At 42.5% G+C, this 288,358-nt stretch overlaps 2 protein-coding genes across 3 annotated transcripts; one reads left to right on the plus strand and one right to left on the minus strand.

Annotated features, from left to right (window-relative positions):
• The first annotated feature begins 5,624 nt into the window (after positions 1 to 5,624).
• On the plus strand, positions 5,625 to 195,539 carry DNAH11 (dynein axonemal heavy chain 11). The gene is made up of 82 exons (XM_066631428.1): positions 5,625 to 5,858; positions 9,066 to 9,206; positions 17,935 to 18,131; positions 19,481 to 19,670; positions 22,970 to 23,069; positions 28,512 to 28,723; positions 30,785 to 31,018; positions 32,720 to 32,887; positions 36,238 to 36,354; positions 39,190 to 39,327; positions 39,420 to 39,544; positions 40,157 to 40,352; positions 41,348 to 41,452; positions 42,728 to 43,123; positions 43,427 to 43,759; positions 44,797 to 45,051; positions 45,143 to 45,312; positions 47,063 to 47,285; positions 49,128 to 49,244; positions 49,354 to 49,440; positions 50,299 to 50,457; positions 52,118 to 52,201; positions 54,663 to 54,821; positions 56,990 to 57,112; positions 57,866 to 57,988; positions 58,421 to 58,645; positions 60,218 to 60,309; positions 63,322 to 63,448; positions 63,589 to 63,738; positions 66,002 to 66,235; positions 70,026 to 70,157; positions 72,811 to 72,971; positions 75,956 to 76,112; positions 76,698 to 76,843; positions 78,347 to 78,463; positions 81,707 to 81,845; positions 82,451 to 82,543; positions 82,762 to 82,956; positions 84,401 to 84,478; positions 85,566 to 85,698; positions 89,287 to 89,414; positions 89,890 to 90,038; positions 90,739 to 90,889; positions 92,925 to 93,056; positions 94,240 to 94,413; positions 96,897 to 97,101; positions 100,417 to 100,582; positions 100,923 to 101,025; positions 102,965 to 103,204; positions 104,603 to 104,764; positions 106,423 to 106,616; positions 108,599 to 108,761; positions 110,914 to 111,037; positions 112,028 to 112,170; positions 114,105 to 114,266; positions 124,375 to 124,608; positions 125,462 to 125,608; positions 133,978 to 134,091; positions 134,491 to 134,634; positions 136,023 to 136,205; positions 138,698 to 138,799; positions 144,696 to 144,830; positions 152,916 to 153,089; positions 153,373 to 153,608; positions 156,313 to 156,435; positions 165,173 to 165,377; positions 166,686 to 166,850; positions 167,966 to 168,106; positions 170,545 to 170,715; positions 172,288 to 172,410; positions 173,277 to 173,470; positions 174,675 to 174,823; positions 176,276 to 176,403; positions 177,830 to 178,057; positions 180,009 to 180,200; positions 184,225 to 184,344; positions 188,377 to 188,619; positions 191,846 to 192,028; positions 192,180 to 192,295; positions 193,139 to 193,251; positions 193,785 to 193,925; positions 195,252 to 195,539. The coding sequence occupies exons 1-82, from the start codon at positions 5,625 to 5,627 to the stop codon at positions 195,497 to 195,499; spliced, it is 13,413 nt and encodes a 4,470-aa protein (XP_066487525.1). The 3' UTR covers positions 195,500 to 195,539.
• Positions 195,540 to 196,542: 1,003 nt separating this feature from the next.
• On the minus strand, positions 196,543 to 208,503 carry CDCA7L (cell division cycle associated 7 like). 2 transcript variants are annotated; one of them, XM_066628780.1, is made up of 9 exons: positions 208,426 to 208,503; positions 205,330 to 205,458; positions 204,084 to 204,425; positions 202,949 to 203,023; positions 202,037 to 202,219; positions 200,753 to 200,869; positions 198,272 to 198,421; positions 197,907 to 198,043; positions 196,543 to 196,630 (listed from the first exon to the last, which is right to left on the minus strand). In XM_066628780.1, exons 1-9 carry the CDS (start codon positions 208,486 to 208,488, stop codon positions 196,600 to 196,602), a joined length of 1,227 nt encoding a protein of 408 aa, XP_066484877.1. In that variant the 5' UTR covers positions 208,489 to 208,503; the 3' UTR covers positions 196,543 to 196,599. The 2 variants fall into 2 exon arrangements, with proteins under 2 accessions (XP_066484877.1, XP_066484878.1); XM_066628781.1 differs by lacking the exon at positions 205,330 to 205,458.
• Positions 208,504 to 288,358: the final 79,855 nt, after the last annotated feature.

Below are 288,358 nucleotides of genomic sequence, written 5' to 3' on the forward strand. Positions count from 1 at the left end.
TGGAGCGATCGTGCTCCACCTCCACAAAACCTGAAGTGGAGTGTGATCGCTCCACTTTCACTTTTAGAAGGCTGGCGAGCCCTGCAGATGCTGGCACAGGGCTCCCTGCACCCCCAACAGGTCCCTGCAGCGACTGGTGAGTACATCCCAGTCCCTGCAGCCCCCCTTAGCAACACAATCCCCAGGATCATGTTGCTGCCTCCCTCCCTTCCTCTGCAAGGACTTACTGCAATCATTAAACTCCCTGAGAGTTTGAAAACAGCAGCCTTTCCTCAAGGCTGCAATGCAGCTGCACCAGCACTGGAAAGTTAGATAGGACTGGGCCCTGACTTATCAATGCCCAGCCTAAACCCCTGGTCCTAGAAACACGAAACTTGGGGAGTATATTCCTTCCATGATGTAAGGACTCAGTAAGAAAGGATTTTTAGAAATTCAACCCTAAGAGGGTGAAAAAGGGGTAAAATGTGTTTTCACGGATTCCTCAATATTGCTTAGACCTGATGAGATACCAACTTGGTTTTTGCTTACAAAGGTTACCCATACAAAAGCTTAAAAACATAAATCAGGATTTTGCCATGATCAACCCCTAAAGGGGCAAATCTAAATTTGGGGGTGAACTATATTACCCTTCCTGTTACTTAGGCTTTGCTAGCTTTTTCCCTTCTACTACTGCCTGAGAGAAGCCCAAGGCCTACTGGCAGTCAAGGCCAGCCCAGCCCTTTTAGCATAACCCCTTTTAAGCCAGTATGACAAGGTGTAGGCACAGTAAAATAACAGTCATTTTAGTGTCTACTCCGATCAGTAAAATGAAGTATATTTCTGGCTCAATGCAAAGTTCTGCTACCTCAAGATTTTGACAAGCATTTCTCTTGAGAACTTGTATCATCACCAGCCCTTGTGCTGCTTATCCGTGTTCTGATGAGAGGAGAGTGAGGGGGGGGGGGCACCATTGGCTCAAGAGGTGTGTGGCACAGTCTAGCTTCCCTCACAGGAGGAATTTTCTCTTGACTAGTTGCTGTAAATAATAGTAATGTTGTTTTGGGACTTCAGCCCACCCAAACCCCTGCAATGGCACCAGGCTGTGAGTGAAGGCCCTCCACTGGAATGTCTTTGAGGCCACAGTGTTCACAGGCTGTGCACAGGTAGTCGGTGTTCATACCACACACACTACTCATACCATCAGAGTACCCCTTCGAGTTCAAGAGGCTGCAGTTCCCCCTCAAGGTCTGCTTTACTATGACCATCATCAAATCCTGGGGCAGTTGCTGAAGGTGGCAGGGATTGACTTGAGGAAGAACCGCTTCTCACATAGGCAGTTATATATGGTCTGCTCCAGAGTGAGCTCACCCACTAGACTGGCGATCCTAGCACCTGAGGAGAGAACTACCAATCTGGTCTACAAAGAGGTTCTTAAGTACTGAACCAAAGGTCGTAGGTATTTTTTGCAATTTTTTCCCCTACAGTTTTCTATTTGTTATTTCTTCATCAAATGTGGTATTTCAAATTTCACTTCATCCATTATCTGAATCAACATGTTTCACTTTATTCAAACTACATATACTTTGTATTAATTTGTTTACTTTTGTGAATACCTTTGCGAAGCACAGGTACTATGCTATTATATCAGAAAACCAATTCCAAATACAAAAATAATTTATTAAACAAAAAGATGTGGTGCAGCTATGATTTTCAATAATGACAGGGTGTTGCTTGTCATGGGAATAGTTGTGCTAAATTTCAATTGTTCATTGCAATCAAAGGAAAGTTAATTGTAGTCAAAATGGATTTAAAGTAGGTAACTACTGTAGTGAAGCAAGGGTATCACACTAGTACAAGAATATGTGCTCTCTGTGGAATGTGGGCCCCAGGCTACTTAGAATGTCCCAACTTTCTTTTCCAAAGAAACTAATGATAAAAATAAAAATACAAGCTGGGACTCAAAGACCTTCTTTGAGAACAAGAGTTGCAGTAACCCAATTAAACTTTTGACTTTCTCATTGCACAGCAGATATCCCACTCCACCTCTGTTCTATATCACAAACCTCTTTTAAAGACAGTTTCAGAAGCAATTTGCCAATAATCTGCTCAGTGAAGAAACACTGGAAAGACTTTCTAGATCCACACTGTAATTAAGAACTTGTTGACCTGAGAACAAAATTCTAGTAACAGATTCTAGGTCACCATAATGTCTAATATAAATATGATTGATTGAGTGAATTAAAAAAAAAATAGGGTACACTGCAAAACACATGCTTATTCAGTTCTTGCGGCCAAAAGTAACAGCAACCAACTCCACACTGTGGTCCTGCAACAAGGCCTCTACTATGGATTATATTTTAATAGCTACTTGCAGGCAAATACAAATTTATTCATAAGCTTTTCCCACATAACCAAGACAAGAATGTTACCAGCAGTGCTTTTTAAATCAGGGAACACACACACAAGGGGGGAAGCAATGGTGAGCAGGGATCCTGTGTTGAAGTTAGTGGCATGTCTATGTAATTTGGCAATAAAAAGGATGGCTGAGGCAAGAGTTAAGGTACACCAAAGGCTATTGAAAGTGCTCAGAAACCAAAGTGGGGCTTGAACTGGAAAGCACTACACTAACACATTCACTCTTAAACTATGCAGGGGAAGTTCTATCATTAACATGCACACACAATGGAGCCCTAAGGAAAGCCGTTAGAAGGAGAGAAGAGGGGAGAGGAACTCCTTAGATGCGGAAGGAACAGAGCAAACGGTGAGGAGGAGAAGGGATGAAGGCAGATTAGGCCCAAATCCTAACCAACTTTCCTAACAGGTGTGCCAATGGGGCTTGTGCTTCAGCCTGTAGTAGGGTGGCAGCTTTCCAGAGGAACCAGGAAAAAGGAAGGGAAGGTTTTGGGGTACAGGAAAGGAAGATGGAAGAAAGCTGGGGGGGGAGCAAGGTACAGGCAGTTCAGAACCTGGCAAAAGGCTGTAACTGGGAATAGGTCTGTATCCTAAGTGACTACAGACAAGAGTTGAACCAAAGAACAAGATGTGAAAGTACTCCACCCACTTGCAGTGGGGGAGGGCTAGTCTCTCCCACAAAACAAACTTTCTTGAGTGATGCCACAAGTCCTGTAGAGCAGTGGTTCTCCCACATTTAGCACTGGGACCCATTTTTTAGAATGAGAATCTGTCAGGACCCACCGGAAGGGACATTATCAAGCAGGAACATTTTTAACAATCCTAGGCAGCAATCCTACCCACACTTACCTAGGAGTAAGTCCCATCATTGTTGAGATGTACAAGTAAGTACTATCATTGTTAAAAGAATATACATAGTAGCTTGTTAAAAGGACAGGTCTGTAACATTTTCTCAAATGCAGTCACATGCCATGGTAGCATCATGTCTAATCTATTAAAAATAAAATATTGAAATGAATGGGGACCCACCTAGTGGGCCCCAACCCACAGTTTAAGAAACACTGCTGTAGAGAACCTGCTGGGTCAGATTCATTTGACAACAGAGGCTTGAGGCTGATCTCGAACCTCCAACAAAAAGACCTTACATTCATACCACAACATTCACGAACAGAGAAGAAAGACAGAGACAATCACTAAGCATGCACATAACCTGACTTCCAAAATTATTATTCTTTTTCAACAAAGCTTGGCAATGTTGCGCTGAAGTGGCAACAGCCTGATCACCCAAATCCCCCTGGGCAAAGAAGCAGAAAGCTTGATATGCTATACAACTCTGCAATTTGACCAGAGACCCTGTTAGAACACAGACAATTAGTGTAAATCAAAACTATTCCAGACAGATAGGAGGGTAGGAATACAAAGTTAACAAGAAACATCAGTTCCTTGTAGGATAGCAGGAAGTGGCTAAACACCTTATTAAGGCATGACCTCTAAAAATCAATTATTGCAACGTCAGTATTTAACTGTAGCATGTTCAGGCTTAGCACACTGAGTGTTGATCTGTTTATCCATCAGAAAGGATACCATGAGATACAGAAGAGGGAAACATTTGTCAGCTCAGTCCTATGCAAGTCTACTCAGAAGTGTCCCATTAGAGTCAATGGGGCTTACTCCCAGGAAAGTGTGAATAGGATTGGGCTGTCCCTTGGCACTGAAAAAGAGTTTAAACTGGTGTATTATTTTTGTTCAGAGAAAAGGCTCCATCACTATTTTCTTTTCTGCTTGTGAACTTTTCCATAGCATCTAAACCGGTGTTTCTTATCCAGTGGTATGGGTACCACCAGTGGTACTTGAGGTGGTGTCTAGTAGTACTCAAAGGATCCCTGGACCCCTGCTGCCCAGCAGCAAGGCCAGGTACACAACAAACAGCAGGAGGCTTGGCATGGCAGGCAGAGCTCCAAAGCATGCTTTTCTGCCATTGTTTTCTGCCATTGAGAAAGCCCTCCCATCCACCCTGAGTGTCTCATTGGTGTTTGTCGCATTGCATTTGTCCTCCCAACTTAGAAATAACTGGTGATGTTGTTGCCAGTTACTTCTGGTGGTTCTTCAAATAGGTGGACCATATGAAGTGGTACAGTGGAGGACACACCTTAAGAAACACTGATTTGGTTCTGAAGAGTTACATCAATACAGAATGTAAAAAGCAGATCTTTTTAAAACAGATCCTGCATTGCTGTCTTTTTAAACAAAAAACAAAAAAAACCCATCTTCTTTGCCTGGCCCACAGGTATACACATTTGGTCCCTGTTGTGTATATGCAAGGTTGGGCAGAAATGGTTGAGGACCCAATCCTATCCAACTTTCCAATGCTGTTGTGCCAATGGGGCGTGTGTGGCATCCTGCAAATGGGGGTGCAGTCATGGAGGCCTCCTCAATGTAAGCGAATGTTTGTTCCCTTACTTTGGAGCTGCATTGTGGCAGCATCCATACTTACCTGGTAGTAAATCCCATTGATTATAATAGGATTTGCTTCTGAGTTGACATGCATAGGCTTGGGCTGTGAGGCTGCACTCCAATGCCCACTTACCTGGGAGTAAGCCTCATTGACTCTAACGGACTTACTTCTGAGTAGACATGCATAGCCTTGGGCTATAATCCTATGCACAGTTTCCTGGGTGTAAACCCCATTGAATCCAATGGCACTTCCTTCAGAGCAGAGGGTTGTGCTGTGAGTAGGTGAACTGTGTCAGTGCTGCTGCTTTGTTTTGTTTCTTTAAGTTGCTTGAAACTTCCGAGCTGGAAAAGTGGCTTCCTATCGCATCCTGCGGCCCTTGGAGAGGCAGTTGCAAAGACAATGAGGGTCAGCGGGGCCACTGCCCGAGTGCACGCGCCTTCCCAGCCGGTCCGCCTCCAGAAACGGGCTGCGCCGAGCCTGGCGGGTCCTCCCTCCAGAGGCGTGGTCCTCGTGGGCTCTAGGCGTGATTTGCTGCCTGGAGAGAGGCGGCGGTGGGTGGCCGGCTTCAGCTGTCCCCAGGGCAACAGGACGCTGCGGCCGCCGCGCTTTAATCAGGGGGAGCCCAGCGGCGCAGGCTGCAAGTGGGGCTGGCCGGGGAGCAAGCGGGGAGCTCGCAGGAGCCGCCTGCAAGCCGCGGCGGGGCAAGAGGAGCAGAAGGGCTTCAGGAAGGACGCCGGGGGGCTTTGTCTTTGCTGCTTCCCTGGAGCCCTCGGGCGGGATGGAGGAGGAGGACGAAGAGACGGAGCGCGAGCCCAGTTTCTCCGAGGATGAGAGGGTGCGCTTCGTGGGTCGGCGCTTGGCTGCGCTGCTGAAGCTCAAGGAGGACCAATGGAGCAAGTTTGTGGAGGAGGAGGACAACCAGAGGCTGCTGGCCGGCTTCTTGCAGAGCAGCGAGCCCGCTTTCCTGGCTTGCCACCTCTTGTCTGCAGGAGGGCTGGCAGCTGGGACGGAGGTAATGCACTGGGTGTGTGTGTGTGTCTAGAGCACTGATTTTCAACCTTTTTCATCTCTGGGCACACTGACCAGGCGCTAAAATTGTCCAGGCACACCACCAGTTTTTCACAATTGACTAGGCCCACCATGCACACCCCCCCAATGGCCCTGCCTGTTAATGACCCTCCCCCAAACTCCTGTGGCACACCTGCAGACCATTTGCAGCACACCAGTGTGCCATGCAAAGGGCTGAATTAGTGTGTAATCTTCTATAGTCCTTAAGTTCTTAGGTTGGCCTATTTTCTTTTACCCTTGTGGACACTTGTGCACAGATATTTATAGATTTGTGCCAAGTGTCAGCTTTGGAGTTAGTGATGAGTGGACTGGCAAACTTGCAAGCATCTTGAGGAAATAACTGACTTACTCCCAGAAGGGAAGTAAGTCTGCTGGGAAGGGGCAGCCAACCATGGCTTCCTTAGCACAGCATGTGCTTGTACTTGATGGTGAAGGGCTTGCTTAGTGTGTGTTTTTTGTTTTGTTTTTACTAGAATGGGGTAGGCAAACTTTCAACTTTAGGGATCCTGGACCTTTAACAATTGTGTAGGGGAGAGAATTTCAGCAGGTGCTGCTTGTCGTCTGTGAGATGACAAGCTGCACCTGCTGAAATTTATCTTCCATACAATTGTTAAAGGTCCAGGATCCTGAAAGTTTGCTCACCCCTGTACCAGAACCTTAAGAACCACCAAATGAAGCCAGGTGCAAAGCCTAAGTTGTGGTTGTTGTTGGCAACCTTCAGTCTCGAAAGACTATGGTGTCGCACTCTGAATGGTGGTTCTGGAACAGCGTCTAGTGTGGCTGAAAAGGCCAATTCGGGAGTGACAATCCCTTCCACACTGGGAGCAAGTGCAGTCTGTCCCTGGTCTGTCTCCCTGGCTATGGGCCTTCCTTCTTTGCCTCTTTGCCTCAGACTGTTGGCCAAGTGTCTCTTCAAACTGGGAAAGGCCGTGCTGCACAGCCTGCCTCCAAGCGGGCCGCTCAGAGGCCAGGGTTTCCCACTTGTTGAGGTCCACTCCTAAGGCCTTCAGATCCCTCTTGCAGATGTCCTTGTGAAGCCATGCAAAGTGGCAACTGGGAGGCAGAGCTCTGTCTATGGCACATCATAACTTGGTTGGCTATGGCAGCTTTTTAATCCCTTTTTTAATAGTCTGTGAGCCTGATCCTATGCTTGTCTACTTAGAAGTAAGTCCCATTATAATCAATAGGACTTACTCCAAGGTAAGCATGGATAGGATTGTACCTTGTATTTCTGTAGTGGTCTGTGCTTTTAAAAACTGATTCTTGTAAGCTGCTTTAGATATTTTTGGAAAAGCAGAGTATAAAATTTCAAATTTTAAGGAAGAACAAGTTGTACCAGTCAGTGGCGTAGCTAAGGGAGTACAGGGGGTAGCAGTTGCACTGGGCATCAAGCTTGGGTAAAAAGGCACTTTTTCAAGTAGTGCCCCTCTTATATTTAGCAATGGGAGAATAACGATTCCTCTTCACCCCTGTACAGTGTCTCTGACTGATAAGGGGCATACTTTTTATTTATTTACTTAATGAAATTTGATTTTGTGGGGGGGGGGAGGGGGCTACAAATGGTTTCTTTGAAACCAGTTAGCAGATAGATGACTTAGCTATGCCAGTGACTGATGGGAGGCAGCAGAGCAAGCTGCTGGGGGAGGAGGTGATTTCCTTCCAATTTTCACTTTTAAAAAAGCCTAGGTGTGATGTCACTTCCTGTTGTAACATCACTTCTGGGGCAACATTTTGAATTTGGCACCAGGCTACACGACTATTAGCTATGCCACTGGTGCCAGTGCTCGTAAGAGTAAAGACCTGAGGAATACCAAGGCTCAGTGACCTACACTTTTCCCCTGGATTGAGATAGTAAATATTCATAAGACTGCAATCTTATTGTTATTGTTGTTTGTTCATGTTATCAAACAATGGGGAGTCAGTAACCATTTGTGGATCAATCGAGAGATATCCCAGGGAATTTGGATCTGCCTTCTATCCACTTACTCTTGTGCATTTTTGAGACTGGGAAGAGATTGAGTTTGCTGGCAGTGGCGCCTGCCAAATCCAAGCACTCTTCCTGGGCCTGCATGGGTTTGCATGGACATGTGCCAGTGATATTGCTGCTGGGCCAACAGGGGCTTATCCCAAATGTTCCCTTGCCCTGAGGAGGCCTCTGGGGGCCAAAGCTCCACCATGGGATGTGGTAGACACCACATTGGTGTAGTCATGCAGAGAGTTACAGTGGATTGGGCTATAAGATTGCTATGTTTCTGGGATAACAGCCCTATAATGACATCAGTTCATAAGGGAAGGGGATGGAGTATGTTGCCACTTACCCCATTGGGCCATTGTTGTAAGAGTTCATGGTTAAGATTCTTTGTGGCCAGATATTACCTCAAGGTAAGACAAAGGTAAGTGGGGCCGTAATGGTCACGGATATTGGTTTCTTGAACTTGGCTTGCTTCAGCTTCGGATTTAACCTCCCTGGTCAATCCTGTGAATGTCTAGTGAGAATTAAGTCCCATTATGCTAAATGGGGCTTACTTCCAGGAAAGCGTATATAGGTTTGGGCCTTGAGGCTACAATCTTAACTAGGATCAAGTTGGCATGCGGAGCCTTTTATTTATTTTAAAGATTTACATCCTGTCTTTCCCATGTCAAAGCAATGCCAAAGGGGGAAATGATTTCTGTTGCTGTAAAATGGCAGAAGCACATTCTCATACACAGGAGCAATGACTTCTACTGGGATGTGGGAATCTCTGTAATTCAGCATTTATGCGTATTGTAGTTGCTGCTGTCCAAAGGTACATAAATGCAGTACCCATAAATACTTATCAAGCTTGCATGCATTCATTTCACCCTTCTTTCAGTCAGCTCCTTGATTGGTTCAGGAGGTTCTGTGAACTCTGCTGTGCTAAGGAGTGTTTGGATGTGGGCACAAAGACTACTATGACACATCCTTTGGGCGCAAAGGAGTGTTTGGATTTGAGTACAAAGTTCTTGAAAATCTTGGTGCCCTCACATTTTCTACAATAGGCTATGGAAATGCAAAGGTCCAGAACTGCCATATTCCTGATCATATCTTATCATTCCACACTGTGCCCTGGCCACCATTAAGAAAGAACTTATGAACCCTTTTCTTCTGAACATCATAATCTTTTTGATTTAGATACCAAATGATATAAGGTATAAAGCACTTTGTATTATGAAGACTACAGGCTGCGTTGGAACAGAGGACTACAAAGAACACCTCAAATTTGCGGAGTTGTCTGGAGCATGCATGGAACACGTAATGGTTTTCTTAGAAGAGGTACTTTTAAAAAATTCTGAAGTAATACATAATCGGACTTTTGAGCCTTGAAATTGCATGTGTTCAACACCAGATAACTGGATTTCAGTAAAAGTTAATTTTAAGAAACTGGGGGGAGGAAGAAAAGTGGTGTTGATTGCTATAATAGCCCCTGTAACATCTGATTCTAGGTCAAATTGTTTTGTTATCACTAATGGGATAAATCCAAGGATGATTAGGCGTTAGAGTTTGCCAAAAAGGGAATAACATGCTGAAGTCTCTGTGCACAAAATTAGGACATGGTATCTCACATTTGAGAACCCTCCAGCAGGACTAGAAGAATCTTCAGTGACTCTTGGCTTCACAAAGACAGATCTGCATAATAGCTTGCTTCTTCCTTTAATCTGCAGATTTAATCCGCAGATTCTCCCCTTTAGTCTGTTGTTCATCTCTGGAGCCTGCTTCAGATGTTATTGCAGTTGCTCCTGGAAACCCAAACAGCAGGGGTATCTTTGTCCAGTTCTTGTGGAATGACACCAATGTGGCTTAGGCTAATTTTAAGCATTTTCAAGGAGACCGCTAATTTACTTTTGTTCATTCTTGTACTGAGACAGTGTCCCACAGGAAATATGAGAGACAGGTGAGTGAAAAATGGGAGAGGAAAATAAAGTAAAATGAAAGCCACAAGTAGCAATAATGCAGATATATTGTCTAAGAAGAACGTTGTTGAGAACAATTGCAAACTGCTAAATGGGTTATAGATTTGTTGTGTATTTGTATTCTCATTATGCCATTGAGGGATTTCTATCTGTAAGTTTGCATATGCTATATCCCTCATTTCCAAATTCGGCATTTATTTTTGAGTACTATTTACTTTTTGTTTAGCATATCTTCTGGAAAACAAGTTTGCATGTAACATCACTATGGGAGATGTATGACAACAGTCAAGCTTGTGTAATGTAGTGGTTACCAATCATATTAATAGTGCTACCGTTGCTTGTTACCTGACTAATTTATTACATAGTGATCAACTGAGAATTTCACAACGGTAGAGATACCTGAACAAATATTTAATTTAAAGATTCTGCAAAGCTCAGTGTGCTTCTGATTAACCAGTCTTGGCAGACAATCTGAAGAGGTTATTAGTGTTGGAAAACAAATGTAAACATTTGAAATGTTTTAGAGTGGGTAGATAAGAGATGGAAATGTCAGCTAGATCACAACCAATGGGATTTGCGGTGTTATCACTAAAAAAGAAACTTGAGTTTGCCTTGCTATTCTAATGTAAAATTCATAGGTTTCCTGGAACATCATCTAGTTTATGAAAACTGTAACGACAACAAAAATCTAGTAACTCACTAAAGACTAAACAATTTATTTCAGCATAAGCTTTTGTGGACCTCAGTCCACTTCATCAAATGCATGAAATCATCCTAATGCTACTGATGGACTGTAGCCTGTGAACGTTCATGCTCAAATAAATTGGTTTGTCTTTAAGGTGCTACAGGACTCTCTGTGTTTGCTGCAACAAATGATCATAGCTACCCCTCTGAATTTCAACAATTCAGAAAAATATCCCAGACGATAAAAATTCCAAAATCATTTAACTCTCAATTTTAACTTTATTTTTTCCTAAATAATGTTTAATATTGTTACTGACAATGTTTTTTTTAAACACATCATGTAATGTGCAGGGTGGAGGGAACAGTTGTGTGCTGGGATCCTGTCCATAGCTGTATAATTTGCTAGGAAAATGATGGTGAGGTTCATGGGTGCAACAAAGTGTTCAGTGAGTTAAACAATAACAACAAAAAGGTTCAAAAGTTTGACCTAACTGAACTTGCTTGCTCACACTAAACTAGATAGAGGAATGCAGTATCTATTATTCATTCAGAGGCTGTTGGGAGGAAGGCTGAATAGAAGGGGAAAGTGTAGAGCTAGCAGAAGGGGGAAATGGGGGGGGGGAGAAGGGATTTAAGTAGGGTAGATTTCCCAGAAGAAGCTGGGAGAAGGAAGGTTTGCAGGGGCAGGGAAGAAAGAAGAGAAGGAGAAAGTTGGTGAGATTAGTGGGAAAGAAGAGAGAAAGGTCATAGAGTTTGGACAATGATGGAGAAACTGTGATTGCAGAACAGTTCTCAGTAGGCTGAACCAGGGCTGCAAGCAAGGGATGAGCCTTTAGATTGGCTGTGGCAGAACATTACTCATTTGCAGTAGTGGCATAGCTAGTAAATTTGACACCTGGCACCAGTAAATTTGACACCTTGACAAAGGCTGACCTTTTTTTACACTTCCTCCTCTATTTTGGGTGTTGAAGAACTAAGGGAGGAGTTCTGATATGTCTCAAATGTCTGAAAAAGAGACTTCCCACCATGGATATGTAAAACCGCGTGTTCCCACTCCCATACTGAACAATCAGACTCCATAGACCTACCTATTTTTAAGATGCGAATGCTTGTCATTGCACGCTCAACCTCCTGACACTGTCCAACCTGAAACTTCCAAGTCCTCCCTGCCAAATAACTACATCCACAATATCTATCCCAGGAGTGTCAAACTCATTTCATACAGAGGGCCGAATAGCATTCGTGATGCCTGCTGAGGGCCAGAGGTGATGTCGTCATACAGGAAGTGATGTCATTAAACGGGTCAAAACCAGAAATAAACACTCTGTTCTTGTGTAGGAACTCATTAGCTGCTAACGACAGGAGAGAAAATACACAAATCTTGATCCTATTTCAAGATATGGGAGAGCCCAATTATCATGCAGAGCACCCTTTCCAGCAGTGTCACCTCAGCATTGCTCAGCTGGCCAAGATGAGAAGGGCCAGATGAAAAGCTTCTGTGGGCCCCCAGGCCTTATGTTTGACACCCCTGGTCTATCCCTTTCCCCACTCCAATTTATACCTTACTTCCACATGTTCCCTTTCATTATTAACCCCAAGATCACAGGCTTCCCAGTGTATTTTTTTTTACAGAGCATGTTGAAAATCCAGTTACCTTGCTACATTCCAAGACAAAACCACTCCACCCCTTCCATCCAACACTAAACTTTCTATCCACAGGCTCTCCAAACCCTCATGGGACCCCAAATCTTCTTCTCCCCATATCTCTCCCTCTTTCTTCTTTCTACCAATAGTAACCTTTCTATTTCATACTTCTACTCCCCTTTCCTAGCTCAAAGTCTTCCCCTTCCCAGATGAGTTCCACACTACATGTGCAATATATAGAAACAATTAATAAAACCATTAATAAAAACAATAAAGCTATGGGAGGGCTATCTGGACCAAAGCATTGTTGAAGAGGGCAGACATCAGCCCAACAAACACTGGTTTGTTTTGAACACCAGATGAAACAAAAATGTTTTCAGCCATCGCTGAAAACCCATGAGGGAAGAGGCACTGCAGCCACCCGCCTATAAGTCAATCTCACAGATAAGTCAAGGGCAGAAAATCATTGAATTTTCTAAGACCCTCAAATAAGTCAGGGGTTAAACTTAGGGGGGTGTCTGACTATATTTTGACTGATTTTACCAGAGGCCAGATCCTGAAAAATAGTAGTAGTATTGTATTGGCATCCTTCAGTCTCGAAAGACTATGGTATCGCGCTCTGAAAGGTGGTTCTGGAACAGCATCTAGTGTGGCTGAAAAGGCCGATTCAGGAGTGACAATCCCTTCTACACTGGGAGCAAGTGCAGTCTGTCCCTGGTCTGTCTCCCTGGCTGTGGGCCTTCCTTCTTTGCCTCTTTGCCTCAGACTGTTGGCCAAGTGTCTCTTCAAACTGGGAAAGGCCATGCTGCACAGCCTGCCTCCAAGCGGGCCGCTCAGAGGCCAGGGTTTCCCACTTGTTGAGGTCCATCCCTAAGGCCTTCAGATCCCTCTTGCAGATGTCCTTGTATCGCAGCTGTGGTCTACCTGTAGGGCGCTTTCCTTGCACGAGTTCTCCATAGAGGAGATCCTTTGGGATCCGGCCATCATCCATTCTCACGACATGACCAAGCCAACGCAGGCGTCTCTGTTTCAGCAGTGAATACATGCTAGGGATTCCAGCACGTTCCAGGATTGTGTTGTTTGGAACTTTGTCCTGCCAGGTGATGCCGAGGATGCGTCGGAGGCAGCGCATGTGGAAAGCGCTCAGTTTCCTCTCCTGTTGTGAGCGAAGAGTCCATGACTCGCTGCAGTACAGAAGTGTACTCAGGACGCAAGCTCTGTAGACCTGGATCTTGGTATGTTCCGTCAGCTTCTTGTTGGACCAGACTCTCTTTGTGAGTCTGGAAAACGTGGTAGCTGCTTTACCGATGCGCTTGTTTAGCTCGGTATCGAGAGAAAGAGTGTCGGAGATCGTTGAGCCAAGGTACACAAAGTCATGGACAACCTCCAGTTCATGCTCAGAGATTGTAATGCAGGGAGGTGAGTCCACATCCTGAACCATGACCTGTGTTTTCTTCAGGCTGATTGTCAGTCCAAAATCTTGGCAGGCCTTGCTAAAACGATCCATGAGCTGCTGGAGATCTTTGGCAGAGTGGGTAGTGACAGCTGCATCGTCGGCAAAGAGGAAGTCACGCAGACATTTCAGCTGGACTTTGGATTTTGCTCTCAGTCTGGAGAGGTTGAAGAGCTTTCCGTCTGATCTGGTCCGGAGATAGATGCCTTCTGTTGCAGTTCCAAAGGCCTGCTTCAGCAGGACAGCGAAGAAAATCCCAAACAAGGTTGGTGCAAGAACACAGCCCTGCTTCACTCCGCTTCGGATGTCAAAAGGGTCTGATGTGGAGCCATCGAAGACAACAGTGCCCTTCATGTCCTTGTGGAAAGATCTGATGATGCTGAGGAGCCTGGGTGGACATCCAATCTTGGGGAGAATCTTGAAGAGACCGTCTCTGCTGACCAGGTCGAAAGCCTTTGTGAGATCTATGAAGGCTATAAAGAGTGGCTGTCGTTGTTCCCTGCATTTCTCCTGCAGTTGTCTAAGGGAGAATACCATATCAGTGGTGGACCTGTTGGCTCGGAATCCACACTGCGATTCTGGATAGACGCTCTCTGCAAGTACCTGGAGCCTCTTTAGTACAACTCGGGCAAACAGCTTTCCTACAACGCTAAGGAGAGAGATGCCGCGGTAGTTGTTGCAGTCACCCCTGTCACCTTTGTTCTTGTACAGCGTGATGATGTTTGCATCCCTCATGTCTTGAGGTACTCCACCTTCTCTCCAGCAGAGACAGAGGATTTCATGCAGCTCAGTGACGATGATCTCTTTGCAGCATTTTAGGACTTCAGCAGGGATCCTGAAAAATAACCCACCACTAATTGTTACCTAAGAACTGTAGTCTCTAATTTATTAAAAACATAGTAAAAGATCATAAGATACATTATTATTCTTTTTAAATTCTGGTCTTCATCACCTTTTTGTAAACACTATCCGTGCACTGTACATAACATACCAGTAGAACAGTGGTTCCCAACCTGGGATTCATGTATTCCCAGAGGCACTCAACAGGACCTTTAGGGGTACTTGAAAAAGAATGGTATAATGGCAGAAAAAGGCAGGTTGTGCTCTAGAATGCTTTGCAGTTGCCAGCAAGGCAGGATGGAAGACAGCTAGTTGGCTGTGAAAGCCCACCAATAGCTAGTTTTTGGTCATCAATTCATCTATGAACCAGTGATTGAAAACCAGCACAGTAAGAAAGCTGAAATATAATATGGAACGTGATCAATCACCCAGAATTTCCCAGCACACTTCTGGTGCGAAACAGTGCAAAGGCAGAGTCTTCTGTTCTTCAAACAGATGAAAAGAGGAAATATGTGATGAATACATGAAGTCTGTGAGGAGATGAGGGCTTGTATTATTAATTACAAACATTTTGCTAATATGAAGGGTACAATTTATGGAAATGGGCTGCCAAGGGATATGCAAGTGAAAAAAGTTGGGAGCCACTGCAGGAGAACCATGAATCAAATCCACCTTTAAGGTGTCTGGTGTGTTAAGCCAGAAGCTCTACATACAACACATAACTGAGAGTATGTGATTCAATTCACAGCAGAGAGATGCAGCTGCATATAACTGCAACCTTTTTTACTCAGAAGTAGACCCACTGCTTTCCATGGGTGTTATTCTTAAGTAAAGGTGTATTGCAGTGGTTCTCAGACTCTCTGGGAGAGTTTGAGAGCCACTAAGTTCTTTCGTGGCTAGTTGCGTGGGAGGGGGGAGGCAGCAGGGGCGGGGCAAGGCAACCCCGTATACGTACCCAAGCCCCTGCCGCCTCCTGGGGGTGCGGGGAGCCCAGCGTGACCTGCAGCAGGGCTCCCCGCAGCAGTGAAAGTAGATGCGGAGCGATCACTCTGCTGCCTCCTCCCTGCCTCCATACTGCCCCCACACCTTAAGGGGGCAGGGGCCAGGGCCCGCAGGCTGGAGCATCGCGACGCCCCAATTTGAAAAGCCCTGGTGTATTGAATTGTAGTCTGAGACTTTGTTTCAAATGGAAAGGAGGATTCCATCCTAGTGTTGGAAAAAAAATATCTCTGCTAAATGCAGGCCTTTGCAAAACAGAACAAGGCTGCAACAGTGTTTGCAAAATGGAACAGAGGAGAATAAAAGGTTAGCTTTGACTGGAATTTCCCATCGAAGTTGCTATAGAAACGTATCTCTGCATTGCTTCTAATGACCTGCTTAAGCAAGAAAGAGTTTTTCAGAGTTGAAAAACTTTTCAGAGTTGAAAAGCTCTGCCCTCTGTTTGACCTGGAGATTAGGTGAAGTGATAACTGGAGCTTGATTACTTGGCAAAAATTTTATGTACTCTAGTTCTGGGCATGGCAAGGGGTGATTACATTTGGTGGACCACTTCAGGCTCTAGGAGGTCTTGCAGTGGCCTTACATGTGCCCTGGATCCACTTTATTGCAATCGGTTCAGGTCAGAATCAGAGGTGTCATTAGGGTTTACGTCACCCGGTGATGAGCTCACTGCATCAACTCCATGATGGACCTCCTCCCATACCAGACCATTCAGAATAAATTACAATATAATGCACACAAACTACATGCAGTGACATCACTAGGGTTGGTGTCACCCCCATTAACTTTATTTAAATATAAATAAATGGTGCAGTGCAGTGGTAGTCAAACTGGGGCGTCGTGACCTCTGCCCCCTTAAGGGGCGGGGGCAGCCAGGAAACGGGGAAGGCAGCAGCGCCATCTGCAGGATCGCACTGCTCAGGGGGACTGCAGGGGCTTGGGTGCACTTGCCCAAGCCTCCTGCAGCCTACCAAGGGTGTGGGGAGCCCTGCGCAACCTTCAGCAGGGCTCCCCAGCTCAGGAAAAGTGAAAGCGGAGCGATCATGCTCCGCTCCGCAAAACCGGAAGCAGAGCACGATCGCTCCACTTTCCATTCTGATGGGGCTGCAGGGACTGGGGAGCACCCTTCAGTCCCTGCAGCAGCCATCCCTGTGTGCGGGGAGTCCTGCGCGAGTGCCTGCAGGGCAGCCTAGGTTAGGGAAAGGGAGAGTGGGGCAATCGCGCTCCGCTTGCTCCACTCTCCCTTTCCCTGACCTGAGGTGCCCTGCAGGCGCTCGCGCAGGGCTCCCTGCATACAGGGATGGCTGCTGCAGGGACTGGTGAGTGCATCCCAGTCCCTGTAGCCCCCTGAGTGACACGATCCTGGGGATCGCGTCGCTGCCTTCCCCCTGCCCCTGCTGCCTCCCCTGCCCCGCAAAGACTTACTGCGGGTTTCAAACTCCCTGAGAGTTTGAAAACCGCAGGTGTAGTGGTTTGGGAGGTGGACTTAGACCTGGAAGATCCAGGTTTGAATCCCTCCTCAGCCATGAAGCTTCCTAGGTGACCTTGGGCCAGTCACTTTCTCTCAGCCTCACCTACCTCATAGGGTTATTGTGAGGACAAAAGGAGGGGAGCAGCTGTGTACTCCGCCCTGAGCTCTTTGGTGGAGGGGTGGTATAAAAATGTGAAAAATAAGTAAATATATAACATACAGGTCATGCAACAAATCAGAAAACAACAAGTGGCAAACTTTATGGCACTCACACAACTCGTACTAGGAGCTGACTTGTACTAACACCTTATTGGTTCCCTGCTGTGTCCTCATAATAACACCTCATTAACTCTCAGAACAATCAGTTTCATTGGTTAGTTTTGAGTTAAGAAAATCTACTTTGTTACATAGGCAGTTGTGTTTTCCTTGTTGTTTGACCATAATGTTTGATAGAATAGAAATTTTGTTTCACTGTGTTCTGCAGTAAATTATGCATCAAGTGATATATATCATGATGCTTTATCCGAAACTACCAAGATTCACAATTTTGGCCATAGTGGTGTCACCCCGCCCCCCTGTGAGTGCATCACCCGATGTGCTCTGTTCCCCCGAATCCCTACCCCAGCAAAACCACTGGTCAGTATGCATTAACAGTAAAGCAGGGCATTGTTTTATAAAATTTTCTTTGCAATACAGCAAAACCCACAACTAAACACTGCATCTAACTTTAAGACTAATGTTAAATTTTATTTTACTGTGAATTTAAAGTTAATGTGCTTTATTGAATTGGTGGTTTCCTGCATTACAATACAGAGAGAGCTCATTTATAAAGGTTAAATCTATAATCTTAAAAAAATAAAGAGTGGGATAAGGCTGCAAAAAACAACATATTGTGTTGCTGAGAAACTGAAAGTATTGCTAATTTTGGAGATTTTTCATGTTGCTGATTTTCTTTGTGTGTCTTCCCCACCCCTCTCTCCCTTTCACTTTTGCTTCCAGGCTGTCTTTCCCATTCTTTCCAATAAGAAAAATCATGGATCCTGGCCACAGTTTGTTTCACAGGACATGGAACGGCATATAGAAATCATGAAAAATAAGGCATATGTTGTCAGTGGAGTTCTGTCCGGAAAAACTCTCCTTCCCATTCCAACAATAGCAACAGAAACTGACTTGCATGAGATGTGTACTGAAAATAAGTAAGGAGTGTGCCTTTATGTGTGTGTCTGTGTGTGTGGATGCACATATCAGCAACATTCAGTACCAGGGCGGCAGGTGAGGCAGAACTGCCCCACTGGAAATCTTTGAAAAGTGCCACCACCGTCGGGGATGTGATTGTGCACACTGACAACCCATGCACTCCAGCCACTGTTCAGAGCATGGATTGTGAGTATTTGTGTGATCACAGTCCTGGTGGCAGTGGTGGCACTTTTCAAAGAAACCCATTGGGGCAGTCCTGCCTCCCCCACACTGAACATCGTTGGCACATATACCAAACATAAGGAAATTACATTTTGAATTTGTTCAATCAGAATGTAAGCATTTTGGCTGCATTACTAAAGATGCCAATAAGCCAGCTGTCAATATGATAGGTGTAAATATTGAAGTCTTGGGAGTGTAATTATATTAAGTGAAACCATTGGTTAGCGTATTTTTAAATATTAGACTCCTTAGGGCCCAATCCTTTCCAACTTTTCAGGGCTGATGCAGCTGTGCCAATATGGAGTATGCTGCATACTGTAGTGGAGGCAATCACTGAGTGTTCCTCAAGGTAAATGAATGTTTGTTCCCTTACCTTGGGGCTGCATTGTGGTAGCATCAGTGCTGGAAAGTTGGATAGGATTGGGCCCTCATAGAATTAGTATGAGTATTTTAATGGCAAGATATACCCTTAAAACTGAATAGTCACAGGAACAAAAGACGGGCTAGTAATTTGGTTTGCTAATGTAAAAGATTTTTATCTGGGAGAAAATACCATCAATTTAAGTGGAATGTACTTATGGAAGATGTGTTCAATATGAGGGTGCATGTTAAACAAAAGAAATGGCGAGGAATAAAGGAGAAATGTATCATTTGTCACAGTTTTAAGTGTTTGGAGTGGAGATGTCTGAGGAAGAGACTGTCATCTGACAGAAAAAGGCAAGTGAATGAACATTCTATTCACTATTTTTATGTTTGCTCTATATATCTAATTGGAAGCAAGTGCCATGGTAAGCTTCATGTGTCTTATTAGTATTAGTCATTATAGTGAGTGATATATGATTAGTTTTGTCAAAACACTTATGAACAGATTCTCTTAGTTTGGCATTTGTCAATATTAAAGAAACATTACTGTATTCCCATGCAGTGTTCTTTTAAAATAAAAACACAGGAAATTGCATTGCACAACACATACATGTGATGGGGCATGTATTGTTAAGGTTTACCAGGTTTCATCAGTATGAAAGAATAAGAGTAAGAAGGGGATACAGAGCAGCTAAATTCAGTGTCATTTTACGTTTCATAGAAGGGAATGGGAACTCTGCTCTTTTTCTTCCCTGATTTGCAGGCAGGATTCTTACATGAGGGCAGTACTTCATGCAATAGAATCTATGGTTATCAAGTGGTCACATCAAATACAAGACATTGTGGAAAAGAGTTCGGCCCAGACTCTTCTTGATGGCATGCATCTGGATCCTCAAGCTGAGCTTGATTTTTGGAAGGAAAGAAAAGACAATCTGTCATGTTTATATGACCAGGTAAGTAATTTCAAGCAGAATAGCCCTTTCCATTACAATTATTACATACTTCTGTTTCTGTATGCAGCATGAATCTCAGTTGAAAATGTGGACAGTAATGTTAAGGACACTTTGCAGATATTGTCAAGCAGCCTAAAGTTTTGGAGGAAAAGGATGGGGCTGTTGGGCAAATTGGACTACTGTTGATGAAAATATTGTACAAATATTGGGTGCTATCCAGTGCTTACTTACATATTTACATACCTTCCCTATGTCATGCAGTCTTAGGCTAAAATTGTTCAATTTAAAGGGTCTAGACCAGCCATTTTCAACCACTGTGTTGTGGCATGCTGGTGTGCCGCAAATGGTCCACAGGCGTGCCACGGGAGTTTGGGAGAGAGTTATTTATTTGTAGGGCTATTGGGGGATGTGAACCACCCACCAACAGCATGGTGTGCCTTGTCAATGATAAAAAAAAGATGGTGTGCCTTGACAATTTTAGTTCCTTGTCAGCGTGCTGTGAGATGACAAAGGCTGAAAATCACTGGTCTAGACAGTTTCGAATTTAGTTTTGTTAATTCTTACATGTAAAAATATTTTTGTTTGGGGATGCAAGATTGGAGGCCAGTACAGGCCTTCTGTCCTCCCCCAATGAAGCTGCCATATGGGAAGCCCAATCCCATCCAACTCCCCATGCGCCAGTGCATCTTGCAGGGCAGTATTGCGCTTAAAGGCCTCATTGAGGTAAGGGAATATCTGTCTCCCTTTTCCTCTCCCTGCATCCCTTCCATCTTCTGCTTTGAGTTATCAGTGCTGGAGCTCTTTCTCTGTCTGCTGGTGAGACCCAACTGCTCACTGCTTGTGGATGCAGCCAGGTCTCAGTATGGCATGTTGCATTTTATGGCAGCCATAAAGGACTTTATGCTGCCAGAACACTAGTTCTGACAGCATTAGGCCCTCTTAGGATTGGAGTGTTAGTCAGTCCTGTCTAGCTCAGTATTGTCTAAACTGATAAGCAGTAGCTCTATAGGGTTGCACCCAGCCCTACCAGGTGACTCCATGAATTAAATCTTTTTGCATGCAAAGCAAGTGCTCTGCCACTGAGTTAGGACCCCTTCCCCATGTTTCCTTGGTGTTTGGCTATCATTGTTCCCTGCATGTGCTTATTGTAGCCAGAGCAGTTCAGGGGTGGGAGGCTTTTAGCTGCAGTGGTGCACGCAGACTTCCTGTCCCCCTTTTCCCAGTTCAACACACCCCTCCTCTTTGGACTAGCATAGGTCCAAAGGCATGACCCATTGATGGCCAGGCAACCTGTGTTAAGTAAAAAGATTTTTACTTGCCTCTCCTGGGCCGTCTGGTCACATCATAGCATACAGCTTGTGCTCCATTGACAACGCTGCATGCTGTCGGTTGGTTAGGATTGGGGATAGGATTAGTCTGCCCAAGTGGAATCCTTCCATTATTCATTAGTGATTATTCACCAGTGATTTTTCAACCTTTTTCATCTCACGGCACACTGGCAAGGCACTAAAATGGTCAAGGCACACCATCAGTTTTTTGACAATTGACAAGGCACACTTTGCTGTCAATGGGGGCTCACATCCCCTAATGGTCCTATTGATAAATGACCCTCTCCCAAATTCTCGTGGCACACCTGGGGACCACCTATGTGCCACAGCGCAGTGGCTGAAAATAGCTGCATTAGACACTACTTTGGAACTTTGTGTAGTGTGGTAAAAGATTCTCTCCAGAAGTGCCTTGTGTTTAGATCTATAATGGGGTATCCCCCCTGTGCATTTTGGGTTAGTGTGTTGGTTGTTTCACATGAAAAATTATGAAGCAATAGAGGTCCAACCTTGTTATACACAGATTTTTTTATACACTAATTTGACTCAACACAAGTGACCACTGCAAATGAGAATGTGCTCATCCCTTGAGAAGGGGGAAGGATCCATCCCTTTAAAATCACAGTTAAAAAACTGCTTTTTACTGTTGTAGAGAGACAGTCATGCAAGTGATTACAAGTATAACCTAATTATCAACAGATTTTTTGGGGGGGGAATCCATAGATTTTTCTATCTCAGTGCTGATGAAAAGCACCCTTTAAATTAAAGGAAAACAGTCTAATAATGTGAGAGAGTGCAGCTGACTGACAATCCATCAATCATTCTCTCTTCAGGCTTCACTCCTCCCTTCCCCCTGAGCATGTGAAAGAAGGCTAAATGGCAGTGGTTATCACCTACTCCATTCTTTCCCCCTCACTGAGGCTCCTGGTGAAGGGAGGGATTGCTGCCTGCTGGTGAAGCCTAAGCTCCTGGAGAAAGACTGATATCTGTGTGCATTAGAAAGGTCAACAAGGCTGTTTTGAAATCACCGGAGCAAAGGGACTTTGTTTTTTAAATTGATTTGCTTTAGTTTTTTGCCATCCACGTGAGTTCTGGGAATGGAACCCTTGCGAATAATGAGATTCAACCTGTAAAACAATAGGTTGGTAAGCCTAACAATCTTCAGCTCCTATAGTCACCTAGCAAATTTTTCTTTTTGCTTTTTGGGCCATCAGCTGTTCTTCAAATGTTTATAAAAGAATACTGGGACACTTGAGCATACTGGGCATTAGGGCCCATCCCAGAGACAGACTGAGGCAGCTGCTTCAGGGAGCAGTTTAATGGGGGGCACCAGCCTCTGTTTGTTCACTTGCCTCTGCTGCTGCTTCTCTTGGTCCTTGGATTGGGGGTGTAACAGAAGAAGGGTGAGCGAGAATAGAATGGTGGGCTTGAGCATTGGAGGAGGATGGGGCAGAACAGAGACTGGCCCATTACCTGGGGGGGGCAGCATTTGGCATGTCAACTCAGCACCAGGATATCTCGGGCCGGTCCTATTAGGCATAATTTAAGCCATTTCTACCAAATGTTGCATATACACAGCAGGAACTAAGGCTGCAGTCCTAACCACACTTCCCTGAGAGTAAGCCCCATTGAACAAAATAGGACTTACTTCTGAGTGGATCTGGTTAGGATTGTGCCCTGAATGTGTACACCTGTGGGCCAGACAGAAATGGGTTAATAAGACTGGGACTTGATTCTAAAGTTTGTGTCCAGCTAAAAGCAAAATGAAGGGCCCAAATCTATCCAACTTTCCAGCACAAAAAGTTGGATAGGATTGGGCCCAAAATGTAGTAGTAATTTAAAAAAAAATACCAAAGTTCAACTATTTGTGAAACCTGGTCTCTTGACCCTTAATCTATCCCATGTTGTGATAAACTAAGTTCTTACAATATATTTGATCTTCACTGGAGATAAATTATGCTGTTCTGATTCCAGCTTCAGAGTCCTGTTGTTCAGAAAATGATTAGGATCTTAAAAGCCAAGCTGAGCAGCTATTATCCTACTTTTCAAGACATTTACAAGCAGGTAGAAAATGGTAAGGGTTCTCTGAATGAAAAGCATATATTCTGCTCGCATTTATGTGTGCATGTTATAGCATAATCTATAATACTGTTTGACATATCACTATAAGGTGGCATTAATTAACTGCCTGTGCTTTTGGCCATGTTCACATTAAATCAGAAGCTTCATTTCTTAGGTATCCTCATTATTTCTGTAAAGTTTATCTGGATATTTTACTCTATTAGAAGTAGAAAATATATAAGCAGTTAACTTATTTTGTGTTCTGCAAACATTATTTTGAGATTGTTGCATGCAGTAAATCAGTTTGTAGAAAGTTTTACTTGGAACATAAAAATGCCTGAAGTTGGTGTATTACCTAGTTGCTCATGCTTTATTATTTTGTGTACCTATTGATCAAATCAAATGCCAGTAAAATACCATTATAATGCTTGATATTTTTATAGGACACTTAATTCCAAACTCACAAAGAGTCAGTTTAGCAAATGACTGAACTTCACGTGGCCCTTGCTAGACAGGTGAAAATTGTATCCATTTTACAAAGTGGAAGAAAAGCAAACTCACCTTGTGCTTCATTGTGGTGAATGCCTGAAGGAAAGCTGCTAGCATGTGTTAAGAGCCCACACCATGGACGGATTCAAACCTGAGCACTTGGAATGAAGCTAATTTAGCTACAACTGTAGCATAAAGGACAGGAGAAGCCTTTCCTTAGCTGTGTGACCATGAACACACACACACAAGCCTTGTTGCATGGCAATAAGTACCTTCTATTCAAACTGGCAATGTTGTTTCACAACAATTGTGAAACAATTGTTTGATTGCTTTAGCACTGAGTTCACTAGCCAGTGAATGATGACTTTTCAAGAAGTGATGGGCTAGTTCAGCAGTATTCAAACTGGGGTGTTGTAATGCCCCAGCCTGAGGGTCCTGGACTCTTTCTCCTTAAGGGATGGGGGCAGGGGGAAGGCAGCTACTCGATCCCCAGGATTGCATGGTTCTGGGGGCTGCAGGGACTGGGATATACTCACCACTTCCTGCAGCAGCTTCCTGGGTATGCCGGGGGGGGGGCCCCTGTGCGAGCATCTGCGGGGCTTCCCAGTCTTCCAAAACCCCACCTCTGCAAAACCGGAAGTGGTACGCAATTGCTCCACTTTCAATTTTAGCAAGCTGGGGAGCCTTGCAGATGCTCACACAGGGCTCCCTGCATCCCCAGGAGGCTGCTGGAGGGACTGGGGAGTACATCCCAGTCTCTACAGCCCTCTGAGCGATGCTATCATGGGGATTACGTTGCTGCCTCCCTCCCTTCCCCTGCAAGGACTTACTGCAGTTTCCAAACTCCCAGAGAGTTTGAAAACAGCAGAGCTAGTTGAATGAATGACCTGGTTCACATGCTACTTGAGGCAACAGTCCTCTTTGTGAGGTTGAGGAGCAAGCATATTCCATCTTATCCACTGTGACCTTATATATGAAGCAATTGTGCCATATTGAAGCTTGGTTGCAGGAATACTAGATTAGAAACCCAATCATATTCCCCCAACATGCTATATAAAACATGTTTTACTTACCTCAGTGCAAGCTCTCAACCACCTATGTTCTATGTCTGGAGAGAAAAGGGGTGGAGATGTTTTCAAAACATGAGCTAAGTTTGGACTTGTGAATTTGCCACTGGATCCATCTCCTCCCTCTCCATCCATGGCCGCTGGCTTACTGGCACTAGGAGGGCTTATGTTGGCACCACTTGCCATTTCCAGCAGTAGCTTTTTTTAAATGAGAAGTGCAGAAAGCAGTGTTTTTATTATCACCGTTTTCACCCACATCTACTGATGATGGGCTCTTAGCAGTTGTGTAACTAGTGAAAATGTAGCCTGGTGCCAAGGGCAAAATGATGCCCCAGAAGTGAAGTAGCTAAGGCATCTGCTACCCAGGATTCAAAGATGATTTTGTAGCCCTCCTCCTCGATGACAAAATCAAATTTAATCTGTTAAGTCAGTGGTACTCAAACTTTTCTGACCAGTAGCTCCCTTGACCCCTGTGGCTGTTGGCCATGACTCCCCATCATGTTCCTGAGGGCTGGAAGTGACATAATTAAACAAGAAGTGACCAGAAATATTAACTATATTAAATATAATATAATATTATATTTATTATAATATAATATTAAATATATATTAACTATATTAATCATATCATTAATTAAATGCAGATCTTAAAAATATATTATTAATACACAGCAATATACATGCTTTATAAATGATCAGCTGCTGATCACTGTTGGAGACAGGATGCTGGAGTAGGTAGATTTTGTCTGGTCCAGGAGGACTCATTTTTTTAAACTTTGTAAGCATACCAATCAAATGAACTTTGTGAACAACCAGTCTGACCAACATTACACACACACACACACCCCTGTGGACCCCAATCCAACTAGTCATTTCTCCCGTTCTCCGTGGATAGGATTGAACCCTTTATTAATTTAATGAAATTAAATTTTTCCAGCAGCTGGTGGGGAAAACAAAAATAGACCATGAAAATAGAGCTGATAAGGGTTGGGTTAGGAAGCTGATTTGTCTCCTATACTAGGAGATGCACAGTTCAAGCCTATGCATGTCTACTCAGAAGTAAGTTCCATTAGAGTCAATGGAGCTTACTCCCAGGAAAGTGTGGATAGGATTGGGCTGGCAATCACTTCATCAATGGCTGATAAGTATTCCCTTCAAATAGCAAGATTCATCACTTTAAAAATACAGCCTTTCCTCTTCAGTCAAACAACAAGATTAATAAATCACTTTAAAAACAGTACCCTTTTTCTGCTCCTGGCCAAGTAAAGTGTGTGCTTGTCTCTCACCTCCCACTTTCCCAACTGCATGGAAGCAACTTTAAGAGTCCTGATGACTGGTAAAATAGGAAGCATTTTTATTTGAGGAGGGGGAGGAAAGTGGGAAGGTTTGGAAATCGAAAGGGGGGAGTGGAAGAGGGAGGGGGTTGGAAAGAGAGATTTCACTTTGATGAGAAGCGATCCCAGGCTGAGAACTAGGAACCAACCAGACAAGGATCAGGGAGAGTTAAGGACTGCAAGTTGAGCATGCTTGTGTTGAGTATTTGCCAGATGGGTACAAGTTAAGTACTTGTTGAGTGCAGTACAAGTTGAGTACTTGCCAGATGGGAGTTGGAGTTGAAGAGTGAACACAGAAGGTGGCAGCCTTAGAGTGGAGGGAAAAGAGGGCGGGGTGGCAGCAGCCACTCTCGAAGCGGAGCAACTCCCGTTTCTTTTGCTTTAAAAAAAAAAGCGCAGAAGACGGGCTTGTATTCTGCCCAGGGGTGTGACTGTGTCACTGTGAGAAGACATCCTGCACCTCCCCTTTGAGTTCCTGGTGCCTCCCTGAAGAGCCGTGCCTCACAGTTTGAATAACACTGTATTAAGTAAATAAGTATTCTGATTTTGGCCATAATATTTGATAGAATACAGACAATCCAACACAGACTACTTTGTTTCATTGTATTCTGCATTAAATTACCCTCTCAATTATATACAATATGGTGGTATTCTTTGTACATACCAGCATTTTCACAATGTTGGCCACTAGTTTCAAACTTAGCATGTTGCCCCCTTAAATCTTGTTGCCCAGTGCAGTTGCTACCCCTTGCATCCCCTTATCTACGTCTCTGGCTCTTAGTCTGTAGTGCTGTATACCAGTGGTTCTCACACGTTTAGCACCGGAACCCACTTTTTAAACTGAGAATCTGTCAGGACCTGCCTGAAGTGATGTCATGACTGGAAGTGACATCATCAAACAGGAAAATTTTTAACAATCCTAGGCTGCAATCCTACCCACATTTACCCAGGAGTAAGTCACATTTACTATATTGTTAAAAGAATATACGTGGTAGCTTGTTAAAAGGACAGGTCTGTAACATTTGCTGAAATGCAGTCACATGCCATGGTAGCATCTATTATCTTAAAAATAAAATATTGAAATGAATGGGGACCTGCCTGAAATTGGTACACAACCCACATAGTGAATCCTGAGCCACAGTTTGAGAAATACTGCTATATACCCTTACCTAGCAGTAAGTATTCTTTCCCCACAAAATACTTACTTTTGAGTAGACATGCATAAGGTATCCTGTACCCTCCTCCCCCCCCCCCCAAAAAAACAACAACAAAACTTTGGAAGGTTGTACAAACTGGCTCCTTGCTTGGGTGAGATTTAGTGTGGAGTGCCTTTTACATGTGACACCCTCTGCATGGCGGATGGGAATGGGTTTCTTTATTCTGCAACATAAAAAAAAATCATGGAATGAGGGGAAAAATCACAATGCAAAGCAATCAAATTACTTTTCAGACAGGCAGCCAGATTGAACAAGGATGTTTGCACACAATGGGGGTTGTGTGAATTCGTCTTGAATGTTTAATAACTAGAGTTTATGAGCTCTTGTTAATTTCTGTTAAAGTTATCAGTGATGTCCATAAAATGATAATTATTATAACGGAATCTAATATCTTTCTAACAAAAGTGCTAAGCATCAAAATGAAACAGAGCTTCATGTAGGAGGGCTTCCAATGAAAGGTATCAGAATGCTGACGGAACATAATATTTGTTTATTCCTCATGGCTACTGTTACATGCTTCCCAACTTTAGTGCATACGTATGCACAATTTCCTCTTCCCTTTCTCTATATCTTTCTTAGTCAGGTGTTGGGGAAAATAGATAGTGCAGGATGAGGCATCAATTGTGAACACACAAGTGTAATCTGTAGGTATATTTAGGATGGAGATATGTTTGTTTTAATTTAAAATATTTATACCCTGGTCTTCCATCCTTGTAGGTGCTCACGGCACCTTGCATATCCGTTAAAAACATAATAAAACACAAGAAACAATTAAAGATGCAATGACATGCTGTTGGGTCTATTTTTTCATTGCTGTCTACTATGAATGGCATTGGTTCTTTAAGGTCTCACAACACAATCCCGTCCACATCTGCTCTGAAGTAAATCTCATTGTGTTCAATGAGACTTTCTGCCAGAAAAGTGTGGATAGGATTGCAGCCTCTGCACCAGAGAGCTTTCTTTCTGAGTCCTGGTATCTGGAACCTAAGAAACTCTTTAATATTGAGCTAGACCATTAGTCTATCTAGCCAGGTATAATTAACATTAATTGGCAAAGGGTCTTGAGTGTTTGAGACAGGCATTCTTGTCTTTATCTGGAGATTCCAGAAATTAAACCTGGGACCTATGCATGTGCTGCAGGAGCTCTGTGACAGATCTACAATCCACTGATGCTTTACTATAAAAAATATGGGGTTTGAACCCTAGCCCTTTAAACTGAACTGTGCGGCCTCTTCCCAACCTACATGCCTAATGTGGGCAGAGATATCAGTCTCTTGTCCAATATTTCCCTGGCTTAGGCTCACCGTAATTTTACCAAATTTGACTCTCTCTTTCCTTTCTTTTACAGCCCTTGTTGAAGCCCTGGACATTGAACTATACCTCAGACCTCTTCAAAACCATATTCAGTGCCTCCAGGATGCAGAATTTCCAAGAATGCATGTTTTAATTCTCCCTTTGTTTCACACCATCTGTCTGATCTGGAGTCACTCCAAGTTTTACAACATGCCACCACAAATCATAGTTCTGTTGCAAGAATTCTGCAATCTGTTCATTGATCAGGTAGCACAAATTATGAACCAAAAACTAGATAACCACTTAGTCAATAAAACCCAATCAATACAGAAGTATAAGAGTATGAATTTATGCTGTATTAGGGGGCTTTTTGGATAAAGCTTCTATTTTATGGAGATTTAGCATGAATATACCAAGGTCTTGGGGTACAATTTTTACAAGCTGTATAATAACCAAATAATTATAGTCATAAATTTTGGTGTTTTGTGTGCTTTATATTAAAAAATACAATAAGCTGTTTGCCTGAAGAAGCAGAGGCATTCTTTAAAGATCACATAGTCATTACAAACTGTTTTTCATGTTGTTAGGTAAGCACAGCATCCATTTTTTATATAGTGTAATGGGGATTACTTATCAAATAGCAAAATTATGATAGCAAGATCTATTCATTTCAAGACACTAGGGGCTTGGCAAACCACTTTATTACTTTGTTGCTTCACCGTGTGACACCAATAAAATGCCCTATTTGTAAAGAGGTGGTCTCAATAATTTATCAGAATTCTTAACTCTATCTGTAAACAAAAATCTCTCTTTGCATTGACTGTTTCAGTGAATGCCACTTTTCTTTTTAGTACAATGTTTACCAGTTCTCTACAGTCCTTCCTTGAGCAACATGGTTTGTGATGAACACAAAATGTAATTTTCTGTGTTTTTTTTAGTAGAATATATAGTGAGTTTGTATCAGTTGCATGGGCAGGAAGATTTTGCCCCCATGGATGAGGAATACTTGGGAACAATGCTTGTTTCTTGTTCAGCTGAAGAATGGCTGTAGCTCAGTGGTAGAGTACATGTGTTGCATGCTAGTTCATGTTGGGCATCTCCAGGAAGGGCTGGGAAATACCTCTTCCTGAAATCTGGAGAGCTGCTGCTGGTCAATCAGTATATTGTAGACAGTCCTGAGCTGGATGGACCAGTTTCTTAGGTTCTAAGAGATTTGCAGACATTCATATCTATTGGAAAAAGTAAATAGTTGTTCTGGGAGAACTTACCTGTAGCTTACATGCCCCAGATAGTGAATAACCTGACCCCAGCTGAAAGGGACCCTTTGTGGAGGAGAAGAAAAGTGTGTGATTCTTCAGAGCACAGTGAGATGCATTGCACACCCCTAACAGCCCCTGCAGTATGCGTGATTGTCTTCCACACAATGTTGGACAGTTTTGATCATTGCTAATAAAGAAGTAAATGAATTTGCAATCTGTTGTTGGCCCTTCTGTAAGGCAGCCATTGATGGTGCAATAATGTAGCAAACCATTTCTTGGTTCAAAGTGATGTTTTCAGGATGGGTGGGGGTATACCTCATGCACCCACGATGAAAGGATTTTCAGAAGCGTGTGTGTGTCATCATGGCATTCCAATTACATGGTACAGACATATAGATTTTGAAAATATAGTATTCATTTAATTTCAATGTCTTGTAACACCCTACTTTGTCAACAGATCTGTCTTCAAGATGCAAGTATGTGTTGGTTCAGGCAGATTATCTCCTTTTAGAGCACCTGAGTGACAGTATCTTCATGCTAGTTGCTCTTAGGGCCAAACTATGTGTCACATTAAAGCGCGTCTTTGGCTCATGATTAACTCAATAGCAAGTATAGAGAAGCAACTGAGTCTTGGGGGAGATGTAACCCTTTGCTTCCCCATCGCCCTGATCTGGATCACATACTCTCACAGAGCTTCCCTTCTGGGATACATAACAGTTACAAGAGGGAGAAAGGTATGGATCAGGATCACAGAAGATGCAAAGGGTTAAAACTCCCTTTACTCCACAGTCACCATATTTGGCAGGGGAGGGGGTTGCAGCTTTCCATGGCTGCTACTTAAGAAAAGTTAAGCATTTGGGTACCAATGTGTACTTTGTCTCTTAGTTGAGCAGGCATGTAATTGATCTAGCCAAGTGGATTAGTAGTCATGTAATATCAGATTCCAAAACCATTTTATTTATAAGTAATTTCTTTAGATGTATCACTTTCTACTTATGTTGGAAGGCAGCACTTAAACTGTTTAGGGTTGTTCTAGCTAATTTTTAAAAATGTTTTTCCCTTCTCTTAGGCTATATCATATCTTTCACCTGAAGAACTTATGAAGAGAGAAACAGAAGAAAGCTTGGAAAAAGTGCAAGAAGCTCATAAATCCTTAAGGAGTTTTAAGGATGCTTTCTTTAGTCAAAGAAAAAAACTAGGAACTTATTTCACTATCAGCCAAGAGTTTAAACCATGGGATTTTCAGCCACAGATGGTGTTTGCCAGATTGGATATGTTTCTAAACCGCTTGGGAAAAATAGAGGTATTATTCCCTAAGTTTGTTATATCTATCAATATTATAGGCAAGTGAACTAGCTGGAGAATACTGGGGTTTTTATTTTTAAAATGCATTTATTCACTTAATTTTCTTCATGTGATATCAGTGCTATTTATGTGAGGATTGGGATGTGAGATCCAAGCCATCATGGTCCCCCTCCCTGCTGATATAACTGTGTCACTGGAGTGCACACTGCATCCAGCAGGGGGTGGGTGGGTCATGAAGGTTTCCTCCAGCTTAAGGGAACATTTGTTCCCTTGCCTAAGGGTAAGCGTCTACCACCCAAATGGATCTACTCAGATCTAGTGGAAGGGGGATAGGATATCAGTGGCACTGCTGCCACCGATATTGCTCCTTTCCCAGCCTTGAACTGTCCCCTCTCCAACCCAGTGTCTGCTCTTCCTAATCTCACCCACCCCTTCCTCCCTCTGGCTCCTCTCAATAGGATCAGAGACTTAATCAGCCCAATCCTAACATGACCTTGAGCAGGCAAGCCAACTGGCCTGCACTGCATCCAGATCAGGGCTGGGCCTGATTGCAAAGCAAGTTGGAATTAATTCCCCTTACCCTGTGTTGCATGGCAGCAGCCCCTATGGGGCTACTAAGATCTGTGCCACCTAAAGAGATGGAACAGATTCAAGCAGCCTGGTGTAAGGCTGGGCTGCTCGGGAAGGGGGAAGGATCTGACCTAAGTGCTGGATCCTGGTACTGCCCCACTACCAGACCCGATCCTCTCACCAGCCCACCTGCCCTCCCTCTGCCTCAGAATGCCTTTCTTCCACCCTCCCTAATAATTATAAATGAATGTAATATAGTTACATGAGCCAGAGGCAAGAGGTACACAAGCCAATACTAAAACCAGAGGCATTATTTCAAAAAGCATTGTAAAATGTTCTTTTATTCTTTTCTTCAGTGCTTTCAAAGGTAACAACCCCTCCTTCCTGAACGACCTATCTATACTGCATACTTAAACAGATTAATAGTTCTCTAGATTCCTAGATTATACAGGTTCAACCTTGTTATATGCTGCTTTTTATACTCAGATTTGACTCAACACAAACGGCCACTGCAAATGAAAAGGAATGTGCTGATCCCTGGAGAAGGGGGAAAAATGCATCCCTTTAAAATCCAGTTTAAAAAAACTCCTTTTCTTACAGTTGTAGAGAGACAGTCATGCAAGCGATCATTCCATTCTTCATCAGAGCCAGGCAAAGGGTCCTTTGCATTTCTAATTGCTGACTGCCTCTCTACAACAGTAAGAAAAACTGTGTTTGAACCACAATTGTAAAGGGATGCACTTTTTAATTTTTTAAAACTGCTTTTATTTAACACATTTTATGGTATCAGCAGGGAGTCCCAGAATCAAACCGCTGCAGATGTCGAGGCACGACCTTATTCCATTAGGAGCAATGGAGGGGCAAAAAACCTGGAAGTGGATCTTTAAATCTATTTTTCCATTGTTTTTTATTCCACAGTTGTTGTTTTTAATCCACTAGGGGTTCTGGAAAGGAACCTCTGTGGATAATGAGGGACAACCTGTAGTTCGCTCCCAGAGGGAGGGTATCAGGGTAGTAGAACAAATTATTTGTGAGTTGAGGTATGAAGTTAGTGTATTTCAATCTGATGTTTGTTGTTTTTGATTGGAACCATTGTTAATGATATTGTGGTGTTTTGGGTTTTTCAAAGGATATTTTTGTTACGATGCTTGAATTTGAAAAACTGGAGAAGCTGGCATTTGGTGGGATCAAGGGGAAGAGTTTGAATGACCAGATATGCAAACTGAATGAAGAATTTATGGAGTCTTGTACAATTTTTAAAGAGAAAACCTATGACCCCTTAGATTACAACAATATGGTAATACTGCTTTTTTTGCATACTTGTTTTTCTTCTTTTTTTTTTGGAAAACATAAATATAATGATAGAAACTGAGAGTGGCTGGTGCTCAGTAAGTTTTGGGGTCATTGATCTGTGGCAAAGTGCATGATTTGAGTTCAAAGGGTGTCAGGTTCAATCCTAACAAAAAAGTCTGGGAAAGATCCTTGTCAAAAACCCTTGAGAATTGTTGCCAGTCATTTTGGCTATACTAAGCTAGAAGATTCTATGGTCTGATTGATATAAGGCAAATCCATATGAGAGGTATTCCGTTTAGGGTTAAGAAGTAGGATAGAAAGATTTAGAAAATACGGTAAGTGTGGGAAAGAAAATAAAGCCTGAGCCAATGACAGTTAAAAGTGAAAGGAAATATTTCAGCTTTGAATCATATATTATAGCATTTTGTGTTGCTTTCCTTCTCAAAAGTAGTCCTTAGAATTATAAATTACCAGCAAATTTTCCCTGCATGTCCAAGATTAATAGCAAGTATATGAATTGGTGTTAATCTTTGTTACATTTTTATCTATATTTTATGCTCTGCAATGTTTGTCACTGTTTACTAATAAACATTAGGAGCCAAACTAGCCTTGTCAACATGTAACATGGCTTTATGAGTAAGATAGGTTGTTTTTATTAAAAGGTACAGGAGGGCATTGAAATGTGATAAAACTAAAATACCCAGGACTTAGGAAGGATTAGTACTTTGCCCTGCTGTGATTTTGATTTCGCTTGTACACACTTTGGTTTTCAAAGTTTGTTTTAACTAAAAATAATGTGAAGGGGACATGATTGGGATCAAAACCATAATGGGGCAAAGTACTAAAGTCCTCCTACTCTCCTGCTGCAGTTTTCACCATATTTCTCTGTCCCTTCTCATGATATTAATAGACAAATTATCTCCCATTGCAGGTTGAAGCTCACATCTAGTTTGGCCCTTTTATTGCTCATTTGGGTATTATGGGTGCACGTGATTAACATATTGTAAATTCCTAGAAAAGCTTCAGGTATGGGTGCTTTCTCAGATCTTGTTTAGGACTGACCTGTAACACAGGAACTCTCTGGGGCATTTTAGAACATTCCATTCTTGTTTGAAGCCTGTTGACTTTCTGGCTGGCTTGTAACTCAAAGATATTATTAAGTGTAAACTTCCTTATTTTTTTCCTTGTTGATCTTACTTTTATGTGCAGCTTGAGCATTGGTTATTAAGATACAGCTACGTATATAGCTGAAGTGTAGCCTTATCATTACAAGAACTTGGTATTCATTCATATTTCCAGGAACTGTTTGACTTTTGGTATTTGGAGTGTTAACCAGAAGCTTTGCCAAGCAGTAGCTACCAACAGAAAAGCACTATGTTAGAAACTTCAGGATTAAATCTATGGCAGTGTTTCTCAACATTTGTCCTGCTGTACCATTTCATATAGTCCACCTATCTGAAGTATCACTGAAAGTAACTGGCAATGACATCATTGCCAGTTACTTCTGTGTTGGGAGGCCAGATGCGATGTAACAAAACATCAGTAAGAGGCCAAGGTAGACGGGAGGGCTTTTTCAAGCATGGAAAAACATGCTTTGGAGCCTCCTACCACTATTTGTTGTGTTGCATTCCTGATCTTGCTGACAGGCAGCAAGTGTCCAAAGGTCCCACAAGTACCACCAGACACCACCTCAAGTACCACTGGCGGAACCTATACCACTGGTTGAGAAACACTGTTCTATAGCAATATAAAATAACTTCATTGGTGTTTTTAATTATTTTCTAGAAAACATCTTATGTCCCAATAGCATTGTGTATTGAGCTTGGTTAATGTATGGGTGAAATGGTATGAACACTGGCTACTCAGTAGTCATGTATTATAGGAGTTATAATAAGTACTAGATGATCAGGGGTGCAATCCTAGACACACTTTCCTGGGAGTTAACTCAACTGAACACAATGGGACTTCCTTCTGAGTAGGCATGCATAGGCTTGTGCTACTGACTGATTCAAATTGGTGCCATAGGCTTGTGCTACTGACTGATTCAAATTGGTGCCATTCCATTCTGTGCATGCCATACATCTGTAAAGTGTGCCCATGAGAGGTGTTTTCCTTTTGCTTATTTTAACCAAATGCTGCATCCTGTTTTGCCTAGAATTCTGTTGGAGCAAAGTTCTGCCCCCTAAGAAAAGTGCCCATCCACTCATTCAGAACACAAAACACCGAAAAGATATCATAATATCATAATGCTCATAATGTTGAGCTGAAGAGAATTTGGTACTTGCTGGCTCTTTATAAAAAATGTATCTAATGTATAGAATGTAGAACGCTGTCAGCTTTTTAAAAGTTTTTATTTTTTTGGCTACACGTTATAAATTAAGTGTTTGAGTTTGACTGAATCTGTTAATTTAAATGCTAGCATATTTGAACAGCAGACATCTGTTAATACATCACGTTAAAGTAACAAAATAAGAATAGATGTCAGGCTTGTTAAAACTTGTTAGAAAACTATCTTGACATTTTATAGGCAAATAAGATGGAGGCTGTTCACACTACGTGTAATTCAAGACATTTCTCCTTTGCATACTGATAACCTGCTGCTTATGCATGATTCACCCAAAATACAGTACACTGGGCATAGTGTAATCTATGAAAGATCAGATAGCACAGCCATGAGTATTATAAACTGTTTGGGGTGTTTGGGCTTTAGAATGCTTTGGAATGGTGATGGTACTGTGTCTCAACTCTAGAAATTCTCCTGTAAGTATAAACAAATATATTTTTGTCTTTGTTTGGCATTTCTTTTTTCAATTTTTGCTCCAGAGGGCCTAGTGCAGCAGTACTCAGACTCTCAGGGAGAGTTTGAGTTGCTCTGAGTGCTAGCAGGGGCGGGGGGGGGCAGCAACGTGATCCACAGGACACAGAGGGGGCTTTCCCTAGCAAGCCTTAGCAGGGTCTGGGGGGTCCAGGGAGCCCCACGGGGGGCTCTGCAGGGCTCCCGCAGCATGGAAACATTGAAAAATGCGATTGTGACCCACTTCCACTTTCACAACCTGAAATTGGGTCGTGATTGTTTTTTTCATTCATTCCGCTTAGGTCCCTTTCAAGTTTCTTTCAAGTCTGTGATTCTAAGTAAGCCCCTTTGAGTTCAAAGGGACTTACTCTCCAGTAAGTTTGTATAAGGTTGGAAGCTAAGGATGGAACCCCTTGATGAAAGAGCTTTAAATCACTTCAGCGGTAAAGCATTCCATAATAAACTACACACATTATTTGTGTTCTAACAGGTCTGCTTCTAATATATTTTTTAAAAAATGTTTTAAAAAATTGTACTGGTTTTAAATATGTATTCCATAGGAATTTGAAGAAGACTATGTTGACTTTAAACACAAAACACTGGCATTTGAAAGACGTCTTGGATCAATTTTTTGTCTGGGATTTCTTGATTGTTCAGGTTTAGAATCAGCATTTAAGGTAAGTTGTAAGCAGCTATTGTGGTATATTGAAAATGTGGTTAATGGAACCAACTTAAAAAAGAAAAAGTTGATTGTTAGATTTATATGTGTTTTATATGCGGTAGAGTGTAAGAAGCACATTTTCTTGCAAGGAAGAACATTAAAAATACTTTAAGTAGATTTGCTTTCACAGGTTGCATTTTAAGTACAGTCATAACTCTTCGTTACAATATCATTCCAGTAGCATAGCTAGAGGATTGCAAAGCACTAAGTTTTGCATGGTGTGTCACTGTGGCAGGGGAGGGGCCTCTTGCATGCCACAGTGAGGCATCATGCAAAAGTTAGTGCTTTGCAACCCCTCTTGCTATGCTACTGTATCATTCTGTAGATGATCTGTATCTTTCTGACTTGAAGTTATCCATGTTGGATGTAATCACAGAGGATACAAAACTCTAGAAGATGGCCAGCGTAAAGCTTGCTGATAATACTCAGCAAGCTTATCGGCCAGTAGTTGGTGGGGTCCTCCCTCTTACCTTACAATTGCTACTCCCTCGTATTTGTTCATAATACTATGATGTTGCATTTTAATGTTGAATGTATTTTAATGTTGAAATCTTAAATTCCACCTATTGTAGGGCAGTATTGTGCATATGTTTTTACTGGTCTTTGACCTTAACAATAAATACCTACCTACCAAAACTCCAATGGAGTTTTTCTTTCCTGGTTGGCCCATTTAAATAAATGAATGTAGTGTAAGAGCACAACTTTCCTCTATCTTGAACATTTTCAGTTCATTTCTGGAGGCTTACAGGGCAGAATTTTCTAGTGGCTTGATTCAGCTTGAGTTGTTGACTGTTAACTTGACTTTTTAAATTTAATAGCATTTTTTAAAAAAATAGAGTTTGGGATGATTACATGCTTTTAAATTCATTGATTTCCATTAATTGTAAAAAAAAGTTTGTGACTGGGCTGGGATCTAAAGAGCTACTTAGATGAATCCGAGAACTAGTGCATATGGGATATCTCTAACTTTTCTTTGGACCTGCTGATCCCAGGTGATGTCACAAAGAACTTTTAAACTCCCTTCAGTTTCAGAACATGTTTGCTAGTAGTGGGTGGGGACTGCTTTTGAATACACAAGACAGCTTTGAACTTAGGTTTCTTGAAATCTTAAGTTCAGAATTGCCATGGGCATACAGAAATAGTCCGTGTTCTTCAGATGCAGGCCTTTAGCAAATCATCAACAATAACAAATTCAAGCTTCGGTCATGAATTGAGAGAGAACTGAGATAATTTAGCAGCTTTCATTTGATGCTTGGCATCTTGCATAATTTGACCATTGTGCACTGATGGGCACTTTGTACTCTTCAAAGTATGTTCTTTTCTAAAAGTGTAACCTTTTCTGGTATTGATTTTATATGTGAGAATTTTTAAAGGCAGACGTGTGCTGAAGTTTGCTTATTTAACGCACTGTGATAAGGATGGTATTTACAAACAGCATTTGTAATGCTATCTCTGAGTTGGAGATTTGCCATGGCATGGTCAGAGTATAAGAGACATTATCTGTAATTAAATGAAGCATCTAAAAGCAAAACTTAAATTTTTTATTTAAATTTAAATGATTTTTATTTTATTTTAAATTTTTTTTGTTTTCCTTTGCAAGTAAAATAAGTGCTGCATATTCTCCACCTACAGTGCAATCCTATACATGTCTACTCAGAAGTAGGTCCCACTGAATTCACTCCCAGTTGAGTGAGTATAGGATTGCAGCTTTAGTAGGATTATGTTCGCATTTTTTTTTACTTGGTCCATAATAAACCACTGTGGTTCTCAAACCATGAGTCGTGGCTTCCTTGGGAACCGCAGAACTAGCCAGGGGAGCCATGGAATCCTCATGAAAAACCTGCTACCCTAATGGGGAACTGTGGCTGATGGTCCAGTACATCAAGGGAGCCACCAGTGAAAAAAGTTTGGGAACCACTGCTGTACCATAATTTTTATACAGCTGGGTCCCATATTTGCAGATCTAGTATTTGCAGATTCAGTTATCCACAGATCTGTGGGGCCTGCACACCCCTGCATGCAGATTACAATACTTTTTTATTTTTTTTGTGCTTGTAAAACCAGTGTTTCTTCCTTAACATTCTAGCTAACCTGAAGAACCAGAAGTGCAGACAACAAGGGAGACTAACTGAACTCCTGCTTCCTATTAACGTTCAGTTAGTTTCCTCCCTATCATGAAAACTTCCATACAACTTGTCTGTTATAATGCTGTTTTAGTGCTGTATGGATCTTTTGCAGGTTCATGTACAAATGTGACTATTCTGCTTATGGTATTTTGGATCCAACCCATGCCGTCCAGTTTTATTGCTCTCAGTCTGCAATCCTGGACATACTTATCTGAGAGTAAGGGGACCAATCCTGTCCAACTTTCCAATGCCAATGCAGCCCTGAGGTAAGAGAACAAATATTCCCTTGTCTTCAGGAGGCCTCCATGACATCAAAGAATGCAGCACATGCTGCATTGGCATGGCTGCATCAGCACTGGAAAGTTGGATAGGATAGGGCCCTAACTCTTATTGAATTCAATGGGACTTACTTCTGAGTAGATATGCATAGGATTGCATTGTCAGTTTTGCAGGGTACTTCCCTGATCTGGAAGAGGTAACTCCAGATTTTATTTTATTCTTACAAAATATTATCTATAAAATTATTGTTATGACTGTTCTAACAAATTGTACTGATTAAAAATGGGGTTTTTTTGGTATTAGTATGACACCAGGATGAAAGACTCAGAGTTGGATTAATATGTTAGTGTCAATCTCCTGATATTTATTTTTATTTACTTTTATAGCTTTTAGCAATGTTGGGATATTTTCTAAAGAAGCCTGTTATTGCAGTCATTTTTAGTCCAAATTACAATATTTTACTGCATATGTTCAGTGAAGAGCTGGATAATTGCAAACACTTGTATGATGTGCACATGAAGCAGGTACGTAACACCAAAGCAACAACATGTTCTGCATGTAGTTCTCTCATGACCACTTCATTCATAATAGGTCACCTGTTCTTTAACTACTACAGATGGAAGAGGAGAATGGAATGTTAAACAAAAATATGCCATTTACTTCAGGGAACTTGAAATGGTCCCGAGAAGTGAAAGCTCGTATTCAGTCATTCTGGTCAAACTTCTCATTTCTTTCTTACCCGTAAGTATAGCTCTTTGGGAATTGTTCATGAAAAATAATTGAAGTGTAGTTTGCTTGTTGGCATTTCTTTTTAATATTATATTCATATAAAATTGTTTTCTGGAATGAATATAGTTATTGCAGAAATTTAGCCCTTATTTGTACATTTTATACTTGTAAAAAAGGCAACACAATGAAGCTAATCTCAAACCCCTTTATCCATGTAGTTTTCTAGAATATCGTAAAAATTATGAACAAAAATTAACTTTTAAGAAATTACATGAAAAATGAAATTCACAAAAAAAATTCTGCTGTAGTATCTGCCCTGATATTCTTTTTGAAACATGATCTTTTTTTCTGTCTTTGCTAGAATTGTTGATTTCATTCTTTAAAAAGTTCAAATCAAATGATCATAAAGCTGTGAGTCTTTGTAGGCTACACATTATGATTGCATGTTACTTAGTGAACCCTGAAAGGTGCCTTGTTTAGATGATGAATGAAATTCATTGTTTCTTATCACCAAGATGGAAATCTTGGCTCTATCTTTGAGCTGTGCCAACTATAGCACAAATCCACAATGGCTAGATACTGTACATTATAAAAGGGAAGAGTAAATTACATTTTTTCCGCCAGGATCTTGGAAAACCCTGAAGGTGCTTTAATCTATCAGAAATTTGTAGAGATGCTGACCTTACTAGACCAGTATGAAGATCAGATTTATTATAAATGGAAATCTGAGGTGGATGGCATTTGTCAATTTAATTTAGATCAACCACTAATAATACGCAATTCTCAAGATGGCCTCCTTAGTGTAAATTTTGATCCTAAGGTATTGTGCAAGTATTTTTTATTGTATATTATAATCTCTTGTATATTATAATAGATGTAGCAATTGTTTGACTCTGTATAAGGCAGCTTCATATGTTCAGTTTTAATCTACTATATGTTATAATAGATGTACCAATAGTTTGAGCTTCATATGTCCAACTTTACAGCTTTAAAACTGTTCTTGTGCTGAATTCTGTGGCAGATTCTGGGAACCATTGGTAGAACCAACCTTGACATAAAAATCTTGGTTAAATTTACATTGATTTTTACAGTGGGTTTTTCTTGTGCATGTGCCGTGTTGCTGTTTAGCTTACTGCGTATCTTGGTTAAAGGAATCACTACTGATAAAATTCTAAAATGTGTCGCAAGAGTTTAAAATGAGAGATAGCAACAGTAACGTAGCACCATGAAGTGCTGAAGTTGTCAGTACAATGCATTATTTCAAGTCAATAATATGTTTTGGACTAGGGTGCAAACTGATGGCACATGGAGGGGTTTACAACAGTGGAATATAGTTCTGTTGTAAAATGGGTTTTGGCAGAATGCACAGTGCACTACTGGTGGCTATTTGGCATGCACTGCCACAGCTATCAGCAGAGCAGGAGACCCACTTCTGAATCTAGAACGATGAGTCCGGCAGCAGGGCAGGAGAGAAACAAGGATGTACCTGGATGGGGCAGAGGGTAGGAAGAGAGTCAGACCAGCAGTGAGATCAGTGGTACTTGCGTATGCTGATATCCTAACTCCTTCCATCCCCCTTTCCACTGCTGTTACGCACCCTGAATTTCTGCTTGTAAAATGACAGGTGTAGATTTGAGGAAGCCCATGCTGGCAGTGAAGGCTCTCCCTGGAGTAAGTGAACAAAAGTGCCCTAAGGAGACATTTCCAATTGCCCCCCTCCTGTGGGGTGGGGGAATTAGGATTGGGCTGTTAATATCTGTTGTGTGATTGACATTGAAAAGATATTGAAAAGATATAATACTTCATTTCTTTTAGCTGGTGGCTGTTTTACGAGATGTGAAATATCTTTTGCTTTTGGATCAGATCAATATTCCCCATTCAGCTTTAGAAATGTATAAAAAAAGGGAAACGTTTGCAAAGGTATGTGCTTTTAGTAATCTGAATTTATTTGGGTTTGGTTTTTGGGCTTGGTTCTGCGTGGTAGGGAGACAGACCAGGGACAGACTACACTTGCTCCCAGTGTGGAAGCGATTGTCACATCCAAATCAGCCTTTTCAGCCACACTAGACGCTGTTCCAGAATCACCATTCAGAGCGTGATACCATAGTCTTTCGAGACTGAAGGCTGCCAATAATCTGCACGGTTCTCTTTAGAACTGATGTCATTTTTCCTTCCCCACAATTCAAAAATAAATGTAAGAGCCTAGAAGATTCAACCTTCAGCAGTCCAACTTCATTTTTATTATTTATTTATATATTGGATTTGTAATCCACCTTTCTCCCCAAAGGGCACCCAAGGCGGCTAACAGCACTCAAAAAGATAGAATACATAAAATACATTATCTCCCCAAGAAGCTTGAGGGGAGGGCAATATGTGATCTTTCTCTGACCCATTTTATCCTCGAAGCAACCCTAGGTAAGGCTGTTCATTTCACTAGTCCAATGAACATCACAGTGAACTGAGAATTTGAGACCTGGCCTTCCAAGTTCTAGTCTGACATACAAAGCCACTGAAAGCAGATTTTCCTTCAAGCCAAAGGGGTTTGAAAGGTGCCTAATATGTTATAAATATAAATATATGGCACTACATAAATTGATGTTTGTGAGTGCTACCAGGCTTGTTTTATAAGTGGTGGCCTTAGTTTGTGCACATGAGTACTAGGAAATATGGTGAGACCCAACCCTGTTGGCCCAAAGAATAGTGGGTATGTTGTAAAGATGGCACTGACTATCCAACAATTTGTATACAAGTTGTGTATCCCTTATTCGGAATGCCAAAATATGGAATATTCTGAAATACAGAATTTTTTTGATCGCCAACATGACTTTTTAAAAAACTTTTTTGCCTAAAGAAATAAACTCACAAACTGTGTTTCATGCCCAACCCTGTTTCATGCACAAAATTATTAAAAACATTTATAAAATTTATCTTCAGCGTATGTATATATGAAAAATTAATTTTGTGTTTAGACTTGGGGCCCCATCCCCAAGATCTCTCGTTTTTGTATATACAAGTTTTCTGCATATACAGAAAAATCCAAAACACTTTCTAAGCACTTTGGATAAGGGATGTCCAACCTAATGCCTCTTTCAATAACCATCAAGGTGCTGTATTGTTGACTTGTGGTGTTTATGGCAGAGATGTCAAACTTTTTTGTGTGTGTGTACGTGTCCCCCCCCCCCCCCGTACAATCAGTATGTAGGAAACCTTGAGCTTGTTGTCCAGTGGTATAACACAGTGAATCAGACTGTTTTGGAGGCAGAATACCCTTTGATTGAAGAAGAGTTGAAAACAATTGATGATCAGTTATTGGAAGCAGAAGAAACATTCACATGGCAGAAGGAGAACTACTGGGAGTATACTGAGCACATGAAAGCCCAGGTTCATGACTTGGAGCAGAGACTTCAAAGGTCAAAGGATAATATTAAGGTCATTCAGAAAATAATGAAGAGTTGGATGGAGCATCCCCTGTTTTCTAGAAAAGACAATAGAAGGGAAGCTTTGTTGAATACAGAGGACAAAGAAGATACACTTACTAAGAAATTCATGGCATTCCGAGAGGATAACTTCAGGATCCATAAACTTGTGGAGGTAAAACCTGGAGCAGAATAATGTGTTGAGTATTTGCTTTGATTTTGCAACACAATACCAGCCACTGCAAAATATATATTCAAATGTGGATGTCAAATAAAATAGAGTTTGAACACTTCATGTTGTTAATCAGTAAGTTTCTTTTATAGAATCATTTTGGTATTAATTTTGCCCAGGTGGAAGTATCTGCAATTTCCTATGCAGTTCTGATTGCCAGTTATCTGGTTACCTACTTAACATATTTTAAATCAAAGTTGTCACAACAGTAGCACTAAATGCTTATTTTTGCATGCTTCTTTTTAGGAGAACTTAATGCTCTTTAAAGCAGATCCACATTCAGAATCTTGGAAGATTTACTTGGAATTCATTGATGACATCATAATTGATGGCTTTTTTAATACCATAATGCACAATTTAAACTTCTTCTTGGAAAACACAGAGAAAACTTTAAAACCAGCTCCATTATTTCATGCTCAGATGATCCTAAATGCCCCAGAAATTGAATTCAAACCTTCAATGGACAAGGAAGCTGGTGAAGGTTTTTATGACCTTGTCGATGAACTTTTAAGCAATATTTTCAAAATCTCTGCCCAGGTGACAAGAGTAGCAACTCATCTGGAAGTGCCACATTACCAGGTACTGTATCATTTTGACAATAATGATATAAGTTCAAGACTGCAATCCTGTACAAACTTACTTGGGAGTGAACCTATTGCAGCCCAAATCCTAACCAACTTTCTAGCATTGACGTAGGTGTGCTAATGGGGCATGTGCTGCATCCTGCAGTTGGGTGGTAGTCATGAAGGCCTCCTTAAGGTAACGGAATGTTTGTTCCCTTACCTTGGAGCTGCATTGCCCTTACATTGGTGCTGGAATGTTGGTTAGGATTATGCCCTCAATTTAGTGACTTTGGGCCTAATCCTGTGCACTGTGCACAGGCTCTCCACTGGCATGCACTCTTGCAAATGTGCTGTAAGGCACATTTGCGGGGGTTAGTGCCAGCCCAGTGCTGACGCTGGGGCAGCACCAGTCAGAGGCCGACAACCCACTACCAGGTGCTCCATGTGAAGTGCCTGGCAGTGGAGAGATAAGTCAGGGCATGGGGGGAGGTTGGGAGGAGGTGTTCCAGAATGGGCAGAGGATGGGGAGAGAGCATGGCAGGAGGCTAAAGCGGACAGGACCAGCAGAGCTCAGCTCCATGTGGCCTGACTCAAGGCTTCTTGATTTTGCACCAGCTAAAGAGCCACCGCAGAGTCAAGTAGTCCCATTGCAGGGCTATTTCCCTTACTGCAGGGAAGGGGATGAATGTCCCCTTGTCCCAAGGATCCTCTGGCAGCTGCCCAGTTACACTTAGGATGCTGCAGCAGCCAATTTTGTTACTGCGGCAGCCCTGCATGCTGGGCAGCTCAGGATTGGGCTGTTACATCGGAGCAAATAGGTTTATAGCACAATCGTATGCTTGTCTATTCAGAAGTAAGTCCCATTGTATTTAGTTGGGTTTACTCTTAGGAAAGTGTGTATAGGATTGCAACTTTAGTCTTGTACTGCCAATTAGAAGAAAAATTAAAATGCACAGAACAGATTATTAAAAATGTCTGCACAATAGGCATACAATGCAAAATACAATTGGTTTTCTAGATATAGAAATAACTTTCTTTCTTCCTTTTACTTAGAATGATATGGACAGTATGCCAGTGTTGTCTGAGGCCAGGCAAGTGATTATGGGCAGAGTGGCAGATGTTATCACTAAAGCTGCTGACTTCAAAAACTCTCTTGGTGCTTATGCTTACCTCTGGGTGGATGACAGGTCAGAATTTATGAAACAATTCCTCTTGTATGGACATGTGTTAGCTCCTGAAGAAACAGAAACTCGTGCTGACGTTGGCAACTCTGACGAGCGCCCAATAACTCAACAATTTAAAGAGCAGGCAAGAAAGAGATTTTAAAATTAAATGATATTCATAGTCCCTCTTAAATGTGAAATTGGTTAAATTATGTAATGTGTATTTATTATTTTAGATTGACATCTATGAGAATCTTTATATTCAAATGAGCAAATTTGAAGATTTCAGAATTTTTGAAGGCTGGTTAAGGGTGGACACGAAACCTTTCAAAATTAGTTTGTTAAACATAATTAAAAAGTGGAGTTGGATGTTCAAGGAATATCTCCTAAGATTTGTCATAGACAGGTAAATATGTCAATTTTTTTTAAATTAGTAATTCTGATTTGGTTTTTTAAAAAGAGTGTCAAGTCAGAGACTATGGAAGTTAAAAGGGGAAGAGGAGAAATGGGTTCAGAGGAATAGCATTCACCAAGTCTAATTTCTCTTCCCCCTCCCTGCGTATGTGTTAAAGCACTGAAGGGTTAGCACCCTTTCCTGCTGAGAAGCCCTTTTGGGACTCAGGAAATTGGCCTCAAGGCATGTGAGCACATGGCCTGTGACTTCAGAGTCCTGTTCCTGCACCTGATCCTTTTTAAGCAGTGCAGGGGTAGTAGAAATTTCCATTGCCTCTCAAAGGCTTGTTCATGTGTCTTTGTGGGGGGAGGGATTTGATATCATACAGTGGTCCTGACCTCAGGTAAAACTCTGCACTCTAATTCAGACAGCAGCTGTTACCTTGCAGATGCCTGATCTCGTCTGATCTCAGAAGCTAAGCAGGGTCAGACCTGGTTGGTACTTGGATGTGAAACCACCTGGAAATTCCGGGTGCTGTAGGCTAATACCATAGTCTTTCGAGACTGAAGGTTGCCAACCAGTTAATTCAGACAAGGAGGAGCCAGTCAAATCTTCATTTCAGCACCAGCTGTTGAGATGCAGGCTCCAAGTCCTGATAGTGAAGGTAGACTGGGCAGGAAAGAGCTCTGGGAGCCTGAGTGGTTCCCTTCTGAGGTGGACTTGCCCAACAGGTCAGACCATTAGGGGCAGCCCATTCATTAGGCTGGATGATGTGAATTGCACTAGCAGAATATTGTGAGGGTGCAAGTGGGAGGTGATTTAGGGTGTCCTTTGCCCCAAACCTGCTGTTGCTGCCTCCTCCCAGCCTGCTGCAGGTTCAATCTGCACTGTGCTGCTTTCCTCTGCTAAAAGTGAGCAGAAAATGTATCACTTGCCCCCTTCCCATGCTCAGTATGGAAGTGCAGAACTTCCAGTTTGATTTACAGAGACTATGCAAACAAAGAACTTCTTTTGTTTGTGCAATCTCTTTAAATCATATGTGGAAGTTTTGCACTTCTGCAACTGAAGAAACCATGTGAGAGGTTTGGTAAGTGGCTGCTTTTTTAAAAAAAATTGTGCAAAGACTGCAAACAGTGGATTTGGCACTGTTCCAGGTCGCACCACCACTGCTTGCCAACAACCTTTTGCCTTTGACTACTTGCCCACTAGTGCAGGAGACCATGTTGGGCGCAAGGTGGCTGTGAAAGGCACCAAGGCGCACTCTCTAGGTGCAGGGACTACATCTTTAAGGATCCTCCCTCTGCAGCAATGAAATGGAGCTGGGAGGGATGGTCAGGTCTAGGATACTTCAGGGTTCAGTTGGAGCACTGAGGCTGTGTTGGATCAAGTTGCTCCCTCAAAGCTCTCTGAGTATATGTAACTTCACCATCCCTTCTTTCACTGGGTCCCTGTTCAAGCCTGGGAAAAGGCACCTAGGATAGCATCTGAAGTTCCTTGCTATAAAGAAATATTAACTCTGGATGCTAGTGCTGAGAAAAATGATTACTGTATTGAGTGGAGTCCTCAGCAGTACTGTTTCTGCTTTCTCTGCTCGTGCTCCCTACTCTTCTGAAAGTACAGTATGATAAAACCAAAATGTTTCCAGGAAAATTTTAAACTGCAGTCTAAATAATGTAATGAAGGTAATTCTGAATGCTTATTAGATGTTCGCATGCATTAGAAAAATTTCCAGTGTTGAAATCTGTTGCCTTCCCTTTGACAGCCTAGCTGACCTAGAAGAATTCATTAAAGTGGCAGATGCTGAACTTCACAAAGAGTTGAAAGAAGGAGATTATAATGGACTTGCAGGTGTTATGGTTCACCTCCTGGCTGTGAGAGACAGGCAGGCAGCTACTGATGAGCTTTTCGAGCCTCTAAAAGATACCATTATACTTTTGGAAAGCTATGGACTGAAGATGCCAGATCATGTTTATGTCCAAGTTGAGGTACTGTAAATTTAGGAAAAATACGCCATCATTTCATGTGTCCATCAGTGGCAGCTAAGCTGCTGTCTATCATTTCAAGAAAAGAAATAATGGTGGTCATGTATTCCCTCTTCTCTCCACTCTGCTTTCCCAGGTTCAAGGAGGTTAGGTTTAAAAAATTGGTGCCATCCAATGAATAGTTCTTCTCTGCACATTTTCACGGAAGTAAGCGGGTGCTGCACAAGATCTCTTCTGTGTGTGTCCTATTCATTTTAGTGGGACTCATATATGAAAACTTTGTGGTTGATTGTACCATTATTCTACCAGGATCTTTTTTGTAAGGTCTTTTTTATTTTGCATTGTTTAAATAATTGTTCGTGCTAAGAATAAGAGAAACTTTAAATTCTTACTTAATAAGAATTTATGCACAGTTTTGGCTATTGAGTGCTAGACTATGCTGGATTCCAATTTATATGGTTAGAAGCTTTTCTGTTTATTTCTGTTTATTTCTTTTCTTTTTTTTGTGCCCCCCCCCCCCACTCTGCCGTTCACAAGACCTGGTGATCCAGGTTGAATGATTTTCAGTGCTGGGAGAAGTGGCCCATATAATAGGCAGAAAGCAGGAACTGGTTTTAACAAATGTTTGAAGATAAAATGCAGTGATCTGTATCCAGAGAACCACATGGTGCAACTCTGGTGTAACTGTTCTGGTTTTGGATTTTCTCAAACAGTAACTCCAAGATTTTGCGTCAGTAACTTGCAAGGGACTTTTAAAGAACATATTGTGCCCATATGGACCTATTTCTTTGCTTTTCTCTGGGGCTTAGGGAGAGAGTGAGCAGTGCCAACTCAGTAGTTCTATTTTGTCTTATCTGGTGCACTGCAAGAGGCATTGCAACTTACTTTAAATGCGTTTGAATCATGAATGAAGACTAAGGACTCAATCCTATGGGTCTTTGCACCAACAGTATGCTTGTATCGCTGGCTCTGGGTGTTGCAATCATGCCATAAAGCATGTTTGCAACACTCTTTGAGTAAGTGGTGCTGACAAGGAGGCCTGCGTCACCCTGCCAGCACCGTGGAGGAAGATCCGGCTACTGCTGGCAAACAGGTAAGCACTGGGTTGCATGGGGACATGGAGAGGGTGGTGGAGCGGGTGGAAGGTGTTTCTGGATGGGGCAGGGCAGAGGAGAGACCAGCCGAGGAAGGGGGTGGAACCAGTGGAGTCCTCCTCCACTGGATCCTATGCTCCATGTTGGACTTGGAAGCCTGACTCAGGGCTTCTTAAGTCTGTGCCAGCAATTTAACTGGCGCAGATTTGAGTAGCCCCATTGTGGAGGCTGGGGCTTTTCTCAGGGTAAGGGGACGAATGTCCCCTACCCCCAGGAAGACCTCCTGTGGCTTCCTTGTGGCCCCACAGGATATAGCGGTGGCCATTTAGGCACCGTTACAGCCTGCAGCACTGGGAAGCTTAGGGTTGGGCTGTAATGTATCAGATCTGAACCAGGCAGTTTTGAGTGCTTTATAGTAATGTATCCCAGTCCTTAATGTTTGTGGCAGTGTATCCCTGCCATGCAGGAATGACTAATGGATAAGTAGCTCCATTCAATTGGGATACTGTGTAAGAGCACCTTCCTCAGCTGTCCTAACAGTGGCTATAGCTTAGTGAAGTCCCAGTTTCAATCCCTGGCACCTTTAGGTAAGACTAAGAAAGACTCCTGTCTGAAACCCTGCAGATCTGTTGCCAGTCAGTAGACAATACTGAACTCAATCAAGCAGTGGTCTGGCTCATTTCAGGGCAGCTTCCTACATTCAGTGTGAACAACCTGAACTTCTCAAAATATCCTTTGCCTTGTTGTTTAGGAATTGCCTGAAAGATGGAATGCAACCAAAAAACTTGCTGTGACTATAAAGCATGAAGTGACTCCTCTTCTGACTTCTGAGGTCACCCTTCTCAGAAAAAAATGTGCTGCTTTTGATGTAAGCTAAGCTGATTTAAACACACACGCACCTCCACATGCACAAAACCCCACGCTTTTATGAGGACAAGCCTGTTGACAGAATTTATTGCCTGCGTTTCTTTCATCAGGGAAAGCAGATAGGATTCAGAGAAAGATTTAGAGTGGATGCTCCCTTTCACTTTGGTGCCAAGACCCCATATGCACTTCTTGATAAGGTAATGGAGAAATCTCAAAGGTGCGTGCTATGCTAGTAATCTTCAGCTACAAAACTGAAATCTCTGTTTACATATTATACAATTTGTATTTGCCATTCAGTTTTTTTAGTAGAGCTCGACATTTAAGTGCTCGTATTATATGCCTGCACAGCTTAAAATATGCGCACTTGTTTTCCTTTTAGAGCAACCTTGTCATTTTAAAAGAAACAAACTATTTGCATTTAAAAAATGCATCTCTGGTTTTTTATAGCTATGTTATTCTAAATTGAACATAATGAAATGTCCCTTCCTTTCCATACATCCATTTTATATCTCTAAGCATTTCAAAGATGTAACTGCAATTCCATGTATTTAAAATCAGTGTTTTATAGCTTTAATGAGATGTGGATTGCACCTTTTGGAAGCCAGCTATGAAGTGATGCATCCATGCAGTTTGTACTGACAGTCTTCAGAACCAAGAGTTCATAACTAATTTATATTTAAGTGAGTGAGTATTTAAAGAATTTAGTGAGCAATAAAAATAGATATTATTGCTAGAATAAAGCTGTGACAAGTATACATTTAATTGCCCATGTGATCAAATTGTTGGAGCTGTGTATGGATATAAATGTATAAATCTGGAGAGGATGAAGTTCAGCTGATGTAAATCAGTGCTATAGTACTGAACCTGATTTATACTAGCTGAGAAGCTGGACCATAAATGCCCCTTGTATGTCTGCTAGAGCATCAGAAAGGAAAATGAAATGTACAACATTTCTACAGTAATTCCTGTAAAATGTCCATCTGTGCAGTTCCTTTGTCTTCAATTTACACTGATTTGGGTTTTAACTGAACTTGCTTTCTACTTGCCTCATTAAGGCAAATCAGGACCTTGAGACCTTGGAAGAAGAAATGTTACACATACAGGAATCTGCCAACCTTTTTGAAGTGATCGTTCCAGATTACAAACAAATGAAGCAATGTCGCAAAGAAATAAAGTTGCTCAAGGAAATTTGGGACATTCATACTAATGTCACAGTAAGATTTTTATTTGTTTTTCAAAGAATTGTTGCACACTTGACCGTTACAGGTGTGTGCAACTTAACAGCGGGGATATGTTCTGCAGTCCCCATTGTTATGTGATTATGTTGTTAAGTGGACATTCAGCCCCAGCCTTGTTATACATGGATTTTTTTATACATGGATTTGACTCAACACGAATGGCCACTGCAAATGAGAAGGAATGTGCTGATCCCTGGAGAAGGGGGAAAGTGCATCCCTTTAAAATCAGTTTAAAAAACTGAACAGTCCTTTAACAATAGCCTCCCTAATAAGAGAGAGAGAGAGAGCAGGTGGCTGACAATCCATCAATCCTTCTCTCTCCAGGTGACCCCTCCCTTCCCCCTGAGCATGTGAAAGAAAGGTGATAACTTTGCATTGGTGAAGGGAGGGGCTGAGTGAAGCGCCTTTCTAAGCTCTTGGAGGAGGACTGATTGATGGAGTGTCTTCTTAATGACTCTTATCTTACACCACAAAGGTCAGCAAGGCTGTTTTTAAATCACCACAGCAAGGGAACTTTGTTTTTTAAATTGATTTGCTATAGTGCATTTTTTGCCATCTGCATAAGTGCTTGGAATGGAACCCATGTGAATAATGGGGCTCAACCTGTAGTGCCTTTGTTGCGCAAATAGACACTCCCTGCCAAATACTAGCTGGCTGCACAGGCTGCTGGAGATAGATTGTCCCTTCTTTGCATTAAGAGCCTCTTTGTTGTGTTAACACACACTCTGCTGCAGGCTATGGGAGACCTGACTGCCTCATTAAGAGTCTCTTTACTGTGCTTTTACCACCATCCTTTTATATGCAGCTTTGTCATTAAGCAGAAGGTCATTAAGTGGCACCCACCTGTATTCTGATCATAAAATTATATCTGAAAACTGGAGTTTGATCCACCTTGCAACTTAATATGAACAATTCAAGCATTAAGGAGAGACTGTAGCTTAGGGGAAGAGCATTTGCTTTGTATGCAGAAGGTTCCAGGTTCAGTCAAGATCTTGGCACTAGATCCATTGGAATCCTGTACATCCTTTGTCTAAGGATAAGGTAGCTGTTGTTTTTATAGTACAGGTACAACCATGCTCAGGTATGCCACATCTTTTTTCTTTAGTTTTCTTTTTTTAAGAGGAAGCAGCTATGGGGAGACTAATCTGGATTGGGAGCACAGTTAATACTTCCCTTCTGGATCAGACTCAGCTGCTGTTTACTTTTGAAAATGCTACTTGTGCAGATAGTTGTTTTGTATTATTAAGTTGGATTTAAAAATAATTTAAGGAGGCATATGAACAGCTAGGTTTGGGAGCCTTGAAAGTATCGGCAGTTTTATAAGGTCCAGTGGAACACTGTTGGCTCCTTGTGTCATCTGATCCTCCTTGGACAGATATTGCTGCCTCTGACAGGTGTGATGCTGTCCTACAGAAGAACTGAGGACAGCAGTTAGTCCTTGAGCAAGATGCCTGACCTCTGTCTCCCTAGTTTAAGACCCCAGTGGTTTGTTTTGGTGGTTATGTAAAAAAAAAAAATTGTAATATTAATATGTAAAAAAGACCTTGTAGTAAGTCTCTGATATTCATCTGTTTCCTTATAAAAACCTGCCTCTACCAAATGTCATTGACTTTTTTCTTTGTTCCTCCTGTTTCAGAGCAGCATTAATAATTGGACCAAAAGCCATTGGAAAAAGATTAGTATGGAACAAATGGATGTCGAACTCAGAAGATTTGCCAAGGCAAGTTTCAGAATAACTCCTTATATGACCACCATTTATCTTGCTTCTTTATTCTCCTCCTTTCCCCACCCAGTAACTGCTGTTTCCCCAAAGAAAACATGATGCATCAAACATTTGCTTTCTTTTAACCATTGCATTTTTTTTTCCACTGGGGTTTAGCTCCCTGTGGATGAAAATGTTAAAATCAGGCTGAACTAAATCTGAAAAGACAAACAAGGTCATCCCTATATTGAAATTTAGCAGGCGAGAGATTTGGGGTTTTGTTTTTGTTTTTTAAGTTGGCTTTGCTTAAAGTTGTTAGAGACCTATAGAATTTGTGGAACATGAAACAATTTCTGCAGAGTGTTCTAAACCTGCATCACTCAGCAGAGTTGTTAAAGACTGTGGCATTATAGGTGCATGGTAATCCTCTGAAATCACTCTGGGTTACGCGTTAGTTGAATATTTAAGAGATTGGAGGAGGGAAAGAAACACTGAATGTGAACGAACCTTTCTTGACAGTCTGTCAGTGATTTTCAATCTTTTTCATCTTGCGGCACACTGGCAAGGCACTAAAATGGTCAGAGCACACCACCAGGTTTTTGACAATTGACAAGGCACACCATACTGCCAGTGGGGGTTCACATCTGCCATTGGCCCTATTAATAAATGACCTTTCCTCAAATTCTCGTGGCACACCTGTGGACCACTCGCAGCACACCAGTGTGCCATGGCACAGTGGTTGAAAATGACTGGTCTATGTACTAGCAAGTAAATGCTTAGTGGCCAATGTATTGCTATGATACTGTATACCATCATTACCTTTGTCTAACAGCCCCTTTTACCAGACACAGTACAATTGGCATGTTTGATGTGGACAATGGGATGCCTGAGTTCAAGTCATTGCTCAGCATCCAAAAGACGTCTCAGCCATCCCAGAGCTATATATGATCAGTCAGCTCAGCCCTATCCATGAGGCAAGGTGAGATGGGCTGCAACTGCCTCACTTTGCCCCTGCTTACCACTCAGTTTTTGTTCTGCTCCTCTCTTTTGAAATAGAGCAGCAGAGCAGGCCGGATAAAGGAAATTGGGTGACTTGCAGCAGCGCTTCCAAAAAAGAACTACTTTTTTGGGAATGTAGATAGTGTTTCTGCTGACATCCTGGTTCCAACCTGCTCTGCTCTATTACAAAACAGAGCAGCAGAGCAAAGACAAAAGAGGGAAAAGATAAGAAGGGACAATGAGAGGGTAGGCAAGCAGGAGGCCTGCCTCCAGAACCCCTGCCAAAGATTTTTCAGCAGCACTTGAGGTTATGCATTTTTTCTTTTTATCTTTTTTCCTTCTCTGCTGGTTCCTCTACACTGGCTGGACGAATTGGGGGAGTTTCAGTCAGCTCAGAGAAGGCTATAGTGGAGGGGTTCTGCTAATGCACATGCCAGTAAACAAAAAAGGGGGGCAAACTTTTGGTGTGTCTGCTGCTTGCTGTTGGGAATGGGTTGCTTGCACATGCACGCTGGTGGGGATGGTGGAATTTGGTGGGGCAGCACATCTGCCACCATTTTGGGCAGTGGATCAGCTTGGTCCATTCCTCAGTAAGCTGTTAAAATAAAAGCAACTAGCGCACACTTGCCCTGCACATGCATTGCATGTGTTAGTATACAATTGTAACTGTGCATATTTTTATGACTGGAGAATCTGTGAAACAAGTGTTGTGTGTAACATACTCCAAAATTTGGAATGCAAAGGGAATTTGCAAAACATTTTTTAAAAGTGGGTGGTGTTTTCTCACATTCAGGTTTTCCTGTCTTCTGTGCAAGGAACCCTTGGTGAGCTTAATTGTATTCCCACTACCATAAATGTATTTTGATATTTCTCTTGATTTAGAAGCATGAAGAGTTGGCCAATCTAAATACTGTGTCTTTAGCATGTCCCTTGCCATCTACCTATCAGTGTTTCTTACTTGTGATACAAATTGTTACGAAGAGTGTAAAGCTACAATAATTATGTCCCTTTACCCGATAAAATGGGATTAAAATTCCTTATCATACTTTGCATGTTTGCTACCTTTATTATCTTATGTTCCCTTCACTTGTGTAAGATGCTACTGGGAATTATTCAGAGTAGTGCTGAACAGAGCTTTAAATATCACTTAACTTCTCCTTACTCTTAAGAAGAATTATCTCAAAGCAATCCATGATGTCTAGCAATCTATTTGTGCTAATACAACAATGTGAACAAAGAAATGTGAGCTGCAGTTAGTTGAGAAGAATCTCCTTTCCCACTGTCTCAGGAAATGTTCTTCATGAGTATATGTGGGTTTTCATTATTCATCACAGCTGTTTTATTTGGATTTGTGCATAGGGAGAGATCAGTGATTTCAGCATGCCCTTAAAAGTAGTTAATATTTTGTTAATCATATTAATTCCTGCCAGATGGGTCATGACACAGTGTTCTACAATATCGTTCTGATGCCTTTCTTTAGGAGTTGTGGTTACTGGATAAAGACGTTCATCCCTGGAATGTATATATAGGTCTGGAGTTAACAATAAAGAACCTGGTGACGTCACTGAGAGTTATAACAGAGTTGCAGAATCCAGCAATGAGAGAGAGACATTGGTATCAACTGATGGGTGCAATAGGTGTAAGTATCTTTCTAATGCCACTGTTTGAATTACAGCCCAATCCTATACATGTCTACTCAGAAGTAAGTCCCATTGTGTTCAATGAGACTTACTCCTAGGAAAGTATGGATAGGATTGCAACCTTAGTCTTAAATCCTTTCAGCCCAACTAGTGCAACTCCCTGTGTGACAATGCAGCAGCTGCCTGCTACCCTACAGGGGAGTTTCAGCATCTGGGGGCCTGCTTGGGATAAACCTAAGCCACCCCACTGGCTCTACATGGACCTGCACCAACTCTATTGCAAGTCCTTGTAGACCCTGTTTGGGGGATCAATGCTAGCAAGGGGGTTAGGATTTCAGTATGTGCTGCTGCCTTCCAATGGATCCAATCCACTTTCATGGGTCCATGTAGACTTGCACCAGTGATATCTCTGGAGCAGGTTTGAGTTGACCCACTGAGATGGCAGGGAATTACTCCAGGGGAAGGGAGCAAATGTTCCCTTTTCTCAAGGAGGTCTCAGGAGGCCAAACTCCCCCACAGGTTACTGCAGACACCACATTGACGCTGCTGCATCACCACATGGAGAATTAGGTAGGATTGGGCTGCAAATTGGCAAAATTAACTAGTAATTTATCAGTTTTTAAGGACTCTCATAGTCACAGAGTCCTTGACCCCTTAAATCCATTTCAAATATTGCGAATAAATGGGTAAAGCAGAAACTGCTTATTTTTTCTTACAACCCAATCTTGTCTGCTAGAGTCCTCTGATAGAACACGTGGAAGTCCCATGATCTCGGCCAGGGGTCTCCAAACTTTTCAGCACGAGGGATGCATCGTATATCTGACATAGTACTGAGGGCCAGAAAATTAATAAATTTAAATAATAAGTAAATGCATTAGAGATGGAAGAGGGGAGAATGGATTTTGAAAAAGGATTTGGGAAGCAGAAGGCAAAATTGATTTGTACAGGAAGAGGAGGGAATGGATTTTGAGAATTAAATTTTGAAAGGAGGAACATGTTAAAGAATCAATATTTTGGGGAAAAAATTGAAGAGGAAATTATTTGGAGGGATTGGGAAGAGAATTAATGGAGGGGTAATGAGCTGGGGAACATTGAGTAATAAGTAAAGTTGGAAGAAATCTGAGAAATTAATTTGTAAAGAGAAAATATGCTTTCAGTATGTAATGGATTGATGGGACTGATTGACCAGCTGGTCAATCAGGATATTGAATTTATCTGGAACTCCCATTGGGTTTCTAAAGGGTGTATTATAATTGAGTTGAGAATCAGTCAGAAGTTATTCTTTCACTTGACTCTGTGTGTGTGTTGAGTGCACAAGCACATGGCCTTCTGGGGCAATCTTCGGGAAAGCCTCTTCAGCAGAAGTATCTCTCTGCACAAGGCTCTGCATTCCTGGCCCATCAGCAGGTTGCTGTGGGCTAGAACAGTCAGACTTCCTCACCACATGCTGCGGGCCATGTCAAATCCTCCTACGGGCCAGTTTTGGCACCCAGGCTGGGGTTTGGAGACCCATTATCTAGGCAGAAGTGCCTGGATCCTGGTGTACATCGCATGACATCATACTTGGTGACACCACCAGCGAGTGCAGTGAGGCCAGTGCAATTGCTGGCAGGTGCATGTACTTACCAGTAGTGGATATGAGTTGGCAGTGTGGACTGGTGGTGGGCGGGAGCAGGAAGAAGAGGGGCATTCCTGGGCAGAGAGGGGGAGGAACCTGAGGCAGGGAGGAATCTGTTGGGATTGTTCCAGTGTTAGTGGTGCACACCAGATCTTATTCTCTCTTCGTAAAACTCACCCACCCCTTTCCTCTCCTTGGACATATGCCACAGAAAGAGCTGGTGTATGTCTGAGGAAACCCATTGGTGATTGGGCAGCCTACCAGTAGGTAAGTACAAAATATTTTAATGTACCCCTTGCAGGATGTCTAACTGCCCCCCCCCCCACCATAGGATGCAGGGCATGCCTTTTTGGCACAGTTGCTTTGGTGCTGATGAGAGGGGTTGGGATTGGGGCCTCAGTCGGCATCCAGAGTAGAATGAGGTGATCTTGCCCATGGAGGCAAAAAAGCTCCTTAAATCATTTGGGGCTCACTTCATCCATTTAAAGAGAAACAGGAAAAGTAGCAGCATAATTCAAGATCTTGGAATTCCTTTGGTGTATATTGCAGGTTCAGTTTTCAATAACCGAAAATACAACATTAGCGGATCTGCTTATATTGAAGCTACATAATATGGAAGATGATGTCCGAAGCATTGTTGACAAAGCAGTGAAAGAGCTAGGCACTGAAAAGGCTAGTCTTCTAATTTTCTCTTCTGGGTATATGTGATGACCATGTGTGGTTTTCTGCAGGGATTTCATTTGTAACTGGTTGCAGGAGTAGACAAAATCATAGTGCAGCTGATGACAGCTCTGTTTGCTGAATTTTGTTAATTTTCTTTGGTTTTTCCCCCTTCTATGCTAGCTTACGGTCGTTGCCTGATTTCGCTGGATTTAGTTTTGTTGTTTTATTGGGCATAATAAACATAATGTTGATCATAACTAAGCAGTATGGAAATCAAATGAGACAAGTTAGTTTTAACTAACTTTAGTTAAATTTATTTTAATGGGACTTAGACAAGCCTAACATTTTTTACACAGCTTGCTGGTCTCAGTCCTGTCCAACTTTCCAGGGCTGATGCAGCTACAATGCCGCACCAAAGTAAGGGAACAAACACCTTAAGGAGGCCTTCATGACTGCCTCCCCCCTACTGCAGGATGCAAAATGTACCCTGTTGGCTCAGCTGCATCAGTGCTAGAAAATTGGATAGGATTGGACCCACAATGTGTTACGTTTAGTTTATTTGTTAGTCACATTGAGTACGTTTTTAGCAAATATAAGGCAGAATATAAATTTTTATAAGAACAATAAAATAATTAAAATAAGAAATGTCATCTTTTTAGCTACATAATGGCATGCATCTTTTCAGGAGAGCTTAGTAAAAAATTAATTGAATAATTTTGATCCACTAAAGTGTTTTTCACCAACTTTTTATGTGTTAACCAGATTCTCATAGAAATTAGTCAAATATGGGCTACTATGGAGTTTTCTTATGAAGAGCATTACAGGACACATATTCTTTTACTGAAGACTGATGAACAACTTTTTGAGACTTTAGACAATAACCAAGTAAGATTATTGCAAATGTAAATAGTAAATGTGCTCATTGCTGCATTGTTAATGTGTTTTTATAATTGGACTAAACTTGCAGCTCTGTCTCCGGAATTTGTATTTACAGTGAATTTTAGATGCCCCAGATGTTAGTCTGCAAAATTATACGTGTTCTTGACTGTATATGTGTTAACAAAAATTCCTGTCTGTGTAGGAGTTAGCAAAATTACAGGTCCTTGGTCTCTCTTTTCTCCCCCTAGATAGTATGGAATCATTTAATAATATGCTGTCCATTTGCAAGGTTTGAAAATGTCTTTTGCTGTGATTTACTGTAATAATAGCTTGCAGAAGATTTTTGTAAAACTTTTATAGCTGTGAATCCTATGCCTGCTCAAGTAATTTTATTTATCTTTTAATTTTATCCCCCTCGCTATTCTTTTGTTTTTCAAGGTTCAACTGCAAACAATTCTACAAAGTAAATATGTTGAGTATTTCATTGAGCAAGTCTTAAGCTGGCAAAAAAAGCTGAACGTGGCAGATTCAGTCATTTTCATTTGGATGGAAGTTCAACGTACATGGTCTCATCTAGAAAGCATTTTCATTGGCTCAGATGATATCAGACACCAACTTCCTGAAGATGCAAAGAGATTTGATGGCATTGATGCAGATTTTAAGGTTAATGGATAATAGTCACCCTAAGGAATCTAGTGGGATTATCAGAATCACTTATTATCCAGTCACTTTTATTTTAGAAAACATATTATCCATCTTTTTTTTTTTTTTAAATTATAGCAATGAATTCTACAACTATAAGACATTTTAAACATAATTTGCAAGGCAGTTTAAATCCAGGTCAGATATGCCAAAGTCCACAAAATTAGAGCTCTGTTCACCACCCCCTGCAAGGTGTATGAGAATTTTGTCATGCTTTTTCATGAAATCTTTTCTCTCAAAGCAGATTGTTTAGGAAGCACCAAATTTTTTTAAAAATGTATTGCTGCTGCATTCTAGTTCTTCAAAATAATTTATAACATGTTTTTGATAAGATGCACTTCAAATAGCATTTTTTTTTAATGCTGTGGTTGTAGAAAGCAACATCTTCACTCAGTGTCTGAACAAAGCCTTGGGCAATTCACTGTGGCTGTAAGTTACTCTGGGCGATTGAGCAATTCACTACTGCTGCAAGTTACTCTGGGTTTAACAGCAGAGGTTCCAAAACTGGGTGTTGTGATGTACAACACCCAGTTGTACACTGTGCATTGGGGCATTGTGATGAGTCTCCCGGAGTGATGCAGACTGAGCTGCTCAGTAGTGCAAGTGTGGCAGATCATAGAGCAGAGGCTCTGCTCTGTAAGCTGAGGGCTGCATGCCCTGTTGTATGTGCCCATCTGCCCTTTCAAGTAGCAATGTTAGACAATCCACTACTTGGCCGGGGGGGGGGGGGACCACTGCTGCCTAATCACCATTATAGCCACGCCCTTTGTCATTTATAAATCAGGCAGCAGCCACGAAAAAGTTTGAGAACCACTGCTGTACAGGATGCTCCCTTTGGCTGGAATACAGAGAGAATATTCCATGAATGCTAAATATTTATCCCCATTTGCTGATTTGGAGGGTGAGAGGAGCCATTGCCTGCTGCCGTTGCTCACCCTCACTATTGGTGAGCTTGGGGTGTGGGGCCTTGTTTACCTTGGAAGCCCTAGTGCAGTGCCCCAGGCTCTTCACCAATCTGATGCCAGCATTTGATCTGGCTAATATCAAGAATAGTTTTAAACATAGAGACACTGTACATTAAACATTGTAATCAAAGAGAAATTTAAAAAAATTAGGAGAGAACAATGTTATGTAAGAAATCAAATTTCACAAGAAATCTGCTTTTGCCTGTATGGGGTTCACAATAGTCCTAGATGCAGTGTGTTAGCACTCTCATTTACATGAAATCAAGAAAACTATAGTTTGAACAAGGATGAGCTGGGTGGATGGGGGGAAGCGTTAGGGCGCAATCCTAACCCACTTTCCAGTACTGGCTGTGTCACTGGGGCAGTTGGGGGGCAGTCATGGAGGCCTCCTCAAGATAAGGTAATCTTTGTTCCCTTACCTTGGAGTTGTATTGCCCTTATGTCAGTGCTGGAAGGTGGGTTAGGTTTGCGACCTTAGTCTCATTCTTCAAGGCCTAAAAGAATAATGGCAAGAAAAATTCATTAAGCATTAAATATTATAGCTAATATTTTCTGTACCTATACTTAGAAATTAATGAATGATTCAGCAAGTACCAAAAATGTATTGGAAGCAACTACCAAGCCTAATTTGTATGAAAAGCTTGAAGACTTGCAGTGCAGGTAAAAATTGAGTGAATTATTTTCTATAATATGTTTATGTTAATGTAATATACGATTGTTAACAGCAAGACTTTAGCAAGGGCAATGTTCTATATGTTTTGCTTTTGATTCATTGATTCATTTTGATTCATTCATTGAGATTATTTCTTGACGTATGATTTTTTTACTTTTAACAAACATTTACAAATGCTTGACACGTTATTAAGCAATGTGCTATTAACAATGATGTAGAAATAAAAGTCTAATAGCTTTTATTTTATTGATAGAAAAGCCTAATAGCAATAGAAAGGAACTTTGTAGTCGGTTTCAAAAAATCTTGATGTGTTTCAATCAATTTTTATCTTGCCGAATTAAATTTATTTTTTTCTCATAGATATGAAGATGAATCCAGTTTCTATTATATTTACCCATTTTTTTGTTTTCCTTGCCAATGATGCAGGATATTAATCTACCCACCCGTGTACTGTTTCATGGTCTAATTGGTCTTTATAATAGTTATTGTACATTTTTAAAGATTTATAGTATCTTTAATTCTAATTGACAATAATGTAAAGACAACTCTGTGTCTGTTTTGCTCTTTTTCTTATTTTATATAGCTGAGGAGAAAAATTAAAGGCTTCAATGGTGAATTATACACAGTAATTTTCCTTGTAGTCTTCACAATCAACTTTCATTAATTGTTGGTTTTAGAACATTTCCACCACATTTGAAAAAGTCCCCCACTTTTTAAAGCCCACAGATTCCCTTGTTTCTGTTATATATTTTATATAATGTCCATGAAGTTATATCATTGGAGCATTATTGTGAAACAATTCTCTATTATTCAGTTGAGACATTAACAGAAATAGAAAATTCACAATGCAATCCAATGCATGTCCCAGTGTGTTCAATGGGGGCTTATGTCCAGGAAAGGTGTATAGGATTGCAGCTTTAAATAATGTCTCCAGACCAGCCAATTAATTACACAGGCCTACAAAACTGAGGTTTCAGAAAAGTTTTCCCCAAACTTTATGGTGGTTTGATATGAATTTGGGGTGCTGATCCCAAAAATGGCATCCGTTTTGCCCTATCACGTCTAGTTTTGGAGATATAGGAAAATGAGGAAGCTGCTTGAACCATTCACTAATGAGGCTATACTATATCTGCAAAACTAGACGTGATAGGGCAAAACAGATGCCATTTTTGGAATCAGCACCCCAAATATATCCAGGAATTGGTGTAACGTTTAAGGAAGCAAAATGTGTGTTGGCCTGTGTTATCAGTGTGTACGTATCATAGAGTCACCATGAATGGATGAATTGGGGTCATGATAATATGGTAGAAAATAAAATAATGTAGAGTAGTACCCAGCAGAATTGTTGGGCTGGCCAGTACCCAGTGTGGAGCTTACTTTGCGGTGGCTTGGTGTTTCAGAAGTTGGGGGTGACGTGATGAAGCTGTCACATCATCATGTCACTGCCATCTGCCTCCAGAGTGCCTGTTTGGAACCAATTGGAGGAAATGACAGGCAGGAGGGCCCAATGTGCAGAGAAACATCTGAGCATGGAGCTTGGCTCACTGCTGCAGGCCTCATCACCAATTGCAGCGCAGGCTGAAGACAGAGGTGGCAATGGTACTTCCCTCTCCCAGGCCATGTCATATCAGCCTCCCAGAGTGCTGCACCTGGAGCGACCTGCACTAGCTTCACCAGCCTTGCGACAAATCTGTTACTATCTTGACCTGCTGACTTTGGGTTTTGAATCTGGTAAATTGTTTTAACTCCTTGATCTAGTGGTTTAACACTGTGATGCCTCTTTCATTCATAAGGACTTATTGTTCACTTCAGTGAAGAGGCAAGTCTGTCATGTAACAGTTGCACATGAGCTGTCCCATCCACTAAAGTGCATAGAGAAACTAAGGCGCATAGAGAAAAGTATATAGAGAAGCTTCATACAGTGGACACTGAGTTCTGGACCTAGAGCCCAAACCTGAGCTCCTATGGTGCATGGCTGCGGCAGCACCAAAAATGGCTGCCGCCGCATCCTGCACTTCCATGGCAGCTGCGGATGGCACCCCAGAAGAAGGGGATTTGGTCCCCTTCCCCTGGGTAAAGGGAGTAGCCCCACAATGGGACTACTCAATTCACCGCTGACCAAAAGATTGGTGGTGAAGTAAGAGCCTTCATGTCAGGTACCGAGTATTGCTCCACTGGTCCCACCTCCCTCCCTCCCTCCCCCATCATGCCTCCCCCTGCCCTCTCCCTGCCTCCCACCTCCCCCCGCACTCTCCCCCCTCCCACTTCCCTGGAATGCCTCCTCCCCGCTTCCCCCTGCCACCACTTTCCTCTCCGCTGCTAAGCGGTCTGTGCGACCACCAAGTGGCAGAGGCCAGGCACCCATGCTGGGCTAGCACGGGCACTCACCCAGCATTAGAGCTTGCAAACGTTCGTTACTGGGCTCAAGACTGGGCTCTTCGTTGCAATCCGAAGTTCTGCAGTAGTCAGATTCACAAAGTTCCCCGTATGATTGGAAACCGCCCCATTTTTTAATCTACCTCGTACAGAAACTGCTACAGTGGATCCTCTGTATGTACATTTCCATTTCACTCAGTGGACAGAATATGGTTTTTGCCTTTGAAGAACAATTGCAACATGGCAAATACTTTTTTTTTTATTTCTGTCATTTGTAGCTCACCTTTCAACAATATGCTCTTAAGACAGCAAATAAAAAACTGTAATTGGAAAGCTCAAGTAAAACAGAGCAAAAATAGCAACTAATTGAAATAAGAGAAATGGTATAAAACAATGAGCTGCAGTGAAGTGAGGGAACAGATTCAATTGATGTTTAGCAAAGTCTTTTCCTTGCAACAACCCCCTAGCATACTGTTATGTCTCAGGGAACTGTATTAAAGAATGAAATTGGAAATGTTATTCTCCTTGATAGCCAACAACAGCGTTTTCAATCTGAGCTGGGAAAAAAAGATTTCATGCATTCTTGAAAATAATTTTCCAAAGTGTTCATCCTTAATTTTCAGACTTTCCCTTTGTGAAAAAGCTCTAGCTGAATACTTAGAAACCAAGCGCTTAGCTTTTCCTCGGTTCTATTTTGTTTCATCTGCTGATCTGCTTGACATTCTCTCAAAAGGAGCACAGCCAAAGCAGGTAAAGTTTCTTGCTATCATACATTTAAAGCATTATCTGAAAAGAAATGTGATAGTAAAAAGTGAAAGACAAGATGACTAAAATCTGAGCAGACCTGAAATGACTGATTTCCTTAGTTGTATACTGTTATTTGAATGCAGGTGACTTGTCATCTTATTAAACTTTTTGACAACACTGCTGATCTTAAATTTCAAGACAGCGAAGAGAAATCGAGGACTATTGCACTAGGGATGTACAGCAAAGAGAAGGAATATGTCCCATTCACTGCAAAATTTGAGTGTGTTGGTCAGGTATGTTGGTTCTTTAATTTGCCAAGCTAATGTGCAAGATTTCTTTCAGTTGCTAAAATTGGAGGAGAGAATGTAAGGCAATTAATGTGTCAGAAACTGACAACCAAATCCTGTCATTGATTTACAGCATCATTACACATTCTGCTGCCATAAATTGGCTGCTGACAGTGTGCAGAGCATACGGCAACTGGCCATTTCAAGCTGCCACTGCATGGCATCATTGGCAGCCCACTGCTTTAGCAGGTGACCTGCTCCAGTTAAGGCAGCACTTTGTAGGCTAGTCAAGGGAGGAACTGGTGAGCGTGTTGGGGAGAGGGCGAGGGCAGATCTAGTAGCAGTTGAGCATGCTGGATCTTTCCTCCACTTTTTGAAATGTCCCTGCCCTTTTGGAGTGTGTCCAAGAAGACCCAAAGGCAGCCTGTAGGCTTACACAGAGGTAAATAAAGTGTTTGCCTCTCATTTGCCTTCAGCTCACCTGCCCACGATAGCATGCAACATGCATCTTTTTAGCGTATCTCTATGTTACAGTGCAGTGGATTGTACTCTTAGTTTTAACTAAGCATGAATATATGGGAAGAAATATTGCCCATATGTCTTAAGTATAATTTTTTTATAATCAGTGGTGTTGCTAGGGGGTGCGGGTGGTGCGGGCCACACTGGGTGGTGTACACTGGGGGATAACACGCACAGGGGGGTGACATGCTAAACTTGCAGTGGTTAGGAGTAATACTGTCGTGTTATATACTGTTGGATGTGGAATTTCCAGCAGAATGCAATGTAAAAACCCTGAGTGAAATATCTCCTTTCTATCAAAAATTATGGCCAAAAAACTGGAGAACAAAAAATGTATGGAGACCTATGGCAAGTGAAACTGAGCTGTATCATGTGTTTACTCACGAGGTTCTGACGGACCTTGCTTTAGTCCGTCAGAAAGGGCAGGCTGAGAGAAATCCAACAACACCAGAATGGTCCTGATCCAATGAATGCAGCCCCCTAAAACACCTGACAAGGAAGTCCCTCCCTCCAAGCAGACGAATGTATGGAGCCCTATGGAAAGCGAAACTAAACCTCATGGTCGCGTTTACTCACGAGGAAGCAAACATGCCTTGGCTGCTGGTCAGGCCAGGCAAAGGGGAATATGAAGCCACCAGAATGGTCCTCATCTGATGGAACTGGAGCTCAAGAAATGCTCCAGAAGGCAGCCTCCTCCCCCCCCCACTAAAAAGGATCAAAACAGAGGCTTCAGCTGATAAGGTGAACTTTTTTGAGACTTGCAAAGCCAAGTGGATCCTGATAGTGATCTGGTGATGCCACTGTTTGCATTTAAGAATTTATTTTAAGAATTGGAAAAAAAAACTCAACAGGAGTTTTAAAAATGGAATAAATGTCACAACATGAGCTGACAAAACAAGACTGTTATGTGTGTTTGTGCCCAGCTGGCCTCTGAGCGGCCCGCTTGGAGGCAGGCTGTGCAGCATGGCCTTTCCCAGTTTGAAGAGACACTGCCAACAGACTGAGGCAAAGAGGCAAAGAAGGAAGGCCCATAGCCAGGGAGACAGACCAGGGACACACTACACTTGCTCCCAGTGTAGAAGGGATTGTCACTCCTGAATCGGCCTTTTCAGCCACACTAGACTCTGTGCCAGAACCACCATTCAGAGCACGATACCATAGTCTTTCGAGACTGAAGGTTGCCAACAATGCCCAGCTGGTCTTAGAATAAAGTCAGGCATGGATGATTGTCATGGTCCTAATGAATCAAGACAAAAATTGCAAAGGGGGCAAAGTTGGAGAAGGGGAGGAAATAAAATTTTGTTGATTATTGTTGTACAGAATTGTTGATGTATGTAATCAGGGTTGATGTATGGCATCAGGGTTGAAGCCAAAATAGGTACAGTGTGATGGGACACAAAAAAGAAATTGAGTGGTCACAAAAGCAATGGTGTGGGCAGTGAGTGGAACACAAACTTGATCTGTAAGTTTGTGTTCTTCAGTTGTATCCTAAGTAGTGACATAAGGCACAATCCTAACCAGGTCTACTCAGAAGGAAGTCCTGTTTTGTTCAGTGGGGCTTACTCTCAGGAAAGTGTGGTTAGGATTGCAGCCATAATCAGTTAACTTGAGTTATTTATAATGGAATTTAGAAATTCTAGCTTCCCTAAGATATAAATCCTTAAAACTGAAAATCTTGTGTTTTTATTAAATGCTCTGCATGTCACATTCTTCTCAGAATGCATGTATTTTTGTTGATTTGTCCTAAAAGGTAGAAACGTGGTTAAACCGCCTTGAAAAAATGATGTGTGAAACAGTGCGCCAACGTATCACAGAAGCTGTTGCTGTCTATGAGGAAAAACCCAGAGAGCAGTGGATCCTTGACTACCCAGCTCAAATAGCACTCACTAGCTCCCAAATCTGGTGGGCAGCAGATGTGGAAATGGCATTCAGCAGACTAGAGGAAGGGTTTGAAACGGCTTTGAAAGACTATAATAAAAAACAGGTAATGATGCTTTTCTTGTTTGTTAAATATCAGAACCACCTGTGAAAAATAGGGCTAATTTATCCAGTTGATAGAATCAATCTGTACCTGGATAATTGTACCATCTTGGATGGCAGGTGTGTGTAGGCGGTTGTGTTGCAACTTTCTTGTTGAATAATTATAAAAAGGGGAAGCTAGACTGCAGCCTTGCCTTCCCAATGCTCGGGTTTTATCCATGTTGACCTGGTAGTTCTCCTCTTCTTCTTCATTCCTTAGCAGGTGCTTGGGGAGCAGGTCATTCTCTCAACCAATACACTGCTGTAGATGCTGTTGGGATCCATGTGTCGTTCATGACGCACTTCCATTCTTGGCCATTGTTGGTGATATTTCTAGCTTTGTCAGTGATTAATCATGTGTTCCTTACATCTTCCTCAATGTGTTTGAGCCACTTTTTTTTTTGGTGCTGCCCATTGAACTGTCTAGTAGGAAGATGACTCTCACCAGAGGAGCTTGTGTAGCAGCTGACTGGTGTTCATTCTGCAGATGTGGCCAAACCTGGTCACCTGGATAGTTAGCTGGAGGAGTTTGGTAGGTGAGCCAAAGGTGACTGACTCTAGTCTGGTTGCTGTAGGGCAGTGGTTGTCAACCTTTAGGAGCTCAGGGACCACTAAGGCAAAATTTTGAGATGGTGGGGACCACATGCAACACCCCCCCCCCACCCTTGCACACAAAAAATACAGTTAAATTTGTAATACACAAGAAGATTATTTAATAATTAATGTGATGGTTGTGCTTGCATTTGCTTCACTAGCTGTGAAAGTCTTGGGTTTACATGGAATACATGGAATTCCCCTCCAACTCAGAGGTTTTCACACCCACCCAATTCAATGCAGTCTCTTTTCCCCCACACCAGACCACACTACGCACAGCCCCTGCCTCTTTTAAGTGTGGAAAAACACCTCAAAAAGGGAGAAGGTAAGCACAAGCGGATTATAGACAAGTCATGCAAGGTAGTTAAATGAGCCAACAAAAAGCACACACATCCCTCCACAGTTCCTTTTGTTACACAGCCCTGGCCCTGCTTCCCCCCCCCCACCCCACTTGTGATTCCAGAGTCCTTAGGAAAGTGTTCAACACAATTTAGGCAGGTGTGGGTCCTGAAGGAGAAGAGACGTGTGAAGGAAGCACTAGCTCAAAGAGACATCTCAGAATGGCTGCTGCATGCCTCAGGAAGAAAAGTCCTTTTGGTGTGCTCTGCAAGGTCTTTGGGGGGGGGAAGCCTCTCTTCACTTCCTGTTCTAATTGCTGTCATGCTCTAGCTGTGGACTACTTTGGTTGGAGCTAAGAGAGTGTGAGCAAGCCTATAGGTAGGCTGCAGCCACAAAACAACAGCTGCCTACTCTGCCATTAGTCTGTGGAACTCCTTGCCCTGGGATGTAATGATGGTGTCTAAACTAGATGCCTTTAAAAGGGGATTGGAGAAATTTCTGGAGAAGTTCGTCACAGCCACAGTGTGACTAAAAGCCCCATTCTAGGCATGTCTACTCAGAAGTAAGTCCCATTATAGTCAATGGGGCTTACTCCAAGGTAAGCATGCATAGGATTGCAATCTGAGGAGACAGGGAACTTTCCAAGTGTGGGGTGGGGCAGGGCTCCCCATGGACAAAGCTGCTGCTGCTCTCTAAGGAGGAAGAGTCAGGGGTTGCACCTGCTGTACTTGGCTATGGTGGTGCCTGTTCTGCAACTTCTGGGATTGCTTCTCCCCAGGTGGGCAACTTGCAGTAAGATAGCAAAGGTGCTGCCTGTTTCCCTCTCCAAAAGCGGTGCCAAAACCTGGTTGCCTGGATCCCTTGCTCCACCCGTGGGCGTTAGAAGAGCACATCCAGGGGGCCCAATCCTGCCAGCTGGGGAGGGGGTACCAGGGCTGGGGGTTGAGCATACTGTTTCTCCCCTCTCCTGCTGCCACACTGCCTCCAACTCCCTTCCTCTGTGTTCCCTGGCCAGCTGGAGTCCGGACTCCCAGGGAAATCACATCCAGAGAAACCCACTCCCAGGGAAACCCCCCCCAGCCAGCCAGCGATGCCTTTGGGAGCCTGTTCTATCTCCTTCTCCTCCTTATTACTCCCATTCCTCCCCTACTCAGGCCCGCCTCCTCCCCCTCCTCCAGCGGCAGCGGGCCCGCCCGCCCACCCACCCAAGCGACTTCCCTGGCTGGTTGCAGTCCTGATTTGACTCCTGAAAAACCAGGCTGCGAGGGCTCACCTCAAGGCACAGGGTCAAGGAATGGAGGCAGCAGGCTGGAGGCAGCAGCGGTGGGGCACCTCTCCTCTGCATGCAGCTGAGCCAGGAGGCTGCACAAACGCGCGCACCTTACAAGGTGCCTGCACTTCACTTTTTCGCTTGTCTGGGCACTCACAGACAAGGAGGGAAGGGAGGTGGAGGGGAGAGGCAGGAGACAGAGAAAGGCTATGCTCTGATTGGGTCTGAGCTGCTCTGATTGGCTGCTGGCGCTGCAGAGGCTTTTTTTCTTTCTGGAAGGGCATTTTTTTCTTTTTTCACCAGAGAGGACCACCTGGGAGGACGCTGCAGACCACCAGTGGTCCACGGCCCACAGGTTGGGAACCCTTGCTGTAGGGGAATGGAAGACTATACCCTTCCAGGATGGGGATGTAGCTCAGTGGTAGATTACTTGCTTTGCTTTGGAAGATCCAGGCATCTCAGGAAGGTCAGGAAATCATCTGAAACTGGATAACTGCTGTTTTACCAATGCAGAAAATAGTGACCTAGAAAAATCCTCAGTCTGATTCAGTATAGGGCAGCTTCCTATTCAAGAATGCTTGTTTTCTGTGTGCAGAAAGCATTTTTCCCCCTAATTGGCAGCATTATACTATAAGCATCCTCCTGTGCAGCCTGAAGTGGCAGAGTCTTAAAAAAAACAAAACTTTTTTGATCGATTTTGCCTGTTTCTGGACCTGAAACAAATTAAATTAAGAGCATAAGCCTATAAATGTCTATTCAGAAGTATGTCCTGTTGTGTTCAATGCAGCTTCCTCCCAGGAAAGTGTGTATAGAGAGCCAGGGTGAAATATTTTTTCTGGTATTGGACTTACTGGAAATTCCATGTTCAAGCCTGGCCATACTCAGCCGTGAAGCTTTCTGGGTGACCTAAGCCAGTCATGATCTCTGAGCCTAACCTACCTTACAGAGTTGTGAGGACAAAAAGGAGGAAAGGAAACACGTATACCACTCCCTAGAGCTCCCTAGAGGAAAGATGGTATAAAAATGTGAAAAATAAATAAAATATAGGATTGTAGTCTAAATGTCTCCAGCAGGGGTTTAGCTTAATAATAGCTCATTATTAACACTAATTATTATTAGTGTTAGGTAATACCATTCTCTGGTAAGTGTAGTATTCCCTTTACCTGTTCATAGATAAGTTTTTTCCAAAACAAAATCACAGCTACACCTGTGGCATACTCTTTCAGCATCTTTGGATGACAAAGATGAATGTACACTTGTCATTTCAGGGGTTTATGTTAGTGCAAGAACAAAGAGAACAAGGAAAGTTACTGCAAAATACAAGCATTTCTTTGACTGCAGTTTCAATTGCTTGTATTGTATAGGCTACCTGCAGATGTTTGCTTTACAAGCTAGAGAAACCAGTAACTATTTGCCATAAAATGAAATCGATCGAGCAGTTTGATTCATTCCTTGTATAGAATAGACTGCTAGTACTGAGTGGTGTTCAGGGGGTAGAGATCAGTTCAATAAAATTACTTTCTTCATATCTTTTTCTTTTTTTTTTTATAAGATTGCTCAGCTAAATACCCTTATCTCTCTGTTGTTGGGAGAGCTTACACCAAGTGACAGACAGAAGATCATGACTATTTGCACAATAGATGTTCATGCTCGAGATGTGGTGGCAAAGCTTGTTGCTCAGAAGGTAAACTTAAGCCGCTATCTCGACCTCCGCAGAAGGTCTTAGACCATTTCATAGTGATTTATATTAAATATATTTGTTGCTGTTTGTGTATGCTGAATTCTTCAGATTTAGATTTCAGTTCTGAATAACTTCCTTGAAACTAAATTCCTTTGAAATAAGTGGTATTTAAAGAGTAAATGTTGTTAGGATCAGGTTATTAAGGATTCTATCCCCTGCATGAAACTACCTGCCCCAATACATCAACTAACAGCGCAATCCTAACTTTCCGGAGGAGATGTAGCCACAACAGTGGGGTGCACAGTGCATCATGCAGTGGGGAGTCAGTCTTGAAGGTCTTCTCAAAGTAAGGGAATGTTTGTTCCCTTACCTTGGAACTGTGGCTGCATCAATGCTGGAAAGTTGTTTAGGATTGGGCTATCAGAGGACTTCTTGCATGTCCTATCTTTGGCAGAAGTGCACCTAGTGGTCACATGTGAGAAAACCTTTTCAGGGCTAACCCAAGACTTCCTGGCACTTGAGGTAGTATGTCAAATGCTGCCCCACTTTATTTGATGATGTACCAGCCTCCTATGTTTTAGCTTAGCACTCTGCTCCCCTCCCTGTCTTTTTCTTCTTTGTCCCTCTCTTCCTTTTCCAGTCCAGGAAGTGGAAGGAGGAGCAGTGGAGTTAAATAGGGAGACAGTGATGGGTGTCCTCCACCAATTGGCTCCCTGAGGCAACTGCTTCCATTGCCTTCATAGATAGGCTGACCTTGGACCTTCTCTACATTAGAGCCCAAGCTATGGAAATCTTTGCCCTTGTGTGTGACTTAGGGCACAATCCTAACCAACTTTCCAGCACCAAGGTAAGGGCAATGCAACTCTGAGGTAAGGGAACAAACATTGCCTTACCTTTAGGAGGCCTCCATGACTGCCCCCTAACTGCAGGATGCAGCACATGCCCCACTGGTACAGCTATGCCAGTGCTGGAAAGTTGGTTAGGATTGCGCCCTTAATCACTTCTGCTGCTCTGATGGGAGCTGAACATGTGTTTGTTTCTTTTAGCCTTTGGAGTTCAAGTTTGTATTGATCTCTTTTTGTTTCCCTTTTTTGTTTCCTTCCTCTTTTTGTTATGCTGTTTTGAAATTCCCTAGTTCTGCTTAGCGCTCATTGTTTGATCTTTGGATTATACTAAATTTATTTTATTTTAATAAGTTGTTAACTGACTTGAGCACTTCCTTTGCAAGAGTGGAAAGGATAGGAATATTATAAATAAATGTTTTAATATGCACAGTCCTGTCTTACAGGTATTTACTCAGAAGTTAATTCCACTGCATTCCATAGGATTTAGGACCAAATTATGCAGTTCATTACATTTTTGCTCAGCCAACAGGCATACACATTTGGTCCCTGTTGCATATATGCAACGTTGGGCAGATATGGCTTAATAATGTGTTTTACGCTGACATGGCTAGATTTTTATTACCTATATTGTGACCACAAGGGGAGAGCCCAAGCTGGATTAGGTTTGCGATGTGAAGGGAGGTGAATTTAACCCTTTGTTCCTGACATAATCCCAGTCTGAATATTCTCCCCCCCCCCCCACTGCTGTTTGCTCTAGATGGAAACATTCATTGACATCAAGAATATTATACTAATGTGCTATTTCAGACATCTGTGCCTTCAGGTGTTACCATCTCCCAAGGGGCCTTGTCCCACAATTTGGCAAAACTGGCCTCCCTATTTTAATGTAGGGGAAGGCCTTAACAGATTTTTGCCAGGTAACTAAGAGTTTAAATGAAATAGACTCCATAGAGTTGGAATTCTGAGATCACTGATCGGAGTCTATTAAGTTTCAATTGTGCAGTCATTGTCATGACACCTCTACACCAATTTGTTCATGCTAATCAGTTGAGTGGTTTGGAGATTGATGGCTGGAGTCATGCTGATCTTGGATCACACCAATCTTTTGAGATGACTATGGTAGACAACCTGTGGAACCTGGTAAATTTGTCTCACTTCAACCTCTTTGCTGAATTCTAGGGACTGAGGGAAAAGCCAGTAGGCTGTGTGTGCTCTAAGCAGTTGTGGAAGTCCCTCATGAACTGAAGCAGAGTGAGCTGTATGTCACTTGTGACATATTTGCACTCTATTCCGACTGAAAAAATTGCTTACCATGAATATTAGAGTCCGTGTAGGCACTGCATAATATTCAAATCCCAAGAAGAAAACAAATAAGACATCAAAGATATAATTGTTTTGTGGAGCCCAGGGGATGTTGGTAAAAAGAAATAATAAGATCTGAGAAATAAAATGAAAGATGCTGGAAAGCACACATAAAATTGTGTCATCAAATCCCTGGCGTTCTTTTCTTGTAAATGAGAAAAAGAGAAAGATCTTGGCAAAAGAAGTTGTAATGTGTGTTGCAACAAAAACCTCCATTAAAAAGGAGCTCTTACATTACTTGCTTCTGAATGGTGCGTGGATGCCCAGGAGAGAGTCTAATCCCTTATAATTGCTGATGGGGATTATTACTTGTAAAAGACTGGGAATGAGGTGTGAAAACTAGTGATGACAGTTGAGGTATTTTAGCATGTCTGGTTTCTTTCATCTCTAACAATGTCTGCATAGCAGACCAGTTGTGCAATAGGCTTTCTTCTCCCCTTTATTTTAAGGTCACCAGTTCCCAAGCTTTTACTTGGTTGTCTCAACTGCGCCATAGATGGGATGGGACCCAGAAGCACTGCTTTGCCAACATTTGTGATGCTCAATTCCAGTACTTCTATGAGTACTTGGGAAATACCCCTCGGCTAGTTATCACGCCTTTGACTGACAGGTAATGTCTGTTCAGGTAATAGATAGAGGGCTATCTCTACTTAGTTCATTTTGTAGACTGTATAAACATACATTTTACACTGTCTTGTCACGTGAAAAATTTATAATGGGTTCTATCATAAATTCAGAAAATTGTAGGTAGCTGTGCTGGTCAATCATAGATGATCTTTTTTTTTTCCCCCCTAATTTATGTCTTGAACTTGTGACTTAGCATTGAAAACTGGACTGAATTAATATACAGACTTTATATTTCCAGAATATTTAGAAGGAGGGTTCAACCCTTTTTGGCTTCCTTTGTCTAAATAACCCCATATGTGCATTGAAACAATCTCATACCCTTCAAGGGCCAGTTCAAACATCCTAAACCCCATCTTTTGTTTTGCAAGATACTGACTATTGGGGAACCTGTATGTGCCCACTGTTTCCCTCCATCCTTGTCTTTACTGTCATTCTAGCCATTCAATCCTGAGGGAAGGATTCAAAAGCTTGCTGGATGTTACATTTGGGTTCATCCAAATAAAGGCATTATCCTACCTTGGACTGTAAATTGTCATAAGTTTGTCATCGCTATCAGTGTGTGTAGTTTACCAAACTACAAGAGTGTGTAAAGATCGATGAGGGTAAAGATAGGTTCATAGTTTCCATCAGAAGTGTCTCCTTTTTCAAACAGCTGTGTAAAGCAATTGTGATTAGAATTAGAGTGTGGGGAGGGGGAGATTAAAAATTCATTCACTGTTTTGTCCCCCAAATCACCTGCTAAAGTTGCAATTTGCTCCTAAAGTGGAATCACCAGCTGGACGATCTTCAGGAGAAGAAAAAGCATGCAGGAAGAGAATGAACGTCTCCCCACACGCTCAGGTTAAGAACATAAGAAGAGCCCCGCTGGATCAGGTCAAAGACCCATCTAGTCCAGCTTCCTGTATCTCACAGTGGCCCACCAAATGCCCCAGGGAGCACACAAGACAACAGACACAACCTGCGTCCCAGTGCCCTCCCCTGCATCTGGCAATCAGAGGCAGCCTGCCTCTAAAACCAAGAGCTTGCACATATCTACTATGACTTGTAACCCATAGTGAATTTTTCCTCCATAAATTTGTCGAATCCCCTCTTAAAGGCATCTAGGCAAGATTCCATCACTACTTCCTGTGGCAAAGAGTTCCACAAACTAATTACATGCTGGGTAAAGACATATTTTCTTCTGTCTGTCCTAACTCTCCCAACACTCAACTTTCCTGGATGTCCCCTGGTTCTGGTGTTATGTGAGAGGGAAAAGAGCATCTCTCTATCCACTCTGTCCATCCCCTGCATGATTTTGTATGTCTTAATCATGTCCCCCTGCAGGTACCTCTTTTCTAGACTGAAGAGGCCCAAACGCGGTAACCTTTCCTCATAGAGAAGGTGCCCCAACCCAGTAATCATTTTGGTTGCTCTCTTTTGCACCTTTTCCATCTCCACTATATCCTTTTTGAGATGTAGCAACCAGAACTGGACACAATACTCCTGGTGTGGCCTTACCATCGATTTGTATAACAGCATTACAATATTAGCTGTCTTATTCTCAATGCCTTTCCTAATGATCCCAAGCATAGAATTAGCCTTCACTGCCACCGCACATTGCATTGACACTTTCATCGAGCTGTCCACCAGCACCCCAAGATCTCTCTCCTGATCTGTCTCAGACAGCTCAGAACCCATTAGCCTATATGTAAAGTTTTGATTTTTTGCCCCAATGTGCATGACTTTACACTTACTTATATTGAAATGCATCTGCCATTTCGCTGCCCAGTTTCCCAGTTTGGACAGATCCTTCTGGAGCTCTTCACAATCTCTTCTGGTCTTCACTACTCGAACATTCTAATCCACTGTCCAGCACATTGTCTACTCAGGAAGCTGTATTTGGGCCCCTTTCTAAGCTACCCTTTTGGCCCATTTACTGATCCTATTTTTGTCTTACTTAGTGATAATCAGGCAAATATTACTTTAGCAGTTGCCAATTTTTTATCCCATATTATTAAAATATCCCCCCCTCCCTGAACTTTTTTTCTTTTCCCTTCTTCCTGTATTATTCCTATTTTCTTTTTATGCTTAAGTATTTTATTAGTGACTGTTGTAGTTGGTCACCTGTTTATTTATTATATGACAATAAAGGTATTATTGTATTGTATTGTCTTCACCACTAGGAAAAGTTTGGTGTCATCTGCAAACTTGGCCACCTCACTGCTTAGCCCTGCCTCCAGGTCATTTATGAACAGGTTGAAAAGTACAGGTCCCAGGACAGATCCTTGGGACACTCCACTTTCCACCTCTCTCCATTGTGAAATTGCCCACTGACACCCATTCTCTGCTTCCTGGACCTCAACCAGTTCCTAATCCAGGAGAGAACCTGCCCTCTAATTCCCTGACTCTGGAGTTTTCTCAGCAGCCTTTGGTGAGGGACTGTGTCAAACGCCTTCTGAAAGTCCAGATACATAATATCCACAGGTTCTCCTGCATCCACATGCCTGTTGACCTTTTCAAAGAATTCTAAAAGGTTTGTGAGGCAAGACTTACCCTTACAGAAGCCATGCTGATTCTCCCTCAGCAAGGCTTGTTCATTAGGTTCTTAGTGGGATTGCTGAACTAATTTGCTGATTTTAAAGAGAAGTGCTTCCACTTGGAAGTTTGCCTCCAGAGCACACATTTACATGCTTTTACATGCTTGTGTAGCTTGGCCCTATGTCCCATTGATTTAAATGGGATTAAGGGTCCAGTTCTATCCAGGCCTATACACTGATGATCAGGACCTCTGAGACACAACTAGACTAAGTAAGGATACAACCCTAGGCACTTCTGCTTTACTGAAACAATGAATAATTGTGTTGTAATATTAAATATGTCTGTATAGTCCACATGGTTCTGAAGCTCACTCCAAGTTCATGAACTTCTATGGTTTTTAAAGAAAGTTGTGTTTTTATATTAATGTAATTGTGCTTTGCATTGCTTAAGGTGTTACATTACTCTGACCCAGTCTCTTCACCTAACCATGAGTGGAGCTCCTGCAGGTCCAGCAGGGACAGGCAAAACAGAGACCACCAAGGATTTGGGCCATGCACTTGGGATGATGGTTTATGTCTTCAACTGTTCTGAACAGATGGATTACAAGGTGCTGCACCTGGCATTATCATGGGCACTTTGTGTGGAAGGAGAACTATGTGTAGTTTTCAGGGGATGTTGGTGGTGAGACATAGAGGCACATTGTATTCCCCCTACAGGATACACAGGATGTACAGGGGTGCAGGGAGACGGGGTTACCTGGTTTAAGTGGTCAGATGCTGTCGATTGCAATAGTAGCTGTCAAGTGCAATTTTTCACTTTTTCCCCATAGGAATGAATTTTGACTATTTATTTGTATTCAGGAAAATAATGGTGTGTGGACTGAGACACCATTGGGATGGAAGTAACCTGGTCCTGTGTGCCCCCCCCCAAACAATGTTCAAAATTGTTTAATTGAAAAAGAGGACAGAAAAATGAACTGGTTCTTCATAGCTGTCTCTTTTCCCTGTAGTCTCATTTTGGCTTCAGCTTCTTGGTCACACTGATATGTGATAAAATTTAGCACCTTGTATATAGAAAATATAGTTCTTCTATCATAGAAGTGTGTAGTTATTGTTTTACATGTGTTAAAAGGTGAAAGCTTCCTTTCAGGAAGACGATTACAAACCTTAAATTTTTATTTCTTTCATTTTAGTCCATAGGAAACATTTATAAAGGTTTGGTCCAGACTGGTGCTTGGGGATGCTTTGATGAATTCAACAGAATTTCGGTAGAAGTCCTTTCAGTTGTGGCAGTGCAAGTAAAAACTATCCATGATGCCATAAGAAATAAGAAAAAGCAGTGAGTATTTAGTAACCATTTCCTTAAATATTTTATGAGAGAATTAAAAATAGATATATATCTCTCTGCCCCTCAGACATGAGAATCACCATTTGCTGCAACTTTACCATTTGCTGCTACTATCACCAGTTGCTGCTAAACATGAGCTAGGATACCCTAGAGCAGTGGTTCTTAAACTTTTAGCATCAGGACCCATTTTTCAGAATAAGAATCTGTCAGGACCCACCGGAAGTAATGTCATGACTGGAAGTGACATCATCAAGTAGGAAAATTTTTAATATTAGGCTGGAATCCTACCTATACTTACCCAGGAGTAGTCCTGTTGACTCTTATTGTTGAAAGCATATATATAGTAGCCTGTTAAAAGTACAGGTCTATAACATCTCCCCAAATGAAGTCACATAAACGTCTAATATATTAAAAATAAAATATTGAAATGAATGGGAACCCACCTGAAATTGACTCATGACCCACTTAGTGGTTTCCAACCCACCGTTTGAGAGAAACTGCACCAGAGCGACCTGCTAAATATACCTTTCTCAATTTTATATTCTGTAAGGCCCAATAATAACTATACTGTAGTCTCATGCACTAACTACCCAATTCTATCACCTGCCACAAGTGCCAATTCACCAAAAAGGCATGGACTTCATCCTATGTTGGTGGTGGTGGGCATTACCTGAAGGCAAACTGAAGGTAAATAAATACAGTTTTGCTTATCTCCAAGTAAGCCCTCAGGCTGGCTATAGGTCTCCTCGGACATACACCACCTATTTTGGTGGCCAAAGTCTGAGGTGGGAAAAGAGGTAAGGAGATTCGCTAAAAGGGTAAGATCTGGTGTGAGCCATTGCTGCCGGATCCACCCCTCCCACATCCTGTCCCTCCCAGAAACTTCTCTGTTCCTCCCATTCCCCCCTCTCCTCTATAAAGCAGAAATAGTGAACTACCTGCACAATAAAGGTTATAAAACATTTTGCACAGCAAAAGTGCAACAGAGAAGATGTGGAGCAATAGTTGGAATGCATGTGCATTGTGTGATACTGGTTGGACTCTAAAAAACCACTTCAGGCATGCTCAATAGTTTGGGCATGTTTAGTATGATTTTGGAATTTTCTTCCTTGAACTACAGACTCACATGTCATATCATTACCTTGATTTTTGTTGTAATTCTAAACATGCTTACTGGAGAGTGAGCTCCATTGGACACGTTGAGACTTATTGCAAAATAAAAATGATTAGGGTTGCACTATTTGAAAATCCCTTTCATTTCCAAAGGGGGTTGCCATACAGCCTGGGGTAGGGGCTCTTCTTCAAGAAACACAGATTCCAAACCACCTTGGGTATGCAAACTACGCTCTGTGGTTCTTTGGCTCCCAGCCATAATCCTTACTGTATAATGAATAATATTTGAGAAGGCAGACAAATCAAAGAGAATCGCTTACATGTAAACAAATGTCAATTCAAATGACAATCCTCTTTCCTTATACTGTTTTGTTGATGCAGGTTTTTATTCCTTGGAGAAAACATTTTATTGAAGCCATCAGTTGGAATATTTATTACTATGAACCCAGGGTATGCTGGTCGAACAGAATTACCTGAGAATCTTAAAGCTCTCTTCAGGCAAGTAGAAGCATTCAGAACTCTTATGCCACCTAATGTCAGCTACTTGGTTTGCAATATAGAGCAGCTGGGCTTGTTATTTCTCTCTTACAGAAGCAGAATATATTTTCAAAGTTATAGTTTTGATAGCTAATAAAAAGACATGGGAGTTGAATTCTTCTTATGTTTACTAACCACCCAGTAATAAAATTCTATCACATTTGAAAATCTAGACATCATAAAAAAAAAAAGATGCATTATCAGAGTAGGATAGCATTCTAACACAATTAAACTGGTTTATTCAAGCCCTGAACAACATCCCCATGTTATCATCACTTAAAAACAACCTCCAGCAAATCTATCTAAACGAAAATGAATGTTGATCTGCTTGTGCACAAGATTGCATGATTAAATAGAAGGAGAAGGCTGCCCAGAAATTTTATCTTGCTCTTATATGTGCTTTGGAGTTTTATTTTTATGAGCTGTTAAATATGCAGATCATGTTGAATGGTCTTGTAAACGTGTTTTGTCAGAGATGGGTAGCCAGTTCTGTACTGACACTGTGTGTATACTAGGGGTTGCAGCTTTGCTTTTCTGGATGGGGCTGTGAAACTCACCTGCCTTTCTCTAGTATTAATTACACTGCTGTCCAGGTGGACTGTCCCACTGTCTCCCTTGCCCCTTGGATATGCATTTCTTAACTGGGAATGTTCAAGAATGCTTAAGGAGCTTAAATTAAATGTTTATGCTTCCTATTGACATTTTAAAAAAGATTATTTCCGTTTGTGTACTTGCTCAAGCACATAGCAAGTTTAGTGCGCATGAGAGGCAAGAAAGCTCAACTGTGGCACATGCAGAAGTTTTTACACTGTTTAGAAACCTGAGCCAGAATAAAGGTGGAAAACATTAGTACCAAGTTACAACTAAGGTCAGGTATTCCAAAATCCTAAAATACAGAACTTGAAATTCAAGGGGGAGAAAGTATCAAAATTTTCAAAATGTAAATCCCTGAGAATTTAAAGTAAAAACCTAATCACCAGGCTGCACCCTGGAAATCATCTTGACTGGAGCTTGAGGGCCTGATCTATCTCCAGCTGCCATGCCATGGTGTAGGAGCTGTGGGAAGCAACCAGAGGTTCCCTTAGCCCATGTAGAGCTCTGGCAGCCCCAATGGGTATACTAGGAGCTGCACCAGCTGTTTGGCGCAGAATGGGGAAAACCTGTGTTGGGCTCCAAAGCCCAGGAGGGGGAATGGGATTTGACAGTGGCCTCTGCCACCATCCCAGCCCCCCCAGAATGTCCTCCCCCACCCAGTTTTGCCCCTCCTTCCTTTCTCCTATCTAGAAACACCTTCCCACCATTTGGCGAGAGACATACTGCCACACGCGCTAGCATTTCCCCCTGCCATTGACTGGCTCTGGCCTTCCTGTCAGCATCTTTCCCCTCCCAGTCACAACAACAACATGCCTTAAGGCATGTTTGTGACTGCTGTTGCTGGGGCAGCACACTGGACCCTGGCACTGCCCTGGTGTAGGATCAGTTTTCTTCTCAGGTCAGGGGACCAGGAAGCAGTAGCGTAGGTAAGTATAAAATTTCCTTGCATACCACTCTGCCACTGTCTGGTCCCCAGCCAGCCCAGAGGCTGAGTCAGTGGGCTGCCCCAGGATAGGATTGGGCCATGAGACATCCAACTCACCTAGATTTCAGGTAGTGTCTACAAACATTTTAGCAGGGCCTGAGAGAGCCATGATTACATGTGTCAGTCAAAGCTAACAAGGATTTTTATGCAAAGCAAAAATGGTTAATTTTGTACTACTGATTATGAACATTTTCTACTAATGCTCTTTCAAAAGGCGCCGGCTGGAGGAGTGTAGGTCTCTTAAGTTAGGATTTGCAGGTCCCATTGCTTGCAAAACATAGAAAAATAGAAGACGTCATCAGTTAACTGTCAAGTTTCAGGGCAGTTCCTTGTGTTAGGTAAACACACAAATCTAGCCAACTAGACTTATCTCAACCAGAATGAAAGTTTGGAAACTCTGAAAAAAGTGATACAGCTGTCAGGTAAACTCAGCTAATCTTGAGTGATATTTACTTCTAAACTTCTTTTGTGTTCAAATTTCAAAAAATAATCATATAACCAGGGAGCAGCAGTGTAGATAAGTAAAAGATTTCTTTACTGCCCACTGCTACCCCAGCTGGTCCATGGGAAGCAGCGGCTGCTATATCAGCAGCACTACATCGCACAGGCTGGCCTGGGATAGGACTGAACACAGTTCGTTCCTATCCTGGGCTGGCCTTACACAATGCTGTGCTTCTGATACTTCCTGGTCCCCAATGGGCCTGCTGGAATTCACACCAGCTATTTTGCTGGCATACATCTGGCAGGTCTGTGGAACTCCTTGCCACAGGATGTGGTAATGGCATCTGGCCTAGATGCCTTTAAAAGGGAATTGGACAAATTTCTGGAGGAAAAATCCATCACTGGTTACAAGCCATGATGTGTTTGTGCAACCTCCTGATTTTAGAAATGAACTATGTCAGAATGGCAGATGCGAGGGAGGGCACCAGGATGCAGGTCTGCTGTTGCCTTGTGTGCTCCCTGGGGCATTTGGTGGGCCACTGTGATATATAGGAAGCTGGACTAGATGGGCCTATGGCCTGATCCAGGGGGGCTGTTCTTATGCTCTTATGTCAGCAACCAACATTATTTTGTACTGTGCCCAGACCAGGGGTAAAGGATCTCAGGTGCTGCTGCTTCTGAGATCCTGCTCCTGGCCTACTCCTGAACTGCCCTCAGTCCAGGCCGAATGCAAAATAATGTTGGTTGTCAAGTACTGAGTATTGTGCACAGGCTCGAGGCATAGCATCACCTCTGACACCACAGAGATCTGCCCAAAACCTGCCTTCATCATGCCCCCTGATGTGACCCAGTCCCTGCCCCCTCCTGCCCTTGGACATCCTCCCCCACCCTCTTACCTGCACCAGTGTGGTGTGACAGCCACTGCCACGTGCATGTGGCCTCCAGCCATTACACACCTTTTACAATTCCATAGCTACACTTATGGTCGTGAACTGGAATTCTGCAACCTTAAGTGGCCCATAGGGTTGACCGATTCGGCTGCAATCCTGTGAACATTCTCTTGCTAGTAAGACAGGGAATTCTTACTCAGTGAAACTTACTTTTAAGTAGACACATGTAGGGTTGCACTGTTGTTCACTCTGGCTAAATACTAACCTGTGCATTTGATTTTCTACATTTTTTAGACCTTGTGCAATGGTTGTCCCTGACATTGAATTAATCTGTGAAATAATGTTGGTTGCTGAGGGGTTTGTTGATGCACGCTTGTTAGCCAGGAAGTTTATTACCTTGTATACCCTCTGTAGAGAACTTCTCTCTAAACAGGTAAGGGAACTCCTTTGGACCTTGGGGTTCCACCAGTGCTAATAAAATGTTGTTGTACTGCAATATCAATTTGCATATTAATATCGAGTATGCCTTTAGGGTGCTTTTGAAATTTAAAAAATGCTTTGAGATTTATTGTAGAAGATAAGTATGTTACCTGGTAAAGCAGACATTGTCTGCAGCATGACCACATACATTGTAGTTAGTCATGTTGTAGATAATGCCTGCTCTTCCTGGTGTTATACTTACCTGCTTCAGTAGTGCACTCCTCGTAATCGCACACTTAATGTTTGATTGGAATTATTTATGGGACAGTCACCCAAGGAAAATTTTATTAGGCAAAGAAGTCAACAAAACATTGGGTGCATTTCTCACAAACAGCTAATGAGGTGGGAATTGTATTAATTAATTCAGGCTGCAAGTGAGTAATAACATGAATGTTCCTCTAAATCCTTGCAAGGTTGTTGAGTATAGCATCAAAACCCAAAACAGAGCAGGAAAATTTAAGGTTTCCAAATTTTAAAAAACACAATGTAAAGAGCAAATCTTATATTTTCTTAACAGAGTTTCATAAGTGATCATTTTCCTCTGTAAATTTACCATAGGATCATTATGACTGGGGTCTTCGTGCTGTTAAATCTGTTTTGGTAGTTGCTGGCTCTCTCAAGCGAGGAGACAAGAACAGACCTGAGGACCAGGTATGCACAGTAATGCAGATCTCTGGTTCATATAGTTGCCAGTACCATATCCTCACATTGATTCTGATTTTTCCTACCTCTTAAAATGGATGGAAATTCTTCTCTTTATTTGGAGGTGCAAATACAGTACTTCTCCCCTGTCAGTGTATTCTGTTCAGGAGCAGTTGATTGAAAATCTACGCAGGTATGATAATGTGTGACTTACTGTCTTTTCTCAGGTACTTATGCGAGCCTTAAGGGACTTCAACTTGCCTAAGATAGTAACAGATGATATCCCAATTTTCATGGGCCTAATCAGTGACCTGTTTCCAGCTCTGGCTGTTCCGAGGAAGAGGGACCTGCAATTTGAACAGATGGTTAAACAGTCCACCCTGGAGCTTCACTTGCAGCCTGAGGAGAGCTTTATCCTCAAAGTAAAATAATCCATTGCCTTTAATTACACCCCTTAAGAATTTCAATCAAAATAATTGCAGGCAGGTTGTATTGGATGTGAAGGTTAACTTCATGTACATTACAGTGTTCCTATTGTGTCCTGAAAGTGCTAGTCTTTCAGTAACATAGTACTTTAAGTGTGCATGCCAACTTTATATGTGTAGATTTGTGTTTGGTAGAATATGAAGTAAATTCTCCTCCTATCTGAACATGGAAATGCTGCTTCCCCAAAGTGGAAATGGCGTCCGTACATTGCTCAGATTTCTTTGAAAGGATTAAGTACCAGTGGTTGATAATAATTGTTGGCATTAAAATTTCACATAGGAACTGCATTGGTGCTTACTTGTCGATTGCTGTGCTCCTCTATTCAGTCATGCTCCAATGGAGTTTCTTGAACCACACCAACCCACAGACTGAATAACTTCCTTCCTTCTATGATCGATCTTGCAGGCTATTTCAGATTGGTTTGTGGAATTAATACCTTCCACCACCACCCTTTCCCTCTTGTGTTTCACTGTCCTGTTAGGGTCAAACCATGGATTCAGAGGAATGTATGGTTAAAAAAAAAAAAGTGTGGTTCCAACCATAAGTGCCTGTTTTTCTTAACACAGTTGGGGGACAGGGGGAGTGATCCAAGTCAGAACCATGAAGCATGGGAAGAGATAAGTCTGTCCCTTTGTATAATTTACCTGCTGAAAATCTCCCCTTCATTCATAATGGGAGTTTGCTCTGTCATAGCTATGTATTTCGAAATCAGTGTTTCTCCACCAGTGGTAAGGGTACTACCAGTGGTACTTTAGGTGGTGTCTGGTGGTACTTGTTGGACATCTGCCACCCAACAGCAAGACCGGGAACACCACATAACAAATAGCAGTAGGAGGCTCGGCTCAGTGGGCAGAGCTCCAAAGCATGCTTTTCTCTGCTCACCAAAGCTCTCTCTTCCACCCTGAGCCTCCTACTGGTGTTTGTCATGGCGCATCTGGTCTCCCAAGTCAGAAGTAACTGGTGATGATGTTGTCAGGAGTAACTTCTGGTGGTACTTTGGATAGGTGGACCATGCGAAGTGGTTCTGTGGAGGACAAACATTGAGAAACACTGTTCTGCCTTGAAAAAGGGTCTTACGCCTTTTAAATTTTCTTAAAAGGGAGAGTTACATTGGCCATCTCTGTTGTAGTCATTTGACATCATCCAGTGACCATCATCAAGGTTCATTCATTAATTCAAGCCTGAAGTCAGGCCATGGTAGACAAATGCACCTTCTTCATGTTACCCAATTTGAATTTATTTGAGGAAATTTCTGTTTGGGTTCCTGCCTAAAGGAGAAAATGGGAGGGAAACTGCTGCTATGTGGGGAGTAATTAGTGTCTTGGTAATGGGAGGACAAGGAAGCAAAACCACTGGGTGTGTGTTAACTCTGTTTGACAGGTTGTTCAGCTTGAGGAGCTTCTGGCAGTCCGTCACTCTGTCTTCACAGTGGGAAATGCTGGCACAGGAAAAAGCCAGGTACACCCCTTACACATTCCTCTTTAACAAGTTATTTCATTTTTTTGCAATGACACCATGATTTTCACTTCAGTCAATCCCATCTGTTCTGATGTAAAGTACAGTTGCAACTGATAAACACTGTCGCTGTCAAGCAAATACTTGACAGTGCTTTACTCTTGGGATTCTAGCTGTCCAGGAATTAATAATCAATCATAAATTGTATTAATATAATTGTATTGTTAGAGAGCTGGTGTGGTACAGTGACTGAGTAAGCTGCAAACCAGGACTTCTCACTTCCCTTGATTCTCACTTCTCTTATGAAGTCTCCCTAAGTTGCCTTATGTAAGTCACTCTCTTTCAGCCTTGGCTGCAATATGGGAATAACAACAATAATACTACAGAATTGTCAATTCAAATCTCACCTCTGCCATGAATTCTCACAAAGTTGCCTTGGGCAAGCTGCTCAGTCTTATTTTACTCGTTGCAATATGAAGATAATAGTACTTGCTTATTGTACAGTGTTATTTTTAAGGTTTGCATCTAATAATATGAGAAATGATCCATATGCTCAGAAAGTGCTATATAAATCTTAAGTACTATGAGAGAATATAATTGTTTCTGGAGGACTCAGAAAGCCTGCAGTGCTTAATGTTTCTTGAAGTGCTTCAAATTTAATCTCTGGAACTGGTGTTCCTAGTCACTGCTCTGCCCGGGGCACACTCCCAGTGCCACGCTCCACCTGGAGGTACCACCCCTATGCCCACTGCCTTCTTCCTCCCACCCAGGGGGTGGCCCTCAGATTGTCATGCCAACTGAGTGTTTTGGGGGGGGGGTGCTGCCAGGGTAGGAGAACCACAGATGAGCATCCCAAAGTAATGGCTCCTGCATCTATGATGCCTAGCAGTCTGTTATAGCATCCCAAAGTCCTCAGGAGGGGGGGAAGCTAGAAATGTCTAAAACGTAAATAGGCAAAAATACTGAAAAAACAGGGCATTCATCACAAATGTTATAAGCCACAGCACTAAAGAAAAATTGGCACTTTTCCAGACACTGTGGTTTAAGACTTGGACCTTAACATGGAAATTTTTTTCTGACTGTCTTTTAGATTTTGAGAACACTGAATAGAACATATATAAATATGAAACAGAAGCCTGTCTGGAATGATCTGAACCCCAAAGCTGTGACTACTGATGAGCTTTTTGGTTTTATACATCATGCTACACGAGAATGGAAAGATGGCAAGTAGAAGATAAGTTTGTGTTTTACTGTGTTATTTTGCACACCCTCTGTCTTTCCTGGCATGCCTGAAACTAATTCCTGTGTAGATGCTTATTCTACAGGGCCAACTGATCCGTGCAGATAAAACACTTGGCATTTTAGAATGTAGGTGAGGAGCTGCATGTGATGGACAGAAGCCCAGGTGATCAAGTGGGTTAGTCCCAGAACACATCCACATAGCAGCTTTGCACAGCTCATACTTTCAGCTCTGTGGTGCACAACTAGGAGTGATCTTGGGTAGTGAATCCTGGGAAAAGCAGCTGTATTTTTCTCCCAGACAACCATGCAATGAAAGTTGGAAACTAGTTGTGCAGACTTGAATTAGGTTTTTCGGTAATAACAAAATAAAGATACATAACACCATTTTCTGCACTTGTCATTTTTACATAAGAACATAAGAACATAAGAACAGCCCCACTGGATCAGGCCATAGGCCCATCTAGTCCAGCTTCCTGTATCTCACAGCGGCCCACCAAATGCCCCAGGGAGCACACCAGATAACAAGAGACCTCATCCTGGTGCCCTCCCTTGCATCTGGCATTCTGACATAACCCATTTCTAAAATCAGGAGGTTGCGCATACACAACTCCCTCAGTGTATGTCTTATCAGTTAGCCACCTTCAATTTCTGTTTCCAGCTATCAGGCACTAAAGAATAGTCTAATAATTCTATTGTATACAAAAATAATGAGCTAGTAAAAGAGGTGCTTTTCTAGCACCTGCATCTGGCATTCTGGCATTCTGCATCTGGCATTCTGACTTAACCCATTCCTAAAATCAGGAGGTTGCGCATACACATCATGGCTTGTACCCCATAATGGATTTTTCCTCCAGAAACTCGTCCAATCCCCTTTTAAAGGCGTCCTTGGGGCACACCGCTTTTCACCTCTCTCCATTGTGAAAATTGCCCATTGACACCCACTCTCAGCTTCCTGGCCTCCAACCAGTTCTCAATCCACGAGAGGACCTGTCCTCTAATTCCCTGACTGTGGAGTTTTTTCAGTAGCCTTTGGTGAGGGACCGTGTCAAACACCTTCTGAAAGTCCAGATATATAATGTCCACGGGTTCTCCCGCATCCACATGCCTGTTGACCTTTTCAAAGAATTCTATAAGGTTTGTGAGGCAAGACTTACCCTTACAGAAGCCATGCTGACTCTCCCTCAGCAAGGCCTGTTCGTCTATGTGTTTTGAGATCCTATCTTTGATGAGGCATTCCACCATCTTACCCGGTATGGATGTTAGGCTGACCGGCCTATAGTTTCCTGGGTCCCCCCTCTTTCCCTTTTTAAAAATAGGCGTGACATTTGCTATCCTCCAATCTTCTGGCACCGTGGCCGTTTTGAGGGACAAGTTGCATACCTTAGTCAAGAGATCTGCAACTTCATTCTTCAATTCCTTAATAACCCTTGGGTGGATGCCATCAGGGCCCAGTGACTTATTGATCTTTAATTTATCAATGAGGTCTGAAACATCTTCTCTTTTAACCTCTATCTGACTTAACTCCTCGGTCAGGAGGGGCCGTTCGGGCAGCGGTATCTGCCCGAGGTCTTCTGCCGTGAAGACAGATGCAAAGAACTCATTTAATTTCTCTGCCATCTCTAAGTCTCCTTTTATCTCCCCTTTCCCTCCCTCACCATCCAGAGGGCCAACCGCTTCTCTGGCGGGTTTCCTGCTTCTAACATACTTGAAGAAGCTTTTATTATTCCCCTTAATGTTGCTGGCCATGCGTTCCTCATAGTCTCGCTTGGCCTCCCATATCACCTTCTTACATTTCTTTTGCCACAGTTTATGTTCCTTTTTATTCTCCTCATTAGGGCAAGACTTCCATTTACGGAAGGAAGCTTCCTTGCCCTTCACAGCCTCTCTAACTTGGCTGGTTAGCCATGCGGGCACCCTCCTGGATTTAGTGGAACCCTTCTTTCTTTGCGGTATACACCTCTGCTGGGCCTCTATTACTGTTGTTTTAAGCAGCCTCCATGCACTCTGGAGAGATTGGACTCTTTTTACCCTCCCTTTCAACCTCCTTCTAACCAGCCTCCTCATTTGAGGGAAGTCTGCCCGTCAGAAGGGTTTTTGTTAGAGATTTGCCTGGTATTCTTCCCCCAACGTGCACGTCAAAACGGATCGCAGCATGATCACTGTTCTCCAATGGCTCAGTAACGTTTACATCTCTAACCAGGTCCTGCGTACCGCACAAAATTAAATCCAGAGTCACCTGTCCTCTGGTGGGCTCCGTGACTAGCTGATCTAAGCCACAGTCATTTAGCACGTCAAGAAATCCGGTTTCCTTATCGTGACCAGAACACAAATTGTCCCAGTCAATATGAGGATAATTGAAGTCCCCCATGATTACAACCCTGTCCCTCCTTGTCACCTCCCTGATCTGTTTCCTCATTTCAAGGTCCCCATCAGATTTCTGGTCTGGAGGACGATAGCACGCCCCCAGTATTACATCGCTGCACAAGCCTGGTAATTTAACCCACAGAGATTCTACGCTGGAGTCGGACCCACCTTCAATCTCTACTTTGCTGGATTCTATCCCTTCCTTAACATAAAGGGCCACCCCACCTCCAACACACCCCTGCCTGTCCCTCCTGTAGAGTTTATAGCCCGGGATTGCGGTATCCCACTGATTCTCCGCATTCCACCAGGTTTCTGTTATGCCCACTATGTCAATATATTCCCTTGTCACCAGACATTCCAGTTCTCCCACCTTTGCTCGTAAACTTCGGGCATTCGCATAGAAGCATTTATACACGGAATGCCCCAGGATGGGCTGCTTATTCGCTCCTTTGTCCCCGCATCCTCTCATTGTGCCAAACCGTCTATCACATCCCATCACCCTACCTTTCCCAATTTCTTCTCCTACCCTGCCTTTGTCTTGTTGTTCTCTAACCTCCCCATCCTCATCCCATAGGGATGAGGAATCCCGAACCGGAAGCCCCTCGGCTCCTGTCGGCCTTCCCCCAGATCAGAAGTGACAGTGTTAGCTGGTTCTTTCAGGACATTAGAGCAGTGGTTTCCAAACTTTTTGGTATCAGGACCCACTTTTTTATATTTTGTAAAAAAAAAAAATCTGAAATCTGCAAGAAAAAACATACTACATAGTCTCTAACTCCTCTACGTGCAGGTGGCTGCATTTGCTGACACTATACCACCTGCTCAGTATACTTTTAAAGTGGTTACACTTTATAATTTATAAATATGCACTCTTGAAATAAAAATACGTACCACCACTTTCTGCACAACTTTGAAAAACACTGAAATCCATGAAAGAATAAAATCATTTACACCCACTTCTGTTCCTAGTTTTGGTTATCCCCTAAAGGGATCCAGCCCTGGAAGTGCTTTGGGTTCTACCTTCCAGATTTAAATACATTCTTCCTGTGGCTGGTGTAGGAAATTGAAGAAAGTTTAATTAAGCCCTGGAAGTGCTTGGGTGCTTACAGGTTTTTGGATACCATCTAGAAGTGTTGTTTTTTTTTTAATTATTGTTTTTCATTAGTTTGAATTTCTTTTTAAAAAACTTATTTAAATGCCATTTTCAGGTCTCTTCTCATCTCTTTTGAGAGAGCAAGCTAATATTATCCATCAATGGCCAAAATGGATTGTCCTCGATGGTGACATAGATCCTATGTGGATTGAGTCACTCAATACTGTTATGGATGATAACAAGGTGAGATCTTGGCAAACAAATTCTCTGCCTTTCAATCTAGCAACTCTCACACATGTCTTCCTTTGTTCCTTTTCTGTTTTCTTTCTATTATATTTTTTCCCTTCTCTGTAGTGAAGGAGTAGAATGGGCATCCTTTCTTCTACCTGTTAACTTGTGCCCTATTCTGACTTCTCAATCAAGACATAGTGTTCTTGTAAATTGTAACAAGGTTAGTATCAACATGTATCAACAAGCATAGAGATATGCGGATCTAATGTATATCTAGGAACATTTTTCATAGAACTAATGTATAACTCCTGTTTTACATGCAAGTGTATCATCTTAAAATTATGTGCAAATAGTTTTTCAAGTTTTATAATAATATTCTTAAATGTTTACAGGTCTGTTCGTGGTGACTGTTCTCTGATTCATTATCAAAATGAATACCATGGATTCTTTTGTCAAAATAACATACCTTTGTGCTGCTGATTCCTAGGTGCTAACTCTTGCCAGCAATGAACGTGTTCCTCTGACTCCATCAATGAGACTGCTGTTTGAGATACACCATTTAAGAACAGCCACTCCTGCTACAGTGTCTAGAGCAGGGATTTTGTACGTAAACCCACAGGACCTTGGTTGGAATCCGTAAGTACTTCCTCTCTTAAAAATAATAATTTAGAATCAAAGATAGCAGTAACATTTTGCATTTATAGTAATGGTTTATAATCTCTGAAATTATTATTGTAGAAAATAACTATCATTTTTCAATATTTGGATTACTTTAATCTGAATATTACTCACTCTTGTCTGGGATTACCCATGCTACATGATTAATTATATGTTAGAGCCCTAGTTGTAATTATTATTAATCATTTAAACCAGTGGTTCCCAAACTGTGGGTCAGGACCCACTGGTAGGTCATGACCTGATTTTTGGGTGATGGAAAGGTCAGATAACTAATTGTCGCAAGCCCTGAAGCTATTCAAAAATAGATACTGGAGCTGCTAACAGCCCTGCAAGAAGCAGAACTTCTGCAGTTGGAACCATGTGTAAATATCGGGAGAAAAATATTGGTGGGTCTTTCTGGTTATTATTACTTATAAATAAATAAAATTATTTCTTTCTAGATTTACTTTTCTGAAAGTCTGATAAACCTAGGTGGGTCCCGTTAAAGTGTCATTTTGAAAAGTGGGTCCTGGTGCTAAAAGGTTTGGGAACCATTGATCTAAGCAGTTAAAATTGACATCTGTTGTGAATCTCAGAGGGCAATGGGTGGATCATGTTCCCTTTCCAAGCAAAAGTCCCTTCAATCTTTAGAGTGATCGTTGTGTTTTTCCTTTTGCAGATATGTTGCAAGCTGGATAGAAACCAGGAGTCACCAATCTGAAAAAGCAAATTTGACTATTCTCTTTGATAAATATGTCCCTCCATGCTTAGATCAACTCAGAACAAACTTCAAAACTATAACTCCCATCCCTGAGAATAGTATGGTTCAGGTATGACTTTTAGTTGGAACAATATGGGAACAGTTAAACATGTGATTTTAGAATAACTAGAACAGTTGAGGCCAGCTTCAGTTGAGCATGAGTGGTGCCAGCACCAGGCTTGTGGCAACCATCAGCCAAGTACCTTTGGGGGCCCCTTCATAGTGGTGGAATAGGGTAGTTTCACTGGTGATCATAATCTTTTTTTAAAAAACCTGTAAACTAATGTATTGCTGGATACAAAAGTAGGGGCATTGAACTGTAAGTAAAGGAAGATGGTAGCTATCAACACACTACTGAAGAGCACTCCAGGAAATCTAGAAGGACCCATGCTTTGAATCACTATAAGTCAGCTGCATCTCTTTTTCCTTTAACTGCATTGCTCAGTAACTGCTAACGGAACTTGTAGCCCAATCCTATTCTTCACAATTGATGACAAAGCAGCTGCACTGCATGCATGAAATGCATGCTGCATCCAGTGCTTTGTGCATGGGGGAGGGGTGATCATAAGGCCATCCAGAGGTAAGTAAAAAACTTTTTTACTTACCTCTGCTAGGTCTCCTTGAACCCATGCCAGCTATGTAGCTGGTGTAAGTCCAAGGAGAAAGTGAGCAGAGCAGGTTAAAAAATGGGGGATAGAATCTGGCCTTTGCCATCAAGATCCGTCCACTCCCTGCCCCCCCCCAAAACACTGCCAAAACCTCCCTCCTTGCCCCTGCTGCCCACTTACCAAATCCAGTGGAGCCTCCAGGACCCTCTGGGAGCTGCTGGTGCATGTGTTGTGCTTCTGCCATTTGCTGGCCAAGGCCTGGAAGCACATGACAGTTGTTCACCTTTTGCTGAACATGTGTTCTGACAGCTTAAGACCCACATAGGATTGGGCCATGAATGTTATAAGAGCAGAGAAGCATAAACTTTGCCCAAAGTAAAGTAGTTTTATTTTCTTTATTATTTTTAAATAAATTACAGGCAAAAAGGAAGTAAGAGAACAATATTCATGGAGTTTGTATAGAAACTCGTCTCCCTCATAATCACCAAATATGCAGTCATGTAATGCTTTAGTTCTTCTTCAGCATGTCTGGAAGAACCCTTAGTATGATGTACATTAGAGTCTGAAATTGTGGCAACTCCTGCGATGCCGCTGAAACCAACCGTATTGGCTTCTGCCTTTCCATTGGACCATTTCAGCGACGTGGAGAGGGGGGATTTGCTGCATGGGTAACAGTCTATCCTCCATATCTACTTTACCCAGGCTTCGCGCACTGGAGAAGGCACTGTTCCAGAACCACTATTCAGAGCGCGATACCATAGTCTTCCGAGACTGAAGGATGCCAACAACTAATGAGCAAGTGTCCCCATATTATTTATTTGAAAAATTTGTCTCACCTTTCCCATGTCAAAGCAAATGGCCAAGGCGGCTCATAAAGCTCTATAAAAAATGTACAATGCATTATAACTATAAGGGAAGGGAAAAAGAAACTTCATAAGAAGCCATTAAAACATCAATTTTAATAGCTAAACACTAAAAGGAAGCATAAAAACAAAGCAAAACCCAGCACATATTGTTGAGCGATGGGGGGAGGGGACAGATTAGTCCAGGGAAGCAGTCAAGTCACAGCTAAATTACAGAGGCACAGAGGACAAATGTCCACTCAGCAACCAAATGCCAGATGGAATAGGTATGTTTTGAGCCTTCACTGAAAAGCCATGAGGGTAAGGAATAGTTCTTAATTCCCCTGCAAAAGAATTACATAGTTGTGGTGGCACTACAGAAAAGTTTTGCCTCGAGCTGCCACCCCTCTAACTTGGGATAGAGGCAGTGCTTGAAGGAATGCCCCTTCAGATGACCTAAGAAGGTGGGCAGGAATGTATGGGAGAAGGTGGTCCTTCAGATAGAATAGAAACAATCATGCAGGGCCTTAAAGGTTAATACCAGCACCCTGAATTGGGACCGGAACTGAATAGGTAGCCAGTATAGCTGCTGAAGCAGTAGTCCAACAGCAGTACATTTTTCATGCTTTGTTTTTTATGTTTTTTCTTCTTATAGACCCTTTGTTCTCTCCTTGACTGTTTGCTGACCCCTGAAAATGTGCCCCTTGATGGTCCTAGAGATTTGTATGAAATATATTTTGCCTTTGCTTGTGTGTGGGCATTTGGTGGTGCTCTCTTTCAAGATCAGGTAGGCAAAAAACAGTTGACTAAACTTTAAGCTTAGCAGTAGACTGGGAGGAACAAACAGTTCTGATGCTCAGTGACCTGTGCAATAAAATAATGGTGAAAATCAGCTCAACAGACACTATAATAAGCTCTCTGGAAACAGAAGGACAAGACGTTGTTGTGACCAATGAAGAGCCAGTTGTTAGGCTTATATTGGTGGGTCTTATATTAGTAATAAACCTCAAGATAATCAGACTCATGAGCCCATTGGGACAAATAGAAGGAAAAATTGGTGTCCATTAATTTCTCACTTTTGAAGTTCTAATTCCTTGCATAGGAGTTAAGTGAAAGGAGCATGTGGATAGGAATTAGGAATATGAGTGGTCTGACGTTGTTTGAAGGAGCTAGGATGAGGGTAAGTAGGCCCAGAGGAGTAAGTGCTAACTAGAAATGAATGAAATTATGCCAATTTTATGTGTAGAAGTTGGAGAGGTGGGGAAGAAATGCAGCGTGGGACCCAGGTACCTGGCACAGCACATATTCCCAGTAAGACTGAGGGAGCCATAGAAGAAGTAATTAGAGTGAGACTGTGCGATTCCATAGGGTGTGAGAAACTCTGATGCAGTGTCACACATTTTGTGAATATTTTCATGGAAGAATCAAAGCATTTTTCTACTGGCATCTGCCTGCAGTTCTGATAGCTATACAGTGCTTTTTATGGACGTACACCAACACCATTCAAGGTGAAAAAGGAGAGTTATATTGTATACAAGCATTAGAAATCAAGAAATGCTGCTGTCCTAGCCAGTCATCTGAAAAACCTCTCACGAGAGTATTTGGGGTGTTCAGTTTAATTTCTTTGATCGTTTGGATATGTGTTCCTGACCAGTAAATCATGCACAAAATTTATGTAAAATTTCTGTAAAGCAACAGAAAATTATTATTAAGTTACTGTGTTCAGAATTTTTGGTACTTGGCTTGGCCTTTTAAAGAGGATGCAAGCTAAGTTCATTCTATCCAGTGGAAATATATCCTGCTTTGAATGAGCTTCATTTTCTATAATTTGAAAGCCTTTGGCAGTATTTATACTGCATCAAACCTGAGACATCTGTTTCTTTTGTGTCTACAGTAAGTAATTAAAAATTATCTGTGTACAGTTTGAAGACATAGAGAGCAAAACTAAAAGTTTATTCAATTTCTTCTAGCTTTCTAATTATCAGGTTGAGTTCAGTCGCTGGTGGCTAAAAGAGATGAAAACAGTCAAGTTTCCATCCCATGGAACAATTTTTGATTATTATCTTGACCCTAAAACAAAGAAATTCTGTCCATGGAGTGATAAAATTAGCAATTTTGACATGGATCCAGATACACCCTTGCAGGTATACACTTAAAAGTTAAAAAAAATGAAGGCATGTTCAGCTTTGCTTATTATTCTCACATATTCAGCTTTGCTTATTATTCACAGATGTTTTTATTCCTCCTAGAAAAGCACCTCTTTTACTAGCTCATTATTTTTGTATACAATAGAATTATTAGACTATTCTTTAGTGCCTGATAGCTGGAAACAGAAATTGAAGGTGGCTAACTGATAAGACATACACTGAGGGAGTTGTGTATGCGCAACCTCCTGATTTTAGAAATGGGTTATGTCAGAATGCCAGATGCAAGGGAGGGCACCAGGATGAGGTCTCTTGTTATCTGGTGTGCTCCCTGGGGCATTTGGTGGGCCGCTGTGAGATACAGGAAGCTGGACTAGATGGGCCTATGGCCTGATCCAGTGGGGCTGTTCTTATGGAGCTCATTCATAGTAATTGATTTTGTTCTTTTACGCAGGACACATTGAAATAAGGTAATATAGTCATTTTGCAAGTAGGGAATCTAAAGTCCCCTGGTATTTTGCCAAAGTTAGGAAATTTGAAACATTGCAAAATAATAGTGCTGTTTTGAATAAGTAAGTTTTCTATGTTAAGAGACAACATAATTACCTTCTTTTATACATCTCAGGTGGCACTTTCTGTGAGCCATGTACATAGGTACTCACTTTGTTGAAATAGGCATGGGAGACCTTCCACATGACGCTGCTCTGTACTGAGTTTATTCAGTATAGAACTATTCCTAGCCCTTCTTGTCTACATTGATTGGTTGTGGCTTTCCACAGTGGTGATCCTGGCTCCGGTGCTGCCCAGGGCCATGACTGCAAACTGCTGCCCTCACCACTTGATGCTGCCCCCCAGACATGGTGCACAGGATCAAATGACCCCCCCTTGAACCTCTCCAGTATGCCACTGGCTCTCCAGAGTGTCAGGTGTCTATCTAGAAATGCTCAGGCCTGAGCTTGAGAGCTTCTACTATTTAGGCAGCAATCCCATATGCAGTTACTTGGTGTCCCATCCAAATATTCCAACTCCCTTCTAATGCCCACTTTTTGGCTAATTAACACGACCTTATCTCTAGAAACAACAGCTGTGGTGTGCAAAGAAAGGAACACAATTCCTTATCAGTTTGAGCAATTAACAGTACTTAATTGCTCCAAACACATATACTCCCTGCACTTCCTCTTGTCCAGAGGCTTTCCTTCCCTAAAACTCCACTTAACTCAGTGGGTAAAGGTCCAAAGCCTCCAGTCCAAGTCCAATCCAATCTCCAAAAGCACAGTCCAGTCTTCTGCAGCAGAGTCCCTCCTCTGTGTCCTCTCCAGCAGAGTGTCTCCTTCAACAGGGTCCTGGCAGTCCTCTCTTCTGTGTCCTCCAGCAGAGTCCTGGCAGTCCCCTCCTCCCTTGTGTGTCAGTCAGTCCATCCATGTCCTGTAGGTCTGGGTCAGGGTAGCTCTTGGGGCTGCCTTTTATTTCTGCAGCCCCTTGTTAAGTCCAAATTAGGCTCAGGTGAGCCATCCCTTCAGTCCATGTCCATTCAAAGTCCCATCAGGGTCAAATGAAGTTCAGGCGCCCATCAGAGTCTCCAATGGCCTTGATTGATTACAACTGTGGAGCCAGCCCTGCCCTTCCTAGAGCTGTCAACCAGCTGTCAAAACATGGGATCACTGTCAACACCACATCATCCACCTGATGATCTTCTGATCTTCCATTACACTTGGGAGTGCCTTTAGACTCTCTAGGGCTTATTTTGGAATAGGCATGGGATTCTACTGTTAAACAAGTCCTTTACCACTGAGCCACAGCTACTCCTCATGCAGAAAGGCTTTATGTTGCATGCTCATGGCAAATAAGGGAATGAAGTCAATTACTTAGATCAGGGGTGCCCAAACCCCAGCCATGCGGCTCTTGAGGCCTCTCAATGCAGCCCTCAGGGAGCCCCGAGTCTCCAATGAGCCTCTGACCCTCCGGAGAATTGTTGGAGCCCGCACTGGCCTGACGCAACTGCTCTCAGCGTGAGGGTGACTGTTTGACCTCTTGCGTGAGCTGTGGGATGAGGGCTTCCTCCTCTGCTTGCTGTTTCACGTCTGTGATGCAGTAGCGGCAGCAAAGGAAAGGCCAGCCTTGCTTTGTGCAAGGCCTTTTATAGGCCTTGAGCTATTGCAAGACCTTCATTCATTCATATAAGTTCCACCTCTAGTATATTATGTAAACTTATGTAAATTTATTCAAATTTTAAATGTAAATTAATTCTTCCCCCCCCAGCCCCCGACACAGTGTCAGATAGATGGTGTGGCCCTCCTGCCAAAAAATTTGGACACCCCTGACTTAGATGTTAACCCTAATGTGCAAAAAAAAAAAAATGCACATCACTGTGCTCAAGACAAGCAAACTACTTTTTCTTATGTAAAGCAGTTATAATGGCATGTTAACACAAATACCATGATAGTAATGGAAATGACCCTGTTCATTTTCTTTTAATGCTTCAGGCAGTCCTTGTTCACACACCTGAGACCACGTGTCTCAAATACTTTACAGATTTGCTCTTGGAGAAAGGCAAGCCTCTGATGCTTGTTGGAAATGCTGGAGTGGGGAAAACAGTGTTTATTGGAGAATGCCTTGCTGGCCTCTCTGAGGATTTCCTGGTGTCCAAAGTTCCTTTCAATTATTACACCACATCAGCAGCCTTGCAAAGTAAGTTCCTCACAGAAGTCATTGCATGCAAAAGTCTGTCTAAAATTGAACTGGTTACATAAGAACATGATTATTTAGGAATGATCAAATCTAAAAACAAGGGAATATTACAGTGTGCAAAAATAAAAATGGATTGTGCAGAAAACCTTTTTGCTCCCATAGCATAAAAGAAATACCTGCACAATGAACCACAATATTAATTGGCAGCTCAATCCTATCTGTACCTTAAAGTGGTGGGAAAGCTTTTCCATTCAGCCTGAAACCATGCACAGGTGACAGCAACATGCAGAACCTCCATCATTCCTGCTAACACCAGTAAGTTGATAGTGAGGATGGTTCAGGGGAGTTTTGTGGGTGGATTGGGGCAGCAAGCAAGCTGTGCAAAGGACAGGAGGGGGCAGAGGAGGAGAATCTGAATGTCAGTCACACATCCAGAGGTTCTGTTTCCCCTTCTCAGCCCAGATCTGCCTCCAGAGTTTCCTCAGACCTACACCTGTGTAGGTCTGAGGAGACAGGCCCATTAGAAACCAGGCAGCCTATGGGGAGTTTTTTATTTACCTCTTCTGGGATGTTTGATTCCCACCCACCCTCATAGCATGCAGCATGCACTTTGCCAGTGGCACTTCGGGGTATAGAATTGGGCCCAAAAGTTGGTAATTATACTAAGTTCATAATCATGTAGGCTATAATTCTCCTTTTTCCTTCTTTCTTTAATACTTGTTTGTAGAGAGTGAGCACAGGAACTCTTTTTCCTGTGAATGCTTATTATTTATATTGGTTACTGCTATTTTAATATTTGTGTACTGTTTTTCAACCAAAAATGTTCACATTGAACTTACATAACAATGAAATTTTTTTAAATTTGGTTCCCTACCTCAAAAAGGCTCATGAAAACAAAACCAACCAAACAAAAGGCCAGCAAAGATGCTCTGGAAAAGGTGCTGTGCTGGGATGAAATGGAAAATAGCAAAGTTTGTAGTCAGTGGTGCATTTGGTCCCTGATACACTGATCCTGCGTGTGTATCACCAAAGCAGCAGAACTGAACACTAGAAAGTGTGGTCTCAATCCCAGCTTTTCATGGCTGATGCAGCCATGCCAATGGGATGTGTGCTGCATCCTGCTGTAGGAGGGCAGTCACTAAGGCTTCCTTGAGGTACAGGAACATTTGTTCCTTTACCTGGGGGCTGCATTGCAGCTGCATTAGCACTGGAAAGTTGGATAGGATTGGACCCTATGTGTCAAGTTAGTACTGCTGGTACCCTTGCAGGATCTGTGATTGCAGATCACAGGGATCTGTGATCCCTTGCAGGATCTGTGATTGCTGTAAGAGTGTGGATATTGCTCCTGTAGCCAGTGTGAGCCAGTGTTATTGGTAAATGGCTGTCCTTGTTTCTAGGGATAATAATAATACTGGAATTTATATACTGCCTTTTTGGTCATCAGATTACTCCTCTGACTTTATTCAAGGCGGTTTACATAGGCAGGCTATCTCTAAATCCCCGAGGGGATTTTTACAATAACAGAAAGGTTCTATCTTTCAAGAACTGCACAACATTTCAGATGGATCTTTCACGGTCTGGTATCACTTCTGGCCTCCAGTTGCCTCCCATGCTGGCTGACGAGCAGCTCCTTCATCTCTCACTTGAAGGGCAGCTAAGACGCTTCTTCGCTCACACGAAACAGCAGGTGGAATAACTCAACTCAGCTTGTCAGCTGCTTCAAGGTCTCACCATTCACGGAGCTGCCGGTGGCCTCGAACAGGCAACCTTGGCGACCTTCAGATGTTATCTTTGGGCTAATGGAAGCTGTACCCTCTAGACCAGGCTTCCTGCCCTTCTGACCAGACCTGGATGGGGAAGCATCTTCTCATCTGGGATGCTAGAAAGCCAAACTGTACTTTTGTTATGCACCAAATTCTTTTTCATTAATAAGGAAATAAGTATGAATTGACTTGTTTGTGAGTGGCTGAAAGATTCCCAAAAATCACAAACATGCACTTGTAGTAGTAGTAGTAGTAGTAGTAGTAGTAGTAGTAGTAGTAGTAGTAATTATTCAATAAAATGTGTGTTTACTACATAGGTTTTAAACTTTATCTGTAAATGCCAAGGTTTCTCTTCAGTGACAGAATTCGAAGAATGCCTTTTGATGCAATTATGGTGTATTTTATGTCTTTTATGCTTCTCATGTATTATTTCTGCATGCTTTTCAAATACCTTATTATTTCTCATATTACACCTGTGGGGCACAGCTAAAAAGTGCAGCAGCAGCAAGCAATGCAAACTAATTAATACCATTTTTGAGAACTGTAATTCAGAAACTTAAGTCTTTAAAATCAACCAGAAGGGTCAGTGAAATGGTCACTTGAACTGGTCAGAAAGGTCAGTGAACTGGTCAAAGATCACTTGACTTGCTTACTGTTTAATAAAATTATTACAGTGAGCATTCTTATGTATTAGAACATTGCATAATGAATTTTAGTATTAGGATCATGCTATTGCTTGATAGAGCTTATGAACTGTTCCTCAGTAAGGAATCTTTATCCTGACTTTGTTTCTGTGTGGGGATTCAGAGATGCTTTCCATGACATTTCTTCTTCTTTATTATTATCTCTGTACAGTTACTGGTTTGGATAGCCACATCCACACATGGACAGAATAGCAAACTTGTGACACTCCTCCCCCCCCCCCAATGCACATTGTTGGGTTGCTCAACCAAGATTGGTTGTGTGCAGTCAGGCAGGTATGCCTGCAAGAAGCAGAGCGCCATTCTGGCTGTGAACTCAGGTCTGAGGAGACCCAATGCAGAGCTGGAGGCTTAGGTAGGGGTAAGGGGAAACGATTCCTCTTTCCCCTTCAAAGCCTCTCAATCCACAACCTTCCCCCCCACTGGATACTGTTCACCCATTTTTGGCATGCCTCTATCAGCAAAAGGGGGTGCGGGGAGAGAATAGGATTGGGCCCTAAGAGAATTTACTCATGTGTCTTCACAAGAGTAATTCAATAAGACATCCCCCAACATTCCTGGTTTTAAAAATAATATTTTTAATTCTAGACAATTGCACAATTGTGTAAAGAAAAAAATAGGTGTCCTCTCTGGGCAGACAATTTGTAAGTATATGTTTTTTACTGGTAAAAGAAAGAAAGGAGAGCATATACAGAAACATACCTGCAGAAGAGAAAATGAATTTTGCGCCAGAAATCAAACCCAGTAAAGTGAATGGATCCAGCAGAGGCAGATTCACAAGCATGCCTAGTTGATAGCCTCAGCACAGTTTTTCCACAATGATCAGTAATCATATATTACACACTTTTCAGGAATTCTTGAACAACCCTTGGAAAAAAAGGCTGGCCGTAACTATGGTCCAGTGGGAAACAAGAAGTTGGTTTACTTTATTGATGATATGAACATGCCTGAAGTGGATGTGTATGGAACAGTTCAGCCTCACACACTGATTAGGCAACACATTGATTATGGACATTGGTAAGAGACTGTCTCTATTTTAGGATTAAGTCAAACCTGTGTTTTATTTATTCTGCCAGTGTCAGTAATGCCGGTGATGAAAATGTTACTGCAGGTTTGAAATTTTTCAGATCTTCTGTGCACATGAAGACTTGCTAGTTCATCCATAGTGAAATATCTGGTTGCAAGAGATTTAGAATAATTTATGTCAGATAACTTAGCTTAAACTTTAATTGAGGACGAGTGGTGGATCCATTGCTTGAGGCCAGCGACATTTATAAATGTGTTCTGTGTCTTTGTAAGACTCTAATTTCTAGCTTAATTATAAATATTTAAAAATGTTATTTTTTTGGTCTCTTAGGTATGATAGACAAAAGTTAACTGTAAAAGAAATCCGTAATTGTCAATATGTTGCCTGTATGAATCCAACTGTTGGCAGCTTCACCATCAACCCCCGACTCCAGGTAAGATCACAAATATAGGCAGGTGCAGGTACGCATCCACCCACACAGACACACACACGTATGTAAGGGAGGGGGGGAGAGAAAAAGCAAGCAAGAGAGAGAGAGAGAAATTAGTCTCTCATTAAAAAAGATTTATAACCCAATCCTAACTAATGTTTATGACAGTGAAACAGAGGTCCCCGCTGTTGCAAATGGTTATATGGCAATATGGAATTGGGAGTGTTTGAACAGGGAAAGGCGGGAGGTGAATCAGGGGAGGGAAGAGTGGATCCTGATGGCAATAGCTATCCTTTCTCCATCCCTTTTCCCCTTCCCTCTTGCTTACTCTCCTTAGACTTACACCAATGAAATAGATCTGAGGAGAGTCACTGGGGGAGTCTTATGTTGACAAGGCTCCTGTGACTGCTGTACCCTCCTCATGATGCAGCATGTGTCCTGCTGATATGGCTGCACTGGCTCTTGACAGGGCTTTCTAGACTCTGGCCCATGGGCCAGATCTGGTGCCCTGTCTAATCCCTCCCCTGCCTGAACAATGCTTACCATTCAATGGGGAGCCTCCTGTTCACACTACCGATCTCCATTGAACTGCACTCTGGCCAGCTGCTTCTGGATTCTGTCACCCCAGAAGCCATTGAGCCCAGATTTCCAAGCAGATACAGCAGGCCGGAGCCCAATTTTGAGGAGATGGGTGGTGCAAACCGGAGACTCTCCCCTGTGGAACGGTAAGCACTGTTCGTGCCGGGAATGCCTTTCCCAGTGCGCAGCAGTGTCCAGTATGGATTCAGCTCTGACTTCATTAGACATGCTCTTCATATTACATTTGGAAAACTTCCAGTAATGGTGATAGCAACTTAGACCATTGGGTTAAGTCATCAAGATCCTACCTATAGTGTAAAATGCTCTTTGGCAAAACTTTGTGACTTAAAATATGCATAAATGTATTACGTTTCCCTGAACTGCATTATTTTTAAAAGGACAGATGTGCAAATCTGTCTACCATCATGTCCATCCATCCCTCTACATAATCATGACATAAACAAGAACTGGAGCTCAACTTTTGACTCATTTTGGAACTGTAGTCAAGCACTGTAGTGAGAGTTCCCCTGGGGCATTATGTGCAATAGAAACAGTGAATGACCCCTCTTTCAGCCCATCCAAAAGTTTCTGTTAATCAGCTCTTGTTCAGTACTAATCTACTTATAACTTAAAACAAATCATGGTTCTCTGGACATGGTTCACAGCTCTTTTGCTCTGTTGCATTTTCATAATAGGCACACTGGCTTTCCTACTTGACACAGAACTAACCAATATATCTATAAAAAGCAGACCCTGCTGTTTTAAAGCAACTGTATATGCCATTAGAATGGTTTGGATTCCTCTGCAGCCAAATTCCCAAATTGGGAGATTGTTGTTAGAGGGGTGGAGCTATGTACCTGTGTGCATAAACGCTTAAATGAAGCAGGTAAGGGGGTAAACTTCTGGCTGTGTTAGGGACGTAATAATGAGGCCAACATTATATGCTTCTGCTTCGGAATGTGTTGAGACACAAGCTGTTTCTGTTGTCTCAAATTGCCTACAGAAATAAGAGCCTAGAGAAGCATTGTCTAGAAAGTGACGAGACACACAAGCTGCCTCCGTACACCTGAGCCAGAAGTCTTTGTGATCTTTCAGAGATTCACGTTTAGTGAAGCCTGGATATTAAGTAGTTGGTGTCATTTGCTGCTGCAGCTAGAGCTGGTGTGAATAAGAGCATGGGAAAAATGTTCCTTGAGAACAACACTGACACAGATTTGAAAAATAAATAGTTAATGGATGTTTATGTCAAATGTGCAATTATGCTGCAAGTTAACATCGTTAGTTACTCACAAATCTGTTCACAATTCACTGTTGATATCTTTATCATAAAATGATGAAACATGTTTCTTCCTCATATTTTTAGAGGCATTTCACTGTGTTTGCAATGAACTTTCCATCCACTGATGCCCTGAACACCATCTATAGCAAGATTCTTGACTTCCACTTTCAACAGAATGCCTTTAATCCATCAGTGTTAAAACATGGCCCTGCCGTGATACAAGCAGCAATATGGCTTCATCAGACCATGGTTCAGAACTTTCTCCCCACAGCTATTAAATTCCACTATATTTTCAACCTGCGAGATCTCTCCAACATCTTTCAGGTCTGTAATACTACTACTACGACTACTACTACAGGTATTTATATACCGCCTTTCTTGGTCGTCAGATTTCTCCTCAGACTTTATTCAAGGCGGTTTACAAAGGCAGGCTGTTCTAAATCCCCGTAGGGATTTTTACAATTGAAGAAAGGTTCTATCTTTCAAGAACCACAACATTTCAGATGGATCTTTCTGATCTGGTATCACATTCTGGCCTCCAGTTTCCTCCCACACAAGCTGACAAGCAGCTCCTTCATCTCTCACATGGAGGGCAGCCAAGACACTTCTTCGCTCACACCAAAGAGCAGGTGGAATAACTTGGCTAGGCTTGTCAGCTGCTTCAAGGTCTCACCATTCACGGTGCTGGTGGCCTCAAACTGGTGACCTGCGGATGTTATCTTTAGGCAAATGGAGGCTCTACCCTCTAGACCAGACCTCCTGCCCCTGTAATGAGTATATATGCAGAATGCGTGGTTCTCTTGCATAAAGTTTGACTTCCAAGCCTAAACATAATATGTGAATGTGTGTGTTTTGTTTATTGTAATGCACATGCAGTTTGCCTTGGAAAATAAGTTTCCATTTGCTCCAGTGGAAGGTTTTTTGTGCCCCCCCCCCCCCCGGGCAAATTGCATGTGTGGGTTATGGCTTAATCCAAATCAGATACATAGTGGAGGTACAGTTAAAGTCCCTGTTGGAGTCCAATCTAAGTCAGCCCCACCAGGGCCAATTATGTAATTAGTCATAGCTTGATCTCTTTTCTCATCACAAAGTAAGCAGAAGTCAACGCAACATATCTGGAGCTTGGGCAGGTAGAGAGTTCCAAGTCATAAATACATAAGAGACCTGTTGGATCTGCCAAGGGCCAAATGTCCATCTAGTCCAGCATGCTGTATCTCATGGGGCCCACCAGGTGCCTCAGAGAGCACACAAGATGATACCTGCATCCTGTACCACTCCTTTGCACCTGGCATTCTGAGGTAGCCTACTTCTCAAACCAAGAGGTTGCACGTAATAATCAAGGTTTGCAACCCATGATGGACTTTTCTTCTAGAAATCTGCTAATCTTTAAAGGCATCTAGGCCAGATGCCATAACCACATCCTGTGACAAGGAGATCCATAGACTAACTGCACGTTGGGCAAATAAATTTTTTTTGGTCTTTTTCTAACTTTCCCAAAACTCAATTTTAGTGGATGGCCCTTGGTTCTGGTGTTGTGTGATAGGGAGAAGAACATCTCTCTATCAGAAAGTTCCATGTGGTTTTGATCCTTGGCACTTATTAGAAATGAAGGTCTTGATATGCGTTCATGTATTTTGTATCTCTTGCTTGCTGCAGTGTCCCTATACCAAACAACAGTTTTTTGTTGTTGTTTTAAACATACCCTTGGTGTTACATTTTTAGGGAATTCTGTTTGCTAAACCAGAGTGTCTAAAGCATCCAGATTATCTCGTCTGCCTGTGGCTTCATGAATCTTCACGTGTTTATGGAGACAAATTGGTGGAAACAAAAGATTCTAATTTCTTTCATAAAAAGTTGATAGACACTGCACATAAATATTTTGAGGTAAGGCTGTAGACTGGTTGTATTTATCTGCTACTGCACCACACTGACGATCTGCAAACTATCTATTGCAGCAACAAGAATCTCCAAAGAGCCTTTGGAAACCAGCATAGCTGAAATTATGACTAGTAAGAGCCCTGACACAGCATATATTTGACTTTCTGTGTTATATTATAATAAAGGAAAACAGTGATGGGTTTCATTGAGAGAGGTTCTTTTAAGATCCTAAACTCATGCTCTCCTAAATATCAAAGCAGCCATAACCTAAACATGGAAATTAGTCTTCTGGTTTTTGTTTAGTAAATAGCATGCCTGAAGGATAAGAAATGGGCTAAAACCATGCTTGGGGTAGGGGAACTTATAGTGCTTTGCCCCAAACTTCATCTAGATCCCAATTACATCCTTTCCCCTGGTGTGCTACTTTTAATGAAAAGGAAGCGTCTGCTTTCAATGGAAGCCTTTTTCCATTAAAAATAGCACAAGTGGACACACAATTGGAATCAAAACCACAGCAGGGGGCACAGTACTAAAGTTTATTTACTCCCCTAATGTGGTTTTTGCCCATTTCATTGCTAAATCAATGCTGTCTGAACTTGTGGTCTTTACTAAACATAGTTCTACATTTAAGACTCTGGCTGCCTGGCTAGTCCATGAGTAAAGGTAATAGGAACCCATATTGTGCACTTACAAGACAGAATGGATTTGGAAAGGGCAACTAGATGCATACCAAAGAATACGTAGAATGGGAGACCCTAGAACGGGGTGCCCAAACCCTGGCCCTGGGGCCACATGTGGCCCTCAAGGCCTCTCAATGCAGCCCTCAGGAAGCCCCCAGTCTCCATGAGCCTCTGGCCCTCCAGAGATTTGTTGGAGCCCGCACTGGCCCAACGCAACTGCTCGCAGTGTGAGGGTGACTGTTTGACCTCTCGTGTGAGCTGTGGGATGAGGGCTCCCTCCACTTCTTGCTGTTTCTGTGATGCAGTAGCGGCAGCAAAGGAAAGGCCAGCCTTGCTTTGTGCAAGGCCTTTTATTGGCCCTGAGCTATTGGAAGCCCTTCATTCATTCATATAAGTTCGTCTTTAATATATTCATTTATGTAAACTTATGTAAATTTATTCAAAGTTTAAATGTAAACTAATTCTTTTTTTCCCCGGCCCCCGACACAGTGTAGAGAGCTGATGTGGCCCTCCTGCCAAAAACTTTGGACACCCCTGCCCTAGAATATTGGAGGTTTGGTCTTGGATTTGAAAGTATGTTGCAAGGCAAATGAAGTTGTTGTTAATTAGTACATTCAATTTGGTTGAATTTGAGAGGGGCATATGCAGGGGAGAGTCAGTGTGTGTTTGTAGGGGATGGTGGTTTAAGCACTACCTTTTCCCCATCAACTTATTCCCTGTGTGTGCTCCTTCCTCCACATCCCCATCTCAGGAAACCCAAGGTTGCTACCATACAGTTGCCAGCCTAATGTCTAGTTCCTCTTTTTTGAGTTTTCCCATAGTGCATGTGTAAAGTTACCTTGTGAACTGAGGAATTCATTTAACCATCCCTAGTTCTGGCAGTAGGCAAGGCCTACTGAGCACTTGAGGCAGGATAAAATGCAATGCAGTTGCGAGTTCTAAAAAGGAGTCTCTTGTTTTGATTTTATGTTGCCAACTTGCTAGGGTGTGGAAGATCACATTCTTCTTCAGCAACCTCTTATTTACTGTCATTTTGCAAATGGTGTGGCAGACCCTAACTACATGCCTGTCAATAATTGGGAAATGCTGAGAAAGACACTTGTGGAAGCTCTAGACAACTACAACGAACTGAACGCTTCTATGAACTTAGTTTTATTTGAGGATGCCATACAACACGTGTAAGTAAATGTTTGATAATGGCCTGTGTTAGAACTAAATATGCACATTCAGGTTTGGAATTGTCTGTTTTGCTGTATACAGTAGATCAAGGAGCACAAGCTGCTGTAGAGCTAGCATTCAGAAAAAACTGCTGTAACAGCATTTAAGAGAATGTCTTGTAAGCCTAGCAGGCCCTGGTTCAAATCATACCTCAGCAAGGAACTCACAGGGTAGCTTTTGGCAAACTATCTCTCAACTTCAGACCCCTGTTTTTATACTATGGCGATAGTACAAGCAGCCTACTTGGCGTCTGGGGAAGGATCATAGCTCATTGGAAGAGCACCTGCTTTGCATGCAGAAAGTCCACAGTTCAGTTCTGGCATTGCCAAATAGAACTGGAAAATACTTTTACTTGAAACCCTGGAAAGCTACTGTATGCGTGGACAGTACTGAGCTAGATGAATCAATGATAGTACAGTGGTCCCTCCTTATCTGTGGACTCGGCACCTGCAAATTTGAATATCTCCGGATCCTGAGTCCACCGTTAGAGGGTCTCAGAGGACCTCCCAAACATGACTGGAAGTGCCTTCCAGAAGGCCTCCACAGAAGGCCTCCTGGGCACTTCTGAAAGACATTTCCAGTTGGCTGAAAAACTCACACCTCAGAAGGTCTCCCAGACATGAATGGAAGGTACTTTGCAGTTTGCAAAGCATAGCTCCCCCCCCCCCCGATTTCATTATCTGCAGAATTCTGTATCCATGGTGGTGGTGGTCCTGGAATGGATCCCCCATGGAAACTGAGGGATCACTGTACAGGTGAGTGCCGCATTGCGACACTCCAGCCAGTGATGGGCCACATATCCCTGTACATCCCCCAAGCCTCCGAAGCTGAGGCTCCAAAACTCTGCTCCCCTTGCCTCCAGAGACTTTTATGAGCTCACAGATGCAGTGCACATCTGCGTGGTTCAGAGTGCTGCAGTTGCTCAAGAGATGCAACTTCCAGTTTCCTCAGGAAATCTGAAGTTCCGCCTCTCATGCTATTCAGGCATTCTGAGCCTCCGGAGGAGAGGAGAGTGCAGCTTCCCCTCCTTTGGAGGCTTCGTATAGCACCAGGCCTTGTTTGGTGATGGGGGTGCCAGTCTGCATCCCTGTCACAAAGTGACACACAACTGTATAAGGCAATTTCCTAGGTGGTTTATAAGGTTTTATTCCCTGTACTCAGGTACATTAGGCACACACTGCATATTGCTGCTGCTACTGTTGTTGTTAAGAATACTTGTGCCAATTTTCAATAAGAGTAGTTAAGAGATGAAAGAGAGATTCTTTGAGAAAGTTTTCTTGAATCATAGCGTTATAATGGGGTTTGCTTGCCAGCCCTTGGAAACTATACCAGAGATAATCAAAGACTGCTTCACCTACATTTTATCTCACCATTGCACCTTGGGTCAGGCTGACCTGGTGCGTTTTGGTTGCTGCCACTGTTTGAAATAACTCTTAAGCATATTGTGTAAGTAAACAATAAGGTAGTCTTACGTGACAGCTGTAATTTTACTAAAGTAGTTTCCATAGCTTCTGTACATAGCTTTTCTTTAGTGACATAAGAAGTACTAGACTCTGAAAATGAAACTAGTGACATTTTCTCCCAAGTACAACCATCCTCTTAACTATTTTATCAAAACTATCCCCCCCCCCGCCCCGGCTAAAAATTAAGGAATGAAATAGTTCCTACATATGCTGACCCTGATTCAACAGAGATCCCTCTTGGATATGGATAATTTGCAATGGTGTTAATCTTCCAGCTCTATTCTCCAGGTTTTGCAATTATAGAACTATCAGGTGACAGTCTTAATCTATTTTGATCATGACACATTGTGCTCACATCTAGTGACCACTGAAGTAAATTGCAGATAGTCAGTCTTGTGCAAATTGGTTGCACCACTACCGAGATGGGAGTTGCTGTATTATTTTGCAGCTATAAATTCTTGCTTTATTTTTGTCATTAGGTGTCGTATTAGTCGAATACTGGAGTCCCCTCGTGGTTATGCACTTTTGATTGGAGTGGGTGGGAGTGGAAAACAAAGCTTATCAAGACTAGCTGCATATATTGGCTCCCTTGAAGTATTTCAAATTACACTGAAGAAAGGCTACGGGATTCAGGACCTCAGGGTAAACATAACGATTATTACATAATTCTCCTGAGAACTGCTAGACTTGAAACTATGCTATTTGAAATTGAGTTGTAGTGAAGCTGTTGCATACTTTATGGGTGGTTTGAGTTCTTTCTGCATATATCAAGTGGTGCCTTGAGTGCACAAAGCAGGTAAGTGTTAATTCCTGCCACCTTTGGTGTTCTTCACCAGAAGATGCCCCTCCCCCTCACATTTGGGGACATAGTACTTATAAATCTCTTGGATCTGCTTGCTATATTATTTAGGCAGAACAGGTCAGAAATGTAGTGCCAGAACTGTAAAGGGTGGAAAAATACCCTGACAAGTGGCATAAATCTCCAACTACAAAGGTCTGGTGATGGCAGTAGAAGGGTATCACCTAGAGGCAGAGATAGCATACCACTCAACTTTCAGTGCAGTCATTTCCTATCAGATCATATCTTTTAATGTTATGCTTGTCTGTTTCGTCTGGTGGCTGTCATGCTTGTTTTTAAAACTTTGCAGTTTTACTTCTTTGGCATGAGAAACAAACTTTGTCTTGTACCCTAATTTAAAAAAAACAAAACTTACACCATATTTCTTGGTGTAGTTTCCTGATTGCATTTTTGTCAGAGATGAATAGGCAAGAGGGGTATTTGTCTCCCATTTTCATAAACTATCTTTTCATTGCTTTTAAATCTCAGAGAAGAGTAGCAGTTCCCCATTCCTACCACACTGCGTTATGTTAAATGGGCAAAACTATGCATTAAATCCAGTTCATAGTTTGTCCTTGGCACGTTTAAGGTTATTTTGAGCAGTTGTAAATATCAGCAGCAGAGGGGCCCCAGTCTGAATTCAGACCATAACAAGAGAAGAGGGACTTGGCACCAATGGCAGCTTCTCTCCCAGCACAAATAGCAGTTGCAGAGTATCTATCTGGGATCAGTATCATGTCAGGGGCAATGGGTTAAAGCCCCTACCTTGCCGTCCTGATGCACATGTAGTTGCCAGGGGCAAACTATAACAAAATGTTTATTTTGACCTTTAGGTTCTCTTTAAACATTTTCCTAGGGGCTGCATCTAAATGTTGGCTAATGGCATGGGTCTTTATTGCATAATCATGATGCCACCAGTACAGGAGGTATGCTAATTACGTAGGAAAGACCTGTGAGATTGGTTGCACCCCAAACTCTATGGAAAGAACCCATGTAATTGGCCCTGTGGCCCACCCACTTGGTGGTGTCATTTAAACATTCTCCCAGGCACATGCGATCCACATACATAGGTAAGTAGTTCTCAGAGCACTGCAAGAATATTTTAAAGGGAACCAGTGAAAGACACATTCTGACAATAAGCATTGGTTTGAGGAACCTAATGCACAAAGATTTGCATAAATGTAACACGTTTCCCTCTTTTGGCATATTTTTTTGTATTATTCCTGAAGATAAAATGAGTGTACAGTGAGCATACTTAGGGTATTTATTTACCCTACTTACCATTTGAGGGTCAGGCCCCTCAAAGCCATGGGTAAACCTAGCGTTCACCTTGAGATCCCCTGGTGGAGACCAGAGCTACTGGCCACTCAAAGCGAGAGGTAGATCTGGCCTCCACTAACTCTGATGTTAAAAATGCAGCTATTGTCAGAGATACTGCCAAACACTTGCATTCTCATTTCTGACTGACTTATCTGTCACCCTCAAGGTCCTATTGGTGGCCATCATGTTATTCACAACCATAAAGTGAATAACTCATTGTATGGCGAACTTTGTTTTGCTACAGAGATTCCACTGTAAAGTGATTTGATTGTAAAGTGAAACACAATGAAATACTTTCTGTGAACAGAATGTTAATTATTATTATTATTTAATGCCAGCATACCACAAGGTACACCAGTGCAACAAGGACCCCATGCAGCACAAATGCCCTTCCGCAAACCTCTTCCACTGCAGTTCTCTTCATCTGTTATCTCAAAGGGGGGAAACAGAAGCAGATTTTTCAATAATTTCCATGGAAAGGGATGAGTCATGTTAAGGATTTGTAAATGAAGAAAAGATGCAAAGCACCCGTGTGTTGCTCTCTGGGTTCCATGCATTTTCACGATGTTACCCTCCCACCCCTTCTTATTTTCAGCATTTAAACATAGCATGAATGATGGCCTCCTTTTCTTACAGGTAGATCTTGCCAATCTGTACATCAAGTCAGGAGCCAAGAACATTCCCACCGTGTTTTTGCTGACAGATGCTCAGGTTCCAGATGAACGCTTTCTTGTGCTGATTAATGACTTGTTGGCATCAGGTGATTAGACCTACACATTTCTTGAAGGATCTTCCCAGTGACAAATGATCTGTGGTTTCAGTGAACTTTGAAAGGGAGATTATTTGCCTTTGAGATGTTTTCTGTTGTGGGTGGGGTGTCCTTTGGGGAAAAAGCATATTAGCCCTGCTAAGTTCACTTTTGTGCCTAGTTTGCTTTAAAAAAAAAATCAGCAATGTTGCTTCTCAGAAGCAAATATCAAGGTCGTGAAAGGCATAGGCATAAGTTCCATTCATTGATGATGTTTGCATTTTGGTTCACCTCCAGTGATGTAACTGGATTCATTGACTTCAACATGGCAGCAGGAGATTTGAGGAAAGTAGTTTCTATGTATATTTTTGATCAGTCATGATAAAGAAGTGATTGTTCACAAATTAGTGATTGTTTAAATTACTGTATAGCCTTTAAAAGGAGAGAAGAAGCACGTAATCAACACTCTTCCCATTATTGTCCACACAAGCAGAGAACTACAATTTTATTATAATATGGGCCCTTTGGGTCATTGCAGGAATCCATGTTTTGGAAGTCATAATGGTGTCCTAACCTGTAAATCTGATTTGTGCTTCAGCAAGATTTTATTTTCCAATTTCCATAAGAAAGTAGGTCATCTTTGGAGCTACATTCATTAAGGGGCAAATACGTTGTTGCTTAAAATATAAGATCAGAGAAATTTTGTGTTTATTGCATCCTTAAAGGCTCATAGTGTCGTTAAAAACAATAGAATATATAAAGGTATATAATATGCGAAATACTTTGGGGGGGGGGAGAAGCACAGGATTGAATTAATTCACAGCTATAGCCATTCAACCAGTATAATTCTACCCATCTAATCTCAAAATCTCAATTCTGAAATTGGTTCAAAGTTTACAATCGACATAGTAACATTGATTGAAAGTTATGATTTACTTTTTGTTCATTTTGTAATTGCAAGGACTTCTGAGCCCCTTATGTTCTTTCTTGATTCCTTTATAGGAGAAGTTCCAGATCTATTCAGTGATGAAGATATGGATGGTATAATTGCAGGAATTAAGAATGAGATACGGGGACTTGGTTTTAGTGATACCAGAGAAAACTGCTGGCAGTTCTTTTTAAACAGAGTCCGACTACAGCTAAAAGTAAGAATCAGTATATTTGGAACTACAAAGGAGAAAATACATGTTCATATAATGTACAACTGCATTCTTTAATGTACGAGTATCAACAGTATAGGAATTAGAAAACATAAACCATACTTCTCTCTTCTGTCCCTGTAATGTCTAACAAATTGGAAGTCATATTATTTTTTCTTTCTTACATCTTAAAGTATCAGTTGCACTATAAAAAGGCTGCAGAATTTGTGCAACATGCCAACAAACTGTTCATTGGCAGCTGCCAGGTAAACATGTGGAGTTACATTGCATACAACCAAATTATCCCATCTGGACTATAGCTCCTGTGTGTTTCACTGAACATATTGCCCATGCCCATTTCAGGGATAATTCAGTATGTCCTGTGCATTTAGCATCTCTTCATAAGATCTGAACATAAGTGACCTGGTGAATCAGGTCAAAAGCCAGTTAAGACCAGCATCCTGTTTCCCACAAAGGCCCACTATTTGCCTCTGGGGAATTCCACAAGCATACTTCCTTCCTGACGTTGCTCCTTTGCAACTGGCATCCAGAGGCATATCACAGTACCTTCTCCTGGATCCCCCCTGTGCCATGGTCAGGGAGAAATGGCAGGTGGACCTGCTGTGCTTCAGGATCTGCCATTGGGGTGCGGGTTGGCACCCCTCAAGGTGTGGTACCCAGGGCGGTGAACCCCTGTGCCCCCCTTAGTACCCAGTGGGCAGGGCCTTGCCCTCCCAGCTCTACTTCAGAATTCCAGGTATTCAACCTGGAACCTTCTGCATGCAAAGCACATGCTCTACCCCTGGCCTACAGTGCTCCCTGAGTTGTCCTACAATGTTACATTGTAGTTTCAAGCAGACAATTGAAATGCTGTTAAGGGTGTGTACAGAGGAAATTTTTGCCTCCATCTCTTTGATTTGGTGGCGGCCAGTGCCCTTAGGAAAAATGTAAATTGTGGCTTATACTTTTTCCTGAAACAGCTTCTTTTCCTTCCATCCTCTTTGATCCTGTCTCTGATTTCACCCATGACTTCATTATTTCTAACAGCTTTTTAAAAACTGCATTCAAAATGCTCCTTGTCTTGCTATTGCTGTGCAGGTGCCCTACTGTGCAAAATTAGTACTTCCAGAGGCAGCTATGGGAAGTATCAATTCAGACTTTAAAGGGCTCCAAAGTAGAGACCATGTACTGTAGAAGGTATTAGTTAACACACTGGAAAACATCTGCAAGATAACATGTAGCATGATGGAAGGGGAGAAGGTCTGCTGTAATATAGGGGTGCAGTTCTAAACATACTTATTGGGTAATAAGATCTATTAAAATCAAAGACGCTTGCTTCCAAGGAAGTGTGTTTAGGGTCAAGGTTGTACCTCATACCTAAGCATAATTTAAGTGGATTGTTATTTTAAAATAGCTCGGTATTTATCTAGTCTCCTGGGATTTTCTTCTTTCAATGAGAATCCTTGAGGAATTGCAGTAGTATTGCATCAAATTACACCCAAACAGGAATAGATATGATGTTTCAAATAGTTTCAATCACAGTTAATAAATCCTGTATAGTCCCAAAGAACTCTGGAAATGGTACAATATCAAAGTAGTTGCTTCCAAGACTCGCTGAATTTTGCTGTTAAGATTTTGTATTGCTGATTAATGCCTATGAGGCTCATTAAGTGATACTGGACTGGGCGGGTTGGTGACCCTCAAGTAGGCAGAGTTTGGGGAAGCACGAAACACAAAGCACAGTGCAAGTGAACAAAACACTATTTGCTAGATGCAAAAGTCCTAATTTGACTAAATTCATTAGCTGCTAGGTAGATTGCATTTTCATTTGTGAGCCTGATTGCAATGGCTCACTGCCACCACAGTTGACTGCATTCCTCTCTTTGATCACTATGTAATGCTTCACCCTCTCTTTCTCTCTCCTCTCCTCATCTGTACAGATCATTTTGTGTTTCTCTCCTGTCGGTTCCACATTGAGAGTTAGAGCTCGGAAGTTCCCAGCCATAGTTAACTGCACAGCTATTGACTGGTTTCATGAGTGGCCGCAGGAGGCCCTGCAGTCCGTCAGCAGGAGGTTCATTGAGGAGACGCCTGGGATTAAGGTACAGAGTTTCAAGCTCGTCAATCATATGCAAAAGCAACCCAGCTTTCTGGAAGATCAATAATGAAACAAGCTGGGAAAAAAGTCCTTTTTGTTTCTTCACATGTTTGTCTTCATTTCAGGTTGCAAAGTTCACTGTGGTAGCTATATTCCTGTGATGCGGTACAACCAAATTTCTTTAACACAATTTAGAGAGATTAGAATAGGAAGAGTCCAAAACATTTAAAAAGAAAAGCATGAAATACAATTTATTCTAAAGGATCCTAATAACCATGAGCTATTAAAACTCCTTCTGAAATGGAATTGTCCCACATCAGGAACTTTGTCTTTCTGTAAAAGTAGACAAATGTACTTGCATAATCAGAAATATGGAGCATTACTATTCTCTTACATAACTTGAATTATGTAACAAGGTTTTTCACTCTTTACGTTTCTGGAAAGGTAGAATGCTACACACAACTTTTAGTCAGCAGATAAAAACATGGAGTCTGAATTCAGAACACTTTCTTTGCTTGCAGAAATTTGCAAGATGCAAATAGGAAAGAGTAGATCAGAATCAGCCCTTAATAATTGCATAGATACTGTGTCCTCCATTGTATCTGGTCACTCTGCCCCCCCCCCCCACATCAACTTTGATCAGGAAAGGTCAAGATTTACATCAAAATGATTAACCATTCAGGAAAGAAAAATATTAATGACCTGACACCAGTACTGGTGCCACCTATAGAGACTGATGTGACAGAACATTCAGTTTTTGCTGCTGAAGGACTTTCTGCTGCATAGGTTCAACAACTCTTGTGAAAACACTGAAAACAAAAGAAAATGGTGATATTCAATAGAAAATGGTGATATACAATTCATTTATAAATGAATTTAGTTTTAGGAAAAGTAAAAGAAATGAATCCTTGGTTCTGGCTATGATACCAATCTTTTTGTTTGACATAGCAGCTAGTATATAGTAATAATACAGTGCAGTCCAAGTACAGTGTACTTTTGCATGAGTACACTTGCATGTGTACTCATGCAGAAATAAGCCCCATTGAGTTCAGTGGGGCTTACTCTCATATAAATGTGTACTGAATTGTAACTTTAGTATTTGTAAGGCATTACCTGAGTGTGCAAAGTACTTCTTGAGTATTATCTTGGAGCTGCCCTTATACAATAAATTTGCAGGGTAAGCAAGTATTATTATTCTTTCCATGTTGCAGCTGGGCAGGTGAGAATAAAAGGAAGCAGTTTGCCTAAGGCCACCTAGCAAGTTCATGGCAGAGGTGAGATTCAAACTGGGGCAGTTGTGTTTCACAGCTCAGACTCTTACAGTGCAATTCTGTTCATAGCTATTCAGAAGTAAACGCTACTGTGTTCAATGGGACTTACTCCCTGTGTATAAGTGTGTATAGGATTGCAGTCTTAACAGTCCAGTCCTAACCAGACTGCCCATGCGACAATATAGTGGCACTGAAAATGGCAGCTGCCACATCCTGCATGTGCAAAGAAGCAGCTTACCCCACAACAAGCCTCAGCAGCCTCTATGGGTCTCTTTGTATCCACACCAACTAAATCACTGGCACAGAACTGAGTAGCCCCGTGAATGGCTTTCAGGCCTGGGATGGTGGTTAGGATGGAGCAAAGGTCTTCTCCACCTCCCCTGCCTCCTCTCAGACCTGAACCACCCTCCTCCGTACCCTCCCCTTGTTCTGAAACACCCACTCCCCTGCCCTGTTCCACCCTCCCCTACCTTCCTGCCACCTAGCACAGGACTTACCCATTGGCAGGTGTTACTCCAACGCCGGCACAGACTTCTCACTGGTGGCATTGGCCTCTCTGCACAGTCGAAATGTGCCTAATGGCACATTTGCAACAGCATGTTTGTCCATCCCCCTAGCAGGTGCCAGTTTAAGATTGAGTTGTTAGTGACTATGCTGCACCAGCCCTCTATCTCTTTTCTGTGACGCTATCAAGTTATGTAAGGAAGTGGTAATGATAAGAAGCTTGGGATTTGAAGGCAGTTGCCTGGAGCAATTTTCTGTTATGCTCTATTATAAAAAGAGAACTTCATAGCAGCCAAACATTGTTAAAATCTGATAAAGGGAAGCAATAAAGGTCTGGTTTTAATATTAGGTACAACATCTTAGATAAGCGTACACGTTGGATTTACTGTACATCAGTAGGCAGATATAAGAGGCTTAAGCTTCCATAAATTGGTAACCTGTTCTGTGCTCAGTAAATAACATTCCCGTTAACAAGAAGCCAATTTTAGTGGCCAGATTAATAGAGTCCCTTTTTGTGAGAAAGGGTGATACTGTCTAGCACTTGCATTGTCCCTAAAAGTGACAATGCAGAATGATTTGAACACAACAGGACAGAAGGGGAGGGGCTCCCTTTTTAGCACTTCTCCTAAATTACCGCTTGCATTCCTTTACTTCATGTGCTGTCAATACTTAGCAATAAAACAGCATTTGTGTTACTAAGAAAGAGTGACCAATGACATCTACTGGCCATGGAGAGACTTGCCTTATTTTGTGTACCAGGCAGTGTGCAGGTGATTGATCTTCAGATCCTTGGTGGTGGCATTGTAGAGCTGCTGTTTCCTGTGACTTACCACACATTTGGTTTTGGAGATTTCCCAGATTTTTATTTTATTTATGCACAACCCATGAAAGGGAGCATACATACTTGTTTAAATATGTGTTTACATTCTTTAAAAAGAAAGTAGAAGACTGCCCCATGTCTCTCAACAATGTCTCCCTAGGGGAGAATATTTTTTCTTTACAAGTGAAATTGACTGGATCACAAGCTTATCTTCTAGTCTAGTCAATTTCACCGCTCCTTTACTTAGAACTAGGAGACATGATTGCAATTGTAAAGAAAACTGAAGGAACAGGCATAGGCAGGCTCCCCCACAACCCTGCACTGCCATGAGTAGAGGTGTTTGAAAAGGTGTTGTTTACTTTACACAGAAGTTTGTCCATTATATTCCATAAGAGACTGTAATTTTATCTTATCTCACTGGAAACAAACACCTCTATCCATAAGGTTTATGCTTTAGTAAACTCGGGAGTGCAGCTAGTACCAGTAGCAGTCAGGGAAACACTATTTCTGTTGCTTTTCACATGCAGACTCAGGGCCCAATCCTATCCAGTTTTCCCATGCCGGTGCTGCTGTGCCAATGGGTTATGCACTGCTTCCTGTGTTGGGGAGGCAGTCACAGAGGCCTCCTCAAGGTATAGGAACATTTGTTCCCTTATCCATTGCGACTGCACCAGTGTTGGAAAGTTGGATAAGATTGGGCCCTCAATCCCTCATTATTGTCCACTGCAGTTAGTTACTCGACAAGTATGTTGCCACATCATGTAGGACTCCTGGTTCAAGAGAGATGCTTAGACACCCTTAATGATGTTTGTTGATATTGAACAGATAATCTGTACATTGTTATATTAAACACATTTTAATGCTAGGGCATACGTACAAGAATGTAGAATAAAATTATGAATCAAACTCTCATTGCTTTAAAGGAAATTATATATAATTTAAAATCAGTTACTATTATAGCATTTATCTGAAACTGCTACACTGAGAGCTATTTCAGTTTAACTGTAATTATTGATTGGTATTAATTATAAAAATAAGACGTTTTCACCATCTAAGAGAAAATTAAAATTAAGTCAAGGTTCCATTGTTTTTACCACTCTCTTTACCACTAACAATCTCATGTTTTTATTTCTCATATTTAACAATTCTGTGGACATGCCTTGCAACAGGTCCTCCCCACCCAGCAATACTTAAATCAGCCATCGTATATTTTGCCTCTCTGCTTTTCACACGCCTTGATTCATTTAAGTTCGGAAGAGCTAATTGTGCACAAATCACCTGCAGTTTCTCCACCTCTAGCACTGGTGCGTGTGCACATTCACATACACGCACACAAGGCTTCCCTTGATTTTCTAATGTAGATACAGGCAGAAGGTCATTCTTGAGCTCATGGTAGTTCCAATAATAATCCATAGTCACTGCCAAACCTCCAGATTCCCCCCTCACTTTTGTGGCTTGAATTTGTTGCTTGTTAACTCCCTGGCTCCTGGAACATAAATTCAAATCTCAGCCCAGCCTTACTTGGAGCATAAGTGGAATACAGTATATCCAGCAGTAGTGCATTTACACAACACAATCCTATGCATGTCTACTAAAAAGTATGTCCCAATGTGTTCAGTGTGGCTCACTCCCAGAAAAGTGTGTATAGGATTGCAGTCTTAGGTGGTTTTGTTTGTTTGTTTCTGAGAGAGAGAGAGAGAGAGAAAGAGAGAGAGAGAACGTGTAAAAACAAAAATGTTAATTATTGTACTGCCAACCAAAACTGTACATTATTGCACTTATTGCATTTTAAGATGCCATTTTGCAGTTGGCTCTGCCTCCCCAAGTTGCCACTTGGTGGTAGACAATGCATCCACAAGTTGCCATTTCATCCAGCTACCTTTTTGCAAGCTTCTCTGGCAAAAAGTAGCTCGCAGAAGCCCAAGCAGCTCTGTCCCTGCTATAGTGAAACAGTTATCTTATTTCAGGAAACTTTGCATTAGGTGAATGTTTGAAAAAAGAAGAGCGGACTTTCTTCCACATAGTCACTGATGATAGGATGGCTGTCCCTATTTTTATCTTCTGTAAAATGCATTCAAAACAAAATAATTTCTTTTGACAAAATATGTTACTTCACCAGTTGACATTTACATTAGCTGTTTGTTGATGTGCTTGAAGGAAGAGTTTGTACCAGCCGGCTTTGAAAGCTATCCAAAGAATATTAGACGTGTTAGGCTGGATCTGCACATGCAGTCAAACAAGAAGAAATAAGATGGTAGAATTAATTCTAATTGTATCTCTTCAGGTGCTAGAGGGGGTCTGTAGCTTAGTAGCAGAGTGCATGTTTTGCTTGCAGAAAGGCCCCAAGTTCAGTCTACAGGTAGGTTGAAAAAGACCCTGTTCTGAAACTGTAGAGTCACTATTATTGAGTTAGGTCATGGGTGCTCAATAGGTGGATCGCGATCTACCGGTAGATCGCGAGGCAAAATGAGTAGATCGCGGAGTGCCGACCCCCCCCTTCAGGTGCCTCTGGGAGGAAACACCGGGAGTAAGGCCCATTGTACTCAATGGGGCTTACTCCCAGGTAAGTGTGGCTAGGATTGCAGCCTCACAGCCTAATCCTAGGCATGTCTACTCAGGAGTAAGTCCTGTTATACTCAGTGGGGCTCAAGGTACACCAACATACATTGTACACATAAATGTTATATGTTATGATGGCGCGAACATTGTAAAAAAAACTCTGGTAGATCTCTGGGCCTTGCTGGGTTTCAAAGTAGCTCTCGAGCCAAAAAAGTGTGAGCACCCCTGAGTTAGGTGGATCAGTGGTCTGACCACTGATCAGTATAAAGTATGTTTGGAATGGTAACAGGTTCTAGAGGGGTAACCAAGTTAGAGTCCTGCAGCAGAAACTGCAAAGTTTAGCATGATAAATACAAAGTATTTTATTTCAAAATATGTTTCCATGGAGTACTGTACTTTTGGGGTTGTATATAGCATTTTTTAAACTTTCTCTTATATTAAAGAACCTCTTTAAGTCATATAGTCAGATTCTAGCCCACCCTATGGAAGTAGAAACCTAGATGAGTATTACCAGGAGTGGGAGAAGTTCAAGGGGCTTTAGTGAATTGATAAAACAAGTGGAATGTTTTAAGCGAAACTGTTTGTATGGTGCATATACCTGCACCTAGTTAAGAGAACTGACAGACCTGAAAGGGTATGTATCTAAGAAGCTACAAGAGTAAGACCAGAAAAGCTATACAGGACCTTTGCAGATTATTTCTTTAGCATAATTGTGATACAGTTCAGTAAATGCAGATTTTTTTTTCTTCCCTAACTCATTGCTTCTGTCTTGCATAAGCCTCTTTGGGTAGAGATGCATGCTAATCAAAGAAAGCACAGGACAGAAAGCAGTTGGGAATTTTCAGAGATCAGTTCTGTGAATCAAGCACCATAATAATTTGTTGCTGGGAAAAACGACATCTGTCCTGGGCTAGTATATCTATTGCAAATGTGACTGCTCTGTGAACATGACAACTCTTATATGCCATGCTGTGCCAACTTTTAAATGTTTGCACAACTCTTGTGCCATGTTGTATACTTTTAAATGTTTTATTAAATACTAATTCCTCTGAGGCTAGAAGAGGAGCAGCAAAGCTACGTATAATTTGCTCAGCACAGTTCAGTACTAAGGCAAGTGTATGTGGAATGCTAGTTCTCCCTCTTGCTTTTAACTTCAAAAGAGTAGTTGTCTTCAAAGTCTAGCTGCAGAAGAAGCAGCAGAACAGTGTAATGGCAACAGTGATAGGAATAAATAGTGGTGAAAGGAATAGAGGTGTGGAACAATTATTGCAAAGGTGAACAGATGATAGCATGAGGATTTGCAGGATTGCGTGACTAGAGAAGCAGAGGATTAGGCAAGACGTGCTTGATGCCTCTAAAGAGAAGTATAAATTAGATGTTGTAAAAGCCATAAAAAGGGGAAAATTAATGGTTTAGCAAAAATTCAAAATGCATTGTCTTACAGCCCAATCCTATCCACACTTTCCTGGGAGTAAGCCCCATTGACTCTAATGGGATTTACTTCTGAGTAGACATGCCTAGTATTGGGCTGTAAGACAGGGTTCTTCAGACTCCAGCTTCAGGCCAGATCTGGCACCTTGCCTAATCCCCCTCCAGCATGAACGGTGCTTACCATTCTGAGGGGGAGCCTCCCATTCACACCGCAGATTGCTCACCAGCCGCTTCTGGAGTCTTTCACCCTAGCTGGCTTTGCACCTGTATTTCTGGGCATGTGCAGCTGGCTGGCACAAAGGTCGGGTATGATCTGTGGTGCTGAGGCCCCCAGGCAGAACAGTAAGCTCCATTCACGCTGGGGATTTCTTTACTGGTGCACAGTAGTCTCCACTTTGGAGGCAGCTGGTCTAAGAGGATATTAGTCCAAAATTAAACAAAATCTCAGCAAAAAGGAAAATTCCTACTCCTTTCTAGAGCTACCAGTCATTTCAGTTGAGTCAATGAGGATTGACTGTCTCTCTCATTTTACAGAGTTTATCCACTGCACACTGTTTTTAGATATCTAGGGGAAACCCTTTATTTCCATTTGTTAAAGGACAGTTGACCACCTATAATGGTCATTAGTGTGAATGGGCTGCGTCATCCAGTAAATTTGTGACAACAAATTCAAGGTATATAATTAAGTTCATTAGTAGAATCTACATTCAGCTTCTAATTGGTAAAACCCCATTATTTGCAAAACCAATCGCCATTGCATTCACTGATGCTCTGTAAAAATCAAGGCAACCTTGAAATTTAGGTGGATGATATCATCAGCCCAAAAAAGATGTCAGTGCTACATTTTTTGCATCTCACTTAAAGTCTGGGACATTGTTCTTGTCCACACAAAACGGGGGAGGGGGGAAATGCAGTATAGTTCGTATGGGAGTGGGCTTTCCAAGTCATGGAGGCAGTTCCACAGCTGTAATGCTGATGCATGCATGGAACCACCTACAGAAATGAGGGCAAAGAGGAAGCCTTTGGGTTCCATCCAGAAATCTTTGTCTAGAATAATGGATTATATCCATACTATTGCACGTGATTATCTGTTTTGTAAACAGATGGTTGCTGCTGTCAGCAATTTAGAAGGAGTGGGAAGGAACCAGTGCCTGGAACCAGTATCTCCAAATCCAAAGACATGACTAACTGACAGTTCTGGTTATTTGTTCACATGTGCATCCAAGGTTCAAAAGCATGCTGTATATGTAACCACAGGTACTGTCTATAATGCTTTTTTTCTATAGCTTGCATACATGGGAACATTCAGAAAGACAATCAATATATTAAGGTCTAATTTTGAGTATGAATTCAAGCACATACATGCAAAGACATTTAAAAAATTCTTTGGATTTTTGCCCTCAAAGTATTAAGTATGGGTCCTTATTGTACTGTACTAGGAATATTTAAAACACTAATTTACAAGTAGTTATTGTTGGTTATTGGTTTACTGCTGTTTAATACTTTAGTAAAAGAAAAAAGGTGAAATTAGTTTTGTGCCGATTTATTCAAAAAGGGTCAAATCAGGAATAATCATATTGTTTGCCTTTCTGTTTGATGGAACCGATACTGAAAAATAAGGTGTACTATTGAACAAAACACCACCAGAACCTTGGAGATAAATGAATGGCAGAATAAATAATTTATGCTAATGAAATTACTGCAATTAGTAGTTCTACAATGACCCTTTTAGAAACCACAGCTGTTAATGTCAGGAAGTGCTGTCACTGCTGACCTTATCATAAGAGAAAGTGACAAATTGAGAATGCAGGGAAGACCAATCATCAAAGAGGTCTGCTCTGAACGATTAGAGTTTTCTGAAAAACAGTGTGAATTACAACCAGCTGCTCTCTGGCTCAGCAGGCCTCCCATGCTGTGCCATTTTGTTAAGCTTGATAACAATAGTTATTTTGCCCCATTGGGACAAGTTGTCTCAGGCCATTTCCAGCTCTCCCGGAACCCACTTCTGCCCTTGCTGATTTACAAATGAAACTGCTGTTACCAAAGGCTTTTCAGGGCTGCTTCGTAAAGGTCTCATAAGAATCATGGCTGGGCAAAAGCCAGTCACTCTGTAAGAAAGTTCCCTTGGCTAATTATGTGTGAGTGAGGGGGAGAGAGAATGATGGGAGGAGTCATTTAGCAACGTAAGCTCTAAAATGGATTATGGTCCTTGTCCAAAAAAAAACTTATCTGAATATGTATGAACTATTTCCTTGGGGAAGTGGTCTGTTCACTTCCAAGTAAACTGTATTTCATACTGTTGTTCTGTATTTCATTCCTGTTACTCTTTGGTAAAGGCAGCTTCTGTTAAAGAAGCTGTGCTCAAAGATAAGTTTTGTTTTGGAGACAAATTGTAAGTCTGTCTAAATGAACCTCTTTGTAATATTAATTACGTTGGCTTGAAACGTTTAGCTGTATCAACAACCACTCATGAGTAATTTTCCAGAAGATCTCTAAGCATTATTGACAACGCTTTGGTAAATTATGTGTGACTTTCCTAAGACTTGCTGTAGCTCATTTAATTCATATTAATTGATTTTTAAGTTTCCCTTGATTAATTGAACTGGGTACATCTTGTACTGAATGCAATAAATAATCATTAAAATGAGGGAGATGTGATTCCACAAATTAGAAAGTTAAGTATGGTAGAAGTCATAGAGGACACGATGGAAATGGGTTACACTGATAGTGCAGCATTTTAGAATGTGTGTGTGCACGCGCGAAAGACGAAAGTCAACAGGTACTTTTAAATGTTCACGTGTATATTATATGCACGTATATGTCCTATATATCAGTAATATTACAGCTATTCTCTCAATCAATTATATGGAATATAATATAAACATTTCTTCTGGGGAAGGGAACTCTGTTAGTGCTGATAGGGTTAAGCTATTAAGGGCCCAGTCCTATCCAACTTTCCTGTGCTGGTGCAGCCACAATGCAGCCCTGAGAAGGCCTGGAGAAGGCCTCTTTGACTGCTACCCTACTGCAGGATGCAGCATATGCCTCAATGGCACGGCTGCACCACTGTTGGAAAGTTGGATAGAATTTTTCCCTAAGGATTCTCAAGTCTTTCTCTTAACACTTCCTTGGAGCCCTGACAACTTATGCTTAGCTGCAGTGCCATATGTGCTCTTTTTCTTACTCTGATCCTGAAAAAGTGGGGGAAAACATAGGGCACAGTCCTAACCAGGTCTACTCAAAATCCTATTTTGTTCAATGGAGCTTACTCTCAGGAAAGTGTAGTTAGGATTGCAGCTATAGTCAATTATACATTGCTGATAATGTCAAATTCCTAGCAAGTTGAGGCCCACCGGGGCTTTCCCAACTTAGCTGAAGAGCAAATGGTGTACCAGTGGCAATATCAAAATGGTATCCCTTGCAACTCAAACATGTGCAGAGATTCAGTGGTTTATCTGGCAGTTGCTTGTATACAATGTCAATTGAATTTTTAACGTTTGAGACTGAGCCCGTCTTAACATTTTCAGCCACAGTTTCATGACTCCATTTGCCAGTTCATGGCCTATGCTCATACCAGTGTAAATGAGATGAATGCAAAATTTCGGCAGAATGAGAGACGGTACAACTATACAACTCCTAAAAGCTTTCTGGAGCAAATCATGCTCTATAAGAATCTTCTGGAGAAGAAAGTCCAGAAAATGTTCCAGCACAAGGAACACCTTGTAAATGGCATCCAGAAACTAAAAACAACATCTTCTCAGGTAATAATCACAATGATAATAATAGTATTTATGTATAGCTTTTTGGATGTTCAGAGTGCTATTTAATTTGGAGTTAGAAAATCCTGGAGCTTAGAATCAATCTAATAGAAACACCATTTTTAGAAGAGAAAAGCAACACTTCTAGATAACATCTTAAAGATTAACAGATCCTTTACTAAGATGCAGCAGTACTCTTAGCTATTTTTTCTGCAACAGACTTAGAGCCCAGTTCTACGCATATATACTCAGAAGTAAGTTCCATGATAGGCAATGGGACTTACCCCCAGGTAAGTATGGATAGGATTGCAGCCCTAGGCTGTGGACCTATAAAAACCTTCCTGGGACAGAGACCATTTGAAATCAAAGGAACCTACATCTGAGTAGGTATAGGTATATGGATAGGATTACACTGTAACACAGCTACACTGTTACAGTTAGTAATGGCTATGGCATCTGAATTAATCTTCAACAGATATACTGCTTCAGACTAGTCATAATGCAGGTGTTTGTGTGTTCACATACCAAGATCATGGTAGAAAATCTGGCCGACATGTTCCTCCTTTTTTATACTGTGGTCGGTGTGTTTTTAAATACTTGAAGAAAGGGAGAAATAAATAAATCATTCATTCTTCATAAGTAAGGTGAATGGAGAAGGAAAATGTTCCTGTTCACTTATTAAACAATTAGAGAAGAGAACGCAAGTAGTTACTGGGGTCTTGTCTTATGCTTAATAGTAATTTGAAAAACCCTCTCATTGACATCCAGCGGTTGAGTGCACATCTTTTAACATCCATGTTAAATATGCTTTCCCATACATCTGTTCCAAACTAAGGCCTTTACTATTCTGTTTTAGGTGGAAGATTTAAAATACAAACTTGCTTCTCAAGAGGCAGAACTACAACTGAGAAATCAAGATGCTGAAGCTTTGATTACTAAGATAGGGCTTCAGACTGAGAAAGTGAGCAAGGAAAAGGCCATTGCTGATGCAGAGGAGCAAAAGGTCAGTGTAATTCCACAATTTAGTGTTGTTGAGCTATATTTAGCACAGAATAAACCTTTGTAGGTGAACAATTTTGAACACCTACCTCTCCAGGGAGCTTAAAATCTAAAGAATGATTATACTTACACATGTTTCAGCATTTCACACCATGATTACCACTTGACCTTTCTTTACATTATGCATTTTTCCAACCTTTTAGTTCTTTTAATGATATGAAAGAACAATAAGTACTGAGCTCACTCAAGCATATAATGGATGGGGTTCTTGAGAATCAAGGCTGTATGTAATACAGTAAAGGTCAGGGAGTCATCTCTGAGCACTTCACATTTTTAAAGGTTTTTGATTTTTTTTTCTTTTTAGTTCAATTGAACAACTCAATTGTTCTCAAAGTCCATTCCACCGACTTGGAACTTCGCTTCCAAATTTTTGCATTCTGTGATGTACTGTACTTTCTGTCTAAGCTTCAACATTAGCCATTCAGATGGGAACCTCTCCTCCTTCATACTTCATTTCATAAGGAAATAATTTATATCCAGCTTTACCAAGGAAGGGTACCAAGGAAGTATATTTCTTTAAACCTAAAGATAGACACAAACTGAGTGTGCTTTAACAGTAAATTTCATTGTAAGTATGGAACTGAGGCTCTCCCACAACAAAACATTGTCATGGCAAGAAAATAATTGCAAAGATTATTCTGATTTCACAGCACTTCAGACAGTGCCAGACTTGAACTCTGCAATGTTCAAGACAAAATTTTTAAGTGCTATCCTCTTCCTCTTCTTGTTCCTCTTACTGTCCTACAACCTGCCTATTTCTGTTGTCCTCAACTTTGTTACAGCTTCCAGTTCTGTCAGCTGCATCCAATACTCACTCTTCTGAAGTCTCACTGTCTTCCTGTAACCTGGATTCTGATGGATTGCTGCTGTTTGCCCATCACCCCTAGTCTTCTAAACTGTCATCTTCTCCTCTTGTTGCTATTGACCTTTTGTCAGGCTTTTCTTTGCCCCTCCATACTATAAGGGCATCTGTCATTTTCCATTCTGTGTATCGTTGCTTTTCTAGTAAAGAAATACACCTTTCAAGTTCTGTATGGAGTAAACCTGCTTTGATCCTCAACAAAGTGCTGTCATAGCCAGCTGCCACTGTTTCCTGCTTCCAATCAGCAAATAAGTCCCAGCACTGACCTTTTTTTAGTGAAAAATGTCTGTGTTGCAGTTTTCCTGTGGCTTACTTATGCTCTACTCAAGCCATTTCTGCTGCTGTGATATCTCCACCAAAAACTGAATGTGGATATGAGTGTAGATGTATTCTAGTTTCAGGAAGCAACATTGGCTGTACTTTCTACTAGCTATCCAGGTAGCATATGTTCTCTTTGCTCTGGTTAATGCATTAAAGGCTACATCCTGATGACTGATTTTTAAAGGCTAACGAGAACTGTGCAGTGCCTGAGCTACTAGCACAAGCACTAGCTTAGGAAATCTTCCACGTCTTGGGAACAGTTAGAGTTTTAGGGTGCAGTCCTAACCAACTTTCCAGCACTAGCATAGCTGTGCCAGTGGTGCATGTGCTGCATCCTACAGTCAGGGGATAGTCATGGAGGCCTCCTCAAGTTAGGGCAATGTTTGTTCCCTTACCTCGGAGTTGCATTGCCCTTATGTCAGTGCTGGAAAGTTAGGATTGCAGCCTTAGAATTGCTGCAGTTGTCTGACCAAGCTCAGGGGACTTCCTGACCCAAGCAAGCTTACTCTAGAGCTCACCCAGCCATGAGGTCAATTGAAAATTTTGCCTAAGGCAGTGGATTGGGGTAGGCAGCAAGGTGGTGTTGATGGGGTGCTCCCAGCCTTCCCTCTAGCCAATGGAAGTAGTGTTGGCAGCAGCCCTGGATGTCACAAGTAAAGATGAGCTTTCCTCATCCGCCTTGTATGTTCATTGAGCAAGCAAGAAGAGGATAGGGGTCATCAGGCAGGCAGCAGATGGGTAGACACCATCAATGGTACCTACTTGGGTGTGCACATGTAAGGTCTGGTATGCAGCATTGGAGATGGTTGGTGGAGCTTTTCTTAGCCTAACTGGTTATAGTTAGAGCTGGAGGAGGAAAAGGTGGGGCTCTTAATAGGCTGAGGAAACAATGTGAGCTTGTGTTTTGTGTGCAGTAGATGAGGGACTACACAACTGGTGAAGGGGATTTAGCTCATGGTAAAGCACATCCATTGCATGCAGAAGGCTGCATGTTCGGTTCTTGTCATACTCAAGGAGGATTCAGAGAAACCCTGGGGAGGCACTGCCCATCAATATAGACAATAACTGAGCTAGACAGTTCAATATCCTGACTTGGTATGTTCATTTACCAGGTTCCTTAAAAGCAGTGGTGTTGCTAGGGGGTGCAAGGGGTGCAAGCTGCACCAGGTGACACGCACAGGGGTGTGTGTGTGTAGCACCACTACTGGGCAAAATTTTTAAAATCTTGTTATTTCCAAATGTTGTATATCACTTGATGTGTAATTTCATGCATGCAATTTCAAGAATGCAATGAAAGAAACCTTGTTGGAGTATCTCTGTTCTATCAAAAGCCAACCTGCGGGGGTGAGGCAATGATGCATCACCACGCCCACCGTCATGGGCATTGCCCTGCGCACTGAATGGAAGGAGGTTCATCATGGTGGTGACACGCTGGCCTCCCTCATCGGGTGATGAATCCTAGTGACGCCACTGCTTAAAAGTTGGCTTATGGAGCAGCTCTGCTTGAGTTGTCATTAGGGCCCAGGGCTTGGGAAAAAAACACGTGAAATTTTTTGATGGACTGCTTGAACAGGTACAGAAGTATTTTTTTTTACTTTTTCAACTGCAGAATTACTTCTTGAGGAAATGATTCACATTTTATAATATATTCAGTAATGAAAACTAGATGAATTTGAATTCCAAGCCAGGTACTTGCAGACTTCAGCAACATCAGTAATCAGGTCTTTTGTTATTCCCCCAACTTACACTAATTATGAACATTAATGAACCAAATTCTTTAGAATATTAAAAAGCATCCAAACTGGTACCGTTAAACTTGCACAAACAAGGCAATTTAGGCAAAAGCTCAGTTATTCTAGCAGCTCATTTTGACTATATTTTTTTTCCCCATTGCAGCACTTTTGAATTGTTCTGATGGCTTTAGGATGATTGGAGAATGCTGTTAACACATTTCAAAACACTTCATTAAGCAGTTAGCTTCAACTCATGATGTGATTATTGTGGGATAATCACTACCTTGGGACATTTTTCAGAGGCATGAGACTATTTTTCATAGCTTTAAAAAATCTCTCTCCTACTTCGCTTATTGCTGTTTTATGAATTGAAGACATCTTCATGATTAGCATTCATTTCAAGCTGCTTAAAAGGCCCACATTGTTCTATGAAGACTAATGGCCTTATTTTTGTATTAAGGAAAGGGTATGGGGGGAATGAATATCCATCTTTCAACTTATGTAGATCCGTAAATGTTTGTGCATTTGTACATACTGCAAATAATTCATTAGCGTTGGTTCTGCTTTTTGTTATTTAACCTTCTGAACTTATAGTAACTCATTCTCTATGCATCTAGCAACATCATTTGCAATATACATACCAATCATTTGCAATGTTTTATTTGTGGTGATGATTCTTAAGCAAAAGAGCCTATGCTGGAACCTCAGCATAATGCTATTCTTACAGTCATCAGATTGTTTCTTAAAGGAGTTAGATTCCTAAGTACTATTGAAGTTAATGGAAATTAAATTAGTTTCAAATTTAACTACTGTAACTGGTCTTATTGTTACAATAGTGTTTAGTCATAATGGACTGGCACAGGATGCAAACCGTATTTTTGAAGTGATAGTGTAGAACACTGGTACTCAAACCTCTTGTGAGTAAATCTCCTGAGATGAGTCTTTGCGGGGGAGGGAGGAAGGTAGTAATTCAATTCCCAGGATCATGTCGCTGCAGGGGATGGGGGCTATTTTTAACTTACATACTGCCAAGGCCTGGGGGTGTAAGGAGTCCCTTGGAACACTCTGCATGCTCCTCAAGACTTATAAAAAATGAAAGTTGTAACCATGACCCACTTCCATTTTCATCATGATTGCAACTTTCACTTTTTACAAGCCACAGGGAGCCCTGCAGAGCACTCTGGAGGAAGTCAAGAGACCTGGAGGGAGTTTACAGCACCCTATTCCTCCACCTCAGGACCTTATCCAGCCTCGCAGGGTTCTGGAACCTTCTTTCCAGCTAGCTTCTAGTCCTCAACAGGCCTTTCTCATCTGTGGTCCTCTCCTTACAGTTTATTCCCCTGGCCTTGACTGGTCCCTCTCCCCTTCCTGTTTCCACCCATCCAGCCCTGTTGTCTTCCGGGTCCTAAGTCTCCTTTTCTGGAAGGCAAGGAAGCTCCTATTGGCACTTGCCATGCCTTGCTGCTCCTCAGGTGTTTTGTTGAGCACAGGTATGATCTGCTCAGCTGGCTAATGGTCCTTCCCCTGCTCCACTTGATGCCTTTCTTGACCTGGCCCTATGCCCACTAGGCAGGCAGTTCCCTGAGTCAGATGTCCAGCCCCAGACACTATCATTTAAATATCGATATTTAAGGCAATGCCCTAAAAATTCACAAAACATTGTTTAAAAAAACTCACCCATCAATCTCTGAGCCTCATCTGTGAATCGTTCCTTTATGTTATATGGTCCGCAATAGCAACCTGGTCACAGGATTTCCTTAAACTAAGGGTTAGCAACCTTCTGCAGAAGGGCCAGACATCAGGTCCATCAATAATAAGAATGCAAGCATGTTCGATATGCATGCTCAAACCTTCCTATTAGGCCATAAAGCTAAGAAAAAAGACTCAGCATGGAGAGAGACATGCTCAGACAGAGAATGATTCTCAGAGGAAGCTTCTACCCTTGGTCTGCTTATGCTGTAAACCTTGCCAGGGCCCATGAGAGGGGGGTAAAGGGGGGAATTTGTACCTGTGTCCAGGGTCAAAAAGGGGGCCCAGGAGCCAAAGGAGGGGGCCCAGAAATTTCCTGGGATCTGACATTTTCTGATCTCAACTGGACTTGCTGACTTTGTGAGATGCTGGGTGTAGTGGTTATCTGCACAGGTGCTGGGCTTAGCCTTGGTAACATGGCAACCGGCAGGCAAACTTGCTGGTTCCCCCCCCCCCCACTCAGGCATGCCAGAGTGGGCCAGTTGCTGAGTCTTCACCCAGAGCCTGTAAACAGAGGATGTTATGAAGATGCCCAGCAGAGGACGCCCAGCAGAGGACGCCCAGCAGAGGTGTATACCGCAAAGAAAGAAGGGTTCCACTAAATCCAGGAGGGTGCCTGCATGGCTAACCAGCCAAGTTAGAGAGGCAAGTTAGAGAGGCTGTGAAGGGCAAGGAAGCTTTCTTCCGTAAATGGAAGTCTTGCCCTAATGAGGAGAATAAAAAGGAACATAAACTGTGGCAAAAGAAATGGAAGAAGGTGATACTGGAGGCCAAGAGAGACTATGAGGAACGCATGGCCAGCAACATTAAGGGGAATAATAAAAGCCTCTTCAAATATGTTAGAAGCAGGAAACCTGCCAGAGAAGCGGTTGGCCCTCTGGTTGTTGAAGGAGGGAAAGGGGAGATAAAAGGAGACTTAGAGATGGCATAGAAATTAAATGAGTTCTTTGCATCTGTCTTCACGGCAGAAGACCTCGGGCAGATACCGCTGCCCAAACGGCCCCTCCTGACCGAGGAGTTAACTCAGATAGAGGTTAAAAGAGAAGATGGTTCAGACCTCATTGATAAATTAAAGATCAATAAGTCACCGGGCCCTGATGGCATCCACCCAAGAGTTATTAAGGAATTGAAGAATGAAGTTGCAGACCTCTTGACTAAGGTATGCAACTTGTCCCTCAAAACGGCCATGGTGCCAGAAGATTGGAGGATAGCAAATGTCACGCCTATTTTTAAAAAGGGAAAGAGGGGGGACCCGGGAAACTATAGGCCGGTCAGCCTAACATCCGTACCGGGTAAGATGGTGGAATGCCTCATCAAAGATAGGATCTCAAAACACATAGACGAACAGGCCTTGCTGAGGGAGAGTCAGCATGGCTTCTGTAAGGGTAAGTCTTGCCTCACGAACCTTATAGAATTCTTTGAAAAGGTCAACAGGCATGTGGATGTGGAAGAACCCGTGGACATTATATATCTGGACTTTCAGTTTGCGTTTGACACGGTCCCTCACCAAAGACTACTGAAAAAACTCCACAGTCAGGGAATTAGAGGACAGGTCCTCAAGTGGATTGAGAACTGGTTGGAGGCCAGGAAGCAGAGAGTGGGTGTCAATGGGCAATTTTCACAATGGAGAGAGGTGAAAAGCGGTGTGCCCCAAGGATCTGTCCTGGGACCGGTGCTTTTCAACCTCTTCATAAATGACCTGGAGACAGGGTTGAGCAGTGAAGTGGCTAAGTTTGCAGACGACACCAAACTTTTCCGAGTGGTGAAGACCAGAAGTGATTGTGAGGAGCTCCAGAAGGATCTCTCCAGACTGGCAGAAAATGGCAGATGCGCTTCAATGTCAGTAAGTGTAAAGTCATGCACATTGGGGCAAAAAATCAAAACTTTAGATATAGGCTGATGGGTTCTGAGCTGTCTGTGACAGATCAGGAGAGAGATCTTGGGGTGGTGGTGGACAGGTCGATGAAAGTGTCGACCCAATGTTGGCCTCTGAGATTGCCACCAACTGCAGGATGCAGCAAACACCCTATTGGCACAGCTATGCTAGTACTAGAAAGTTGGTTAGGATTTGGGTGGTGGTTGACAGGTTGATTAAAGTGTCGACCCAATGTGCGGCGGCAGTAAAGAAGGCCAATTCTATGCTTGGGATCATTAGGAAAGGTATTAAGAACAAAACGGCTAATATTAAAATGCCATTGTACAAATCGATGGTAAGGCCACACCTGGAGTATTGTGTCCAGTTCTGGTCGCCGCATCTCAAAAAGGACATAGAGGAAATGGAAAAGGTGCAAAAGAGAGCGACTAAGATGATACGGGGCTGGGGCACCTTCCTTATGAGGAAAGGCTACGGCGTTTGGGCCTCTTCAGCCTAGAAAAGAGACGCCTGAGGGGGGACATGATTGAGACATACAAAATTATGCAGGGGATGGACAGAGTGGATAGGGAGATGCTCTTTACACTCTCACATAACACCAGAACCAGGGGACATCCACTAAAATTGAGTGTTGGGAGAGTTAGAACAGACAAAAGAAAATATTTCTTTATTTAGTGTGTGCTTGGTCTGTGGAACACCTTACCACAGGCTGTGGTGATGGCGTCTAGCCTAGACGCCTTTAAAAGGGGATTGGACAAGTTTCTGGAGGAAAAATCCATTACGGGGTAGAAGCCATGATGTGTATGCGCAACCTCCTGATTTTAGAAATGGGTTATGTCAGAATGCCAGATGCAAGGGAGGGCACCAGGATGAGGTCTCTTGTTATCTGGTGTGCTCCCTGGGGCATTTGGTGGGCCACTGTGAGATACAGGAAGCTGGACTAGATGGGCCTATGGCCTGATCCAGTGGGGCTGTTCTTATGTTCTTATGAAGAAGTGCATATCTAGGAATGTGTATTGAGGTCAAGCCAGAGCCAGCAGGTTTCTTAGCAGTGCAGATTTTAGCAACCTTCAGTAATTTTCCTTAGTGTCATCATGTGTTTTGAGAATGAATAAAAGTCTGAGGAAGCTAACCGGGAGGGCGGACTTCTCTCTCAATCTCATACTGTCCTACTTCCGGCTTAGCTCTCCCTGCATCAACCCTCTGAATGTCTGCTGTGGCTCTCATTGCTCTGACTTCTTGCTGCTCTAGTTCTAACTTTCAAACCCTCAGAGTGCTTCTGCTTTTAGCACTCTTCCTCAGGCACCAAGGTTTTAAACCCTGGGTGCTTCCCAAGCAGCATTGCGTTGCAACACTGGGCACTCAGTGACAGCTGCAGCAGCAAACCATATCTGGTGGTCTGAGGAATGCATACATGACACCCCTTAATACAGTGTCAAATCTGGGAGGAAAGTGGCCCACTACAATAGTTGTTTGGCTTGTGGATCTGCTAACCATGAAGGAGTGTATAGGAGCTCAGGAACACAGCTGCAACACTTCTAGCTGTCATCCCCTTCATATCTGTCAGTGGCGGCACAGTTAGAAAAGACTCACAGACTTTAAATATATTTTATTATTTTTATAATCCACTCTTGAATGTGTCTTCCAGTGATGCCATCCAAGGACTAATCGAGTTCACGCTTTTTTTACCTTTAGCATTGTTCTCCCAGGCCATTCACTGGTCCTGTAGTCTAGTACACTTAAAGATTGAAACCCAGAGTCTTTGTTGTAAATAGGTGGCTGCCATCCAAGCAGAAGTGTCTCATAAACAGAAAGAGTGTGAAGATGACCTGGTGAAAGCTGAACCTGCTCTAGTGGCTGCTACTGCAGCATTAAATACACTTAATAAGGTAAGCATCCAGCTGTTGCTTGTTGTTTTATGCCATGAGGTTGGTCTGGTGGCTGCATGCTTTATTATTTTCTGCAGCTCACCTGTTGTTTGTGTAATACTGTACTATGCATATTTTCTACTGCTGAATAAATAGCAATTGAGAATGACAGTTTAGACGGATTTACAACAGTTAAATTATAATTATAAATTATAATAAGGTTAATTTGTTTTAACCTTGTTGTAAGCCGCCTTGAGTCCCTCCGGGGAGAAAGGCAGGGTAGAAATGATGATGATGATGATGTTGATGATGATGATGATGATGATGATGATGATGTCCTTTGTTGTTTCATAGTTGAAATTTCTTATGTGCCTGGCTAGTTTCAACACCATTTTCCTCCCCCCTCCCCTCACCCTTTAGGAGAATCTTTCTGAACTGAAATTCTTCCCAAACCCACCACTTGTAGTGACCAACATTATGGCTTCAGTAATGGTGTTAATGGCTAATAAAGGAAAAGTACCAAAAGACCGAAGCTGGAAAGCTGCCAGACTCTTCATGGGAAAGGTATTTGCAGCTTTGGCATCGTCTACTGAGTGGTGTGGTGACCTAATTATTTTAGTACACGAGTCAAAATCAAAATAGATCATTTTAAACAGAATGCTACAGAGTCATGAGTAATTTTCAACAGTGTTTTCAAAGAGTGATGCTTGCCGTAAGCATGAGAACCATTCACCATGGGATGAAGACAGTTATGTGCAATTTTCTTCTGTTGGGCAGCTTCCCAGATGAATGGAAAAAGACAAGTCACAGGCTAACAACATATTATATACAAACAAATGCAGTGGGATTTTTATTTTTTCTACTAAACAAAAGCCATTTGAGGAATCTGATGTGGAGAATTGCCTGGGAGGTCCTTAATGCACATATGAAGCTGCTTATCAGACTGTGGGTCCATTTAGCTCAGTATTGTCTACTCTGGGAGTTTTGCGTTGCCTGAAGATGCCAGGGATTGGGCCTGTGCTCTCCTAATGAGTGATGGCCTCTCTAGCTTTCTTCATTCCAAAACCATCCTCTCCAAGTTGCTTTTCTTAAAAAGAGAAATGGTGCTAGGGCTCTGTAACGCACAGTTTCATGTAAGATGTTGTTAGTACCCCATTGGGAGAGCATGCATATATTCATGGGAGGGATGGTATGCCCTTGTTGGACATGACCCAAGAGTATGGAGAAAGAAAGAGCAAACCCCCTTGCTTCCCTTTCAGTGTTTGAAGTTTCTGTATCCGTGATTTTCAACCTTTTTCATACCAGTGTACACTGACAAGATGCTAAAATTGTCAAGGCAAACCATCAGTTTCTGGACCATTGACAAGGCACGCCATGCTTTTGGTGGGGGACTCGCATCCCCCAATGGACCTACGAATAAACGACCCTCCTCCAAACCCCCATGGCACTCCTCCAGACCATTTGCGGCACACCAGTGTGCCATGGCACAGTGGTTGAAAATGGCTGTACTAGATTGACATGTGTAAATTATTTGCTTTTTAGACTTGTACTTTACATCATACTTTGCTAGTGTAATGCCCTGCCTGCAAAGGTCTGGCTGCCATTATTCTGTGTTCTTCAGGAGACTTCGATTTTTCATTCAACTTTTGGAGTGGAATGATGTCTACAGTGATGGTGGGGATATTTAGTTTGCCATTCAATTGTGAATTTTGGATTTGTTAATGCTGCCTTTTATGCATTTTTATTTTATATTTATTTCAGCTTACTTCTTATAAGCTGTCGTGGGTTGCCTTAGAGCCAAGAAAACTGGGGGGGGGGGGAATTCTTTAAAATAAATACATTGTATGTTGTTTTCAAAACATGAGCTCATCCTTTGTTTGAAGTCTATACTTCTTGAACTAAAATGTTTAACAAAAATAGGTCGAGGTACATTAAGTCCCTTCTTCTTCCAGGTTGATGAATTCTTACAAGCTTTAATTAACTATGATAAGGAGCATATCCCAGAGAATTGCCTGAAAGTGGTCAAGGAACATTACTTGAAAGATGCTGGATTCAACCCAAGCCTGGTTCGCACAAAGTCGTTTGCAGCAGCTGGTCTCTGTGCCTGGGTTATCAATATAGTAAAATTCTATGAGGTACTGAATGTGGTTTGTTCCAGTTGGAGTATTAAATGGGCATGATGGTGTGTACCACTTGGTGTACAGGTGTGCGCCACTTAACAACGGGGATATGTTCTCCTATCCATGTTGTTATGCGATTAGGTTGTTAAGCGAGCATTCAGCCGATTCTAGTGCCTTTGTTGTCTAAACAGACATTCCCTGCCAGACACTTGCTGGCTGTGCAGGCTACTGGAGACTGATTGCCTCTTCTTTGCATTAAGAGCTTCTTCGTTGTGTAAACAGGCACTCTGCTGCAAGCAATGGGAGACCTCATTAAGAGCTTCTTTGTTGTACTTTGACTACCATCATAAATGTGGTCCATCATTAAGCAGACAGTTTTTAAGCAGCTCACACTTGTATTTAGTGACTGATCATTATAGAAAAATATTTTCAGTAAAGATGGAATAGTAAGTTGTATGTACATAGATGGAGGTTGCACTAGGCTAAATGTTTTTACTTTTGTCATATGAGAGCGTAGAACACTCTAACCTCTCTAAATCAAGGCCTGCTAGATTGGGCAACTGCCCTGGAACCCCAGAAGGACACACTGCTGACCCCTGAGACCATATCTGTTCCCATAGCCTTTACGGTGGTGTCAGTGGAGAGATTCTTTCAGAGCCCAGCTGGGTAAGAGGGGGCTTGGGAAGGGTCAAGGGTCAATTTGCCAAGGGTCCCTGAAGCCTGCAGCCAGCCTTGCTCTAAATTGCTCTTGCTCTCTTGCTTGAGAGCAGGAGTATTGTAGTGGCTAAGACCCAGAGCTGTAAGTCCTTAGTTCAACACTCCCCTTAGGAATGAGCTCACTAGATAGCCTTAAGCAAACCACTGATAAAAGCACTTAGCTTTGTGTAGCATTGAAAGTGTAGAAAAAAAACTTCATATGCATTATCTAGTTACCCTTACTGATGCGATCCTGGAGATCGTGTCGCTACCTTCCCCCTACCACCACTGCCTTCCCCGCTCCCACACAGGCACTTACTACGGTCCTCAAACTCCCTGAGACTTTGAGAACTGTAACTGTAGGATAAGAACATAAGAACAGCCCCACTGGATCAGGCCATAGGCCCATCCAGTCCAGCTTCCTGTATCTCACAGTGGACCACCAAATGCCCCAGGGAGCACACCAGATAACAAGAGACTCATGTTTTGGTGCCTCTCCTGCATCTGGCATTCTGACATAGCCCATTTCTAAAATCAGGAGATTGCACATACACATCATGGCTTGTAACCCGTAATGGAATTTTCCTCCAGAAACTTGTCCAATCCCCTTTTAAAGGCATCCAGGCCAGATGCCGTTACCACATCCTGTGGCAAGGAGTTCCACAGACCAACCACATGCTGAGTAAAGAAATATTTTCTTTTGTCTGTCCTAACTCTCCCAACACTCAATTTTAGTGGGTGACCCCTGGTTCTGGTGTTATGTGAGAGTGTAAAGAGCATCTCTCTATCCACTTTATCCTTCCCATGCATAAATAAGATTTATTTAGACTGCAATTCTAGGCACACTTTCTTCTTACTTCTGAGTACTCATACATAGGATTGTGCTGAACGTACATGCGTGTGTGTGTGTCTGTGTGTGTGTCTGTGTGTATGCACATGGGTTTGCAAATCTGTACCAAGGTTTCTTTTCTTTTCTCACACCTGCTTTCATGTGCATCATCAAGATTTTTTATCTTTTTAAACTTAATGTTTTTCTAAAGTAGCTTGCAATGGAGTGTTTTAGAGCAGCTGTTCAGGAAAGGAAGAAAAAGACCCACAATGTGTCTCCAGATCAGGGGTAATGAATTGCAGACAAGATAGTGATGCATAGGCAAAATAATAAGTTCAAAACAATCTGATGGCAAATAGTTGGTGGACTACAGGTATTAAATTATCTATCATATTCCAGGATGTTACTTTAATTAAATGCACATCTGAAACATCCATTTATCTGTTCTGTGATGTTTCTTCATGACTCAAAGTTCATCTTGAAATTTGGGAAAGACAGGAAGATGCAATCAGTTCTGGCTGAAATATTCTCTAATATGCAGTGGCGTCACTAGAGTGGTGCTGGCTGCACCAGGGGATGTGCACAGGGTTTTGACACCACTACTGGCCAAAATTTTTTAAATCTTGGTATTTTCGAATAATACCATCATGTTATATGTCAGTTGTAATTTCATGCTGAATGCAATGAAACAAACCATGTTGAAATATATTCTATCAAAAATTACAGTCAAAATCAGCAGGGGTGGGGCAGTGATGAGGTGTCGCCCTTCCCATTACGTGGGAGAAGGTCCATCACAGGGCTAATGCCCTGGCCTCCCACATCAGGTGACACAAACCCTAGTGTCACCCAAACTGCTAATATATACTGTGCAAACAATATTGGGCAGTTCCTCTTGGGAGAGCAACATGTAATATTCTCTAATTTTTATTTAAACGTTTTCCTTTTAGCCATTAAAAAAAATTGTGAATATTTAATTTCCCAGGTGTACTGTGATGTGGAACCAAAACGTCAAGCATTGGCCCAAGCAAATACTGAACTTGCAGCAGCTACTGAAAAGCTGGAAGCCATCAGGAAAAAACTTGGTGTAAGTAACTGCCCAAGGCAAATGTAACTGGCTTGCATTCTTCTTTGTGGTAAGGTGCAGAGGCTGTCTGCAAAGATAAGGGATTTTATTGCTTTGTAGCTCTGCCAGGGTATGAAGCCATTATTTTGCTGTCAAAGATAAAATATGGTTGTATTAGACATTATTACATCTTTTCCTATAAACAGGCTGACGTTATCATGCATTTTTATGTTTGGTAAGCTGGTACCTTAACAAGAACTGACAGAATTTCTCCCAAAGCCATTTTGGGACATTATTGCATTATTACATACTTGTATTTAAATAACAATTACAGTTACTGCCCATCTTTTGCAAATATACATAGTATAAATCTGGTTCTCTGTTGGACTAAGTCTAAGTAAAGTTCTTTGTAGGAGATGATTTCATATGCTTGCAAGATAAATGTATGCTATTTCAATTAGTATCTCTTTCAGGATATAATTAAAGATTTCAGTTAGCTTCAGATTTAACTATACCGTCTAGTCTTCGTTGCTGTAATTTAAATTATTTACCACTGTTCATAATGAGACTCAATGCTGTGCCATGTGTGGTGGTTACTTTTCCACTAAATAGCAAGCTTTAGCTGCACTTTGATCCATGCTTTCATAAGAACATAAGAAGAGCCTTGCTGGATCAGGCCAAAGGCCCATCTAGAATTTTTTCCCCCAGTTTTCTTGCTCCAGGGCAACCCAAGGCAGTTTATAAAAAGTAAGATGAAGTAAATATAAAACAAAATTAAAAGCAGCATTAAGAAATCCAAAAGTCACAATTGATTAAGAACATAGGAAGTGCCCCACTGAATGAGGTCAAAGGCCCATCTAGTCCAGCTTTCTGTACCTCAAAGTGTCTCACCAGATTCTTCAGAGAGCACAAGACAAAAAGAGACCTGCATCCTATTGCCATTCCCTTGTATCTGGCATTCAGATATAGCCTACTTCTAGAACCAGGAGGTATACCCATCATGACTTGTAACCTGTGATGGAGTTTTCCTCCATAAAATTGTCCAGTTCCCTTTCTAGGGAATCTAGGCCAGATGCCATCACCACATCCTGTGGTAACAAGTTGGCTACATGTCATAATACACCCCTTAGCATTATTTATTCTTCTTTACCATTTATTGGCCTGCTGTGAACTCTTTCTATTGTTCTATGTGCTAACACTTTGAAAAATAGAGTCACAAGTTGTTGTGCCCCGTTGCATGGATTTCCAATGGAATCTGGTCCTATGAACCAGTGCTTTTCTATGGGGAAAGTATTGTACTAATTTTTCATACTGAAGTTTTTTTTTCTAGCTGGTAATTTTCTGTAATGATTAATAAATGTTGCAGCTATTACTTGGTAATCAATAATACATCATCAGTTTGGATGGCACTTTGCTAACAACCCTTCATTTTTAATGCCTGCTAAAATATATTTCAAAATGACAAATTAAATCCTTGTCAACTGCAAACAACAGCAAAATGGATGTTGTTGAAACAATTTAAAAATAATTCAAAAAAAAACCTCCATGAAAATGTTTCACATTGAAAAGGTATTGTCCCAAATTCTTAGGCAATTTATGGGACGCTTTGAAGATCTTTAAAATGTGAACTTTGCTTCTATGTTTGTAGTATAGAAATATGTGGCAGCTATGTCCCATTCAGGGGCATTGACTATACCTCATCAATAATGGATTCAATGACCTGGATATTTATGAACCAGAGTGCCAAGTGGTTGTCCAATGAGCATCATATTTGCACTTTGGAGGCTCTGCACTGCTGCAATTAAAAAAAAAAATTATTAAAAGTTGGACCTCTGAATATAAAATGGCATATAATGTATAACAATGAATATAAAATAAAATATAATGTATAAAACATACTTTCCTGTATACGATGTGGAAAGGTTTAAACAGAAAACAAGGCTGCCATTTTTATGTGGTTGCCACATCGCAATCTGTGTGTTTTCTAAGCTAACTTTGTTCTGGAATTGACTGTAAAACCACAGTTCTGTAGAAGTATATCTTTTTTGCATGGGCTTAACCATTTATCAGCTCAACGAATTAGGTTTAGCAGTTGGTGATTCATTTGACTAAAGCGCACAGTGACACTGCTAAAAATGCTCTCTCCATGATGCAAGCATAGCATTTTGTGGACCATGTAGCTTATTCCATGTCATCCTATACCAAACTCTTGTACACCCAATTACAGAAAGAGCATCTAGATAATGAATTAATCAAGAGTTGCTGCTGACCCACAGAACCCAAGTGCAACTACCAACCATGTATTATGTCTGACTTGGTACATCATAATCCCATCTGTCACTGTAGTAGTAGGCAGGCAACAAAAACAGGAGATGTGTCAAGCCCAGCCTATACCCTTTGAGGGATGGATCTGTAGCTAAGAGATAGAGCACGCTTCTTGCATGCATCGTAGGTCTTGGGTTCAGTTCTCAGTATCTCCAGATGCCTGGGAAAGACTGTCTCTGAAACCCTGAACCACTGCCAGGGTGTAGGCTACACTGAGCTAAATGGGTCAAAGGTCTGGCTGCCCAATTTTAAGGGGCAGCCCAATCCTGAGCTGCCTGGGGAGCCCCTGCTCAGCGGCACCACGAGGGCTGCCGCCGAATCCAGTCCCTCCCGTGCTACCGCAGGAGGCACCTCAGGAGTAGGGCATGTTCGTCCCCTTCCCCCGGGTAAGGGAGGCAGCCCTGCAATGGGGTTACTCTCTTTAGCGGCGCGCAAAGGGTGCCACTAAAGTAAAGGTGCTCGTGTAAGGCATGCAGCCTCTTGAGCGCCTAGGATCCTGCGGAGCAGAGCTCCATGGATTCTCCTCCTGCCCGCCCCCGGGCACACCTTTGGCATGCCCCCCCACGTCACGCCGGCCTCCCCGCCCCCTCCCCGTATCACACTGCCCTCTCCGCCCCTCAGAACGCCCCCGTCCCCGCCCCATTCCCCATTCCACAGCCCGGCGGTCACAGGCACCACCGAGCTACAGAACACGGGTGCCCACTGGGTGGTGGCTCAGCACCGGCCAGAGCTGAGCCACCTCCGGTGGGAGCCTGGCGGTGAGCCCCGCAAACATGCCTTATGGCACGTTTGCGACTGTGGTCTGCACTGCGGAGGCGCAGCGCGGACCACAGGATTGGGCTCTGAGTCAATATAATGTACCTTCTTGTACCTATGGAACTGGTGGGCAATGTTCAGCCTTGTGATTTACAAGTTCTTAAAAGAAACACTCATAACAACTAAGTAGAATGAAGAAAGAATTTTAGTCTGTGGTTCTCTTCTTGTAGCTAGAATTCAGATAATGAATTTTCATGAAAATATAAGCTCCTTCCTTCTTGATAGCCCTACCTTTTTCTTTTTTTCTCCAGAAAACAGCTTGCTAGCCCTTTATGTGTTTTCTGGCACTAGTAATCTACTTCACTCAGGTTGGAAAAAGGTGGTTCCATGTTAACCTTCTTGCTGCTCACTGCATTCAGGACTTGTTCATAGTCCATTAAACATGATGGGATCACAGTTAATGTTTCACATTGCTCAAGTCTCCATTTAAAAGCTCTCAAAAGAGCTGGTGGCATTTTGCCATGCAGAATGGGTCATCCTTAAAATCATTACCATGAATGCCTCCATAAACAAACTTGGATCAGCTATTTCATTACCCAGTAGAATTTTAGGCATGCTTGCAAATCTGGTTAACCAGGCATTCCAGCTGTTTCACTTCTCTCCAGTTCTATAATGCTGTCGTTTAAATATTTTCTGTAGCTTCCTGAATTAGCTTTTGGTTGTCACATTCATAGATCTAAATGTATTATAAGAAATTATGGCTAGATTTTTCGATTGATAAAGTAGCAAAATACAGTATATATTTGACCCTTTTAAAATACTTGGAAGAGTTTGTTATTTAACATCTTTGAATATAACTGGAATCCAGTGGCGTAGCTAGGTCATTTTAGCTAGGTCATTTGATGCCTGGGGCCCATAAATTTTTGTCATGCCCACATGACTTGATTGATTGATTAAATACATTTTATACCACCTTTCTTCTAAGGCAGTGGTTCTCACACATTTAGCACTGACACCCACTTTTTAGAATGAAAATCTGTCAGGACCCACCGGAAGTGATGTCATGACCAGAAGTGGCATCATCAAGCAGGAATATTTTTAACAAGCCTAGGCTGCAATCCTGCCCACACTTACTCAGGAGCAAGTCCCATTGACTATCATCGTTAAAAGAATATACGTAGTAGCCTGTTAAAAGTACAGGTCTGTAACATTTCCCCAAATGCAGTCACATACCATGGTAGCATCAAGTCTAATATAGTAAAAATAAAATATTGAAATGAATGGGGACCCACATGAAATTGGCTCATGACCCACCTAGTGTGTCCCGACCCACAGTTTGAGAAGCGCTACTCGAAAGTGCTCAGGGTGGTGTGCATGGTTCCTCCCCTTATTTTGTCCTCCCAACAACCCTGTGAGGTAGGTAAGACTGAGAGATAGTAATAGTCATGAAATGAAATGTATAATAATAATGATCAGAAAATAAATGCAGTGAATATTTTTCCACAAGCAATTCTGCATCAAATGGTATATAACATGATGGTATTATTCCTAAAAGCCACAATTTCCACAACTTTGGTCACTAGGGTGTCACTCCCCCCCAACCCGAGGATATCTCATTGTTTCGTTGAGGCAGTGGTTCTCATACTTTTTGAACGGGACCCACTTTTTAGAATGACAATTTGTCCGGGACCTACCAGAAGTGATGTCATGGCTGGAAGTGGCATCCTCAAGCAAATTAAAATAAATAAGTATAAATAATTAAATTAAAGAAATAATGGGAAGCCAGTCCTATTCCACCAAGTGAATTGTCTCTGTAGCCTGCCTGCAATAACAACCCCCATAAATAAATCAGTGAGATTTTCAGCCCTTTCCAGTGCCTACCTTATCAGCTCAAGCCTCTGTTTTATTCTTCCTTGGGGCGGGGAGGGGGGGGTGCTGCCTTTGCAGCATTTGTTGAGCTCCACTTTCATCAGATCAGAATCATGCTGCTAGCCTTGCATTCCCCTGTGCTCAACTTGACCAGGAACCAATGCATGTTTGCTTACTCGCAAGTAAACGTGACTGTGTGGCTTAGTTTCGCTTTCCGTAGGGCTCAATATATTCGTCAGCTTGGAAGGTGGGACCTCCTTCTCGGGTGTTTTTAGGGGGCTGCATTCATTGGATCAGCACCATTCTGGTGTCATTGGATGCCTCTTGGCCTTCCCTTTCTGAAGGACTAAGGCAAATTTGCCTACTCACAAGTAAACACACAATATGCCCAGATTCACTTTCCCTAGGGCTCCATGCATTTTTTGCTTTCTGGTTTTTCAGCCATAACATTTGATAAAAAGGAGATAATCCACTCCAGTTTTTTTCATTGCATTCTGCTGGAAATTTTGCATCTAACGGTATATAGCATGATGGGGTTATTCCTAATCACCGAAATGTTAGCAATTTTGATCACTTGTGGTGTCACCCCCCCCCCAAGGCTGGTACCTACGGTGGACCGCACCCCCCCACCCCTCACTAGCAATGCCACTGCTGGAATCCATGTGTATATATCTTATAGATGACTGGGAAGGTCTGCTGTTACAGACCTTGGCAAATAAACTCTGAACTCCTTAGTTCCTTTCACTCACTTTTGTGGGTTTCAGGAGTTAGGAGAGTGATGTATGATTAGCAAGGCAAGTAGGTGGCACGAAAGCTCAAGAGTAGTGAGACAAATATTGCAGGAAGTTTGATGACACTTGCAGCTTATAATAGTGGCAAGCTCTCCAATGATTGCTGTAATGAATGTAAGCATGAAATGAAAGTTGGACAGAAGTTCCAATCAAAACCCAAATTTTTCTCCCTACAGGAACTGGATCTCAATCTATGCAAACTTACAACATCATTTGAAAAAGCAACAGCAGAGAAAGTTCGGTGTCAAGAAGATGTATGTCGAACTAACAAAACTATTGAGTTGGCTAACAGGCTTGTTAAAGGGCTCGAGGCAAGTGAAGTTTTTATTAATGTAATACCACTTACAAAGTTACAGAAAACCAGATATGGTTTAGTATAAATAAGTACACATGGGTTGTATCCTCACAGCGCAATCCTATGCATGTTTACTCAGATGTCCCCTTGTATTTAATTAAATTCACTCCCATAGTGTGTGCATAGGATTGTAGCTTAAGTTTAGTTATTCATTACTGAAATCCTATACACACTTATCTGGAACTTACTTCTGAATAGGCATGCATATTCGTTATATATAACAATAACGTAATTAACTAAGATCCTATTTGGTGACATTAAAGGAAAATGGGCGTGTTAATTAAAAATTCACAGTGTTTCCTAGTGATCCTTAAGAAATTAGTTGCTTTCCTTAGGATATGTCAAGTTGCATGTAGTAGTGAGACTTGTTGGCTAGAACATTCAAAATCAGAGGACATTTAGAGCCCAATCCTATGCCTGTCTGCTCAGAAGTGAGTTCCATTATAGTCAATATAATGACTGGGAGCTTACTCCCAGGAAAGTGTGGATAGGATTGCAGCCTTACTGAGCAATTTATAGCCCAGTCCTAACATGCACTGGCACAGCCACGCCACACAACCTGCGCTGTATCCAGTACAGGTTAGGAGGTGGCTGGCGGTCTCTTTACAGTAAGGGGATGTATTTCACCTTGTTGTTGGCAACCTTCAGTCTCGAAAGACTATGGTATCGCGCTCTGAATGGTGGTTCTGGAACAGCGTCTAGTGTGACTGAAAAGGCTGATTCGGGAGTGACAATCCCTTCCACACCGGGAGCAAGTGCAATCTGTCCCTGGGCTGTCTCCCTGGCTATGGGCCTTCCTTCTTTGCCTCTTTGCCTCAGACTGTTGGCCAAGTGTCTCTTCAAACTGGGAAAGGCCATGCTGCACAGCCTGCCTCCAAGCGGGCCGCTCAGAGGCCAGGGTTTCCCACCTGTTGAGGTCCACTCCTAAGGCCTTCAGATCCCTCTTGCAGATGTCCTTGTATCGCAGCTGTGGTCTACCTATAGGGCGCTTTCCTTGCACAAGTTTTCCATAGAGGAGATCCTTTGGGATCTGGCCATCATCCATTCTCACGACATGACCGAGCCAATGCAGGCGTCTCTCTTTCAGCAGTGCATACATGCTAGGGATTCCAGCTCGTTCCAGGTAAGGATTTCGCCTTACCGCAGGTAAAACCCCAGTCATCCCTATGGGAGTTTTTGGATCCACGGCAGATAAATAGCTGGCACAAATCCAGGAAGCCTGGTATAATGCCAGCAGGCTGGGAGGGAGGTTAAGATATGGCAGAGGCCTGCTTCGCCAATCCTGCCCCCTTCCAGGCCTGATCTGCCCCCTGTTTTGCCCTCCCCTGTTCAAAATTGCTCCCTCCCAACCTCCAAAACACCCTCCTTTCACCCTCCCCCCACCCCTTTGCTGGTCGGCCCTGCTCCTGAATACAGTACCAGCAGGTTGGTGCAGGTCATTGGGCCAGGACTACCAGCTCATGAGCAGTCACGAACATGATTTATGGCACATTTCCAACATTCTGAGCCAGCGCAGGTGCAGCTGTGCAAGCTCAACCAGCAGTTAGGATTTCACTGTTAGTGGAATACAGCTTATATAGCACACCTTTTATCTATGTGAATAAAAGGTTTAGATGTTTACTTTTTATATGGAAGCTGAAATTTCATGGAAAGGGCCTTGCTCATTTCTGAGAGGTCTGAGTCTACACTGGTCCCTATGATTATGGGCATGGATGCATTGGAAATTAATTTTTAAAAAATGATTTGGCATTACAGTTGAGTCACCATATATTGTTCCTTGTTTCACACCAGGAACACTTAAGAAGCGCATGTTGTTCATTTGTTTTTACATGTAACCCAGAGGTGTTTTTCCAAATCGTACCTAAGAGATCCACCTGTGATCATTGCGATGAATAAATCTCACCTACAGTGTGTTTTGGACTTCGTCAACTGCTGAAAACAAAATAATTGATTCTTCATTTCTGTAGGGAGGACAATGAGTACAACCTTGTCAGACTGAGCAACTTTCAAATAAGTAAAACTTGGAATTACAGTAGCAGGAGATCATGGGGATTCCTTGCCTAAGTGGACAGTACAGTCCTAGACATCATAGTGTGCTTGCTTCTGTTGTATCATATGCTCTACATTTTGTTCATGAGTTGGATGTCCCCAGAAAAAGTCTCTAAAATTTAAGTCACTAGCTCTGCATATAGCAGTGTATACTTTCTGACAATACAGTCAGCCTCTGGTTAATGAGTGCTGAGGCTCAATAATCCTCAGGTCAGGACAAAATCATATTGTATCCACCCACAATGCACTTAACCTTTGGATAAGTGGGCTACACTAGTTGCATTGTTTCTGCCTTGCATTCATAACAACCATTAATCTTCTAATAACGATAGCATGCATATCTAATTACCAAAAAAAAAAAAAATTATGCAAAATTCCGTTTCCTAATTATTTTTGTCTTTATAAAAGTGTCTTCATATCAGAATAGGCAATTATTTAATGGTCAGCTTCTACATAGCAAAACATTAAAATATAGTTATTCAAATTGCATTAGATAAATAATGCTATTTGAACACAGTGGCACTAAGCCAATGCTAATGGAGTACACTTAAGCCCCACAGAAGTCAGTGAGATTCAAAGCACAATCCTAACTTGTGCTGGAAAAGGCAGGCAGGTTGGCCTGCACTGTATCCAGTGCAAGTTTCAGGGTGGCTGAGGCCTGGCCTGAGGCAAGGGGAAAATATTACCCCGGGGGGGTAGCCGCAGTGGCCCCAATAGGTCTACTTGGATCTGCACCATCTGAAAAGGTATTGCAGATCCTAGAACGGAGCAGCCTGGAGCCACTCCACACCACCCAAGAATGGGCCTAGGATCCAGCATAAGTGTAGGGTCCTGGCCCTGCTTCCTGCTCCCTGCCCACCCACAGGCCCACCTGCCTCCCATCTTTCCCCCCACCCCAGAACTCCCCTTACTCGGTTGCCGTAGAGACTGGATCTGGCCTCTGCGGGCCGAAGCATGTCCCTGCACCAGCACAGCTGACTCACACAGAGGTGCAAACATGCTTTGCAGCATGTTTGTGATCTTCCCAGGCCGGTGCAAGAGACTTGCGCCAGCCAAGCACATCTTTTGGATTGCACTCAGTGAAACATAAGAAGAGCCCTGCTAGATCAGGCCAAGGACCCATCTACTCCAGCTTCCTGATCTCACAGTGGCACAACAGATACCTCAAGGAGCATTCAAGACAACATAATACCTGTATCTTGTTTCCACTCCCTTGCAACTGATGTTCAGAGATAGGCTACCATTAAAGCCCAGAGGTTACATATAGTCACCAAAGCTTGTAGCCTGTGTAAGCGTGTTTGTTTCTGGTGAGTTAAGATAGGATTACATCCCAAGTCTTACTGAACACAATGGGTTTATTTCTGAGTCAAGAAAATAACGCTGTTTTCAATCACCTCTAGTGATGGAATTTCTCTCTATAAATCTGCCCAATCCCCTTTTTAAGGCATATAGGTCAGGTGCCATCCCAGCATCCTGTGGCAAGGAATTCTACAGATTAATTACTTGCTGAGTAAGAAAATATTTCCTTTCGTCTGTTCTGACTCTCCTGCCAGTCAATTTAGTGGATGTCCATCCCATGCATAATTTTATATATCTCATAGCCCAGTCCTATTGGACTGCCCTACTGGTGGAACTAGCACACAGAATGACTTACAGCAGTTTCAAAGCTCACTCTGGCAGAATTTCCCTTATTCAACCCATGCATAATTTTATGTCTCAATCATGCCCCCCATTAGGCACCTTCTTTCTAGACTGAAGAGCCCCAAATACTGTAGCCTTTCCTTGTAAGGAAGGTGGCATGCCTAAGGTTGCCTGATAAGTACATGGCAAAGGCCAGATTTGAACCAGGAAAAATTCTTAGCCAGTATGAGTTCTAGAGCCAGGGATCAAGACTCTGTTTCAAAGGCTTACAACTCAGTTGCAATTAACTACAAGTATACCCTGGTATCCATGGATTCAGTATCTGCCTCAGAATCTATCAAATCCAGAAAGAGAAGCATCACAATGCATTCTGGAGGGACATTGAGTGAAAGGAGGATTCTTGGCCCAATCAGGAAGAGACTGCCTGCAGCCCTAAAAATGCAGTTCTTATGCTGCGCTACAGTAAACAGAACTTTTTAGCATTTTCCTTCACTTTCCCTACTTTTTTAAAGGGAGTCCCTGGTATCTGCTGATCCATGGTGTCTTTAGGGTGGTGGTGTCCAGAGCAGAATGCCCATGGATACTGGGGCACACCTGTACTTTTTTTCCTTGTGGAAGGAAGGAATTTAACATTTAACTTCAGCCTGGAAACCAAATGGCTGAAGTTCTTCTAGCCCAATTCTGTTCATGTATATTCAGAAATAAGTTTCATCAAGTTCAATGGGCCCCACTCCTACATAAATGTTCCCTAGTCCTATTGAAGCCAATGGAACTAATTTCAAAATAATAGTATTTATCGGTGCAGTATAGGTATTCTACCTTCAAACCATTTCTTCCAGAATGGAGGAGAAAGATTAATGGAAAAGGAGCATTCGATTGCATCATTAGCAGTCTACAGTTTACCTGCACATAATAAGTTTTAGCAAGTGAAAAAATGAACACAAATTCCACATCCTGCACTGGGTCCTACAATGCATCTTGAATGCTCCTTCGCTTGCAGTTCTCCAGATCTCAGTTTTTACTGTCTACTTCAACTAACAAGAAAATTATGATCATCAGGTGTGTTTTTTCCTTAGGAGTGCTGCTGGATAAGCTAAGAAAGGAATTAAAAATATAACAATTAATTGAGAGCATCAACTCCTTTCCTCTGAGAATAAATTCTTTTTGACTTGAACAGGAGACAGTTAACTTCTGAAAAGCATCAAGACTGATGATTTTGTCTATATAGCATTGACCTGGAAGCTCAACCATTCACACTAATAAATCAGGCAATTTATATTTAATCATTAACTAACTCCCGAGCTGAACAGCTGTTCAAAATTAGAAATGGGTCACCACGGCCAGGATGATATTACAGGCAATCTATAATGTATTAGAATAAAATTATAGTGATTTTTAACTGTCTGGAAATTTATTACACTACATGTTCCAACTCTTAAACCCTTGTTAGCCAATGTCACTTGTGATTTATGATGCTTGGGTGGTACAGTAAAATTACTGAAGATTTAAATAGATCATCATTCTATGTTTAGTAAATCTTCAGATTTCAAAGCTAGTTTGGAGAATGAGGTGGGTGCACTTTATTGTTTATGACTTACCAGCCAATGACAACAAGAAGAGAGAATGGATAAATCAAAAGCCCCTCTTGCAAATTAATGGGTTGTTATTATCGTTCACTTTGGTTGGTGAGTTTAGAACGAGTCTAATACTGTATGTTCTGCAAACATAATTGGATAGCTGGAATGCTAGCAAGAAGTAATGTTGAATTACAAAGGTAATAACTGGTACTTCTAAACAAAACCCCATTCTTTTCTCATCTCTTTACTGGACATCTTTATGCTTAGTCAAGTGTGGTTCCATTTAATATGTCAGTTTTTGAGATTTTAGAATCATCCTGTAGAGAACCAGTGGATATTTTGTAGATATACTGTCAGACCTGTATCAGGGAGACCTGGTTCCAAAAACCCACTCTTGAAGTGGTTCAGCTGACCATGATGAGCCAGTTGCTACTGGTTGAATCTGCTTTCATGTAAAAATGTAATAAGTAACATTGTGAGGTCACAACTGTGTAGCAACATATAACCATGAGCAATGCCTGAGTCACAGAGTAAAATTATGTTTGGAAGATGATATAGTATTTAAATCCCTGCACCATTCATTTGAGTATTTCTTCCTGTTAAAGTAATGCTAATTTTCATTATTTTAAATTGAAAGAATCTCTGCTTACGTCTTCTGGAGCCAATTCCACTTATCGTTAAAGCTTTATAGAGAAGGCAACCCAATCCTAATGGGGCTGCTCATTCAGCGGTACAGCAGCCACTACTGTGGGGCCAGGGAGGCAGCAGAGGTCTCCTCAAGATCATTTGTTCCATTACCACATGTCACGCCCTGGCAGCCACTATGGGTCTGTTTGGATCTGGACCAGCTCTGTTGCCCCAGAATGCCTCCCCACCACTTGATGAGGAAGTTCACTGTCCATGATGGCCTCCCCACCAGTGCCTCTGTCATTCTAGTCACTGCAAAGTGCCTTATGGCATGTTTTTGAGAGTTGTCTCCTGGGCAGCGGCAGGAGACCATTACTGGCCCATATTCTCCCATACATGCATGCATGATCAGGACAACTGGTGGTCATGGCAGGTGTAGATCCCATGATGCCCAACTGACAGTTACACGTAACACATTAGCAAAAGCACCTATTCATTTCTGGTAAGTAGCAGAACATTGGTGGAGATCCATCCTGCTGCCTCTGCATTCTCAGCCTGAATGGCCATTATTATTATGCTATTGTACAAATTGATGGTAAGGCCATGTCTGAAGTATGTCCAGTTCTGGAACCCACATCTCAAAAAGGATATAGTGGAACTGGAAAAGGTGCAGAAGAGAGCGACTTAAATGATTAATGGACTTTATAAGGAAAGGTGTCATATTTGGGACATACAGGAAGCTTAACTAGCTGGGCCTTGGCCTGGTGCAGCAGGGCTTTTCTTATGTTAACACTGCAGCTGTGTCTGGGTCTCTTAGGCCCTATTGCTGAGTAATGTGATAGGGCCTATACGTTTGCATGGAAGCCATCCAGTTGCATTTGAGATCTAAACAAAGCATGAGCCCTTGGGAGGGGAGGTACTTAAAATTCAACAATCGTATCCCTTTTCATCCATATTGTTGACTCTAGTTTTATTTTTGGTGCTGTGATAGATACCTTACCAGGAAGTTGGAATGTTGCTTGATTCACTCCCTACCTTTCCTGGTCGTCAGAAGAGGTTACATGTATGGATGAGATGAGGAAATATGCTATAGTGTTCAATAATGTTTAAGTACCTAGAGAAGTCTTGGAATGCCAAACAATTTTGATCTGTTTGGACATACAGTGAGCCATCAGCATCCACCAGGGTTCCATTCCCGCACACCCTGTGGGTACTGAAACCTGTAGATAATCAACTCCATGGGTCTCATCACCTTTAACCCTCCAGAGGTAACTGGTGTGTTCTGAGGCATGTGGAGCTGTGTGCAACCTTTACAGGCCACAGAAGGTCACTTCTGGTTTTGGGGGAAAATCTGGAAGTGTTGTTTTACCTTCTGAAGCCTGCATATGGCCTCCACAGGCCTCAGAACACTCTCCAGAAGCGACCAGAGTATGGCTCTGGATGGTCCAGGTCGGGTCTCCCCTGGATGGTCCAAGTCGGGTCGACCTTGTGGGTTCAGGACCCATGGATTGTCAAATGCATGAGTCCTCAATCCACGGATAAAGAGGCCTGACTGTAATTCAGGTGTCTAGACCAGCGGTTTTCAAACTGTGGATCCAGGACCCCCCCAAGGGCTCATGACCTCAATTTTTGGTGATTCATGAAACTGACAGGGCACATTAGGTTATGTGCATGAAGAGTTAAGCAAGGTGCTACTTGGAGGAGGGGGAGCCACTGCTGTTCAATCACCATTATAGCCACAACCCTTGGCATTTATAAATCAGGCAGCAGCCTCTAGGGTCTCTAACAAGTTTGAGAATCACTGGTCTAGATTGTTTACTTGGTTGTTTGAAATGCGATAAAAAGCAGAGTTTTAAAATTTGCTGTGTGGATCATTAGATTGTGGGTTTCTGTATCAACTCTAAATTTGAGGCAGAAGCTGTTTTACCTAAAATTATACAGTTCTGTATCACTTGTCTGTTTGTGTATACATTCATTTCAATGGGGTTTACATAAGAAATGTTCTTGATGTGCCATGTCTAGTTATGTGTCACTCTGATTTTTGTAGTTTTTTTAAGGCTAAATCATCTGTCAGTTTTAAATTTAAACAGCTTGTAGTTGCGTATCAAGCACTCAGCTATTCATGCTGTTGTAATTTTGTCTTCCAGTCTGAAAAGGTTCGCTGGACCCACTCTGTAAAATCCTTTGAAGCACAAGAAATAACAGTGTGTGGGGATGTTCTGTTAACAGCAGCTTTTGTTTCTTATGTTGGATCTTTTACCAAACTTTATCGTCAAGAACTTGTAGAACGTATGTGGCTTCCATTCCTGAAATCACAAAAAGTAAGACTGCAATGCAAAACAGTAGCCTGGTATAGAACCTTTGCATCTTCTGGACTCTGGAACTTTTGCATCTTTGATATGCTTTAGCATGACATTTTAATGAAAACACAGTTCTTCATTGAAAAATACCATAATACTGGTCAACCATTAGTTGCCACTATTGACCAAGTGGCAACTAAATGGAGCCTTGTCAACTGTTTCATTTCTTTTCTTATCCACAAAACTGTCTTGTCAGATCTCTTGTTAACTTTATAGCAAAGTTATATTTCTCTTGGCTTCAAAGGTTCCTATTCCAATCAGTGAAGACCTGGACCTGGTTGCCATGTTGACTGATGATGCAATGATTGCAGCCTGGAATAATGAAGGACTGCCTGGTGATAGAATGTCAACAGAAAATGCTGCTATTCTAACAAACTGTGAGCGCTGGCCACTTCTGATAGACCCTCAGCTACAAGGAATCAAATGGATAAAGAATAAATATGGAACTGACCTTAAAATCATACATCTAGGACAGAAGGGGTATGTGTGCATTGGAAAAAAAAGTGTATCTGTGGATTGCATGCTTAAATGATAACAAGATACATTTTCCTGTCCACCCACAATGGTTTTTTAACCTATATAATCTAAAATTGCCATTGCTCTTTCAGAACAGTCCTCCTCCATTTTTTCCAACTGCTTACTTATCATGTGATGCCACTATAGAATCCTCCTGTTTCTTTTTATTGTCATCAGGTACTTTAGCATAATGCAGTGTTTCCCAAACTGTGGGTCGGGACCCACCAGGTGGGTTGCGAGCCAATTTCAGGTGGGTCCCCATTCATTTCAGTATTTTTTAATATATTAGACTCGATGCTACCATGGTATGTGATTGCATTTGAGAAAATGTTACAGACTTGTGCTTTTAACAACCTACTTTGTATATTCTTTTAACAATGTTAGTCAATGGGACTTACTCCTGGGTAAGTGTGGGTAGGATTGCAGCCTAGGCTTGTTAAAAATGTTCCTGCTTGATGATGTCACTTCCGGTCATAGCACCACTTCTGATGGGTCCTGACAGATTCTTCTTCTAAAAAGTGGGTGCCAGTGCTAAATGTGTGAGAACCACTGATGCAATGTATCTAGCTCTTACAGTTGAAGGTGCTTCAGGGTTGCTGTTAACATGCCACAAAAAGGAATTGGTCTGATTTTTGTCACAAGGATTCTCCCAAACAATTGTTCAGTCTTTTCCAAGTGTCTTTAGGTGGAGACAGATAAAGGCATGTGGCCTGGTAGATTTCAGTTTTATTTTTTAACTAGAGGAAAACAAAGTCAGAAAAGAAGGAATGAAGCAGCTTCATGTGGACAACAGCATACTTTCAAGGTTTTGAAGGGTGGATTCTTTGGTAGCTGTTGGAAAACAGCAGTTTCCCCATTGTCTGATAAAAAGCATATAGGGCAGGCACAGTCAATTTCATATAGTGCCAGGAGAACCAGGATGGTGTAGTGGTTTGGGAGTTGGACGTAGACATGGTGGATTCAGGTTCAAATCCCTTTCAGCCATGAAACTTCCTGGATGACCTTGGGCCAGTCAAGTTCACAATAATAATAATAATAAAACTTTATTTTTATCCCACCCTTCTCCCTAACGGGACCCAGGGCGGCTAACAACATATTAAAAAACAATAGAATTTAAAAAAACATTAATACAAACAGATAAAAACATTTAAAAACACACTACAGGGCCATAAAAACAGTAGTCAGATTAAAAGAGTAAAAGAGCAGATCACCGAGGAATCAAGCCTGTAAAACTAAAAGATGTATAAAAAGTTAAGAAGGCCAGAAATCAGAAGGCTTGTTTAAACAACAGTGTTTTCAGGCCTCGCCGAAAGCTCTCAAGAGAGGGAGCCATTCTCAAGTCAAGGGGAAGGGAGTTCCATAATGTTGGTGCCACTACCGAGAAGGCCCTATTACTTGCAGCCACCCCCCGGACCTCCTTGGGTGGCGGCACTTGCAAAAAGTCCTTCTCTGATGACCTGAGATGGCGAGCCGGATTGTACGGGAGTAGGCGGTCTCTAAGATATCCTGGCCCAGAGCAGTATAGGGCTTTAAAGGTCAAAACCAGCACCTTGAATTGGGCCCGGAAACGAATGGGCAGCCAATGCAGCCCCCGGAGAAGCGGGCTGACAGAGTCAAACCGCCTGGCTCCGGTGACCACACGGGCCGCCGCATTCTGTACTAATTGTAGTTTCCGAACCGTCTTCAGGGGCAGCCCCACATAGAGCGCATTACAGTAATCTAACCTCGATGTCACCGTGGCATGGATCACTGTGGCCAGGTCTGCACGATCCAAGTACGGTCGCAGCTGGCGCACCAGCCGAAGCTGAGCAAAGGCCCCCCTAGCCACAGCCGCCACCTGGGAATCCAGGAGCAGCTGCGAATCCAGGAGGACCCCCAAGCTGTGAACCTGCTCCTTCAGAGGGAGTGCAACCCCATTCAGAGCAAGTCGATAATCCAGCACCTGCATCAAGGATTTCCGAACCAGGAGAGCCTCTGTCTTATCCGGATTTAATTTCAACTTGTTCACAGGGTTGTTGTGAGGACAGAAGGAGGGGAGGACTATGTATACCACTCTGAGGTTCTTGGTGGAAAGATGATATAAAAATGTGAAAAATAAAAATAGTGCATGGGTGGGGAGTTGGGTAGTGCTGTGCTCCTTGGTCCACTCAAGATGTGTACTTGGTGGTGATCCTGGCCCCAGACCCACTCAGTATCACGACTGCAAGCTGTTCTGCCCCCAAGCGGCCGAGCTGCCGCCACCCCCCCCCCCGTCTCACCTGCTGCCTCCCTTCTGGAGGCCTTTGGAAGGTTGGGGAGGCTGCATACGGCTTCTCTGACCCTCCAAACACCTCTGGAAGGGTGGTAGTGGGTGGGATCATTGGAGGGCAGCATTTCTGGGTGGTCACCGCGTACCCCACCTATCCCCCCAGTACACCACTGTGTGTTCTGGGAAGAGAAGCGGAGAAGCTTCTGCTCCTGCTGGCAACAGTCCAGCTTCACTCTGGGAAATATACACATAAAAATGCAGAAAGCTTGGTGATGTAACCTATGCTCATTTAAATGGTTATTTCAGATGCCCTGCTTTTTCCACCGTTGCTCAAGCTGGCTTGCAGCCACAGATTTCTTCACTTCCAATAGACATATTTTTACTTCAGCTCCAACTCCTGTTTTGTGTTTTTAAATTAAGGTTATTGGAAACTATTGAAAGAGCTTTGGCTTGTGGAGATATTATCCTGATTGAAAACTTGGATGAAACCGTGGACCCTGTACTCGATCCTTTGCTTGGAAGACACACAGTTAAAAAGGGAAAGTAAGTATACATGGATGTGCTCTTGATGAACCATCCCCAACACATACAGAATTTATCTGCGCAGACCAAAGGTAAACCTGAGGAGAGATCCTCCTTGTGATTTGCAAAACAGAATCCCCAGCATCCCAGATCTTGGGGAGGATCTTTTCCTGAGTATAGTGTTTGTCTATGGTGACAAACACTGTTCATGTTATGAGTAAGACTTCAAGGATGCACACTGTGGTGAACAATGTATAAATTGAATAAGCAACAAAGTGTCCTGAGGCCTTAAAAAAAATATTTTATCTATTGTGAAATACATTGCCATGCTTAGAGTTGCATCAGATGCATTAAGTGTATTCTCTGTTTGGGGATAGATGGACCATGCATACAAGTGCACAAACACACACAAATATAAAGAGTGAAACCAAAAGATCATGAAATGCAAGAAGTATACCTTCAGAAAATTGACTGTTGCCACGTATTCTGTTCCTTCCCGCTAATCTGAGACATTTTTGTGGACAACTTAGATACAAAATGAGTACTGTGACCATTTACTTCAATGGTAACCATAGCCCTTTGACTCACTGGGGAGCTCCTCTTTGTGCTGACATGGGCACAAAGAAGGGAATGGGGAAGTCAGTATGCTCTATAGCAGAGGTGGCTGGGGATTCAGCTGCCTGGGCATGTTAGCAATTGGTCCCTCTTGCCAGTCAACTGGGTTGTGGAAGAAGAGGGCTAGAATCAAAGGGAGAACTGACCTGCACATTAGATATATTAGAATGTGCATCCTGGGCTCCAGTCAATGTCATTGTGTAATGATGAGAATGGGCACTTTACTCTTCTATACGTTTGAACTTTGTATGGAAATGTTGTACACTATACCTCTTTAATTTCATTCTCTCTCTGGCTGGCTGGCTGGCTGGCAGGCAGGCAGAAAACATAAGACTCTTTGTTGTAGCATGACTTCTCCTCTGACACTGAATAAGCAATGATCAGTGTATTTTCTGAGCATATGACAAAGAAAATTCATTCATATCTTATCTTAACAGGATCATCCACTGACTCATTGATTGGATATTGTACTGCCTTTAACCTACACTCAATACAGAATATGGAAAATACACATCACAACTTAGTAAAGTTTTTAGCGTTTTGTGTTTTTTAATTTATTTATTTTAGAAATTGTGGTGTGTATGTGTGTGTGTCCCAATAAAGACTGGAATGATACTCATGATAGATATGGTGCAGACCAACAGTTGAAGTTCATTAATAATTGGAATGTTGTAGAGTATGAAGTAATGAATACTAATTACTCCTTTCATGTCTGACAGCACCCTGTGGACCAATACATCAGCTCAGACTTTAATTTGGTTCTAGTAATGGTTTTATCAATAGTACATTAATTCTGTGTTTGAAAAGATATACAGTTGAACCTGACCCACACAGTAGCTTCTGCTGTCATAAAATGACCACATAGTGACAACAACTGGGTAATTACAAATAATTAGACCTACTGAGCTTCAGACAATCCTAATTTTAAGTAAAATATATCTTATGATATCAATCGACAAAAAGCGTTGCTGGGAAGATTTATCAATTTGTGCTCTTTTCAAAGCAAATTTACTAGCTTTGCATATTAGCAAACCTGCTGACCAGTGAAGCAACTTCATAAAATTATATCCCATCTCTTGTTATTGATGTTATTCTTCAGCTGAAAACTTGGTATGTTGAGGAAGATGCCAAAAGATCAGATTATGTGTAAACAGCACCTGGTCGCCATTGACTCTAAATAAACATTGTAGAGTAGTTTTTTGTCTATTAACTGTTCCAGAGATAATTGGTTTGGCACATTAATGCATGAATAATAACTTCCTGTAGTGGGCCCGGACAGAGATAGCGACACTGACTTTAAGGAGTTAGAATGAGTCCCCAGAGATCTGCCTCTAAGTTGTTTTAGAATTGATACTCTTGAGCAGTCCTTATGGAGGTCATGGTTGCCTTATGAAACATTAATTGTATTTCAGGATGTAAAATGCTGATGGCTTTTTCATTTGTAATAGTTATCTGATGGTATAAAACTCTGTTTAAAACACAGTTTCCGTCTGCCTGAGATGAGACAGTTCTATAAGTCTTCATGTAACAGCTAGGCAATTAACTCTGCTGCTACACAGAAATGGCTTTCTTTGCCTTGGAAAGTCATACCAGCTGTGCAACTTTCCATCAGAATTTTTTCTCCTCTGCTCTAGTTTGACCAACGTGTGCAATTTGCCTGCTGTGATTGCTAAGTAACAACTCTTCTCTGCCATTCTGTGCCCCTGATATGTTCAAATGGACTCTCTGCATTAGCTGCTGGAGTTCACAAGTTGGATGCGGAAGCTTTTAATTTCAAACAGCAGGTCTTGAAGTAAAGCTTTTTAGGCACTCTTTGAAAAGTCCTTTTCCACTCAAAGTAGGGAGATATTGTTCACCTTTCGTTTCTTGCCCAGAAATCTGTCTGCCACCTCTCTCTACCTTGACTGCTGTTCTGAAATGCAGTAGTGGGAGTCTACTAAGTCTACTTTTTTCTTTTCTTTTGTGGTTTAACTATTAGGAGGCAGAATTCCTTAGCAGAAATTATTTGCATCTTCATCAGCTTTCTAAAAACAGGAAGGATAATTTAGTAGATTAGATGCCAATCTTGCAAATACTTCCCCTTGTTCCTTTGTGTTTCTGCATGACAAACATGGTACATGCTCCAACCTCCAACCTTCTAGAGATCTCAATCAGCTTACCCACCACAGTGTTTTTTAGATAGGTACTTGGGGATTACATCATCAAAACCTTTAAGCCCCTAGCCTATATTTAGGGTCTATGAAGGGCCAGCCTGTCCATAAAGTGCATGTATGCTACAATTCCTCCCGCACTTACTAGGTGTCTGAGATTTCCCACAGACCCAGGGCACCCCAGCTTTGAACACCCTGACTCGGGCAAATTGGCACCGGAACAGTCAGGCCATAAGGAAACATCACACTTGGAGCTATGCTGATCCAATCAGCCTTCGTTGCCATGGCAACCAGGATGCTACATCTGGGAGGATGTGAACAGATCATGTGCAGTCTGCAATAAGGGTTTCAGAAACCTAATCCATGATGTGCAGGGAGCATAAGGCTAAGGGCTTTCAGCTACCTCTCGTTGCAAAGAAAGGCAGTCCATCAACCTCATGAGGCACCTCCCAGTAGAAGGGGGACTGGGGTAAGCAGTAATCTCCTCCCCCTACCGTACTACCACCAAACCATTCTGAGGCTAATTTAAAAGAGGACATTGACTTCACTGCTAACCCAGTGCCATCCAGTCCTTGCTACAGCCTCTAGCTCCAGAAGACAGGACCCTGGGAGTACAAGATCAGTGGATCTTGAGCCCTAGAGATACACAAGTACTACACTAGAAAGTAAGCCCCACTGAACACAGTCCAAAGAAACATGCACAGGATTGCAGTATACATCAATTGCCTAGGTGATAGAACTGCAGTTTATACTGCCGCTGTCCATGCTTGCTATTTGTCATCATTGGTGCTGTTCCATGTATATGGAGTGTACCTTACAGCGCAATCCTATGCTTGTTTACTCAAAGTAAGTTCCACTATGTTGAGTGCGGCTTATTCCCAGATGAGTGCGCATAGGATTGCAGCCTTAAGTGAATTTTTAGTTAGGTTTTACTTTGTAGCTGGTTATATTGAATCTGCTGTTTTATTGTTATCTATTAGTTTTACATAATGTATTGCTTTTTTTTACTCAGTAGAATACTAAGTTATGAATCCGGCCCAGCATGTACATGTCCTTTGAGTTGTTTCATGTAGGTAGTGTGGACTAAGATTGAAAAAGATTTTGTGGAAAAGGTGGGTTTTGATAAGGGATTTCACAGAAGGCCTTGTGCATGTGTTCTGAGAGGCAGTTCCAAACATAAGGGACACTGTGCAGCAAGGCGGAAAAACCAGAGATGTTGTAAGGAGTAAGAGACCTTCAGACTGTAGAGGGCCATGGAGCCAAGGTCATGGGGAGAAGTGTGGAATAAAGTGTCTGAGAAATAACGAAGGTCAAGTCCATGGAGGGCTTTGAAGTGCAGGATAGGAAGCTTCTTTGCTTTTGGGAGCTTTAATAACTCAGGCCTATGAAATTGAGAGTTGGAAAAACTTTTTCCCCCAAAATTTATGGTGTTTTTATATGACTTTGGGGTGTTGATTCCAAAAATAGCATTAGTTTTGCCCTGTCACATCTAGTTTTGGAGATACAGCATTGTCTCATTAGTTAATGGTCCAAGCAGTTTCCTTGTGAGGAAGCCTATGCCATGGCTTAAACCTGGAAGCCTACACTATGGCTTCCTCATGAGGAAGCTGCTTGAATTATTCACTGTGCCATATCTCCAAAACTAGATGTGATAGGGCAAAATTGAGGCGGCTTTTGGAATCAGCACCCCAAATATACCCAGGAATAGGTCTGACTATTAAAACAACAAATTGTGTTGGCCTGTGTAACTGGTTGGGCAGAAAGGTTTAAGCCAGTGGATCCCAAAGTCCAAGTAGAACTCATGTAAGGCTTTGTGGGGGTGGGGGGTGGGCAATGTGATTGCACTGCTGCTGGGCAGGGAAAGTTTTATACACTTACCTGTGGGTCACTACGGTTCTCCAGGAGGTCTGGGGAGCCTGCAACCTCCTCTGCAGCCCTCCCTGAAGCTTCAAAATGTGAAAAAACCCCTTCTGGTTTTTGTCCTGAAACAGGAACTGGTTTCCCCCCTTTTATCCACATTTTGATGCCTCAGGGAGGGCTGCAGAGGGGGTTGCAGGCTCCCCAGACCCCCTGGAGAGCTATAGCAACCCACAGGTATGTGCAAAAAAACCCTTCCTGTCTGGCAGCTGCACAATCGTAGCGATCACGTTGCTACCGATTTCTGGGCCATTTCCCTTAAATATTGCTTTTCTGGTTCCCCTGATGGCTTATGACCCACCAGTTTGGAACCAGTGGTTCCAGTGTTTCTCAAACCGTGGGTCAGGACCCACTAGGTGGGTTGCAAGCCAATTTCAGGTGTGTCCCCATTCATTTCAATCTTTTATTTTGAATAGATTAGACTTGATGCTACTGCATTTTGGGAAGTGTTACAGACCTGTACTTTTAACAAGCTATTATGTATATTCTTTTAACAAGGATAGTAAATGGGACTTACTCCTGGGTAAGTGTGGGTAGGATTGCAGCCTAAGATTGTTAAAAATTTTCCTGCTTGATGATGTCACTTCTGGCCATGATATCACTTCTGGTGGGTCCTGACAGGTTCTTATTCTAAAAAGTGAGTCGCGGTGCAAAACGTGTAAGAACTACTGGTTTAAGCAATACAAGGAAGACTTGACAAATTGCAAGGACAAATTGCAAGAGGAGTAAACTTTCAGTCACAGAAGAGTGTGCAAACAGGAGTAACGTCCCTTCATGCCAATACATAACCTTATCAGTCTGCATCGACTTGCAAATCTGCACCTTGCCTACAGGAAAGAGGCACTTTTTTTTTCAAACACTCAAAACTAAGGTAGCATGACTTGAAAATTAGCAAGATTGTAGTGGAGGGGTTTTAGGAAGTGTCTGCTGCTTTGTGATAGACCTGCATTCATAAAGAGAATTGCGCGCACACATACATACAGAAAGCTGGAAAATGGAATTTTTCAGTCCTTAGAAATATGGAGTTGATAAAAGTAAGTGGATTTTTTTAAATAGTCAGTTCACGTGCATCTGATACATGATTCATTTTCAAAGGATGGAGTTCAAGGCATACCTTTCAAGGATGAATGAGTGAGGTTTTCTAAAAGAGGGGATGGCTTTCAGTCAATTGAAGATGGTAGAACTGAAGGAGCAAAGGTTATATAATGAAGTTTCAACACATAAAGGTAGAGAGACAAGAGAATAGAGAGCTTTGAAAGTAAGAACAAGAAGTAAGTAGGAAGATTGTATAGGGATTGGAGCATGGGTATCACATTGTTTAAACCAGTGTTTCTCAAACTGTGGGTCGGGACTCAGTAGGTGGGTTGCAAGCCAATTTCAGGTGAGTCCCCATTCATTTCAATATTTTATTTTTAATATATTAGGCTTGATGCTACAAAGGTATGTGACTGCATTTGGGGAAACGTTACAGATCTGTACTTTTAACAAGCTACTATGTATATTCTTTTAACAATTATAGTCAATGGGACTTACTCCTGGATAAGTGCAGGTAGGATTGCATCCTAGGATTGTTAAAATGTTCCTGCTTCATGCTGTCACTTCCGGTCATGACATCACTTCTGGTGGGTCCTGACAGATTCTCATTCTAAAAAGTGGGTCCCGATGCTAAATGTGTGAGAACCACTGGTCTAAACAACCCAAGAAGGGAATTATTTTTGGCAGCTTCTTTGTAAAGAGTTGAGAAGAGGTGTGACATGGGAAAGCCCAAGAGAAAAAGTTTTTAGTAGTCAAGGCTCGAAATGACTGGATAATTAACTAAAGAACAGAGAGGAAGGATTGGATTTTCATAATAAAGTAGAGGCGGCATGTAACAAAACATTTTCATGTACTAGCCCTTGATTACTCTTATTTCTACTTAGGTTTCTCAAATCTTTTGGGAACACAGGAGAAAATTAACAGGAAGATAAATTGATTTGTTTAGGGGAGGAGCTGTAACTCATTGGCAGAGCAGAAGCTTTACCTGAAAAACTTCCAGATTCAATCCCTGGCACCTCTAGGTAGAGCTGGGAAAGACACCATCCTGAAACCCTGGAGAGCTGCTGCCAGTCAGCATATACAATATTGATCCAGCTGGACCAGTGATGCAGTTCAACCTAAAGCAACTTCCTATGCTAATGTAACATGTCCAATCCTATCCACCACCTCATGATAGTGTTCAACCATGCCAACAGAAGCTGTGCTGCGTGCTTGGGGGGAGGGCAGCTAATGGATGGCCTGCAGGAGAGAAGTAAAAATTTCTTCAATTTTTAGTAAAATATTTTTACTCCCCGATAGGCTTCCCAATTACCTATACATCTCCTTGGACTTATGCCAGCTATATAGCTGGCGCAAACCCAAGAAGATCCAGAGGCAGGGCAGGCAGAAAAATGGGAGATAAGGTCCAGTCACTGTGTGATTGTCACTGGATCCACCCCCTCTCTCCCCAGTACGTTGCCTGGTTCCTCCTGAGCACAACCCATGACCCCTCCTCCCCACCCCCCACTGCCAGCTTATAAGCCTCCTGGCGTTATTGCCGCATGCACCCCACTTCTCACCCTTTGAGGCAGTGGCCCAGCAATGCATAACAGCAGCCCTGCTTTTGCACAGCAGCAAAGGACCTTATTCTGCCAGAACACTCGTTTCCCTCTTTCCAAGGGAACTTGATTTTTTGTGTGCATGAAGAATCAGAGTAACAATAGGTATGTGTGTGTACATGCACAAATACTTCTTCATTTTCTCTAAAAGCCTATACAGACTTCTCATTGTTCTGTATAAGAAAGAAAAGCATCTCCCTACAACTGTTTCTCTGAGGTTTTTAGTCCTTTTCAGTGCTGAGTTCTGAAAATAAAGCCCATGCTACACTACACCTTGAACTCCAGTGCTAACCTCTACATAAGCATCTTTCATTGAATCTGATGAATTGATTCAGTGGTATAATATAACCGAATCATAAGAGAGCAATAGCACAAATGCTTATTTTTCCCAGACCTCCGATTAACAAAAAATTCCAGTATAGCTGCAGTGATAAAACTCACTGAATCATTATGCAATGCTTGCCTTTCATAGTTGATAACCACAGAAATTGGTGATAATTTATTACTTCTGTGCACTGAGCTCCTATAAAGTAGCATTTCAATACAAAATTCTTGAATTCATTTTGTGATGAGGCATTTTAGCATTGAAATAGCACAGTGTTGTTCCCTAGGTAGGTTTCTTATAAACAAAGCAAAACAGTGAGTTAGACAATTGCCTTCTTTGTTCTGACACTAATTTCTGATTCTCATATTCTAGTTTCCTGGCAAGGTGGGACTGCACAATCTGTTGTTTACAAAAGTTCATCATGCAGCCAGTGCTATGCACTCAACATTTACTGCACATACAGATAGCAAAGAGGAATATGCATAATTTGTCAGATTTCATCAAAATAATTACAATACCAGAAAAAGAGAGAGTGTGTTATTATTTGAACATATAGTGTAGGTTAACAATAAAGTTTGAGGTTTGTTTCAAAGAGTTTTTTCTGCTGCCTGGATTGTATTTTTATCGTTTTGGATGACATGATATGTGTACAATTTCTAGTGCTTCTCCCCCCTAAATGCTTCAGCTGGGCTACTCACCTTGTAGATTGTTTAAGCATTTATTGCATTTTTGAACGTGTAAAATTTCATTCTGTATGTTGCTTTTAGGGGAAAAGACACCAATCTGTTTTTAAAAAACCTGTAGAAATACTTTGGGAAGAGAAGTTTCTTAATTACTATACCTTATGGCTCCTAACCAATTAACAATGTACTGATAGCTTCTGGAGCAAAGTATGGCAATTGCGAATGGTTTTATCTCTAGTGGAGATAGTGGTTTGTACTAACCCTATATGAAATACAGTGGTTGATGCCTACAAGGCACTTATATATGGCAAGTGGAATGCACTGTCTTGCAGTTGTTTTCTCTGACCTTATAATGCACTTTTTCTATATATAATAGGATGAATTGCATTTTTCAATGCTCTGCATTGTAATAGTCTTCATTTTAATGGATTCCAGGTATATCAAGATTGAAGATAAAGAATGTGAATTCCACAAGAGTTTCCGCCTCATCCTTCACACTAAGTTGGCAAACCCCCACTACAAACCAGAACTGCAAGCTCAAACTACCCTAATTAATTTCACAGTCACAAAGGATGGGCTGGAGGACCAGCTGTTGGCCAAGGCTGTTAGTATTGAGCGACCTGATCTGGAGGCTGTAAAGGTAATCTCATATGCTGATTAATCAGTTGTCCCCCAAGCAGTTTCAGCATGCTCTACAAAAAGCATGCATCTTTTCGGGTCCAGTCCTAAGGAGTGTGTGCTGGCTCACCACCAGCGCGCACTGTGGCAAATGTGCCATAAGGCACGTTTGTGGGCCCGAGCGCTGGTGCTAGCCTGGCACTGGGCTAGTGCCAGTGGAGCACTGGACCTCAGCCACTCGGCAGTTGTGCGGACCACCAGGCAGCGAAGAGGTAGGTGGAGGCATGGGGGAAGGCAGGGAGGAAGAGGTGTACCAGGAAAAGGGTGCAGGGAGGGAGGGAGGCGGGACCAATGGAGCTTCACTCCACCAGATCCTGAGCCTCCGTGTGGCCATCCGACAAGGAGGCTCCTCATTCTATGCCTACCTTTGGGTTGTCATAGAATCGAGTTGCCCCATTGCGGGGCTACTCGCTTTACCCGGGGAGTAGGTAGGGGAGTAGGGGAGTCCCCTTCTCCAAGGAGCGGGCGGTGGCTGCCATTTTAGGTCCCACTGTAGCCCCATGTGCCAGGCAGCTCAGAATTGGGCTGTTAGTCATTTGTCCTACTGATTAGTATTGAACTGAATTTTTCTGAGGTTTGATTTTCTATGCAAGAGTGGCTATTTCAAGGGAGAAAAAATGATTACAAAAATCTCTCCCTTTCATTCGCCTTCCACATTTTTATGTTCCTGGTCACAGCCATAGTTTTCCCCATTTGGTTCTGCTGCAGAGCAATTTTTTTTTGTAAACTTGAAGCTTCAGCATTTACATGGTTGCTGCCAGTTACAAAGTATCTAGTGAACATGATCAGATTTGCCAATATGGTTATGACTCTGAAGGCAAAAGAAGCCCTTCTGCTGCCTTCAGTTTGAATGCAGGGAAGAGTAAATGTATCCCCATAGCCTGTGATGCACAGCAGGACTTTCATCCCATTCCTCTGTATGTAGTCAATGAGTTGGATTGACTGTAAATGGTAATGCCCATTTGAATGCACTTACATAAAACTTTAGCAAATAAGTAGGAACAGCTCGGGTATAACATCTTGTTTTGTCCTGTGAAATCAGAAGGTACTTGGGTATACATCTTGAATGTACAGACATGTATGAACCAGGCCACATGCTTATACTGTGAAGACCCAGTTCATATGTTCCATTTGTACATGTGAGCATGTACCCAAAGATGACTAAGAACTCACGGGAGGAGGAAATAGTATATAGTGTCTAAATAGACTCTTGTTTCTCGTTATTGTTGTACTCTGTTTTAAATTCACCTTTTCCCATTATGTTTCTTAGTCTCTTCTGACAAAGCAACAGAATGATTTCAAAATTCAGCTGAAGCTTTTGGAGGATGATCTGCTGTTTCGCCTTTCCGCTGCTGAGGGCAGCTTTTTGGGAGATACTGAACTGGTCGAGAAACTTGAGTCTACTAAGTCAACAGCTGCAGAGATAGAGCTGAAGGCAATTTCAACTTTACCTTTCAATTTTTGTTAATTTTCAAAGTGACATGTGCCATCCAGAATATACTGGCTTTCCAACCTCTGGTGATGTGCCAACCTCTCTCCTACCTAACACTCTGGATTGGAAAAGTAATAGGTAGATGGAGCAGAAAAGGAAGTGTGGAGGAAAGGAGTGTTGTGCACTATCAGAAGAGAGTGGAGGGGGAGAATCCCAATTTTCATTGGGACTGAGGCACAGGCTGTGAAGAATAAATCCCTTTCATACAGTCCTGATTAATCCCCCCAACAGCTACTCTTTAAAGAGGGGGGCAAAAACCATGGCCAAACTGCACAATAACTTCCAGAAAGGTTGCTATGTTGATCTGTTGCAGCAAAAATAACAAAGTATAGCAACTTTGAACACATTTATGAATACATTTATTTCAGCATACAATTTGGTGAACTACAGCCTACTTCTTGAGATGCAATTTCACAACGACTCCATATAAGGTTATGCTGAAGTAAATACATTTTTAAGTTTTGCAAGGCTTTACATTTAAAGTATCAAGTAGTTTTGTTCCAAGACATCCAGCATTTGGATGGTAGCTTTTGGTTTTATTCTCAGGCAAATGTCCTTAGCAAAGCTGTAACCTTAAGGGAAGTCCCCTTCAAAGACTTTTATTGTTTCCCAAGTCATTTTATTATACAAAGTGTTGCTGCGTCTGAGCTTGTCGTCTTCCTTTTAAAGTGTCTTTCACCATCCACCTCTGCAGCAATGCTATTCTTGGCACAAAGTAGAAGCAGTGTTTTAACCTGTATCAGAGTAACCTGGAGACTGTGTCAAAGAAACTATAAACTATTTTCCTCTTCCTCTTGAATCACTGATCTTGATTTCTTACAAATATCACAGTTTTAGTTTATTTTCTATTATGTAGAGTGGTGTGTGTTTGTTTTGTTACTTGTGATAAATATTTTGCATTCAGATTTATCATGAATACAGATGCTAGATTTAGTGTTCCACTGGAGCCAGATCCCTTGCACAGAATGCCAGGGGTCCACTTTGAGAATTGAACTGTCAATTTACTGATATGACAACAATGGCTTCCTTATTTTATTTTCAAATGCGTTGTCCTGCAGGTAGCAGAAGCCAAAGAAAATGAAGTCAATATTAATGAAGCCAGAGAGCTTTACAGGCCAGCTGCTGCAAGAGCATCCCTTCTTTATTTTGTCATTCACGATCTGAGCAAAATCAACCCCATCTATCAGTTTTCATTGAAGGTTTGTTGGTTGTCTTGTTCTGCTAGTAAAAAGCAAGCACAGTGCAGCAAACTTAAAAAAACAAAGATTTGCATCTTACCTCTTTCCCAAAAGACACAAGATGGCTAAAATACAAAAATAAAAACAAAAAATACAAAATCAAGATAAAAACAAGAAAGCATTAAAAGATTTAAGAATTAACATGTAATAAAATCAAATGCCTTGATAAGGATCTTTAATTGCTTTCTAAAGGAGAAAAGGGATGGAGAACAGCAAACCATCTGTGGATGAGAATGCCACAGGGAGGTAGCCACCACCAAGAAGGCCCTCCAATATCTCCCCTCCAAGTGCACCTCCAATTGTCCAGGGAAGCACAAGAGGGCCTCCACTGAAGTCTCAGCCCACAAGCTTCTTGGGATTCAAGATGGAGTTCAGGAGACTGACCATTTTTACAGGAAAGTTCAAGTAGAGTCATGGAGCCATTGCCACTCATGGTGATACATTTATTTTTGCCCCCCCCCCTCGTTGTCTCTGGTCAGTCAGGTTTTATTTGTTGTTCTTATTGATTGCTGTAACACTAGCAGTGTACATGGTTCTTTACATAAAGACAGGCCCCTGCTTTGGAAAGCTTACAATCCAAATATTAACACAAAGGAGACAACAGGAGGAAAGGGGGATGAGGTCATAGGTAGATGGGGAAGAACAGGCAGTTGTTTCAGTTCTGGAGTATAGTCGAGGTAGAATGAAGCTCTGAGGATTGCTTATGTAGTATGCTGAAATGTGGCAAAAGCTGCTTGACAAAAGAGGGGAAAGAAAAGAGCCTGTAAACCCTGGACTACAATTACTCTCTTGTACCACCTTACTAAAAATAATTGTTGGTCTCTGTAATGTCCATGGCGGGCGGTGGCCCCGTCCCTGGGGTGGTAGGTGAGCGCGAGGGGCTTACCCGGCCCTTGGACGACAGTCGGCGGCAGGTTAAGAGACGGGAGGCAGGTACGGATGCTTGACACAGCCGATTTAATAGTGTCAGCTGCTTTACATTCATCAGGGCTGTTACTTCACAGCCTTACATACATTATGCTGACTGGTGACGCCGACATTGAATGGTCTCTTGACCTGACCCTCCCCGTCCCTGGCTGTCCTCCGTACAAGCCTTCAGCTCGGACTCCTGTGGCCCGAGGTCTGGGCTCTTGGCAAATACAGCCCTGCTGGTCTGGGTCAGGCTGCCTGGCCTTGGGAGGGCCCCTGCTATTTCTGCGATGGTTCCCCAGCCAGCTGGTCCCCTCGGGGTGTAGTGAGCTTCAATCCCCCATCTCCACGATCCCGCCTCTCCAGGGATCGCTCTCTGTGTCCAGGAGGGCCCTGGGTCTGGGAAGTCTTCCCCCCAGCCTCCTCTGGCCAGGGCGTACCCCCATCCCCTGCCTCTGGAGGTCTCTATCCCCTCCCTTCGATCGGGAGGCTGCTTGCCCTCTAGCTGTCCTGGGGCCTTGCTCCCCTCTGGAGAGGAGCCACCTCTCTCTTCCCTCCCCAGGCTCCTTATGAGGCCTCTTCCCTCTTGGGCTGGCCCCACCCTTCCTAACCACATGCCTGCCTGATGTTCCCAGCTGGCCCTCATTCCCCCTCCTGGGTATGTGCTCTGTACTGGACCCCAGTCCTGCGAGCGCTCGGGTTTTACTCTCGAGGAGACCCCTATTCCTGAGGAGTTCTCAGCCACCCGGGATGGATCCAGGTGACAGTCTCCAACTTCAAAAGGACTTGTAACAAGAACCAATTTAAGAAGAGGATATCAGAACACTATACTGTGTTTCTGACACCATGAGTTGTATACAAAGACAGTGAATTCTTACTATGACCCTTTGAAATTAATGGGACTTAGGTTAGTGACCCAACTTACTCACTGATTTCAATGGTGCATGGTCAGGATTCTGTGGGATGACATTCTACTAAATAAATGAGTTTGCATTTTTAGTAATGACTTCCTCCATTATTGGCATGCAGAGATTATTTGAAACATGTTAGGAATGGAATGGAATGTAGCAGCTAATAAAATATATGCAGTACTTTTGTGTTGCATACAGTGTTCTTGTGCAATGGAGCTCTGTCTATATCTGAAGGAAGGCTGTGAAGTTCCTTCCTTAAAAGCAGTAGTATTCAGCCATGAATAATATCTGTGCTCTTGCTATATATATATGTGTGTGTGTGTGCTATTTATATTATTACTTGAGCAGTAAATACCATTGAATACCATTATTACAGTAATATCATTAGCAGTAAATACCATTGAATTCCAACAGTTCGCATTATCTGGAATGGGGCATTGGTGATCTTGTTTCCCAAGAGATGATGCATTTATTGTTGTTGACATTACAAGAGCATTCTAGATGCTCCAGCTGCAAATAATGCTTCTCACTAAAAAAGGATTCTGACAAGTGAGGTAAATTAATCCTATGTTCTTTTAGGCTTTCAGCACTGTCTTTCATAAGGCAATTGAGCGAGCAGAGGCATCGGAGGATATCCAGGAACGCATCTCCAACCTGACAGAAGCCATTACATATTTCACTTTCCTTTACGTAAGCCAGGGACTTTTTGAAAAGGACAAGCTTATTTTTCTGGGCCAGACAACTTTTCAGGTGAGAGAGAGTTCATTACAAATATTCTAAGGCTTTCATGGCTGGATGAGTTTAAAACATAATTTAACATGTTGCTTGGGTCTTTAAGCCAAGGATTAAAACAAATTGTAGGATCTAGTCCCAAAGTTTCACTTTCAACTTCAGAAAACATTTTCAAGAGTTACAAAGAATTTGTATCCTCTGTTATTTGGCTACTGGCTTAACTACCAGGTCCTTCCTGAATTATACTCATTTTAACATACTAACTACTCTTTTGCCTGTTCATCATTAACACAATTTCTTATATAGATTTCTCCTCAAAGTTTTTTATTCTATTTGAGTGCTAGAAGCCAGGCATTACTTATACTGAGAATCTCTTCTTTTTTGTTTTTATGTTTATTGTTTTTGTGTCTCTGAATTTCAATGTCCTCTCTAAAGATTCCAGTATGATATTGTTGCACTATAGAAAGAACCTGAGTATGTTTGAAATTTATTTGGTGGCCAGTTCTCTCAGCTTGTTAATGAGAATTAATTATTCTTTGATTGTTATTTGTGGCATTTCAGATTTGGCATCCTGTGCTGGCATAGCGCAACAGCACTGTAAATTATGTTGCATGGGTTACAAATATTTATCAAGGACATATTTGACTGCCAAAGCCTTGATCACAAGTCCCTCCAAGCCCATGCTTTCAGGTTCAATTGAGAAGAGTTTCTGAAGAGACAGAGGGGGTGTGGAGACTGCCAGTATGTGCACTAGCTGAGGGCCCATGGCTACATAGGGCTCCCTCACCTAGTTGTCCCCTGAGCCCAATACTAGTAGCATCCAATGTGCCATGAAACGTAGGTGGTGGGGGCCATGGCAAGGGGCAATGCAAGACTTTGCTCAGGTTTCCCAGCAACCTGGTGTCTGTACTGTGAGGATTTTTTTTCCCTCTTCTGGAATTAGAGACCATAGGCAAGTATTGTAGCTCCATTGTTCAAGGCTAGTCTAGACAACTATCTGAAGTTTTGAAGTTATTTTTTTATAAGTAAGGAGTTTTCAGGCAACATTTATTTTGGGTAGAGAAATCAGGGCTAGGATTTTAGGCAGTCTGAGGAGCAGGCCCAAAATCAGCACCTAATACTGAAAGGGGCTGTTTTTGGATTCATTTCACTATGCCCCTTAGAGGACAAAAAGAGCATATCTTTCAGCACATAAGAAGAGGGGGAAGTTTTTTTTGGGTTAAACACTGAGCATGCCTAATGAGTGAAGTAGAAACAGAAGTAATTCCCACAACTGAGGAGATATGAGGTGCATCATCATCAAGCCTTTACCACAGCCAGCCCTGATTCTGTTTATAGTCCTGACCCTTAAAAGGCACAAGCTGCCTTTTGGGTGGTATTTGCCACTGGCCATTGTGTGGGCTGCAGTGTGTGCTGTAGTGCTAGTTTCTTTCCTGGGTGGGTGTAGATACGTTGAGTATGTTATCGTGTGAATTGGTGACTATGGCCAAATGGTTGGAAATATTGTATACTTTTTTGTTACTTATGTATATAATAGAATGGTGTATGTCTTTAATCTAATGACCTTTTCCAATTTTGTTCACCTTCTAGATTCTTTTGAGAAATAAAGAGAAAGAACTTGCTGAATTGAATTTCCTGCTACGATTCACAGTTGAACACACTTACAAGAGTCCCGTGGATTTTTTAACTATGCAGTCATGGAGTGCCATTAGAGTAAGTTCAGCAACAACTATTCAGATATTATGTCCTATTTTTAGATAATGGAAAATGCAGTACCTCGCATATCTGAACAGTTTCCAACTTAGCTATGAGTGTCTTTTTCATGTTTTAATGCATTTATTTCCCTACATTTAACTAGTCAAAAACATTCCATTATAAGACCTTGACTCGTTTATATAGCTCAGTGGTAGAACACACATTTTGCGTTAGAAGGTTCCAGACTCAGTCCCTGGTATCTCCAGATAGTACTGGGAAAGGCAAGGAAAGGCCTGTAACCTTGGAGAGCCACTGTCAGTTAGTGTAACCAATGTTAGGTCTGGCTCAGTATAAGGCAGCTTCTTTTGCTCTTATATAGGAACACATATAAAATGTAAACCAGGTAAAATATATGGTCTTGTAGCAAGCTGGTTGAAAATGTTTTACTTCTCCTATCCATATATATTTGGGGAAGCCTAATTAACATTCTGAGAATCCTAATTGTACTTGTTTGTACCTGCAACCTCTTTGCTGCAATTGTCATTAGGAATGTGTGCTTCTCTAAGAGTTTTCATCATTATGGATGGAAGATGCAGTGGTCTGACCCTTTCCTAATTTTCCATGAGATGTACTCTTATCATCCACACTGGATCCCACACTGGTTCTCCAGTATAAATGTGAATGTTAACCAGGAACCAATAAGGATTGGTAGGCCATGGAATAGCTGAGGCTTGACAGAAACCTAAACAATTTGCTGCATTGTTAAAATATAAGTGATTTAAGGAAAAACAAATCAGCACCATTTCAATAAATACCACTTGTTTTTCTCCTAGAGCAAATAGTCTATGTGCCAATAACTCACACTTGTCATTGATGTGTTACAGGCCATTGCCTTGATGGATGAATTCCGAGGGTTAGATAGAGATATAGAAGGTTCTGCTAAGAGATGGAAAAAATGGGTGGATTCAGAGTGTCCAGAAAAGGAAAAACTTCCCCAGGAATGGAAAAACAAAACTTCCTTCCAGAAACTTATCATACTAAGAGCATTACGCCCAGATCGAATGATATATGCCCTGAGGTATAATGTTTAGTGCCATATGTAGCATTTGTATGTATTATTGGTTACTTCATTTATATACTGTATATGGGCAGATATAAGCTGCAGTCTCTGCCCAGTGGTACTTACTCCAAAGGTAAGTGTCTATAGCATTGCAGTCTATTGTACTGCAAAATACAAACAACAAAGAGGGCCCGGCAACAAAATGTTACATCTCCCCGACCCTAATACATTTCGACTAAAGCAGGCCAGTTCTTTCTTTCTGATTCACTATGCTGCTGCCACCCCATGTTCTGATTCCAGGTTTTTCCAACAGAACATAGATAAAAAAAACATAGATAAACATTAGAACATAGATAAACATTAGAACATAGATTAAAAAAAAACTTCAGACATTATGTGGCAAGTCTGTTGAACTATAAGCTGGGCTAGGGTTACATGAGCACTTGATTGTGGCTGCCTTAATTTCAGATACATGGAGGCTGTTTCATGTGCTGTTCCATTCCACCCTGGGTACCTGAAGAGACACCTTTTAAAATAGCAACTCTCTCATATTTAGCAGGGAAACTGCAACTCAGGGTGGTTTCCCTTGCAATAGTTATTTCCTGGTATATTTTTTATGGGCATATATTAGCTACATTCTCAGTCACACCACTGCAGCCCCTCCCCCTTTTTTGGTAGTTTGCAGTAATGTTGTGGAATCTGGCAGCACAAGGCTCAGGTAGGTTTGGACCATATATCACATAAGCACTGTATTTTACACTCATACAGTCTGCCCAAAGAGGTTTGCTTGTTTGCTCATTCGTTCATTCATTCATTCATTCCCCCCAAAGGGCAGCTTACATCAAGATTGGAAACAGTGGACATAATAATAATAAATACATATTATGCACCAGTATATGTATATCTATATATCTACACCATGAGCTGACGTAGCACAGTGACTACAAGACCGAGCTGCAAATCAAGTCTTGCCTGGTTTGATTGTCTCCAATAACCTTATTAGGTGACCGTTGGCAAGTTGCTTCCTCTCATTCTTGCTACAGTATGGGAGTAATAATTGCTGACACTCTTGCCAATACTGTAATTTTTGTGGTACCTCCACAAATACATTTACCTCACTCAGAACTAACTCTAAGTTCAAGATCTGTGTGGGTGCTAGGCTGAAACATTCTAACATTGTGCATCTTTGTACATTTATCGCGTGTGTTCTGTATTTCTGTAGAAACTTCATAGAGGAAAAACTAGGATCCAGGTATGTGGATGGCACTAGAACAGACTTGGCTAAATCCTATGAGGAAAGCAGTCCAGCTACTCCCATCTTTTTCATTCTGTCTCCTGGAGTTGATCCTCTTAAAGATGTGGAAACACTTGGTGAGCCTATGTTATTCATTGGGAATTGTTGTGCTGGCTTACAAACATGAGCCCATGGGTTTTCAGCATTCCAACGCTGCAAAAATAGCAAAATCCATGTTTCATGAACAGAATGTGTTATTCATACAAAAGGACTGCAAATGAATGTGGGTGATTCTGGCCAAATATATGTCCTTGTGTTTGGGGGGTGTGTGTGTGTGTGTGTGTGTGTGCGTGCGTGTGTGTGTGTGTGTGTGTGTGTGTGTGTGTGTGTGTGTGTGTTTGGCAAGAGCATTCAGCAGCAGACACACTGGCATTGGGTGAAGAAGATTGGAGATATCTGTGTTAGAGGGTGCTGGAAAAGGGAATGAGGACTAAATGTGGAGGCTCTGGAACTTTACAGTCTACATTCACAGGCATTTTTGGTTGGCATTCTGACATGATTGTGGTAGCAGGAACTCACCCCAATTGTTTTTTTTTAATGTTGCTGATCTGCAGAGGCCGTAGAGTTTTTCTTAATGCATAGGTTTTGATTGGTAACGATGGGGGTTTATGCTTTGAGTTGGAGAGAGCGGGAGTTGGTCTTTAATTAATACATATTAAACTTGCACATACAAAAAAAATCCCACAAATAGTCATTACCAAGGAATAAAGCAGATTTAAATTTGGAATTGTTTTCCTCAACAAGAGTTAAGTTTTAAACATTTCCTCCTCTCTGCCCTAAACCTCCATTCACTATGGAAGGGTGGATAAAAAGTGGGGGACTATTAGTGCTGCAGCGTAAAGAAATTTTTAGATTGAACATTCCTCTGCTTGGCATAATGCAAGCTCTTTTGTGCTGTTTCTTACCTTTTGACGAGATGAGGGCCAGAGGGCAATTTTCTCCATGCTCATGTAATCTTGTGCCCCCTGTGACTAAATAATGGTCATTATACAAACTATATTCAATTGTGTAAGAAACTGTCGCTTTGTGCTTGGGATTACTATTCCCCACCGACTCTGCTGAGAATACCAGGTTAATACAGCTGTGACCTGACTGTGCTCAATTTAAACTCAGACCTCACAAGGTGAGAGGCTTGCGCATTTACCCACTGAACCAATCAGTTAAAAAACTGATGTGATAGCTGCCACATGTTGCTCCCTTCTTTTATAAGGGAAATGGCTTGCACCCCCTGTAAGAGTTTATAAAGCTTGGTAACAATACCTAGCATCTATCAAAATGTCAAAAGGTTCATTATCTTAAAACCAAGGGAGCAGATTTCTGCAGGCTTCCCCCCCCCTAATACCAGCAGTAAGGCTGCTGTTGAGAGCTCGCAATTTTGCTTGTTGAAATGGTGTTGAGTCAAGTGCCTCAGAAGACCTAATAGGTACTGTCCCAGTGATAGTGACATTAATGGAGCATTATCTTTTTTCCCTTCTCCCCCTTCCACTTTTGTTTACACCCCACCCTACCCTTATTGCTCCACTTTGCAGGCAAAAAACTTGGCTTCACAATTGATTCTGGGAAATTTCATAATATCTCTTTAGGACAAGGGCAAGAGATTGTTGCAGAGGAGGTATTAGAGAAAGCTGCCAAACAGGGGCACTGGGTTATTCTGCAGGTACGTGTAAAATGCTGTGATTGACATTCTTATGTACTCAGGCAAGTGGTTCTCTCTGTGCATGCTTAACCTGTGAAGTGTTTGTCAGTTGCAAAAATCATCAGCAAGGAACGGCCTTCTATCAAAGAAAAGAAAGTTTGGCATTAAGCAGTTATTTCTATTGCTCCTATACCGTAATTGCAGCTGAGCAAAAGCAGTACGGAGTGTTTCTTAGTATTTGTAACTGGCCTTTTATTTTGAGATTCTGGGCAATAACCACAAAATGACACTTCTTGCCCTAGTTTATTGCTGCTAAATCCTTTGGCTCTTCCAACCTGGCTGCCACAGGAACAGGAGGTAATATTTCATCAAAAATATACTGTATCTGAGGTTGATTTTGCAACATGGATTGCTTTCTACCATTCCTGCCTGCATGAAATTTTGCAATTTCTTTTTTCATTTTGCAGGAAAAATGAAACAATGCAGGACAAAAAGTAACTAACAGCACTTCTGGGAAGCAGTGCTCTGCAAAAGAAGTGCCTTGGTACCTCCTTCCATAAAGAGGCTTCCTATTTTTTGTTCTGATTCTTTATCTTTTAGACTGGCCAGTTGTAATGAAGTACTCCTTAGGAATGAATAGTACATACCAGCTAGAAATAATGCTAGGTTCTTGTTTCTTATTGAGACTTCTTAGATCTTGAAATCCATTGAAGAATTGTAGGGATTTAGGGACTTGCCACTACCAATGGCCTTTCGAAAGTGGGAAGGGAAAATGCAGTAAAACACCAATATAGGAACTGATGAGATTGCAGAATCCACATCCTGGCCTGCATATGTTGTCAACTTGTCATGCAAAGGGACTGGGTTTTGCCAAGGAAGGGCATGATTGTGCCCGTGTTTTGAAAGGCAGCATTCCCATTTGTGTCATGTGATACAGCAGTGTCACATGAGTCAAAAGTGGACAGAACCCATGGTTGGGATTTTGTGGTTGCAGTTGTTGCGGTTTCTGTGAGTGATACCTGGTATTCAGCATGGGGAAATTGTTCAGCCCCTGATACATTGATCTTAATACAGTGTTTTGGAATCTTACTGAATAATCACTGAGCTCTGCAGACAGTGAGCAAGTTTAAGTGCATGGTTGAATATAGAAGGCATAATTTATATATGCTCAGCTGCTTTGCATAATTGAAGGCCTAATGCCACCTGGAGATAATGAAGTCCTTGCTAATGTAACAGATATTAAACCACTATCATAGAACCCTTATTTTTAACTCCTCTCTTCTCTTGAAATTACTTTCAAATTAAATGATACTTAGAGCATTGCCTTTTTTTGTTGTTAATGTAACTGCCTAGTAATGTAAAAGACTTGATAATATAATTAGATGTTATACCTTTAAAATAGTAAACTTGGTCTTATAATGAAAATGTGTTGCATATTCTCAAACAGAATATCCACCTGGTAGTCAAGTGGCTGGGGACTTTGGAGAAACTGCTGGAGAAACTCAGCAAAGGAAGTCACTCAGACTATCGTGTCTTTATGAGTGCTGAACCAGCTCCAACTCCTGAAGAACACATCTTACCTCAAGGAATATTAGAAAACTCAATTAAAATTATTAATGAACCCCCTACTGGTATGCTGGCAAATCTTCATGCTGCTCTCTACAATTTTGACCAGGTGAGGATAAGATATTCAGCAATTGATTCTTTTTTCTCTTTGTTTCCTTCTGAATTCTAGACTTACCCTGCCAGACAGATACACACCGGGGGGGGGGGGGGAATAGGACATTCGGCAAGTAGTGAAACACTTTGTGGTTGTCTTCACCAAGTAACTGAACATCCAGGGGAGCAAATAATGACCCAAATTTCTGCCTCCGGGATAGGCTGAATAGAAGTCCAGTTTATTTCTACATCACAGTGTTCTCCTGTAATGTAATTTTGAACAAATACGTAGGTTGTTCTTTAGAGAGAGAACACATGGCTAAGGGCAAGGTAAGAAGTGGGTTATCTAAATTGGGGACACACACATTGAAGGGCCCAGCTGGCTGGGCTGACCCCTGAATTCTCATTACTGATGGCCTTAGAAGTGCCTAATGTGCTCATAGAGGTTGGCAGGGGGCCCAGAACATGACCTGGTCCTGTGAATTGAGACTTCCATTGTTTGAATTTTGTCTTTGCCTTGAATACACTACTAGATGACTTTAGGTTAGTCTAGTGCTATTCAAACTGGGGCGTCGCAATGCCGCAGCCTGAGGGCCCTGGTTGCCCCCTTAAGGGGCGAGGGCAGCCTAGAGGCAGGGGGAAGGCAGCGGCGCGATCCCCAGGATCGCGCCATACAGGGGGCTGCAGGGCTTGGGTGCACTTACCCAAGCCTCCTGGGGTGCGGGGAGCCCAGCGCGACTTCTGGCAGAGCTCCCCACAGCAGGGAAAGTGGATGCGGAGCAATCAGGCCCCGCCCCCGTTAAAGCAGAAGTGGAGCACGATTGCTCCGCATCCACTTTCCCTGCTGCAGGGAGCCCTGCCAGAAGTCACGCCGGGCTCCCCGTAAGTGCACCCAAGCCCCTGCAGCCCCCTGAGCCTCCTCCCCCTCGGGATCGTGCCGCTGCCTTCCCCCCACCCCCACTGCCTCCTCCCCCTGCCCCTGCAAAGACTTACTGCTCTCAAACTCTCCCAGAGAGTTTGAGAACCACTGGGTTAGTCCCTCTCAACTCAGTTTTTTTGGCTGCAGATAATGCTTGCATAATTGTAACAATTATGTCAAGATAAGTCGGGTGAACTGCTCTGCAAACTCAAAAAATGCTTTACAAATGCTATGTATATGGTGTATGCATTTGTTTCTCTTTCCCTCCCTCCCACTTCCTGGCTGCCGTGATCCATTGAAACCCTATTTTTTTTTCCCAGCACAGTCCACTAAGACCTGATGAAACAGTTTTTCCACAGCGATTATTTTGCCATGAATATACTTATTGGGCAGCTGGGTATCCAATCCCTATTTCTATGATATTTCTGTGACTGATAATTGCATAATTACATCATACAGAACAGCAGTATCAGATCACTTTAGTCACACACCAAGTTGACCGCACCTTGCTAACCATAGATGGTTGCCAATCCTCTTAGCATTAATGTCCAAGGTAGGCAGCAGAAACAGGAAGTTTTTCAGATCTCTGAGTCCACATGTGGCTTGTAGGTCATGTTCAGCTTTGTGGATGGTAAGTTGTGCAGACTTGATGTATATGAACTTTTTTACCCAAGTGGTATCTCTGTGTGGAAAGAGTGTAACATAAGATGTTGCCCTGAGTTACCTGCTGTATTAAAGCCATTTCTTACTATCCTCCCAGCCAAATGCAATGCAATGTATAGAGCCAATATCTGAACAAAAGATTGTGGCACCCTATGCCATTGTGCATAGGGCACTAGCTTGCTATGGTAACAATATCATTAACTTTCATTAAAACATTATGTGCTAAACTTAATATCCTAATTGATTCTTCATGTTGTACATGTTGTAGACTAGCTGTAATTATATGAGAAACACAATCTTGAAAAGAAAAACAGAAGACATAATTGCTAAGGTTTATTGGTGATTTCAAAGAAATATTTAATTTTGTTTTGTATTTCTTTAACAGGACACACTTGAATTGTGCTCCAAGGAGCAGGAGTTTAAAAGTATCTTCTTTTCTCTCTGCTTCTTTCACACCTGCATTGCTGGGAGGCTCAAGTTTGGACCACAAGGATGGAATCGAAGATATCCTTTTAATGTAGGAGATCTTACCATCTGTGTCAATGTACTCTACAACTATCTTGAGGCAAACACTAAAGTAAGTAAGGGGATCAAGTGACTTCTTGATAAGGTGGTTCTCCTTCTATTCCTTGCTTTTAGAAATGAACAAGGGAGGCTGGAATAAATTTGCTTTGAGAGCAGTGGTGAAATAGCTGAAATGTACATCTGTTGTGGGATATACAAATCAGCAAGATCAAAGGTTTCTCACAGTGGATACTTAAACTTCATAACATAGGTTGAACCAGTTACACACTGGTGGCTTAGCTTAAATAAATAAATAAATAAAAATGTCCTTCGTTACGTTAACAAAAACAGTGGTTTACATGTGCATTTATGCCAAATTCATTAGGCAGGTAATGAAGCATTTGCACAACTGTAATTACATACAGCAGTCCTGACAGTTTATAACATTGCATTAATAATCACTACAATTAATTCTGATGATGGAAGCAATTTACAGCATGTCATATGTATAAATAATAGCACGTTTCCTGCATGTTTCATTATTATGTATTAAGGAGACCACCTTGTTGTGACTTTCCTAGGAGTATTCCCCTTGAGTTCAAGTTTAAAACTAGAACGAGATAAGCAGTTTATTCTGATTTGTGCTTGGTTCCCAAATGGAGGATCCAAAACTGTTCAAGCAATACCATTTATTAAACACACACACACCCATGTATGTGTCTAAGGTAGAAACTTTCTAAGCTGTCCAAAATTCTTTCTCTTGCCTGGAAATGAGTTCTTTCAGCTTAGAGGCTTGTTAATTTCAGCAAAACATTTGGCTTTGTAAAGGAATTCCTGTTCAGAATGTTCCAGTAACTGATTAGATTTTCAGATGAAGTACTTGCTCGGGGGGAAGACAGCTGATTCAAAACTCGATTGCCTGCTAACTATACAAGGAAGCATCTTTTAAGTAGTGGTTATCTTTTATTTAGCAATAGGATAGCAACTATTCATCCCAGCATAGTCTTTTCCAATGGGTTTTTTACACTGTGAATCATTAGGACACAGGAAACTATTTTTTCATCCTCTTTGCTATGTAAACTGCTTTGTGAATTTTTTGTTGAAAAACAGCATATCAATATTCTTATTAATAGTAATAAATATACGTTTAGTCCTGCAGTTCTCAAATTCTCAGGCAGTTTGAGGACCACAGTAAGTCCTTGCAGGGGAGGGAGGCGGGGCAGGGGGAAGGCAGCGACGCAATCCCCAGGATCGTGTTGATAAGGGGGGAAGGTGCAGGCACTGACATGCACTTACCAGTCCCTGCAGCAGCCTCCAAGGCATGTGGGGAGCCCTGCGCAAACATCCGCAGGGCACCCCAAAGCTTAAAAAGTGAAAGTGGAGCGATTACGCTCCACTTCCAGTTTTGCAGAAGTGGAGCGTGATCGCTCCACTTTCACTTTTGGAACATCGGGGAGCCCTGCAGACATTCGTATGGGGCTCCCCACACACCCTGCTGCAGGGACTGGTGAGTACATGCCAGTCCCTGTGCCCCCCATAGCAACATGATCCTGGGAATCGCGTTGCTGCCTTCCCCCCTGCCCCACACCTTAAGGGGGCAGAGGCCAGGGCCCTCAGGCTGGGGTGTCGTGACACCCCAGTTTGAATAGCTCTGCTCTAGTCACTGCGAGAGATAGTTGGATATGTATTTTGCTCACCACTCTCAACATCTGGTTTTTGCACTCGCACTGTAACACAGTCTGTGCACAGAACTTGTTTCTGCACGTACATTTTTGTCATAGGGCCCGTGCCTGTGGAATAGCAAAATGGGAGTTAATTGCTGTTTCTTTTAAGCTGCACAGCTCAAAGATGAACCAAACCGCCCACCCAAACCCTGAGCCAGCTTTCCTGCATTCTCATAGGTAGCTGCAGCAGGCCAACAACTCTGCCACTATTTGTGGCAGTGGATCCAAAATGGCTGCTGGTGGCCATTTATGATAGCAGAACTGTGTTCCACTGTCCTAAATATTTTATTCCAATTACGCAGTTAGTGCCTGATAGTTTCTGGGATTCTTGTTAAGAAGACCGAACTTTGTCTGACTCAACAAAACATTCTTACTTTTTTAAACGCAAGCTGATACTCAGGATCATTTAACACAGATTATGTGTAAACTGTTAATTCAGAACTCAATTGCCTGCTTAACATCTGGAGAAATGGAGGGTTCCATGAGTTTCTCATAGAATAACACTTGTGAAAACCTCATCTGAAGAAAAAAAAAATGGGTTTGTGTTCAGCCTGCCTATGTAAACTGCCTTGAGTCTATGAAACTCAAGTCTACGAGTCTACAAGAAAGGCAGTAAAAAAATTTTGTAATAAATAAATAATAAACAAACAGGGCAGGGAAGGATCGTGGAGGGTTGTTACAAGTCAGAGTGGACAGCAGTGGGCTAATAGTCTGACAGAGTGTCATATATTCAAAAAATCCTCTTAGGTATTTAGTTATGAAAACAGAAATAAACCTGTAGCAAGCACTGGAATAGCTGCAGCTATTTTACTTGCTCTGTTCTGTCACACCATGAAATACACAAAGCCTATAATTAAGTTCTTACTTGAACTGTTGGGAGTCAAATACTGTCCCGAGGGTGTAAAGGTTCCTGTCTGGAAAGGCTTCATCATAAACTATTATATTTTGTAAACGCAGAAAATGGGAAGAAAACTTGCATAGCCAATTTTTTTTAACGTAGCAGTGCCTTTTTGAATAAAACATCTCCCTATCATTTATCACAAGCTAGTGGAATTGCATTATGATCAGAACCCTGCAATGAATATAACTCTCAAGTGAATATCCAATGAAAGAATAAATACTACTTTCATTGGTGCTGAAAACCATCCGTGCATTCCAAATTTAAAAATAAGCCTTTTTTCCTCACTCTGTTTTCCACTGAGAGGATACACAAATAATATTAATCAATACAAGTTGGTATTTCTCTGTAAATAAGACCCAATTCCTTACCATCCCATGATGACTAATAAGAATTTACATTTTATCAAATGTCTCCCAGTAGTAGAAGACATGCTTTTCATGCAGAAAGTCCCGGGCTCAATTGCCAGCATTTCCAGGTAAGGCTAAGATAGGCTCTCACCTGAAGCCCTGGAGAGCTGCTATCTGCCCATGTTAGGCTGTCAGCTAGTTGGATGAATGGTTTGACTTGAAATATGGCAGCTTCCTATGGTCCAGGTAAAGACCATATAATAAAATATATATATTTGTAAGTGGGTTACACTGTCAGTCTTATTCAGTGTTTTTCAAAGGATTATGTTGCTGCTAAAAATCTAAGGCAGGAAAATTAAGAGCTAGAGGTTTTTCTGATGCTGTTTTGAATCACATACTAATTAACCCCTTTTTGCCTAACCCACAGGTGTTCATATTTGGTCCCTGTTGTGTATATGCAACATTGGGCAGAAATGCCTTAATGCAGTGGTTCTCAAACTTTTAGGGAGATTTTCTCCCTAAGAAGGTTTTTGTGGGGGAGGGGCCAGAGCAACCCCTCTGTGATATCCAGGTGTTGTTAAGGGGGGCGGAGGGGTGCTTTTAACTTACTTTCACTAACATAGGGCTGCTGCAACTGTCAGGAGGTGCAAGGAGCCCCGCACAGTCCTCCAAAGGGCTCCTGGATGCTTGGAACGATGAGACATAGGGTTGATCTCACATTTTTCCTTGGGTGCAAGTCCCGCTGAGTACATTGTGACTTAAGTCCCATTGACTGCAGTGTTAAGTTCAAGGCTTATGTGTTATTATGCCAGCCCATCACTCAGGGTTGGGCACTACATCTTCAGTCCCATATCAGCATGATAGCTCAATCCAGGACATCACATTAGTGGAGTTGGATGGGTCAGGGCTCCTGTTATGATTCTATTATTGGGGAAGAAACAAAGACAAAACACAACCACTAGAATACAATTACTGAAATATCTAGGGAAAAGATGCTGATTTTTTTCTTTGTGCTCATGAAGTCAGTGTTTTGTTATGCTAGTGCAATTCCGAGTGATTTTGGTTTGTCCTTTTAGGAAGCTGACTGATTCTTTGTTTAATTATATATACCATTATGTTCTAAAGGTTCCATGGGAAGACTTGCGTTACCTCTTTGGTGAGATTATGTATGGTGGGCACATCACTGATGACTGGGACCGCAGACTCTGTCTCACATATTTAGAAGAATTCATGAACCCTTCCCTGGTAATACTATATAGATATTTTTTTTTAAAAAATGTGAATCTACAGTTTTCCTAGCATTAATTCCTTAAATACTGTAATATCCTCCTTAGCTTTGCTAAGAAGACTAGAATATTTGAAGCTTCCTCTCTTCCATGCTTCCCTACATCTGCTATCCAAAACTGTATGTTCAGACTGTTAATAGATGCCAAAAATGTAGGAGGAACTTGATTTGTTTCAATAACTGCTTTCTGGAATTCTTTGAAACAGAGCAATAATGTTTAAAATATAAAATACATGAAGTTTTAAAAGAAAAATATACTAGTAGGAAACTAACTGGCAGCCAGTGTAATTGAGCAGTAGATATAATACGTTCTCACTAAGAGATGGCCTGCAGCATTGTCCGTAAACCGTAATTTCTGAACAGCCTTCAGGGGAATCTCATGTACAGTTCTGGTAATCCAGCTGGGTGGTTACCAGTGCATAGATTGCAGTGATAAAATTCTTATCAGAAAAGGATACCACCAGACAGAATCAGATGCAAATGATGACACCCACTATTAGCAAGTGCTACTATCTGGACAGTGCTGATCTTCGATACTCATCCCAGGAGTAACACAAGACTTTCAGTAAGCTCAAAACTTTCCTAGTCAAACTTCTTGGGGGTTAGATGCGATCCCCCTTTCAGCCATGATGTCCTTCTTCCCTCCCTAAACAACTTACAGACCAATCCTAGTGATGCTACTGCATCTAGGTTGTGCATATGATATTGTAATTTATTCTGTATGGTCTGATACTGGAAGAGGTCCATCATGGGGGTGACACAATGAACTCTCGTACCGGGTGACACAAACCCTAGTGATGCCTCTGGCTGCACCACAAACTAGGTCAGAGTCAGTTTATTTTAAGGCCCCTTGACCCAAGCTTGACAACAGTCAGAGGTTAGTATTTCTCAGTAGATGTCAAGTGCCCAGAGCTCTCAGAACAACTCAGAGTGGATCCTTGAGATCGCCTCTGTGCCCATAGCCTCTATGTGATGGTGGTGGTTGGATAACTCTCCATCCTTCCGGAGTAGAAGAGGTCCATGTTTTGCTGCCTTTTGTTGCAAGCCCATAGAAACCTGGAGTTGACTCTGTCGTTAACATCATTGGGGCTTAAGGAACTCAAGTTAGAATGGAATGCAACCTAAATATAGGTTATTCTAAATGTAGGAATATTCCATTTCTCCCAAATGTACACTCTTTATTGGAAAGGGACAGAGGACAGACAAGTGTATCCGTCCAAAAGAGAATTGCTGGCGTGAACAGAGATAGCTTGAAAGATGTTCCATTTTTATGCACTGATGTTGTAGTTGGAAGTGTGTGCTTTGGTTGGAAGTGAAGTGAGTTTGCTTGCATCTACTCACTGTCTAATGGGTAGGTTTTCCTATGTCACAAAGCCACGTTCAGTTTAACACAATTGGAAGTCAATTGGAAGGCCCAGGAATGAGTTACCATGGAGATGGGAAGGATAAACACTACTGTACTTCTGACCTCCACGGAAACTGATTTCTCTAAATGACAGTTGAGGTCAAGGGGGCAGTGTGAGAAGCTTGTTCTGCTAGTACCTCCTCTACATATAGCCCATAGACAGGAATTGCTGTATCTAGCTTAGACAGTCCATTAACCTTCTCAAGCCTGAACTTTCATTCAAATTCATGTCAAATATAGGTGCAAAACCTGGAAGAAATGGTTATTAGATGCCCTTAGGTAAACAACCCTGAGTGCAGGTCTACTTATGTATTAAGTTACAAAATAATGCATTTTGGTTTAATTGGTGAATAGTTTCTCCTTAAGTAAGCCAAAAGAATAGACATTCCTACAGTGACTGACAGCCAGGAAAACATAAACAAAGGTCAACAAATATCTTTGTTGTCTCATTTTTATGCATGATTGCAATCTGCCTTTTCCTGGATTTATTTACAGCAATGATCAGATTAAGTTGCATCAACCCATTAAGGTAATCGATAAAGAATGCATAATGAGCTATGTATAGCACTGATATTTTCAATAGGCCATATATGGGATGTGAGGCATATCTGTGACTGAAGAAAAAGTTTGCATTGTTTCCTGCTCTGTTCTGTGTTTATATATTTTGATGATTGATGAATCTTAGGGAGTGCCTTCTTCCATGCAAACCTGCCTATATGTTAAGATCTTTTAACTAAAAGCTTGCTTCATGCCCTGATACTTGCAGAATTGTGACTGGGAAGGGCCTCTTTGGTGGTGGTACACCAGGTGGAGAATTTGCTTCCTTTACAGGCTTGCCTGTCCCCCATATTTGCTGTATTTAGTTGTGGTGTGAAGATACTCCTTTTTGAACAAGCATTTCTCCTGCTCTGATTAGTTCCTGGGTTTAGATTTGCTGCTGTTCTGTGCTTCTTTAAATTGCAGTTTTTTTATCTCGCTGTTTTATGTTGTGAGCCACTTTGAACACTCAAGCAGGGTGGGCAGGAGGTCTGGTCTAGAGGGTTGAGCCTCCAACTGCCTGAAGGTAACATCTGGAAGGTCGCCAGTTCAAGGCCACCAACACCATGAACGGCGAGACCTTGAAGCAGCTGACAAGCTGAGCCGAGTTATTCCACCTGCTCTTCAGAAGGAGCTGCTTGTCAGACTGTGTGGGAGGAGGCCAGAAAGTGATAACAGACCGCAAAAGTTCCATCTGAAATGTTGTGTGGTTCTTGAAAGATAGAACCTTTCTTTAAAAATCCCTACAGGGATTTAAACAGCCTGCCTATGTAAACCGCCTTGAATTAAAGTCTGAGGAGAAATCTGACGACCAAGAAAGGCGGTATATAAATACCTGTATTATTATTATTGTTGTTGTTGTTGTTGTTGTTAAAGCAGAAAAGCTGCATATACATTTTGTTAAAAAATGAAAATTTCCCCCTTCCCTTGTCTATGTCAAGCAATCCAACCTAAGTACAGTACATTATAAGCTTATGGTTATTTAAATCGTAAACTGTCTTAGGTGGCTTGTCAGATTGAAAAGCAGGGTACGTAAATCACATACACAAATGAAATTTTTGGCTCCCTTGAGAGCAGCTCATGTCTGGAAAAGTAAGCTAAATATATTTTTAAAATTAAAAGCCACAATCAGCAACTTCCTAAAGAAAGCAAATGGTGCAGGTTTCACAAACTGGGAATTGACCCTGGACAAAACGTCTTTCAGTTCAGCTCACTGAAAACGAAGAAGCTAAGAAAAAGTATATTCTTTGAAATGTTAGTTTGCCTTTATTGCTACTAAATTATTTTTATAAGCTTTTGTTCCTTGCAACTGCATGGTGAAGGTCATTACTGTACTTTGCATAGGGAGGGATGGGAAGGCAAGACTGGGAAAGCACTGCCATACTTATAGAAGCATACTTAGTAAGGATGGTTCACACAATATGACTGCAATAGAAACAACTGTTTACCTGAAGCAAATTAAGAACATAAGAACAGCCCCACTGGATCAGGCCATAGGCCCATCTAGTCCAGCTTCCTGTATCTCACAGCGGCCCACCAAATGCCCCAGGGAGCACACCAGATAACAAGAGACCTCATCCTGGTGCCCTCCCTTGCATCTGGCATTCTGACATAATCTGGCATTCTGACATATTAATTTATGGGTAGATTACACACATGTGCATACATCTTTAAACACTTGTGACCACACATTTGGGAAAGCTGATTGGGCCAGAGTTTGCAGTCCTGTCTCTATGGGTGGTTAAAGGGCACGTCCACACTGTCTTCAGTTTCTTATAGTAGTAATGTGTCAGTGCCCTTCTTCCAGTGGCATTGTTAGGGAGGTAGGGGGACAATTGCCCCGGGCACCATGATACCGTGGTGGTGTGTGTGCTCTCAGAGCCTTTACAAAGGGACTTCTGATTTTTGTGAACCCCCCCAACTCGGAATGCCTGCCAAAGCCTTTAAACAGGAACTTTAAAAAATCTGGGCTGTTAGTTTTTTCAGGCTTCCAATGAACTTTGCCCAAGGGCTGCACGATAACCTGACTGTACTGTTTTTCCAACTGCAGCTTGAAGGAGACTTCACTCTGGCTCCAGGTTTCCTGGCTCCTCCCAACTTGGATTACAGTGGATACCACAAGTACATAGATGAAATGCTGCCACCCGAGAGCCCTGTACTGTATGGCCTCCACCTTAATGCGGAGATAGAGTTCTTGACAGTTCTAACTGATAACCTTTTCAAAACTCTCTTGGAAATGCAGCCCAGAAATCTGCTTGCTGGGGAAGTAGCAGGACAGTCAGCAGAAGAAAAAGTAAGGTTGCGGAAGCTTGTTTCACATACTTGCCTTTAGTAATACAAAGCTTAGTTTTTAAAAAGTTTTCTAAGGAAAAAAAAAATCATATAGCCATCTATGCAAACTTTCCCTGCAGGGATTCTGTGCAGTTTTCAAAAAACTAGCAGAAAAAGTTGGCCACTAACACTAATGATCATTAGAGTGGACCTGTGTTAAATAGGGATGCCTCACCTGGCAGAAGGGTATGTTTGGTCTTGTTGGGTTGTATTTCAGTGAGGAAAATACACATGAAGGTGACTATCCAAAAGGTGGGACTGATGACCACAATTCTGTCCCATCCATTCACAGGAACTGACTCCATCATTGCATAATATTCCCTCTCCCTCCCTTCACGCAGATGAAGGGTCTTGTTTGAGTTGCATTCCGCATATGAACATACCCAGTAAGGTGAAATAGGAAAAAAGGAGCTTATCACAAGTTGTGCCTTAATGGAATTATGGGGAAGAGTCATTAACTGTGCTTCTGCAGAAGAGAACACTCTTGAAACCTAGTACTTTCATAAGATGATCAGAAAAGCTCTAGGCCAGAAATGTTTCTCACGGTGGCCCACTCGCTGCTTCTGGGAAACCCCCAAGCAAGACCGAAAGGCATTGTTCTCTCCCACCATTGCTCCCTGCAACTGAAATTCAGTGGTATACTGCTGTACCACATAGCCATCATAGCTAGTAGCAGGTGATAGTCCTGTCCTCTGTGAATCTGTCCAGTTCTGTTAAAGCCAAATCAGCTAGCACACTGAACATATCTCGTGGCAGTGAATTTCACAAACTAGGTATGTGGTCATAACCATCTCAATTGTGTTATAGACCAGGGGTGCCCAAACCCAGGCCCGCAGGCCACTTGCAGCCCACTGCGGGTCCCCATCTGACCCCCAGGGCGTCATCCCCTCCAATGGGCACTCGGCCCTCACCCCCGCCCACGCTGGCCCGCCGTGGGAACTCCACGCCTTGCTTTCCCTCATTGCCGCTGAGCTTAGTGGCAGCGAAGGAAAAACAAGCCCAGCGCATGCACTGGGCCTTTTATAGTGGGAAGGTAACTTGAGACATGCAGGTCTCGCGTTACTTCCCACTATAAAAGATCCTGCGTGCTTGCTGGCTGGTCTCTTCCTGCCTTGCCCATGGGCTGGGCTGGGCTCTGCTTAGCTGGGCTCGGCTCCCCTCCTGCCACTTGAGCCAGGAGAGTGCAGGAGAGAGAGAGATCCCCTGCAGGAGGTCTCTCCATGCCTTGCCCTTCCCATGGGCTTGGCTCCCCTCCCCTCCTGCAACCTGAGCCAGGGGAGTGCAGGAGAGGGAGAGATCCCGCATGAGGGAGGGCAGCCCAGCCCGCAGCACATGTCTCCAAGGGAGGGAGGGAGGGAGGGAAGGCAGCAGCACATGCCGCCCTAGCTAGTGAGGAAGGGCGGTTAGGTGCGCAGGCAGGCAGGTAGGCATGCAACTGGGTGAGCAGGCAGGCAGCACAAGCAAACGAGGGAGGTAAGGAAGGAGGGCGAGGGGACAGGCAAGCCGGCGGGTGTATGTGTGTGAAAGTGTGGAAAATCCCCCCTCCATTTGTGTGTGTGTAAATGGGATCATAAACTGGCATGAAGATCCCCCCCTTATTAGGGTGAATGGGATCATAAACTGGATTGAATTCATTCGTTCATTTCCCCTCTCTAATATATTCATTTATGTAAACTTATGTAAATTTATTCAAATTATTATTACTATTATTAATCAGTTTACAGAGAAAAATCAAATAACTAAATGGCTCCCTGTCCCCAAAAGGGCTCACAATCTAAAAAGATGCAAATGAATACCAGCAAATTAAATGTAAATTAATTCTTTTTTTTTCTGGCCCCTGACACAGTGTCAGAGAGATGTTGTGGCCTTTCTGCCAAAAACTTTGAGCACCCCTGTTATAGGCAAATGGGAAACTGAATGGGAAGACTTATGGCCTGAAGGCCCAACTAGAAAAGATGGAGTGCATAATCAGATCTCACACCTTTCAGTTTTAAGTACAGGCACTTAAGAACAAGAGGAAAAAAATTTGTTGATAAATATCATGGAGAGGTGGTTAACCCCCTCATACCTACTTTTCTCTAAAAGTAGACACAAGATGGCACTATGGAACCCCATTGTCTCATATATCATTGAGCTGTGACACTGTTGGACACTGTATGATCTAATCCAGTGGTTCCTAGATTTACCGGTGTCCTCTTCCTGGGTGCTACTATCTGGCATCATGCAAGAATAGTGCAAGATCACACAAGATGTCAGTACCCAGGATGCCAGGGACATCCCAAGAATGTTGCAGCTCCGTCTGGAGCCATTCCTCACGGTTTGGGAACCACTACCCTAATCCTATCAGGGCCTTAAACTGACAGATCTTGCTATCAGTCAGTGTAAGGCTAGGCCCGCCACACATGAGCTACTGACCAGTGGGTGGCTCACTACCAATGGTTCAGGAGCTGGGAAGTCATATGCCGGGTCACCAACCCAGCACCAGAGCACATTTGTCAGCAATGGGGGCAGTCTGGGGCAAGGTCTCAATGATAGTGGTGCACACGGAGATCCTATCCCCCCCCTCCCGTCCACCCACCAGGCTTCTCTTTGGACATATACCAGCAACATACATCCCAATAGGCCCAAGAAGACCTACTGGAGGTCAGGCAGCCTACAGGGAGGTAAGTAAAAAAGATTTTTGCTTACCACTCCTGGCCTTCGGTTCTCCCCCCCTCCCCATAGCATGTAGCATGTGCTCCATCAGCACTGCATTGTCTCTATTGTTAGGAGATACAATTGGGCTGTTATTTCCACATGTGGATCAGCAGAATAGAGCAATATTCACTCTCTACGTGGATTGGTACGAATCCCGTGAGGGACTATTCAGCTGTCTTGGCTACTGTTAGAATGCTCTGCCTCAGGACTCCACCTCTTCCGTAGAAGTTTGCCTTCATTACAACTCTTAAGAGAGGGGGCAATTCACAGTTGGATAACTTGCCATAAATTAAATCAACAAAATAATACTTATGAGCTAATGTCATCAGGGTGCAGCCAGTACTCTGTGTGTGAAGAGAGTCCTCTGTTCTGTATGGAACAAGTATGTGTTCCATCTACAAGCAAGTTTGTAGGGAACTTACTACAGGTGCATTCAAGAGAATGTGTGTTTAGCTTGATGATTCTACTTTGTATTCACACTTGCATTAAAGGTGAAGAATGCCCTGGATGAGATTTTAGAGAAGCTGCCAGAGGAGTTTAACATGGCTGAAATAATGCAGAAGTCTGCTGTGAGAAGCCCTTACGTCCTTGTATGTTTCCAAGAATGCGAGCGGATGAACATTCTTCTTAGAGAGATACGGAGGTCACTTAAACAGCTAGACCTCAGTCTGAAGGTAAGATATTTAAATTTGTTTGGAAAAGAATGAAGATCACAGTGGACATAATACACTTAGAGCCCAATCCTAGACTTGTCTACTCAGAAGTAAGTCCCATTATAGTCACTAAGGCTTAACCCAGCTAATTTGTTTTTCTGGGCATATTTAGGGTGAGCTGACATTTTCTCCTGCCATGGAAGCTTTGCAGTCATCACTGTTTTATGAACTAGTGCCAGATGCATGGACGAAACTGGCTTACCCATCCACTTACAGCCTTGCACAATGGTAAATACTTCTCTTCTTCTTACTCCATTAAAGCAGTTTAATTATTTAAACAGATCTTATCTAACAACTATTCCAATACTATTTTAAAAATTGCATGTTTTTTTTTAAAGGGTGTTTTTTTACTTAAGGCATTTTTTTAAAAAGTCCTCCAACCTGGAGACAAGTGTACAACTACACTAGTATGACTTAGCATAGCATCACAATTATGGTGTCATCGCCTACAGCTCAGGATGTGACAAATGCAGTTGTTCCATAATCCCATGCGGTTAAGTGAAACTGCAGGTATAGTCAAATGTCTCCTCCCCCCCCCCCGAGTCAAGGGGAGCTTCACTCCCCTCACCTCTGTAGGGTCCTCCGAGTCTGGCAGTAAAAAAAGCCAATTTTCGCCCAGTGCTTTATAAGGCATTAAAAACATCACATCCTGTTTTACTAAGAAACCATAATTGACTTTTTTCACTGTCAGGCTCAGTCTAACCTGGCAGAGGCTGCAAGCATCTGTCCGCTGCCTCTGCTGGGTTCAGAGCACCCTCTGGAGTTGAGGGCAACTCTGCTCCCCTTGCCAAGGAGGGGGCACGTGCTGGGAGGAGTGCATGGACTGGATATGCAGGTAAGTGAATATGCAGATATGCCCCCCCACCCCGTAATTTCAAATGCATCTTGGAAGTGTGTGGACGCTGTGCCCAAAAGCTGACAAATTAGCAACATTCACTCCTACTGCTAATCACTATCCATCTACAAAAGAATTCTACTGGTCCTAGATGACAGAATCACAGCAATGCAATTCTTCTAAACACGCACCATTTTTCATGTCAGTTTTGAATGACTATGCTGCTTTGTCCTCAGGTTTAATGATCTCCTCATACGATGTCGAGAACTTGATACTTGGACACAAGATCTTGTGCTTCCTGCAGTGGTGTGGCTGCCTGGCTTCTTTAACCCTCAGTCTTTTTTGACTGGTATGTAACATGGACTCATAATTTGCAAAGATCATATGAATTAGGCCAAACACAATTTTCACATAATGCTTTGTTCAGGGTCACTTTTGGTTTACTTTTTAAGAGAGTTACATTAAAAATGATGCTAGCTGCTAGTATATTACAGGTTGAACAAACGAGAGCATTTCATTTAAAAAAACTTTTGCATCAAATCTATGTTGCTGGAATGATGTACCGTAGGTAAGAACAACACATTTACAGTATTATTAAATAAGCCATGTTTTATCTGGTCTGAGTACATGGCTTCTGCAGGATTTTGTACTTGAAGAAACCTGTAATGCAAGAACTGATAGCTCACGTTTTAAAGAAAATATGGATTTTTAGTTCTAATACCAAGCCAGACAGATGGAGAACTAAGAAAATGTTTTATTCTTTCACCATTTACCTGTTGTTGCTAAGTTTAACATCACCCCACTCCACCCTCCTTGTAATAGCTCCAAATCATGAAATTACTAACACAATTCATTGACATGCTAACCCTTTCTTTTTGGAAGCTATTATGCAAAGCATGGCACGAAAGAACAACTGGTCACTAGATAAGATGTGTCTGACTACAGATGTTACCAAAAAAACCAGAGAAGATTATGGTCACCCACCAAGAGAAGGAGCATATGTTTTTGGTCTTTTCATGGAAGGTAAGTTTTTATTGCAGTTACTTAGCAACACTGATTCAGGCAGACAAAAGTGCTCAATAAAAATATAAACTATAAATGTTGCTAGATTTGCCCTCCAGCCTCAACATCTACTGGCTTGTCTTCCCTCTTCTCAGCCTTACGACTGGAACTAAAGATACTGAGGCCTCACATTTTATTTCTGCTATTTGAATTTTGAAAGCTATATAAATGAGATAAGCAGTATCTTCTGAAGGGACCAAACAAATTGTAACCTGTCAAGAGCATGACCCATTCCTTTTGTCTAAAGAAAACATCAGGTGTCCTCAACACATAAAACAAGATTGCCTATTACTGCTTTATTATTGCTACATCCAGTAACGGTGTGCAGTGCTTTCACACTTACCGCACAGGACTTTTCCTAACCCATATAATTTACAAAATTAAATAAAGCAGCTAACACGTTTTCCAGACTCACAAAGAGAGTCTGGTCCAACAAGAAGCTGATGGAACATACCAAGATCCAGGTCTACAGAGCTTCCGTCCTGAGTACACTTCTGTACTGCAGCGAGTCATGGACTCTTCGCTCACAACAGAAGAGGAAACTGAACGCTTTCCACATGCGCTGCTTCCGACCATCCTAGGCATCACCTGGCAGGACAAAGTTCCAAACAACAGTGTCCTGGAACGTGCTGGAATCCCTAGCATGTATGCACTGCTGAAACAGAGACGTCTGCGTTGGCTCGGTCATGTCGTGAGAATGGATGATGGCCGGATCCCAAAGGATCTCCTCTATGGAGAACTCGTGCAAGGAAAGCGCCCTACAGGTAGACCACAGCTGCGATACAAGGACATCTGCAAGAGGGATCTGAAGGCCTTAGGAGTGGACCTCAACAAGTGGGAAAACCTGGCCTCTGAGCGGCCCGCTTGGAGGCAGGCTGTGCAGCATGGCCTTTCCCAGTTTGAAGAGACACTTGGCCTACAGACTGAGGCAAAGAGGCAAAGAAGGAAGGCCCATAGCCAGGAAGACAGACCAGGGACAGACTGCACTTGCTCCCGTTGTGGAAGGGATTGTCACTCCCGAATTGGCCTTTTCAGCCACACTAGACGCTGTTCCAAAACCACCTTTCAGAGCGCGATACCATAGTCTCTCGAGACTGAAGGTTGCCAACATAATTTACAGAGGCCCTGAGATCAGAATAAAAGAGAAGCTAACATTTAAACTGCATGAGACAGACTACACCTAGTATTATACTGGCTGCATCTACTACACTTTAAAACAAACAAAAAGGCAAAATGATATTCTCTCAAAACCATCCAAAAATATTTATTCTGTTTTTCTGTTTGCAGGAGCTAGATGGGATATCCAAGCAGGAGTCATAGTTGAAGCTCGTTTAAAGGACCTGACTTCAGTGATGCCAGTCATCTTTGTAAGAGCAATTCCAGTGGACAAACAAGAAACAAAGCACATTTATAAATGCCCAGTATATAAAACTAAAATTAGAGGGCCCACATACGTTTGGACTTTTAACTTGAAAAGCAAAGAAAAGTCTGCCAAATGGGTACTTGCAGGTGTAGCCTTGCTCCTGGCAGTTTAAGCAGGTACAATGTTCTATCCCAATTTTGTTGCATAAGCCTAAATAAGAAAGCCCCATTTACATTTAAATAATGTACATTAATTACTTTGTCAAAATACTGTTGCTTAGCAGTAGGACACTTTTAATATGAAAGTTGTAATCTATAAAATACAGTATATAAAAATGTAATAGTACGTTACCACCTATAATCCCAATACCCCAAAGCAGATTAAGTAATACACCGTGCTAACTGTGCAATTTGTAATATCTCAAAAAAAAAAAAAAAAGTTATTACAGTCCTAGGCTACAATTTTTTTTTCTTCTCTTAAAAAATAGATATCTTGGGGAAAAAAGTCTCTCTTGTTCATTTTAATATCAGTATAAAAATATCAAAATAAATCCTAGGTTAAATACTCCAGTGTATAAAGTAGTCATCTTTATTGCCCCAATCAAACTCGCTTCAAGAGCCAGTGTACTATATATGGAAGCACACAGACACATCAGTAATGTATCAAGGTGTACCCACCCACTCACTGGTCTCTTTGGCACAATGGCTTGTATCCAGATTTGTGAGTTGTTCCAAACATTAAAACAGATCCTAAGCACACTGCCGGTGTAATTTCTGTGTACATTGCAAAATGTCATAAGCACTGCTGTGGAACAGATAAGAAGTTGGAGGGGAAGCCTGAAAAAATTTGAAAGTCATTCAAACACTTTGAGAAGCAGCAACTTAAACTGAAGTATAGTAAGTTTTAGATGAAAGTTTTGGGGTGGGTTTTTTGTTTTCACTAAGATGCCAAAGAGATATTTGTTTGGAATTTAAAAAAAAGAAAAAAAGAATGCAGCTAGTAGAATGCTGGGAGTATGACATTTCAAAAAGGATTTTTACAGAAGAAATTTCCAGTGGTGACGAATGTATAACATACAGATTCATTTAACGGATATTTTCCTGATAAACCTTTGCAGTACATAAAATTTCAATTTAAACGTGATCACTTCTGCCCTACATTTCTATACTTTTAAAACATTGTTGTAATTTAAACTTTAGATATCCAAGTCTGATTTTAAACATTATAATAAAGTTGGCACATTGAGTGTTGTCACTGCTACATCCAGTATTTTCAGTCATCCTCAGCAAGTTGCTTTTGCAAGCTGGAAAAGAAAAATAGTAGAGAGGTACTGCCTTTAGTAATTTTAGGGGTTAAGTAAAATAAGTGATATTTTCAGCTAAGTATTATGCATTTCAGATGTCATAATCCTATTAAATATGTTGGCACAACCTGTGGACAGCATGATGTACAGCATAATCACCGCCTTTCAGGGCAAATGGTAAAACTGCCAGACACATACAACAGATTATCGTTCAAAACAGAACTCCTAATATTTAACACAGAAGATTCAAACACATACACCTACATATGCAGAGATTATACAAAAAGATGGTGACTTCAGACGTTATGGAAAACACATTGGAGGAGAAATAATCCATTCTTATACTCCTTAATGCAGTGGTTCCCAAACTTTTTAAAAATACTATCAGGACCCATCTCGCTTTATGAGACTTAAAGTCTAGAAATAATTTATTTTTATTTACAAAAAAATATCCATTTCTTTTAATGAAGCAGCCCTAATGAACTTTAATGAATGTTGTCCTTCCTTTCTCATTTCTCTCCAGAAAGAAAAAAAAACTCTGCTCCTGCAGTTTGTAAAATAGCCACTGAGCTCTTTTGCAAGGCAATTAGCAGCTACCTTACAAATTCTAGAAGCTGAGCTGAGCAAAGTAATCAGCAGCTATCTAATTTTTGATCATCATCAGCTTTTGAGTTAGTTACTCAAACTAAGTTACCTGATCTTGCCTGATCTTACCTGATCTTGCAGTCACCTGTGTTTACACTGGAAGCTCTGTTTGGCATTTCACAACCCACCAAATATCAGGTGGTCGCAACCCGGTTTGGGAAACACTGCCTTATGTCATGTTCAAACAGAATACATATTTTGAGGTGAGATATTTCTGCTTCCTAAGTTGCACGTTCACCATGCAGGACAAATAGGACAAATGAGTTCCACTTTGGATGCAACAAAATGTGTGAAAATTATAAACTATGAGTAACTTGTGTGTCACAAAATGTGGAAGGAAGAAAGTGCAAAGGGTATGTGTTTCATGCTCCTCCCACATCCTGTAACATCTAAAGTTTCTCATAGTTGCAGAGAACCTGGACTACAGAAGAACTGCGCATGTCTGTTAAACCTAAGTAATGAGACTTTTCACCTCAAACTGTGAAGTCAGCAAGGAGGCATTTCTGCCCGAGAATTGAATTACTGGAGAATGTGATGCAAACTTGTTTTTGGTTACAGTTTCACACACACACCTCTGTAGATACAGACAAAATCTGAAAGCATTCTATTGCGATTCCGAGAGTTTTCTTACCTTTCAAGATATTCTTTTACATTGTCGTAACCGTAAAACTTTGCCAAGTGGATGAGCATCCCTGTAGCACAACGGCCATCACGTTTTCGACAATAACTGCAGTTGCAAATTCCACGACAAGGAGGGCAGATCCAATCCTTAATGAAACGTGGGGGGGGGGGAGAATTTATTCTTATTAACAGTCGTCCGATTAGAAGCAACATACATGCTATTGCTTAGCGGAGGAAACAAGAGCATAGCTATAGTACACAAAAACTGTGTACTTTGTTTTTAAAGACCTTTTATGAAGGCAACAAAGCCATTAGCTTTTCAATTATTTTACTCACCTAAACATCTATGTATCACTGCCAAAATTAGGTACTTACTGAGTCAAGAAGTGCTGACTTCACATCTTCTCCATAGCGATTACGAAGACATGGCCCGCAAAACTGTCCCCTCACACCCCAACAACCTTCATTATGACAAACTGTCTTTGTATCAATTGTCTTCTGTCGACATTGATGGCATGTACTTCCCTAATGTGGGTGCAGGCAGGGGAAAATGATAGAAAATTAAAAACATTAATACCATGTTGTAATTCTCTCCCAGCAAATACCAAACATGGTGGATTCCAGCAACTAATCCATACAATTTCAGAAAAGATTTTCCCCATCCACTTTTATTGACGGGTTTCAATACAAATGAAGAGACCATATTCATGACAGCCAATGTGAGTTCCAAACATTGCTGCTATCTTGTGAATAATACTGTAATGCAAATCTGCCATAAAGAGAAGGCCAGTGCCTGAAATTTGTTGGAGGAGTTGGTGTATAAAAATGGCAAGTAATAAAAATCTTACAGCCATACTCTACAGTGTTCAAATAGTAGTTTGTGCCATAAGAAACAAAAACATGCATGGCCTTTATCTAACTATAGTTAAATTTTACCTTATGAAACTATAATTTCTAAGCTCTGCACTACATTTTGGTGGATTGTTTTAGGAAAGAATTTCATACTCTGACACTGTTTATACTTCATGTCGGCATCACTAAATGACAAGCTCAATGCCTGTGATATTTTTGTCCATCACACTGCATCAGCAACTATGCAACTATGTTACAATGTTAGTTTGGCATTTCAGAAAGTGGGTGGCTTAGGCAAGTTTCACTCTACTCCCCAATCTGCACATGCCATTGCTGGTATCTGTACTGAGCAGTCTCTTCTAATAAAATGAACTATTAAGATCTTTCAGGTGCACTTGGATGGGCATGAGAATCTCTTAAAAGTAGGTACATTCAGTCATTTTGTCTACATGCACTACGAGGGCAGTATACCCACAGATCCTGTATCCGCAGTTTCAGGTATCTGTGGATTGGGTTTGTGGGGTCGCTCCATGAGCCCCTCTGGAGGCTAGGGGAGCTGGGTTCCCCTTAGCTCCGGAGGGTCTTCTGAGGCCCACAGATGCTGCAAGTGACTGCTCATGGCTGCTGCAGGTCTCAGAATAACAGAAAATAGCAAAAAAACGCTACTTCAGGTTTTTGATTGAAAACTGGAAGTAGCTTTTTTTGCTATTTTCTTTCAGGGACCTTTTTCAGCCAGCCAGTCCTTAGGTTGGGGGCCTCAGCAGACTCACTTGCTATGTACCTGTGTGCCTGCTTCTAGTTCCCTCTTCTCACTCGCTCCCACCTCCTGGCTCCTCCGGGCTTCTTTGGTTGGGCAATCAGCATGCAGGCAGGCAACAACCGCCTTCGTGCCCAACGCTATGCATGTCTACTCAGAAGTAAGCCCCATAGTAGCCAATGGGGCTTACTCCCAGGAAAGTGAGGATCAGGTTGCAGCCTGAGTTGTGCTCAGTAGCAGGAGCAAGCTCCAAGCGGACTCTTCAGCTGCTGCGTAGGATGCAAAGCAACCGCGACCAGCCCCTTCCCTGGCTGCTCCTTTGCTTGTGCTGCCTGCCGTGGAAAGCTCAAAGCAGCCTCTTCTGCACGCGGGCGCGTGGCTGCCGCCTGCCTCCTCTGATCCCAAGGCACACTTGAGGCAGTCTCACAGCACACCAGTGTGCACACTGGTTGAAAACTGCGGTTGAAAACTGCTGCTCTAGGAGAATTTTCATTCCATCTTTAATGTGGATATAAACTGCTAGTACAATCCGAAGGATTTATTCATTTTTCTCAGGCAGAAGTATTCTCCTGTTAGTACCTTGTCATAATGGATGTCACTTGTAGTTTTTACTTTGTTCTAAAAATGTGTTGCTCACTCTGACCAATATGTATATTAAGTCTAATTAAGCAATTTCTGCCCAGCCCACAGCTGTACACATTTGATCTCTGTTGCTTATCTGAAACGCTAGACAGAAATGGCTTGAAGTTCTTTGAAACAGAACACGACAGAGAAGGAAGATCAGAAGTACACTCATTCTGTAAAGTGTTTTTGAGAGAGAGAGAGAGAGAGACTATTAAGCCAATACAAACAGTACTATGTTTAATGCAGTGGTCTCAAAAGCCCCTCTGCAAAGCCTCTCCATTCACCCCCAGTCTTCACACCGGCCAATCTCATCTGCCTGAAAATCTGGGCGCGAAGGCTGCTGGGGCAAAAGAACCTGCAAGCAACTGGCCAGCGTGACGACTGGGGGCAAAGGGAGAGGCTTTGCGGAGGCTTCCTGGTGGAACAGTAAGCATCATTCACACCAGGGAAGGACTGCAGTGGGTGTCAGATCCGGCCCAGGCTTTGGCATCCGCTGAGTTAATGACACAAATATAAATCTATGTAAACATACCATTTGACATAACAGGGCAGTCAAAATAAGACTTCAGGCTTAATTAATTTACTAGCAAAACCAGTCTCCAAAGAAGAAAGCTTATACCTACCAGAACTTTATCGTAGATTTTGTCTTTAACTGTTATTGCAACATTCTCTAAATCATCATCAGTAATATCTTCAACTGGTCGGAACAAACAGTATTTTGATGATCTTCTTCTTTTTGGCTCCTCCAAATCTCCCTATGAAAGAAACTCATTTTTCCATCTCTAAACCCATGGGACTTTTGCACTGCATGTAATAACAGCTAGATTATGTAACTCACTATTCACCCAACTCTTCTTTGGCCAGTTCAGAACCAACTCCATGTCTCTTTCTCTTCAAAGCTTTTGCTTCAACCTTAGCTTGAAACAAGCTTCCTCCTCTCTGCCAGAATTATTTATTGGAAGCACCAGCTCAGCCTGCTGCCTTTGTACTGTTAATCCCCCCCAGGGAAAGCGTCTTATTTCTTCACTACCTATGCATACACACACACACACACACACACACACACACATATTAGTTTATTAAAAACTCTTCTCCATCACAAGCTACTCCAAATTTTGCCTTTTCCACAACCCACATGGAAAGCCCTTGAATATTGTACTTTTATCACCACTTCTTTGTCCACTCCACCTATTATTCATTTATTCCTTTTAAATGCCACCGCAGAGCAGCTTTGGCTTTGAAGCTCCTGATCTCTCCATATTTGCAAGCATGTCATGCTTCCTGTTCCTCAACATCTTCTCCACTGAGAGATACACAAATTGTTTCTGAACTGGGCTTCTACAGAACTTGCAGGTGCAGAAAATGAATCTATTCCACTGTGGTAACAATGTTCTCTTCTTGGTTACTGTCCCCATATATCTATGCTTTATATAATTTTAAACAGCCAAGCACAAAAGTAGTCCCATTTCTCCTTCTTTTACTTTTAGTATGCCCTTCTTTTCTTCTGGTCAGCCAAAAGCTCTCCACTGTCCATTCACTTGATTCCAGGACTTGCTAGCTATTTTCTAATACACATATAAACAGCAGTAAAGAGTAAAACGTGTTAGAACTAGAGGTGTTTGAAAATGGTGTTATTTACTCAGAAGTAAATCCACTGTGTTTCATAAGACTTCAGCTGTAATCCTATCTTACGCACCAGAAACAAACACCTCTCGTTAAAAACATTTAAACTGCTTGGTCAATTTTTAAAAATTATTCAACAGCACCTAGATAAGCCACTATCCTATTAAAATCCCAAACTGACACTGTACTTTTGGCTTGATTTGCCCCATTATTTAGTCCTGGTGATTTAAATTCTTCTCTTTTTCACTGGCTAAAAGCAAGAACAAGCAAAAGTTGGTACATACCCGTTTTAGTCCTTTCTTTAAGAGTTTCTGTTGCCGTCTGTAATTGTTCAGCTGTTCTGCAAATCTCACAGCAGAAGCCGTGAAGTTTTCCAAAGCAAATTTCTCTGGGGGACGAGCACTCCTGGTTGGATTAGTACGACGCTCTATCTGGCCTTCTGAAAATGTTTTCCTTGGTGTTTTCTTCTGTTTCTAGAACAGGGGGAGATGTAAGACCTTTTGTGAGAGACATGGTTTCCTGGTTTCCTTTTACTTTCTAGAATGTCGGTGTATTAGTGCATCCAGGTCTTTGTGTACACCTCAGATCATCCCAAATTCATTTTTCCAGGCTAAAAGTAAATGGAGCTCCAGCACACACCCCTTCTATACAGTAATACCAATCTCTGCATAAGAAGTGAACTTCTTTATTTTCCTTACTACTCTTATACTTCACTGTTACTATAGTTAATATGAAGATGCACAAAACCGAGCCTCATTCTTTGGAATAAAAGTTGATTTTGGTACACTAGATAATTTGCAGTTTTTGACACTTAATTCCCTTTATTCAATCTTTGTTCTGGACATATAAGCAACTAGAGTTCATACAAAAACAGAATTATGTATAAGTTGTGCCTTTTTTTCTTCCAAACACACAAGTGAGGGCCTGTTCGTTTTCCAGTCATGTGTATTTGAAATGACGGGGAACAGTGAAATTTTTGCATGCATTCAAATGCATTTTGTGCAATTTGTATGTATGGTTGTTTTTCATTCAGGTCTCAGAACCCATGAGCCAAGGAGTGGCTCTTCTTAGAGACACATTACAGAAATACTGTACCTACCAGGAAATTGGGGAGGGGGAAGAGAGAGGAGAACACACACACACAAGTTCTGAAGTGCAATAAAGTTTTATGCATTATCTTTTTCTATGATACTTACAGAAGGAGTAGAGGTTGGGGATTTTACTGGGAAAAGGTCAGGTATAGAATTCAGTTCTGCTAATAAATGTGCAAGCTGAAATTAGAAAAAAATTACACTGAGTTTCAAGTTTTAGGCAATATTTAAAACTTGCATTCAGTACTTACTCTGCCTCAAATTTTTAAAAAGTAAATTCTAATAGATCTTTATACCAGGGGTTAAGTTCTGTAATGCCATTTTTTTTGTTAAATCACCATTAAGATCACATCCACTTGGGGTTCCGTTCCCGGACCCACTGCAGATAAGAAAACCAGCGAGTGATGAATGGGAACTGTGACATTCCCTGGCCCTCCAAAGGTTTTTAAGGCCTTTAAACATCACTTCCAGGTTTCCCCAAAAACTGGAAGTGACCTTCTAAGGCTTCCCAAATGTCCCAGAGGCAACCAGAACACAGCTAGCCTCTGGAGGGTCCATGTGGGGCTATCCCGCAGATTCAGGACCCATGAACAGTGGAATCCATCGATACAGCAGGCTCACTGCACTTTCTCCAGTAAGAAACAAAAACATGCATGGCCTTTACTTTATTTTCTGAGATGCAGGAAAGCCCATGGCCCACTCCACAGATGCTTGAGTCCCAGATGTGGGCTGGGTCCCAGTGCTGCAATCACTTATTCTGATGCTGCACTGGGCTATCCGGAGGTCACGCCAGCCCACTCAATAGGCCTCCCTGCCTCTTCAGAAGGCCTCCTGGACATAACCAAAAGCCACGTCCAGTTTGCATCCATGACTTCCAATCTTAACCAAGAGGTGTTCTGAGGTCAAGGAAGGCCAATGGAGTTTTCTTCACTGTTGGCATTTCACCACAGCGAAGACAGTTTTGTTTTGGAAAGTTTTTCTGGTTTTAATGAGTTATACCTCTGACAGTCCTATTTTCCTGGTACGCTACCTTTTGCTTTCAGCATTTTATAATTTTGAATGTTAATTGTTTATCTGCAGTGTTACCATGTATAAAAATGAAATAATTCCCTGGTCTGGAACTGTGATGGACACAGTAATCTGCAACCACCTTGGGTGCTGACTATTAATGCAAACAATGAAAGTTAGACTTTACTCTTATATTCAGTATGCAGTAATACTGCTACCTGCTAGAACTTACCATGGCTTTATTTTCTTTGATATTCATGGCTCTTTTAAGCAAGGCACTAGAGTTTTCATTTGATGCCTCTTTAGCATCTTCCTCAGACTCTGAGGAGTTCTCCTGGTCTGCCTTTTTCCACATTTTATTATGTTTCATTCGTGTAACAGAGGAAGTGTGTTTACTGTTCACCAAGCAGGATTTTGAGAAATTCTTGTCAGTTGCTTTTTTTTCAGCAGACTTCCTGGTGGGAAACTGCAATGCCACACGAAAGTCAAAGCTCCTTCGTTTGGGAGAGGCTTTTTCTGTCTCTTCCATACAGGATAAAGCATCATTTTCATTGTTCAGATCCGAATCTACCATCTAAACAGAATGAATGAAACAACCTATGAATGAAACAACCCATTCCTCCATGGGAAAACACTTAATTTTTCATTCTTCTCATCAATACAGACATTTCTGAAAATAGTTTTAAAAGCTGTCTTTTTTTAACCTAAATTAATGCATCTCTTGTGAATTGTTCCACACAGTCTATGTGTCATTGGGACAGTTTACTATTTGTGTGCCAAGCAACAAGGCATGGGCAGCCATCAAGATGTTTAATTGCAGACCCAGATAAGGCCTCAGCTGAGGCCAAATTCAAAACAAGCAGTGAACTCACTGCAAAACATCATTAATTCCATAGACACCAGACTTTTGACTAAAGCATTTCACCAAATATTGCATTATAGATGTTACAATTGCGTGCTAATACAGCACTAAAGGCTGCTAATATTAAGCACGTTCAACAAGAAATCATGCTGCTGAATGTGTTATGCTACAGAGTGAAAAACTGCTATAATGTGGTCATTCACAGGCACCACTAACAGAACATCAGCAAGCCCAGGCTACACAGGAGGATCCCACATTGGGGCTCCTATCCAAGTCAGCCTTGCTTCCTCCTTTGCAAATTGGGTCGATGCTGACATGGGGAGGAGTCACAGGACAGGCACCATTAGGTGGTCCGGAGCTTTTAATGGAGCTTCAACAGTATGGGAAGAAGCCAATTCCAATGCTAAAGAAGTCAATGTAAGAAAATGCATGAAGTGAACCTCCTTGGTGCGCTGCAGTTTTCAAGGAACTGTTAGCATACTTCTTCTTCTCCCTTTACCTTCAATGCTAGACAGTCATATGCCAAAAATATAACTTAACATCAAGTTAAGATTTCTACAAAGGGGGGGAAAAAATCAGTATATGAAGTGGAATATTATGGAATTGTACTCCAAACCCCCACAATCCCATTTACTTCAAGTTCGTTTGAAGAGAACCCTCCAAACACTTCATTTTCTGAATCTGTATCTTCCATGAAAATCCTCCTCAGTTCCTCAGTCAAGTACTTAGGTTGAAAGTGAGCATCCTGCAACATCAAGCACAAACATACAACATTGTTCCTGATATGCATGGGATAAGAAACTTGCACTTTTGTGTACATACACCAGTGGTTTCCAACCTTTAGGAGCTCATGGACCAGTAAGGCAAAAATTGGAATTATTGTGGACCGCATGCGGCTGTGGGCGGACTAGTGTCCACCCTCTGTGATGGTCCATCTCCCAAGCACTCCCCCACAGACTATCAAAAGGATGGAGAATGGACAACCCACAGCTGACACTTCAGTGGCTGTGGACAGTCCGTTCTCTGCCCTCTTTGTTGGTTTGTAGGAGACTGCTTGCTTGGTAAGAGACCGGAAATGATCAAAGGTGATTTTTTTCCCCTGAAACCTCATGGACCATTTCTCAGGGTCTTGCGGACCACCTGTGGTTCGTGGACCACGGGTTGGGAACCAGTGACATATACAGATGATCACAATGGAGGTGATGAAAAGCAGATCATTTAACAAGTGCACAGATGGTGTGAACTACGAAAATGAACAATGCTCAAGGTAAACACGTCACAACTCAGGAAAGCAAGATCACCCATGTAAGCAACTCTTCCCAGCATCCACCGGCAACTTTATCTCCTTTTGGAAAATAAGCTTTTGCTCCTGTGCCATAGAAGTACTTTTGAAAATTCTATTCCATACACCTACACAATCCGAGTTCATCAAATGAAAAATATAAATGCACACAAGCTACTTTCTTGCCTTGATAGATGATAATAAAGTTGTGATTTTTTTCCAGTCTCAACATTTTTATTTTATTAGATGTATAAAAAGGTTCTGTGAACTTCCTAAAACTAGGTGGAAAGCATTTGTAAAATCAATCAATCAATCAACAGTATTTATATACCGCTTTTCAACTAAAAGTTCACAAAGCGGTTTACAGAGAAAAATCAAATAACTAAATGGCTCCCTGTCCCAAAAGGGCTCACAATCTAAAAAGATGCAAATGAATACCAGCAGACAGCCACTAGAACAGACAGTGCTGGGGTGAGGTGGGCCAGTTACTCTCCCCCTGCTAAAAAGAGGAGCACCCACTTGAAAAAGTGCCTCTTACCCAATTAGCAGGGTAAAAGAATTTTTTTATTTGTAAAAGAAATAAAAGTATTCAAAGCATCTGTCAATCACTCTACCTTTAAAGAAAGGGGTTAGCACAGGGCAAGGATGGAGGGGGTGGGGGGAACATACACATAAACACAAAACACCTGCCTCTGGAGAGTCACAATTGTGCATTTGAGAACATTTTTCTCATTTTTCTTCGGCTGCTAACTCCTTCCACGCAAAATGACCCTGTACAACTGTACTTCACTAACTATCTTTATTCCTTTATTTCACTGCCCTTCCTTCCCTGAATTTAATTATACATTTCTGTGCACTGAGATAATTTAGGTGAAAATCAAATACAAGAGATGCGAGGAAAAACTTCCAATGGAACAGAACAGGAAAATCATTTAATATACTATTTCTTTAAACTATGAATTATTATGTATAATTGTAGAAGGGGGTTCTCTTGGATAAATTACTTTTACAGATAGCTGTAGTGCAGTTCTTGGAAGGGGAAGCATGAACACAAAACAAAAGGTACTTGCATTAGAAATCTTATTTATAGTTGTAAAAGCCTGAAACTACTATATACCATGGACTGCACCACAACTTTGCTTTTCAAGCTGGAAAACGGGCCACTAGGCCTTTTTTCAAATAGAAGCAAAGACCAGGTGCAAACTGGTTCCAGTTGAGGTGGGGGCTTTTCGAGTAAGGGAATTTTTAGAGCTGTTTTAACCGGGGGGGGGGGTCTTCTCTTGCTTTTAGGCTGGGTGTGCTGCCATTGGCTGGGTAAAATGCATTTTCCTAGGAGAATAAGCCAGCCAAGAATGGTTGGATAACCAAACTGACACTACCTGAATGAGGGGGAGGTTAGGCATTGACAGCAAGTCAGACCAGGACTGAGAACACAGAGGAGGCACAGTGATCAATCCCTGTTCCAGGTCTGTCTCCAGTCAAAAGCACTAAGAGACTGGCATCACCTAGGAATCACATCCGAGTATGCTGTTCAGTATAAGTTCAATTGCAAAACAAACAAATTCCCCCCAAACTGCAGTCTGTCTGGGAGCAGCATTGCCTCCCTCAGACTTGGTCCACTGCCAGGGTCACTCAGGCCATGCAGCAGCATGTCATCAACATGCCTGCCACCAAGTCCTTTGTCTTCACTGCAGTCATGGAATGATCCCCAGACAGATCTGGCAATTACTTACACCTCCCCTGAGGCTTCCCAGGCAAGCTTCCTGGCTGCTTCGGGCAATGGGGGGGGAGCAATCTTTGGATGGGAAAGGGGGTAGAGTTAAGAATATATGAAGAGCCCTGCTGGATCACACCAAAGGCCCATCTAGTCCAGCTTCCTGTATTGCACAGTGGTCCACCAAATGCCTCAAGGAGCACACAAGACAACAAGAGGCCTGCATCCTAGTGCCACTCCCTTGCATCTGTCATTATGAGGTAGCCTATTTCTAAAACCAGGAGGTTGCACATACCATCACAGCTTGAACCTGTGATGGACTTTTCTTCTAGAAAACTGTCCAGTTCCCTTTTAAAGGCATCTAGGCCACAAATTCAGATTTTAGACATTGTACCACTGAGTTATGATTGGAGGAGGCAAAGCTTCCTACCTTGGTTCAACTACATTCCATAAGATACCTAGTAAAAGTTCACCTGGATTTTCAGGATTCTGTTTCTTTCACCTGCCAGACCACTTATGTATAGCATGTGCACTTGATATCGAGTACTAGTGTACAATTCTTGTATATTACTTACATCCTTACTGTCTAACTTAATTTCCTAAATGAACTGCTAGAGATGGCCTTGGACTTCATATCCAACATAGTGATTCAGATCCACAGGATGTTTTATTTGCTTGATAGAAACTATGTGCAGTTTGTTGTAAGATTTTCCTACCTTGTTTCTAGATTCCAGTGAATCAAAACTCTCACAGCTGTCCTCCAGCAAAAGCGTTTCCATGGGAACATCAGCTCCAAAACCAAGAAAGTCTTCATCATCACTTGGGGCATTAAAAATATCAGCCAATTTGAGCATCTGTTCGCAATTCATAAAGAGAAACAAAAGAGAAAGTCAGCTATAGTAATAATAATTTAGTTAAATCTTTCATGAGAATATTGGCATTTTATCAATCCATCAGTTTCATTACACATTTGCAATGCGCATGAAAGCATAAGTGAAGCATAGAGAATACAAGGAAAGTTGTGTGTGTCCTCAAGCATGCTCAGAGCAACGACCATTAATTTCAGTGTAATTTGAACAATTTTAACTCTGCACTGGTTGGCTCCCTTAACATACAGTTCGAGTCCTACAAATATTAAATTACATCGATTCTGCCCAACGGAACTGATCAGGACACTTCAGGAGCTTACAGGATTTGAGATAACATCTTAAGAATATTTTAAATGGAACCTTAAAACTTCCATTAACTCTTGTTCCAACAGTTCATTATCTGCAATTATTTTCTTCACAGAATTCTTACATTTAAAAAAAATTATCCTTGGGGGAAAAAAACGATCTCTACAGCTCTACTTCCTCCAAAAAAGCCTTTAGTGAAGGATTGCACCCTTAATTATAAATACAGAAAACAACAATTGTGGTACTTTGTAAAACTATCTGGTATTATTACCACCACAATATAAAAGTGCTGAAGATAACAGGAGAGATACTTATAGGTAGAAAAATCCTTTGCAAAGATCACAATGCAAAGATGCAAGTCACCCTGCCTGAGTCCACAACTGCATAACTCTTGCGCAAACTTCTTTTTGAATCTATAAAAGTGACATATGAGAAGCTTGGCAGTTAAGTCAGCCATAGCCCTCTTCCCACAGCATATTCAGAAACACAAGACCAATGATTGTAATTCAAAGCCACATAAACCTTGAGGATGTCCTTCAGTGTGAACAGAGCTTAAAATAAAACATTCCAGAATCATCAACACACTAGTTGTAAAATATCTGAAGAAACAAATGTATACATCGCTTTCATACAGCTATGAAAACAAGTCCAAAAAGTTACTAGCCCACCTACCCAGATATACCTGTATGAGACACTTGTGCTTGAAAAGAGACCTGCATTTCATAATGCTTCCATGCCTAGTTGCCTGAACACAATTCTTTCCACAGGCCAGTGACTATTTTCAAACTTGACATATCTGAAGTACAAGCATCACATCAGTGATTTCCAACCATTTTTGTCTCATGGCACACTGGCAAGGCACTAAAATTGTCAAGGCGCACCATCAGTTGTTTGACAACTGACAAGGTACACCATGCTGTTGGGTGGTGGTGGTGGTGGAGGCTCACATCCTGAAAAGGCCGTACTAATAAATGACCCTCCCTCAAACTCCTGCGGCACATCCACAGCTCAAAAGTGCACACGGCATGAAAATTGCTGCATTACACAGAGACACATTTTGCATTTTAGTCAGGTTAGATTCTCTTGTCTTGGCTTAGGTTTCTTTCTGTTCTTTCAGAAGATTTAGCACGGCAAATGCCAGCACACTGTAGTGAAAGAAAAATATACTGGCAGCAAAACTATAGCAAAAAGTCTTACTGAGGAAAAAAATATTTAACCCATTTTTGCCCGGCCCACAGGTGTACACATTTGCTCCCTGTTATGCATATGCAATGTTGGGCAGAAATGGCTTAATCTGATCTGTGAAAACTGAAATGCTAAGGATTTAATATGCAATACAGGGGTGCCCCCGTATCTGTGTGGGATTCGTTCCTCAGGCCCTCCCCCCGAGGAAACCAAGGACACAGGGGACACCATAAAAATAGAAGCTCTCCCAATGTCCATTAACAGTATTAAAAAGCTTACCAGGGCGAAGTGTTCTTGTTTAAACAGGTTGCTATAAGCAGTTAAGCTTATAACGTTACAGAGCAGGCTGCTAAAAGCCTGAATGCTGGATGAAAAGTAGGAATTTCTTACCTGAGAATTCCAGTTCTGGGAAAGAAAGGATGGCATTCCTACTGCTGGGATGCCCCTCCTCCTGGAAGGTAGTGTAATAATCCTCCACACCAACCCTCCTCTAGTGCGCTTGGTGTAATAATGTAAGGCCCTATGCATGTCCAGAGTGTGCCACGCCTTTGCCCTGGGGTGCACCGGCTTGGGGCAGAAGGATGAATCAGTTCCTGAGCCCTATGAAACAGGGAGTTGACCTTTGGGACAAAGGTCAGATCCAGGCGGAGTACCATCTGGTCCTTATGGAAAATGCACAGCTTGGGGTTGATGGACAAGGCCCCAAGCTCCGAGATCCCCCTGGCTGAGGTAATCGCCACTAGGAAGCAAACCCTGAACGTGAATTCCCTAATGGTAACTGAGGCCAGAGGCTTGAAGGATGCCTGAGTGAGGGCTTCCAGAACCTTGTTCAGGTCCCAACTAGGGAACCTGTGTACCGTCGGGGGGTTCAGGAGTGCTACCCCCCCTCAGGAACCTGCGGACATGAGGATGGGATGACAGGGATTCCCCTGAGCCCGTTCCCAGGATGCTGCCGAGGGCCGCCACTTGTCTCTTGAGTGTGTTGGTGGACAGACCCTTGTCCAGGCCCTCCTGCAGGAAGGCCAAGACGTCCTTTACCCCAGCCATGACTGCCCTAACTCCCCTAGCCTCCGCCCACCTAATAAAGGTGCGCCAGGTGGACTGGTACACCTTCCTAGTGGAGGACTTACGTGAGGCCAGCAAGGTGGCCATGACCCTGTCAGAATACCCCAGCCTGACTAGCATGCTATGCTCAACCTCCATGCTGTCAGATTGAAGAGGTGTGGTTGAGGATGTGCCATCGGGCCCTGGAGCAGGAGGTCCTGCTGTAGTGGGAATGTCCAATGGTTCTGTGTTGACAGGTGTAGGAGCTCTGGGAACCACGGAAGCCACTTGGGAGTGATCAGAATGACTTCGGCCCGGAGCTGCCTGATTCTGATGAGGAGACGCTGGAGAAGCAGAACTGGTGGAAAGGCGTACAGAAGACCCTGAGGCCAGGGGCTGCTTAGAGCGTCTAAGGCCTCCACTCCCTCTTGTGGGACCCTTGCGAAGAATCTTTGGATTTGTGTGTTCTCTCTCGTGGCAGAGGTCCATGAGTTTAGCTGCCACTCTGTCTCCAGGATCCGTCGCCTGCTTAGCCAATCCGCTGCGGCATTGTCCACTCCGGCCACGTGCTCCGGCCGAATGGCTACGAGATGGTCTTGGGCCCAAGTGATGATGGCTGCCGGCTGTTTGTGTAGGGCCAGAAGGTTGGCGTCCATAGTGATCACTGTCCACTCTGGGTTGCAGAGTGGGGAACCCTCTGCCAGTTTGGAGTGGCTCCTCCACCACACCAGCTCCTTCCTGACCTTGGGAGGGATGGAGGTCTTGTAGTGGATGTTGTTCTCTATCTCTTGCTGAAAGCGCAGGAGGAATCTCTGGAGCGCCCTGGCATGGAAGCGTGCCCATGGTATAACGTCCTGGCAAGACACCATCATGCCCAACAGCCTGGCTAGCATCAAATCATCCTGTTGCTGTGTCGTGAGCAGCGTCTCCAGAAGTTGCCACATCTTCTCGGGCCTCTCCGGGGACAGAGAGACTCTGTACTCAGTATTGTCCAGGAGCAGGCCCAGGTGCACCAACTGGTGGATCGGTTGCAGGCAGCTTTTCTCCCTGTTGATCATGAACCCCACTTTCTCAAGGGTGTCTACAGTGATCTGGATGTCCCTTAGGGCACGAGCCTTGGAGGGGGCTAGAATCAGGATTTCGTCCAGGAAGGGGTACAGGAAAATCCTCTGGAGGTGTGAGTCACGAGGGCCACAAGGACTTTTGTGAACAAGCGTGGGGCTGAGGTTAGGTTGAAAGCAAGAACACGGAAGCGCAGAAAGCAGCGATGGTCCAGGCGTATGGCAATATGCATATAAGCATCGGAGAGATCCACAGAGCCCAGCGCGTCCCCCTTCTCCAGCACTGCCACTATGGACCTCCAGGTCTCCATCTTGAAACGGCGCTTCCAGAGGAACTGGTTCAGCCACTTGAGGTCAAGAATTGATCTCGTGCTGCCGTTCTTCTTTGGGACCAGGAAGAAGGTGGAGTAGTCTCCCTTGCCCCTCTATGCCGGCAACACTGGACTGACTGCTCCAATGTCCAGCAGGTGTCGAATTGCCACTCGCATGCACTGGTGCTTCTCCTGTGCCTTGTACCGCAGTACCCTCCAGAAGTGGTTCCCGGGCTTGGTCTTGAACTCCAAAATGTAGCCCCTGGTCACTATCTCCAGCACCCAGGCGTCTGTGATGATCTTGCTCCAATACGCCACAAAGTGCTGGAGGTGTCCTCCGATCTGGGGGCCCCCCCGACCATGATCCGGCATCATGCGGAGTGGGTGGGCTTGGCGGCCCTGTGGGAAGAGGAAGAATCTCCTCCCGCGGGGGGGACTTCGGGAAGAATTTCGATTTGTGGGAGCCGGAGTCCCTGAAGGAGCCTCTAGGTCTGAATGCAGGGCATTGTGAGCGAAAGGGCTGGCCTGGCCTTGTTGATTTGCCTGCCTCCTTGTGTGCAGCACCTTACACTTGTCCCTGCTTTCTACCAGCAAGGGGTCAAGGGCCTGACCAAACAGTTTGGACCCCGTGAAGGGGGAAGCTGCCAGACATGCCTGGGAGCCCTGATCTCCGTCCCAGTAACAAAGCCAGATGTTCCTCCTAGCCCCTACATTTGCAGCCACCGCTCTAGCGCTGCACTGCATGGCCTCCAGGGATTCGTCTGCTGAGAAGGCTACTGCTAGCGACAACTTCTTGAGGGTGTTATGTGTGGGCCTAGACAGGGATATGTCTGAGGCCATCAGGTCCCCCACCCAGGCCATAAGAGCTCTTGTCATAGTGAAGGTCGATACCATAGTCTTTCGAGACTGAAGGTTGCCAATACATACATAATGAAGGTGGCGACTGATGCCCTAATGGCTAGGGTGGAGGCCTCAAAATCCCTCTTGAGGGCGCTCTCCACCTACCAGTCGCAAGGATCCCTGGGACTCCCCTCCCCCTCTGAGGGCAGTACGGCTGAAGAAGATAGTGCTACCACCGGGGAGTCCACGCCCAGGACCTTCAGCTGCTCCATAACGTCAGCTGGCAGACAATACAGTTTGTCCACAGAGCGTGGGGTATGCTTGGACCTGGTGGGTGCCCCCCATTCAGCCTCTAGGGCCTGCCTGAAGGGGTCTGGAAAGGGAACCACAGCCTTGGTGGTGACCTTCTGGGGACGGAGGAACTCTGAGCTGGGCCTGCAAGGCTTTGAAGCCTCACTTGCCTCGGTTTCCCCTTCATTACCTAAGTCCAAGATGCCTGCGGCCTTGGCCAGTAGGCGTGGGTACAGGCACAGAGGGAAAAGCTTGCCTCCGCTTTCCTCTGGAGGCCCTTCTTCCTCACTGGTGAGCTCCCCCTCCTCCCTGGAGTCCTCAGACAGGTCAGGGGTGACTGACTCCCAAGGGTCTGAGGAGGCTGCCCTGCTAGATTCCTTGGTCCTCTTGCAGCGGTTGGGCTTGTCTGATTCGCCCTTTGCACCCTTAGCCTTATGCCGCTTGCGTGGGGGGGCTCCCTCTCAAGGCTGGTGGAATTGGAGCTGGATGAGGATAGGGGAGACCATGCCCCCCATGGGCCTGGGGCTGCTGGATTCCCCCAGGATCCATCGCACCATGTCCTCAATTTGGGCATGGGACAGCGCAAACATCCCCCCCTGGACTGGCCCATACTAGCTTATGGTGCGGCCATGTCCCCCTGGGGTAACTGCGGTGCCAGGTGGGTCCTGGTACTCCTCCCATCCTCCTTGGGGTTGTGGCCCCAGGTGCAGCAGTTTCCCGTCCTCCATGGGGGGGGGGGCCTTGCAAAGCTGTAGGACTGGAAAAGGTGGGAGGTCAGCTCAGCCTGCCTGGGTGCTCACCCTTCCCCCCGCCGTGCTTCCCCCCTGCCTAGTGGGCTTGCCCGCGTGGGAGGTGCTGCCCGAGGAGGGCCTTTGCTACAACCCCCTATGGGGAGCAGGCCCAATGATGATCCCACTGTGGCGTTCCTGCTCCCCCCTGCGCTCGCCCACCGCTGCCAAGAAGGGGTGGCTGCGCTGTCTGCGGGTGGTCTGTGCTGTCTGCAGGTGGTCTGCAGGGGGTTGCGCTGGATGGGGGGAGCTCTGGATGAGAGGGGAGCAGCGACCGATGGGCGCCTCACCGCCCCGGTGATTCTCCTGCGGGGTGTAGAGTCTGCAGAGCACTTGGCAGCTGGGCTGCCCGGGCCTGAGTCCCTCCCACAGGGAAGGGGGGGAGGGCCCAAGATAGCGCCCACCATGTGGCTCTGGTGCTCCTGCTGGCTGCCCTGCCGGGAAGGCGCTGCTGCTGCCACAAGCATGGGTCCGTCACCGGGCTCCACGCAGGGGAGGAAGACGGAAGCCTCCCACGTCACCTCAACCCGCCGTTCCGGCCCACTTGCAGTGAGGGGGGAGGCAGCGCTGAGTCCCACCAGCAGGCAGGCTCTGAGCTGTTCAGAGCCTGGGAAGCAGTGGGAAGTTCAACCCCTTGCTCCAGGGAAGGAAAAATAAAAAAATAAAGGAAAAATACTGATGTTGTGCCAGAGCACGACAGAGGTCCGTCGTCGTTCCTAGAAGGTAGGACCGAACTGGGGAACACCATGGGATGCCCCCAACGTGGGAGGAGTATCCATTCAGTGAGGTTCTGATCCTACCTTCCAGGAGGAGGGGCATCCCAGCAGTAGGAATGTCAGCCCTTCCTTCCCAGAGAACTAGCTCCAATGCTAAACTGGAAGCGGTTAACCCTGGATCAAAATGGCTAACTTCGGTTACACTGCAGCATTGGGAAAAGGTTTCATTCTTCTGAGTTTAAAAAAAGGAACAGTGTACATTTTAAAGACATAATGGGAAAAAAACATATGAAGAGATGTGAAGCCAAGTTGCAATGAATAACTGGCTTCTAGGAGCAACTGCATCAGTCCTTGCACTATTGTACAGCTGAGCTAGCCACTGCTGCGATTATCGCATGCCTAACTAATTTCTTCTTCTGCATCTGCACCAGAGGAATCATTATGGGGGTGTAATTACTGATTATTAACAAAGAAAAAACCCTTTTCCCAGGAAAGTACCATTTTTGATCTCTGCGTATTGCTTGATAAGGGAGGGGGCACTTTGGAATAAAATAACACTGCAGAAACTTCAAAAAATAAAGACTTTTTGTTCCAGGTCCCCTCCCTCTATACAGATTTCCAAGATTCTCACTGTTTCTCCAAGATTCTCAGGAGTTTCCAATCTAGCTAACTGCCTTTACTTAAACAAGAGCTGTACAACATGAACAATTTACACAGGGTAGTCAGTCAAGGAGTTTTGCATAGAACACTGTGGTAGCACATCAAGAAGCCACAAAGAAAGCTGGTTTCCTGCCACCAAGAACTCTTCCTTTTGCATCTATCTGCTAAAGAATCAGTTCTGTTCAGGGGTGATTCTGCAGGTTAACTACAGTGCAGCCTTGGCCAACTGATTTGTTTTTAAAATCTATACTCACAACTGTACGCCCCCCAAAAACAAAATTATATCAGAAGGAAATCAAATGGTCCGTGCCAGGCATATCTATTATCATGTGGACATTTTGTAAAACTGACAACTAGTTTATAGCGAACACTGGTGGGTTTGGGGATTCCTAAGTGGGGTATATGCTGATCCAAGGTGGGTTGCCCCAGTGACACTGCAACCAGTTTTTATTCAGGGTGTCTTTTCAACCAAAAAAGAGACAGATCAGATATAAAAGAGGTTAGAATTCCTTCTACTTTATAAATAATACTCCAGCTATTAACAAAAAATTGTGTAGGAAAAGAAACGATAAAATGGTTTTCTCTGGAAAGTGGCTCACAATCTTTGTGTGAAGAAACACAAGGGAGATATCAGCAATGGCCACTGGGAGAGATGCTATGCTGGGGAGAACAGGGAGAGGGGACTGTTCCTATTTCCTGCTAAATATAGGAGAGTTACTACCAGTTATGGAGAAGAGACTGTGGCAGCTGCATTTATTGCAGGGGTGTATGCCTGGATCTCCTTGCTCTTCTGCACTACTAACTACTAACCCTTATTAAATACCGTAATGGGATCTAAACTCTAAACTTTTCCACTCATGCCATCTCACACAAGAGGAGGAGGAGAGGAGAAATTTTTGGCAACTGAATCCTCCATCATTAGCCCCTGCACATTCCAAACAAATCTATTCTGTGGAATAGGTGGGGGCTGGGGGGACAGGAGGAATTTTGGTAATTGTGCCCCCCTTTTGAGTGAGTCCACATTTCGGGTCCACATTTCAACCCGAAGGAATATAGCAAAGGGAACCAAACCAGCCTCCAACTGAAGGGCATTTCACTGTGTACGTAGCACTCACAAAAGGGCACTGTTTCCAACTAAAAATTCAAGTAAACAAGAACAGCAAAAATCAACAAAAAGTGGAATTGGTAAATCAGACTAGTGACCAAAAGGCCTTTACTGACTTGCAGAATGCAAGAGAAGGTAGACTCAAACCCAGAGCCTGCAGAACAGCACTTCAAAGTGGCTACCAAGAAAGTCACACTTCTTGTGAATATCAATCTGAACTCTGAATACGACTGAATTGGAAGCAGGACCTTTGCAACTAATTGTAAACTAGAGGGAGGTGCATATGGGAGCACAGCTCCCCAGCATATCCCCTCCCCAAGAAGGCTTAGGGGTTCTCTTATGGATTTGTGTAAAGTTTATTTTTAAAGTGCAAACACAGTCCTAATCATAAAAACGAAAAACCATTTTCTAACAGTTTTTAAAATAATCACAATATTAGAGCGCCAATCTACATCTTAGTCTTTAGGAATGCCATAGGTGACTGGCAAATATATTTCAAATACATATACAGTAAACATATTACAAACATAGGTTTAACACATCTACATCAACTCCTGTCATTTGCAACATCACAACAGCAATAACCAAACATTTCCAATGCATGAGTTCTGCAAAGACAAAGTGCACAGACATTTCATCTTGTTCATTCAGGTAACAAACAAGATGCAATTTTCATATCTAATGCAATTCCACTAACACCACCAAATTTCCATGAGGAACAGATGTCCTAATTACTCTCGGAACAGTCCATCTCTATATGAGCTGTATATAGGACTCGTGCGCACTTAAGTCTCTGCTTCAGGCTCAGTCAAAAGCAATCAGATTTCTAAATGGCTTAAGATAATATTCAAAATTTGATTTTGCAAGTTCAATCAAGCAAATCACACACCTGAAAACTCTGAGAAACATAAGAAGAGTAAATGAGCAATGTCGGGGAAAAGAGGTAAACTGAGATCTGTAGTGTCCTCACTGGTACACACTTGAATACAAGAAGGAAAAAGGAAAGATTATAACACACTATGCTAAAGAAAAAGAAGATATTCAAATCATTAAAAAAAATCAGTATGGGCTTCTACAATTGCTGACAAAATGTTGCTTTTAAAGCGCATTCAATTACTGGTATGCTAAAAGTAAAATGCAAAAATTTAAGTTTGAAAGTAGAAACAAAATAAAGATAACTGCTAATACTGTACAGGCAAAATTTACAATTTCCATAACAACTACTTAACCTTACAGTGTGTACTGTAACCCTAATACATCTGTTAACAGCACATTGAAAACTAAGTATTTAGATACCGTGTTCCCCGATAATAAGACCTATCCCGAAAATAAGCCCTCCCCTTACTGTGTAAGATTCATCTAAAATAAGCCCTCCCCCGAAAATAAGCCCTATTGAGATTGCTACTGTAGTGAAGGTGATCCCCTGCGCTACACGCTACATTACGGTACCCTCTGTATGCACCGTCCCCCCCCCCCGGGTGAAACGCACGCCGCGCTCCGAGCTGCATCCAATCAGAGCTGCAGCAGTGAGTGCGTCATCCTGTTCTTCCCCAGTGATTTGCTTGCTGGCGCCATTGAGAGCAGTGCCGCGGAGGAGAGCTGAGGCAGGACAACATAAAAACCCGGTATGTAAGCGGGAGTGAGGGGGCATGATGGAGGATAAAAGAAGAACTCAGGAGGCATGATGGAGGATAAAAGGGGCATGATGGAGGATAAAAGAAGAACTCAGGAGGCATGATGGAGGATAAAAGAAGAACTCAGGGGGCATGATGGAGGATAAAATAAGCACTCAGGGGGCATGATGGAGGATAAAAGAAGAACTCAGGGGGCATGATTTGTTCACATTTACCTGTTTATTAAAATTGCTGTCAATGTTCATTAAAATAAGCCCTCCCCTGAAAATAAGCCTTCTGGTGTTTTTCTGTCCAAAAATAATAATAAGACAGTGTCTTATTATCGGGGAAACACGGTAGCTTATTGCCCATAATGCTCCATGGCCAGCCTAACACCCTACAATCTTATCTGTCCTAGGAATGCTCAAAAGCAAAGAAACATTCAGCTTTTACTAACAAGTAAAACAAACACCAAAATTTCTCTGCATCTTATTTGAGTTTTACTATTTTGATAGCCATTTGGGGCAAGGGTTTTCACTTGTTTCACCTCTTATTTTTTAAGGAGTTTGTTTTGGTTTTTAAGATGACAGTCTTAAAACTAGTACAGTAGTCAACTATTTAGACACCTATGGCACTGATAAAATCTTCAAGACTGATTTTATCACACTGATTTGGTAGGCCAGGCAAACACAGCAAGATGTGTGTGTAGGTTTGCCAGGAAAAGGGGATACAGCAAGAGCTAGTCCAATGGTCCTCAACCTTTTACAACACCCCCAAAAACCAAATAAAGTACAAAATTGGGAACCCACAGCTGACCTTGCCCTCCTCCTGAGACCTAATTCACCCTCTCCATCTCACTCTCTATTTTGTGTATTCACAACAATCCTGTGAGGTGGCAGCCTGAGCAGGGATAGCTTTAAGAGCTGTGGGGCAAGACAGCGAGAAGAGGCTGTACAGGAGTCATGTTGCTTTTGACTGGATTTTGTATATATCCACCTATCGAGACTTTCCCAGAACCTAGGATAGGCAGCTATTTTTTGTTTTTATATTGTTAAATTACAAATATCGTCATAGTATATGCACTGTTGCTATTAAGGTGGTCTTTTGTAATTGACTGATGGTACTTGTGTTCATCCCACTGGTGTTCAAGTGCTATTCAAGGTATTTTGGGATAGCACCCAAGGCCCTTATGACAACTGGTATTACTCTTGCTTTCTTGTGCCACAGTCTTTCATTTTCTATTTGAAGGTCTTTATATTTGGTGATTTTCTCCAGTTCTTTATCTTTTATTCTACTGTCATCAGGTATTGCAATGTTGACTATCCAGACTTTCTTATCCTTCTTATCAATGATGGTTATGTCTGGTGTATTCTGTGGTAGATGTTTGTTGGTGTGTATTCTAAAATTCCAGAGCACTTTGACTTCTTCATTCTCCACTACTTTTTAAATTTTGTGGTTCCACCAGTTGTTGCTTGCAGGCAGTTTAAATTTTTTTACACATGTTCCAATGAATTATTGTCGCAACTTTGTCATGTCTTTCTTTGTAATCAGTCTGCACGATCTTCTTGCAGCAGCTGACCAAGCGGTCCACGGTTTCATCAGCATCTTTACACAGGCAACATTTGCTTTCTGTAAAGATGCTGATGAAACGGTGAACCACCGTCTTGGCAGCTGGAAAATCCCTCCGGGATTTGATCATACAATGCATACAGCAGGTAGACCTGGTCTCCAAGTCCAGGTGGGAGCCCAGACCCAGGTCTGCCTCCCCAGCAAATATCCACAGAAGCAATAAGCTCAAGCAGGAGCCCAGGTCTACACAGCAGGTAAACCTGGGCTCCAAGTGCAAGTCTACCCACCCATCAAATGGCCACAGAGGCGATAAGCTCAAGCGAGAGCCCAGGTCTACACAGCAGGTAAACCTGGGCTCCAAGTGCAAGTCTACCCACCCATCAAATGGCCACAGAGGCGATAAGCTCAAGCGGGAGCCCAGGTCTACCCAGCGGGTAGCCCAGACGAGAGCCCAGGTCTACCTGCCTGGTTGATCTGGGCTCTGAAGGTAGTGCTCATGGCCCCCTCCCAAACAGTCACTGGATCCACCCCTGGGAGAATTCAGCTCAACCAGGTAGATTCAATACGTTCAAATCTTCTGTACTTTGCTTTTTAAAAGTCATGAATGTTGTAAAAAAATGACGTGACTGTATTTGACTAGCATATCTTTCCTCTTGCTGTTATGTAAAGTAAATAAATTTTATTTTAATATGTATCAATGCATCAGCAATGTATCATCGACAAATGTTAAATAGGTGCTGGATAGGCACTATATAGGCATTATATAAGTGATAGATAGGTGCTAGACAGGTGCTAAATAGGCACTATATAGGTGTTAGATAGGCTCTGTATAGGCGTTATATAGGCTCTGTATAGGTGTCAGATAGGTGCTGGATAGGCGCTATATAGATGCTATATAGGTGTTAGGTGCTAGATAGGTGCTATAAAAGCACTATATAGGTGATAGATAGGTGTTATATAGGCACTAGATAGGCGTTAGGCGCTAGATAGGCTCTAGATAGATGCTATATAGGTGTTAGGTGCTAGATAGGCACTATATATGTGTTAAAGAGGTGTTAAATAGGCTCTAGATAGGCGTTACATAGGTGTTAGATATTATTATTTTATTAATTTATATCCCGCCTTTTTGCCCCATAGGCACACAAGGCGGCCTACAACAATTAAAAATACAAAATTAACAATTAAAAACAATAATTAAAACAGTTTTCAAATAATTAAACATCTAAAACAAACCCCGTGGATTCTAATACGTATAAAAGGAGAAAGACAGCCAGCCAGCCTGTCAACAGTTAAAAGCTTTTTGAAATAAAAAGGTCTTCAGTCCATGCCGAAATATTAGCAACGAGGGAGCAGTTCTCAATTCTAAGGGGAGGGTATTCCAAAGTTCGGGGGCCACCACCAAGAAGGCCCTCTTCCTGGCCGCCGCCCCTCTCACCTCTCTTGGTGGCGGCACAGTCAAAAGGGCCCCCCCAGATGATCTAAGAGTACGGGCAGGATTGTAAGGAAGGAGGCAGTCCCTCAAATACCCCGGACCCGAGCCGTAAAGGACTTTAAAAGTCAAAACTAGCACCTTGAATTGGGCCCGGAACAGAACCGGCAGCCAGTGTAGCCGCCGAAGCAACAGCCCGACAGAGTCAAACCGATGTGCCCCATCAAACACATGAGCAGCCGCGTTCTGGACTTGTTGTAATTTCTGGACCGTCTTCAAAGACAGCCCCACGTAGAGCGCATTGCAATAATCTAATCTAGATGTCACTAGGGCATGGGTTACTGCGGCCAGGTCCGCGCAGCTCAGGTACGGTCGCAGCTGGCGAATCAGCTGAAGCTGAGCAAAGGCTCCCCTGGCCACCACCGCCACCTGGGCCTCCAGGTGCAGCTGTGGATCCAGCAGAACCCCCAAGCTGCGGACCTGCTCCTTCAGAGGGTGTGCAACCCCATTCAGAGCAGGACGATAGTCCAATACCCGAGCTGTAGATTTCCGAACCAAAAGCACCTCTGTCTTATCCGGATTTAATTTCAGCTTGGTCGCCCACATCCAGCCCCTAACCGCCTCCAGACAGCGATCCAGGACCCCAACCGCCTCCTCAGAATCAGGGGGAAAGGAAAGATAAAGCTGGGTGTCATCAGCATATTGATGGCACCCCACTCCAAACCCCCGGATGACCTCTCCCAGCGGCTTCACATAGATAGGTGCTATGTAGGTACTAGATAGGTGCTAGATAAGCGCAATATAGGTGCTAGGTAGACATTATATAGGTGTTAGAAAGGTGTTGCTTAGGCACTAGGTAGGCATTATATAGGTGTTAGATAGGTGCTATATAGGTATTAGATAGGTGCTAGATAGGCCCTAAATAGGTGTTAAATAGGCACTAGATACAGTATATAGGTGTAGATGAGATAGGTGCTAGATAGGCACAATATAGGTGCTAGATAGGTGCTATATAAATGTTAAATAGGCACTAGATAGGCGTTATAAAGGCGCTATATAGGTGTCAGGTGTTAGAAAGGTGTTGCATAGGCACTAGGTAGGCATTATATAGGTGTTAGGTGCTAGATAGGTGCAATATAGGTGTTAAGATAGGCGCAATATAGGTGTTAAGATAGGTGCTAGATAGGTGCTATATAGGTGTTAGGTGCTAGATAAGCGCTAGATAGGTGCTAAATTGGTGCTAGGCATTATATAGGTGTTTGATAGGTGCTAGATAGCCATTATATAGCATTTTATATATATTGATATATATATATATATATATCAATCACCTGTATAGCACCTATTTAACATCTACCTAGCGCCTATCTAGCACCTATATAGCAACTATCTAGCACCTATATAACACCTAGGTGCTATATAGATGTTAGGTAGGTGCTAGGTAGGCGCTAGGTGCTGGATCAACTATCCAGGTGCTGGATAGTTACTGTATAGGTGTTACATAAGTGCTAGATAGGCATTATATAGGTGTTAGAAAGGTGTTGCCTAGGCATTATATAGGTATTAGATAGGTGCTAGATAGGCGCTTGATAGGTGGTAGATGGGCGCTATATAGGTGTTAAATAGGCACTTTCAATACAAGTAAATATTACCTGCATTACAGTGATGTTTTACTTTTGCAGGGTTGCAGGTCTGTGTATTGCACTGGTATGTAAATGAAAGGATATGTTGCATGTTATTTCTATGTAGGCAATACATTTTCCATGGCATGCAGAGATGCATTTATTCCATGCCAATTATTATTACATTGCTAGACAGTTAATGAATGCATCTTTAAAAAAAAAAAAAAAACACCCCAAATTATTTTCTCTTCTTTCGATTTGGGAGAGTTTCGTGTCTTTGATGTTTCTCCAGACTTATCCTTTCATTTTGCCCACCAGTAGAGATACCTGACATCATTGCCCCCCTTGAAAAAATAGTCACCCCCCCACCTCTAGAATCCTGGCTACGGGCCTGCTTAACACACAGTACCACTCTCAGATCAGAAACCAGGTAGATGATAGGAAGATGGGGCACAGAGGTACGCATATTCTTTTGAAATCCATTTTGAAAGAACAGTAAAATATAAGAGGTGCAACCATTAATGAGTGTGAAATATCAGAAGTGTAAGTGTAGTGCATCTTAGAATCATCAATGAACACTGCGCTGGTTAGAAGCAGGATGCCTTGAAGGTCAAACTTACAAAAAGGGAATGGAGATGCACTCACATGCTTATGGCTCTCCATGTCACCTCTTTTGATCTCCTACACCCACCTACTTACAGCATTTCAACAGCCTCTCCATTTTCAGCACCTTCTCTTAATGCTTATAGTCCCATAGTTCCAGATCCAGCCTTGGGCGCAACTAGATGAGACAATGGGACACTGTGATTGGATAGAATAAATGGCATCAGAAGTAGAGGGTGATTCAAATTCAGAAGAGCTGGTGAAGTTTAAGTCTTTCCTCCACACATAACACTTTACACTTTAAATCAGCCATTTTCAACACTGTGCAGTGGCACACTGGTGTGCCTCAAGTGGTCCACAGGTATGCCACAGGAATTTGGGGGAAGGTCATTTATTAATAGGGCCAATGGGAGATGTGAGCCCCCACTGGAAGCATGGTGTGCCTTGTCAATTGTCAAAAATCTGGTGGTGTGCCTTGACCATTTTAGTGCCTTGACATTCAGTGTGCAGTGAGATGTAAAAGGTTGAAAATCACTGCTTTAATGCTACCCTCTCAGTTGCCTATATGTTTTCAGATTAATATAAAGAAAGCAGTGGGGGAAGGGATAAAATGTAGGTTAATTCTGTCAGCACCAGTTTCCTAAACCAAATGCTTTCCTCACCTCCAGCAGTATTTATCTAGCCCTTTAAAAAAAAAAAACCAACACCCCCCCCCCAAACAAAGTCTTACATACTTTGACCCTTACTTAGATCCAAATTACATGTGGACACCTGCAGAAACACTTTTACTACAACAAATTCTAGGTAAACAGCCAGCACCTATTTGTCTGGGCTGAAAAGCTCAGCCTCAGAGCTACCACCTCTTAGGGCAGTACCTTCCCAAACTTTTCTGACTGTCAGCTCCCTTAACCTACTGGGCCATTGGCCACAGCTTCCCATTAGGGCTACAATCCTACACATAGGGCAGCAGGTTTTTCACGAGGCTTTCTTGGCTCCCCTGGCTCAACAGTTTGTGACATTGCTTTGAAAACCTCAAGTGTATACGAAACGTAACCACAGTCATTAAAAATTTTGCAGGTGCTTTGTGTTTTTGCAGTAGTTACCAACTAAAAATAATCCATATGTTCCTGTTATAAGAAATGAACTCAAGGGCTGACTGGCCTTCACTGTACCAGCACTAGAGGATGCAATGATGTCAGAACAAGTCTAGCCAATGGCCTACATATGACAGGACTATCTCTCTAATTTTGGTCCCTTCTCCTGGGTCTTGGGCAAAGATCTTTCGCAGCCCTGCTACCTGGGATCTCTTCAATGTCACATAAAGTTTTCAATATGGAAAACCATCATCAAAATTTGGTGGTCGGTCAGCTCTTTTGTCCACTGCCACTGTCCTGAAATGCCTCTGACCCCTTTATTACATATTTCTGTGCTCTCAGAAGAGGCACTCCCTCCAGTTTCTGAGGGAGGAGGAAAGCCTCTTCTAACAAAAGTGCCTGCCACCTGGAGCTTTTGTTAGAACTTCTATTAAAAATAGTTGTTATAACAACAGCCACCACAACAGTATTTATATAGCGCTTTTCAATGAAAGTTCACAAAGCAGTTTACAGAGAAAATCAAATATCTCATGTGTTGAAGTTTTTTTTAAAATACCCAATAAGGAACAGCCCTTTTTAAGGGATGATGAACAAATAAACCAAAATATTTTAAGTGGATTAATTAAATCAACTAAACAGTGCTGTACATTCGAACCTAGAAACCAGTCTCACTGACTGAAGTAGTTCATAGTTGCCAAGAATGGACATTAAGGATTGCAGTTTCAGTGGTATTTAAAAATACAAACTGCACAAAAAGTCCACCATAAATTAAAGGCTGGTAGTTGAAAACAGAAGCACAGGGCAAATATGAGAAGGGCTCTTCCAGGACTCCCTTAAAGTAACTTGGAGGAAACTTTTGTCTTCACTAGTAAAGTTCCGAGTCAGATCCAAGCAGGTTTGTAAGTACATTTGCCTCAGAAGTAGAAGGGATCCTTTCCCCCCCCCCCCGGATCGCAGCTCCACAAACTGCTGCCTGGCTTCCCCCTTTCAGACCCTGTCGGTCCTTTGCCACCCTGTGCATTCCTGAGATGGGATCTGGCTGGCGTTGCCGGGGCCCCCCTGCCCAGTGACTTCCTCGCTGTGCAGAACAATCACCTCTCCTTCTCTCCCCCCCCCCAATGAGCGGGCTGAGCCACAACGAAGCACACAGCGAGGGGAGGGCGCAAACAAAGGGGCAGGGAGAGCCTGCAAGCGGAGACCCCCTCCCCAAGCCCGCGTTTCCGCTGCAAGCCAAACGCACCAGCAGGCAGCAGCGTGTCATGCAACGTGGCGGGAAAGAAACGCCCCGTGGCAGGGACTGGGGGGCCCCCCTCCAGCGCTGCAGCCCCCACCTCCTCGCCCCCAGAGAGCAACCCCCTCGCAGCGCAGGCTGCGCGCCCTGGCACCGCTGTGCAGGGAGCGAGCCAGCTCCCCAGGCGCCCCCCCCCGCCTGCAGGGAGAGGCTCTCCACTGGCGCCAAACTCCCCAAGTGGGCAGCGCGCGCGCCTCACCTTGCTCCTGGGGGTCTCCAGGGTCGCGCGCTCTCCCTGCCCAGCTGGGGGACCGGCAGCTTCCCGCGCGCCCCTTCCTTGCAGGCTACAGCTCGAACTAGCCGCCCGGAGGCTTTCGGGCGCGCGACGTGGGCGCTGGAAGAGGGGAGCGCGGCAGCGCTTGGGACGCCCCCTGTGCGTCTTTGCACACGGAGCGGCTTCTTGGCAACCAACCCGGGCCGACTTGTGGGACCTCCTTTGCGTGGGGGCTGGGGGGCGGAGGCTAGGGGGCGAGGGAGCCGTGCTGCTCCGGGCACTGGAGGTGCGCCTCTCCCTGGGATGGGAATGGAACAGCCCAGTGGCGGGAGACGCGAAGGGGACGGGCCCTTCGGATTGTGGCTTCTGGGGCACTGCACGGGGGGCTGCAGGCAACGCTGCCCCTTTCCTGGAGCGCCCCAAGTCCTAGGATAGCGACTGCCCCAGTGGAATGAATGAACCTTCTCCCCGCCTTGAGGCGGGCAGCCTGTTCAAATAAATATTCAGTTGCCGCCTTTTTTTTTCAGGACCAGCCTCCTACCTGTGCCAACTGCAGCTGCAGGCAGGCATTCGCCAGGTGAAGCTTTTCCCAGCACACAGGCGCAGGTTGATGGGAACCGTCTAGTAGTAACAATGTAGTTAGTAGCAATGTGCATACCTTCCAAGGGAGGAAAACATAAGCTATATAGACCCCATTGCACTGGGAGGGGGGGGGCAGAGCTTAATTTGAATCAGGGATCAAGCCCAAAGCCATAGGGCAGTGGTTCTGAAATGTTTAGCACCAGGACCCACTTTTTAAAATGAGAAGCTGTCAGGACCCACCGGAAGTGATGTCATAACCAGAAGTGACATCATCAAGCAAGAAAATTTTTAACAATTCTAGTCTGCAATCCTACCCACACTTACCCAGGAGTAAGTCCCATTGACTAGCATTGTTAAAAGCATATACATAGTAGCCTGTTAAAAGTATAGATCTGTGACATTTCCCAAAATGCAGTCATATGCCATGGTAGCATCCAGCACCAATAAAATATTGAAATGAATGGGGACCCACCTGAAATTGGCTTGCAACCCACCTAGTGGGTCCCGACCCACAGTTTGAGAAACACTGCAACATGTTTGGGGGAAGCTATAGGCTCTGTGAGGAACTGTAATGCTTATGTATCCACAACTGAGAAATAATGCAGTAGATCTCAAACTTTTTAGCCCAGGATCCACTTTTAGAATGACAATCTGTTGGGACCCACTGGAAGTGATGTCATTAACCTGGAAGTTATGTCATGGCCAGAAGTGACATCATCAAGCAGGAAAAATGTTAACAATCCTAGGCTGCAATCCTATTCACACTTACCCAGGAGTAAGCCCCATTGACTATCATTGTTAAAAGCATATACATTATTGCCTGTGAAAAGTACTGATCTCCCCAAATGCAGTCACATACCATGTTGGCATCAAATCTAATATACTAAAAATAAAATACTGACATGAATGGACTCACCGGAAATTGGTTCACAACCCACAGTTTGGGAAAGAGTGAAATAGTGTATCAGTGGTTAGATCAAAATGGGAGGGGAGCACCCCGGGTTCAGATCCACACCTACCCAGGTAACCTACCCATGAGTTCGCTGGCCTAACCTGCCTCAGGGGTTATTGGGAGGATTACAAACAAAAAAACGCAGGGAAGAAAAACCATGTTTGCTGCTCTGAGCCACTTGGAGGAAAGACTAGATCAGGGGTATCAAACTTGTTTCGTATAGTGGGCCTTTGCAGATACTGGATGGAATTTCAGAGCAATCTGCCACAATACAGTAAAAAAAAAATTATATTAAAAGTCATAAAGTACTGATAGGCAAAGAAAGATGCAAAATTATAATCTGTACACAGACACTACTAGTGATTAGTTCAGTAAGAGTAAATTTGAAGTATTCTACACCACTGCAAATCTGCAGTTTTAAGTGCAGGACATCTTATGTTTGTATCACAAGAAATGTCAGTGAAACCAATAGATAATTGTTGTAAAATACTACTGTTTTTGTAGGGAGTAATTCTGAAGACATCAACTGTATATCATATTGTAGTGCCTGGACATGCGGTGGGCGGAGAGGCAGAGTGCATGGGTTGTGGGTACTTGAGCGCTTCCCATGGCGGTGGCACTTTTTGAAGGACTCTGGTGGGAAGGCTCTGCATCACCAGCCTCACCTTGGCTGCCCACCCACCACCTGTCCCTGTTTCAATGTAATTTTTATATGATGAAAATTATCACTGCAAGGAAAGAATTCAACATTGCAGGTTTGATTCAATCAGAAAATGCTGCACCAGGCCACCTGTTGTGTGGACACATATAGTATATCACTGGGAAGGCTCAGTGGCAACATTCCTCATTCCATCATCTGAAGATGGAAAAAAATTAATAAAGAACTCAAGACAGTAACAATTGAAATGAGCTTTGCACCAGAAACATTACAGAATGAGATCAGCTTCAAGCTGAAAGTTAGTGTTTCAGCTCTGTTGCATTAGATGCACACATAAACTTTATGGGGTAGAATGTACAATACTGTACAAATGCTGCTGTGGAAAAGACTGTACAAATACAGAACTGATTGATAATAAATATGAAAAGAACTAAAAATGAAGTGTCATATAATGTAGCTTGCAGAGTAAATATAGAGTTGTACAGTATTGTTAGATGTTTGAAATTACATCACAATAACATTTTTATTAATGTTACATATTCAATAGTCCAGCAAAAAATGCTTAAATTATATATTTTGTATACATAATATATATTGTAGCCTCAATTAAAAACGAAGTCATTACTGTGGAATCTAGGTTTAAGAAAAACTGCTGCACAAATAGAACTTTGGGTCTTTAGGTTTAGGATCATATTTACTAATTTAAAGTAATTCTACCTAGCGTTACAGTTAAGTCAAAAACTTATGTGGTGAAATCCTTTGGTTCCCCCCATCTCAAAAAAAACTCCCTGAAGTCCATTTAAATCCAAAGAGAGCTTCGTGAATACTTTTGGATTGCTGCCATTATAAACCAAGGACATGGTCTGTTGTTAAAGATTGAGGGCCCAGTCTATCCAATTTTCCAGCACCGATGCAGCTGCAATGCCACTCCAAAGTAAGGGACAAAAGTCCTTTTACTTTGCGAGGACTCCGTGACTGTCCCCCTCCCCCCCAATGCAGGAGGCAGTTGGCACAGCTACATCTGTGCTGGAAAATTGGAGAGTATTGGATCCCTAGTTTCTTCATTCCAGGAAGCATCAACCTAATTGACCCTCCTACTGAAGTAGGCATGAGCCCAGATCTGGCATACTTCTCTATCTGACAGAGCTCAGAAGCCAGGTAAGAATGCTCAGGTGTCATGACTTGGCCAATGAAGCAGAACAGGGGTTATTTAAGGCAGTGTTTCTCAAACTGTGGGTTGGGACCCACTAGGTGGGTTGCGAGCCAATTTCAGGTGGGTGCCCATTCATTTCAATATTTTATTTTTAATATATTAGACTTGATGCTACAAGTATGTTACTGCATTTTGGGAAGTGTTACAGACATGTACTTTTAACAAGCTACTGACAGATTCTCATTCTAAAAAGTGGGTCCCAGTGCTAAACTTGTGAGAACCACTGCTCTAGTTAATTAACTCATCACAACCAGGGAGGCTGATTTATCTACCATTACTGTTGTGAATTGGTACTGTACTTTACATAATAATGGTCATTAACTGCACCCCTTCCATCATATATCCATTTGACCCCCCCACCTTTTACATTTTTCACTCTTTCTCTATGCTCTATTTTGCATACGTGTGTGCTTGTGTGTACACATACACAACTGCCTACAGAGGATAACACTTCATGCTCTGATGAAGCAGACTACTGCTCACAAAAAGTTGCACTGAAATAAATGTCAGAGCCCAATCCTATGCCTCTCTACTCAGAAGTAACTCCCATTATAGTCAATGGAGTTTACTACCAGGAAAGTGTGGATAGGATTGCAACCTCAGGGCCCATTCCTATCCAATTTTCCAGTGCTGGTGCTGCTGTGCCAATGGGGTATGCACTGCTTCCTGTGATGGGAAGGCAGTTACAGAGGCCTCCTCAAGATACGGGAACATTTGTTGCTTTACCTTGGGACTGCATTGAGGCAGCACTGGTGCTGGAAAGTTGGATAGGATTAGGACCACAATCTTTAAGACTCTCCAAGACTCTCTCATTGTATTTGCTGCAACATGGCTACCTCTATGGAAATTAATATTCATGCTATTTACCAAAGGGACAATATTTGATCTTGCACAACGTAACAAATCCCTATTGATTATAATAATACTGCCATCCAGCTGAACACTCCCATGTCTAGATTCAAATTCTATCAGAACTTGCAGAACCATTATGACAAAACATGCTATTTAAATAATGATTTGTACTCTAACAGCCACTGAAAAGAAATGTAGGGTTACTGCTTATGGATATGAAGATAGAAGGATCTGTGGAAGAACAGGGAGAAGAAAACATTGGAGAACAAGCACAATCAAAGTTTCTTGTGAAATAAGAGTCTTCTGTGTTCCCCAGATACTGTTCTGGGTTTCTGTTCTTTTTGCTTGTCCAAGCAGTCAAAATTATGAAGGAGTTCATTTAGTTAAGAAGCTGTCCAAGACTTAGCCCAGACCATGAAGAACTGATCTGAAATGACTGTGATAGAATGTGATAAACTTCATTGAATTAAATGACACTGTATTATAATACAAATGTGTACCTACCTTAAGAACTGTCAAATATTCTTTAAGAATTGCATAATATCCTGGGCTATTTTGTCCCGTTTCCTGCTTTCTTCTCTCCTTTTTAAACGCTACACTTTTATACAGTCATCTTTTCTATATGCCGTCATCCCTTTCCTTAGTATTTCATTTTAAAATGTTTGGTGCTTGGAATGTTCTTTCTGCTTTTGATTCAACAATAGAGTTCACTTTTTTCATCTTACTGGAATTAATTTGGCTGTAACCTCCCCAACTGTATCTCAAATACCTTTCACTTTACTGTTGTGGATTTCCCATGCGTTACTGAATTTCACGTTAAAAAACCTCTTTTCACATTACTTCAAAGTCTTCTTCTCTAAGCCTTGATTGTCTTTATGCTATTACCTTTTCTAAAGACTCTCATCAGTGTCTCAGACTTGATATTATAGCTAGACCCTAGATGCTCTTCAGCTGCAACATGATACATTACATTTGGTGCATTTTATAACTATTTGGTGCATTTTATAACTATTGGGTCCAGACTAGCCTTTGACTTTGTTCATCATCCTATGAGAGTATTTCTGATGATTGCTCAGCCCAGCCCTTTGAATTTAAACCATGCTGTGAAATTCATAACCATAATTCTGCTTGAGGTTTATGATACACCCTATAATTGGGCTGAAGCACTTTTGAACTGCTGCTTTCTGAGCAGAATAAATGTATACATGAAGACATCATTAGCTGCCATGAAAACATATCAAATGTGTCCATTTATATGGGTCCCCTTCTTTGGAGTCCTATAGTGACATAAAATATAATTACATAACATGGCATCAGCTATGCAATGGCCCTTGCAAATGGGGGTAAATCTGGTTTAATTGACTAAATACTGTGTCTTAATGCTTTTTTGTCAATTCACAAAATATCTCAGCAATATTAAACTGAAGCCCAGTTCACAAGCTCTATTCTTCATTACAGCCTTTAACAGTTACTAATTTGGAGGCCATTGTAATAATGACTCTGAAGATTTTTGATCCCCATTTCCTGACACCACATTTCTCTGAGACCTGTCATGCATTTTAAGTAGCCTGCACTTTCCCACACTTCTCAATGAGTATTGACATACCTAACTTAAAAGGATTACTTGCTGCTGAGAGGAACTGTAATCCTCTTTTTCCTGCTCTGTAAACCCTCTGGTAAGCAGAGACTGACCAAGACCTGTTCTGCAATGTAGGGTAATCACCATTTCATAAGCTATAACTGTACCCCATTCATCTAACATTTACTTGTGATCACACTTGTCCAGGAACTTATTCTAGGTGTTTTAATTTCACAGGTTCTTGTACTATCATTTATCAATAATTTGCCCTTTATAAAGAAACATTTTTGATAATCACGAACAATTTTAATTTCAGTTGTTTGTTTCTTTTATTCTGTACACAGTATATGACTTTTGCCAATAGCTCTTTAACCTGCTTTCCTTAAAGGATATTTCACTCCTACAGTGCATTGTAACTTCTTTGTTTAGAAGGGCAACCATGAGCATATGCATAGCAATTTTGCCAGATGTTTGCACCAAAGATTTGACAAAAAAATAGTCTTCTCTCATTACATAGTGATACAGGTGAGAAAGCTTACACCAGGATAGTTTGACCTGAGCTCTTTATTTTCAATTTAACAAAATTTACAGACCTCATTCAACCAAATTCCTTTCCTGTTTATTACAGGTACAATAACTCTTTTTGATGAAGCTTCATACCTAAGCATATCTGTTTCATGGGATGCCAAAACATACACAACACATGACATTACACATTGTCTCTAAATGTGACAATTAGGAGGGCAGGAGGTCTGGTCTAGAGGATAGAGCCTCCATTTGCCTGAAGATAACATCCACAAGGTTGCCAGTTCGAAGCCACTGGCACTGTGTGACCTTGAAGCAGCTGACAAGCTGAGCCGAGCTGTTTCCATCTGCTCTGAGCGTGGGAGGATGGAGGCCAGATCAGAATGAAACATCTGAATTGTTGTAGCTCTTGAAAGATAGAGCCTTCTTTCAATTGTAAAAATCCCTATGGGGATTTAAATTAGCCTGCCTATGTAAACCGCCTTGAATAAAGTCTGGAATAAAGACCAAGAAAGGCGGTATATAAATACCTGTATTATTATTTTTATTATTATTAAATGTCAAACAATACAGACAAGATCTTTCTTTCTTTCTTTCTTTCTTTCTTTCTTTCTTTTAGAGAACAAGGATAGTAACAGAAGTTGTGATGTATGTAGCAAAGCATCACTCTCACTGAGATTCTTTGGTTGTGGTAGCCATTTTGTGTGGCTAATTGTGTGGTCCAATGATTTAAGGCAGGGCCAGAGTGACCAGGGGGTACTGCCCGATGTTGCCTCCATGTCCCCTACTGCCACCTCTGCCATGGCATGCCAAAACAAAGTCCTTTACCATACTCCACTAGGTGGTTATCACAGCCTCGGAAGTGTGAGGCTTCTAGTTTTATTTAAAGGGACCAGGCAAATGAAGGAGCTCTTTCCTTTGCAGAGACACAGTCCCCTGAAATAAAACTGGAAGTCCTGCACTTCTGTGTTTGCAAAAACCATGTGACAGAGCATAGTAAGGAAGCGGATTATCTGCTTTCCTCTCACTTTTAGTGAGTGGGAAGTGAATCAATACAACTTGCATCCACCGCAGGCTGGAGGGAGGTGGTTGCAGACTGAGGGGAAACAGCACCCTGAATCTGCCACCCTCTTGCCAACCTGCCACCGACGCAAGCCAGGACACCCCATGTCTGGGCCAGCCCTGATCTAAGGCCACATTACTTTGAAAAACGTATCTACTTGTGGGCCAGCTGGCAGGCTGCATGAGACCATATTCATAAGGAATGAAAAAGTTGGTTTCTTGTGCTTTTTGTTTTCCCATTTCTGCTGCAACACCTAAAGCAGTACTCACAGATCTTAACCATGGTCATTGGGGAACTATGGGTTTTACTACAAGAGAAGAAGTCCTACTTCATCTATTAACAGGAACTTGGAACAAAGAAGGAATCCCTTGTGCTTCATCTTTTCCTGCTTTTAAGTAACATGTGAAATAGCTCCAGACTGCTGACCTTAAGCTCAAATAATAAAAGTCTGCATAACTTTTATATTTCAACCCTACATATTTGGACTGCTCTCTCTGTGATGCCAATATACCATCAGTGGTACAAGGTAAAGATCATTGGGTTGTCAGTGTTCTGATAACTACATCTGATACCCCAGCTATGCCTTAATTGCTAGTAATAGAACAGAGAATCTGCATAATTTTTAAATGTTCTATTTGCCCCTCATGAGCATTTTGAAAATAATTTTTCAACCACCTTTGAACAGCCTTGATCATCCTGTTGGTTTCTAGCAATTTGACAACCAACTCAATCTGGAAGAGCTGGGAGCACCCTCTTTGAGATCTAGCAATCACCAAGGAAAACAAATTCAAGCAGAAGCCCTTAACACTACTAAGACGTACTACATAGAAAAAAAAAATCATCTAATCAATAAAGACACAGAACCACACATTGTGAAATCCTCTGCCACCTGGAAGTGATTCTGGCCACATCTTTGCCTGCTTTCCAGCAAATAGTCACTGTGCATTTTATTCTTTACCTACAATAGCTATAAACATACAATCTGGTCTTAAATTGGTCCGTCTAGCCAATCGCTACCTACTCTACCTGCCTTGCGGTGAGGAGGCCTACAGTGATCTCTTTCCACTGTTCCCCACCCTCCCTGCTTTTTCAAATGGGAACCAGGAAGAGGAGGAGGAAGGCAGCAAAGCAGTGACAACTCCTTCTGTACCAGCAGCAATGTGACCCAGAATGCCACCTGATACCTCCTCAAGTCTGCCACCTCTGCACAAGCAGTCACTTACAAGACTCCTTGCACAGTCTCTTCAGTTGCATAAGTGCAAGACTTACGGATTGATTTAGAGGGACTGATTGCACAAATGAAACATGTGGTCACTGTAAATCAAACTGGAATTCCTGTACTTCTGTGCTTAAAGAAACTGCACCTGGAGTAAGGTAAGGAGGTGGATGATCCACTTTCCACTCACATTTAGTGGATGGAAAGCAAATCAGCACAGATTGTATCCACAGCAGGCTGGTGAAAGGCAGAGGCAGTGGTAGTGACAGATTCAGGGTGACAGACACCCCAAATCTGCTGTCCTCTCACCCCCCACAATCTGCTGTTGAAGCAACCCACATCTCATTGCCTAATGGAAGGGCTGCCCTTGTCCTGCACCATGCTGCCACCAGGTAGTGAGCAACATGCCACCCTCCCACTGTGTTCCCAGGAACACATGATCCAACCAGGGCCATTAGAGGGGCAGCTGTGGGGGAAAGTATGTAAGTCCAAGGCTTATAAATGTCATGTGGAACCAGGATTAAGCCATGTCATCTGAGCTGTCCCACAGTCTGTGACATTCCGATGCAATCTTCAAATGTATATAAGACAAAATTCTGCCACATAAATCTACTAGTCTTTTCAAGGAGGATTTTCTGTCCGTGGATCTGTCTCAATACGGGTCCCCTGAACCCATGTTGAGCCAGACTTGGCTCAACCCGAACCCACTGAAGGTGACAGCTCTGTTCCAGTTGCCTCCAGAGGGCAACCAAAGTCCACAGAGGCCACACATATCTGCCCACAGCCTCTATGAACTTCAGAATGCGTCCTAGAGGCAAAAAACTGCAACTTCCGGTTTTTGGACAAAAACCAGAAGCTATGTATTTGCGCCTTTAAAAGGCATTAGGAGGGCTGGGATAGTGTTACTTCCAGTTTTCAGAAAAAACATCCAAAAACTAGAAGTCACTTTTTTGGCCTCTATGAGGCATTTTGAAGCCCTAAGAGGCCACGGGAAGATGCACACAGCCTCAGAAGGTTTAAAGCAGCCAAAACTGCAGATTTCATTATCCACAGTTTTCTATAATCACAGGGGGTTCGAGAATGAATCCCTCGTGGATATGTATCCAAGATGTTTTTCGGTTTGCTGTAAAAATCTAACATGACTGCCTTTCTGGAAAAAAGGCAATTATCTGGAAATTATCTTCTAATTATGCCAAGCAAGGATATTGCTAGAAAAATTATCCCTCAAACATTGTAAAGCACAGGCTGCTAGAACCCAGGTGGGAATAAATCATACTCTGCAGATTGTCTTACTGGGAGAAGAAATATATCCAAAGTCTCTACAGTTTCAGTAAGGGGCACTAATGCACAATCAGTTGTTTTGTGTAGGCTGGCATCCCAATCCTAAAAATGAATTACTTAGCAGCAAGTCAGATTTCTTCCAATTGAACAGTCCCCTAAGGCAATGTGCCCAGGATTGGATCTTGTCAATACAATTCACATTCACTTTGGACAGAGAGATGAGTCAATTAAGACCTTCCCCTCTGAAAGGTCATTTTGTTTTCCTCTGATAGTCGAAATGTTCAACAAGATCTTTCTCTCTTTCTTTCTTTCTTTCTTTCTTTCTTTCTTTCTTTCTTTCTTTCTTTCTTTCTTTCTTTCTTTCTTTCTTTCTTTCTTTCTAGAATAAACATTATGTTCAGTGAAATCTTTGCTCAGCTTGGAGTATGCTTCATTCCTGTTCTGATCCTTTGGAGTGTTTATCCTATTCAGTAAATTGTCAATATTATCACTATTAATTATGTAAACTGAGAACGAACATGTAAAAATGCAGGCGATTCAAGCATCAGATATTCATATTTTCACAGCATCTTTCTCACTCTATTTTGATTATTTAAATTTGCAGCTGTCCTCTCATTGCTGAGATTTTCTCTCCGCCCCCCAGATTCAAACATCCTGTCTCATCTCTTATGAATTCTTCTTTTTTGTCTCTCTCTCTCTCTCTCTCTCTCTCTCTCTCTCTGGTCATTTAATTTAACAAGGAACAATGCTTGCTTTTATTCTTAGAATTCTATCTCCAGCAAAACTAAACAGCAGCCAAAACAACAGCTATTTCTCAGATTTCCATTATAGCATTTGGAACAAACAGAAACAGAGGACAAAAAGGAACCAGAAACTCTAAGAGATCTACTGAGTATAGAAAGACAGCTTTCTGAATCTATAAAACTTGCTTTCTCACTTTAGGGCTTTCTCACACAAGGTGTCTGTTTCTGTAGGACAGTGTGTGAATCCCACCAGTTAGGGCAAGATCTACCAGCAATGGAAAGTTTCTACATGAAATTGACTCTGTTTGTATATACAGGTCCAACCTTGTTATATGTGGATTTTTTTATACATGGCTTTGACTCAATACGAATAGCCACTGCAAATAAGAAAGAATGTGCTGATCCCTGGTGAAGGGAAAAATGCATCCCTTTAAAACCACAGTTTAAAAAAAACAACTACTTTTCTTACTGTTGTAGAGAGACAGTCATGCAAGCAATCATTTCATTCTTCAAATGAGCCAGGCAAAGGCAGGGGTTCCTTTGTATTTCTAACTGCTGACTTCCTCTCTACAACAGTAAGAAAAACTGTTTTAAAACCACAATTGTAAAGGGACACACTTTTTTATTTTTTAAAACTGCTTTTATTTAACACATTTTATGGTATCAGCAGGGAGTCCCAGAATCAAATCCCTGCAGATGCTGAGGCAAGACCTTATTCCATTAGGAGCAATGGAGTGGCAAGAAACCTGGAAGTTGGTAATTAAATCTATTTTTCCACTTTTTTAATCCATGGATTTTCTTTATCTACTAGGGGTTCCAAAATGGAACCCAAGTGAATAACAAGGGACAACGTGTATTTATGTCCCTTATTAGAAGACAGTTCCAAATTGGCCTTTTCAGCCACACTAGATGCTGTTCCAGAACCACCATTCAGAGCGCGATACCATAGTCTCTTGAGACTAAAGGTTGCCAACTACTAGAAGACAGTCTACATGTTAACTGTCCACCATCCTTTTTTAGGAAGCTTATCAAGTAATAGATGTGCACACAGATTAAATCAAGATAAAACTCCCTGATAGAAGTAGAAGAAGAAGACGGGCACCACTTATGGGATTCAAGAAGCCGCAAAATGTTTGTCAGAATAACTAAGGCTAACACTAAGGAACATCACAGTAAACTGAGTCCCTACATTATAGTAATTTTAGTACCTCTCCCCCCATAGGAAGAGTACAGCTCTGTAGATTGTACAGCACAGGTGGCAAAAAGCAATGTTTATGAGAATAGAGCACACAAACATCTACCAGCATTGTATCAATGCTTTCTTTGCACAGAATGTGCCGCCAGCAGCCATTTTTGAGCCACCATTGTAAAGCGTCCTGTTGCTAGGGCCGAGAACCTGCTCCAGTGAAGGGGGTGCTTCATGGGGGTGCTTTTAATATGTTGTAAGCCGCCTTGAGTCCCTTCGGGGAGAAAGGCGGGGTAAAAATAAAGTTATTATTATTATTATTATTATTATTATTATTATTATTATTATTATTATTATTATTATTATTGGCAAGGAGGGAGAGTAACAAGGCATGTTGGGGATAGTAGGGCCATGACACTAGGACCCAAGACCATGACTTGCAATGTCAACCCCCCTGAACGTGCCTGACCTGGAAGTAATTGCAATGATGTGATGACATCACTGCCAACTACTTCTGGGTTACGGCGCTTGGAATGGTTATCCGCTGCACTGAGAACCAATTGGTTTGTTTGCCTTTTTTATTTTCTCAACAAGCTGGGAGGAGGGAAGGTGAAAAGTGGTTAGCTGCTCTAAGCAGCTCGCAGCCACTCCAAGTGCCCATGAGGTATCCGTACGACTCCGTTTTGTTCCCCCCACTGGGAATGGCTCCGAGGGGGGGCTGCTTGCCCGCCTCGCTGCCAGCCCGAGTGCTCTGCCCCCTCCAGCTACGCCACCGAGCCTAAGTGAATGTGAGCATAATCCTATGCATGTCTATTCAGAAGAAAGTGCCATTCAGTTCAATGGGGCTCACTCCCAGGTAAGTATGATTAAGATTGCAGTCTATGGATATAAAGTACAAAATGTTTTTATTTACATCCTGTTTGCCTTAAGGTTGTCCCCACGCCGTAAAACGCAAGCTATAGTGTGGCAGGGAATATCCAACTTTCCAGCTCCAGTGTAGCCACAATGCTGCCCCGTGGTAAGGGAACAAATGTTTCCATACCTTGAGAAGGCTCCAGTGATTATCTCTCCACCACAGGATGCAGCACCCACCCCACTGGCACAACTGCACCAGCACTGGAATATTGGATAGGATGGGGGCCCTAAGTCTCCTTTTATTATTATTATTTTTAAATGCTAATGGATTAGATCATACACTCTCACTCTTGCCAAATATAACTACATTTTTAAAGTTTAGCAGAATATTCTTGTTTGCCCTTTTAAAAAAATAAATAAATAGGAACTGGCTTATCTTTCTCTTTCCCATAAAGAAATGCTGGTATAGAATAGTTCCAGATGGAAAGTATCCCAGTTTTTATTCTGATTATTTGTAAGTAAAACTGTGGTTTCCCGAAGATGGGGAAAAGACAGAACTGTGACCCTGTCTGCATTGTTGTTTAACCCCCTTCAGAGAAACACGGCAGCCGCTTGTGCGTCTTGTACACAGTCTTTCACCATCAGGACTGTTAGTGTATGTTATCGACTAATAATACTAATCATATTGTCAAACAATTCAAACTGGGTAACAGTACAAGCTCCTTGAGAAAATGAGTACAGAACAAAGCCCACTCCTCTTTTTACAGACACAGACTATCTAAATCTGAGCAATTTGTTCAAAAGAGAAATGTACCTGAGTGCCCCCCTTAGCTAGGAAAACTCCCATACCGAACTATTTTATGTTTATGACTTTTTGTCAGGGTGGGGATAGTAGTAGATACAGGGCCCAGTCCTATCCAACTTTCCAGCACTGGTGCAGCTGCATTGCAGCCCCAAGGTAAGGGAACAAATATGCCCATACCTTAAAGAAGCCTCTGTGACTGTCTCCTGAACTTAGGCTGCAGTGCACGCCCCATTGGCACGACTGCACCAGCACTGGAAAATTGGATAGGATTGGGCCCACAGGTGTCTACAGACGTGAGGCTTCATGTGAGTTGAAGCTAATCTGCTGTTCTGGACAATAACTGCTGGTTTAAGATCACACTACTGTCCCACCTGCCTTGCAAAAAACTAGGATTGGGGTAAACTTTGCTGCCCAGACAAAATTCCAGCCTGCAGAGGAAGCCCTTATAGTTCTCCCTTTTGAGAGCCAATAGAAATCTTGGTGAACAGAGGTGGCCCAGTATCCAAAATCCCTTCATTGACCAGGGAGTTGTTCCAACCTCAACATACAGGGTAGCTGACTGCAGGGCCATGAATGGCCAGTTTTAGCCCCAGCAGCTCCTGATAATAGAGGTCAGAGCAGTGTACCATTTTTATATATTTTTTCCATTGAATGTATCCCAACCACACTGGAGTCAACCTCGAGGCAAAATCCGGAGCCGGAATCCCTGAAGCAGTTCATGGCTGAACACAGTCATGTTCTGGCAACTCCTGCAACGCCGCTGGAACCAACCATATTGGCTTCTGCCTTTCCATTGGTCCATTGCAGTGACGTGGAGAGGGGGGATTTGCTGCATGGGTAACAGTCTATCCTCCATATCTACTTTACCCAGGCTTCATGCACTGGAGAGGACACTCTTTTCCAGAACACTATTCAGAGCGCGATACCATAGTCTTCTGAGACTGAACGATGCCAGCACACTGTCCTCCATGCAACACTTCAACAAGCCCTGAGACACAGAAAAGGGGAGAGTTCACGTATTTCAAATAATTATTCCAAAAGATTCATGAAACTGGGGGACAGAAAGGCAGAACCGTACATTATAGCATTGTTTCTCTTTGTCCTGCGCTTTCACTGCACCTGGGGCGAAGCAGATTAGGAGGCTTGGGGCAGGTAAGGGAAAATATTTCCCTTTTCTCCCCATAAGCCTCCTGCTCACCAATGGGATTTATTGGCTCTTTTGCTAGCACAAGTCTGAGGAGAAAAAGAGAGCATGCTGGCTGCTATCGGTGGGGATAGCATCTGGCTCAAGTCACCCACATTTGTTTTATTCTTCACACTCCTAGTGGCAGTCAGCACTTTAGATTAGGCTGCCACATTTCCTAATATCAAGAGAGATTAGAAAACTGCCCCACCAATGCTGTAGCCCAATCCCTGGCTGATGGCAGAGGTGAATGTTGTGCCAAGCAGCACAGAGGCAGGGGAGGCTGAAACTGAGGCAGGGAGGGGGCATTTCTAGGAGGGGGGAGAGTGAAATGTGGGATAGATCAGGCCCAGGAGGGGGCAGGAACAGCCATATCCTATTTCCCCTAGGCCAGAACACACTACATGGGGCTGCTTGAATTTCCGTCAGTGATTTAGCTGGTGCAGATCGGAGTAGCTCCATTGGGCAGACTGGAGCATTACTCAGGGTAAAAGGAAAAATTCCCTTACCTTGAGGAGACCTCCAGCCTGCTCCTTACCTGCACGGGATACAGTGTGGACCAAACCTGCACCAGTGCAGGTTAGGCCTGGGCTGTCAATGTAAAAGGAAAGGGTGTAACAAACAACATTTCTTGTGATACTACCAATACTCTTTTTGAGTTAGGCATTTTGTGGCAAGCCAGAAAGGGTAGTTTAAAAATACTATATTGTCTCTAATCCAAAAGATCAGATTCTCGCAGATACTCAAATAAGCTATGCACGCAAGCCTCTTGTCTGGTATGATGATACGTAATGCTTTGTTTTGTTTTTTTGTAGCCCAAATATAAAGTTGTCACCAATTTTTGTAGCCTCATTCCTGCACCTTCAACAGGAGCCTGAAACACAGATATTCAGCAAATGATTATTTTCCTGGCATGGAGATGTAAAGATTTACTTGCCTTGCATGTATCAGGTGACCCTTATAAGTTATAAGTACAGAAGGAGGGCCGCAAGAAAAAGTGGCAACCTTAGCTGATCACTGAGTAGAACTATATTTAAAAAAACAAACAAAAAACAACAACACCATTTTACTGTGGCTATTCAGAAAGGCTATTCAGTCTGGCCTCTTTAAAGATGCAGTTTTTTAAAGAGAGAAGTCCTGGAAAAACAAGGTATCTGGAAACTACCTGTACAAATAAAGTTTTATTATTGTCTACATCAGTCAGAGCATCAGTTTCAATTTCTAAAGACAGCATTTCAGGCTAATATGGTACTTAGTGCTTTCCAAGTTGTCAAGGAGTAAAAACAAAACAAAACATGTGCCAATGTATCACACTTTACAGTGCACCCTTTGATAATGGCTCTTTTCAGATAGCTTCCCAATTTTAATACAGGATGGTTTTCAGCTGTGTATTTTAGAGATTTTTTTAATGCAACAATAGTGCCATCTGCTGGAGAAAGCTCAGCCTGCCTTATTGGTTGAAAGACAACAAGGAAGCACAGGACAACACACACAAGTTGAAAGGCAAAGAAATAAACTCCTTGCTCCTCAGTAGAGCGTATCTTCTCTGCACTGATGATTTCAAATATTATTTCCATACTTTACATATTTATTGAAATATGCTGTATTGTGTTGCATTGTATAAATTATTGTACTGCTTCATATCTCACAGAGCAAAAACTAGCCCTGCACAGTTTGGGATATAAGACATAAATTGCTATGCAGAGTGTCAGAGCTGGGTGCCCCCCCCCCCCCATCAATCTGCTACCTGAAATTACTGCTTCAGTTGGCCTCATGGATGGTCTGGCCCTGCTACTATCTGTCACTGGTGTACCAGAGGGGACAGGTGCCCTTGGGTGGCACACATGTGATGGTAGCGCTGCCATCCCCTGCCACCTTTTTGCACTTTTTTCCAAAGCTAAATGGTGGTGCTGCCAGCTTCTTTCACTTAAAAAAAAAAAGAAGCGCAAATCCATGCCATTCTGAGGCCTGTCCCCTTCTTTACCCCCTCTTTTTTTAAAGAGATTGGCGTGGAATCACCAAGCTAGCAGCCACTATTGGCACGGTTTTGGAACACACTGCTCTGACGACCTCCCTTCTCTTAACCTTTAAAAAAAGGGGGAAGAAGGGGACAGCCCTCAGATCAGCACAATAACACCAGAAGTAACTGTGGTGACATGCTGACATCACTGCAATTACTCCTGGTCTGGGAAGCATGGCACTTTTTCCCACAGCCCTGGGGTGGCCAGGACCGCCAGTGCTTCCTGCAAGTTTTTTTTTAAATTATTCCATAGAATGGAATATTCATTCAAGAGGATTGATTAAATGAAATTCTAACCATGTGATGTGGCATGACATGAAATTAGGTTCCTCCCATGATATTTCTTGAGAAGTCACACACCTCTCATGCTTTTTCAAAAGTTGCCACAGTGAGAACACACTGACAAGGAAGTTAATTACTATGTTCTTTAATTACTCCCCCCCCCAGTTAATGCAGCATTTCCCCCTTTCTCTCCAACTCCTCTCTCTCTTCTCTCATATCTTTCTTAAAATTTTCATAAGCCGAGGAGTGGTCTTTTTCTATATTTGCAGAGTGCTGAGGCAGTGTATATGAATCAGAAATGCTGATGAAGAAGAAGAGGAAAGCTTAACTTTGGGCGGATGGCAGGAAAATTATCACATGGCAATCTCTTGGAACGAAACAATAAATTCACTGTTTGTGGTGTTGCATGGAGTGTTGGGAAGGCAGCTGTTTCTGCCTTCCCTTCCTAGGATAATGGTGGGGATTTCCCATGCCATTGCCAGACTGCAACTGTGTCAGGAGCCCTGCCAATCTCTCCTGGAGGGGAAGAGTGAGGACAGATTGATGTGCAGGCCAAGAGCACATCTTTCCAGCACTATCCAACTTTCCAGCACTTATGCAGCAGTGCCAATGGGACATGTGCTGAATCCTGTTGTGGAGGGGCAGTAATAGAGGCCTATTCAAGGTAATGGAATATTTGTTCCCTTACCTCAGGGCTGAAAGTTGGATAGGATCAGGCCTCAAATCTGAACAGGCAAACCCTTCTAGAGGGTCCCTCTAAATAACACCTTCCTGTGCTTGGGGTCCCACACACATCAAGGGTATCAGGCATTGGGAAGGCATCCAGAAAGGCTATTCGGGGAGAGGTCAGGTTACTTTCCATGTGGATAACATTGCCAAATATTTAATTCTTCCTAACTCTTCATGCTAACTGGCTCTAACTGCAGTTCTGAATCTATGGATAGCATTGGGGGAGGATGTGTACCACATCCTACTAACATCCCATGATATTTTTGTTGAAGACATAAGAAGATTCCTTCTGAAGTTGAATGGTATCTCAGTTTTTTAGCAGACCTCCTTACTGGTTGAGTTTGATCTTGGAATGCTCCTAGTGATGAATATTGATTAAACTTGTCTGTTGGAGAAATTGGGAAGTATGAATTGAATCAAATCAAAATATGCATACTGTACTTCTTTAAGGAACTGATTAACTATTCAGTTAAGTGAAAAACTATTTAATTCAGTGGTTCTCAAAATTTTTAGCATTGGGACCTATCTAAAAATAGTTTCACTTTACTGGCCGCTCAAGGCTCTGTGGCTATAATGGTTATTAAGCAGCAGTACTCTACCCCTCCCCCATAGCAGGTTGTTTAACCCTTGATGCACATAGCCTAATCTACCCTGTCAGTTTCATGAACCACCCAAAATTGGATTGTGACCCACTGTGGCCCACCCATGGTGAGCCACGGGCCCACAGTTTGAGAACCACAGATTAATTATATGAATTATATAAATTGATTACCAGAGGTTTCTCTTTGTATAGACATGAGCAAAGTAAAGCATAAAGGAAGAAGAAAAGAAGGCAATAGGAAGATTGTGCAATTGTTTGTGGGTTATGCTATAACTAGATAAACAAGGAAGCAGGTGGCAGGTGCTCAGGGGACTTAAGAAGTTGGAGCTGTAAGTCTTCATTACTGAATTCTTAAGAATTGAGCCTAGAATTTAAGAGTTAAAACAGGAAATGGCAATAGGTGAAAAAGCAGAAGAGAAAAACTGACAAAACTGGAGTCCAACCTTTCTAAAACAGCAGAGGGCTACAAAAACGTTCAAGAAAAGGTGATTATGGTGGGAAAAGGCCAAAAAAGAAATGGGGAGAAAGTAAGATAAGGCTGAAGCTTTTAAAGACCTGGAAGAGGATTTAGGTAAGCAGGAGGATCACCATTTCAGTCTGTATGATAATGTAGAGCAGTGGTTCTCAAATTGGTGGGTCATGTAACACTTACCCTGTCCCTTTAAGGGGCGAGGGAAGGGGAGGGAGGCACTTCTGTTTTGCAGGAGGTGCTTTGCGCCCACTTTTAGTGTAAGTTCCAAGCCTCGGGGAGCATTGTGCAGGGCTGTGTAGGGCTCCCCACACCTCCTGCTGCAGCCCTGCCTTCTTAAAGTAAGTGCAAAGCACGCCCCTTCACTGCCCTAGCCCCTCCCCCGCAAGAACATATTGAGGAAGTAAAGCTCCCTCAAAGTTTGAGAACCACTGATGTATAGGATTTGGATAAAAGAAACAGTATCTGCAACATTTGTATTAAAGTCTAAAAAAAAAAAATAAAGAAGGATAACTAGAAACAATATACTTATCTTTTGAAATGTGTCGGTGTGGGATCTATTAGCCAAGTATTTATTGAATCAGCATTTACAATTCAGTCAAGATTTTCCAAAAGAAGAAAAACTCCTAGAGACATTTTAGTGGTGTATGGATCAGAATGTGAAAAAATATGATAGTAGAAGCATTTAAAGAACAGCCAGAATTGATGGTAGAAGTAGAAGGTGAGGATATTCACTGACATGTCTCCAATTACTCTTAAGAAAAGAAAATAATTGAGGTTTTAAACCAGGCAGCAGAGTAAAGAGGGTATTTTGTCCAGGTGAGGGTTTCCATTCCAACTGATTGTAAATTACAGAAGAGGATTATTGTCAAAGTGGTCAGGGGGAAAGAAAACCTCCTTGAAGTTACAACAGCAGAACTAGTAGTGACTGAGGACATGAATAGAGTTGATTTGGAATCTTAAGTAACAGGGGGATCAGATTCTCAGGTAGAGAATAGGCAGGAATCATGGTTCTTTTCTTAGAGAAAAACAGACAGAATCATGAATTGCAGAGCTTCTAACTGGAGCTATAATTGATTACAATCTTTTATCTTTCTTTCTTATGGTAGTATTGAGCTTTAACAGTTTTGTTTACTTGGAGCCAAATGAATAAATATTGTTTGACAATGCTTAAACACTGTCTAAATAGCCCATTTAAAAGGCAAACATTAAAAAGAGCTTTTATAGAAGAAAGCCATACATGAAAAATGAAATGATAAACTTCTTACAACCTTCTTCCTTTAGGATATCTATCCTGCTTCCGCTGGGGTTATAAAGGGAGGAGGGGATAATGCTGGGTATGAGGAGAGCCTTACCTTTTTCAACTGTTAGACCAGAATATTGATGAGGAAGGCAGATTTATATATCTTAAAGGGCATCTAGATAATGAATTGATGACTTTAGAGTGTGTTTATGCCTCTAATCTAGTCCAAGAAGGCTTTTACAAAGCCTTAGTAAGAAGGATTAAGATGAATATTTGCTGTTGGTGGATGATTTTAAAGGAGTCCTTTATGATACCTTAAACACATTCACAGGCCAATCCTATGTTATGTTTCCCACCCATTGATGCAGCCACATCAAAACAGCTCATCCTGTGGGGGGGGGGGGCATCATGGAGGTCTTCTCTAGGTAAAAGATCATTTGCTCCCTTACCTGGGGGCAGTAAGCCTCCAAGGCGTGGAGGCATCCACCCGGAGCTGTGCCAGTGAAATCACTGGTGTGGGTGGGACCAGGGCCACAGGATCAGGTCCAGGAAAGGGATTCCAATTTGGTGGCTGCCACTGCCGCCAAAACTGCCGCCTTCCCAGACCTGATCCACCCCACTCCCTGCTCCGTCACTGTCTAGTTCCACTCTCCCCTGTCCCCTTTCTGTCCTCCCCCATCCCATCCCACCTCCCCATCTTCGTCAGCAGGCCTCCACAAAGCCGCTGCCACTTCTGGGGCTGCTCCGGCCATGTTTTGAGCATCCCAGAAGCACGTTGCTCTGCGTCCTTTAAGAGAAGGCAGTTTGCTGCAGTCAGAAAGTGCACCCTGCCACCAGAATGCTAGTTCCAGTAGAGGGGAGCGGGGGTGCAAAATCTGCAAACCATGTGAAGATTCATCCTTTCTTTCAAACCTGACTGATGGAAAAGGAGTTAATAGGCATTTTGAGACAAAAGCACTCTCAGGAAAAGAATTATACTTTTTATTCAGACATCATACTTATCTGAGAATTATTTGATTCCAGTAGAACATTGGAAAGTAGAAATTAGAACTGTACTTTATGCTGGTCCAGGAAAGACAGTTTTATTTTAAAGATTTAACACTCCACCTTTCCTATCGTGAAAGAAGAGGTTCAAGGGGACAATGAAGCCTTCAAAGCGAAAGAATTCATTTAGTTCTTGAAGACTGAATAGTTTATTGTTAAAGAATGATCATGAAAATCATGATAACGATCTTAGAGATCAGATAAAACAATTTTTTAACCCAAACTTTTCTCAAGTAATTGACTTAACAGTAGGATACCTTCAAAGATTATATGAGAGGGTTATGTACCATTAGGGGGTTGGTCACATATAATCAGACTACATGGTTGAACCTGGAGAGTTGATTATAGTGACCAGCCACATGGTAAACTCAGCATTACCTTCCCACCCATACCCTAACATTCTGTATATTTATAGCGTATAATTCATATATGAAAGGATGGTCACCTACTACTGCCACTGTGAATATGTCACACTGTGTTTATCTGGTACACATTAAAAGTTCTTATAGAATTATCAAAGACTGTACACCTCTTGCATTTCTTGGCCACTCAATTGCACTGTTGACATTTTATAGCCTTATACACACACACACACACACACACACAAACGCAGGTGTGTGCCACTTAACAACGGGGATATGTTCTCCTTTCCCCGTTGTTATGCGATTAGGTCATTATGTGAACATTCTGTCCAATCTATTGTCTTTATTGTGTAAACAGACACTCCCTGCCAGACACTTACTGGCTGCACAGGCTACTGGAATTTAGATTGTCTCTTCTTTGCATTAAGAGCCTCTCGGTTGTGTAAACAGACACTCTGCTGCAGGCTATGGGAGATGCAATTGCCTCATTAAGAGTATCTTTATTGTGCTTTGACCACCGTCATATATGAGGTCTGTCGTTTTTTTTCCCCCCCAATATATTTTATTCATTCATTACAGATACAGGAAAGGAAATAGGCTTAACTTTGGGTAGGGTACGACACAGGTTACACATAAGGGTTGGCCCCAAATTCCAACATACATCATTCAATTAACTCAAAAAAAACACAATAATCATCAATACAAAGGTTCGCATATTTATGAATATAAAAAAATTAATTTTTACAAAACACTCAATTTTATCTAACTAGATTTATCTACCCAATCATAAAAAAACTTCCAATATTTTCTTACTCTATCTAAATCTCTCTCTTTCATTCTTTCTGTTAAAACTTCCATTTCTGCTAGTTCATAGATTTTATTTATTAAATCTTCCTTAGTTGGTACATCTATAGATTTCCATTTTTGCGCAAACAATATTCTTGCCGCTGTAACAATATTTACAATAAGGTGTTTCTTAGGTTGGTCTTTAATTTCTGATGTCACATTTAGGAGGAATATTTCTGGTTTGAATGGTAATACACAATGCAATATCTCTTGCAACACTTTATGTATCATCTTCCAATATTTCTTTGCTTTTTCGCATGTCCACCACATATGATAAAAAGTTCCTTCTAGCTCATTACATTTCCAACACTTATTTGATAACCCAGAGTACATTTTTGCTAACTTCTCTGGTGTTAAATACCATCTATAAAACATTTTATATAAGTTCTCTTTAAAAGTCACTGCTTTAGTTATCTTAATATTCGTATTCCAAATTTGATTCCAATCATCCATTGATATATTATATCCAAAAATTTTTGCCCAACGCACCATTGCATCTTTAACGATCTCATCTTCCATTCTCATCTCCAGGAGAAAACTGTACATTTTTCTTATATACTTCTCCTCATCAATCAAAAATATTTTATCAAAACTTATATCTTCTTCATATAGACCTATTTTTTGGTCTTCTCGTAATCTTGTTCTTAATTGCATTTCATTCTACCAGTCCAGCTTTATTCCTTTCTCTTCTAACTCAGACTTACTTAAAATCTCTCCTTTATTATTCAGCAAGTCACTGTATGGTTTATTTTGATTTTTTTTGATCCAGTTCGGATTGGTTGCTATTTCGAGTGGATTTATCCATCTAGGTAATTTAAAATATATCTTATATTTTATCTGGTCCCATATCCAAATTAGAGATCTTCTTAAAATATGTTGTTTAAAATATTCATGCTGTTTAACTTTATCATAAAAGAGGAACGCATGCCAACCTATTTGTAAATCGTGTGCTTCTAATGTTAAGATTTTTTCGTTCAATACAAGTCCCCAATCTTTTATCCAGTTTAAGGCTGCTGCTTGATAATATAGTTCCCAGTCTGGTAATCCAAATCTGCAGGCTATGGGAGATGCAATTGCCTCATTAAGAGCATCTTTATTGTGCTTTGACCACCGTCATATATGAGGTCCATCGTTAAGTGAGCAGTTAAGCAGCACATGCCTGTATATCTATCTGCTGAGGGTTACATTTTGTGCATCTGATAATAACTCTAGTACACAAAGGCTTATTCCTCAATAAATCTATTAGTCTTTTTAAGATTGCCCAAAACACTGTTGCTTCAACACTAGAAGATGATCAGCTTCTCGTGCAAATCCTGCCCATCCATTAAGTCAACTGAGATGGTCACCTCAGATAACAGATTGGCTGGGGCTCCTACGTCTGCCTGCCTTCTTAGCTCTCCAATTGCTGCTGTTACTTCTTCCACTTCTTGGAAAAGGATATTCTAGCCCACCATTTTCACTCTTCTTGCTTCACCCCCTCTTTCTTTTTCAATCCAAGGGACGGGAGGAAAAGGTTCTGAGCACATCAGCAGGTACAGTTCTTTTGCATCTTTTTAGATTGTGAGCCCTTTTGGGACAGGGAGCCATTTAGTTATTTGATTTTTCTCTGTAAACTGCTTTGTGAACTCTTAGTTGAAAAGCGGTATATAAATACTGTTAATAAATAATTAATAAATACAGGAGGGCAGTATTTTGTAAGCTGCCTCATGCACTTGGAAGTCTTGGGCTGACCCTGTTCATAGGAGGTCCAAACCACACTATTCAGTGCTGTTTGGTCATCTGCAAGTATCCACAGAATACTATGAAGACAAAACCCAGCCAAAGTTAAGCATTTTTCTTCCCATTCATTTCAACAGAAAGTTGAGCAGGCATTTAATAATCTTACTTTGAATCAATGGATATAAAATAGCCTGCCCTTGCCATACACTTTTTCAAATATGCAACTGTAGTCATCTATTCCTCTAATTATAACCATGACATCTCTTTATATGTCAAGCCCACCTATTTAACAGGAAAAAGATTCATATGAAAGTCTAATGTTTGCAGCCTGGAGACTCCACAGATTAGTCCTTGCCTCCAACCTAAGCGTTTTTTAATGATATGGCATTCTACTAAAGCTGGGAAAGAACTAATGGGTTATTAACATGGTGGCAAAGTTTATGCTTTTCCCAGTGGCGTCACTAGGATTCATGTCACCCGGTGCGGGAGGCCTGCGCGTCACCCCATGTAAATGGGTGGGACAACAGCACAAGGTGATGGCACATCAGCACAGCCACCATCTGGGGCGTTGTCCCACCCATTGCATGGGGTGACGCGCAGGCCTCCCACACTGGGTGACACAAATCCTAGTGACGCTGCTGAGGTCAATAGTACTTAAAGTCATTGCACAAGCTAGGAGAATAAACAGGGTCACATTTCCCCTCTTCTCCTCAGAGAGTAATTCAACAGAGTAAGCAAGGCAGTTTCTGTTTCAAAATTGGGTCAGAAGCCAGACTGAAATAGACAAACAGTTTCTTTCTCAGAAGCATCCAATAGACAAGAAGACATGATTACTTAAATTTGGGCATTTAGGGACACATGCTGCAACCCTGTGCATACTTTCCTGAGAGTAAGCCTCAGTAGGACTTACTTCTGAGTAAATATGTATGGGGTTGCGCTGTTACTAAGCTGAGAAGCAGGTGTTGGGAATTTTATAGCTCCTTCTATTTGCTTGCTTATGAACACATGTTCCTTGGAGGGTGAACACTTCAGGTGCAAGACAACAAAACATTAGTTCTGAGGTACCAAAAGAAAGCAGAAAGCAGCTATGGATTGGATATGTAGACAGCTAAGAGGAGATGGTGGCAAATTTTGTAGTTTATGGTCTGCTTGCTTGGCTGGCAGTATGGATCAAGAAACCAGTAAAAGCAGGAGAGAAGTGAATAAGAGCAGGAATGGTGAATAAGTGAATAAGAGCATTGTACACATTATTTTCTAACTAGTGTCTGCTGTTTAAGGTGAGACACAATTGGATGTGTCCATGGATTCAAGCTGCAATCCTATACAGGTAGAGCCTATTTATCCATTAGTTTCATTCCGTGACTCTGTGCGATTAACAAAAAAACGCATTGTGCTGAGTCCAGAGTTAGAGTCCATAGAGCAAATAGGCTGCAGCCTGACACTTCCAGTTGGAAGGAAACTAAGGCAGCTGTTCTCAATTCCCTCCCCACTCAGCCCTTCTGTTGCCAGCTGTCCTGCTTCTTTCACAGTTGGAATGGTGAGCTTGCTTGGGAAGCCTCTGTGTCCCAGGTGGCCTCCCAACAGCACTGCAGGTTCTTCTCCTCCTCCTCACTGCTGCCGCTCCTGCAACCCTCCCAATCACCATAATGGAAACTCCTCTGCCCCAGAGCATTCTGGGACTTGTAGGGCTCTCTGTTCACCTGTCTCTCCAAGGCTTCCCAAGAGGGGGGGAATTCAGTAATCACTTCCTGGGTTTTTTAAAACAATCTGGAAATGGAAATGGAAAAGGTGCAATGGAAATGGAAAAGGTGCAAAAGAGAGCGACTAAGATGATTACGGGGCTGGGGCACCTTCCTTATGAGGAAAGGCTACGGCGTTTGGGCCTCTTCAGCCTAGAAAAGAGACGCATGAGGGGGGACATGATTGAGACATACAAAATTATGCAGGGGATGGACAGAGTGGATAGGGAGATGCTCTTTACACTCTCACATAATACCAGAACCAGGGGACATCCACTAAAATTGAGTGTTGGGCGGGTTAGGACAGACAAAAGAAAATATTTCTTTACTCAGCGCGTGGTCGGTCTGTGGAACTCCTTGCCACAGGATGTGGTGCTGGCGTCTAGCCTAGACGCCTTTAAAAGGGGATTGGACGAGTTTCTGGAGGAAAAATCCATTATGGGGTACAAGCCATGATGTGTATGCGCAACCTCCTGATTTTAGGAATGGGTTAAGTCAGAATGCCAGATGCAGGGGAGAGCACCAGGATGAGGTCTCTTGTTATCTGGTGTGCTCCCTGGGGCATTTGGTGGGCCACTGTGAGATACAGGAAGCTGGACTAGATGGGCCTATGGCCTGATCCAGTGGGGCTGTTCTTATGTTCTTATGTTCTTATGTTCTTATCTCCTCTCCTCCCCCTCCTGCCTCCCTCTCCTGAGCCCTCCCCGTTGCCAGCTGCCCAGCATCTTTCACAGGTGGGATGCTGATCTTTTAAGAGTCCAGCCCTATGCATTTCTACTCAGAAGTAAGCCCCATTCCAGTCAATGGGGCTTACTCCCAGGAAAGTGTGGAGAGGATTGGGCTGTAAATCGCATGCTTTGCTTGGTGGGAAGGCTTTGTGATAGCCTGCACCATGGGGGGGGGGGGGAATTCGGCAAACACTCCCTAGGTTCTTTAAAGCAATCCCCTCTGTTGCTACAGCACCTGCCCCTGTGAGAGAGAGAGAGCGCGAGAGCGCGCGTGCGCGCGCGACCTCCACCTCGCTGCATATATTCTGGCTACAGAGGTTCTTGCCCCCCCTTCCCCTCTTCAGCCTCGGCTGGCTCAGGGGCTCCAGGAATGTTACAGTTCCTTTGCAAGGGGAACCTCTTCCAGGGCTATTCCCTGCCTGGGCAAGGCAGAGCCTGTTTGCAGTGTTTTGGGCTGCCTGGAAACAGAGCAAGACGCCAGCGAAGGGCAAAGGAGGCAAAGGTATGTGTGACATTCAGTACCCCACCCCATTTTGAGACAAATCAGCAGATAAAAAAATCCGTGGATAAATAGGCTGCACCTGTACTCACTTTCCTGGGAATATGTGCCATTGAACACAATGGGGCTTACTTCTGAATAGACATGCATAAGCTCGTACTGTCATTTTTGCTGCAGTAAGCTAAACATTTTTGTCAGTATGAAATGGTCTAAAATGCTAGTTTTGGGGTTTTTAAAAACAGGCTTTCATAATGAGGCTATTCTGGGAAAAGATGTTTATTCCCTTTGATAGATGTGCAGTAGATTCTTGATAGGTCTTTCTGTGAAATGCTAACCATTTGAAAGGCCACAGGTCTGCAACGTATTATAAAATGTAAACCTTAAAATTTCTTCTGCTTCCTGCCCTTTCCAGAAATATTTACATTCAACACAAAACACTTTCTAACCATCTATGGTGAGCCAGAGCATCAAAGGTAGTTTTATTGTTCAACTGTGCAAAGATGCAAAATTGTCTAAGAATGGCGGTAGGGGGGAGAGAGAAATAGATTATTAGTGTGTCTTGGAAGTACTAATCTTGGAAAAGTTTGTTGAAGAGAATTTTTATGTCACATTAGAAACATTCAAACATATTATTCTCAGTACACATTAGAAGCACTGCTCTTCTGTAAAGGGTTAGGCTTTCAATCACTCTAAGCCAGGGGTATCCAAACTTTTTGGCAGGAGGGCCACATCATCTCTCTGACACTGTGTCAGGGGCCAGAAATAAAATTTGAATAAATTTACATAAATAAATATTGTATTGGTATTGGCAACCTTCAGTCTCGAAAGACTATGGTATCGCGCTCTGAAAGGTGGTTCTGGCACAGCGTCTAGTGTGGCTGAAAAGGCCAATCCGGGAGTGACAATCCCTTCCACACCGGGAGCAAGTGCAGTCTGTCCCTGCTCTGTCTCCCTGGCTATGGGCCTTCCTTCTTTGCCTCTTAGCCTCAGACTGTTGGCAAAGTGTCTCTTCAAACTGGGAAAGGCCATGCTGCACAGCCTGCCTCCAAGCGGGCCGCTCAGAGGCCAGGGTTTCCCACTTGTTGAGGTCCATCCCTAAGGCCTTCAGATCCCTCTTGCAGATGTCCTTGTATCGCAGCTGTGGTCTACCTGTAGGGCGCTTTCCTTGCACGAGTTCACCATAGAGGAGATCCTTTGGGATCCGGCCATCATCCATTCTCACGACATGACCAAGCCAACGCAGGCGTCTCTGTTTCAGCAGTGAATACATGCTAGGGATTCCAGCACGTTCCAGGACTGTGTTGTTTGGAACTTTGTCCTGCCAGGTGATGCCGAGGATGCGTCGGAGGCAGCGCATGTGGAAAGCGCTCAGTTTCCTCTCCTGTTGTGAGCGAAGAGTCCATGACTCGCTGCAGTACAGAAGTGTACTCAGGACGCAAGCTCTGTAGACCTGGATCTTGGTATGTTCCGTCAGCTTCTTGTTGGACCAGACTCTCTTTGTGAGTCTGGAAAACGTGGTAGCTGCTTTACCGATGCGCTTGTTTAGCTCGGTATCGAGAGAATGTGTGTCGGAGATCGTTGAGCCAAGGTACACAAAGTCATGGACAACCTCCAGTTCATGCTCAGAGATTGTAATGCAGGGAGGTGAGTCCACATCCTGAACCATGACCTGTGTTTTCTTCAGGCTGATTGTCAGACCAAAATCTTGGCAGGCCTTGCTAAAACGATCCATGAGCTGCTGGAGATCTTTGGCAGAGTGGGTAGTGACAGCTGCATCGTCGGCAAAGAGGAAGTCACGCAGACATTTCAGCTGGACTTTGGATTTTGCTCTCAGTCTGGAGAGGTTGAAGAGCTTTCCGTCTGATCTGGTCCGGAGATAGATGCCTTCTGTTGCAGTTCCAAAGGCCTGCTTCAGCAGGACAGCGAAGAAAATCCCAAACAAGGTTGGTGCAAGAACACAGCCCTGCTTCACTCCGCTTCGGATGTCAAAAGGGTCTGATGTGGAGCCATCGAAGACAACAGTGCCCTTCATGTCCTTGTGGAAAGATCTGATGATGCTGAAATAAATATATTAGAGATATAAATAAATATATTAGAGATGGAATTTATATGAATGAATGAAGGTCTTGCAATAGCTCAAGGCCTATAAAAGGCCTTGCACAAAGCAAGCCTGGTGTTTTCTTCACTGCCACTGCTGCATCAAAGATGTCGGACAGCAAGCAAGCCTCATCCTACAGCTCATGCAAGAGGTCAAACAGTCACCCTCATGCTGAGAACGGTTGCATCAGTCCAGTGCAGGCTCCAGCAAGTCTCCACAGGGCCAGAGGCTCATTGGAGACTGGGGGTTCCCTGTGGGCCAGATTGGGAGTCCCTGAGGGCTGCAAGTGGCCCCTGGGCAGGGGTTTGGGCACCCCTGCTTTAAGCGGTCCACATCCTCCCACCTCATCCTCCGCAATAGGTCATGATGCAATGGGAGATCCCAGAGGCCTCTTCCGGGTTGCACCAGGCCCATGACCCACTCTATTAGCCTCTGTGGGCCAGTAGAATAGGTCGCAGATGTGCCAAGAAGCAACCTCTGGTTAAACTGGAAGTTGTGTTCAAAAACTGGAAGTTGCTTTTGGACACTTCTGTGGGTCATTCTGAGGCCCACAGAGGCAAGTAGAGTGAGTTTTGGGTCTGGTGTGACCTGAAAGAAGCCACTGGGACCTCCCAATGGGGCATTCAGGTCATTATGTTACCAGCCCCCTTCTGAAATGGTTCAGTTTGGAGCCAACCAGGAAAAAGGGTGAGTGGGAGGGACTGCTCCCGACCCACTGCACATGAGCTCACATCCCACCAGTGGGTTGTGACCCAGACTTTGGGAAACACTGCTCTAAGACATTATCCATACAATCCCATGCACCTCAACCAAATGTTTCCCTGTGAACAATTCTATCCAGTCACCACAGGTTGGCTTGTGTGCCCCATCTGTGTGCATGTGCAGGCACACACATTTCTTGTTGAGCTTTGGCAGTGTTATTTGTGATAACAAGAGCAGGAAGCGAATGCTCCTTCTCTGGAATATGATGGCTAAACTGTCCTTGTAAAAATTGCAATGCCACTTTGAAAAGGCTTTCCAGGATGTGATGAGTCACAGTCTAGATTCAGAGTGGAGCATTTGAAAGGACAGTTTAGCATGCCAAAATCATTGGAAAAAGTCAACTCTTGGTGATGCCATGATGCACAAACAAAGAAAGTATGAATTCATTCTGGCTTTCCACCTAAATTATTTCCATTAACTAAAACACTTCAGGGTAGTGGTTTCCAGAATTTTTAGCATTGGGACCCACTTAAAAAAAAGTTTCACTTTACCAGCCATTCAAGGCTTTGTAGCTATAATGGTGACTGGTCAGCAGTGCTCCTCCACCCCCCACCAGCAGCAGGTTGTTTAACTCTTGATGCACATGCCTAATCTGCCTTGTCTGTTTGGTGACCCACCAAAAATTGAGTCATGACCCACTGGTGAGTCATGGACCCACAGTTTGGGAGCTGCTGCTCCAATTGAAGAATAATATCATTTGAAACCTGAGCCAAGGGTATGTGTATTATTTTCAGAGGAAACACCTCTGGTGGTTCCATGTACTCACACCACATTATAGATCCATGTACTCACACCACAATGACTTTGGTTGCAATCCTATCCATACTTATCTGGAAGTAAGCTATATAACTATAATGGGTCTTGAATTCTGGGTAGACATGCACAGGATTGGGCTCCTTTGCTATCAGATTAGCCCTCAGTATAGCTTTAATGCAATACTCTCTTCTGTAAACCACTGTATGAACTTTTTTTTATTGAAAAGTGGTATAAAGTGTTCTACTACTACTAAATCATCACCATCATCATCTGAGCTGCCTGTACCTGATGTCTAAGAGCTTGGATTTTGATAGTGTGGGTAGCTTGATAAATGTGGTAAGTTAGTGCTGAGAAAAAGTTATCATTTCAACACTTACATACTGTCTTTCTTTTTCCAAGAACTATCTAAGTAAGTGGAGAAGAAACTCCAGAATATTCTGATGCTATGAACAATCTCAGGGTTTAACTCCTGCTAACTGTACAAAGGCCCGCCTTTAAAGTGGTGCTCCTCTTCTGTTTAGCAGGGCGGCTGCAACTGTCCCTCTTCACCCCAGCATAGCATTTTTTCCAGTGGCTGTTTGCTGTTGTCTCTTCTGCATACTTTTTTTAGATTGAGAGTCATTTGGGGACAGGGAACCATTTATTTATTTATCTAAGTGAATCTATGTAAGTGGAGAAAAAAGCTTTTTGTTGTTGTTGTTCAAAGGCTGTATATAAAGTATTTTAATAATTATTATCCATAAGGCTTAACTCAACAGCAGGAACTTAATGGAACTAGTTTTGAAATGAAATGAATGTGATCAACTTAAGCTTATTTTCCAAATATGGAATTCAGTACTGTTTGCAGCAGGAATTATTACAAAATGGTAAAAGCAGCTATTGAAGAAGCAGTGATCAAACTAATTGGGCAAGGCTACTTCTAAATTATGGTTTCTGAAACTATGGTTATAAATTGTGCTTTGGGGATAAGAGATATAGGAAGGTTAGTGGTGTAGAAAATTCAATCTGGCTAATTTTAAAACATTTTTAATCACATATCTGCCTTTCAGACATTAAAGCACCTGAATACAGGGTTCCCATTCTGCACAACGGTAATGTTTTTGCTATTAAATCCTCTCCTTTTTTCTCCCCTCTGTACTTCTGGCTTCAATGAATGTTGTGGAGACACATGGCTGGCTTGGTGGATTTGAGCGCTTAGCAATACTAAGACCAGATGCCTGCTAAATAGGATGCCAAATAAATGTGCTGGCATCTTCCATGTTTTGGAAAGATTATTGGATGATGATGATTCCATGGCAACCTGCTCTGCAGGAACTTGGAAAGTAACATCACAATCCACAGAATGCCCCACCTCCACAAAGAACCCTAGGAATGCACATAGACGGACCAAAATCAAATCAGTATCAGTTCTTTGTAGGCAACATCATCCTTGCAGCTGCCTCATGACTACTTCTTGCCAGCCAACTCTCAAAATTAAGACTCTGGCTGCAATCCCATCCACACTTTCCTGGGAGTAAGTCCCAGGAATGTATTATAGGATGTACTTCTGAGTAGACATGCATTGGATTGGGCTTTCTATTTCTTTATCTCTGACATGGCTAAAGGACTAACAGCTCTGTCCTATTCAGGATTGGGCTGTGGTGCAGAAGGGTTTATGGCAGTGGAACAGAGTTCGGCTGTTATAAAATGGTTGCTGACAAAGCAGGCAGTGCTCTGTTGGTGGCCATTTTAAAAGTGCTGCTGCTAGAGGTGGCCATGTCACAATGGCACCAATGGACCCCGTTGCATCCACTGGACCAGGTAAGGCAGCAGTGAGGGCGGTGGACAGGGAAGTGGGTAGCAATGGGAGGGCAGCAAGCGGCAGCAGGAGAACGTGAATCAGGTGGCAATGGTGTGTACTGGATCCCGTCCCCTTCATTTTAAGGCGTTCCACCCCTTCCTTCTCTTTGGACTTATGCTAGCTGAAGAGCTAGCACAGGTCTGAGGAGACACATTGCTAAATGGGAGGCTTACAGAGGGGTGAGCATTTCAAGCCTCCCTATCCTCTCCCAAGCATTCCAATCCACCTGCCCCCACTGGGTACAGTGCATGCCTTTTTGCCGTGGCTGCCTTGGTGAGGGGGCAGGCTAGAACTGGGTTCTAAAACTAGTACAATGAATATGCCCTGAAAGCATTCCAACTCTGCTTGTGGAAAAGACAGTCAACAGCTAGATCTTCTGAATGTTATGTCATGGGTGTGTGTGTGCGTGTGGCCTATGTGTATCCTTCAATATGATGTACACAATATGAGTTTTTGATTTGGATTTTTTCATTTAGGCTTGGATTCCCTAACACTGTAAATTCTGTATTTACTGACTGGGTTTTGTATATTATGTTTTCAGCATGTTTTCAGTGCCTGTCAACTGGAAGATCTTGGCAACTTATAAGAGCAGTTACTGAAGCTTGGACTAAGGGCTGCCGGACTGCATAGATGGAGATGATCACGTGAGTCTTTCCCATGGACTGTGCATCCTCCCTGCTGGTGGGATGTTGATATGGAAAAGATCCACGTGACCAGCCGCACCCATGATTGATTCACACACTTGTCCCTGCAGTGATGGGAAGATTACACCACATTGGAGCAGCTCCCACACTGTTGGGTGTGTGTGTGCGCGTGTGCGTGTGTGAAAGGGCACCTAAGAAAGGATCTTGTGTTTATCAAGGCCTAACAGGGTGAAACAAGGACTAACACGCAAGTCTTATTGCTGACTTCCATTTAGTTGCAGAGGGATTAAATTACATTCTTCACTTCAATTTAATGCATTTTAATGTTTATTTCTATATATGCAAGACTCCTTAATTTAGCATAATTATTGAGATGAACTTCAGCTAACATTACAAGAAAATTGCAACTTGTCATAAAACAAGAGGCCCATATTGTAGCTGAGCTGTTAACACACTGAGAGACCCTGTTAGAATATCTTAATAATGCAAATAAGTCCTCCTCACTCCCCACTATGATACTGCTTTGGTGACTTGATTAATTATTATGAAGCCAAATGGCTAACAAAAGAGGGTATAAATAAAAATATCTTCTCATGTCCAATAAAAGAGTGTAAATTTTAACTACGGCGCATGACAGCAAGTGTAAGCAAGAATTATACACAATGCAACTCACTGAATGAGTTAATATGCTCAGGGCCTTTGTTGCTAGAAATAGTTTGCTCTGTATTATAATCATCCATTGTGGCTGCACTCAGCTGCAATTTTGGTTTCTCCTTTCAGTGTATTCAATGACATTTCTAGTACAGCACAGGCTTCCAGCACTAGCTATGCCTGATACAAAGAGACATGCCTGTACAGGTGCTCCAAGACTTTCCAGTCACCACATTCAAAACCTAATGGTCCTGATCCAAAGACCTTTACAGCAGCATGGACGAGATGTGGGAACACAGACAGTGTTCCTTGCAAGGAAAGTGCCACAACGTTCAAGTTGAGAAGAGATTCTTGTCGCACAAATGTTAGAAAATACTGAGGTTCCTGCTACTAAGGCAGGGGTTCCCAAACTGTGCAGTGCCACAACCCACCTTGTCCTGTGCAGTGGTTTGCGATGCTTCTGGTGGTATTGGAGGCCTCTCCAGGTCTGGAGACCCAATCTACAGGCCATTGTAGGCCTCAGAATGACCCTCAGAGTCAGAAGCCTCCATGAGCCACTTCTGTTTTCAGAAGCAAATTGAAAGTGACTTCTGAAAACTGCAAGTGGCTTGTGGAGGTTTCTAAGGAGCATTCTGTGACTTGCAGAGGCCTGTAGATTGGGTTGTCGGGGCAGGAGAGGCCTCTGGAGGATCTAGTAAGTAATGGGGATTCTGGAATGACTCCTATTTGGAGCCAAACAAGAGCAAGGGCAAGCAGGAGGGTCCAGATCACAACCCCCTGTGCTTGGACCCGTGACCGTCCAGTGGGTCACGACTCATGCTTTGGAAGAGCTGCATGAAGGCATTTAATTGATGATTCAGTTAATAATAATAATAATAATAATAATAATAAAACTTTATTTTTATCCCGCCCTTCTCCCAAAAAGGGACCCAGGGCGGCTAACAACATATAAAACAGATTAAAACATAATTTCACAAACAGATAAAAACATATTAAAAAACATATTAGCAGAACCCATAAAAACAGTAGTCAGAAGAGTCAGAATAAAAGAGCATAAAACAGCAGTTCTTAGCGGAATCGGGCCTAAAAGATATATAAAAGATGTTAAAAAGGCCATAACGTCAGAAGGCTTGGTTAAACAACAAGGTCTTCAGGCCTCGCCGAAAGGTCTCAAGAGAGGGAGCCATTCTCAAGTCAAAGGGAAGGGAGTTCCACAATGTTGGTGCCACTACTGAGAAGGCCCTATTTCTTGCTCCTTAGGCGGCGGCACTTGTAAAAAGGCCTTCTCTGATGACCTGAGAGGACGAGCCGGACTGTACGGGAGTAGGCGATCTCTAAGATAAAGCTCTAAACATGTGGTGTACCACTGAGATGTGGACCTAACCACAACATCGTGCCCCTTCAAGATCAGCATCCTCATTTTATTTGTTGAAACTACATTGCTTTATTTTATTTATTTTTTAAATTTCTGTTCTGCCTTATTCAAGGTTAGCCACCTAGTGACTGGATAGTTTCAAGGTGGATAACAAGAATGTTCTGATTGTTCATAAAACATTTATAAAAGATTATGCATAAAAACATTTTGTTTTACGATAAAACTAAACTGAACGATTTAAAGGTCATCAGAGACTGACAGAAATACAGCATTCCAACAGCAGCAAATAGAGGAACAGCTTGGCTTCCCAACCTGAAAGTTTGGCCCAAAAGGTGTATCTTGAGAAGCTATGTAGTGAGATAGAGCCAGGGCTGCCTTTAGGGTAATGTGACCAATTTGGCCAAATTGGGCTCTGCACCTGGAAGGGCCCCGCACTGGGGTAATGAGCAGAGCGCCCACAGCTGGCACTCCACTCTGTAACTGATGCTCCGGCATGGAACTTCCATGCCGAGGCATTGCAAAGAGAGCACAGCAAGAGCAGCATTGCCATGGATGGTCCTCCCACCTGCCCCTGAGTCCTATTGGCTTGAAATTGCCCCCCCCCCCAGGAAGCAGTTGGCGGTGACACTGCTGCCAGGTGCCTCACCACTGCCACTCATCCTAGTGAGTAGGGAGGGCCTGCAAAAATGTTTTGCATTGGACCCCACAGCTCCTAAGGCCAGTCCTGGGTAGAGCTATGCGTCATGAATTATACTGGTGACACCTTGGCCCAAATGCCTGACAACCTCACCTAATGGTTTCATGTAGATGTTAAAGAGCATGTGGAACAAGATGGAGCCCCACAGGTCACAGATTCAAATGGTAGTTCTCCAGCAATACCTTCAGTGTTTTCCCCTCCACATGGAACTCCTGAACCACCACAATACAATGCAACACAATCCCAATGGCAAGAGGTGGTCTTAGAAGGATACCTTTGTGACAGTACCTGTAGATCATGCCCTGTGTTAGGGAGTCAGTCATTTACTCAATTTGCTGACGAAAGAGAGCTATTATGCTGATCTGGGTGGTTTTTATGAGCAAGAGGCTTGTGCAACAGTGTCTGTGTGTGAGAGGTGGCTTGGTGAGTTGATTTGTGGAAGGTTTTAGAGTTGACATTAATTGGGCTAAGGGGAAGGAAGCTCCTAATGTTGTGCAAGCTAGATAGCTGATTCAGTTCAGCATTTGTTTGTCTTATAATATTTAATCTTCATTCATGGACTCTGCCTCTTTAGAAAAAGCCATTCTTTTGGGGTGGGTGGCTTAACACATCAAATTATGCATATTGAAGCTTACAGTTGGGGTGATTAATAAAATAGGCTCACCTGTGATGCATGTATCACTGGGTAGCCAGGTACATGCAAAGCGATTGCCTATAACCTCCCTTCGGTTGGGCAGAGACTGAGCACAGAAGCAGGGATCACAGCACAGTTTCACCAAATGCTTTGTTTTCTTTCCTTTGTGTCCCAAACACCCAGCTTTTACTAATGCTGTGGGTACCAATCAAGGCATCGACTCTGTTCATTCAGATACAGAATTATTAGTTTCTTCCACCTACGCTGTTCCACCATTTATGTATGGTGTTTAGTTAAGGGCATAATCTTAATTACAGCTGAATTGTGGCTGCAGAAAGGAATTCCGCAGAATATCACAGGACGTGAAAAAGAAAGCTAAAAGTGTGCTGAACAGTGCACCTGTAATTATCATACTTCGATGTGGATTGCAGGTGAATCAACTTGTGCCCTCCTTTATATGGTTCCTATTTTCTGTTGCCTATCCCTAGTAAATCACTGTCCCTATTTTGTCCTTGTTTTTACTTTCCGAGGATGCCTTGTTAAAATATTGCCTGTGTAGATTCCTAGCACAGGGTGCTTCCACACTAGCCCTTTTCTTTGGAATTGCTATTCTTCATTCATTCACTCGTTTTTCATTCAGCAGCTAGAAGACATTGCTGCTAATCTGTTGTATTATTGTTTTCCTAGTTACTCTACCATGCTTTGGAAGACTTGCTTTGCATGGTTTCTTGATTTACAGTGCATGTAAATCATGCCTTTTCATGTACAGCCTGGCAAAGTTCAACTGACTCTCCTGTTGGCAAGAGAGATCAGTGAGATTAGGGTGACATGCTTGTGATGCCCCACTTGGTTACACGGCCAATGTCTCCTCTTCCTCTGGCACTGTTGAACAGCCTTAGCTGTTATGATAAAAGTATAAGGGAAGGAAAGAACAAGTTTCTGTCCAACCACAGCTCTTTATCTCCAACCCATCAGAAGGGCTGCACTAGATCTGCAGTTTGGGAGTGATGGAAGGTCATCCTGGGAACTCCTCCAGCTCTGTGACTACCACCTGAATGTCATCATAGAGCCTAATTCAAGCATCTATGCAAGAGCATTTGAATGGGGGGGCCCTGCATCCCCCACTCCAGACTCCAAAGGAGGGAAAAGCCATTCAGAAATGAGGAATCTTATTTCTTGTTTAAAAGCACTTCTCTTTTTACAACTGAACCACTGGGTTGAAACCACTGGGTCATTTTCCTTTCTGTGCTACCACAGAAAGCTGAGCACTGGAGGGGCAAGGCACAAGAAATGGCTCCTTATGGACCTAAAAGTATGATTTGACTGAATGAAGTCTTGGAAAAGGCATGCAAAAAATGTATTAATCCAATCAACATCCCAATACGTTTCAGGCTAAATAGTGCACCTTCGAAAAGCAATAAAATCCTCTTATTAAATTGCATGAGATGAATAGTGGATATTCTAAGTAAGCACTATATACAAGAATACAGTGCTACTATACATATATTATATGTATCATTAAAATGAGCTTGCCGTCTGGAATAATGAAGGTTTTAAATTGTTCTCAAAATGCTAAAATAACAGTTATGTAATGATACAGTGATGTTTAGGGTGCTTCTAGATGTTCTCCTTACAGACTCAGTTATTTTTACACTTGCAGTCGCAAGTAGAATTATTGTTCTTTTCACATTGCAGTAGATACAGTGTGTTTTGGGGACACAATACACTGATGCCCCCATTATTTATTTATTTATTTTATTAATTTATACACCGCCTTTTTGCCCAAAGGGCACACAAGGTGGCTTACAAACAATTTAAAATACAACATTAAAAACAATCATTAAAACAATTTACAATAATTAAAAATCTAAAAAACAAACAAACCCCATGGATTCTCATATAAAAAGCAAGAACGCCAGCCAGCCTGTCAACAATTAAAAGCATTTTGAAATAAAAAGGTCTTCAGTCCATGCCGAAATATTAGCAACGAGGGAGCAGTTCTCAATTCTAAGGGGAGGGTATTCCAAAGTTCGGGGGCCACCACCGAGAAGGCCCTCTTCCTGGCCGCCACCCCTCTCACATCTCTTAGTGGCGGCATAGTCAAAAGGGCCCCCCCAGATGATCTAAGAGCACGGGCAAGATTGTAGGGAAGGAGGCGGTCCCTCAAATACCCCGGACCCGAGCCATAAAGGGCTTTAAAAGTCAAAACTAGCAACTTGAATTGGGCCTGGAACAGAACCGGCAGCCAGTGTAGCCGCCGAAGCAACGGCTCGACAGAGTCAAGCCAACATGCCCCAGCAACCACACGAGCAGCCGCGTTCTGTACTAGTTGTAATTTCTGGACCGTCTTCAAAGGCAGCCCGACGTAGAGCGCATTGCAATAATCTAATCTAGATGTCACTAGGGCATGGGTTACTGTGGCCAGGTCCATGCAGCTCAGGTATTGTCGCAGCTGGCGAATCAGCTGTTAGCCCCCCTGTTTCTGTTGTGGTCTGTTGCACCCCATTCTGTTGTGGCCTGTTGTGGTCTGATGCCCCCCTTAGCCCCTCTGTTTCTGTTGTGGTCTGTTGTGGAGAGCATGCAGTTCTCCATAAAAAGAACACACTTTAGCACTAATAGTTTGCACATATAATTTTTGTGCTGCTGCACTCTGTTCTCAAAATAATCAAACTTTTTATATCAATACAAGTGATGATTTCAACTTTGGGAAAAACAGATGGACAAAGGATAGATGGTGGCATCATGTGACCCTTCTGCAAAGACTAAGTATGGTAATCCCAGACTGGACACTTCAACTGGAAGTGCTCATTAGTAGGAAAACTCAGATAAGGAAGCAAGTCCATCTCTCTCTAGAAAGTGTGTATTAGGGCCAAGCTGGACTGTGTGTGCTTTCCAAGTGCTTTCCCCATTCACCTATAAAGTAAAAGTCTACTTTTTATATCAAAAGGAGCACACAGCGGAGGGGAATGAACACTGGCATTCCTGGAAGGGGAAGGAGCAAAACACTAAGTTTCTTCAGGAACCTGGCTGCTGGTGTAAAGTGGCTCATCCTCCTTGCCTTCAGAGTCTGTTGCTCTGCAAAAGCAAAAGCTTTTGCAGTTGTGACTGGTTCTGAAGGCAAGGGAGAGGAGCCGCTTTACACCAGTGGCCAGGCAACTGAAGAAACTTAGTGATTTTCCTCCCCTCTATCTCTATCCCTCCTTGCCTTAATTCACTACACTTGGCTGCTTTAAGCAGCTTTCACCCTGCTTAGCTCACTTCCAGTATCGGGATCAGGCTGAAGAAAAAATTGACTTGGTAAGCCCCATTTAATTTACAGTTGAATATGGCAAACATTCACCACAAATGTCTGACCCTTTCATACTGACCCCGATCCAACAAAGTAGGGGGAAGGCAGAACATGTGTCCAGGTCTTCTGGGTGTGTATGCATGCAAATTTAATGATAACGGTCAACTGCCTTTGCCACAATATCATTTTCAGGAGTGCGGGTGCAAAGTATTTTTTTCATGACAGAGTTTGACTGCTGAGAATGCTGGCAGTTAGGAGGTCTTTGATAAGGCACCTTAAATCAACATAGCTCTGCCTCATGTTAAAAATGTGCAAAAGTACTTAGTCAATGACTTCCCCGTGAAGCTCACTCTTCCACCAGGGTGACTCACTACAACATAAACCCACAGTAGGGGGATCTTGCTTGGGGACAAATACAATGGATCATGCAATTTCGATAAACAATTTACTCAGTGGGGAAACCCCTAACTCATCACTAGCGTTCTTTCATTGAGACAATTTTATTTTTCTTTGCCACAGCAGGGGCAAGAAACGTTCTCTCTCTTTACACCAAAGCAATCTTGCCAATGCCAGTGAAAGAAGAATTTGGCCCAAGGATAAGAAAAGGATGTCATCATTCCTGAGACCCTAAATGGATGTGCTGCTGAGTTAAAATGTGTGTATGTGTGTTTTCCTTTATGCTATTTAGATTTTAAATGCTATACAGCGCAAATGAGTATAGATTGTTGCAGAGTGGGGGGGAGGGTAGGGGAAGAAAGTAAACAATTTAGAGATTATGAACAAAGAGGCTGCTTTCATTCACTCAGCCCAGAAGGTTTTTGCCCCTAGCAGGTGGGTTCAATTTGTTTGACTGTCACATCAAAATTTTACAAGTCAATACATTCTGAAGTATAGTTGAAAACCAGAAATTTAAATGATGCATAAGCAGCTTCTCTTATATAGTATTTGCCAAACTTTCATCATTTAGCCCTTGCATCACTAGACTGCTGTACAAATGTTCTCGGGTTTTGTGTTCACCCATCAGCTGTTAAGGAGGGGAAGCAGGATTTTGTTTGTCCCCACATCCTTGTCAAACTGATAGCTGATCAGTATGATTGCTATCTCCCTGCCTGGCTCTGTGCATGCCCAGTTGGATGGGGCCAAATGTACCCTGTTGCAGGATTCTCCTGCCCACTGTGATTTCTTGCCCTGCACGCATGTGCACAGATGCACATTTGTTCCATTTGCCCCACACAATTACATCCAGGCAGTTGCTACCTATTCAATATTTCTAACCATCTATTAAGTTTGTTAATAACTGAAAGGATTGTTTACTTCCCTCCTTACTGGCCAGAAATGTAACCAACTGATCACTTGCAAAGGACTGCTTGCAAAGAACGAACCTGTTTGAGACACTTTCAGAATGGCTGCGAGAAGGAAAAAAGAAGATTTCCATAGATGTCCCTGATGTCGCAGGGGCTTTGTACAAAAAGCAACATAGCTATTAAATGCACTGGAGTCCACCTATAGCAGGGATCTCCAAACTGTGGCCTGGAGACCAGTGGTATCACTAGGGTTTACATCATCCAGTGCAGAGGCAAGTGATATACAACAAGGTGCTTGTTGTGAAAAGTTTTGAGACGTCTGCCCTATAGGTTGAGATCCACCAGGATCAATTCATGGTTTGATCTCACCATTTTGTGCTAACTTTCATTGCTTTACAAACTCCAGTTCCCCGATTGTGTACATTACAGGGAACCATGGTTTGTTTCATTTGGTTCATGTACAAAAAAGGAGGAAGGGGGAGTGTACAAACATGCCACTTGCAGGGGCAGGTGAACACCTACTGGGGAGACACAGAGGGGAGATGCAGTGGGACAATGCCCATGTGGCTCCTTGCAACGTCTACATGAGTCTCACAAAATACTATAATTTAAGAAATAGTTAGGGCCCAATCCAGACCCGGCCCCAAACTTGCACTGGATGCAGCACAGGCCCACTGGCCTGCCTGCTTCCAGTGCAAGTTAGGATTGCGCCCTTCATATTTGGAATTGCTAATGCAAGATAAGCAGCAGCTCTAATAGTGGTCTTTTTATTTTTCCTTGCCTGAAAGTCTGTCAGGCTGAATTGTATGCCCACATCAAAAAAGCAAAATAAATGTCTAGAAACAGGCATGTACAAATGTTGAAACTTCAGATCTTAAACCAGGGGTGTCAAACTGGCTTCATACCAAGGGCCGAATGGCATTCATGATGCTGGCCGAGGGCATCACTGAGGAAGTGATGTCGTTAGGCAGAAAGTGATGTCATTAAACAACTCATAACCAAAAATTAACACTTTTTTCACTTAGGAATTCATTAACTTCAAATGACAGAAGAGAAAACATGCAAATCTTTATCATATTTCAAGATATGGGAGAGCCCAATTTTTATGGGGGCTGCCCTTTTAGCAGTAACACCTCAGTACTGCTCAGCAGCTGAGAGCCTAAGGGCCAGATAAAAAGCTTCCGTGGGCCGAATCCGGCCCCCAGGCCTTACGTTTGACACCCCTGTCTTAAATCAAGCCCACCAATCTAGGAATGCAATATGCAAATGGACTTAGTGAGCAGGAATCTTTCTATGCCAATGTCATAAATAGTCGTCATAAGCTGCTGATAGTCTATGCCTAATGAAGTAGCTGCTGAGAGCTGACCAGAGTATTGGAAATGAATACAGGGGAAAATGAATTATTATATATAACTTTGGCAGATCAGGATAGAGTGTCTATTAAGTGAAGGGAAATAGCGTGTAGCTGATCATTCTCTCTGACCAGCTGGTGAGCACATACAGGAAGCAAAAGGAAGTTGCAATGAAAAAAAGACAGACGTGGCAGACCTAAATAGGAGAAATAGAGGAATTATACATGGTCAAGATGTTACAATTTTGTTTCTGCAAAGACAGAGGTATGGAATTGAGAAGATTTTTTTAAAAATCTACTTGTGAGTGGAAACTCCCAAATTACTGTAAATCCCTTACACATCACAAAATCTTAAAAAGCACCCAGCCACTTATTAACATTTCTTCCATAATAAAGCAAAAAAATATTGCATTGGTTATAAGATGGACCATGTTGGGAATTATTTATATTATTGATAATAATAATAATATGGATGGGAAATGGTAAGCAATGTAGCATGGGAAAACAAATCAGAAAAGAAAATCTCTCTCTCTCTCTCAGACACACAGAGAGAGAGGGGGGGGGACCCTTCAACAAAATGTTGCAGAGCATTACCAACTCCCAAGAAGAGTGCTTGTGTTCAGAGCTTCAGCCTGTAACAGGAGTTTTGTAGAGCTGTTCAAATATGGACAGCATCAAGGGTCTGACCCATCTGGCTGACCCCTGAAGCTCCCAGCAGCTTCAGGCAGTGGTGGCAGGAGTTGTTCAAATTCGACCAATGGTGGCAAATTCGACCAATCAGCATTGTCCCTGCATTTTCCCGTCCTCCCCATCCATAATTGGGCTTCCTCAGAAGCCCCTGTGATGATATGAGGAGCCTCTGAAAATCCCATTTGCCAGATGGTGAGACATGTAGCTGCTGCCCCAAATGTTCCTTCCTCTGCCCCACATTCCCCCTTTAAATCTTCCTTCCTATCTAGAAAAGAAGTGGGTGAAAGAGAAGGCACCATGACTATACATGTCCACCAGAGGGTGTTCTCAAGGGAGATATTACATTGCTGATCTAACATCCACCCCCAGTCCGAAAATGATTGTGTAGTCCAAGAAGAACACAGAGTGTTTAGGTAGTACCAGATGTTCATAGGGACAAGAGGAAGATTTCGCTGTCTGCAGATTGTGAGGAACATTGTTTTGAGATAACTCTGAGCTGAGCCACTTATTTAGCCACTGAAATAGGTGAATTACACTGTGAGTTTGAAATAATGGACACCCAGCAATTTTCCTGGAGGAGTGCCATAGGTACAGGGAGTTCCAGATATTGTGAGCAAAAGGAATATGTGAAGGACATAGAGAACAATAACTGAATTGATTTACAGGAAAACTTCTAAGAAATTCTGAGAAGATAGTCTATGGGTACCAAAAATCAGAACCAGAGCAAAATGAGTCACTAATAAGTGTTAATGGGCTATTTCAGAGCATGTACTGAAATCTTGAAAATGTATGCAAAAATCTACAGCATTTTTTTTTCTTTGTATATGTGTGAAGAGAGTGTGTGATCTTTTTTAAAACTACGAGGTCTGAGGCCCTCCGTCTCAGCACAGGAATGACCCACTCTGTGAGTGATAAATGAGCAATCAAATGAGGCAGAGATTTACTGTCATCTAACTCCCAAATTACTGTAAATCCCTTACACATCACAAAATCTTAAAAAGCACCCAGCCACTTATTAACATTTCTTCCATATTAAAGCAAAATAAAATAATATAAACTTTACTTATTAAATGATGAACTTCCATCATTTAACTACCAGTTCTAGCAGGCAAAAATGGTCCAAAGAGGGCTGAAGCCTGTTGACAATGCATTATTCAATCAACACATGTAAGATTATGTGTTGGTTCTACTTGCCACAATCCAACACACTTAAGCTGACTAAAATAAAAATATTGCCTACAATAAAACTCTCTTTTCTATAATTGATCATTTGAAAGTAAGGTAGTTAATTGGTTAGAACCCTTCTATAAAGTTCAGTCCTTCACAGAAAAATCAACGTCTTGTAAAGCACCTTAAGCCTTACTACAGGTTGAGTCTTGGTAACTGTAAGGGTTCCATTCCCAGAACTCATGGATGGCAAAAATCACATTAAAGCAAATCCATTTAAAAAACCAATGTCCGTTTGCTTAACAATTTAAAAACAGTCTTGCTGACCTTTGTGATGTAAAACAGAGCATTAGGCAGACTATCAATCAGTCTCTCTCCAGGTGCTTAGAAAGCACCCTCTCAGAGCCAGCAACCCCTCCCTTCTCCCTGAGCACAGAGCTGGGAAAGAATGCAAAGTGATTATCATTCTTTCATGATTGCTTGCCTCCAGAGCGAAGGTTGCTTGCCTTGGAGGTTGCTTGCCTCCGAGTGAAGCTGTTCTAAGTGCCTGGAGAGAGAATGATTGATGGATAGCCAGCCAGCTGCCCTCTCTCTCATTAAGGACACTATTGTTAAATGACTTTTTCCCTTTAATTTAAAGGGCCCTTTATCATTTAACAATAGTCTCTTTAATGCGAGAGAGGGCAGCTGGCTGACAACCCATCAATCATTCTCTCTCCAGGCACTATCCATGGATTTTTCACCTGCGGTTTTATCCGGGGATAATTAGGTTAAACCTACAGAGTGTTTCAGCATAAGCTTTCACATTTTATGTTCACATTTTTATGCCACCTACCAACAGGAGAAAGTGATATTGCAACGTCAAATGTGACATTGGTGTCACTTCCAGGTTCTCTCAGAAGAGAAGCCACTGGCAGTTGCAGCTTTGCAATCTTGCTTAGCCTCCAAAGGAGATGGAACAGGGCAGCAGAGAGATCGCAGAGTTGCCAAAACATGAGGAAGAGGCCTCTACATAATTGTGACCATGCTGTTGCTGCTTCACCTGCTGCTGCCATCTTGGCTGGGGCTCATGCAGCACTCTTCTGGTCTGGTACCTGGGGCAGCCTGCCCTGTCCCCACTTGCTATGCCACTGCCCTCCTTTTGTCCTGAAACAACCCTGTGAGGTGGGTGAGCCTGAGAGATAGCGACAGGCCCGAGGTCACCCAGGAAGCTTTGTGGCTGAGTGGAGATTTGAACCAGGATCTTCCAAGTCTAAGGGCCCAATTCTTAAGGGCCATAGCATCAGCACTGAGCTCCAGCATTGGTGCTGGATGTCGTAAACTTGCTGTAAAGCATGTTTATGGTACATTTGGAGTCGGCACTAGGCCCAGTGCTGGGTGGAGGATACCATCTGGCTGCCAGACAGTGGTGATGCATTTCTGAGTGTAGGGACATGTTCCAGGGATGGGGGAGGGCGGAACATGGGAAGGGCCAGGGTGGGAGGGAGATAGGACTGGCGGAAGCCTCTTCCACAACATACTATCCTCTGTCAGGTTGAAAAGCCCGACATGGAGGTTCTCAAGTTTCCACTGCAAAACAGCAAAATTGCAGAGCGTGGGGCTTTCCTCAAGGGAAGGGGACCTCCAGGAGCTTCCTGGCACTTGCGGGATACAGTGGTCGCCATTTTGGTATTGCTGTTCCTCTGGGCTCTGGGAAGGGTAGAATTTGGCTGTAAGTCCAACTTCTAAACTATATCCTTCTGGCTTTTCAACTTCGCTTCAAGCTTTAAGTGACTAGCCAACTATTCACACAGGAAAAACTGTGACAGAGCAGAAAATACAACTCCAATTTTTCAAGTCACTGAGGCAGAATCTTGTCCATATGTTCCCTGTTGAGACCTAACTGCAGAGAATCACTTCTGAGATTCCAAAATAGCAGAATGATTTACTTTTGGAATACATGTCTTGCTGACATTTATAATTTGACTTTAGAAAGTATATTTCTGTAGCTTGCGTTATTTGACCAAAGGAATCTGCAGTCTCCAATCTAGCTTGTTATCAGTTTGAGAAGTAGAGTTTGTAAGCGGCTGCATGAATCAAAATGAATTATGAATCTGAAAATTGCCAATTATGTTGCATCACACAGCTCAGAGCACAATGATAAACCGCAATCCAGATTTTTCAGCTTAAATGGCTTTACATTCATGCAAGCAAATTAACCATAAAATGGCGAGGGGGGGTAGAGAAAAACAAAATATCCCAAGAAAGAATAAACTGCGGATAATAAGCACCAATCTGGTGTTGAATGCTGCCCAAGACACCAATTGTTTTAAGTCACGACAAAGACAGCTGAATGCTCATTTTGTAGATATAGAGCATGGATGATTGGTTGCCATGAGTATCTTCTCTCACAAATAACAGTTTTTTCGCTCTTAATTTTCTGCTAAATTGGAACCTAACTGCTTCCCACATTGTGATTGGAACACCTGCAGCTGTGCTGGATTTCTGCGCACCATTTCTTTGAGGTAAAACAGCACTCCACTTTCCTTCAGCTCCTCATTATGCTTATGTCTTCCTTTCATTGCACTACGGCACTAATGATTCAGGCAGGCTGGTCAGTCATTAAGTGACAAGCAAATGATACCGTATGCAACGTGTGACTAATCGGTCTGAACAAATGAAATCACAGACTTGCTTTTCCCATCATTCATTTCCCAAACAGTAGCAATGTGGCGCACAGCAGGTAGTTCAGTTAAAACCAGCCTTGTAAAACAAATTTCCTGCAGCCGTTTTAAGTGTGCGCGCTGTGATGGGTTTGAGATGCTGCAGTTTGGAGACTGTGCCCAAGGGAATGAAGAAAGGGTTGGGGTGGAGGGGAAATGGGGATGCAAGGGAGAAGGAGGACATACATTACTGTAATTAAGGGTTTAGTATCTTATTGATGTGGTTTCTGTTTGGATGGCTCTCAGAAATGACTGTTGCATTAGCAAACCCCAAACATACAGCACTTAACAGTTGAATGAGCAAGGAGAAAAGTGAGCAACACTTTCAACCACATTTTCAAAGATGCGTATTTAGCATTATGTGTTAAGTCAAATTTTGCATATTGATAATATTTACTACATGATTTATCAAGCTAAAGCATGACTGTTTTTCTGAACATGATAGGAGACAGGTGCAAAATCTAAGGGTGCAACCAGGCTCTCTTATATGGGGTACGTGTGTGTTTCTCAACATGATTTACATAAAAGATTAATCATAACTGAAATTAGAATATTGCAAAGGATACCAGTTGGGCAGAGTGGTCTGTGTTTCTGAAACTGCACTTAGGACAACTTAGCACATTAACTTTTCCAACATTTCAATCTCATACCATCACCTTATGTTGTCTCTATGTCCCAAAATGTGGGTCTATAGCCCAGCAGTGGGTCACAGTTCAATTTTTGGTGGTTTGCAAAACTGACAGGGTAGATCAGGCTATATGCATCAAGGGTTAAACAACCTGCTACTTGGGGAGTACTGCAGTCCAATCACCATTATAGCCACAGAAGCCTGAGCAGCTGAAGTGAAACTTTTTTTTAAGGTGGGCCCTGATGCTAAAATGTTTGGGAACCACTGCCCTATGCCACTCCTAAATGGGGAGCACATTCAGCACTCCCCACCCCAGTCACATTTAGAATCAGCATATAGTGTTTGGCTGAAATTTCCCATTTCTTTTCTATACTTCCAGTTAACCCGGTCCTTGGGGTTGGTGCCTCTTTCTCTCTCCCCCTTCTCCCATTCCCAGTGAATTGCTACCCACTTCCTACCTGAGAATGCCCAGGCACATATTATGGCCACAACATAAAGTCTACTTTAAAACTTTTCATATGGTACCATGTGGAGAGGTGTTTGTGTTCACTATATGGACTGGCTAATTTATTTAATTGAAAAGACTGTACAGCCCTTAAAAATATATATAATTGTAGTGGTGTGGAGAAAACCATGTTTTATTGGATAATGAATAGCAATCTAAGGAGCTCTGAACTTGTGTGTTCCCTTTGGGGAAACAGCCACTTCAGGAGGGCAATTTTTGGTATAGAAACAGCAAAGAAGAAAAAGTGTTAGCTCCCCCCACACACACATCATGCTGCTCTGTGAAATTAGCCTCCCTGCCACAGCTGTTTAAAGACTTAAAAGGACAGCTTCCAGTCCACTTCATACTTCAACAGCCCAATACTACCCAAATTCTGCCCCCTCTGATGCAGCTGCACCTATACAGGTCAAACTGCATCTGCGGGGGGAGGGGGGACGACAATTGGAAAGGTCTCCTGGGGTAAATGTAAACCTCCACTTTTGCCATGGAATTCCTCAGATCTATGCCTGCTATTTAGCAGGCGCAAGTCTAAAGCATGTAACTAAGGCGGAAAGGGAGAGGGAAGGGGTTAGGACAGGGATTCTCAAATTGTAGGTTGCAATCCATTTGGTGGGTTGCGACCTGATTGTTGGTGGGTCACAAAGCTCTAGCTGATAGGCTGATAGCTGAGAAGGCAAATGCTTGGAGCCCTATGGAAAGTGAAACTGAGACCTAGCACATGTTTACTCAAGAGTAGGCAAATTTGCCATAATCCATTGGAAATGGCAGGCTGAGAGAAATCCAGCAACACTAGAATGGTCCCGAACCGATGAACACAGCCCCCAAAAAACACCCGAGAAGGAAGTCCCTCCCTCCAAGCTGAAAAATGCATTGAGCCTTATGGAAAGTGAAATTTACCCATTTGCATTCACTCCTAAGCAAACATGACTTGGTCTTCTTAATGTAATTTGTTAAAAATGTTGATATTTTATGTTGAACTGTAAATGTTTTATTAGTAATTTAGTATCTTAACTCCATTTTTGATAAACGGGATTAGGACTAATTATGTTTGCTTTTATGATTTCTCTATCTATGCCTAATAAAGGTTCATTCATTCATTCATTCATTCATGACTTGGCTCGAGGTCAGGTCAGGCAAAGAGGAATTCAAGGATGCCAGAATGGTCCTGACCTGATTAAAGTGGAGCTCCAGAAGGCAGGACCCCCAATAAAAAGAATAAAAGAGAGGCTTGAGCTGGTAAGGTTAATTTTTTTCTTTTTTAGACTTATAAAGCTAGATGATAGTGCTAGCTTGATAGTCCTGAAAGTGATATGGTTTAAATATAAGTCCTGATAGTGATATGGCTTAAATATAAGAACTTAAATTGAACTGGGTGCTGGGTAGGACTGCAAATCTTTTTTGGGGGGGGGGGGGGTTTGCAGTGAGACTACAGAGAAAATTCACTTGGTGGAACAGGGTTGGCTTCCCCTTACTTAATTATTTGTTTTACTTTAATTTAATTATTTATTTTAATTTGCTTGATGATGTCACTTCCAGCCATGATATCACTTCCGGTGGGTTCCAGACATTGTCATTCTAAAAAGTGGGTCCCGGTGCTAAAAGTTTGAGAACCACTGGGTCAGGATATTGGTGCATGCAAGTGCCACCAATCCTGCCCCACCCTAGAACAGCCTCGTTCCCATCTTCCTGCCCTGCACCACTGTCAGACTCACCTTTGCCAGTCATATGGTGGGACTTCTGCACTGCTGACGGTTATGGCAGTGCATGCAGAATGCTGGAAGTGGCACAAAGTGCGCAGCCAAAAGCCATTTTATGTCAGTAGAGCTGTGTTCCATTGTTGTAAACTGATGTGTGCACCAACCAAATCCTGAATAGGGTTGGACAGTTAGTCTATCTATTGATGACAGACTTAAAGTAATGAGTAGTTTGGCCCTGACTGGGCTATTCTGGTCAAATAATCTTTATTAGGATTTCAAAACTCCAGTACTGCAGAAGGTGTTTGAAATCCCTTCAGATAAGAAAACAAGACATAATGATGGGTGCAACACATCACCATCTCTGGAACATTCTATGTGAGCTGGTGTCACATAGTGGCTAAGGCTACAATCCTAATATACCTACCTGGGAATAAGTCTCATTGAAAACAATGGAACATTTTTGAGGAGACTTGCCTGTGATCATCTTGCAAGATACTGAACTGCAAAGTAGGACTTCCATGATTCAAATCTTCCATGATTCCACCTCTGCCATTACCTCACTAGGTGGCCTTAGGAAATCCACTCCCTCTCAGGTTCAGTTTCCCATTTAAAATTTAAAATTTATTTTTTGGTCAGTTACAGTTAAGAATTGATCCCTTTCATATGTAACTTTTTTGGGGGATACTCAAAATCCTTCTTATCTGCTTCACTTGCATAGCAATTCAGCTCTAATCCTAACTTCCCTACTTATCCCCCCCACCAAACATGTTTACTTTCCCAACCACCAAACAGCCAGGTGGGCAGCTAAACATTTCCCCAATGGAGTTACTGCATGTCCCTCTTTTCTCTGCCAGCCAAGGGTGTGATGACTTTTCTCCTAGCCAGCAGTGAGACTGCTGGATGGGAGAAATGTCCCCACCACATTGGCTGATGGGGAACAGAAGGAGGAAAACATAATCCTGCCTCCTTCTTTTACCCACAGACCAATGGAGTGGCAGGCCCTTCTGGGGTTGTGAGCTCCCTGCCCATGCCCTGATAGCACTGGAGCTCACTAACATTAATCTGGAAGTTTATCAGGTAAAATAAGCTGGTGGCAAGTTAGTACTTGGGGAGCATGGCTGACTCATGAGAGGCCACCAGTAGCACATTGACAGGGAGAGATATAGGAGAGTAAGAGGCTCACCTTGTGAGCTACCACTGTCCCCAATCAGCTACCACTGTCCCCAAGACAGCACAAGAGGCAGGCCAAGAAGAAGCTGTGGCTAGGAGCACCCTCCCAGAGCTGACAGAAGCAGCTGCTCACCTGCAGCCACTGACAGTGTAGCAGCAGCCACCATCCCAGACATTACTAACACCTTCACAACCACTGAAGCAACCCCCTGCCTGCAGACCATAGTAGTCACAGCAGAAGCTGGAGGAAATGTCCACCACAACCAGCACCTCCAGTAAGGGGAGGGGTGGGGAGATCAGGAGGGAAAGTGAGGGACACCGATAGCAAGAGCCCACTCAGAACAGCAACAGCAGTTGTTATGGTCACCACTGGAGTAAGATGTTTCTATGGCCACCACTGCTGGTATTGGAGGAGGCAGATCAGGGGAATGTCGTGGGGGATCCTTGAACAAGATGCGCTTTGTACACCAGTTACAAACATGTATTGGCTGTAAGCACAAAACCTGTTGAGGAGAGCTGTGCACTTGGTGTGCTAGGGAGTAGCAGCTAGGGGCAGCCAGAGTGGTCTGGTCTCAGGTGCCTAACAGGCTTGCACAGGGACAAACTTGATATTCAATTGCACATATATGTAACAGTCTCCTATGCTTTCTTTTCATGAAAAGTAGCCATAAGAGGCTGCCAGTTTGACTGGAGGACCAGCAGCCTAATCCTTTCACTCTCAGCCATTTTTCTGCTCAAAATCCATACCCCTGCCCAGCCGCTTTTCAATTCATGAGGGGAAGTTGCCTCTTTGTACAAAATCTGGCCCACAGTAAGTGATTGCTTGCATTCATACAGAACTCATATTAGACAAAGTAAGAAACTAGAATTTTCACAAAAAGCAGCAGCCCTGACTTAACCAATGCAGGGGCCAACTCTGAAACATATAAAGTAGAGGGGAAAGCTGTTCTGACAGAATGCAAAGTGAGGACAAGTTCCTGAATTCTGGATACCTTCCCAGTCTACCCCCCAGAAGACTCCATTTCTGGCCCAGTGCTAGAAACCAAGGAACAAAACAGCACCTCTGATCAAATACATTGGACCACTGATCTTCATATTAATGCTGTCCCAGCTGTTCAATTAACAATTCAGCATGTTATTGTAAACACAGACCCCAGTTTCTGCCTATATTACACTTTCTGTGTGTAGACAGTGTGAGGCTGGCTGTTGAATGATGTGTTGTATTCTTTTCTCCTTCCCAATAAGTCTTTATTCAAAAAAAGAAATTAACCCCAGCAATTTCAGTCCTTTGATTTAAGAAGAAATAATACATGTTTAAAATTCAAATTCTTTTTCAAGGGGATTTTTTCTTTCACTAGTTTATGTACAAGTCTGATTTATGTGGCATGAACAGATATTCAGGCACTTTTATTTGCTTGTTTTATACCCTGTATAACAAATTGCACCGTGCTTTGAAATACAAAGTGAAAACGTAACGCTTTTGTGTGTCAAATATTATGTGAGAGATTTAAAAGACAACTTTAGCATAAATATGCAGCACTTATCCCGAAATCCTGAAAAGCGTTCTTTCATGGATAGAGCTGCTTCTGTCAACAACTATGGGGAGGGTATTGTGTGAGTTTAATCATATTTATTCCATACTGAAGAATGAAAATATATACAGTTGAATATCTGCATAACATCAAATGTTGCTTTGTACCAAGTCCACAGTTCCCAGAAGTGACATGCAGTGCAAATTCCCTTGAAGATTGGTTCAAGTCATTTTTTCTATACTTCCTTCCTCCTGGAAAAAGCGTGTCCCCTCACCCCCTTCCCCAAACCAAGTCTTGAATCTGACACCCTTTAATTAACACTTTTTTTTGGTTGGCAGTGTATTCTGTAAGTTGCTTGCGTGACTGGATTCTACCCCTGCAGCGCTATTAGGCACCCTGCAGAGCACAAACAAAAAGCCCCAGAGAGCCTGACCCAACTATTTTCCTATGAATAGAACACCCTTTCTTTATCAGGATGAAAAAGAGATACAAGTTTTCCCGGGCTGCATATTTGGGGAAGGAGAGGCAGGGCCTGGTATACTTAGAGCACTAGCAAGCATGCACCTGTTTCAAGCAATAGTTGTTAATGTACACTAAGGCGTGTGTGCGTTCGCAAGGCAATAGCAGCAGCACCATTTTAGGGAGCTCAGATACATTATTTTAAAATCTGTGTTGTATCAATGCATTTGTTATTTATGAATAGCCTTGAAAGGGGTGTCCAAAGTTTTTGGCAGGAGGGCCAATCGTCTCTCTGACACTGTGTTGGGGGCCGGGGGGAAAAAATAATTAATTTACATTTCAAATTTGAATAAATTTACTTAAGTTTACATAAATAAATATATTAAAGAACTTATATGAATGAATGAAGGTCTTGCAATAGCTCAAGGCCTATAAAAGGCCTTGCAGAAAGCAAGGCTGGCCTTTCCTTTGCTGCCGCTACTGCATCACAGACGTGAAACAACAAGCAGAGGAGGAAGCCCTCATCTCACTGCTCACGCGAGAGGTCAAACAGTTGCCCTCACACTGAGAGCAGTTGCATCGAGCTAGTGTGGGCTCAAACAAATTTCCGGAGGGCCAGAGGCTCACTGGAGACTGGGGACTCCCTGAGGGCCGCATTGAGAGGCCTCGAGGGCCGCAAGTGGCCCCAGGGCCGGGGTTTGGGCACCCCTGGCCTTGACCGTAGTGAACTCCTCTTACACCTAAAGATATGTACCCTTTGGTTTCTGCCACTATTGCAGAAGCTGGTAGATACTAGTAAGGAATTGAAATGCTTCATCAGCACTGCTGTTCTACAGTGACTGCAGAAAACGTGGGACAAAAGGGAGAGAAAAGCTTTTATGGGTTTGCTTAATAAAGTGTGCTTGAGGTGGGCAGGAGGTATGGTCTGGAGGTTAGACTGTCACATTGCCTGAAGAAGCTAAGCAGAATCAACTGCTTGGAAGGAAGACAAAGACCAAGGCCAAGAGGCTGTGAGTCTGTGAGAGGCCTTTATTTATCTCTGCAGAGAAATTGGAGGAGTCAGCTGGCAAAAAATGGATAACATCTTGAGAACCAGTTGGAAGCTTGATTTGGAGCTGAATGCAAGAGCTTGGAGGGCACAGTCATCACCAGCCAGGATAACTTTACTGTGAAACAGCTGGAGAAATGAAGGGTTCTATGAGATTTTCTCACAGAATAATACTTATTAAAACCTCATTGAAAAATAGGGTTAATGTTCAGTCTGCCCATGTAAACCACCTTGAGTCTATGAGAAAGGTGGTATCTAAATGCTGACATATATAAACAATAATAAATAAATAACACAAAGTAGCTAGCATAGGAGATTGAGACTATCGCCTCATTTTTGAATTCTTATCCTTGGCAATCTGGTACCAGTTCTATGGTGTTTAATATATCTCAAGTTCTATTTAAAAAAGTTAAGAACAATTTTATCATAGTAAGTTTTCTAACTTTCAGGGCTGCAATAATTAAAAACAGCTATAGTTGTACTGGGGGGGGCATATCTACAGATCCTGTACCTGCAGATTCACTTACCGGGTCCGCAGGTCCCCTGCATGTGCCACCCGCATGCATGCTCTCCAGAGGCAAGGGTCATATGAGCCCAGCAGAGGCTGTGGACATCCATCTGCAGCCTCTGCTGGGCTCAGACTGAGCCTTAGAGGTAAAACATGTGACTTTCAGTTTTTCCGAAAAACTGGAAGTTGAGGCCCAGGGAAGCCCCTGAAAGCTTCCCTGGGTCTCCTAATGCCTTATAAGTCATTAAAAACATCACTTCCAGTGTCTCAGAAATGTCCAGCGTGTCCAGGGCCTGTGCTGGGTTCAGACAACACTCAAGAAGCAAGGGAGCTCTGCTCTGCTCCAGAGGGTGGGGGGCGTTGCCCATATCTGCAGTTTCACTTAACCATGGGGGCAGTTCCAAAAAGGAACCCCCTCGGATATGGGGCACATCTGTACAGTATATCATCTGGGTCACCTAATCAGTAAAGCTTTCTTTTCTGCTCCGTGTGTTTTATCCTGCTTTCCCCACCAAACAGAGCTACAGTTTGTAGTAATGTAATTTTCTAGAGTGTCTCAAAAAATGTACACACATTTTAGTGAGTACTAATTGATACATATTTCATTGTAGAAAACCTGCAACACTCAAAATATCTAAGGGAAACAACTGAAGAGATGTGCAGAACCATCTCAGCACACCCTTAGTCAACCATGTCAGTGGTGTATAGATGCCAATGGGGAACATTTTGAGCATATTTGTATTCATATTTTATTCAGGAAGGGGTTTTAATTTTGAAACAACAACAGATTGAAGCCTCCAGAACAATAAGAAATAAGCATTTAGGGGCCACAAGAAATGTCATTCTCTCTCTAAAGCACAAGTGGGTGAAATATGGAAATCTATTGGTAGACCTCTGGATGATTTGTGATAGATAGCAAGAGCTTCTGACTCCCAACTATTTAACAATGGCAGAAAGAAAAATGCTCCTCCCCGCACATTAATTTAGGCTGCCCAAATAAACTTGAGGGTGAGCTACGAGGGGATATTTGTGTGAAAGGACTGTGAGCTCAGTTCTATTCCTGAACTGAACATGTGCTTGGGGTACAATGTCACTTAGTTTTAAGTGAGTGCCCAACCCCATGAACTTGTATTTGGCACCAGGCTGGTGAACCTCAGGATCCTACTATAAAGCAAAATAGATCCTGCAAACCAGAAATCAGTCCACCCCGACACTAAAAGGCCCTGCATCCCTCCCCCCCCCCCGGCCCTGGTGCTGATTACTAGTTTGAAAAAAACAAGGATGCTTAGATGTCTTTCCAACAGGCTCTTGAAACCTAGAAATGGCAGTCTAGAGATATTAAAACTTGGCTCTCGGGAAGCAGTAGTAAGTGAAATGAAGATGCTTTGGGAATGATTTGAGCTGGTCCACCCAGTTGATAGCATGGAAAGAAATAGTGCTGCCATGAACTTCACTGGGAACAGACTCAAGCCCGTGATCTGCTGGCAGCTTTTACAAAAGCACTTTACATCCTTTGACTGCTGTTTAAGTAGCCAGAATAAGAACAAATAATTAAAAACTGCTACTTTAGCCCTCATTGAAAAGTGAAAGATTAAAAGCTGCTTTGGCAGCCAGCAAGTGCTGCTGAAAGACACAGCTGGGCCAGGTGGGTGTTTGGCAAGAGCATCTGGGCAAGCAAGCAGATCAGTGGGAGTTGTGGGGGTGGGGTGAGAGGCTGAGGAAATTGCTGCAGTGAGGAAGAGCAGGAAAGGATTTCTGCTCCTTGTCATGATGTTGAACACTGTGGTCAGCCAACCCGGTGAAGCACACTGTGCTAACTTTCCGTAGGATCAGTGGAGAGCAGGCCCTTGAAAGTAATATGGCCCAATCATTCAAGTCCTGAATGCAAAGCAGCATTTAAGATACTTTCAGAGCGATGCCAGGATGGCTTGATTGTTTGAAATATGCTTTTAACACACACACATGCATACAGAAACAAACTTAGGCAGACAAAGATACACACATACACACACACGTGTGCGCATGTGTGGGTGAATATATTCAATGTGGCTTATAACTCAGGAAACAGTTATTTCTAAAAGTAAATTTTAGACCCTAAAAATGTTGCTGTTGTATTCAACGATGTGTTGGTTCGTGTTTCCATTGTCCTGTGTGCAAACCAATGGTCATGCATTACGGCATGCCAGTTTCCATTTTTTGACATAGAGGAACATCACATCTAACCTCTTCCATCTGGGGTTGGGGCTTTTCCTGCATTAAAAAACAATGTGGTATTTTTGGTGGCATTTTCTTAGAATTGAACATTTTAACATAAAAATTCATAATATGGGTTGGAGTGATGTCATCATCACAGGGCTGCAATAGCAAGAGCGTTCTGCCTTTCTTTTCTCCTTGTAGCTTCCAGAAGCCAGCTGGTAGGCCACCATGGGAAACGGAATTCTACATGTACAGTTCATGCCTCGTTATTCACTGGAGTTCTGTTTCAGAACCCTCCGTGGATAAAGAATGTCAGTGGATACCAAGTCAGTGGAAAAATAACTTTAAAGACCCTCTTCCAGGTTTCTTGCTCCTCCCTTGTTGCCCCAGAGTGCATTGGTATATTGACACTATACTACATTCAGCCACTAGACGGGTGAATAATGGAAACTAGCAGAATGAAATTATAATTATTTAACAATGTGAAGGTAGCAAATGGGATTTTGGTGCTTTTTTTCCCTTGTTACAAGTCATTTAAAGGTGGACCCCGGTATCAGTGGTGAGTCAAATTAGTGGATACCAAATCAGTGGATAACAAGGCATGACATGATAACAAGGCAAAACAAAAAAGCAAAAATAAACCCTTCCCTTTTGCCTTTCCCAAGCTATTTCTCTCTGCTGCAGCACACAGTCCATTTAAAGCAACACATGCACACAGACACGCACACACATGAAGGGAACAAGGAGAACTGCCAATCAGCTCAATCGCTATGGTGGCTTGCAAGAGACAAAACAGACAGGGGGATGCCTGTGCAACCAGGGAGAGCCACCACCATCTGCCCAATTATAAAAAAAAAACAGCTCTTGTGTCATCAGTGTCTGGGGGCTGAGACTTTGAATTGCACTCTTAAGTTCTCTGAACTGTGCCATAAAGCAGTCATCACTGGCATAACATGCATTTCACAAGTGGCCAGCCCCAGTAGGATTGGGCCATGAGGCACCTCCTGTCTTCACTACAGCCTCCCAATAGTTTCAGATAAGGATGGGACTTCCCTTCCCTATTCTGCTCCCCCACCCACCCACACAGTGGTTGGTAGCTTCTACTAGTGAACTGCTTCGCTAACTGTCATTGTCTGAGAAGTCCCAAAAGCTTTATATGACTTATACAACACACACTGAAGCACTTTTCTCTTTCTCTGTGTCTCACTGCAGTCCCCAGGATAGGGGCAACATGTGCCTCCATGCCACCAAATCCATCCCCTCATGGTTGAGGGGGAGGACTGGTGGGCAAACAAGCAGGCTTGCCATTTGCCACCCCTCTAAGGTGCCACTTATGTCAGGTCATTTCATGTCTCTGTGCCAAGATCAGGAAAGGCCACTCTCTTCACCATTCCACACATGTCCCAAACATGCAGTAACAAGAATATCATCAAAATGCAGAAGAGGTGCTGAAGCAAGTCTTCTTACAGCAACTCAGCTGAAGTTCATTGAGTTTCTCTGATGTTTTTGCCAAGGGGAATTATTCATATTTTAATGCATCTCACATCACATCCATGGCTGCACAAAGATCACAGCATTGCAACAACAAAAGCTAACATTACTTGCAAGACCATTAGGAAGGACTTGCCATAACTTTAAATATTTGTCATTTGAAAAATTTAAAATTTCATTTCCATAGCAATTTTGTGGCTCTTTTTAGCTTTGCTTCTCTGTTATCTCACAGCTGTAGCTAATGACCGCAGTCTAACGAAGCTGCACTTCCCCTACCATAGTGACACCTGCTGAGATTGTATGGTACATGAGTTGCATTATAACAACAGCTCTCCCTTCCTCTCTCCGCAAGGCTGCAGATTGCCTCATACTTGCTACCAATACATTACTCCAGCACAGCTGGCATGTTCACAACAAGTAAAATCCTACACATTGTCATTATAAACTCACCCTTCAACACCACATTAAGGCATCCAAAAGACAAAGAACTGTGGAGTGGAATGTAAAGAAAGCTGATGAGGAGCAGGGATATAACTAAGTTCTTAAACAGCTGGTATTTCCTGCAATAGTTGATACAGAGGCATTTTTCAGAGAAAGACAAATAATAGTAACATTTTCCTGAAGGCTTCTTTTGGCATTTATTTTTTTAAAAATACATATCTTGAGTTGCATGAGACCCAGTATACTGTAGTAGTGCTCAAATTGTAGATTGGAACCAGGAGAGGCTCAAATCCCCTTATAGCTCAGTGGTTTGTTCTCTCTCTCTCTCTCTCTCTCTGAGCAGAATCTACTTTATAGAGATTGAGGGGTAGTTGATGCTCCATGCTCCTTAGAGGAAGACAAGGATATAAATTAAATGAAATTTTAAAAATTAAGTTATATACAAAAGCCATTGAAAGAACAATCAGGTGCTTTCTATCCCCCTGGCAGGCATCTGACAAGTTGGGGCTTCCAGGGTTTTCCAGACTGCTTCTATTTATTGCTTGTGTAATGCTAATCATTCTTGCACCAGCAATACAATGTATGATTAGATACCTCTGATACCATGATCCTCTGTTACAGAGCATGGTCTGATACAGCCCTTTTACTGAAGCTAAGCACATCTAGGCCTAGATGGGTGACCACCTAGAAACTCAGGGTAGGCCATCCTGAACTCTGTAGTAGGTGTGTGTGTGTGTGTGTGTGTGTGTGTGAGAGAGAGAGAGAGAGAGAGAGAGAGAGAGAGAGAGAGAGAAACACAAACCAAACTAAAAATTATTCCAGGTGTGATTAAATTTTACTGCTATAACTTACAGCACAACATGATAAGTGTTGTGTATTTGTATTGTACCATGTTCATGGCTGATTTCATTTGACACATTTCGCTGGATATAGCCATGCCACCATGTTTCTGATACTGTGGTCCACTAGGCCCAGTCCTACTGGAATGTGAGTTCACTGGCAGTGACTTCTGTAAAGCACTGTAAAGTGCTTCCCAGCAGTGCACTGAGTAGCGCACTGCCAGGACATCAGTGGGACAGGCCAGATCTTCATGCAAGTGTCTTTGGCTCTCCCACCACCCACAAGAGCAGGTAAACCAGTGGGAGAGGAGCAGCAGATGGAGGGAAGGCAGAATGGGGGTGGGGAGGGGAGACACTGGGCAGGGAGAGGGGCATGATGGAGTGGGGAGTCTGCAGGGGTGGGTTGATCCAGAAACAGTCGTTCGTGCCAGATCCTGTCCCCTCTGCCATCACCCTCCCTGCTCCCTATCTGTCCTTGGATTACAAAGAGACCCATTGTGGAGTAGGAGGTTTATATAGGGTTAAGGGGTTTTTAATCCCCTTTTCCTGCTGAAGGGATACTTGTTTTTGGCATGACTGTGGCAGTGGGGGGTGGGGGCGGGAATAGGATTTGGCTATAAGATAGCTTCAGCAGCAGATTTTCAATTCTTAAAATTAATTTTAAGGAAGGTACTTACAAAAACCACCTTAGTAAAGAATTCCTTCCTGTGTGAGCAATAAGTTTAAGCCTGTTCTGAGATGGTCCCTGCTGTTGTACATGGGCGTACCACTTACAAACAAAGACAGCGTGCCATTTTTGTTAGAGTTACTTTTGCACCTGCAACATATACAAAAATAAATTCATTCTTCAAATATGTATATTTAGTGAGTTAATCAATTAATAGACTGATATGATCAATTGACTATGATTTCCTAAATCAGGCAATCTCAAAGACATTAGCAGCAAAAGGAATTAAAAATAATTATGAACCACAGAAACAGCTTTGCCTTTAAGGAACAAATGTCACTAGTAATAAGTTAAAAAACCACCAGATGGTGCTGGAGGATTCCTATTAAAGATATGGAAATGTTCACACACCAGTCAGAAGATTCTGCCTTTTGTGCTTTGCCAGACAAAATGGACACAAATCAAACAAATGATTTGTTGCATTTGTTCCTCCTTTGAGAAAGATATCTCTCCGTCTGTTTTGCAGACCATTGTGCCATGAATGACTGCATTGTTTGCAGTCCATTTCTCTTTGGCTATGATGCATGGATGTATTTTGTGGTCTAAGAAAGAAGATAGAAGGTATTGATTACCGTTTTTTGTTCATTTGAGAACATTTCTGCAATTCCTTGCATCTGTCATAAGCATTTATCAGCAGACACATCGTTTTTCAAATGTGAAATCAACAAAGATGCTGACAGATCCTGCCAAAGATGATGGCAGTGTGGCATTTGCATGTAGGATCTTTCAAAGTGCCAGAAAAAAAACATGGCTCCATGATAGCATGATGGCTTTTTGTTGGTAAATAGAAGCATGCTGGTAAAAGTAAATGTAACACCCTAAGTGGAATCAGGGATGAAAACCAAACGTGAACATGTGAAGCCATCCTAGGATCACAGAATTACACTCCTGTCATGAATATGTACAGTTTAGGCCTAGTTTAGCATGTGAAGCCTGAACCAAACTAAGTCAGTAACAGAGAAGTGGCTAGCAGTTCCTAGCTGCAAGAATGTGAGTAAACAAACAAAAAGATTGTTGTCTCTCCTTTGCTGGCCAGAAAGGACAGACAACAAGAATTACAACCCATTGGAATGTTTAACACCTCAGTAGACTGAGGGGCGCCTGATCAAGTGGAATGGAATCCAGCTATGGCTCTCCAGTTGGGCGGGGTAAGAACTAGGAGGGCTAGTAACCAGACCCACTCCGAGAAGGTTCTGTCCTCAAAAGTTTCTGAATGGACAGTCTAAATAAGTATGAAGTCACCTCAGCACTATTAGCATAAGAAGTATAAAAATGAGTGCCCCAAGGGGTGTGCGTGTTTGTTCTTGAGCAAAGTTTTTGGGTGCAACATCCTGCATGATGTGAGCTCCATTGTCCACCATGGGCATCTGGCCTCACAGGTAGCCTGGAGCTAAGAGATCTACAAGAGTAACTGACCCAGGTGAGAGAGAGGTATTAATAGAGATAGCCAGCTAGCTTTATTATTTTATTGCTGATATGTTTCCTAGATGTTTATGCCTCTAGCATTTGCTGCCTTACTGTAACTTTATGTAACCTTATGTACTTAATAAACTAAAATATCTTTTACTAAGTTGTTTCATTGCCTGTTGGGGACAAAGGTTCAGAACCCTGCCTAGCCGTTCAGCAAGCTACCAAGTGCTCATTGAGGTCTAGTAACTTGAGGACTGAAGCTTTAATTGGAGAAAGCGCTCAGTGCCTGCAAGGGATAGAGTTAAGCCTAGAGGTCTCAGTGTCCCCGGACTGAGGCACTGGCACATAGCCTTGACGGCTTTAGGGTTTGAGAACCAAGAACTCTGAGCACCCCAACCCCCCTAAGTTTGCGACAACTCCCTTAAAAATTTCAAAGTGGAACTGTGTGAAAGT

This window comes from Tiliqua scincoides, chromosome 5 (assembly GCF_035046505.1).
Source record: "Tiliqua scincoides isolate rTilSci1 chromosome 5, rTilSci1.hap2, whole genome shotgun sequence".
NCBI lineage: Eukaryota > Metazoa > Chordata > Lepidosauria > Squamata > Scincidae > Tiliqua > Tiliqua scincoides.

Excerpts from the sequence above, each read along its gene's own strand:
- DNAH11 (XM_066631428.1), top strand. The coding sequence starts at position 5,625 with ATGGAGGAGGAGGACGAAGAGACGGAGCGCGAGCCCAGTTTCTCCGAG. Across the intron at positions 58,646-60,217 it reads GCATTGATGCAGATTTTAAG|AAATTAATGAATGATTCAGC; the intron begins GTTAATGGATAA and ends ACCTATACTTAG. Across the intron at positions 193,926-195,251 it reads TTTTGGTCTTTTCATGGAAG|GAGCTAGATGGGATATCCAA; the intron begins GTAAGTTTTTAT and ends TTCTGTTTGCAG.
- CDCA7L (XM_066628780.1), bottom strand. The coding sequence starts at position 208,488 with ATGGAAACGCTTTTGCTGGAGGACAGCTGTGAGAGTTTTGATTCACTG. Across the intron at positions 200,870-202,036 it reads TAAAGAAAGGACTAAAACGG|CCAAAAAGAAGAAGATCATC; the intron begins GTATGTACCAAC and ends GATTTGGAGGAG. Across the intron at positions 196,631-197,906 it reads GTAAAAGAATATCTTGAAAG|CTTGCAAAAGCAACTTGCTG; the intron begins GTAAGAAAACTC and ends TTTCTTTTCCAG.